The sequence below is a fragment of the Abramis brama genome, assembly GCF_963993115.1.
Source record: "Abramis brama genome assembly, chromosome: 9".
NCBI lineage: Eukaryota > Metazoa > Chordata > Actinopteri > Cypriniformes > Leuciscidae > Abramis > Abramis brama.
Window position 1 is genome coordinate 11,622,159 of NC_139971.1, and position 288,358 is coordinate 11,910,516.

Sequence of the window (288,358 nt, forward strand, 5' to 3'; positions counted from 1 at the left end):
CTTTCAAAGAGCCGTTCAAAAGTCAGTTTTAAGAAGCCAGCTTGGGGGCATCTCAGTTTATCCTGGAAATAATCACTGGGAGGAATGATGAGGTGAGATTTGTAGTCAAATAATTAAAACTCAGATATCACACACCAATATCTGAGTTTGAATTATTCTGAAATATTGATTATTACCTCATTTGTCATGTGTGGACTATATTCCATAGGGTTGCACAACATCCCTCTGCTTAGACAGTGACATCACTATTTTGGATTTACCTTTAGTACAAAGTGTGTGTATGTGTAAAGCTACGTTGACTTATGTTATTCATACAATACCTACTCACAAATACATCAAAAACAAAGCCGGCTGCAATGAATTTCTGTGCAAAACAGCTTTTACTACAAACACTTCCACACAAGAACATTGAAGACAGAGAGGCACTCGCACGTGTTTTTTTAGTTTTTGTTTTTTTAACTGGAGTAAGCATGTGACGGCACAAGTCATGGCTCCGCTCCTACCCAATGACAGAGGCACGCAGGGTTTTTTTCCACTGGAGTACTCACGTGAAGCGTGATGCGTGCACAACTATCATCATGCTGTTAGGCAGTAGCACCCCTGCGCTGGGTGCGCCCTATGGAGAGAGAATTGTGTCTTTATTACATGCGAGAAAATAAATGATCTGAGAGAGAAAAAAAAGTTTGAGAGAAAAAGTTATCACACTGATAGCAAAAAAGCATTTCATGAGAGAAAAAAAATATTTGAGAGAAAAAGTTTTCATACCAATAGCAAAAAATAATAATATTTGACACTAAAAAAAGTTTTGAGAGAAAGTATTTTCTCATAGAACATAAAAAAATATAAATTTGTATTTTTTTAAATTATTTCTGAGAAAAAAAAAATCTCTCTCAAAATACTTTGAAAAAAACTCTCAAATATATATTTTTGCTATCAGTGTGAAAACATTTTCTCTAAAAAAAAAAGTGTTTCTCTCAAAACGCTTTTCTTTGCTCTAGATGCAATTTCTTGCTCTCCTGTCAAGATTCTGCTTTCACTGTGAAAATTGTGTCATGGGCGGGGCCACGTTCCTATTGGCCAGTCGGGTGAGCATCGTCTTGTCTTGGGAGTCCAACTGAATCATTATACCATTGTTCGGTTCACCGGCAGCCGCCTCTGCCTTAGTTGAGCACGGACACTCCAATGTTTGGGTAAGATGATTCACGGTGATCATATGCCTGGTTCAGATTACAAGAATGTTGTGTCTGTTACGATAGTCACGGTGTCAGATTACACGACTTTGACTCCTAAAAATCTTGTCATGTCGTGGATGGACAAGAAATATGTCAGACTACACACGTTGCTTTCCGACCAGTCACCGCGAGCCGTCTCACGCACACATTCACTCGCACATACACGCACTCACTCAAATACACACACACACTCACTGTGCTCGCTCGCTCACTCACTCACTCACTCGCGCGCACGCACACACACACTGTATATGGAGCGAATTATGTGCCATAATTATAACAAACAAATCCAGCATTTTGCAAACAAACTCAATCTACTTCGCAAAGGAAAACTCGACTCGCAAACAAACAGAAAGCAATGTGCAAGCACAAAGGTCAGTTTGAGTGAAAATGCAGTGGAGTTACAAATATGTATTGTGTTTTACAAATATAAATAAATGAGCCAAGATAATACTTCACAAATATATACAAACCGTCCTTCAAATTGCATGTAACCTTTGAACAAATACCAAATCTAGTGCATACAAATGAATATCTGTCTGTTATGATTGTGTGACGTTTCGCTTTTTATGAGATCTCTCGGCTCGATTTTCTCACAAATGCGTCCAGGCAGATTTTCTCACAAATGCGTCCAGGCAGATTTTCTCACAAATGCAGTTGAGCAACTTCCTCTTCTAAAACAGTAGATGGCGCTAAACTAGAGGCTAATTTAGCGCTAGTCTCCCGGGAGAAGCACGATTTGAAACTTGCCTTTGCCTACAGCTGAGGAAAATGACCGGTGAACGGGTGTGTTTCTGTCTTATTTGATCTATAATTAACCTTTTTGAGGTTTTCTCTTGCAAAATGTTTATTGCCTATCTAGACAGATATCCACATTAGCACTTAGTAGCACTTCATTCTCTCTAGGATCGGGGAATCTATAAGCTGAAAGCTCTGCCATCTTGTTGCTTTTTGTCATTTTTTTCTGCATCGGACTCATGCGAAATTACTAAATTAGTGATTATGTCTACATTGAACAAATCTATTTCTTTCGTTCTCCATAAATGAATGAGAACATTTCATTTAATTGAGCGGCGGGTTTCATTTGTGTGTCCAAAATAATCATTTGGGCACGGCATACGTCACAGGCAAGTTAAGAAACAATTGTATATTGTTTGTTTTGTTCATTAATTATTTTATTACATTAACAGTAAAGCTGACTGAATTCCAACTAAATAAATAAATAAGTGGGACCCTCCTTTCAATTAAATGAAATGTTCTCATTCATTTATGGAGAACGAAAGAAATAGATTTGTTCAAGTGTAGACATAATTACTAATTTAGTAATGTCGCATGAGTCCGATGCAGAAAAAAAAATGACAAAAAGCAACAAGATGGCAGAGCTTTCAGCTTAGATTCCCCGATCCTAGAGAGAATGAAGTGCTACTAAGTGCTAATGTGGAGTTCTGTCTAGATAGGCAATAAACATTTTGCAAGAGAAAACCTCAAAAAGGTTAATTATAGATCAAATAAGACAGAAACACACCCGTTCACCGGTCATTTTCCTCAGCTGTAGGCAAAGGCAAGTTTCAAATCAGTGCTTCTCCCGGGAGACTAGCGCTAAATTAGCCTCTAGTTTAGCGCCATCTACTGTTTTAGAAGAGGAAGTTGCTCAACTGCATTTGTGAGAAAATCTGCCTGGACGCATTTGTGAGAAAATCGAGCCGAGAGATCTCATAAAAAGCGAAGCGTCACACAATCATAACAGACAGATATGCATTTGTATGCACTAGATTTGGTATTTGTTCAAAGGTTACATGCAATTTGAAGGACGGTTTGTATATATTTGTGAAGTATTATCTTGGCTCATTTATTTATATTTGTAAAACACAATACATATTTGTAACTCCACTGCATTTTCACTCAAACTGACCTTTGTGCTTGCACATTGCTTTCTGTTTGTTTGCGAGTCGAGTTTTCCTTTGCGAAGTAGATTGAGTTTGTTTGCAAAATGCTGGATTTGTTTGTTAAATTATGGCACATAATTCGCTCCATAACTGTAGCTCGCTCACTCACTCGCACACACACTGTAGCTCGCTCACTCACTCGCGCACACACAATCGCTCACTCGCACGCACACACACACTCACTCACTGTCGCTCACTCGCGCACACACACACACTCGCTGTTGCTCGCACTCTCACACACTCACTCTCACTCACATCACTCTTGACCACAGATGGGAAGTAACGAAGTACAAATACTTACTGTACTCAAGAAGATTTTTCAGATATTTTTACTTTACTTTACTATTTATTTTTGTGCCGATTTTTTCTTTTACTCCTTACATTTTAACATGAATATCGGTACTTTTTACTCCTTACATTTTAAAAAATTGGCTCGTTACTTTAGTTTCAAATAATTTCAGTGGAGTCATTATTTTTGCGTCATCAACCCTTCGCAGGGAGTTTGATTGACAGGCGATCTTACCAATCATAATCCGCCATTTTTGTCCGACAAAGCAGTCAGGAGAGTTAGTAGATTAACATTGGAGGATTTAAACTTGAAAAACGAAGTGTACCGACGTCTTTGCGCGTAAAAACATCTTTCCCTCTTATGTTCATCCATGTTTATTTGATGCTATAAATTAACTAGAAGGAAGAGATGATCGGTTCACAAGCAGCTTTAACTGAGGCTCTACACAGCGATCTGTCACGACACATTAAAGAGCCACAAAACGGTATTTATTGTTTAAATTTCTTTAAAAAATTACCAAATTTGCAAAGTGAGAATTTGTTTCATATAAAAAATAGCCTGGTCTGTCCTGTTTGTCAGCACCTTGTCAGTGTCCTCTCTGCTCCGCGATGTATTTTTTACTGCGTGAGAACATGGTGTGCGGCGTCGCTTGTCGGACATAGCATAGCAACAGTAACTAAAGGGAATGGTTTGAGACCGTCAATTGAATGGGAATATACTTGCACTTGACCCATCACTACAAGACGACTCGATAGATTCGGCGGCATTCATTCGCGGAAAAATCATTACATAGCATACATGTAGATTCCTTTAAATGTTAAGGGGAAGTTTAAAAAAGAGAAACTGGGTCTGTAAATTCTCACAGAATCACAATAGGGCTTGGGCGTCGTGACGTCATACTTGGCGTGGCGGCCATGTTGATGGCCTCGCGAATGTAAACATACAGCAAGTCGAACGAGGAGAAGCAGATTTGGGAGAAAGAAAAGAAAGAAAAAAGATGTTAAAATTCCGAAAAGGATGTGGAATTTACCGGGATATTTGTAAATAGGGAAACCAGGGACCAGTATGTGGACAAACTTTCCTGTAAAATATCCCGTATTTTAATACCTTACTCTCATAACATTAATGGTAGCCCGAATTCCATCGGACCTGTCAGTCTCTGTACTGTTGTCCTGTTGCTACCCCCTTGCCCTTCCAGCGAAACAGATGTTTTCAAAGCATCGTTTTGCTTACTTGAAGGCAACCTTAGCGTGATATTGGCCTTTTTAAGATAACAGCGTGGTTGTTGTGAGAGCACGATTTCACGCCAATCTAATCAAAGTCACGTTACGCCGCCTTCACACTGGCAGTTGAAATCAGCTCCGATACGGCTACAAAACGACCGGAAGTCATTCATTTCGATTCGCAGACCGCATGCGAATGGGTCCGAAGCGGGTCCGAACGAGTGCGGTGCGAAAAAAATCGTGTCCGTTGGTCATCCGGATGCGTTCAAAAAATTGAACTCTTGCGAAAGGCTACGGACGGTTCCAATCCGACAATTCCAGCGGAAGTTAGCGTTGCTATCGTACTGATAAACAAACCTGAATTCTTAACTTTTAATAAAATAAATAATGATTTTATAACGATAAGTTGTCATGTCATTTTTTTATTTTCATGATTTTCTAACGTTATTAGGGCAGTTAATACAATTAAAAGCCCTATACCACTATATCACATTTAGCCGACCTGACATGTCAACGTCCTGGGGAACTTTCTTCCACGCAGCAGCCTGTCTCTAACCCCCTCAACAGAGAGATCATACAGAATTGTACATTCTGACACTGACAAAATCAACCGTTAATCTCTCCGCCCTTTTTGTTCTACTCGCTTCCGACGCTTTTCAACGGTGTAGTACGACGTCCGCTGGGGGCGTATTGCGTATTACGGAGCTGGTTTCAACTGCCAGTGTGAAGGCGGCGTTAGACCTAGCTTCACAACTCGCTTAGTTAATGCTGCAGTTTTGTAGTACGAATTTTTGCTGTCAGCAGAGGGATAGCAACAGAAAGATTAATGTTGAAATTTAAATTTTTCGGGATATTTTATAGGAAAATACTAAAACGGGAAGACAGAGGGAAAAGAGCTCAAATGCGTGAGAAACCTGGAAAAAAACGGGAGGGTTGACAGCTACTAACTACACTTTTTGCCGATTTTGTCCACATAACGTTACTGGTCCCTGGCTTCCCTATTTAACGTATCCCCGTAAATTCCACATCCTTTTCGGGATTTTAACATCTTTTTTCTTTCTTTTCTTTCTCCCAACTCTGCTTCTCCTCGTTCGACTTGCTGTATGTTTACATTCGCGAGGCCATCAACATGGCCGCCACGCCAAGTATGACGTCACGACGCCCAAGCCCTATTGACCCTTCGCTAAGCCCCGCCCTCCTTAGTTATTGTTGCTACGCCTGTCAAGCTTTTGCGCCTGGCACGTCTATTACAGTATGTATGCACTGGTTTCAGACATTCCTAAGGAGATAATTAGTCATTTTTAGCGGACAGGTGAAAATTTGAGAGAACAAGACTGCAGTATGCATTCGAGGGCTATATCCACGACATAATATGCAAACGATTAGAGAATAATTTCATTAAAATTGAAGCTAAAGTCTATAACGTTAGGTCTCAGCGCAAGCAGCAGCCGCCTCATACGCTGACCATTCAAATGGGAAACACACAAATTGAGGAACAGCTTTGTGCATGCACAGCAGGGTAAGTGAAATGTGAAAATATTCGGTAACACTTTAGAATACTGTATCTTACTTACTGCATAACTAATAAGGAATTATTGAAGAACTAATAGGTAATTCTTCATTAACTACTTCTTCACTACTGTTAACTACTAAGGAAGATGTGTTAACTAATCAGTATGTAATAGAATTTTATGATTGTGTTAAGTATCAGTTAGTTAATCAATAACTAATGAATTATGTCATATATCCTGAAGAACTACTATTAATTATCTACTAATTAAGGTTCAAGAAAAATAACTTTGAAGTAACTACTAATGAACAGTCATATACAGTAGTTACCGGTACTACAATAATCCAGGTTTTTTTCAGTGGAGTGGTGGATGAAGTACACAAATCAAGAACTTGAGTAAAAGTATGGATACCCCAATAAAATATGACTTCAGTAAAATTATAATTAGGCCTATTCATTTTCAAATTAACCTTAAAAGTACAAATGTAATTAATTCTTAAAGTACTTAAAAAGTAAAAAGCACTGATCAATGTTTTTTTTTGTTTTTTTAGACAGTTTTAGTCATTCAGCACTAATAAGAAAGATAGCCTAAGCAAATAAGCAAACTTTTTATTTAATTAGCAAGACTACATTTTACAGTGATTTGGTGATCAAGACTAGAGTGCGGGCATTTGCATCCTCTTCTGGAGAGTTCTCAGCGCCGCCGATATGGTGCATTTCTTCGGCGAAATGCAGGTTTGTGTATGTTTCATTTAATCTATAAAATCATTACTGTGCTGTAAATCATTTTATTTTATGCAAGCAACATACAAGGACGCGATGTCAGTTAGCCTACCTAGCTAACGCGTTGGTCTTTTTTGCGTGATGGAAACGCCTGATCCCTTGCATAAAACAAATAATTTTATTTCTAAAGATACTAAATCTATTTACATCAGATGTTAAAATATGTTCTCAGAGTTGTGCACTGTTTGTTTATGGGCAGGTTATGGAGTCACAGCATCTTTCGGCGGCAGTCTGAAGTTAGCAGTTTCCCCGCCAAACACGAGCCCAGCTCCCGCAAGAGATCCAGCACTACTACCGTGGAAACGGGAGAACAGAGACCGGGTGATTACACTTGGAATAGTTTTTATCTGAGTTCCAAGAGTTTTCAGATAGGCCTACGCAAAATGAACACACAGATCGATTAACCGTGACAAAAACAAAATAAAATAAGCTGTATTAAGAAATGTCCTTATCTGAAATAAAGGAAGATATCATGTACCCTAAACGAGTCATTGTCATGTATTTTACAAAGGTTAAGATGATTACGTTAATAGTGGGGGTTTTTTAACAGTAAGTTTGATTTGAGTGGGAAGTATGTGGTAATTATTTACTAATGGGTTCCCTATATTTTCACTTTAGAATACTGTTTCAGGTTCTAAGTAATTCCTGAAGAATTATCTAATAATTATTTATTAATTACTAATAGGTTCCCTATATTTTCACATTTAGAATCCTGTTTCAAGTTATAAGTAGGCTAATTCCTGGATAATTATTTGGTAATTATTTATTAATTACTAATGGGTTCCCTATATTTTCACTTTAGAATACTGTTTCAGGTTATAAGTAATTCCTGAAGAATTATCTAATAATTATTTATTAATTACTAATAAGTTCCCTATATTTTCACATTTAGAATCCTGTTTCAGGTTATAAGTAGGCTAATTCCTGGATAATTCTTTGGTAATTCTTTATTAATTACTAATGGGTTCCCTATATTTCAACGCATTCTCATCCTAGGGCGTCATATACTGACGCTTTTGAAATTTCTTCAATATCCGACGCAAAGGGCACCCTTTAGCGTCAATATGAGACGCCGGTAATGGGTAGGTTTAGGTCTGGGGTAGGTTTAGGGTTAGACCGCTAGGAGGCGCCTCCTAGACTCATATTTATCTGCGTCTCATATTGACGCCTAAGGGTGCCCTGTGCGTCGGATATTGAAGAAATTTCAAAAGCGTCAGTATATGACGCCTTGGGATGAGAACGGGCTGTATATTTTCACTTTAGAATACTGTTTCAGGTTCTAAGTAATTCCTGAAGAATTATCTAACAATTATTTATTAATTACTAATAAGTTCCCTACATGTTCAGTTTCCCTCAGTCGTTGCCTCAAATACATGAATTTACTCAATGGCATTCTATGCTGAGCAATACAGACACACACAGTACTGTATATACAATATAAAAACTAATCTGAGGTTAGTTAAGGCAAGGCACTTGAGTGGGGTTCCTTTCTGAAGTTTATTTCTTACAGAAACACACTCACAAAACCACATAGGCCAAAACCTCTTTAACATTTATAAGCATTTCTTAAAATTGTATTTTCTTCAATTAATAACATTAGTAAATAAGGAAGGTCACAACTCAATGTACTGTAGTTTTGTATGACTGTTCATTAGTTACTTCTTAGTTATTTTTCTTGAACCTTAATTAGTAGATAATTAATAGTAGTTCTTCAGGATATATGACATAATTCATTAGTTATTGATTAACTAACTGATACTTAACACAATCATAAAATTCTATTACATACTGATTAGTTAACACATCTTCCTTAGTAGTTAACAGTAGTGAAGAAGTAGTTAATGAAAAATTACCTATTAGTTCTTCAATAATTCCTTATTAGTTATGCAGTAAGTAAGATACAGTATTCTAAAGTGTTACCAAATATTCTAATATTTATAAATCAAACAGCTTATCCATATGTATCGTGGAATAAACACAAGACATTAGCCTGACCACTTTGCAATGATAACATTCTCCCGCTTATATTTGTAGTGCGCCAGGCTAACGTTACTGCTCACACGTCGTGGGTCACATAGTGACTACTGTTATGAACTGATTAAGTTTGCATACCAAACTTTTCCTTGGAGATCTCCGGCAAGCCCCCTGATGTTCCCTCCTTTTACTAACTACCTTTTACTTTTACTAGAACTAACACCGGGAGAGTCGCGATCGGATTGGGGTAACGTTACTAGTTTGGCCGTCGATTAACAAAATGCTGAAATATATTTTTAAGTACAGTTAAATTATGTCAGTGAGCCTCCGTCTTGCCTTTAATCACACTGCTTGATCCACGAGCTGGACAATAACTTTATTCTAGAGCTGCTATAAAGCCAAAACACTTTTAATTTCCTATTATCAATGTAAAGCTGCTTTGGAACAATCTACATTGTTAAAAGCGCTATATAAATGAAGATGACGCTCGGCATTTCTCCCCTTGGGTTTTAGGTTTCGGGAAGGGAACAAAATCCACCACCCCGTCCAAAATTTTAGGATACCGGGTATCAGATTTGCACAATCCATACGCACAACGCGGCATGTTTCCCTCTCGCTCGAAAGCTTGCCAGACCTCCCGCGCCTAGTTACGGTTGCTAAGCCACGATTGGCCTGTGGCGGTTTTCGGGCGTGGCTTAGCGAAGGGTCAATTGAATTCACAATTGAGTTCACAGAATCTCATTAACCTGGAGTCCCAGTCTCTGTCACAATAATCATATAGGCTATGTGATGTTTTAGGCCTATTGGCAGACATCCATTTAAAATGTAGGCAATGGCATATAAAGAACCTTTTTTCCAAATCCACTTAAGTTTCTCAGCTTGCTCTCTAGTAACATTTGTGTGGTCCAGGTAGCTTTGCATAAAAAAAATGGTTATCATTCGCAAGGCTACTTTTACTTTTATACTTTAAGTAAATTTCCAAGCCTGTACTTTGTTACTTTTACTTGAGTAAAGAAGTTAAATCAGTACTTCTACTTTTACCAGAGTATTTTTTAACACAAGTATCTGTACTTCTACTTGAGTACGAGAAGTGAGTACTTTTGCCATCTCTGCTCTTGATGGAACCCGTCGTGGAGGACCGTTAAGCCGGGGTTTCGCCTGGAAAGCTCTATAGAAATCTGGCACTCTGTTGAACGAAGTTAAACTGAGAGAGCGTGACGTTCACAGACACCAGAATGAACGAGCTTACAGTAACGTTCATCAGGCAGTAATACAGTAGGCTACTTTCAGTTCACGTTCACCCAAAATATGAACGAGTTCATGAACTATCGTTCAATGAACCGTTCAGGCACAACACTGATAGTGCTCTATAGCATCTGAGATACAGATGCTAAACACATGAATAAAAATCATTTTAGGTTATAGTTAAGTTATAGGTTCAAACAGGAAATGTATCATATTGACCTTAAAACAAAATTGTTTATTCTGAGTCTGAGTAAAACTGTGGAGGTTGTATATGATGAACTAGGGCTGGGCCTGGGCGATATATCGGATGACATTGTTATGCGCATCTCGTCAGTAAAGCCGGTTCCTTGATTAGTAGTAAATCGCCATCGCCTGCTTTCAGATGAAGCGGCATTAACACAGAGCCGTAGTTCACTGACAAGCTGAGCAATATCGCATTAATTATCGCAGGCAATACGTCCATGATCATCTAAGATCACCATGAACCATCTTACCCAAACATTGGAGTGTCCGTGCTCAACTAAGGCAGAGGCGGCATCTATGCCGGTGAACCGAACAATGGTATAATGATTCAGTTCGACTCCCAAGACAAGACGATGCTCACCCGACTGGCCAATAGGAACGTGGCCCCACCCATGACACAATTTTCACAGTGAAAGCAAAATCCTGACACGAGAGCAAGAAATTGCATCGGGAGCAAAGAAAAGCATTTTGAGAGAAACACTTTTTTTTTTTTTTGAGAAAATGTTTTCACACTGATAGCAAAAAATATATATTTGAGAGTTTTTTTCAAAGAATTTTGAGAGAGATTTTTTTTCTCAGAAATAATTTTAAAAAATTCAAATTGATATTTTTTTATGTTCTATGAGAAAATACTTTCTCTAAAAACTTTTTTTAGTCTCAAATATTATTTTTTGCTATTGGTATGAAAACTTTTTCTCTCAAATATTTTTTTTTCTCTCATGAAATGCTTTTTTGCTATCAGTGTGATAACTTTTTCTCTCAAACCTTTTTTTTTCTCTCAGATCATTTATTTTCTTGCATGTAATAAAGACACAATTCTCTCTCCATAGCGCCCCTCCCCCTATAACTGTTCTGTCTCGCGGAGGAGCTAATTTGTGTGCACCTGTGTGAAACACGCATAGGAAAAAAAGAACGGCTCCCATCGTTCATGTTCATGAGCCGTTCAAAAGAATTGGTTCGTTCGTGAACGTCACAACTCTATTAACTATCTATTTGGGTTTGAGACTTTGAGCTTTGTAAATCTGCAGATCTTATACATGAACAAACAGCTACATAACACTAAAGAAAAAGGAAAACAAGAAATCACATCATATGACCTCTTTAAAAGGTCACATGAAGTCAGCCGGACCAAAAAAGCATACTGTATGAGAAGAAACTCAACACTGGCTTACAATGTGACTATAAATCTGGTCTGTCATTACTACTGTGAACATGGTAGTTCTGAGTAGCTTGAATTGTTTCAGGCAGAATATAGAGTTTGCAAGAGAGGATCTCTCATATATTTCTCAATATCCTCTTTTGACTCACTCCCTATTCCTTACATTTTTATTTTATTTTATATTCTATATTCTATTCAGTGGCATACCGTGGGGTTTCAGTCAGGGCCTTCAGCAACGACCAGCAACAATCTATATAGGCATAGCAGCCGTAATTTGCGGGTGGGACATGTCCCCAGAACTTCTTGCCAGGGCCGATATTGTCCCCACTACTTTCTGAAACATCTCGCGGCACGGATGCAACTAATACAAATAAATAAAACATCTCCGGTTAACTAGTAGTGCATTAATTTAGTTTGTTCTAGCGCTGAAATGTGTTTTTTTTTTAAATCAAGCCTCTGAGTGCTCGTTGCCACTGCTATCAGTGTAATGTCTTTACACGGACGCGCGCTTCAATCTATCCCTAACGCCATTGCGGAGACTCTATTCGTTCCAGTGAAATCACAAAACAAAATGCACACAAACCTGCTTGATATACAACCACAGATGAACATATTCGGTTTTGATTGAAAAAAAAAAACTATACAAGTGCGGATTAGAACCCGTAACCTCTGACACGCTTGGCAAAAGCTCCAACCACTAGACCATTGAAGAACTCATGCAGTGTTTGCAGATCTATGCATCTCATTAAATGACAAATGTACCCAAAAATGACCCAATGTACTTTTGAAATTGATTTCTGGACACTGTAATGTTGTTTTTTCCCCCGGAAATTGTTATTGTACACATGTATTGTACATATCTGATTTAGCATTGTATGGCAACCTCCTCCCCCTTGTTGATGACATCAGCGCGGGCTAGCTTCGACACATCGCTGGACCCAAGGGGTGTTCTGTCACTGTGCATCAAAATCTGATTGGCTGATAACACACGTTAGTTATGAACAAATGGAATATAGCAGCTTCAATGGAAGGCTAGCTATACTAAGTGCTGGTCCATGGAGCTGCGTTTAGATGACTTATGGAAAATCCAACTCAGCTGCACAAAAGATAACCGTAACGTACTGAAATAGACAGTAACTGAATTTAGATTTGTTCAGACACACATTAATTTAATTTAAATATGATTTTTTTATTTTGACAGGGCCAGCAGAGAAGGCCCTGACAGCCCACCACTGATTCTATTATATTTATTCTAATATATTTTGGTAATATTTTCACAAGCAAGGTGTACATTTTCAAAACTCTTAGTACTATCACAAAAGATAATCAAAATTGCACTTTTTTTCTGTCACTTTAAGACCTTATGCATGGATCCAATATAATCATTTCACCCAACTACTACTTTCACTTTAGACATAACTGACTGTGTTTACGTGAATACTCAATACTGCGCCTACCCTGACACGCTCTTGCACCCCCCTGGGGAGGCGCACTCCACACTTTGAAAACCTCTGCTCTACACTTTGCTTTAGAGTCTTTTGTATTTTACAACAGCAGTGTGGAGATAAGTCAAGGTATTTGAAAGCTGTGATGTAGGATGGTGTTTGTGTGCCACCTAGTGACACAAGTGCAAACTCAGCAGACACTTAGGTATTACAGTTGTATTAAGGTTGGATTATTTTTTTCTCTTGACCAAAGATGACACAAAATCTCATCGCAGCACTTATGATGAATGGCTATGCTATTTTTAATTTGGTCATTTCATCTGAATCAACATTTGTGAGATTTTTAAGAAAAATAGACAGTTTTTAGGTTAACAGATCTACTTTCCAGAGACACAAAATTAGATCAATGACATTGCATTATGCTGAATAACAAAAAATAAATAAAAATTGTGTGTGTGTCTATTTGTTAATGAGGGATTTGAGGACACATTAATGTTTTTAGATTTGTGGAGTAAAAGTTAAAAGATAAAATTAGCCCTTGGGCTAAGACGACAACTGGCATGTTGTTACCAGTGTTTGTTATTATTTTTAAATGTAATAATTGTTGTAATTAATGGGGTTATTATTCAGTATTTCTATGAATTATATACACATTTCAGACATCTTTGTTTTCATTAAAACCTAAAGATTAGTTAAGTGATGCTATTATGACATATCTTTATTTAAAGCTACACTGTGTGATATATTCCCCCATCTAGCGGTGAAATTGTATATGACTACCCAGTGAATATTAGTTTCTGTTCCTTTCAATTCCGAGGGCGTTTTAACTCCTACGGTGGCCGTATTATTCCAAGATTAACATGGCTTCCAGTTCGACTTCGTCCATGAGTGTTCCTTCAAGTGATGAGGTTACTTTAGAAAACAATTACAAAGTGCATTTAGTTATTTAGTCAGTTAACATGTAGGTTATGACCTCTATGTAAAATGAACAATACTTTTTCACCATTGACGCAAGTTGACGTTTTAATTCTCTCTTTCGCTTCCTTGGCGACTCTGCTACATGTGCTCGAAAATAGGCGTGATCCTCCATCTTCAGCAATCTTTCAAAATCTGCCGGCAGTCGCGAGTAATCTCCCCCTCGCATTCGTCATGGTGTCACTGAGTGTAAAACGCAAAAGGTGAAGCTTGAATTTCCAGGTATGTCCCTCTTTGGCGAATGTATTTTCAAGATGGAGGCGCAACATGGCTGCCGCCATTCGAGCAACTCGCTCGTATGTATTATAAATGTAAGATTTTACGCTTATGAGAATACTTTATTAGTTGGTGGAAGAAATTACACATGAATGAGCACATATACTTTTGATAGAACAAAGTGTTTTTTGCTTAGAATCAACTTAAAAAGTTAAACAGTGTAGCTTTAAAATATAGGCAATTAAATAAGTAAATATTCAAATGCATTTTTACCTTTCAGATGAATCTCTATTACTGGTATTCTGCTTTGTCTGTTATCGATTAGCAAATTATTATCAACTAAATTGTCAAAATAAAATTTTAAATGCAATAGTTTATTTCGTATTTTACAGTAATGACACTTTAAAAAAAAAATACAAATATAATTGTTTCTTTTTATTTCCTAGAACACATTGGCTGATGCATCATCATCCTGCATATGCTTAACTTACTATATCTAAATGTTATAATTTAAAAGTAAATCCACATTGTTCTTAATGGTGGCGTCTTCCACATCCACAAATCAAGAAAAGTTGGGACATTTTGTAAAATGCAGTAAAATTTGTTTATATTTACAAAATACAATTAAGCTGTTCAGTGAAATAATTGGAAACCTTTTCTTTGTACTTTTGTAGAATTAACAAATCACAGATTCTTGATTTTATTGCATTTTACAAAATGTCCCAACTTTTCTTGATTTGGGGTTACATATGAGAATCAGAGAAATCAGCAGTTGAAATAATTGTTTTAAATTATGTTAAAGGTATAGTGGAGGATTTTCCCGAATTTTAGAAAAGAACCGCCCTCTCCACTTTTTGAAAAAATACACATGCACTCTACCTGCTCCCGAGAGGGAACGCCTATTAAACGTGTGCATGACACGAGAGAGGTAGTTCTCCTCGTGCACGCTCTGTTTAAAAGTTGCAAGATCGCTAATCATAGCTTACATTAACTTTTACTAGCAGTGATTTTAAATGGATTTCTCCAAATAGCATGCCAAACTTTACCTGTCGAGTAGAAACTTTGCGACTGAGGCATCAGTGGGAAGCCCAACCCTTGCTTTTAGCGCACGCCAGCGTGTGAAATATTCTCCCAAAAACACTCTGGTCTTGTTTCTTTCTTCAGAGGCCTTTCTCTTCTTGTCATACGACCCTCAGACATTTTGAAAAAACCCGGTGAGAACGGCGAGCTTCAATGAATGGCTGAAACCGTAGCTCACCCATAGACAGCTCACCACACATAATACACCTGAAAGTGCGCATGCGCAGAAATGACGAGCATGTACGACGGCCTTCCGTAAACATATCACCAGAATGATTGACAATTAGGAGGACCAATAGTCTTGATGATCCACCCGGAAAAAGAAAATCCTCCGCTATACCTTTAAAATATAACTGTCACGTGTTTTGGTTTCGTTTTCTCTGTGTTCTGTTTCTGTTTTGCCAGCCTGATTTACTAGTTAGTTTTCTCGTTTGTTAATTAGTCTTACACACCTGTTCTGTTTCAGTCAATCATCCCCTAAGCCCTCGGTTTAGTGTTTCACTGTTCTGTCTCGTCGATGTTTAGTGGTTGTGTTACGATACACTCCAGCAGTCTCCTGTGATTTACTTGGTGGATATAACTAAAGACAATTGTGACCCTGGATCACAAAACCAGTCACAAGTAGCATGGATATATTTGTGGCAATAGCCAACAATACATTGTATGGGTCAAAATTATTGATTTTTCTTTTATGCCAAAAATCATTAGGCTATTAAGTGAAGATCCTGTTCCATGAAGATATTTTGTAAATTTCCTACCATAAATATATAAAACATTTATTTTTGTGAGTGAATGCAGCACAATCGCGAACATAAATGGACAACTTTAAAGGCGATTTTCTCAATGTTTTGATTTTTTGCACCCTCAGTTTCCAGATTTTCAAATAGTTGTATCTCGGCCAAATATTGTCCTATCCTAACAAACCATACATCAATGGAAAGCTTATTTAGTCAGCTTTCATAAATCTTATTAATTTAAAAAAAATTACCCATGTGACTGGTTTTGTGGTCCAGGGTCACAATTTTGTTTCTCTACTCCTTCGTTGTGCGCTTTATAATACATCCGCGCCTGACAAAAGACCGGACTGATTTATCAGTAGTACAAGCTGCTCTGCATGGACCAGGAGCAGCAGTCCCTCGAGATCCACACCTGGAGATGTTTACCACTGGTGTGCTTAAACTTCCCAGACCGTAACGTGCACTTTCTACCTCACAAGTTTGAATGTGGAAACAAAAGCACGCCTGCCCAGTATGGGTCCTCAGGGTAATTTCGGCAAGTTTGTGGAATGGGTGCTGAAAAACAATAGAGCGGCTAACACCATCTGAGCCCACTGCAGACGGAGAGAGCGAGCCTGCCGCGATGAGAGAGCCATAAACCAAGACTGAGCCAGCCATTGCCCCGGAGCCCGAGCCCCACAAGTCTGACCAGGTTTGTCTGTCATCATGCATGGGACTGCAAGTGGATTTTGAGGAAATGGAGGAAGACCCTGACCACACTCCCACCACTGATGGTGAGCTGCAGCTGGCCTTTGCAAACTGGCCTCGGGTTAAACTGCGCTAGCGAAGGTGGTGCCAAGGGACCGACTAGCCTGGGCAGAGGAGGTGGGAGAGGGGGGCAGGGTGGGTGTATTCTCAATGGCATAACAGTCTCTGAGCTGGTAAACCCTCTGGGGATGAGGGGGTTTTGCGCTCTCACGCAAACACGCTAAATATGCCCCGCCACAGAAGTACAATAATGCGCATCATTCCAGGAAATCCCTATCGCTGTAGCTGAATAAACAGAAGATTGGCACGCTTTGATTAAACATGACTTATAAATACACGACTGCCTTATTCTGTGTAAGAAGGCACATCATCTCACAGAAGGAGGAGCTCAGCTGTCATTATGAAGTGAGTTTGGAGTAAATGCATGTTATTAAATGTTGTCTTTTGTTGGACGAGGTTCATAAATGCTTCTCATGTTTTGGAAAGATGTTTGACGCGTGTTGTTTTTTCAAATGCATGTTAGAAGTGACTCAAAGATGGAGCAGCGTTTACATAGCCGTACATCAATGACAAACTGCGCATACAAAATAAATAATCCCAGCCTTTGCGATTTTAAAATCGCGATAAGCCATCTCGATTTAAGTGCGATTACATGGAAAGTGCGATTAATCGTTCAGCCCTAGTTCCCGCTTGTTTTGTAAACATTTGAGAAAGTTACTGTTATCATAGCGGGGACCCGACACATATCACTGAGAGCTGGTATCAGTTGGTTTTGGTTACCTCGAGCAGATGGGGGAGGGTGTGGGCCCTGGCATTGTGGCAGAGGGCGAAGAGCTCTCACAGGAGGAGGGGGAGGGCAAGCTGTGCCCGCAGGCTTTGGTGTTTGCGGGGTCTGACGTTTTTTTTGGTTGATATCTGAGGGCTTGCAGCAAAAGAGTGGGATAGTTTGGTTCCAGCATACACCAGTTCTTCCATTTTCTCTGAGAAGCACAGAAGTGGAGATGCTGGAGAGAGGGATAATGTGTCTGGTGAGAGGGGCTGTTGCTCTGGTGTTATCGGAGGCTGTGATATGTTGTCCTGGTTTTCCAGGCTGTTTTCCAGGAAGTCGTCCTTGGGTGCTGAATCTTGGAGCAGTTAAAATATGTCTCAGTCTGTCTGTGGTGAGCTCTGTGGGCAGGGCTCAGCTGAGATTGTGTCCGTGAGCAGAGGTTGTTGTGGCTGCATGGCGTTATCATTGTCCTTGTGTGATATGTCAACCACATGTCCATTCAGGTGCTGAAGTGAAGTCCTGTGGTCATTCATACTGTGTTTAGGTGTGTGTGTGTGCCGTTCAGATTGAGTGGACTGGCACACACTGCAGAAGGATGATGGAGGGAGAAGTAGATATTGTCGCTTAGCACTCTTAAACCAAGTTTGTTTGGGTGGTGGCCATCCTGTTGAAAAACGATGTAATCCACTGAACACTGCTGTGGTAATATAAAAACCCTCTCCCAACAGCATATTGTTTCTTTTGAGCCTAATTCCTAGTCAAATTAAAATGATATAGTTGTACATATCACTTGTGATGGTATTTTGTATAGATATGGCCAGACGTGCAGTCTATCAATAACATTAGAGCGACAGCACTACGAATGCCCACAAGCGACTTCACAGTACAGAGACTAGTGACATGCAGCAACAAAGTCTCTGGTGTTGTGAACGGGGCTTCAGTCCTTGAGGGGGAGACCTCTAGAGGACACAGCGCGAGTTCCCATTCGAAAGGAAACCAAAGATTCCAAATATTCTTTTCATGTTAATGGCACAGTGCAGTCACACAAATGTGAAATTGTAAAAACGGTGACGTCATGCTAATGCATATTGTGACGTGCCTCTGGGCCCGTATTATTGTAATGAGTGTTGGGGGGGCTTTGAGCTAATCATGATGTGAGACACCTGTTGATAATGATAAAAGGTGAGGAATCACAGACTTCAGCCTTTTTTGGTTACCCCTTTGTCGTCTGTTATTTTGGGTTGCTGCTTTATTTATTTATTATTCGTTTGCTTTATGTATTAGTTTAAGTTTGGGTAGTTTGCAGGCCTGTATTTTGGAGTGTATATCTTGTGTTAATTATGTAGCTTATTCTTTATTTATGTTGATTTTCTGAATGGAATGTTTTCCGTAGTGGTGTTTATTTTGTTATGTTTGATTAAATAAATATTTTTAATCCGCTTTCGTTCTCGTTGCCTCCCTCATTTGTCGCGGCTCAGAGCCGGCCATGACAAATATGGGGGCTCGTCCAGCCATTCGTTGTAATCAAGAACACCGGTTGGTTATTATTTCCGACTCTGTGAGCGAGTGTGCAGCGTGCTGTTTAGTTTGTTTGGGAGACTTCGAGTAACAATTGATTGGAGAATAAGCGTATGGTTTTGGTTATAATTTGAATTTGGGAAACATATTGTGTAAGTTAATATAGTTGCTGTTGCGTATTGATTGGAATGTAGAAGAGACGAATGTGGTAAGTTACAAATTAACTGAATAACCTGATTGTATGTGTACAAATATATGCATTTATCAGTGTTTTTATTTTATTTTATTGCTCTTGTTTTGCTTCGTAATTAGTTTCGTTTGCTTGGCAATTTGTTAGGAGTAGCAGAAAAGTTAAATATGACTTCCAATATTGAAGAGTTCATTCGTAATCCGTCGGAAGATCTTTTAAATGAGTTTTCAAAGGATCAGTTGTTAGCGCTTGTGAGTCATTATAATGTTGTGCTTTCTGTTGCTGATAAACCGTTAAAGGAAAATTTTAAATCGTTCTTGACAGCTGCTTTGATAGAACAGAATGTTCTTGAAGAAAAACAGACAGTGTCTACTGTTCAAACTAGCAGCATGTATTTGACTTATGAGCAACAGAAGGATTTACTTTTGATAGAAATGAAGTCTAAGGAAAAAATCGAACAGCAAAAATTGAAGCAAGACATGATATTGAAAACAAGATATTGGAGCTTGAGCGTTATAAATTGGATTTGATAAATGCTGGGAAAATTTCTAGAGGAGCCAGAAGAGCTTCTGGTGAGGGTAGTGACCAGGATTAGCTTGATTTTGATGTTGTCACAAATTTAAAACTTGTGCCCAAGTTTGATGAAAGTGAAATTGATTCTTTTTTTTTCACTGTTTGAGCGAGTAGCTGGTACTAGAGGTTGGTCTGATTCAGAGCGTGTTTTGCTATTGCAATGCGTTTTCACGGGAAGAGTTCAGGAGTTTTTTTCTTCGTTAAGTACTCAGGATGCGGAAACTTATGAATGTGTTAAATCAGCGGTTTTGAAAGCTTATGAATTGGTACCAGAAGCATATAGACAGCGATTTAGAGGTTGGCAAAAATCTGAAAGACAAACGCATGTGGAATTTGTGAGAGAAATTCAAACTCATTATAATCACTGGTGTTCTACTTCTAATGTCGAAACTTTAAGTGATTTAAAAGAGTTAATATTGTTAGAGCAGTTTAAAAATTCAGTGCCACCCCGTATTGCTACTTATGTAACCGAGGCTAAAGCTCGTACGGCGTATGATGCTGCAGTCCTTGCAGATGAATATGCTTTAATTCACAAAAATCAGTTTGGACAGAAGGCATTCAGAGAAATTAGACGAGAACCGGGTTGGGTTGTACATGATAAGAGTAGGGAAAGTCCGGATATGTTTAGAGGAAGATCGTTACATTCACCTGGGGAGATTGAATTAGTTGATGCGTGCAATTATTGCCAGGCCAAAGGGCATTGGAAAAATGAATGTCCAATGCTAAAAGCCAAAGCTCAATATTCATCAGGAAATAGAAAGCCCCAAAATGTGGTTTTGGGAGCAAAATCAGTAGGACTAGTAACATCCATTCATCCGTCATTCGAACCAGCCATTGAAAGTGATTGCGGAATCTTGAATTCTAGTTTTTCTCCATTTATCACAGATGGTTGTGTCTCACTAATAGGTTCTAAAGAGAAAAAACAAGTAAAAATCCTGAGAGACACAGGTGCGACGGAATCGTTTATCTCTGAGAATGTCTTGTCTTTTTCCAGTGAATCTTATACGGGAAGCAATGTTTTGATTAGAGGAATAGGACTGAATGTAGTATCCGTTCCTTTACATAAAGTGATGATGGTTTCAGATTTGGTTCAGGGAGAGGTAACACTTGGGGTACGTCCCTGTTTACCAGTGGTAGGTGTAGACATTATTCTTGGAAACAATTTAGCTGGAGGTAGAGTGTGGTCTGCTGGTTCCCCAGCTTTGATAGTGTCTCCCTCTTTATTGATTTCAGAGGGGTCAGAAGATGAAAATGCCCAGAGTTTTCCAGAAGTATTTGTATCTTCTGTTGTGACTCGTGCTGGGTGTAAATCTTTATCTGGGACTCAGTTAGATGTTAAGGGAGATGGTAAGACACTGACTAAAATACCATCAGTTTTGACTATCTCACGTAGTGATTTGGTGAGAGAACAACAGGCAGATGTCTCGCTTGTTGACTTGTTTGACAGGCTTCTGTCTCCAGATGTCCTGCAAGATACAGCGTCAGGGTATTATCTGGATGGAGAAATATTAGTTAGAAAGTGGGTGCCCCATGGTAAAGATTTTGTAGGAGACCCAATTGTTCAGATTGTTGTTCCAAAAAATCTCCGTGATCTTGTTTTGACGACCGCTCATGATACTTCAGGACATTTGGGTGTTAAAAAAACGTATCAATTAATTTTGAAAAGTTTTTTTTGGCCCAAGCTTAAACGAGATGTGTCTGCATACATTAAAACCTGCCCTACTTGTCAGTTGACTGGAAAACCCAATCAGATCCTGAGACCAGCACCGCTTTTTCCTATTCCCGTGGTATGCCAACCATTTGAACATTTAATTGTGGATTGTGTGGGCCCATTACCCAAGTCGAAGGCAGGTAGTAAATATTTGCTTACGATAATGTGCCAAACCACCAGGTTTCCAGCTGCCTATTCGTTACGCTCAATTACTACAAAGACCGTTTTAAAAGCCTTAACGCAATTCATTGCTCTGTTTGGAATTCCTAAGGTCATACAAATGGACCAAGGATCAAATTTTACTTCGAAAATATTTGCTCAAATATTAAAGCAGTTGCATGTTAAACATCAGAAAGCTAGCGCTTACCATGCTCAAAGTCAGGGGGCGCTAGAACGCTTCCACCAGACACTGAAGTCGTTGCTAAGATCTTATTGCACGCACATGAAGGGTGATTGGGAAGACGGTTTGCCTTGGCTTCTTATGTCTGCTAGGGAAGCGTCACAGGAAAGCACAGGGTTTAGTCCAAATGAGCTTGTGTTTGGACATTCGGTACGTAGTCCAATGTCACTTTTGTCTGAGGATTTGAAGGATGTCAATCCACCAAAGAATTTGTTAAATTATGTAAGTGATTTTCGTAGGAGATTGTATGAATCCTGTGCACAGGCAAAAGCGAATTTGGGGCATTCACAAGATAGAATGAAGCGGTTATTTGACCGTCGGGCAGAGGTTCGAATATTTAAGTCTGGTGACCAGGTACTCGCTTTAGTGCCAGTTGTGGGTTCTCCTTTTCAAGCAAAATTTGTAGGCCCTTATACTGTGTTGCGTCAGGTTTCAGACTTGAATTATTTGATTGAAACTCCTGATAGGAGAAAGAAGGCTCGTGTTTGCCATGTGAATTTACTGAAACCCTATTATGTACGTGATGCTGTTAAAGATGCTACCCAAGGGGATGCTAATTCTACTTTGAGTTCTGAGATTCCGGAAGGATTCCAAGTGAAACCTGTACTTGTGGTTGGCGCAAGGGTGGAAACATCTTTAAGAGCTGTTTAGGCGGTGCCTGTTTCCAACGATGAGGGTCTAGATCCGGGTGAATCAGTTACACAAGGCTGTTTGGAAAACACAGAGGCACTTAAAAATTTGGGCGTGATGTTGAAGCATCTCCCTGATGATCAATCCTCTGATGTGACTGCTTTAATAAATGAGTATGTCTCTCTTTTCCCAGATACTCCCACACAGACAAATTTAATCGAACATGATATTGATGTGGGCGACGCAAAACCCGTTCTTCAACACTATTACCGTGTTCCGTTGGAGAAAAAGCGACATCTAGAGGCTGAGGTTGAGTATTTGTTAAAAAATGGGTTAGCGGAGCCTTCTTATTCCAACTGGGCGTCTCCGTGTATTCTGGTTAGAAAAGCTAACGGCTCTTTTAGATTTTGTACAGACTACAGGAAAGTAAATGCACTAACTAAACCTGATTCCTTCCCTTTGCCACGAATTGAAGATTGCATTGACCAGGTTGGGTCTGCCACTTATGTTAGCAAATTTGATATGCTAAAGGGTTATTGACAGGTGCCTTTAACAGCTAGAGCCCAAGAGATCTCTGCATTTGTTACTCCGTCAGGCCTATTTTCCTATAAGGTTATGAGTTTTGGCCTGAGAAACGCTCCAGCTACGTTTCAACGATTAATTAATCGAGTTATTTCTGGCCTGGAAGGTTGTGCAGTTTACCTAGACGATGTAGTTGTGCGAATTTGCTAAGGCCACTGTAATCTATCTTGGCAAGGTCGTAGGTCAGGGTCATGTATGTCCTGTTCGAGCTAAAGTGGCCGCAATTGATCAATTTTCTACTCCTACAACTAAAAAAGAGTTGATGAGGTTTCTTGGGATGGTTGGGTTTTATAGGGGGTTCTGTCAGAATGTTTCTACTGTGCAGGGCCGTCCATAAGGGGGGATAAAGGGGAACGTTTTCTGGGGCCCAGCCGCTAGGGGGGGCCCATGCAGTCCAGCAATAATTATGTTCATCCTAAATATAAGCAAAGGTTACCATATTTTATTTTGAACCAAAATAGCACCATTAATTGTTGAAAGTGAGAAAAAAAATGCATTTTATTTTATGTTGCTGAGTAAAATATAGCCTGTGTCATAATGAAACACCCCTCTCCTGAAAATGGTCTGAGTAGGCAATTTTTTGTTGTATGTAACCAACGCAACGTCAAAACGCCAGTGCTTCGCGCCAGTTCGCGGTGACAAGTGACCTGAAAAAAATACAGTTTAATGTTGGAGTAAATTTATTTGCTATGCCAGGGCCTGCAAATAAATCTGGGTGCCAGAAAAGAAAGGAGAAGAAAAAGAGGGAGCTGGCAAGGGCTTTAGACCCAAATAACAATGTATTGACCAACTTTTTTCAGTCAGCTCAGAAAGCTGCTCACATTCAGGCTAACGATAGCCAGGACGAGGCTATAACAGCTAATGTTATTTTTAGCGACAGAGCTACCACCACCTGTGAGAAAGAGGATGATGCTAATGATTCTAGCGAAGATGTTCATTTAACCCCGACACCAGGATTTGAAACCACGCCAACATCTGTGGGGAGTACGGATAATAATGTTGTTGCGTCTACTTCTATGGATCCAGAACCAAGAACACAGGCTGGACATGAAGGGGAAACATGTGAGAGCGGCACCGATCCCGGGAGCTACACCGATCCAGGAAAATGGCCCGAAAGACTTACTGATGCTGAGAGAGACAACATTGTTAGAGCACTGGCAGGTGTTGACAGCATTACGTTGTTACAAGGTATGTCAGTTAAAGATTCTGAAGCCAGGCCTTTCCCAGAGTATTTGTCATACTCAAAAGCAGCAAATGGACGTGAGAAAGTGAAAAGAGACTGGCTGTTTATTAGCGAATGTAACAAGTCATTGTACTGTGTTCCATGCATTCTCTTTTCCGATGAATTAGAAAAAAAGTCTACAAGCGCTCTTAATAGCCGAGAGGGGTTTAGGGCGTCTACAACGAAGTGGCAAAAACTCTACAGTAAATTACCAGAGCATGAAAAAAGCAACCCACATAAACACTGCTACTGGAAGTGGCGAAATCTACAGCATTCTCTGATGCATGGCACAGGAGTTGATGGCCAGTTTCAAAAGGAGTTTCAAACGCAACTGGAAAAAAATAGGGCTTTGTTAGTGAGATTATTAGACGTAACGCTCTTTTTGGCATCTAGAAATTTATAAGGAATAATTGGTGATGTTCACAATGGAAATTTTTTAGGGTTACTCGAGCTGATTGCAAAATATGAATCTGTCATGCGAGAGCATCTAGAAAAAGTCAAAGAATATAGACAGAGAGGGGAACGGCTACCAGCGCATTATCTCTCAGGGCGCTCGCAGAATGAATTCATTGAACTGTGTGGAAATCACGTTCTTAACAAAATTCTCGGGGAAAGACTTCAGTCAATATATTTCTCGATAATATGTGATGCAACCCCAGATATCTCACATGTTGAGCAGAATGTCCTGCTTCTGAGATACGTGTGTAACAATAATGCACACGGCAAAGGATGGACAATAAACAAACGTTTTATTGAGTTTGTGGATTTTGCAAAAAAGACAGGAAAAGAAATCGCCAGCATGATAGAGGAATCTCTCAAAAGGCACGGAATCGACCTCACTGACTGCCGTGGACAAGGATATGATAACGGAAGTAATATGTCGGGAAAAGTTAAGGGTGTGCAAGCCCAAATTATCAAAGTAAATCCTTTGGCCACATTTTCCCCCTGCGCATCACATACACTGAATCTAGTAGGTGTACATGCTGTCCAGTCATGTAAGGAAATGTCGACTTATTTCGGATGTGTCAATCGCCTTTACACACTCTTTAGCGCGAGTCCAGACCGGTGGTCTGTGTTAAAGGAAAAGACGGGATGTTCACTCCACCGACTGAGTGACACACGATGGAGTTCGCGAATTGACGCGGTAAGACCTATTGCTCACCACCTCCCTTAGTGTGATTGAAGCAATTGATTGCCTAATATCGTCCTGTAAATTATCTAATGAGGCCTTATCAGATGCGAGAGGACTGAGAGAATATTTCATGTCATTTACAGCAGTTGTCATGTGCACTGTCTGGCTAAAAATACTACAGCATATTGAAGATAGGAATTTGCTTCTGCAGAGTGGCAGCCTATCTTTGGATCAAGAAGCAGCAAACATTGAAGCTCTACAGCAGGAAATCATTTCTTTGAGAAATAAGTGGGACTCAATCCTTGCTGAAGCTCAAAATATAGCGGATGCAATCGGTATCCCACCTGAGTTCCCCCACAGCAGGCAGAGAAAGCGCCAGCGCACTGAAGAAAGGTCAGATGCACAGGAGACTCCTGATGTAACATTTAGGAATTCTGTGTTTTATATTGCAGTGGACACTATCATTGCACAGCTGACTTCCAGATTTCAGTCAATCAGGGACATCTGCAATGATTTCAAGGGAATACTCAAGTTCCAGCAGTTGAGTGAGGAGGATCTTAAGTCATCTTGTAGACATTTGATAACAAAATATTCCAAGGATCTATCTGAAGATTTGGAAAAACAAATGCTCCATCTGAAAAGGATTTACAGTGCCACATTTGCAGGATCATCAACATCCCTGGAGTTACTCAACAGGATTTATGACTTGAAGCTTGAGAGCATTTATGGTGACGTTTGCATTGCTCTAAGGATATTTTGCACTTTGCCTGTAACTGTGGCAGGAGGAGAGAGATCTTTCAGTAAACTGAAATTAATAAAGAATTACCTGCGCTCCACAATGAGCCAAGAGAGACTCAATAACCTGGCAATACTTGCCATTGAGTGTGAACTGGCTAAACAGATGGACTTTAAAGACATTATAAATGACTTTGCATCCAGAAAGACAAGGAAGATGACTGTATAAGAGGCAAAGATGATACCATAAGGTAATAAACTGCATTTCTGCATGCCCTGTCAGTGTAGCAGATCGTTTGTTAACCTGTGTGTGTGTGTGTGTGTGTGTGTGTGTGTGTGTGTGTGTACCTATGTAGCCCCCATCACTGAGTAATTCTCTCTCAGTTAAATGTTTGTGTTAATGTAGGGGGCCCATTCACTGGACCTTTTCAGGGGCCCAGTCATTTCTGTGGGCGGGCCTGCTACTGTGGCAGCTCCTCTTACCAACCTGCTTCGAGATAAGATCAAATATGAGTGGACTTCTGTGTGTCAGAGAGCATTTGAGGATGTTAAGTCTCTTCTCACTGTGTCTCCAATTTTGGTAGCACCTAGACTGGATAAACCCTTTAAATTGCAAGTTGACGCTTGTAATGTGGGAGCTGGAGCTGTGTTACTGCAGGCCTCAGAGGATGGTGCCGACCGTGTGGTGGGGTACTTCTCTAGAAAGTTTAATGCTTATCAACTTAACTATTCAGTTATTGAGAAAGAAGCATTAGCTTTGATATGGGCATTAATCCATTTTGAAGTTTATATGGGTTCATGTGTAGGACCATTGGTGATTTTTACAGATCACAACCCTCTAACATTGCTTCATTCCTTGCAGAATCCAAACCAGCGACTCATGAGATGGTGTATCTTCCTACAAGGGTATCATCTTGATATAAGACACATCAAGGGAACCGAAAACGTGATTGCGGATGCTCTATCAAGAGTATAATGTGTTGCTACAATGTTGTGTCTTCTGTTTTTCTGTTTCTTTCCCCTACCTGTCTCTTCTCCTAGGTGTCGAGGTTGATGAGTATTAGAGGGGAGATGAGTGGATTCTGGAAGATGTTGTGACATCGGAGTTATTTGGGAGTTATATAGTCTAGTGAAAATTTGTTTTTTTTGTTTTGTTTTTTTGGTATGTGTACATCCCAGTTTAGTTAGAGGGGGGTGGGGCTACACCTCAGTGTCCTTCGGCAGTCCTGATTATGGGATTGTTGAGGATGCCCGAGTTTAGTGTTTAAAGCCGCCCCGAGCTCGGCAAGCCACTGAAGACTAGATAGGCTTTAGGTAGTTTGTGATGTTAGTTAGGAGGTTGGGATGTACCCTATTGGAATTATGTTTGTATATAGATATTTTTTTGCTTTTGTTTTCGTTGGTGTGTGTGTGGTATAGGGGTTTACCTTTTAAGGGGGGGGTGTGTGACGTGCCTCTGGGCCTGTATTATTGTAATGAGTGTCGGGGGGGGGGGCTTTGAGCTAATCATAATGTGAAACACCTGCAGATAATGATAAAAGGTGAGGAATCACACACTTCAGCCTTTTTTGGTTACCCCTTTGTCGTCTGTTATTTTGGGTTGCTGCTTTATTTATTTATTATTTGTTTGCTTTATGTATTAGTTTAAGTTTGGGTAGTTTGCAGGCCTGTATTTTGGAGTGTATATCTTGTGTTAATTATGTAGCTTATTCTTTATTTATGTTGATTTTCTGAACGGAATGTTTTCCGTAGTGGTGTTTATTTTGTTATGTTTGATTAAATAAATATTTTTAATCCGCTTTCATTCTCGTTGCCTCCCTCATTTGTCGCGGCTCAGAGCCGGCCGTGACAATATTACTTTGTGACGTCATATCAGCTAATGCCGCGTATCTGTTCTTCACGAGCAGTAACATGTTTCGGAAACTCACAATTGAATGTTTTCTCTTCAGCTCCTCACGAGATTGCGGATGAGTTTCACAGTAGGAATTTGAGTCGAACCCGCAAATTTAGTCAGACATGGTGGGTTACCTGCTGATCAGAATGGGTTACATTGACACTTTCACGTGCACACCATAGGGTCATAAGGTAGTCTAGTGCTAGGGAACCCCCCAGGAAACCACCTGAAGTCGGAAATAATTAGTTGACCCCCTTGCCAGGGTTGTGGTGGGTGGCTGCAGGGGGACACTATAATACATGTGGTGTATTGTGTTGTGTTATGTTTGGTGGCGGGTGTAAAAACTGTAACAACTGATAACACAGGCTCATCCGGATAACTAAAGTCGGCGCTTTACACTTGCTAGGAACGTTTTTTTCCTTGTGGAAGTTTTGCGTTTGGTTAGCTAATAAAATATTAAAACTCAAATCATTATTTTGTTTACAGTTATTTAATTATGTCATCCGGTATTGCGTACTTGCTCTCTCATTTCATACAAACATAGCTACTGCCATTTTGCGACGATTGTTTTCTAAACTGTAATGGATTATAAGATAACAAACAGGAATTATTTTAAAATGGTTTCTTCTCAAATCAATATCTCTTATCCCCATAATTTATTCATGTGGTGAAATACTGTGTAATAAGTGGTATGACTGTACCGTATCCCTTAAATGCCCATCTAGTTTGGACTTGCCGCTTGCTAGCAACTGCTTTCTCTGTGGAAGCTTTGTGTTTAAAGAGCTAATAAAATATTTCGATTCAGATCAGTATTAGACGGTGGGCCGAACGCTGCTATCTGCTTTAGTTTTTGAAATGATAGATCCTCGAGGATAGAGTAGCTGCTTTTTTCACATAAACTAAATCATTTTTTTCTGAACACGTATCCGTTTGTTGGCAGTGTCAAGTCGATCATATTTTTTTGAAAACTAAATTTACGTTTAATAAACGGATTAGGCAAACGCGATGGAGTACTATACATCTAACCAATGAAAAAACAAATTCTATCGTCACGTGACTAACGTCTGCCAATAATATTCGTTCAAAATTTGTGCCATTACCACGACTGTAGCGGTAGCACATGCGTTCTCTAGCTAGCCACATCCATGAGTAACTTACATGTCATAAACTATGGTGTAAAATCTTGGGGAAATCACCATAAAATCTTCTCTACAGAAAACTACACAATCAAACATTTTCCTGCAGGAATCCTATCCGAAGTCGAGAAACATTAACAGCGGCATCCAAGATTCCAGGTGTAATGGCTACGGTAAGTACTCCGTGTAACTGCTGTTAATATATATATATATATATATATACACTCACCTAAAGGATTATTAGGAACACCATACTAATACTGTGTTTGACCCCCTTTCGCCTTCAGAACTGCCTTAATTCTACGTGGCATTGATTCAACAAGGTGCTGAAAGCATTCTTTAGAAATGTTGGCCCATATTGATAGGATAGCATCTTGCAGTTGATGGAGATTTGTGGGATGCACATCCAGGGCACAAAGCTCCCGTTCCACCACATCCCAAAGATGCTCTATTGGGTTGAGATTTGGTGACTGTGGGGGCCATTTTAGTACAGTGAACTCATTGTCATGTTCAAGAAACCAATTTGAAATGATTCGAGCTTTGTGACATGGTGCATTATCCTGCTGGAAGTAGCCATCAGAGGATGGGTACATGGTGGTCATAAAGGGATGGACATGGTCAGAAACAATGCTCAGGTAGGCCGTGGCATTTAAACGATGCCCAATTGGCACTAAGGGGCCTAAAGTGTGCCAAGAAAACATCCCCCACACAATTACACCACCACCACCAGCCTGCACAGTGGTAACAAGGCATGATGGATCCATGTTCTCATTCTGTTTACGCCAAATTCTGACTCTACCATCTGAATGTCTCAACAGAAATCGAGACTCATCAGACCAGGCAACATTTTTCCAGTCTTCAACTGTCCAATTTTGGTGAGCTCGTGCAAATTGTAGCCTCTTTTTCCTATTTGTAGTGGAGATGAGTGGTACCCAGTGGGGTCTTCTGCTGTTGTAGCCCATCCGCCTCAAGGTTGTGCGTGTTGTGGCTTCACAAATGCTTTGCTGCATACCTCGGTTGTAACGAGTGGTTATTTCAGTCAAAGTTGCTCTTCTATCAGCTTGAATCAGTCGGCCCATTCTCCTCTGACCTCTAGCATCAACAAGGCATTTTCGCCCACAGGACTGCCGCATACTGGATGTTTTTCCCTTTTCACACCATTCTTTGTAAACCATAGAAATGGTTGTGCGTGAAAATCCCAGTAACTGAGCAGATTGTGAAATACTCAGACCGGCCCGTCTGGCACCAACAACCATGCCACGCTCAAAATTGCTTAAATCACCTTTCTTTCCCATTCTGACAACTATTATTATCCGTCTGCGATTGGTTAGTATTTTTAATGATGTTAAAAACTCCAATCCGATTGGTTCAGCTACTAGAGCTGTCCCGCGATTTGCCTAAGAAGATTGACAATCAAAACATACATTTGTGAAAATATATGATCAAACCAGAATTGCCAACAAATTTTATTTGACTACATATAATTACTTAATATCGTACATAAAAGAAGCGTATACTCTATCGATGGAGATCGATCAACAACACGAAAAACGCGTTCGGCCCACCGTCTATATTTCATGTCTAATTATTTACTTATGTGGCAAGTAGCCGTGTAATGCGACAAGTTGCTGTGTAGCACTAAATACAGAACATTGAGAATTTAGAATGGAATTCCATGTATCAGGTCAGTGTGCATGCACAATATTCACAGGTTTTACAGGTTCCAGATAATTTCATCAATTTTATTTTCATTGTTTGTCTTCTTAATAAAGAGATTTTTTATTTTTATTTTAAACCCACATCTCTCTAACTGTTTGTACTAACATGAGTGACCTTTTAGTGTTAGTTTTCACCTATAATCTGGTTAGTATCCCCTCCTCTCATAAACCATCTCCCAGAACATGATGTAAAAATCTTAAAATTACATTTTTGATCATCAAACTGTCACTCTGCTGATGCTCTGGCAATGACTTTAATTGTATATTGTATTGTGACAGTCATTATTTCTTCTTATTTTTGCCTTTTTTGCCACCTTTAGACTTGGATTTGGTTGCTTTTTTAGGTGAACCCAGTCCTCTGCGTACGAGAGTCCCCCGCCACCAGGCTTGGATCTGAAAAGAGATACATGAAATAAAAGATAATTAAGTATATTAGGGATTAGACATACCTATGTTTTAAAATTGTCTTACCCATATTGCAAATGTGTGGACAATTCTTTTTTTGCCTAGCTCCAAAAGTTGAGTATGCAACTATTGTAACTATTTTTTTTTTCTTCATTATTATTATTATCATTATTATTAGTAGTAGTAGTAGTTTTCTGATTGAAGTATAAATGCTTTTTGAAATGTTCAAAGCATTGTTGTGTAACATGCCAACAGCTTAATGTGCTGACATGAAATTTACTATCTATACTTACCACAAAAGGATTGGACTGAATTAAGAATAAAAAAAAAAGAAAGAAAAAAGAAATAAATAAGAATAAAAATAAGACTAAAAAAAAGAAAGCCTTAAAAATGAGCTGCAATATGAGTGTCAAAAATAGGAAATAATAAAAATAGAAAAATACTTTACTGATGTAAGGAAATAATTGGCACAATAAGACAAAAAATAAATAAAAATTCATTAGTCTAAACACAGGCTTGTTTACACCATGAACGATAACTATAATGATAATTTGTATCAATGTTCAGTGATTAAAAAAATCATTCTAACTCTAAGAGAATAATATATATATATATATATATATATATATATATATATATATATATATATATATATATATATATATTTATTATTATTATTATTATTATTATTATTATTTCTTTATTTAAAAAAAAAATTTAAACAGTTTGTAAACTAGGAAAACATTGAAAGCCAATCAAAATCCTCCCATACTTTAAAGTGTGTGCTGCAATTATGTGTTATGGTTAGGTTTTGTTATTTTGACTTTTATTTTGAAATTCTGGATGATCTAAAGATCCAGGTCCCACCCTAGTCCCCATCCTCGAATTCTCTTCTTCTCTGCTGGTCCTGTCCGGCTGTTTAGATGTTCCAATTTCACCCGGAGTCCTTCCTCCGATGTCCCCGCCCAATCTCCTATACTAGCTACTGTGTCCCAGTCAGTCCTGCCCGACTCCCTGGTCTTGACCCTCCTGGAACTGCTGTCTATGCTGGTGTCGCTCCTCGGCTCCACCCTCTCCACAAGCTCTCCAGCCCTCCGACTCTGCCTCAAGCTTCCCGATCCACAGCTCAGCATGGTGATGCAGATCCCTCGGCTTCACCTCGGGCCTTCAGGCCCATGAATCCACATTAGCCTGTCAGCACATCGGCTCCACCCCGGCTCTGCTTTTCCTCGGCTCCAACATGGTTTCCGGGCCTCCAACTGCACCTCAGCCTTCCACCCCTTCCGCCTGGGTCTCTATGTCTTCCAACTTAGCCTCCATCAGTAGGTTCCCAGGATCCACCTGGACCATCCATCAGTGCTCCACCTTGGCCCCTCCTTCCTTCGATTTCACCATGGAATCACTCTCTGCCAGCTAATCCAGGGTCCTATCCGTTGCAGTTCTGCCCCCTCCTCAAAAACCCCCTCCCTCTACTGTTGACTACTAAGTTACGGCACAAGGACGCACCTTCTGGGAAGGGTGGAGTATTGTTACATATGGAGTACTGTTATAAATGTACATGTATACTCCCTGTTTTGTTTGGTTCCCTGTAGGTTATTATCATTATTTATGTGTAGATTGTGTTTAATTGGTCTCCTGAGTAATCTCCGTGTTCATTAAAGATTCATTGTCTTTATTTTACCTGTGCATGTTTTGGATGGTGCTACAACTACACGAGCGTGGCATTATGTAATTAGAACATAACTGAATAGTTTATTTATTGTCCAATGAGGTGGATGCTAATATGGTTATCAAAATAGTTATCGGTAGAGTTTTTGTTCTTGGTGTGAATAGGCCTTAACACAAGTTTTGAGACTAGACGAATAATAAAATTTAGACTAATTATGCCTTTTTTTCAATGCTGTTAAAATTTACAGCTATCAAAACTAAGTTTAATTTTGACATAAAGCACCACAAAATATCTACCACGTTTTTTTTTGATCAGTTAATATTCAGATAAATTACTGCATTCTGGAAAATCATTTATTTAAAAATTATTGAACTTTTAAAATTAGTATTTAGTTATACATTCTCTCTCTCTCTCTCTCTCTCTCTCTCTCTCTCTCACACACACACACACTGTCACAGTTATGTTCTGTTAAGTTACCTTTGTTCTAGTTTCCCGCCACTCTTTAGTCACTATGGTTACATGGTTACAAATCCAATCCAATTCCAGAGCCATTACGGCTCTGTCCAATTCCTTTTAATTGCGGCTCTGTCCAATTCCTCTCGACGATGCTCAATGGCTTCTTTTTAGCAAACAACTCGCTCGAGTGGGTGTAAATACTACTAACTTTCATGTTTTTTTTTGCACAACCTGCAAAAATCGCTCAATTCCATTGCTGCTTCTGCAAACCGCTGATCAACACGTTTGGTTACACATTTCCTGCCTGGAGTTTTCGCGTCACTCTGCAAAGTACGTCACCCGGATCGTTGGTCTGATTGGTTGAAGGACTATCCAATTGCGTACAGAGTCAATAGAGCGTCACAGTCCCGCCCACAGCCCGAGAGAGCTTAGGTGCCGGAAGTAAATTTCCCATTCATTTCTCCCATTGACGTTTTGAAAAATCCGTATCTAAAGAGTTTTAGAGCATGTCTGAGAATAACCAGCTACGGCTGAACTCATAGGCATACAACATATCATTTCGAGTGAAAAAACGATGAGAAAATCCAAAAAAACTCAAAGGTACAAGACTGTGTACATATTTTCATTTCCGAGCGAAGGAACTACTCATCCCATAAACCACCGCGCCTCACTGAAGTCGACTGAAGCCACAACCGCGAAAGAGCCTTTTGAGCGACTTTCAAATCTGACGACAGCCACGCAAACTTTTTCTTGTGCAGTTTATAGCAGTTCTTTTAGTAATCGTGTAAATAATACTGTTTTATATAGGTATTGTGTATTGAATTTTATATTTATCATCGTGTATTTTATATTGTGTGCGTGTGTGAAAAGCGGTTAACGATAACGTTAGCAACATGGTGCAGTGCTTTGTACCTGACTGCAATCACCGCTCAGTCGTCAACACGTCGTTTCCATCGATTCCCCAAGAGTGATGCCGTGACATGTTGTGTTGTGTGTGGACGTGTTTATGAAACTGCTGGTAGCCGGGTCACGCTCTTGTGCGTTCACACCGGACGCGAATAGCGCGTCAAATTCGCGCCTGCCGCGTCTAGTTATACGCTTGACCACTTTTGTGTTAATTTGCGACCAACAATTTAGACCAACAGCCTGCGAGGGTGGGAGGGAAATGAAAAGACTGGATAGCAAGGCTGGTGGTCCGCGGCTCACGGGTGCAGATCTGGCGGTCCGCGGCGTTCTGCTCATCAGTTTCAGCGGCCCACTTGTGGTCTTCATTTCCCACTTGTGGTCCATGCTCATTTTATTCATTAAGTTATAGTTCATCCTTAATTTTAATAACATTTAATGTATTTTCTTAATAACAACAAGTGAAAATTAAAAAGTGATGATCAGCAAACCAGAAAGTGCATCATATTCAGTTTATTAACTTGCCATGAATTATTACACAAATGTTCAGTAAATGCATGAAGAGGTATGCCTAAGCTAAATATTGTTTTGACAATGGCATCATAAAATGCTTGATATGACTCATACCATATGAAGGCTACAGTAGTCTAGCTAAAGTGAACGATAATGCTAACTAACGTTGCCATCTCCCTCCCTGTCCCTCATGCTGGCCCTTACAAAACCCACAAGCTGACCCTCGGACACGCTACACTCAACTACATGACCCGATTTGAAGTGGTTTTCACCCCTTTTAACACTTTTGTTTTCCACCTTGAAAAAAGCCATCATGGCAGCCAAGGAGATCATGATTGCACTGATAAGTCTACCGTGCAAAAAACGCAACACAGGTTTTTTTTTTATTTCTTTTTTTTAATGATCTTCAGTCTTCACGGACTTTCGCGGGGTTTAACCAGACAGTTACACGAGCTCCACCAATCAGATGCATCTCTGTGGGATTGTGGGATTGTTCAGGATTGTGGGTAATGAAGTACTTCTCCAAGACATCGCGAATAAAAGGCATTTATCTCAAAACAAGGTTAGTGCCCCATGAACTTTTGGCGGTTATATGAGCATATACAATCGCTTAGTACAGCCGTAGCTGGTTTTAAGTCTACCATGTATGGTTACGTTTTTATGGCTTATACCCCAACTGTCAATGGAGAAATTGTATTGAATTTTTACTTCCGGCACCGGCTGTGGGCGGGACTGTGACGCTCTATTGAACTATGCCCGTTGATCACACCTCTTGTGCAGTAGAAAATACAGAGCAGACTCCCCAGACCAATGTTCAGTCTTAAAAGATTGAGCTTGGCCTGGTGATAGCCAGACTATGCTTATACCTCAATTCAAATTAAACTCAAATTCAGGGATTAAATTGGAATTCTCATTTAAATTCTGAATGATACTCAAAATTGCACAAAATTGACTCCACAAAATATTTAATGAAGTTGCTGAAAAAAACACCAAACACAAAGTGCATATAGGTATCAGTTCCATTAAGCCCCGAAAATACCAGATTTGGTAACAGCATTATCTGCTTCAAAAGTAATGACTTAATAAAATGATACATCTTCTCATAGCCATTATCCTTTTACCTAGTTTTCCTGGAATTAAGCTATACGTTACCTTAGTTGCTGCATCTCTCTCCTTATGCTCTTTCTCCAGCTGTTCACGCAAACATTTCTTCTCCATCCTGTCCTCAATGATAACCTCTTGCATGTCTCTGCACTGAGGTATAAAAAGTTTTTTGCAGCTTATTGATACTGACTCTCTCAAAAGGAATTTTAAAAGGAATGCAAATCAGGTTACAGTTAACATGTAACACAAATGCTTTTCATATAAAAACCTTTTTGGACAGCTCTTGAATTCGTGCCTGGCTGTTGTTTCTTTTATTCTTTAGAGCAGTGATCTCTTGCTCCTTCTCCTCCATGTCTTTTTCATACCGCTGGATCCAAAACTGGAACTTTTTCCCTAAGTTCTTTTAGGCACAAAAAGTTCAGTGACAGCAATTAATCCTGGTGTATTTGCATCAGAATAGGCTTAATTAAAGTGCTTACAAACAGAACTCCAAGCATAACCAACAAGACAATTTAGTCAGCCAGCTTCATTACCAAAGTTTCAGTGGTGAGCAGCATGGAAATTCTTAACATTCTGGGGTGCGTTTCCCAAAAGCATCATTAGCCAACAATGGTTGCAAGTTCCGTCGTTAACAACATATTTCAATGATTTGAGTAAATATGGTTAGTTTGGATGAAATTCTGACTTATTACATCTGCCATGTTTTCACTGTCACATTAACTACCAGCATCAGTTGCATGGCTTCATGGCTATTCACAACTCCTCTCCATGGCCTCATGGGACAGTACAGTGTTTATCAGATGTGCACTTCAGAATCTCACCGGAAGTCAAGTCATATAGTAGGTGATCTGGGTACTTGTAGCCTACTGTATTATGAGTATTATGAATAAGAATGTACTACTCATCTCACATTCTGTTTTTCACCTACTATAAAGTAGGGACATATACACATTCGGACACGGGGATATAGTTCAAAATAAAATTCGCAAACAGCATAGTAAAGTCGCGTGGTCGGAACAACAACTCTCGAACTATGGTTAGAAGCATAGTTACTCATTATCAGGAGCACAATAACAAGGGGAAGGTTAGGATGATTTCAGGGGGCCTTATCAGAGAGGGCAAATGGAACAAAAATAGACATGAATTGCCATCTTGAATTAAATAGCAGAAGTTATTATTCCATCACATTTGCATGATGTCATTAACAGCAGTCCTATAATGTTGAACCAACATAGTTCAAATGACACTATTACTAAGACTGCATTTACACTGCTGGTCTTGATGCCCAATTCCAATTTGTTGACTATTTTGGATTTGTTTGACGACCAGCTTACATCTTCTTTTAAAAGTGAAAAGTGATCTGCATTTACACTATATGCTTGGTGAAACAACCCAAGGTAGACATACTGATCCAGAAAGGAAGTAAAAACGGCGCGATTTGCAATGGATGCGGAGGAAATTACAATATAAGCTTTTGCTTTCCACACCATCTTTAAAAATCATCAATACATTGAGTTGAGCCTTCGTCCTCCATTGCGCCATTGAAAAGATTAATGTGATCGCAGTTGGTGTCCACCTGAGTTGACATTATTTGCCATCATCGCTTTTTCAATTATGTATGACTCGCATTGACGGGAATATCCTGAAGATCTTGATTTACTTGATTAGGCTTGGAGCTAAACTCTGCAGGACAGTGGCCCTTCAGGAGCAAGACAGGACACCCTACTCTATACGAATTGGGGTACAATCAGAGGTGCACATCCCTGCAAGTACAAATCTAGTTTGTTTTATAAAGCTTTATGAATTACGTTACATAAAATTAAGTTGTGCTTCACTCACTGCATGTTGTCTTTTTAGGAAGATCTCCATCTCCATGTGAACATTCTTTTCCTCCTCAGTTTTCTCTTGCAGTATCTGAGAGTGCAACCAAAAGTGGAAGTTGTAAATCAAAATATGATGGTATGTGGGTTTTACAGTATGTTTGGGAATCAGAATTATTGGAATTTTAATTATAAACTTGTTAATTGGAAAGTAAATTTATAAAAGTCCTGACTTCTGTCACTTGACCGTATTGATGTAAAAATTACCAAAATGGCAGTTAAAATAAAATAAAATGCCATTGTTCCTAAATGGACTTTCTTTGTTTCTCAATATTTAATAATATAAATGATTAATTAAATGTTGGCTTGTCTGAAAGTGTAAAAAGTTACACAAAATGATGCAACATAGAGGTTGCAGAACAAGTTGTCAAACACACACCCGAACTTCATCTTCTAGTCCTTTCTCTTTGTGACTGTTGAGTTTCAGCCCTTGGCAGACTAGCTGTTCGGCACAGCTCTTCACAAATTTCTCTTGTCGGTTTGTCCTCACCCTCATGTTCTGTGCCTGCATCCTCAGGTAGTCCAACAACTCCTCAAGCCTCTGGGAAGAAAATAGTTTTTTTCAGCCAGACTGCAAGCCACATGTGTATTTGTCCAACATTTTAGACCAAAGTTCAAAAGTAAAGATGACGCAGTACTTTTGTGTATCAGCTTTTGTCAACAATTAGGATTCTTTGCATTGTGACATTAGCTATGTTTCCATCCAAAGGTTGTGAATTTAACTAATGTGCAAAATTGGAATATTGCATGAAACATTTGCTTTCTGATAAACTGGCACTAAATATCATTACCTAGTTATGGCATGAAACTCTAGATGGCGCAGGCTGATAGGTCCAACTCATTTGGTAGCGATCACATCATTATCTACATAGCAAAGCTGATTGGTTGTTGTTGCATCAGCGGCCAATGAGCTGCGGCTCAACATTCAAACAAATACCGGTAGTGTTGCTGTTAACAGTCTGCAGCACGCTTTCAGAACGCATCTGGAATCAACATCTAAGATAAATGATTGATGTTTTATTCCACATCTCTGTGCATATTGTGTGGTCCAGTTATTAATTCCTAAATGGAGCCATCTTTACAAGTTTTAAACTAGCTTTATGTTAGAAATGTTTTAAACTAGTGTCATGTTAACATTTGCACGAGTGAATCACTGAAGCATATAACAGCAGTGTTTACTGTATGCAACCGCAGTATTGCTGACATACTATTGTATGTCATCGCTGTTGTATACGTGTTAGCATGGATATGAAAACAGTTAAAGTGATATACGCATTTGCGCTTTAAACAGCGTTCATAGATTTAGCTGCAAAAGTTTATTGACAACGCATTCATTTATTTCAAAGAGCAATGTTTTTATTAGATATGCTAAATGTGTGTGGTTGATTCAGATGCTTGAGTCACGCTAAAACAACAATCAATACTGTTAAACTAAGCCTCTGTTTATAGTTTTGTGGAGTGATTTACTAAGTCTATTGTTTGTTTTCTCTGTGAGTATACGCTGTCTAAGCTATGGATGAGGAGGTTAAAGTAAAATAAGCAAAAAAAAGACATTCTTTTATTTCAGGGGTAATGTTTTCATTAGCTAGGCTTAACATGTTGATGCAGCATCAGAACAAGATTAGGCTATGTCATACATTATCACTCCAATTGGCTTTTCATTTATTAAATAAGACCATGAGGGTTTTGTAATCATTATCATATGACTTATTGATGATACTTGCTCAGGTGGTTGCTGGGTTCCTATCTCTATCAGCTTGTCCATCTTTATATCTATTGTTTACAAGAACACATAGCATGCATTTATATAATGTTAAGCTGGTCTGCAAGATAGCCAAAGCATGCATAGCCTTAAATCACTAGTGTTAAGCTGGGGTGCGTTTCCCGAAAGCATCGTTGGCCAACTATGGTCGCAAGTTCATCGCAATGTCCATTGAACTCTATTGGTAACGAGGGAACTTGCGACCATAGTTGGCTAACGATGCTTTCGGGAAACGCACCCCTGGTCGGCAAGGTAGCCAAGGCGCAGATAGCCTTAGGTCACTAGTGTTAAGCCAGTCAGCAAGGTAGCCAAGGCACACATAGATAGTAAAATATGCTGTCCCATGAAAAAAAAAAAAGAAGCCGTACATATTGCTTGGCGATAGATCTGCTGTCTTTGGGGGTGTTTTTTCCCATCCCTTCCAGTCTCCTGTCTATGTCATCATTGTGCAGATATATGCATATATGCTGATGCAGCAGCTTGTTTTCTCACTCAACATCATGTGTTTATTACTTGTATTGTCTATTTCTCTCATTACCCTGTGCAACTGTGTAGGGTAAAAAGTGGCTTTACAAATGTATAGCAATAGTCTTCTTTAAGCTGTTGCCCACAGCTTTCTGGCATTGGTTGTACAACATGTAAAAAGATCTGTTTGGATGTTTGTGTTGAAGAGGGCTCTGCCATTTTCTGTTGTTTCCTGCTTTGTTGGGGGTTAATTCATGTATGTTACATATGCTGCAGCAGCATTCTCACAGCAATGTCTGTGAATGTATTGGCAGTAGCAAGTCCTGGTACTTGCTCTGCAGCAACGTAGCAGATCTATTCTACCACAACCAAATACACTAACTTTGCCATTTCCATGCCAATCTCTATTATTTACATACCAATCTCCCGAGAGTTGTCATGACAGAATTACCTAGTTCTGGCATGGAACTCTAGATGGCGCAGGCTTATAGGTCTAATTCATTTGGTAGCGAGTAGGGCTGCACGATTAACCGCCATTTCCATGTAATCGCATGTAAAATGAGATGGCTTATCGCGATTTTCAAATTGCAAAGGCTGCGATTATTTTGAATGTGCAGCTTGTCATTGTTGTACGGCTCTGTAAACGCTGCTCCATCTTGAAAGCACTGTGACTGTGAGTTTGAATCACTTATAACGCGCATTTGAAAAAGCAACACGCGTCAAACAGCTTTCCAAACATGAGAAGCATTTAATAAGCTTGTCCAACAAAAGACAACATTTAATAACATGCTTTTACTCCAAACTCACTTCATAACGACAGTTGGGCATTCTTCTGTGAGATGATGTGGCTTCTTACACAAAATAAGGCAATTGTGTGTTTATTGGTCATGTTTAATCAATCAAAGCATTTCAATCTCCTGTTTATTCAGCTACAGCGATAGGGATTTCCTGGAATGAGGGGTATTATCTACTTCTGTGGCAGGGCATATTTGGCATGTCTGCACGAGAGCGCCCTCTGGTGTTCAGATGGAGCAGCATTTACTACCGACCAGCCGCACTGCACTGACAAGCTGCGCATAAAATAATCACATCTTTTGCCAAATCTCGTGCAGTTTCAGTGCGATTAATTGTGCAGCCCTAGTAGCGAGTACATCATTATCTACATTGGTTGTTGTTGCATCAGTGGCCAATGAGCTGCGGCTCAACATTCGTTTGGTTCCAAAACGCGATAAATCCATTTTGATTAATTTGAGTAAAAATGTGTTTTCTTTACCAAGAATTTGGCAAGATGAAAAACGCTATTTTCTGTTTCAAACTTTCACATAGCATATTTAGGTTATAATAACAAAACAAATTCAAATCCAGATTTTGATTTTCAAAGATTTATTATAAAAACTGATCATTTTTTCCCCAAAATGCAATAAATTCATAACACTTTTTTTCCCCAAATGCAATTAATCCATTGAATCAATATAAAAGTTATTTTTCATATTGAAACTGTTGAAAATACACAACAAAATAAGTTGATCCATCCACATATGACAGCCTGAACTCGATCAATATCTTATTAACGTTACAGGCACTGGACTAAAAATACATTCAATCAGCTATCGCTAGGAAATACCTCCTGAACTTTTTTGTCGGCGATCATCTGTAAAACGGCTTAGTCCTGCTCGGTTTTCGTTGACTTTGAGTAAAACAACTGAAAGTTTTTCAAAAGATCCCCTGGGTTCAACGTGTCAGTGTGACAGAAGTTTGATGCTGTCGTGTGAGAACAAGCAACAGCCGGCATTTTTCCTCCTCCCGCGCCTCGTCTTCTTAATCTCCTCACGTAAATGATTAGATTTCGATGGCTTACGTTTCTTCCCTGCAGAAACCACCACAGGTTCATCAATGCCGTCAAAATTATAAAAGATTTTGTTTGATTGTTGATCAAAAAGTACAAAGTAGATAGGAAAAACTAGGATGCCGGGTGTATTCAAAGCGCTGCCGTTACTGTTTACAGTGCGTGGAATGATGCGCTGTGATTGGTTGAGCGGATTTATCTCATTCTGCAGAGAAAGGAGACTGGCGTTTGTCGCGGTTTGGAAAGAAAGGGAGAAAACATGACAGAATAACACGGCGGATATCGCATTTTACATAAAATTTAAAATTGACTTTTCAATACTGACCCTATACAATACTGATTTTTGCAGGAACTCAATTTTTTTTTAAATGGCGTTTATCGCGTTTTGGAACCAAACTCTTCAAATATCGGTAGTGTTGCTGTTAGCAGTCTGCAGCGCGCTTTCAGAAACCCTCCATCTTTCCCAGCTCCACCTGTATAGATCTGCTATGAGGTTAATTAATGTATGTTACATATGCAGCAGCAGCAGCAGCATGACTTATGCGCATTTTTAGTATTTAGTATTTTTAGTATAGTATTAGTATCATCCAGCAGTTTTTGATACAATATCCCAAAATGTGCATTAAAAATAGGTGGATGGAAACATAGCTTTTGTTGCCATGAAAATTAAGCACACTTCATGCTTTACAAACACCAGCGAAATATGCACAGTAAAATCAGGAACATTATGTTAACAGTGTTCAAGTCAAATAAATATGAATTAATAAAAAACATTCAATGCAAAATGACACAGATGATTACCTCGCACTCCTCTGTTTTTTGCTTGTGAATGTCAAGTAACTGTTTTTGCAGTGCTTTAATCTTGAGACGACCCTCTTCCTCCCTACAGTTTGTGTAAAATGTGGTCTATGTTCACTGTTTGAGGCTACATAGTACAGTACATGATATTTTGGGGTAAATAATTTGACAAGTCAAGACCTGTTTATTATGTCCAGAAGTTGGACTTTCTTCTTCCGGTCCTCTCTTACTGCTGACAAGAGACTTTGAAAAGTGTTTTTCTTCTGCAGCTCGACCATTAACTCATTTAACACGTCTGACATAAACTGCCTATGGGATCAAAGATGATGTTGAAATGGTTTATGAAACATTAAGAAATGTTCAAATCAGTAAAGAAATATACAATGATACATATATACATTTTCAGTAACAGTAAATAAATATAAAATTTTTAACTTTAAATTAAAAACTACAGCTAAAACTGTTATTTACATATAATGCATCCCTATAACATTTAGTTCTATACTTTAGAGAAGTGTGCACGCATACCTGTCTCTCTGCACTTTGGCCAGGTTGTCATGAGTCCCCTTTTGGGATTTGTGTAATTTGCCTGTGAAATCAGACAAACTGCTCCCAGCCATCAGTCGAGTTTTTAGTTGCAGTTCGGTCCTTTGCTGCTAAATACAGAGTGATACAGAGAAAAACATGATTGGGAGATAAAACAGCAATGATTGCATGCGGACAATGAAGTGTTATAACTATTGTGTGGTGAGCTGGCAATAAAACCATACAAGGAACTCTTATTAAGTATTTTGTACTTGATCAAAACACTTGACTTCAAATTACACGAGGCGAACTGTCTAATAAATGTGCAATAAGTTGGGTAAATCTCATGAAACATCTCAAGAACATGTCTAGGTCAAAATAAATAAATAAAAAATAAATAATTTTAATGACAATTTAACACATTTTACCACCAATAGTTGCAGTATTGCTTACTGTAATTGTGATATACTACATAAATTACTTTATTATCCATGGGGTAAAATGTGACCTGGACATTTATTGTCAAATTTGTCCAGTCACTTAGTTATAGAACTATTATAAAAAGTCTAACCATAAACAAATAGAGAAAATTATTTACAGACAAGTTGACTGGGGGATACAAACAAGGGAACAACAAAGGTTGCATCAAAAATATTAAGTTGAAATCTAATTCAAAGTTTATCTAACAATTCTGTTGCAACTTTAAAAACTTTGTTCAAAAATTGTAAACACAATTTTGATTTGTTGCTACTTTAAACCAGTGACGAGGCCAGACATTTTAAAGTGAGTGGACCTTGGTGAAGTAGGGTGGACCAATGCCTTGATGACTATTCACATAAACACAATCAGTTAGGTATGTTTTAAGTGAACGTAAACAAAGTTGAGAAATGCATGTAACAGTATAATGCATCCATGTGTCAGCCTTATATTCCTGCTGCCAAATTACGAGATAATATAAAAAATATCTATACGGCAGTTTTCCCCATGGTATCGATGTCAGAATTGTGGCCAGTGAAAATACTGAGTGGCTAGTAACTTTGGAAAACCACTAGCCACAGTGGGTGGTGAGCAAAAAAAGTTAATGTCAAGCCCTGTATACATTGTATTATATAAAACATATGTATTTAGACCAGCATGCACATAAAACAGCATTTTTACAGCTACAACTAGGGCTGTGTCACGGGTGGTTGCAGGAAGGCAGACGGAGACAAGGATATAATTCCAAAACAAAGGTTTATTGGTAATTAAACACAGGACGGCAGAACAAGTAGCAACACACACTAAATATAACTGAGATCGGACCAAGACTGACAGAACAGACAGAACTTAAATACAAACACAGATTAACAGAACACAGGTGATAAAAATGACGATGATGATTAAACAGGTGATACAACTGAACTGATAATGACAGTAACCATGGAAACGAAGGAGTGGCAGGAAAAGAACAAAGGAAAACAGGAACAAATCAAAACACAAACCCAAAAGTCCAAACATTCACTGACATGTGACAGTACTCCCCCCTCCCAGTAGGCGTGTCCTCGCGCCGTAGATAGACCAACTGCGAAAGGAGGGAGGGAGCTCAGGAGGAGGACGAAGAGCAGGTGAAGGGCAGACAGAAGGCCAGGGCAGAGCAGGCTTTGCAGGCGGCCAGGGCAGAGCAGGCTGTGCAGGCAGCCAGGGAGGAGCAGGCTGTGCAGGCAGCCAGGGAGGAGCAGGTGGCCAGGGCAGAGCAGGCTGTGCAGGCAGCCAGGGAGGAGCAGGCGGCCAGGGTGGAGCAAACGGAGGGAGGAGCCATGGTGGAGGCAGGGTAGGCGACTCCAGGGGGCCGACTGACAGAGGCGGAGCAGGTGGAAGAGGATACCCGGATGAAGCCAGAGAGCTGACGAGCCAAGGCGATGCTGAGGATCCCGAGGGACATGGCGATGCCAACGGCTCTGGTGACCGAGGTGCAGGCGGGGATCCAGAAGGCCGCAGTGGAGCCGGAGCGACAGAGGACCAAAGTGGAGCTGGAGGGAGTGAGGAGCCCAACGGAGCCAGAGGGATGAAGGGACGAGGCAAAGCCAGAGGAGTGTAGTCCCGAGGCGAGGGCAGGCCGACGAACGACCAAGGCGGAGCCGGAGGGATGAGGGAGCCCGGCGGAGCTGGTGGACTGAGGGACCACGGTGGAGATGAGGGAGGTGGGAGCCAAGGTAGAGCTAATGGACCGACGAGCCGAGGTGGAGTCCTGGTCACGGAGGCCGGAGACGGAGACCAGGGATCCACCGACCATGATGGAGCTGGAGACTAGCAGACCCGCGGCGACCCCACATCACAGAAGGTGGAATAAGGGTAAGCTGAGGGGCTGACAGGAAGCAGCGGAGGCGTGGATGAGGAAATTATGATGGTAGGTGGTGGGAGAGGGAGTTCAGGAACAGACACAGGTTCTGGAACAGACTCAGGCTCGGGAACAGACTCAGGCTCGGAAACAGAACAAAGGAAAACAGGAACAAATCAAAACAATCCAAAAGTCCAAACATACACTGACATGTGACAGGCTGGACATTGATTCAACAATATATATCGCGATTGTTTTTTTTTTTCAATAACGTTGATATGATTTTTAAACACATTTCCGATATTTCAATATACAGCATTTGTCACTGACTGATGTACTGTACTGTTGTATTCTTATTGGTTCTCCTCACCAGTTTTGCAAAGTTGGTTCTTTATTTGTTGAGTTTTGGAGCTTCAATCTTAACTGGAAAAGCTCAGAGTTATATCTGATGTGAGTTTGTCATTTGAACCTCGTGCAGAATACTGTCAAAAGATTTGTATATTTTTTTCAGAAATATCAAAATTACTGTCAATGTTAAGTTTATATATTTTTTTTTTTTTTCTCGCATTGATTACTTAATCCTCTCCTGGTTGGTGTTTTAAATTCTGCACTCAATAAATTGAATTATACCATGGTCTGTCTGAATACTCGATTAGGATTGGCTGGAAGGTGCGCAATAAAACTGTTTAATGCACAGTTAGTTCCAAGTCAGTTTTATTACCGTTCTATATTAATGCGCTGTTTTCTTTGAAGCGCACATACACATCACTTGAACACAGTGCATTGCGCGCCGCACAGAAACTTCAGCACTGCCACGTGACTTTTAGCAACAAAATAGCTTCGCTACTGAATCCCTACATTGTATTTCTCAGCAACGAGGGGGTAACGTCGCTATTTTGAAGTACACAGCTTCAATGTTAATAGAGAGAGAGACGCAACAGACACAGGTACGAATCTCTCATCTCTCTCTCTCTCTTTGGATAATTAATTCAAATAAATGCTATAATTAATTCATTAAAATTACTGTAATCTTACGCACTATTTTATCTCTGTGTCTGATTGAAAGCGGACAGAATGTTAGATCTAACAAGCCGTGACTGACGAAAATAACCATCAATTTTACCCTCCCAGTCAAATATTGCGTAGCAAACATCAATTTGTTAATGCGGGCAAATGACCATGGTATAAGTGGGATAATCCACAGCTAGCTATGCATTAAACGATTTTAACGCACTTATGTCATCCATTAAAATCGTTCCATGCACAGCTAGCCCTGGATTAGCCTATCCCTTACGTAGGCTATGTGCCAAATTCAGCAGCCACAATTCTAATAGGGTGGAGGGGCCTTTTCATGCTCCAAAGCTTTGGAATGCTTTACCAACTCATATTACTGAAGCTCAGTCTCTCTTTTTTATTTTTTTTACTTTTTTTTTATTTTTATTTGCATAGCCCTTTTCTCAATACATATTGTTTCAAAGCAACTTTACATAAATTCATGATGTTAAAGTTTACAATATCTTAATGCCTAATTGCTGGATCAGTAGCTGACGCTATGGAAACATCCCTCAGGAGATGATTGTCTGAGGATTGTATAGAAACATATTGGCTGATGGTGCAAGTGCTGGTCTCCCATCAGCAGTGACTCAAAAGAATGAACCATCACTCCTAAGATTTATATAGCCTGTGCTTTTTGATTTGAATAAATTATTGGATATTGAGTTTCAGCAACCCATGTTGAGTAAGCTCCTTTTTCTTATGTTGAAACAAGATGGCATTTCATAAGTGTTTGCCGCTGTGTCCTCGTTTTATTACAGGACATGCACATGCATGATAAGTGTATCAAGTGCATGGGAATTACCTGCTCATCAAATTGGCCACAATAACCATTTTAAAATTAAAGTGCTTTGCTCAAGAATTCCTTTAAAGTAAAGGAGGATAATCATCCACCCTCCATCACTCTAGTATTCTGGTTGCTGAGGTGCTTCATGAGCTAGGGTCTTGGAAATCCAATGTGGAGCTTTAAGCTATGGTGAGTGAGCAGATGGATTTCTCCCTTTCTTTTCTCTTTCTCTCTCAAAAGAGCTCATGCATTGGAGTCCCCAAAGCTCATAATTGTCACGTTTTTCATGGACTTTCTGTTTGTTTTCTTTGTTTTTAGTATCATCATCATCATTAGTTCAGTTCTGTCACCTGTGTTTAGTTAATTAGTCAATCTTCATCATCACCGTCACCCAGGCCCGCCCACAGAAATGACTGGGCCCCTGAAAAGGTCCAGTGAATGGGCCCTCCCCAAATCTGCTATAGGCTACTCATATCATGCGTGTGCTCTCTCTCTCTCTCTCTCTCTCCTACATTAACACATACATTTAACTGAGAGAGACTCAGGGGCGCAACTACCCAGTGTCAGAAGGGTATGCAGCAACAATTTTGCTGTCACTGAGTGACAAAACAAAACAAAACAAAACAAAACAAAAAAAACAGCAAATAAATAAATAAGTGTGCCATGTAATGAGTGAATAAGAACGAGTGAGAGTTAATAGATGAAATAAGTAAAAAAAATTCATTTATTAATACAATTGAACTATACTCCACAGTGATTAATCAAATAAATAAATAAATAAATAAATAAATAAATATATAAACTGCATTACCATAGCAATACCAGTGTTTCTTACAGGATTTTTGGTAAAGCTGTGGTGAGTGGACCTCTGTACCTCTAGGGGGGTAGGGGGGTTGGGGGGCACCCCCGTAAGAAAATGTTGTGCTTTTTAATGTTAAATTCATCAATCTGGTGCACTTTGAAAGTTCAAAATTAAAAACTCCAACCCATATTCAGTGTGCAAATTAAAAATTAAAACCTCTTTTAGTTTTAGTCTACATTACACTACTACATGATAATAGTTATAATATTAATCCCATGATATAATAGCCATATATTGTAAAACAAATGCACTGAAAAATAAAGGAAACTTTCATAATTAGTTTTGTACTAATTTCTATACTTGAAAGAGTATATTTCTATACTTCACATTAAAGATGTGATTGGGCCAGCCCAGTGACCATCAAGAAAAGAACCGGTACTATACGGTTATCTGGACCATACGATGGCCTACCCCTAACCCCGCCTCTTAACCTACCCGTCACTGGTCCGGATAACCGTATAGTTCCAAAGAACCAATGGGCCGCTGATCTACTTGTTTCATGGGCCGGTGTTTCAGAAAAAAAACTAACGCTGACTTTTTTTGACCAATGCATTACACCGGCACTAACCCAGCGCCGCCGATTCAGCAAAACAAAACAAAACGAATGTACAGTTTTATGGGCCGTTAAGACAAAAAAAGAAAAAAAGTATGGGATGCATCGGCCCAAAAAGCACGTCAGCCCACTGGGAATCTCCCGGTAGTCCCGATGGCCAGATGGATCTACATGCCTGGACGTCACACTTTAAATCCTACCTGTTGCCTTTCATCCACTTATTTAGCTGCTGTCTCATCAATTGACATGCCATCTCCTTTTCCCTCTTTCTTTTTCTATGTTTAGCCCCCGCCAGCTTTTTTGCTTTATTCATCTTTTTCGACGACAACTCACTACTCGTACCTGCTGCTCGCTCAGCGCTCACGGCGCCCGCGCCCGCTCGCGATATTAAGTACAACAAAAAATAGCTCAGACCATTTTCAGGAAAGGGGTGTTTCATTATGACACAGGCTACATTTTACTCAAGCAACATTAAATAAAATGCATTTTTTTCTCACTTTCAACAATTAATGGTGCTATTTTGGTTCAAAATAAAATATGGTAACTTTTGCTTATATAGGATGAACATAATTATAGCTGGACTGCATGGGCCCCCTCTAGCGGCTGGGCCCCAGAAAACGTTCCCCTTTATCCCCCCTTATGGACGGCCCTGCCGTCACCTGTCGTCACCCATTATCTTCTGTGTATTTAAGTTCTCCCTTGTCACTCTTCAGTTGTCGGTCAATGTTTGTGCACTAGCACACTGTACTGTTTGTTTTCACGTTGGAAAATTAAACCTTGGTTATTATTTGTACTTTGACTTCGCATCCTTCTTCTTCATCGTTATCTTCAACCTTGAGACGTTACAGATTGACCGACCAAAAGATGATTTGGGAGCTCGCTGGACAGATCGCGGCTTTGTCCCTGGATTGCCGCGATCTGTTTGACTACACCAGGAGGATTGTCTTCTCGCTGTCACCAGCTCTTTAAGCAACGAGTCAATCAAGGCGTGTTACCGGATTGGGGCCGAGGTGGTCGATCCGAGGGAGCTTCCAGATCTCTCCGGTCTGGACTGGAGAGAGGCACTCTCCAGGTGTCTGGAAAGCTTCATCCCGTGGCATGCCATGATACCACCCGATCGTCACATCGCCGCCCCGGTGTTCCCGCCCAGCTCAGAGCCCTCATCGCTGCCCGGCTCAGAGCCCTCATCGCTGCCCGGCTCTGAGCCCTCATCGCTGCCCGGCTCAGAGCCCTCAGTTCTGTCACCTGTGTTTAGTTAATTAGTCAATCTTCATCATCACCGTCACCTGTCGTCACCCATTATCTTCTGTGCATTTAAGTTCTCCCTTGTCACTCTTCAGTTGTCGGTCAATGTTTGTGCACTAGCACACTGTACTGTTTGTTTTCACGTTGGAAAATTAAACCTTGGTTATTATTTGTACTTTGACTTTGCATCCTTCTTCTTCATCGTTATCTTCAACCTTGAGACGTTACAATAATGTGATCTTGCTTGATGATGTTCTCTCCACTGGTCAGAGCCAGTTCAGTCAGACATGCATTCTAAATTAGACAAGAGTTGCTTGTTGCTTATCTTGCACCATCTTCCTTGGAAGTTGCAGCTATTGTCATCTAAGGCCTGCAGGATAACAGTCAGCAGTCAACAGTTTATTCCCAGATGGGCCTGAATTTGTGAGTATATGTTTAAATTAGGGCTGCATCTAACGATTATTTTTGTTGTCGATTAATCTATCAATTATTTCTTTGATTAGTCGACTAATCTAACCATTATTTTTCCGATTAATCTGATTATTTTTGGGATTAGCTGATTTATCCATTGGCAAACTTTCCAATAAATAAGTACAACAATACATCAGCTGTATTTTGAAGAGGGTAGTGCATCTGTATATTATTTTAACATGAAATCTATGAATGATGACAAAAAAATTGTATTTCAGAAAGGGTAATTGTCATTTTATTATGAAATATGCGAACAGGAAGCATTTTAAACTTTATTTTTAACTAATGGTACTATTTCATAAAATGTAAGATACACAGGCCTATTTAGGAAATGTGTTTACTATAGTCTGTTATTAATTACCGTATTGGGAGTATGATTTAGCCTACTCAATTAACTTGTCCGAAAATGCACTTGTGTTTATCTGCAAAAAGGTTCACATACACTAGATTGCAGCCTAGGCTACTGTTAATGTAAATATAACGTTAGTCGTTTGTTTTTAAAGTCTACATTAGAGATGCGCGGGACGGATTTCTCCCTTAAAGGCACACTGTGAAACTTTTCAACCTTCATAATATATTTCCAAGACCCTTGTGATGGTACATCGACTTACAATAGGTTGAATGACACGTCTGCCATAGCCTGACGGGGTCTGTATCGCTTTTACTGGCACTATGTAACTTCAGGGTTCGGGTAGTAACCCAAGCACAAAAAGAACTACAAAATTCGACTGCTTTACGGCATACGTCACTTCCCCCACCACTTCGTCAAATTTGGACGTGAGAGGCCAACCAGCGTTTGTTTTCGGCTTTTGTGCGTATGTTTTTGTCATGGGGCTGTTCATGCGTTTTCTCAGATGGGATAGCTATCCGATTGTGAAAAGTCCAGGTTTAAATGCCCTCCGAAACGCATTTGAGATGGATTTGAATCCGATCGCTCAAACCACTTCAGGAGGAGGTCTGCGCCGCATTCCAGACGAAACTGGACACGTGTAAATGCATCTGGTTGTTGAAACCACATGTAAATTGTACTCCTCTCAAAAATGCTAAAAATAAAAACGTGTGAGAGCGTGTTATAGGCTATATGTTATAGACAGATATGACGACGCTCCTGGAACACACATCACCGCAACTGAGCATAGTCATCAAGAGAACGTGCAAACTATCGCAAATCAAAGTGAAAGTAAGTTGCAGACGCTTAACACACAATCATCATCATTAAAAGTAAAGAAATGAAATTATCTTACCAGGGCTGTTATTGCTCTCTCTTATTGCGGTCTTTGATTTTGAAATTTTAGCTGATGATCAATAAAATGCTGTTCATATCTGTTGCTTTCGGTGACGTGCACTCCATTAAATCTGCATACAGCGCGGGAATTGAAGATCGGATTTAAATCCGTTTCGCAAAAACACATTTATGTGACCAGGTGTAAATGGAATTGTTTTGATAACTCAGATAGCTATCCGATCTGAGAAAACGCATGAAGTGGCCAGTAAATAAATCTCTTATTTGTAAACTTGTTTGCATTCTATGTTGTATGTTGTTGCGCTTGCTTGTAGTATGTTTTTTTTTATATGCTGTTCATTCATTTATTGCTGATAATTAGACCAGTCCAATAATTTCCACATATGTCTAGCTAGCTTTCGATTATCAGAGCTGTTAACAGACTTGCTAAAAAAAACACTCGTTTCTCTTACGTGTTTTTTGCGTTATGTTTTATAGCTTGCCTCACGAACTAGTTTGCCAGCTGAACTCAGATGTTGTGAGGTGTATTTATCACGTAGTCCTGAGGGATATCAGACGACGCTGTTGACGTTGATTCTTGCGATTATCATGAGAACAGTTTTTAATATCTCACATAATTATCAGGACATAAATAAGCCTAACGTAGAGGTTGTAAATAGTGTAAACGAGTACAATTTGCAAACTATTATGATAAATTGCAATAATCATGTCTTTGGAGTCTATCTGTGCCTATTCCATGCCCGATGCAGGTACCGGTGTACAGGGTGGGAGGTGGGGGGGTGGAGGGGTATTTACGACAGTGCAAGTATTCCATAGCGACTCTAGGGGTCGCTGTTTGACAAAAACACAATTCCTTCACAGTGTGCCTTTAATAATTCCTAAAAAGCTGACATCTCAGTTCATCACGATCTCACAGATTAACTCTGTTATTATCAATGAAACTGGCTGCACAATGAATCTTTCATAATATCTACACTTTGTTTGCTATAATCAGATGATTTGCCAGTATGCAGAATTCAGCACTGAACAAAAAGTCAATTTTGAGCGGTGAGGGGATTCTATCTTAAATGCATCTGATTGGCGTTCAAGAAATCAACACATATGTCTGTGATTGGCTACATTGTTCAACGCTGCAAACATGTTATAAATAGATAGAGACTCTGGCCTGTAAATCGTTTCTATTTTGTATTAGTTGTTCTTGTTGCTTTTGTGCAACAGATTAATGACAATTTATTCGTTTTTAGATGTTCAATTTATAGATAATTCTATTTTGCGGGAGTTCCGCGAATCGTTTTATTCTCCCACAACCAGCACATACACGAGTGCATTACCGCCCGCGCTCGCACTCGGCCATCAGATCTATATGTTCCCGCACCGCACTCTGTTGCGCTGTGTCCCGCGGGAGTGCAGGTCTCTATCTACATGTGCATACACAACTTTAAAAAACTGGCAACAGGGATTAAAGTGAAAAAAATTCTACCTCATATAGTTCTACCTCAGCGCTCAGCTGTAGCCTGACATGCACTTTCCGTGAGCGGTAATTGAAAACCCGGAGTGGGCTAAAGCGAAGTGATTACAGAGTGCTTAGAGTGGAGAGAAGAACGTGCTTTTGCTCCACTCCAGGCTTTGATCACATCCCACTCAGCAGGGTGAATACACCTCGTCTTTCCTTAATTTAAGACCTATTCAAACTAAAGTTAAGACATTTATTATACTATTTGAGAAATGAAAGCCTATTTACGGCCTTAAAATTATGAAAAGTGAATTTAAGACATTAAGGACAGACTGGAACCATATTGACAGAAATCCGTCATAGACTTGCTGCAATTAACGGAAATCCGTCGTAGCGACGGAGAACTTTAATCCCTGTGGCAAATGCACTGAAAGCTTCGTTAACAGATTTAAGTTTAAGTTATAAATTAAAGTCCATTTTATTGTCACCGAATGGGGCATAGTTTGCATAGTGAAAGCACCTTTCTGTTCGGCCGTAGTGTAAAGTATTCCCATACTTTGGATGATCGTGGTCTGTCATTTTCACCATGAGAGGGAGCAGAAGCCGCCATTACTCGATATTTAAACGTAAATAATTAATGTGACGCGTCCACGCATGTCATGCGTGTCGACGTATTTTCATACTCGACGTAATCGATGACGTCGACGCGTCGTTGCGGCCCTAGTTTAAATCAAGGACGGCGGCGAGTGCGCCTTCTTATTAATCTGTGCTATGTTTGCAGCAGTCTAATGCTTGTGCAATTAAGTATTTTGTTGCATGAAGCACTTTTTAACAAAAGTCAGTGCTTGCAGCTGAGCTGGACCCTCACTATTAGCACGGTGGGATTTTATAAGATCCCCATAGCGTCAGCTACTGATGCAATGTCGAGTGAACTCAATTCAAAAGCAAACATCTATGGTTACCTAACGCATCCTCGGTTCCCTGGGAGGAGGGAACGAGACATTGCATAAGATAACGTGTTACAAAGATCAGAGACTTTGCCAGCTACACAATGCTTCAGTCCAAAGATTCTGAGGGAATGACGTTCAGCATGGCCTTATAGGCGAATTCTTGCCTGCGAGATTTCATAGGTCTTCAGTATTCTCTGAAAAAAGGTGTTTCCCCATAGCGTCATCTATACTGACACAATGTCTCGTTCGCTCCTCTCAGGGAACCGAGGTTACATTAGGTAACCAGAGACTTTTTCTACTCTGAGTCATCTTCTTTGTGCGTGTTGGCTAGCAACCACAGCACCAAACATGTGTGGGGCAAGGGTGAATTAAGTGCAATTTGCTTTGAGATCACAATTGTGTTGCATTGTGGTATATTGAGCTGCCTGAAGTTTACATGAGTAGACTCAAACCCTTGGTCAAAAAAGAGGGGTCGAGGGTCTGTCCACATGAACTTCCCTAATCCACTTATAAACGCACTTCAAAATGGTGACGGGGATTCTGCCGAGGGGAAGGGCTTAAGAAAGTTTGCAGGTATGTGTCAAGTGAAACACACCCCACAACTTTGATTCATTCAGCAAAGAAAAATGTTGCTCAGAAATGGTTCTGATGTGGCTTTGATTTTTAGGTTACCTAATACTAACCATATTTATAGAAATATTAAAAACAGTAACACAATTGGAATGTGCAGATATTTGGAGGAAAAACAGCCCTGTTTGTGTGATATTACTGTTTATATGAATATAAACAGCAACTCCTTTTTGGGGTATTTTTGCCCCATAAAATTAATTTTGGGGGCATTTTTTGTTAATTTGCTGACATTTTTGCCACAAGCCATTCATTTCAGACCCTGGCATGTGTTATTTAAGATCCAAGGGAAATTCAATAAAAGAAAACCATGTAAAATACAAATTTTTAACAATTTAATAAGAGCATTTAATAAGAGCAAAGGTTTATAGCCTTTTTAAAAACCTGTTCTGCACCACTACATCCTGCACCCTTGTTGTCACGCAAAACAAAAATGATACATCACCAAAACACACACACACACACACACACACACACACACACACATGTACACCTGTGGCACATGATGTGGCCCGTGCTATGTGAACTGCCTGTGAACACCAGGCCATCAAGCAACCAAACACAATGTAGGAAAACTTACAATTACCACACTTAACACACTCCGCAGAGTAGAACCTGACAATTATCCAATAAGCAAACCACCATATATGGTAACCGAAACAATGCATGTAATGCACAATCCACAGAAACAATTATACAATTATATAAATATAATTTTAGACAGGATGGGTTATAAGAATAGTTATAAGAGCAATGTGGGTCACAGGTTGACAGGGTCCTTCAGTAAGAGGAGTGCCAAGGATCCCTCATAGTCCAAGAGCCTTGTTGAGGCCTTGTGTATACTATGGGGCCTACAATTTCAAGAATAACTTTAATGTGTCTTGGGTTTTCTGTACAACCCTGCATTGTGCAGCCCTAAAGCCCATGTTTGCTAATAAAAAGCCTTCTCACTGTAGGTAGCAGTTTCTAAAGACAGTTGACATTTTTACAAGCTTATTTCCTTTATCTGCAAGAGCTACTCTATTTCAGAGAGAGAATTTTCAAAAAAGAAATGGAGTATTACTGACAGGTTACAATTTTAGTCCTGTGATTTGTTAATAATCTGTTTTAACACAACACAAATTAAAATAACACCTTGGTCAACAAATCCTTGATTAGCCTTAAACTGCTTAATTTAATCCTAATTGGTGCAGTCCACCCAAAATATAGGTAGCAACTTTGTTCCTTAAACCCCTAAAAGGTGCGTTTTAGTACCTTAGAGTAGTAATATGTAATTTTAAGTTACTACTATGACTTATTTTTTAGTAAATAAAATACAAATGCCCCTTTAAGGGTACTGCCCAGCGACAAGCTGTTGTATCCCTAACCTCCTGGGACCCAGGAATAGACTTTTGTCCACTGTATAGTGGACATTGGCCCAATCCCAATTCTACTCCTTACTCCTTCACTTTCCCCTATCCCTCTGTTTTGCGCGTTCCCGTGAAGGGGTAGGGTTGTCTTGATTCTCTTTTGGTTGGAGGGGGAGGGGTAGGGGTAGGGGTAGGGGTAGGGGGAGGGGGAGGGGGAGGGGGAAGGGCCAGATAGCCCTTGAAACGAAGATTTTTCGGGGCCACACTTCAAACGAAGGGGTATGAGAAATGTACCTGCATACACCGGCTACAGAGGCAACATGGCTGCCAATAATAATTTTCTTTATGTCACATTCAATCTGGTGTTCACATTTACGGTCATGTTCTTCAAAGAAACGTTTGCAAAAAAAAAATCGCTGAAGTTCGTTAACGATGGTCCCGCAACATATTTTCATGTCTGATAACTGGTGAATGTAATTGCGGCAGGGAATTGGCTTATCTTTTACCGTACGTCTGCTATGAACGCATTGTTTTCTTGTGGTTATATGTGAACACGATATAAACAAAGTACAGTGCTTACACAGTTTCGTGGTTTTTGCAACATGATCAACCAGTCTTGTATGTTCGTAATTATAATTTAAATCAGACTGCTTTTCAAATTGTATTTCATAAACCAACATTTTAGGAAAACGTTATGGGGTTTCAAATAAAAAATGTACTTTCTGTTACACATTGATTTCATACATGTCCACTCTAGAGGATACCAGGACTTAGCCTAAATCATGTTTATCAGGCATTTTGGGAGACACAACAAGTGAATATGGAAATAAATTATACATAGGCTAAATATTCCTATGATATATTATTATTATTATTATTATTTTTAAAGGGGTGGTTGAGTATGATTTCACTTTTCTAACTTTAGTTAGTGTGTAATGTTGCTTTTTGAGCATAAGCAACATCCGCAAGGTTACAACGCTCAAAGTTCAAAGGGAGATATTTGCTTTTAAAGAAATCGTTTTTTAAGGACTACAACAAATGGCTGGTAGGGACTACATGACATTCCTCCAGGGTTAGTGACATCACCAACCCTAAAATTTACATAAACCCCGCCCCCGGGAACACAGTCCATGTTGAGAAGAGGAAGAGTTGTTGTAGTAAAGCACACATGAGTAAGCTCAAACTGTAGCATCCGACTTTTCACATGCATCTCTGTGTGCATCTCACAACAGTTCCGATTTATAGATTATCATGACAGAATATGCTAATTGAAGATAGTTAACTCCACATAAGCTACATAAATTCATCAACTAACCATTCAGAGACGTCCTGTTACATTCTACGCGTTGCCACTTCTTGAGTCTCTCCATCTTTGTCTGACTCCGTTTAAATATAAAAGGCAGAACAGTTTCTGTCATTTTAGTGTATGTCCTGAGGTAATCGGAGCTGCTAACACACGCTCTTGAAACCCCGCCCTCTGTGTCGGGAGCAGCAGCATATTTGCATTTAAAGGGCCAGACACAAAACGGTGCGTTTTTGCTAACCCTCAAAAAGTGACAAAAAATGTTGAGCTAAAACTTCACACACACACTCTGGGGACATCAGAGATTTATTTTACATCTTGTGAAAAGGGCATTATACCACCCCTTTAAAATGTAATTATTATTTCAATTATTACACTTCTTTTTCATTAAATGTTGCTCCAAGAACACATGTGCAAATTAGATACAGTGTATACATTGCATTGAATGGGAATATTAATTTATGGCTATTTTACCCACAAATTGCATAAAGTAAAATGGTGTATCAATTCATTCTGTTCATATCTTTCATAACATAGTTGAGAATCATCTTTATAGAAATTTTGGTTTAAAAAAATTCCATTGTTTTTGCCTTTACATATAATTTCATGTAATTTTATTTTTTAAACAACTGAGTCCTGGTATCCACTACAGATGACATAGCATAACATATGAATATTTTATGATTTTTATGACTTATGCTCTAGTCTTTTTTCTTTTTTTTTTAAATAAATAACGTTACATTCTGGCTCTCAGGAGGAAGGTAACGTTAGGCTGTTATTTTTCTTTTTCTTTCTTTCTTTTTGCGCTGGTAAACATAACAACAAATCAATTTAACAATAGTTGATGACGAAACAAATTACGCAGTAGTAACATTACAAATTGTGTTTCTGAAAACAGAAAACAATTCTGAAATTCCTATAACGTTAGTGAGGATGTTAACGTTACTCACAGTCTCCGCTCCCGGGCGTATGTTTTCTAACACTGACAGCTGATCAGCGTGGTCCTGCAGCACAGCACACGCTACGAGCACATCCACAGACATCATACTGCTTATTCTGACGACACATATGGGGAAATTAAGACAATAACAAGTAACTTTGGACAACTCGACCATGAAGAAAAGACTCTTACAGGTGCTGCCGTAGCAAAGGGCATCCGTTGTCATGACAGCACGTCTTGTACACAGATCCTTTCCTTTTGCTGGCTATTTTTATTTATTTATTTATTTTACACCAGATTTAATTCATTTGAGCGTTAATGCACAGCATTTGTAATACTATATAATGTATCCTACCTATTGTCTATTCGCAGCGTAAAAACTGTACTCACATAACGAGCATATTTCTCTCACAGGTAACGTCATAAAGTGACGTCATCGATTAGTCTTTTTATGAAAATGTACATTATGTAATTTGTATAAAATACTTTTGACATTATTAAAATTGTGTTATATGTAACTTATGTTAATTGTTTGTAGCCTTATTACGATTCTATTATATAATGCTATTTCTTCATGTTTTTAATGTAGGCTATTATTTTTGTTATCTATTTTTTTCTGTTCTTCTTTGTATTGTATGATTTCATGTAAAGAACAATTTACAGCTTTTAAAACTTTTAGTAGGCCTATTTCATTCCTTTATTTTATTTTTCGTTTATTTAATTTTCTCATTCTCATTTCCATCATTTCTGCATTCTCCTTTTAGAACCAAAACAAAAAAGGGGACCGTAAAGGACCTTTTTCACAGCAGCGCCATTTTTTATTCTTTTTTTTATTTTTATTCTAAACAACTTTTTTTTACTGAGGATGCCATTGAAAACACGGTAAGTCTATCCCTCAGTACCTCGCGTTACCTGTCATGGGGCTGCTCTGAATAAGGTCTGTCGTAAATATCAGAACAGTGGTTTTCATGACTGTTGCTTTTTCAAACAGCAGAGGGCAGCAGATCGCGCAAAAAAGGGCCGCCCATGTCAGGCTGTACTAAAAGAACCCAGAGTTCCTCCGAAGACGAGCAGTAGCACGTGTGGCTGGGTTGAATACACTGCACACCAATTAAATGGATGAAAACAAGGGTACTGTAAGCAAGTGGAGCTCTTAATTATGTTGAATACATGACTTTCTTCCAATTCTTAAAAATGTCCTCTAGTTTGATTGGAGAACGTGTTTAATCACCAGCTCTCCACGTTTTTGACAGGCTAGACCAGAACCCATATATAGATATTGAACCGCACTCTTGCTCGTGTTATTGTGCCTCTTCAATTGCAAATGCCTCTCACACGTCTTACAATTTGCTAAGCTGCCAGAACAACTAACAAACCATTTATATGGTGAAGGTTTACAGCCACACCTGTCAAAAGCAGATATAACCATTTCCTCACCACATTCAGGGTAAACAGATGCCCGTTATTAGATAAGCAACCAGGTTAACAGCATGAGGGTAAATAGTGAACTAGAATCCTGTGACTATTAGTTTTGTTCATTGCAGAAGCTCAAGAGTTAGGGGGTTAGAATAACCCGTAAAGAGAATGTGTGAATAGCAATAGGCTACACAGTGCTGCCTTGCAAGCACTGTGACAAAAAATTATGTCAATGTTGTTACAGAATAAACAACAACAACAAAAAAACAAAACAAAAATAAAATAAAAACACAATAAATACATATCTATGCGAAATTAAACAAAACACCCATTGTGTAACCCTTGTGAAACATTGTTTTGCTTAACTGTATACAATTTGGCCTTGTAGTGTACTTCAAATCTTAAAAAAGAATGGACTATAAAGAAAAGAAAACTGTATTTGAGGCTAATATAATATTAATTAAATAATTCAATGTCTTTTTCTTAATACATTTATGTTCAGTAAGCCGGGACGGGACGTGTGTGAATGCGGGTAGAGCCCCGGTGTTCCTTCTTCAAATAGCTCTCTATCGGCTAAGGCTTTTGCTTACGGCCATACCACCCTGAACACGCCCGATCTCGGAAGCTAAGCAGGGTCGGGCCTGGTTAGTACTTGGATGGGAGACCAAGCATTTCCACATCTAACCTGCAAAAATAAATCATACATGCGATGATGAGTATAATTCATGAGAAATAATGTGTATGACTATCAATTCACATGGTTTGTTGTGTTTAAGTTTAAACCATTCAGCTGATAAATTCAGATATGTTCACATATTGTAATAAAGTAGTAAAGTCACATACTTGTGAAATGAAGAACTGAACAACTTACTTCCGCTTCTGACCATGCCTTTTCCCAGCTACATGACGTATGCTCAGGTACTGAACCTGAGGTCGATCTGGAGCTGGAAGGGATTCTGGCAGAGTAGGAGCTGCTGGCATCGGTTCTTCTGACAGCACTCTTTGGTGGGGTTTCACCTTTGGCATTACTGTTGCCCTGTAGTTAGCCTTCTTCTCTTCCCGTGCCATGAATGTAGAGATGGACTTGGCATTCAGATTGGGCAGAGGAATGGAGAGACCGTTGAGGATGGGATCGTCTATGACTCGGTCTACAATCCTTTTATACTGGCCCCTGATTGCATTGGTGATTTTAGTGGGGGAGGTGAGACGACTGGCTGGTGCCCGGTTTTTCAGCATCTTAATAATGAGGTACAACAGACGACTATCCTCAGTCACCTGGGCTGCCTGAGGGTACCTCATCCAGGAAAACTTTGTCTTCTGTGCTGCTCTGGTCTCAGGTGTGTCAGCTCCCAAGCATCTGCCAAACAGGGTGTAACCCCACCTTGACTCATACCTTTTTACAAAGTTGGCTGCAGACCTGTCATGCTCATGCAGAGCACCAACTGCAGTGCCAATCTTCAGCCTTAGGTCAGCTGGCACTAGGTGACGGTCACTGTTGTCTGCCAGTTCTAAAATGAGCAGGGCCAAGGCTTCCACTTCCTCCAGCCCAGGAAGATGCAGATTGCTCTGGGTCATCAGCACATCCTGCAGAGCAGGACTGTCCTCCTCCTCCACCTGTTCTGATTGAGTGAGGATGACATGTTTGTCACTGACAGTGTCCATAGGATCCTCCTCTGACTCTGCACCCATGTCCACACCCTCATCTGCCAGCTTGTCCTCACTTTGTTCAGCCGTCTCCTCTTCTTTCCAACTGCAAATATGTAATGTACTAATCACCAGTGTGTCTAGGCAGTTACAACAACTAACAGTAGACTAATTGCAACATGGCAATGCTGCAGTTCATTTGTTTCATATTATGTAAAATAAAAATGAACTATATCATACATACTTGTCATGAATAGAATATGCATGATATTTATAGGTATTTGACTGCTTAGTATGTATGTATATTGTTATAATGCAAGATTGTGTACCTTGCTGGGCATAGTAATCCCTTGCAGTGAAGCTGGTTGACTGGCACATGGCATACTCTACTCCAAGGAGCTCCTCCTCATCTGGGTCCTTGTATACAGCAGGGTAGGGCATTGGAGCGGCAAAGTTGGGCTCGAGGACATGCTCTTTACCGAAGAGCACCTCAGCCTGCTGATTCAGGCGCCGAATCTGCCGCGGGTCCATACACCACGTCTGCCTGCCATGACCACCAGCAACCCAGAGTGATTCCATGTGGCTGTTCCACTGCACAGCAAATGCAATCAGATACACCTGAAAGACATGACCATTCATGCATTATTGTACATCAGAAACTAATTTTGATTACAAAGTGGACATTTCCCAGCAGCATGACATACAATTTGTCTTTTGTCCGCAATAGGCTATTTTGTGTGTGTGCATCTCATACACCCAGTTGATGCTATGTGAACAGCATAGAGCTCACACACGCACAGGAAGAGATATAATAGAGATAAAATATGCCTATGAACAATGATGTGTAATCAATATTTTTTTTAAATATTAAAGCTGTTTATACTTACTTGGAATGGCATAACTCCACATCTCTGTGAGGGAATGGCATTGTACAGGTGTGAGTGCAAGCCCTCCAAGGAGTTACTGCCTCGCCGACACCTGTACTTGTTCAGGCGGACACCATTCAGCACCACCACCTTCACTGACACATACAGCTGTATGCCAGGGGGGTCCTATAAAACATACATTGCTTATTTATTATGGTGTCTGTGAGTTTGAGTTTGTATGATTTTACAATGATTAGTTCAAAAATGTTTACCCACCTGCATACAACTAAGATGCTTGCTTGCAGTTGCCCAGTGAGAATCCACTGCCTGTGCTGATTTGAACAGGTGGATTCCATCAATGTCAAGGCCTGCAGGTCCATTGAACTCCGTAATGATGGACTCAATTGCTGAAGCTGTCTCCTGTAACAATCATTCACATTTATTTTATACAGTTATATCGCTTAAAATGTGAAATTATTTCAATTAATTGGAAGTATTTCCAAAATGAAATATAGTAGTGTGACAACTTAGTTAATTTTAGTGAAGTATGTTTTGAGCTTCTTATACATAAAGATTATACATGGATTAATATTACACAACCTCAACTCCACGGGTGATCCGTCTGACATAGGACCTGATCTGGTGAGGTTTGAGGAAGGCTATCATGTCCTCGTCTGAAAGACTGGCGTACAACTCCTGGTTGCCCTTCCTGACTGCCTGGATTAGGAGCATCATATCGTCCTTGTAGTAGGCCAGCACTGCACCTGCAAGGGCACTCATGAACACCCCATATTTGGCATGGCTCTGTTTGATGACAACAGCATCCCAGCGGTGCAGCCAGTGTCGGATGTCCAGTCTGACCACAGTGCCCTTCTGCACCCAGTCCCCGAACAGATTCTCCAGGAAGGACGAACCACTGTCACAGAAACAATATAAATTCAGCATGTGTTCTTTGTTTTTTTTAACATTAAATGAATGACAAATTTTATCAGGGTATATGGATGTGTTATTACCTACCGACAACAGTTGTTATCTGCATATATGACAGTTGGTGCAGGAGCCCTAGCTCGTTCAAAGCGGGCCATCAGACCTTTGGCCATACGTCTGTAGCACCCCTCAGACTCAGCTGCCACCACCACTGTGGTCAAGAACTGGCCCCACTCGTTCAGCACACTGGTGACATACTGCATGGTGCCCTGGCCATCACCATATATCTTCTTAAGGACCTGAAAAACACAAAGCAGAATATTCTTTTGATAGTTTCTATCAATAACCTGTCTGTCCAATATAATTTATATGAATTACAGTGCATGTACATTTTGTATCCATCACATTTGAACGCTGAACAGTGAGGCCAAAGTCCCTTATTCAAAACAATAAGCTGGCTCAAGTCACTTTAAAGTGACTAAATAAATATTAAGTCTGCTTAACTTCATGAATTGATACAATACACATACCTTTTTTGTACCATCAATGCAGAGGATGTCTCCAGTCACACTGAGGACTGAGGCTCTGTACACAGGCATCTTCTCCATCTCCATGATCATGTGTGCACGCCTCAGCACACGGGCACAAGGAAGGGGAGTCCGGGGCAGAGGAGGGGTGTAAGTACCAGCAGCTTTGACAAAGGACAGGATGCTCTTCTGAGACGATGCAGATCCAGGTGTGTGGGCTTCGTACAGGAGGGTCTGGTACAGGTCACGGCGCTCCACATCATGTCCCTGCTGCAGCAGTCTCTGGACTTTGTTCATGGACACACTGTTGACCCTGTCATTCAGAAAAGTAACCACGCCTTTGTCAATGGCACGCTTCCCACATAGTATGGCAGGAAACATGCTTCTGATGGCCGGGGCCAAGTTCATCAGAATCTTGGGACTGTGTGCCAGCCAAATGTACTGCTGAACATGATGACTGTCCTCATCTTCACTGTCAGCGTCACTATGTGTCTTACTCACTGCCCGCCTCATCTTTTCACAATGTGAACACTTCAGCTTCTCCGTCAACAGGGTGTAATTGTACTTCATCCCACACACTTGCCTGGCATAACTACCAAAGCCTTTCTTCTCAAGGTATTCACCTGGTGGTGCAGGGCAGTTGGAGCTAGGGCAGCGGATCTTGGCTTGCACCACACCAACTGGGCGCCAGAAGAAGACAGGGGTTGTGAAAAAGGCCATCATGTTGGGCAGTCCTCCCTTGACAGAGGTAGGAATTGGGGGTGGGTGGAACTCCATCTTCTCCTTTAAAAGCCTTCTCTCCACAATCTCTCCTTTGGCATTCTTGTACTTGAAAGGCCTCTCAAACAGACCATACATCTCATCACATTTCAGCCACTTGATGTTAGGAGGAGCTATACCATTGGCTTGTGTAGATGGAGGTGGATGCTCCCAGTATTTCTGCCAGCCCTCCAGCAAGATGTTACCGGTTTCTGAGGTAGAGGTGTCTACAGGGGAAGAAGGTCTTCCCTGAGATGTGCTGAGGCTCAGGGAAGAGTCCTGACTCACAGCCGGTGTGAGCTCTCCCCAGGTGGTCAGCTGTGTGGAGACCGCTACCTCAGACTCTTCAAGGACAGTCTCTGTAGAAAAAATCAGACAAAATGTATTGAGCACATTGCTTAAGATGTGAATATAATGACAAACATAAGCATAATCAAAATAAACAAAGTTTGTTTCTATTTTCCATGTTATCAGATCTTATTTTAGAGAACACAAATGATATTTGATACAAACATTTTAGTATAGAGCTGCTACAAAAAATATAGGCAATAGTTTTAAAAAATATTGTAATATAATAAAATATCCAACATATCACATCTACAAATTAAATTGATTTTTTTATGTGTTATCTAAATGCCAACAAAGCATTTAGACATTAAATCTGTTACACTGAAAAAGGGCAGCTAGCTTGATAATATCCCTCACCCTGCTGAAAATTAAAGTGAAATACTAAACCTACTGTCATCATTATCAGTGCCATAAAATGTGTGATATTTCGGCAGTGTATTTAGTCGTTTGATGTTTGAAATACATCAGTAAGAAAATGTTATATGAATTTTAAAATAGAGTTATGGCGTGTTATATGTTAATTACCAACAGCTGCCAACAATTCAGCATCACTGGCATAGTCAGGATCCTGCTGGAACTTAAGGCGGGCATACACTGTGCGATTTTCGTCCGATTTTGAGCCGAATTCTGACTCGTGCGACTCTTTTTCGGGTCGGGCCGATTTTCAGCTTTGTCGTGCGTCGTTTGTCGTGCAGTGTTCGTGCAGTGTACAGGGGGAAAAGAGAGGCGATTAACCTCTCACGACCGGCAATCGGATGGTCGGATGAATTTCTGGCACGTTAGAAATTTTGGTCGCTCCTCGTGACTATATCGCACAGTTGAAGCAGAGCTACGAACCGATTGCCCTAAACTCAGTGTTTTTTCCCTCACTGCGCCTGCGCAAAAACAGTTTCATCTGCAGCAAAAAAAAAAAAAAAAAAACGAAAAAGGGAGATCTTTAAGTTCTGTAGTTCAAAGCTACAAATTACTGTTGCTTACCTCCAGTTCGTGTTGCAAAATGGATTAACCATTACCCACTTCTTCCAAGCCATCTGCCATGTACACTTTGCCTCTTTAATTGTTAAAAAAATGTTTTGAAATAAAGCTGTTTTTAATTTTCATTGATGAATTATTGCAGTGTTCGGACATATTATAGACGGTTAATAATTAATTATATGTATATAATTCATTGTAATCGACCTAAATGATTTAGACAATTTTTAATGCGGAGAAGTAAGCTTCTATGTAATATAATTTCGCTATGAAATTGTTGCGTGGCAATTTAATTATAGTAGCCTATCACTTTAATAGCCTAGGCCTTCCCTAATAATAATAATAATAATAATAATACAATAATACTAGCCTACTAATAATTTAATATATAAATTGGAAATGCTAAATCTTCTTGATATTGATAGCTGATGCTTGTTTTGACAATATCTCTGGATAGGCTACATGATATCGTCCATAGGCGCAACCCGGCACGAGGATTTATCGCGCTGATTCGCGCATATTTCACACGTATAGTGTGAGCAGTCAAGTCGCAGCTCGACGTTCGGACCGTACAGTGTGAGCACATAAATCCTGAGCTTTGGCTTTACATCGCATGCGATCTACTCGTTCAGTGTGAGTAGGTTCCTTGCTGAAATCGCACAGACATCGCACAGTGTATGTCCGCCTTTAGAAAGAGTAGATTCAGCCTTCTTTCCTTTGTCTTTCCTTGACTCCTGTTCATGCAGAAAATAAAGACATTGTAGAAAAACATACAAAGTTGTACTGTACCACATAAACACAAGTACTTACACTGTTACCACTTCCTATGTCTAAAGCAAGCACAAGCTTTTGTGCAGAGTAAACATTGATGATTTTACTATTGAAGGTGCATTACATGTGCCTAACTGATTTACACATGCACTACATTTTTTTTTATAAACAAAACAGTAAATATAATTGAATCTCAGTTAAAGGGTCAAAGTTACCTCCAAGCGTTTGTCAAGATGAAAGGTGACAGGCGAGAACTCTCTGGCATCCTGCAGCAATCGTTCCTTTTGCCACTTTAGGAGATCATTCTTCTCACCCTTCTGGCAATATTCAGACAGCAGCCATATGAGCCAGCCCACATCATTTTCAAGCAGCCACATGAAAGACTGTCCTGCATATTTGCCGAATGTGACAACTAGCTGGCCTTTCCACATTTCCCGTCCAACTTTCTTTGCAGCAGCCTCCGCCTTTTCAGAATCCAGACAGCTGGGGTCTACTGCTTTGCTGGGGGCCATTGCCACACTCTTAGCTGCATCCGTACACTGCAGCTTGGCCTCTCCCTGCCTGTACAGACGGATGCATGGGTACAGGTGCTGTTTTTGGTGGCTGCTCAGCTGCTGTTTCAGTGAGAAGCTTTTCCCACACACTTCACACACATGTTCCTTTGGACCATGAAGCTGCATGTGCCGAGTCAGGTTGGACTTCACAGAGAAACTACTGCCACATACACTGCACTTGTGTCCCGCCAAATCCATGCTTTTTATCTGTTGTAATAAAACAGAAACAGATTCTGATTAGTTTCTTCTTTTCAAACTGTACAGGGGATTAAACACTGGAAGACCAGGAGATGCAAAACATGTACACAAGTAACAATACTGCTATTACAATTACTTGAAGTAGAAGTAAAAAGGTTTTTTGTAAAATAATAATAATAAAAAAAAAATACTACACAAGTACTGAGTTATCTTTATGGATGTTATCTGATTTACCTTTTAATGTGATATTTCATATGATTAGCTGAAAGTTCAAAAGGTAATGGTTTTATAATTTTAGACTATATTTTTGCTTGCCTTGTGTTTTCAGTGTTTTAACATGCTATTGAATGTTAATGGCTTATCAGTTACAATGAGACAAAATAGTTTAGATTAGTGGAGATAGCCGGACAAAACAGGCCTAAACTATTTAAATGTACAGTATGTAGTCAGTCAATTCCAACAGGACAAACTGGCAAGTAAAAGTAGTGTTACTAGCATGGTTACTAGCCATAAGTAAAATCTACCTGTATTTGGATAGTAGGTTAGTCCTAATGTCCAGCCCTGATTGTGCCTGGGTATTTCCAAAGTATTTACTTTTTAGTAAAACATTACAAAGACTATCAAGAATTACTGCAGTTTACGATTCATGTTAGTAACGTTAGTTAGATGGGCGATTATATTTTCCCTTAATGGTTTTAAAACTTTAACAGTTAATAACTTTGTAATTACTGCACTTAAATCCACGCAGAAAAAAAATGTTAGAAAGCATTTAAATGAATATACTGGAGAATATACTGGACTTACCTATTTTTTGCTGTCACCGATCTCAGTCCACTGATGATATTGTTTACGCTCGTCACTCACATGATGCACATACACTTGACCCGTTCAGTCAATCAAAGCAATGCGGCCATCTGATTGGTTGGTTGAGGAAGCCGCCTGCTCAAGAGCTCAGTGATTGGTAGATTGAGCTGCTCAACTTGCTCAACGGCGCTCAATGATTGGTCAATAATTAGTCAGTATAGGGACTTAGAGGAGAGCGCACCTGGGAATACCAGGTGCTGTAAGCTTTTGCTTTACCCTCACTAATACACTTCATGGCTCGGCTCCCATGGGTTGTTCCTTTATCCTTTTAAATTCAATTGCTTCATATATATAATTATTTTTGTTTTTTGGATTTAGCTTTTTCTCTGGCTTCTGTCTGCTCTTGCTGTGCAAAGGACAGCTCAGCCCCGTCATTCTTTCTTTCTCCTCCAGGGGGCGATCTACAGGCTATTTTCTCTGTCTACAAGCAACACAGAACTCTGAGCGCTTGCTTGTTCTTTTGTAACACGCTCCCAGAGAATGTCTAATAAGGCGAGAAGTTTCACTCTCAGTACACTTCTGGCTTTTGAACTGGTTGCAGTTCCACTCTGATTCCATAAGAGGGCGCTCACAGGACGAGTGCAAAATGAATGGAGGCCTATGGCGCTATACACATCAAAATCCACTTTTCTCAGGATATAATTTTTTGTCTAGTAATTTGAATGTTGTATTCGAAAGGAGATGCAAAGAAATTACACACTGCTGGGTGTTAGATTTTTTAGAGTCACTTATTTGCTTTTTTATTTATTTTTTATTTTTTATTATGCAATAACAAATACAAAACAACCATGAATGAGCAATAAATGAACATATAAACAATACACAAAAAAGAGGGTTACATTACATAAACAAAGAATATTAAGCTAGCTTAAATGATTGACACCAACGTAGAGTCTTACAAGCAGCAGAGTTTTTAGAATTCCTCAAGGAGTTCAAATATATATCAAAATCATTCTTAAAAATGAAAAAGGAAGGAGTTTTCTTTGAAAACTTACACTTGTGAATATAAAATTTGGCAAATAAAAGTAATAAGTTGAGAATAAATTTAAAATGATAAGGGTGTACTTTCAGAGAGTCACCAAAAAACACAATTTTTTGGTTTATACAAAAGTTTAAAGACAGATATCTTTTAACAAAATTTGAAAAGTCAACCCAAAATATTTTGCAATACATTCCCAAAATAAATGAGTAATTGTCTCATCAACCTGATGACAAAAGGTGCACAAGGGGGAGATACTATTATTAAATTTAGCAAAATTATAATTAACTGGATAGCAATTATGAATAATTTTAAAAGATACTTCAACAACTTTATTAGATGTCACTTATTTGCTTTAAAAAGTCTTTTAAAGTGTCAATGACGTCATACACATCGTACTACCAGATATACTGCTTTACGGCAATCCTTCAGTCACCTTGGTGCTTTCGCGCTCTGCACTTTCTTTTCACTCGAGGCATCGACAACACAGCTGACACAGGTAAATACACGTGCTAGAAGAGTTTTTGTTTTGTTTGTTTCTGGTCCCGCTTCGGATGCCACGATGCCATCAAGCGGCATCTCTGGTCGTAATCAGTCCTTCACTGACCAATCAGCGTTCATTAGCAGAATGCTAGCGTGTTATGGGCAACAACAACTCAACCTGTAAGAAATCAAAAGGACTTAAGTACTCGTTCATTCAATTTTCGACCTATAACCCATGTTGAACTTGCAAAACCTACAATCAAATCTGAGATTTCTCAACGGCAATCGGGTGAAAGAGACAAATTTAGCCGTCTAGCCCCATAGACTCCCATTCATTCTGCACTCATGGGCGATCGCCCCCAGTGGAACTCTGGTGGAACTACAACCAAAATTCGGTACAATAGGACTTAATAGGGAGTGGGCAGGCTCTCCGTATACGGGCTCTGACGCTCCTTTCCTCAGCTTCAATTAGACCAGAGGTTCCCAAACGTTTTTTGTCAGCCGAACGCTCAACTTAATATTTCAATAATTCCCCACACATTCGCATGTTCATGGTTTTCTGACGTTGGGAACGGTCAGAAGAGGACATGCAGGTAAACAGATAAAATATTGAATCTTTTTCTAATTTTTGGTAAAATTGTATTGAATTTTATTTGGTTTTATTTTAATACGGGGAGTAGCATATAGTGCCTATTGATATTATTATTGTAATATTGTTTTAACTCTAATTATAAAAATGAAGATATAAATATGTTGTAGGCTATATTACGTTTATGAAAGCTACTTAAATATCCTAATTTAACTAATGCCTAATCCTGGTTTAAGATCTGTCTGTGAAACCAGGATTATGACGGTTAATTATAATGGTTTAATATAAACAATTAATTCAATGCATATGGCAGTATTGCACAATTTCAACCGAGTGATTCAGAGACCACCTCCATTCCCCATGTTACATCCTGTTACCGGAGACAAGCCAGCACTATAGGAGGGAAAGATTACCCCGTAGCCAGCTGATCAAACATGACTGGCCAAACTGTTCTTACACACACACACACACACACTGAAGAAGCTGCTTATGTCATCTCACTGATACTAAAAGCAAATTGAATATCCTTATGCAAGAGTTGCAGCTGTTCTGTTTCTTTTCAGCTGCTTTATACGTACAAATACTGTGTCAGCAACAGGTTTAAACCAATAAGTGTCTTTGGTGAAAGCATGAAAACACTATCCAGTGTGATTCATAATTTTAGGTGATTAACAATCATTCAAACAGCTTCTCTGCAGTGGGCGGCTGTCATTTTGAGACGACAAACAAGCATTCAGGCAGACAAGCTTAATTCAGCTTGAACCACTTAACAGGTTACAGTGTTTTATTTTTTAAAGATTATAATTTTAAAATCTCCCATAGACTGAAAAATTCACTGTACAATAGACACTGTACAATATTCATTGTGCACAATAGACTGTGCACAATGAATTGACAGCTGCCTTTTATGTCACAGCTCAGGATAGTATAATTTAAAGTATTAATTATTGTCTGTATTCAACATGCTTCAAAAAAGCATTTTATTGAAATGTGAACTTAACTGCAGTCATATTTTATTACCAAATAAAAAATAAATAAAAATAAATAAATAAATAAATACACATTTATACATATTAGAAACTTTTTGTGGAAACTTGATATTAGCCATTGCTGTCATAAATACCCTTGTGAAAAAGGATAACACTTTAGCATACTTTAAAAAAGAAAGTAGCTAATCACTGCAGAAATAATATAGGCCTACTTTAAGTGTGAACTGAATGTAATGTTTTCAGACACTTAACTGCATGTTATTTACAATTAAATACACATGTATTATAGTTTAAATTTATATTAAATACAATTAGTCAAACTTGAGTGCTTTTTGATCCACTTAAATAGGACTTAAGTTCATCTTTATTTGTAATTTTATAATCTTCATGGAAATATTATTTATTTGAAATACGGTGTACTGCCGAATGTACTGACAAGCATGTTAAAATATACTATATAATGTAATTTCTATTTCTATTTCTATCTAATTTCTCTCTCTCTCTCTCTCTCTCTCTCTCTCTCTCTCTCTCTCTCTCTATATATATATATATATATATATATGTGTGTGTGTGTGTGTGTGTGTGTGTGTGTGTGTGTAATTATAATGATGATAATGTCTGAATTTACACATTTAAAATATATTAACTTTAAAATATGTCAAATAAAATAATAGTTAAAATTAATCAAATACTTTATATGTTAGCCAACACATCAAAATAAGTGAATGTTTTTGAAGCATGACAAAAGATTATTAAAACGATGTACTTTATAGTAAAACTTTTAATTTGACTTAATTGTGAATGAAAGGATTGGCCTACTACCATTAATTGCATTTAAAGGGATAGTTCCCTAATAAATCCTGTCATTAATTAACCCTCATGTCGTTCCACACATTACAAATGAGGATCTTTTTGGTGAAATCTGAGAGCTTTCTATCCCTCCGTTGACAGCTACGCAACTACCACTTTGTCGCTTCAAAAATTTCATAAAGAGATTGTAAAAATAGTCCATAAGAATTGAGTGGTTTAGTCTGAAGAGACTCAATCGCTTTATACGATGAACAGTTTGAAAAGTTTTTATTCACACAAACATTCATCAACGCACACATCAGTTGTAGTAAATGGAAGCTCTTGGGCATGTTAACTTTTTTTTTACCGGTTTATTTTATTTTATTCTTGTGTGTTACGCTGCACGTTTGAGCTTCCGCAAGAACCAATGAGGTTTGTTATAGCGCGTCAAGCAGTTCGGTTAAGCTTCTATTGTATTATATTATCTGCAAGTAGGCCTATCATTTAAAAAAAAAAAAAAAAAAAAATTAAGAACTGAAGTACACTACAAGTGCACATACATATTTAAGCACCCTTCTTTTATAGAAGTGTAGATCAGATCAGAATGACTCTAAAAGCATCATGATTAGGCTGTTTTAAGGAGATCTTATGTATTATATTTTGACATTAGCAACAACAACCTGTAAAATATGTATTGTGAATCGCCGTAACTAAGGTTACAGTGGTGTTTTAATTTTTTCCACATCGAGTGTTTTGTTTCTTTCCTCGCTCGATTAGTGTGGCCTGACGCAGTGACATAAGCAGCAAACATTCCTCGCGCAGCTGAGAGTGAGTGAGTGTGGAGGGACATGATATCGACTGTCAGTGCTGCTCTTCCCCGCACACAACATGGGCTCCACCGCCCATACCACCAAAACCAGAGCTCGAGCATCACAGAAATGCCCCGGACTCGGTTCTGTGTCGTGGATCGCGTGTATTGTTGAGATTTTTGAGGTGTAAAATGTGGGTGATGGTGCTGTGGACAAGATGGCAGCAGTATGAGACACACACATATACATGCTGTGAGTTCAGTTGAAGTGTGTAAAATGATCGGAGAAGACCTGGATTATATCTACTGTTACTTCGTGTGAAAGGTGAGTCTTTTTTTAATCGGAGTGTTTTTTTTCTTTTTCTTACTGTTGATCGTAAACTAACTCGGGTTGTTTATGGAACACAATCAAACAAAAACGGATGATCGCATCGTTGTGTGTCAAATCCTAGTGAGTTGCTTACATAGACAGCATTTTTGGCTTCATAGGCGATTTGGGAATTCTCGATTGTGCCTGTGAGAATACGAACGTTTTTTTTTTTATTCGATTTGAATTATAGGTATCATTCGTGTGTCTAGGTAGACAGCTCACTAGGATTTGACACATAGCCTAGTCAACTGAGGTTCGTTCTAACTCTTGTAACCAGTAAAATAGGAATTTAAGCTCATTTATCTCTTGCTTTAATTATTGATGATGAATAGAATGATCTGGTCCTCTACGTCATAGAATAAGTAAAACCTCCAATGAAGTAAGTTGGATAAACTTTAAGGAAGAGAAATGGATTTGTGTACATTTTGAGAGATAGAGAGAGATAGATACGTGGATATGAATCAGTTGCTAATGATTTTGTAACTCTTTGAATTGTGCATTTTACAGACTTTAAACAAGTAGGCTATAACTTTAAGTACACATTGCTATATGTAAATAAGTTTCAGGAGAGAGCAACTGTTCCAGCAGTTTAACCTTTAGTCTTTAACAACACACACACACACACACACACACACACACACACACACACGTTGTTGACCAAATAGATCCAAACAAGTCTGCACCGAGTTTAGAGAAAGTCAAAGTGTTGACAACGTGATTTAGGCTACTTAAGATATAAATTGAAATAATAAATAAAACAAAATAAGGAGAGAAGATAATAGAGTTCCTGAGATAAACATGAAGGCATGGTACTTTTTAAAAGTGCTAATTGAGGTTGTTTTGAGGCAGCGTGCATCTGCAGTGGAATAGGTCAAGTGTTAAATAAAAATAGACTCATTCACTATGCATGAGAAAAACTCATGCGAGGTGTTTCTAATATTACCCATAGTGCTTTGCTAGATACTTTTAAGATCTGATTAAAGTGAGGGCTGTTTGTCTTGTCAAAATAAAACGAAAGACTATGATAATGATTATTTCGACAGAAGAAATAAAGCAATAGACCACCCTAAAAGGAAAATCTTATGCAATTCATGTCATACCATAACCAAATGACACTCCTCTAACACAAACGTTGAATATTTGAAGAATATCCTATTTTATTAATTTATTTATTTTTTGTAATGAAAGCGAGTAAGAACTGGGGACATTAAAGGGATACATCACCACCCGAAATGGAAGTAATTTACTCACCCTCAAGTTAAATTAAATACATTTCTTTCTTCTGCTGAGCACACAAGAAGGTATTTTGAAGAATGTTGGTAACCAAACACTTGATGGGCCTCATTGACCTCCATTGTTATTTTTTCCCTACTATGGAAGCCATCAGAAAAGTCACAACATCAGATTTATAAGTCTGGGGCCGTAACATAAAACATTTTATCTTACCACTAAGAGTTCTCCTAAATAGCAATCAAAGGTCTTCGTTAAGAGTTTTCTCTTAAAACCTGTTCACAAAGCTGCTGAGACCAACTTTTACTAAGGAATAGAGAGAAGTCTTAAAGACCCACTCCGATGAAAATCATGTTTTTCTAGGTGTTAACATGTTCTTGTGGCATTTTTCTGATGTTAGAGGACATATCTTGAGAAAAATAAGTTCAAAGTTGTATTTCTGAGTATTTCTGCATTCAAATGGCTGTGAATCAGTAGCAGACGCTAAAATGCCAGCTAAAATAGACTGGAGTTGTGACGTAGTAACTCCACTGGGCGGTGCCACAAGCTCATACTCCCCTCCGCCCCCGCCCCCGCCCGCGCGGCTCAGGTTCTGAGGAGTAGAGAAGACGATGGCGGATCAACACCTATGTGCGGTAGCGGGTTGCAATGCTAACTGTACGTTCACACCGCCGCCGACTTGAGCGGCAAAGAAGCTCTGGCCGCCCTGTCAAGGACGCTTGTCAAAAAGTACGAGGAAGCTTGTTGACGCTTTGGCCGCTCTGACGTAGCAGCATTCTATGTTCGATCATGGGAGAAGAGAAGTGTCACACCATGAAAAGTAAACAAAATAAACAAGCAATACATTGACACTAGAAACCTTTTATAATGACAGCATTTGTATAACCGTTTTGGTCACATTATTATTTATTATTATTAATAGTGAGTGCGCGCGCGCGGCCGAGGCTCTCTCTCTCTCTCTCTCTGCTATCTCTCTGCGTTCTTATATGCCCTGTCAAGCGCGCCCTGTTAAACTGGCAGGACTTAAAAACACATGCAAATGATAAACTTTCACTCTGATGGTTAAACTGCAATTAATCCGATAATGATAGGAAACCCAGCAACGGCGATGATCAGCTTCTCCTCCGTTTTCTCGGAAGCTCAAGTCGGCGGCGGTGTGAACGAGGGGGAGGGTCGTCTCCGTGCCAACGGCTCCCCCCACAACGCAGAGGCGAATTGCTAATGAGCTACTGCCGCTCTGCTGAAGCAAAGTCCCAGAAAACGGCACAGGTTTTGTGATTTTGGCTAAAAACGGCATAATCATCATTTAAAGACCACTGAGAATGTTTAAAAATAGCTCAAAATATGATCGGAGTGGGACTTTAAGCTAAGAGAAAGAGCGGGGTTGACCTCGTTGCTATGGATGATGTCAACACGCTTACTACTAACCATGACCACAGTGATTGGCTGATGGGGAGGAGTCTCTGTCAGTGATTTAATCATAGAAATATTGTAGAATTTGAATAAAGGTTTTAAAATAAAAATGTTGCCATATTCAAATAAAGGGTAACTAGTTAAACTAGTAGCCTATATGTTCAGCTGATTTTCAGCCTCTTACATGTCTGCATCTCAAAAGATTGCAGAATTCAAGCGACAAATGAGCACGTTCAGGTACAACTATGCAATGTGAAAATAATGCGTAACCGATGCCCACTACGTTCCCAAATGCACGCTAAACTCGATGTGAAGCTGATCACCTGAGTGAAGTGCGCACTTCTCTTTGCGCAGCGCAAACAGACAGTCTTTTGATGAGGACACAAAGCCATATCGCCCTTTCGGTTTTAGTTTGTTTGAAAGCAATGGCGCAAATCATGACATTTAAAGAGCTTTTATGTTATTATGAGAGGTTTAAATATATGTTCGGGCCACTACAGTCCAGTTAAAGAATGGGAAGCACTGAAATCTATTTGTGGGGGTAAATGTTGATATTGTGGTGGGCCACCACAAATAAATCAATGTATGGGAAACACTGGATTACCATGACAAACTATTTTTGCATATTAACTTGCACGGATTAATTGTTCACCACAAGACTAGTGATTTGCACTAACAAAGTAAATAGGGTCAATTTTGATTTCATGAGGACTTTAACAAACTGACTCAGCAATTCTGATCCAGGTACAAAAGTTGAAGAGACAGTTCACACAAAAATAAAAATTATGTCATCGTTTACTCATCCTCACATCGTCACAAGACTTTCTTCTGTGTCCCACAAAAGAAAGACAAAGTATTACAGGTTTGGAATGAAATGAGGGTGAGTAAATGATGATGACAGAATTTTCATTTTTGTGTGAACTAGGCTATCTGTTTAACAGCCCAATTATCAGTGACTAATAACTTAATACATGGTGCTTGACAACATCAGTGCTCCTGCGCTTGCCCAGGATAATCTTCACAAAGTGTTCCACAGAAGAATGAAAGGAATATCAGTTTAAAACAACATGACTATAAATAAATAATGACATTTTAGGGGTGAACTATGTCTGTGAGTTTTTGTAATCAGCTAGTTTTTGTTTTAAGGCAACCCCAGGAGAAAGAGCCAAGTGTTGTGTATTCCTTGTATTGTGGGTAAGGCTGTTTTCATCAGCAGGGCCTTGCTTTTTCTGAAGAATGAGCTCATTTAGTGGCGGGGGAAGTTCAATAGAGGAGTCACACGATAGCCTGACTGCCATTTGAGTTCTGCTGAGTGCAGAGACATGTCCACACCAACGGCCCACTCCGGCCTGTGCTACTCACTGTGGTGAAGCTTGCGACCAAAATAGACCTGACTACAGTACGTGCTATGATTTCATGGAATTTACATTTTAAGGGATGTTTCCTTCTTTGTTGTTTGTCTCTAGCCCCAAAACACTGTATTGTTTTTGAAATGAAAGTATGAGGAAAAATGCAAATATAGTTTTTAATATAGCCTATCTCTTGCTTTATGGCCTTGCATTCTTATGCGTTCAGATCACTGATCGCCTTGCTTTTTGACCCTTGGTATGAGATTCAGCCCCTCTCACTATAAGTAACAAACATGGGGCCCTATTTTAACGATCTAAGCGCATGGTCTAAAGCGCAGGGCACACGTTCACTTAGGGCGTGTCCGAATCCACTCTTGCTAGTTTAACACAGGCGCATGGTCTAAAAGGGTTGTCCCTTTTCTCATAATGAGCAATGGGTGTGTTTTGGGATTTACATGCGTTAAACCAATCGGAGTCTCATCTCCCATTCCGTTTAAATGCCAGTTGAGCTCGCGCCAAGGCAGATTCGCTATTTACATGACGGAATTTGATAGTGGAAAGACAGAAGCCGTCTCCAGAGCGCAAACGGATCTGCTCATGAGCGAAGTAAAAGTGCGCACGCAGACCATCTATGGGACAAGCCGGATTCCACCATATCTTTATTTACACAATAGTAATCTTTTACATCGTAGCCTAATCCTTTTATTTAAAATATTTGGCATGTTTGTGTGCTGCTGTGCATCCCTGTGTGTTTAGTAATAAGCAGAGTGTACACGCATTGTGGACCCAGGCGCACATTACTAACGCGCTCTTTAAATAACAAAAAATATATATATTGCACCATTGACTTTAGACCAGGTTTCAGTTGGTCAATGGCGCAGTCTATTTCTGTTGCCTCAAAATAGCAACGTGCCAACAATGCGCCAGAACACACCTCGTTTTCAGACCAGCACGCACAAATGGGTGCAGATGTATTTGCCATTTAAACAACATGGCACAGGACGCGAAAATGATAACTGCGTCAGACTGAAACTAGCAAAAAAACACTTGCATTGCGCCGGGTGTAAGATAGGGCCCATGGTGTTAACAGAGTTTCTTGTCAGTTATTAAAGGGGTAGTTCACACAAAAATTACAATTCTTTCATTATTTACACACCCTCATGTTGATCCAAACCTGGATTACTTTCTTTTTTTCCTGTGGAAAACAAAAAAGTGTATTTAGAAAAATGTTTCGGCTTTATGACCATGCAGTGGTTTTAATGCGGTGCAACCTCACTGACTTTAATTGTAGAAAAAAGCACTAAACATTTTTCATTTTCAGATATCTGTATTCCACAGGACTCCCTTCAAGTCCTAGCCCTAAAAACTTTCAGACTGTTTCTTAAAGTTGCTTTATTATTGGTGTTTACCAAGTATCACTGTTACCATTGCTTAAACTTAGGGTGAGGAATTTGAAAAAAGCCCTGAACCCAAATATTATCCATGACAAACAAGTTGGTCCATATACTTTTGTGTCCATTCCTTTTTCCTTTTTTAACTCGTAATTGAAAAACCAAAAACATGCTTTCTTCTTTATTCGTTTTTAGACTGGTGAAAAAATATTCACATCCAAACTTATTTTCCTTATATACAATGCTTATTAAATTGAAAATCAAATAATTGACATACAACTTTATTTCCGTTTTACAAAAATGCGAAATTTGATTTATGCATTTTATTTGCGCATATCATGGTATGGTCGAAGTATTGTGCGGAGGGCTCGTCCAACCCGACTTTATGCGGCTCAAATTCCCTTTGCTGCCAAATAACCGGCCATCAACTTACGACCGTAGGTTGGTCCTGCCTGTAGAGTGGTAAACCAAATTAACTGGAACACAATGGCCTGTTTCACAGACAGGGCTTAGACTAAGCCAAGATTAGGCCTTAGTTCAATTAGGACGTGCATGTAAGTAGCTTTTATTAACGTGCTTTTGAAAAAAAACAAAACAGCTTAAAGGGACTGTGTGTAGCTTTTTAGGTATTTTATTATCTAAAATCAATATTTTTATTAATAAATATGCCCTCAATGATGTACAAATACCTATGCCAATGATCAGACTAATCCTCGTAAACGAAGAATTTATTATCTTTATATACATGGGACGGGTAGGTCCACGGAGGCTTCCATGTAGTTCCGCCATCTTGAAAAACTATAATATCAGAGAGGGACAAAAAGTACTAGACCAACGCGTTTCCACAACGCGTTTTCGTTCAGAGCCAGGCATCACGTGACTGAAGTCAGCAGAAGCGGAGAAGCAGAGCAGAGAGCGGCGCTTGTCACTGCCGCGGCAAGTTTAAAAGGCTGCACTGTACGGTTATTTATACACCGTTCATTCATACATATGCTGAGTCACAGGATAAGGAGTCCTCGTCGTCGAAAAAGTCCAAAATAGACCGTAAAAGGAAACGTGACCGGAGATTACAAAAACAAGGGTTAATGTCGGGATAGCTAATGCAGGAGAAAGCTTTTAAAAGAGACGCTGAAGTTTCCTGCTTTCTTCTCGACAGGTAAGTCAATGTTACGGTCTTAATTACAAGCTTTTTTTTTTTTTTCATTGCTTGGTTGTGTACTTTATTATATAGACAGAAGAACATTTATAGTAAAAGTTAAACAGGCTCTTTGATGAATAGCAGCTATTGAGTAAAGTAACATTAGAGAAGGCTCTGATGATGATGATATCTAACAATGCACGTACTTCAAAAAATATAACGAGTAAAGAAGGCTTTATTACTACTAATTACCTTAGTTAATGTTTTTCACAGTCAGTAATTCATACTGTAACATTCTTTTTTCGTTGTTTCAAGTTTCAGTTTGTTTTAAATAACAAACCTGTTCACCCGAAGAAAAACTCAAAGTGCTATTATAAGACATCCTGTCATAGCTTTTTGGTACATAGCGGCTACCGTAGATGCAACGCACATTTGAAAAAGTGAGGCGCTGGAGAGCTTTATTCGTTTGAATGCAAAATACAATTTCACCACTAGATGGGAGAAATTCCTACTTACAGTCCCTTTAACACTGTGTCCTAACTACACGTGACGCCGCGACATGCGATAAAAGGTATCTTTCCATGTTAATCAGAGTTTTTGTCCTAACCCAACGTCGCGCTGGAACAACAAACACAAAGTGTGGCAATGATAATCTCAGGTAGGCTACTGTTTATGTGCTTTATTTAATGTTAAAAGCGTATGTGACTTTAAATATCGTTTATCCAGCTTTGTAGCTGTAAAAGCAACAATGGATAATTCACCTCAGATCTTCAAATTAAACAAATGAAAACAAGAACGTTCAAACTGTGAATAAACAAGTGTATTCTTTGACAAAGATTGTTTTAGTAACCTAGTAGCCTATGTATTTTTAATAATGTTCAAATGGTTTAATATTTGTGAATTTGATTATGTAGCCTAGGCTACTTATCCATTTTCTTGCGAGTGCCGTCACGATTACTTTCTGGTGCTGTGCACTTGCCGCGAGATTCCGCCCATACGCTGTTCTGATTGGCTGTGGGTTTTGATTGATTTTGACGCATCTTGTAGTCAAAGTCACATAGCCTATATTATACTCACAAATTCTTAAACTGTTCCCTCGGTTTAACAAATCGTGCCCACGGATTAATAAACCGTACCCACGAGTTCTTAATCCGCGCTCTCAGATTTGTAAACCGTGCCTTCCGTTTTTGCAATCTGTACCCACAAATTAATAAACCGTGCCCACGCTTTCGCAATCAATTCCCACGGGTTTGTACTCACGGATTTATGGCCCTTCCCCCAGTCTGTGCCGGCTGATTCAACCAGGCCACATGTTTAGGTGTGAAGTTAAACTTTTTTTTTTTTTTTTAAATGGATAATTTCTTGAATTTTCTAAAAAACGACATTTACTTGTAGGCTATATTTAAAGTAAATTTTTTTGGGAGGAAAAAGCTCAGTATAATAGAATAAGCAAAAAAAAAAAAGACTTCACATATATAAAAAAAAATATAACAAACACATTTCCAAAACTGTAAAAGTTTAGGTTATATAAACATAACACATTCATACATCATTTTATGATAAACATATTACTGTCTTAACTCATTTATAGTTATAAACGCAAATAATAATAATGATTATTATTATTATTATTAGGCTATTACATTTAGACTACATATTTGAAGACGCTTTTATCCAAAAAAGGAACAAAGCAATTCGTCAAATGTCAGTAGGTCAGACAATAATAATACAAGGCTAAGATTATCACAAATAAACACAAGATTTTGATGCATATCCAAGGGTTTGTGTGGAGTGCGCACTGCATGGCACGGAGGCGCCAGCGCTTTCCTATCAACAGTGGAAACAACTTAAAATACTCTATCATTTCTGGTCATAAAGAAGAAAAGAATAATACATAATTTGCAACTACTTTTATTTGTGTAAACTCACAATAACAAGAAAACGTTGTGCTTTTGTAAATAAGAAAACAATCAGACGCGCTTTCATCATCAAATTGAACTGGAGCGCGTCTCAAAAATGAACAAACAAAATATAGCCTATACCTATATAAAGCTTGAAATGTCCACTTTTAAACGAACAAATTCGAATCGAAAGTAAATACCATTTGATTATGTAATCCGTATGAAAGGTGCATTTCTCTCTAAAGGCACATCCGCTTTACAGCAGAGATGGAGATATGTTTGCAGCCGATACTGATTTAGAAAACACTAGTTTATTAATAAACAATTAAAATGCCTCGTTATTTTTCAGACATTTACTATCATTAGCCTAAATCACCTCTCTGTTCTAGAGACATATGGCTCTTCTCATTCAGCACTGCGGGAAACATAATTTCCGGGTTCTAATTTGGCCTTAGAAAACCAGTAAAATCGACATTTTTTTCCATATTAATTTGTGAATATTTTAAATGTTTAATAAAGGGACAAAAAGTCATAAACAAAAATCTGAAAATACGTCAGTATTTGCGCAGCATTTGGTGTGTACAGTTCAAATTCAAATTTTGGTGTTCAACTTTGCGTTTTAAAAATACAACATTTTTCGTTTTTCAATTACGGGTTAAAAAAGGAAAAACAAATAGACGCAAAAATACACGGACCCAAGGTATGCTATAGGCATCAGTGATTAAAGAAGAAAAGCTAAAAGAAATGTCATGAAATGAAAAATCATGAAGCTTGAGGAGAGATGTGCTATTATTATTTTTTCTGACCAATTGGATGTAGATTATTCACCTGTCAGGCGATATAAAACAAATATTTAGCCTAGGCCTACATGTTTTAAAAATATATATTTTCTAGTATTATAGTAGTAAAAATTAACTAGTAAATGCAAAAGGTAATTTAAGAGAGAAAAACCTTAAAGGGGAAGTTCACCTGAAAAGGACAATAAACATTGTCTGGGACATTTCTTTTATATATGAACATATAGGGCATAGGCTATAAGTATTCAGTTTAAAGCCTGGCATCCACAATCGTGATGTTCCTCTGTATTCTCTGAACTCTCATAAAATATTCTTTAACATAACTGATCACGTGTCAAGTTAAATTGTAAACATTTAGTTGATTATTGTTTAGCAAGTGTTTGAAACGGGCCTCTTGAAGTAGCCTACTGTACAGGTGTGAATTGTAAATTATTGTCAAATGAACAACTAGTGATTACAAGTGTCCTAACCAGGCGCACTGTGACACAAGATGAAATATGTTTTTTCCAAGCTAATCAGAGTTTTTGTCCTAAACAACCATGGCAGCGATAAGTGACGTGCGACTGGGGATGATTTCTATTCAAGAGCGTACAAACCATGTGTCCAGTGTCACTGATAATCTCAGGTTCTGATTATTGCTTTGTGTATCATCTTTGACCATTGCACTCGCATCTCACACAAGAGAGCCGCATGTTTAGAAAGACATGTGAAGTGAATAGAAGTTCTTCTTTTAAAAAACATGTCTCGAGACTTTGGGTTTTCTTCCACAGCTTCTCATGTTTTTGAATACAAAAAGTACTGGCACTTAGGCTCTTTGTATAAAACTATACATAAATACATGATACTGTTTTGTTCATCCTAATAATCTTTTTTTCTTTTGCGCTGTCACTCAGCCCTGCTATGGCCTCCTCACTTATTTTTCCCAAATAATTTGTTTAGTTGGATTGTGGAATTTTGTCCTGCATTTTTGGATTTCCTTGAAAACAGGGGACTTCAATATAACTTCCCCTTCCCTTTTTCTGTGGCTTTTTTTTCCTTTTCAAGGAGGAATCCCCCCCCCCCCCCCCCAAAAAACAAACAAACAAACAAATAAGTTGCATGTCCTTACTAAAGCACTAAGTACGCACTTCACGTCTGTCGCCACCATAATCAAACCTTCTTTACAGGTGATCACATAGCCTAGGTCTACTTTATTATCATTGTTATATTTTTTTTTATTCCCAGATACATTTAAGCACAAACAGATTTCATTGTTGAGCTCAATGAAGCAGTCACCTGTCAAGAAAAATTGTAGGCTATTGCCCCGCCCTTTTTTCAGCGTTGCGCTCGTTGTCTTTTTACTTCCGGCCTGTATTTTCACAGCGATCTTGCGTATTTATGAATGAACGGCTGACATTTGTTAAGACATCTGCTTTAAACATTACAATCCTCATGATAACTTTCATTAACTTTACATTAAGTAAATCCACTTCAAAAGCTAATTACTCCTGGACAGCAATGCCATAGAAATATACAGAGCGACCGAAAAACGGAAGTTCAAAGACAATATTCTAAAGATGGCGGTGCCCTCGTTTCTCTGGCGCATAAAGTCTATAGGCAATGAGCCCTGTGATTGACATGACCAATGAAATCTTTAGAATCCATTTAACACTGACAGCCATTTGCATTGAAAAATGAATGGACATCATTAATTTTTGAGAGTTGTTGAGATCTGGAAACATGAGACTGTTGGTAGTTAGAAGTTTAATATAGATCAATCCTTATTAAAGTTACAAAAGCTATTCAATCAAGAGCAGTGAGCGACTCTTTTCTTTGTCTTTTTGTTTGATTAACATTAAAAACATAGGCAGCAGCAGGACTATTAGACTGTTGTCACTTTAAGACCTAATGCACGGATCCATACTGTTTTTCCATTCTACTGCTCTACTTTTCCATTGTTTAGCAAAGTAAACACGCTATAGACAGACGTCTTGACGTCTGTTGCGCTCACGTCTTGCATCTTTTGCAGTCTTGTGCGTGACACAGCATTCTAAAAACGTAGCGCTCAGGTTAAAATAAGTTAAACTTTTAAAAAACGCAAAAACCTTGGGTTTTTATTCCACGTACCTGCATCTCGTGCTTTTAACAGCATAAACACGTTCTGTGTGAACCGGCCCTAACACATGCGTTTTATTTCTTAACTGTTTACTTTTCACTTAAGACATTACCGACTATGTTTACGAGGATACTCGTCAATATGGGCATTTTGACAATTTTATGTGAATGTGTCCATTAAAAACACGTGAAAGAGCTTAATTCAGTATTTGTGTGCTGTCTGAGACGTGGCTTTCTGGGCACGCACTCGTCCTTCGGATGAGATGTAAAACCAAGGTCCTGACTCTGTGGTCATTAAAAATTCCATGGCACTTCTTGTAAAAGAGTAGGGGTGTAACCCCGGTGCCCTGGCCACATTCCACCCATTGGCCCTTGCCAATCATGGCCTCCTAATAATCCCCATCCACTGAATTGGCTCTATCACTCTCTCTCCTATCCACCTGTAGCTGGCGTGTGGTGCGTTGTACTTTGGCAGCCATCGCATCATCCAAGTGGATGCTACACACTGGTGGTGGTTGAGGAGAGATCCCCTGATATGATTGTAAAGTGCTTTGGGTGAACAGTAGTACATATGAAAGCACTATATAAATGCCTCATTCATTCATTCACTTCGGATGTGTGTTGCGCACACAAAACTTCTCAAACGGCGAGTACTTTTAAAGCAAGGCTTAAAGGCAAGGCTTAAAAACGGATGAAAATGATAAACTTTCGTGACAATGCAGCACTGGCCAGATTGGGCAATTGACAGTTCCGTCTACTGTTCTAATTCCGAACGTCGTTTACGCTGGACCCGGGCCATCGGCAGTCTTTATTGTCGAGCCCTGAGTACATATTTATTTTATGCTGTCCAATTGCATAGACCTGGCAGTTTAATTATTTTAAAATAATGTACATTAAAGGAATGGGTTTCTTTGGTACTTTTTACGGTAAAAACTCCAAAATCCTGGGTACAAAAAAAATAATAAAGACGATCGAAAACATGGTATTTCCATGGTACTTTTTAAAGAGATGCAATGCGTCTTCTTCCTAAACATTTCCTTAAATATCCTTGTCTGTTTGTTAAATATAAACCAGCGTCCTAATCAGTTCATAATTCTGTAATTAAAAGGATAGTTGCATAAAGATAGCCAGCATAAATTTGTGTGAAACTAAGTTAACAACATGATGATTGTCAAATAACAAATAGCCAGAAATTATAGTAGAATTAGTGTAATTTAGACAACTGAAAAACATTCAGTGATCATCTGTGATATGATTTGTGTTAACAGCAAGATTCGTTTTGGATAATATTTGTTCATTTTTTTTTTCCTTGGAATGGCCTACTTTTTCTTATGTTGTGATTTCTCACATTATACCCTTTCTAACTTTGTTACGCCTCTGTTAGCTGTTTGCACTCTATAGAAAAGTTGCTCTTGAGATTTTTAAGAGTGTTTCAGCCCTTAACTTGAATCCAGTGTTTCCTATACATTGATTATCTGTGGTGGCCCACCACAATATCAACATTGACCGCCACAAATAGATTTCAGTGCTTCCCATTCATTAACTGGTCTGTAGCGTAGGACTACTCGACTATTACTTTGATGTAGACTGAGACGAGAGGTTTGAGTCCCCTTTAGTTCAGATACAAGTCAAAGCACAGACTTTTTCTTTGTTCAGTTTGCACACTGAACATGGGTTGGAGCCAGGGTGGGAATTATACCGCGGCCACGCGGCCATGGCCGCCGTTGCCCTACACTTTGGCCTTCATGCCCCGTGAAAAAAAAATCATCGTACGGCCACAGTGGCCTGTGTGCCCTGGCCCTGTCCAAGTTCCATGTATAAAGCAGAGCATGTGAGCGGAGTGGAGCGGGAGCGAGCAGGGAGCACGAGCGGGCGGATCTTGGACAGAGCGCAGAGCGGCAATTTCAAAAGGACGGAGCGTCGCCCTATTTCCGGCTCCAGTTTCGCTCCGCTCACACCACGAGTCTGAAGCATGCTCAGTCAAGCCTGACCCTGAATCCATCTGTCTTGCACAGTCATCAACAGTAGACTATTTTCAGTCAAAACTCAGCTCAATAATGGAGTTCAAAAAGTACTTCAAAAAGGAAAATGAGAAGTCATACAGGTGTAGCCTACTATTAATAAGTCGCTCCGGAGTATAAATCGCAACAGTCAAAAAATGCGCCATGAAGAAGAAAAAACACATATGCCTAGCCTAAGTCGCACTGGACTATAAGTCGCATTTATTTAGAAATTTATTTCACAAAAAAACAAAACAAAACAATGTTACAGACTGGACAGTTCTCCGTTACGGACGTGAGCGCTCTGAAAGCGGCACTAAAAGACTGCTTTATAAAACTGTCACAGAGACCTCAAGCAGAAAGCACAAAGCCTGTCTTTAAATTTAATTTCGTTTTGTATTAATTGTATCTTAATTTTAATCAATGTTTCATCAACCAATTGTCTGGATTTAATAAATTAGAAGTGAATATATTAGAAAATAGATAATCACGACACGAAGGCGCCGGCGAAACTGGAGCTTGTCTCATAAATGAACCGAAACTCAGCGTATAGCCTACTTGCCTCACAGACCTGAGACGTATATATATATATATATATATATAAAGCTTGAAATGTCTACTTTTAAACAGAACAATTCAAAACGATAGAAAACAGACTTCTCTCTTATGTAATCCGTATGAAATGTGCATTTCTCTCTGGCGCGTTCACTACTGCGAAGATCGTGAGTCAGCATCTTTCCAGCCGACACAGACATAAAAAAAAAAAAAACTGGTTTATTAGTAAACAATTAAAATGTCTCCTGCTATATTTTACATATTCATTAATTTTGCCGGTTCGTTGTGACAGCTTTTAGGTGCTTTATTGGCAGCAGCGCCACCCTTACATCGCATCAGCACCGAAAACATAGAGAGATTTTTCTTTTGGGGGTATTTTGATTGTGTTCAGACTTTCTCAGTTGTTTTTAGGCGCGATGTTAGAGGACGCTGCTAATAAAGTTGCTAGTAGGCCTACACATTAGATTCACGTTTATTATATAGGCAAAAAAAATACCCCAGTTTTTATGCCGTTCGTATCATTTTATTTTGTTGTATTTATCCGCCACACCTTGATGGCCGGTCCGTGAAAATATTGTCTGATATTAAACCGATCTGTGGCGCAAAAAAGCTTGGGGACCGCTACAAGTGATATACATATAGATTTTTTTTCCTTTTTTGGAGCGAGCGGGGGGCGATTTGAGTGGAGCGTGAAGCAAACTGCGTTGAGCGCTGAGCGATAATGATTGTGAGGGTGTATACCTTCTGGATGAAATGGTTCTCTCTCTCACACTCACATGATATAGAGGACTGAATGAATATTTTGAATGCTTTTATTGGCATTTGTGTTGTTTCTGAATGCTTTTATTGGCATTTGTGGTGTTTCTGAATGCTTTTATTGGCATTTATGTTGTTTCTATTGTTGTGTGAGGGTGTATACCTTCTGGATGTAATGGCGCTCTCTCTCTCTCATTAAAAAAAGTTTTTTTTATTAAAAAAGTCATAATCCATGTCTTATTCCAAATTAGGATGTTATGGTATCAATCTGAATGGGAAAACCATCGAATTGTACTCAATGGCCTTTGTGCCCTGTCATATGGCCTTGGTGCCCCTAAAAAAAAAGAAAAGGTGGAGGCCAAATGGCCTTGCCCCTAAAATTACATAATTCCCACCCTGGTTGGAGCTCTTAATTTTGAACTCTCAAAGTGCACCAGATTGATTAATTTAACTTTAAAAAGTACAAAATGGGACCAAGGTCCACCCACCACAGTTTCACAAAATCCTGTGGGAAGCACTGGAATTGGACAAGCCACAAAGTTTGCTCTGGATGTCAGCCAAATGAATGTGAAATTGGCAATGTCTTTTCAAAATTGTGGTCATGTGGTCTGCTGCTGAAAATACACTCTTATCTTGTTCCCTTTCCTTAACATTTTTTTTCTTGAGTACAAATCAAAGGTAAGTTTGACCCCAGAGCAGAATTCAGTGTAAATAGAGTTCGAGTAGTACCACAACTTTTGACTCAAAGACAGCGGTTAGCTTTGCTTAATGCATTTTTGCATTAAGTCAATGTGGATAACTAATTATTGGTATTTGTTTGCTAAGGAAAGCATCACTATTACTGCTTAGGCCTTTAGACAGTGCTTCCTAAATTTGACATTTATTGAGAATAGCCAAGACATATCCTGGTGTCTCTTTTTTCCCCCACTTTAAGTAATGCTTATTTAGAAACAGCTGTTGCCTCGAGACCTCGATACATGGAAACCGATATGAAACGGTCATTTGAACCTGTGAACAGTTAGTTGTTTCCCTTTACAGCGTTAATGGAAAGAGCTTTGGTGGGTGTTGGAGGCAGGAACTCAACCTTCTGCTGTATAGGCCTATGACATTTTCTTGGCTTGTCATTGGCTGCTCAAGGCAGCCTGCTAATTGCTGCTGTAGCATAGGGGCAAAGGTCAAGTATGATGTCAGCCTGATGATGCAAGCCACTGTACTCAATAGGATCAATGACCCTACATAAGTTGTTTACATCAAGTTAGGTGGTGTCACAACAAATTGAGGAAAATGCCTTACAGACATTAGTCATTTTATTAATGATTATTGAATAGAGACCAGGGATGTGAATTTTAAAAAGATAAAGATAAAGACTAATTATTTGATCAGTCCTAGTTCACACAGAATATATTTCTGCGCTACTTTTTCAGTTTTTCAATGCTAGACGCTATTAAACCATTTTGCTCGCATCTCAGGTCTTTTGCACAAACCAAAAGATTTAAAAGATGAAAAGACCAAAAGATGATTCATTCAGATGCATCACGTGACGTGCTCTGACATCTGACATGGGACCGTTTGTGTGTGTTTTTGACAGTTTTTTTACTGGGGTTCTGTTCAGTTGAAGGCCATAAATGCTGTGTTATACGTTTTGATGTGTTTTAGGTGGTTTGTATTGTTGTTGCTAATGATTTGATAAGATATTGTGTCTGTAAATGGTTGTTTCCACTAAAAAAGAATACATTTTTACAATACAAATCTTTAAAGACTGTTTTCTCAAAATGGTTTTTTTCTCATACTCTGAGCCAGAAATCTCCACTTCAGCAGCACTTACATTCACCAAACTTTCCAGTTGTATTCCTATCTATATTCTTAAGTTTTTACAAAGGGGTTTGTTTATATATCATTCAATCAGATTCTGACTTATACAACATTTTATACCTAAAACCGGGCCGAATTATTTTTTTTAATTTTTTTTATGGCTGTTGACAGTTTTTTCTGATTAATGGAGTGCTAAAAAGAGATCCAAAATACCCTCTGTAAAAACCTTTGACTCTAATATGTCAACAAAATAAAACAAGAATTTTGAATCTGGCTTTATCCAATGTTCAGATTTCTCTTCTGGAAACATATGCAAATTAGTGCATATTTAATGATATAATACCTCATTTGCATATTTAAACATAAATATTCTAAAAACTTTAATACAAAAGATATTTGTCTTAATGTCAGTAATCAACTGGGGAAGTTTCATGCTGATATCTTTTTTTTTTTTTTTTTTTTTTTTTTCTATTCATCTGGGGTGTCTCCCCTTAACATTTCCATGACAACCTTCAGTCGACCAAGGAGCATAAGCCTCCATTCATTCTTCAGCACCATAGGATTTATTATTATTAATAACCATTATTAATAATGGTCCCACTTTATATTAAGTGGTGTTAAGTACTATGTACTTACATCAAAAAATAAGTACAATGTACTTATTGTGTTCATGTTGTATTGTAAAACACTTTTGCTGCTATTGAGGTGTGAGGTTAGGGTAAGGTTAGGGACAGGTGTGGTGGATTGGTTAGGTTTAAGGTGTAAGGGAAGGGTCAACTGTGTAATTACAAATGTAATTACATAAATGAATTACAGCTGTAATTACATGCAGGAATTTTTAAAATGTAAGTACAATGTAAAAACATGTAGTTACACAATAAGTACATTGTATCAAATGATTAATTTCAATGTAAGTACATAGTACTTAAAGCCACTTAATATAAAGTGGGACCTTAATAATAATGTAGGAGGGAGGTTTAGACTAGTCGGCTGCAAAATTTCCGTTTAAACGTTAATGAAATTAGCCGTCACACACATCCCTACACATAACACCGCATTCTCAAAACGCGGCGCTCAAGTTAAAACAGCAGAAAGGCGTTCTGTGTGAACCCAGTCCTAAATGTAAATTTTTCTTTGAAAATGAAAAAGTTACTTTGAAAATGTTACAATTATTGATTTTTTTCTTTTTTTTAAACGAAACTTTAGCATGATCTGTATCTGGTTTTCTTGTGTTTACAGGTATGGCCTCACAAGTCTTGGTCTACCCACCACATGTTTTTCAAACTCAGACAAGTGCCTTTTGTAGTGTGAAGAAACTCAAAGTCGAGCCCAGGAACTGTGTTTACCATGAGAGGGCCTACCCACAGACTTACTTGAATGGTAGAACCCTTGGCATTGCTTACCCGACAAAACTCACCGCTTCGTTGAAGACACAAGATTCTTTGTTTGGCAGACACCACGGGCAGGATTTTCTATTGCAGACGGCTACTGTACACGGCGTGCGACGTCAGCATACAACCACAGCGACCCAGCAGCAAAAAGGGGGCATCTCCTCTCAGGAAAAGGGGCCAGAGCACAAGGACAAAGGAAGGGGTTGCAGCAGTGGAGCTACAGGGGCAGTTGGAAGGGGTAGGGGAGAGGGAAGCGGCAGTCAAGAAGGAGGTGGAGGACAGGGTGGAGGTAACAGTGAAGGTGGTGGAGGAGAGGACAAAGGTGAACGGAAAGACTGTGGAGGTTTTAACTTGCAAGACAGCTCCCACAGATGCGGGCTGAAACGTAAGAGCGGGGAGCTTGAGAACTTGGGGAGCGCCATGCAGATTGTAGAGGACCTGTCAATGTTACCTGCAATGTTGCAATCAAACGTGGGAAACCCACCGGTTGCAGTGCCAGCGGCGGTCGGTGGAGGGCCTTCAAAGCAAGGTGGAAATTCCAGAAATGGGGATGGAGACTACCAGTTGGTGCAGCATGAGTTGCTTTGCTCGTTGAAGAACACCTATGAGGTATTAGACTTCCTCGGCCGTGGTACTTTCGGACAGGTTGTGAAATGCTGGAAACGAGGCACCAGTGATATTGTGGCAGTGAAGATCCTGAAGAATCATCCATCATATGCACGACAGGGCCAGATTGAGGTGGGTATCCTGGCCCGCCTCAGCAGTGAGAATGCAGACGAGCATAATCTTGTGCGAGCTTTCGAGTGTTTCCAGCACCGCAGCCACACCTGCCTTGTGTTTGAGATGCTGGAGCAGAACCTGTACGACTTCCTCAAGCAAAACAAATTCAGCCCGCTACCTCTGAAGGTAATCCGTCCCATTCTTCAGCAGGTGGCCATGGCACTCAAAAAATTGAAGGCCATGGGACTGATTCACGCGGACCTAAAGCCTGAGAACATAATGCTGGTGGACCCTGTACGGCAGCCCTACCGAGTTAAAGTCATAGACTTTGGCTCAGCCAGTCACGTCTCCAAAGCAGTCTGCTCAACGTACCTCCAGTCACGGTACTACAGGTATGTACAAACAAAAGACTGAAATAGTCATCAGCTGAAATTTATGATGGTTATCTCACAATGGCCAATTAATTGCACTTATTGCATTAATATTTTGGTCACTATATTGAACGTTAAATTTCTTGAGTTTGGCAGAGTTGTTCTGTTTGGGCATTGATCTGTATTTTCTGTAAAAAATATTCTGAAGCACATCCTTCTTTCTCACCAATAGATCATTGAAAACATTCTAAAATCTCTAGCTGTCTGTGAATGTTATACAACTAAAGTCCTTGTGGAATTACCAGTCAGGAAACGCCACTGATGTAAAACAATTTCCCTTGTGTTCTAAAGCTACGCTGACTCTGTAGAACTATTTGACCCCACAATGCAACAGGCAGGGGCTAAACCATTCTTCTCACATCACCATGGGAAAGGAAGTGATGTTTTGAAAGTACTTTGTAGAATAGGGTAAAAACAACTGGTAATAGATGATTTTTTTCTTAGAGCCCGGTTGCATATGTAATCAAATAATAACTTTTGAATGCAGGGAACCTTTGTAAATATTGTCAACCTCAGTTTGAATGTTGAAATGGTGGCTACATTTGTTTATTTTTATTGTAAGATCATCATGCTCCATCTTGTTTCCTGAATGCATCAAAGGAAATGCCTTGAATGTCACATTGATGCACTGGCAAAATTAAAAACAGACAAAGAATTAACTTTGTCTAACTAAAACTAAAAATATTTTTACATTTACTTTTGTGCAGTGGTAAAACTTGTGGTGGGTAACACATCTGCTATAATATTATGGGTAAACCTCCTGTCACAAACTTCCATCAATTTAGGTTTTTGTCCTCCATTAGATCTGTTTGTTTCTTCACCTCATTTATTCGACTATCCTGCGCTTTATACAAAGAACAAATGCTGGAACCTTCATACAGAGTTTTAAAGTATTGCTGCTACTAGGAGTACATTCTGCAAGTAGTGTGAATTTATCATCTTGAAATTTAAACATGATAGTTTTGATATTTTAATTTAGTTTTGTGTAACTCTTGTGGAAGCATTCAGCACTACTGTTATGGCAGGTAAAACTTTTCATGTGACTGAAGAGCCATTCTCATTTTAATCAGTACATTGAAGCTAAAGCCCAATTTATACTTCTGCGTCGAACTCACGCCGTAGGTCTGACGCAGAAGTATAAATCAGCCTTAATGCTTGAGAATGCGCATTTGATTAGCTGTCGGTTCGGACTGTGTCCTGCTTGATGACTCGTGTAATCGCATAGGTGTGGGTAACTAATCCACTCAAGCCTCTGCTGTTGCCTGGCGGATTACATCTTAAGTCACAATCTGTTAGGCAGTTTACTTCACCCCCACTTTTACAGCTGACTATGACCAAGTTGTGAATTTTACACTTCCGCTTCCTTTTTAGTAGGGCTGCACGATTTGGGGAAAAAGTCATATTGCGATAATTGAGGTCAATATTGCGATTGCGATATGCGATATAATAAACAAATGGTTTCATGAGTCAACTTGCTTAGTTCTCAAGGAAAATAAATGCACACACAGATTAGTGATAATCTGCCTAAAGAAGTTCTTTAGTCAAGAGCAGTGAGTGTTTTTCTCTGTTCCCTTTGTTCTTTGATTAACTTTAGCGACATATATAATTAGTGGCTACTGTGTACTGTCCCTTTAAGATCAGCCGCTGCTGTCAGAGACGCGGATCTCACACGCGCCTCATTCTCTCACGAGTCACAACTCTTAACGTTCATCATAAGACTACTCTTATGTTATGAAGATACTCGACAAAAAGACATTTTGGCATAATAGTGTGTTATTGTTCGTTCAAGCTCGAAAGAGAACTGTATTCTGGCATGCTGTTTTGTGCGCACGCACAATATAAGCGCGAGTCTTTCTGTGTGTCAAAGTCAGGACATTCACAGGCAGCGCGTTCATTTTGGCATACATGTGTGTTGTTCGTTCTACAGCGAAATATAACTTGATACTGGCGCGCGTCTATCTGTGGGTCGTGTGTGTGTGTGTCAGGAGGACATTCACTGACAGCGCGTTCATTTTGGCATACATGCGTGTTGTTCGTTCTACCGCGAAAGAGAACTTGATACTGGCGTGCGTCTATCTTTGGGTCGTGTGTATGTGTGTGTGTGTCAGGAGGACATTCACAGGCAGCGCGTTCTTTTTTGTCTTATCGCACATGGTTTAAAAGCATTTGCCTGAATAAGAGCAGGATCATGTAACACTAGCCAAAGGATGCCAAAAATGAACAGATGCTGCATTATTTGCGTTAACAGCGCTAATTTGTTAATTTAATATAAAATCGCAGCATTTTGCGTCATATAATCACGTAGGCTTGACATCGCGATTGCGATACGATTAATCGTGCAGCACTACTTTTTAGTAACTTATGCTCTTATAACTCTGTTAACATTGAGTTAATAGTAGCATGCCTAATGGAAATTGACTTAAACTGCTATAGCATCTGCAGGTGCTAGTATAAAGCAAAACCTTATGATTGCATCACATTCTGTTATCTTGGTGTAGGTTGCCATCTTTGGAATCTTATTTTCAGCCATGTCTCTAAGTAAGTGTAAACATGCCCATGCTTCTGGAAATCATGTCCATCTCAGATGTTTGATTAAACTCTCACACATTTGTGTGATATTTCATGTGTACGTTTGTTCTTCATGCAGTTCTTTGCTCCAAATTTCCTTTACGTTATAACTTTTCCATGGAAATGTCATAGTATTAGTACGTCATAGTACATTCATTGTACAAAAAGTGTGAGAACCCTAAATCTTAAACCACTGAAAGCTAGGCCAACACAGAATGTTTATACTTATTGACTGATATTTTTGGTTTTTGGGGGGAAATCTGTGAAATTAATTCAAACGTAAAATGTGTTCAATAATGCTGAAAGTAAGTGTGTGCGATATCATGATATTAGATTCTGAACGATTAAAATGTCTTCACGATCTGCCTTTGAAGAGAGATTGTATAGTATCGTGCTACAGTGCACATTCTATCAGTTGCAGCTCTGGCGCTGCCATCCCAAAATACTGTACAACGCGATGTACATTCACAGCATGTTTAGCAACACTGCGGTATTGGTTACGCTCGCGTGACATTTCAGTTCTTCACCATGACGAAATGTTATTATCCGCATGTGTTTTAAAGCCTTGTTAGTTAAACTTCTCACACACAAAAAGCCTGTCACACAGCGCAAGTCTTATTACAAAAAAGGTTTACATAAACAGTAATTTTTACATAAACATTCTTAAGTGAATGTAAACCGTTCAGATTTGTGTCAGTAGTATATTAGATAATGGTATGTGCATTAGGTCTTAAAGTGACAGCAACCTAATATACCTGCTGCTGTCTGTGTCATTAATGCTAATCAAACAACAAAGTACATAGAGAAAATCACTCACTGCTCTTGACTGAATAATTTCAGTAGCTTTAAGAATCAATATATATTTAAGTCCTTTAGTAAAATCTATATAGTTTTTTTTATTACATTGTTTATTCAGTTTTTTACTTGAATGATACTGTTACAGTAAATACACCTTCTGTAAAAATAGTAAAGCACTGTTTATTTCATTTGTATCTTATTGTATTTGTATAATTATTTGTAATTTGCATCTTTGTTTTTATTTTTAATAACAAAGATAAAATAATGGAAAAAAAAAAAAGTGAAATACGATTTTGGTCATATCGCCCTCACCTACTTTGGCCTAAATGGTCTGTCATTCTTTTTTCTTTTGTTAGCTTTAAGGTAAAATATGTAAAATAGGGAACTTGTTAGGGAAGTTTGGCTCTACTGCTCAGTGACTTGCAAAATAGTCTTTTAAAACCAACATGAAAAAGAATCATCATAAGATTGTGGATCGTGATCCTATCTGAAAACAAATGATATATTTTTGCCATACCCACACCACCCCTAGCTGAAAGTACTATATTTTATTGGTATCTGATTATTGCAGTTAAATTAGGTCAAATATTTTATATATGATCAGGGTTTTAATCATATACCAAATTGGCTACTAAATTAAGTAAACGGCCATTAAGAACTTCTACTAGCCAAAACAAAAATATCATAAATAAACAAATGATCAAAGTCACAACTTAGATTTAAATCTGTTTATTATGAAATCTGATTATGAATCATTGAATCAATTTCAGATTTACTCAATCACTGCAGATAATATTAAAATAAAATAGAAAACAAAATAAAAATAAAATTCTCTGTAACTTCTCTTATAATTGTACCAGCGTTTTTTATTTATTTATTTTTTATTTTTATTGTAAAATCTAAATATAGCTCAATCCAAAAGGAATGTTTAACAGATATTTTGAAGATAGATGATTTAGATCATTTATGAATCATAACCCGCCAAATTGGCTAGTGAGTTTATGCTTTATGCTTTACCCGCCACGGTCAATTTCACGATTAATTTCAAGACCTATATATGATGATTAAAGGGAAAATTTGTTGATTGGTGTCTGAAGGTTTTTGATCAATTAAATTGATGTTTGTGCTTTTTTTTTTTTCTTCAAGTTTAAAGGCTGATTTTTGCTCCAAAGTGAAAGTTGTTGAAACCAGGCCGTTAATTGTGGTTTTAAACTACTCTTTATTGTCAAAACATGACAAACACTTCGTGTTTTAATTCTTTACACTTTTTCAGTCATTGTTCCTTAACAAAATAAATATCTTAGTTGAAAAAAAGGTTTCTTCTGCAATTGCTAACGGGTGATCTTGTTTCAAGTCATGAAACAGTATTGTGTTGCCTAACTTTGATGGCACGTATCTTTGGCACAGTTTGCAGCAGGCTGCAATATTAATTATATTACATGTTTTGTGTTTCAGTAGCTTGAGTTGACAGTAGTAGTAGCTTGAGTTAGGATGCAGATGTAAATTTAAACAGTAACATCTGTAAAAATTGTAACAACCTCATTTTTATATGGTAAAATTTTAATATTCTGACTTTGAGTTTTATTAAACCATTGGTCTTCCATAGCATACAATGATTTAGATCATGACAACCACAGTAAAAACCACGCATGCATATAGCACCTCACTACAATGGCAAAATGAAACTAAATGTTTTCTATGGTATTTGTATGAAAAACAGTATCCCAAATAATATATTTATTATAGAATGCGTAGCCTGTTCATTGACAGAAACATACATTAGCCGAACTGTCTATTTTACACATTATTTTCAACAAACCATATTATAGATGTCATCAGATTTAAGATGAACCGCAGTGCAAGTGTGGGTGGAGAACAATATGGTTGTTGTTTTTTTAAAACAGAGAACCATTACACCCCAAATATATAGTGTGTGTGTCTATCTATCTATACTTGAAACCATTAAGACTGAGAACTCTTTGGATATGATTATAAATATAATATAAACATGGAATTGCCAAAACACTTGTTCAATACATTTTCTTCACCCTCTAAACCCAAACCTACCCATGTCACGTGAAAGTGATCCAATCTCACCCCCGTTTCTACTGCTCTAGGGAGAGTTCTCTCAAACTCACTGCGGGGGCTGCACTCTGGAAACTACTACCTAAAATTAGCTGATGGGAGGATGGCCAACTCAGTTTGACTTCTATAGATGGTGAAGTGTGCTGGCAGTCAAAGTGAAATAAGGCAGAGCAAAATACTAGTGATCCCCTTTGCGCTCAGTCAAGGTCACTGTCTTCCAGCGTCAGCTGTTTTGTTGCTTTTAGAAGCGGGAATATAGATAGACAGGAATTTAAAAAGCGGGTGTGTTCCAGCAATCTCAGAAATTTAGCCCCAAACCTTTCATTAAAAATGCAATCAGAATTTTATGAAAATGGCAAACAATTAAATTAAATTGTCAGCAATTTTTATATTTGCTGAATGTCGAAATTATGTAAATAAACTCCAAAAAGCACAAAAAAGCAATAAAAATATAGTCCGTGTGACTTATAATTTGGATATGACATAAATACTGTCGCGTTAAGTGATGAAAAAGAACTTCTGGAGCCAGTGTATGAGAGACAGGTTCTTCTCATGTTGTGTTTTTTTCCATGATAATTGGCATGAATAGCCATTGACTTGGTATCTCTTTGACCATGTTCTGTTTGAGTTGGAAACTTTAGCCTACCTCATCAATCATTTATCTGCTAACGTTGGCAACATGGCAAACAAGGGCAATCAAATTGTGTCCCGTAAGATGAACAAAGTAAATTGTCTTATAAATGTAATAATAGTGGGGAAAAAAGAATCTATTTCATCTAGAGGATCCCCTATATTCTGACATCATCTGCTCTCCTCTGTGAGCTTGAAGGTGAAGTAGTACTATTGTTATTGGGTTTGTATAAACATCTGAATGACTGTTCAAGTACGACCAATCCTATCTATGTGTTGTAGCCAAAGTCAAAGTTTACAATTCAAAATATATATTTTTTTCCAACCAAACCCATTGTAGTATATCAAGGATTCTTAGTGTTGTCAAGGCCTGTTTGAGATGTGTTATCAGGGATCAGGACTCTGTAAGGACAGTGGAGGAAAAAGTAGCGTTGTTACTTTAAAAGTGGTCATATGATGCTATTTTAAATGTTCATTATTTTGATTATTGGGTGTAATATAATAGCTTAACATGCTTTAATGTTAAAAAACACATTATTTTTCACATTCTGTACATTGCTCCTTTATTCCCAGTCTGCACTGATGCTATACAAAGCCCCTCCTTCTGGAAAGCTCAGAGTGCTCTGATTGGCCAGCTGACCCAGTGCGTTGTGATTGGCCACCTCAAACGTGTGTCGGAAATGTAACGGCCCATAATCACATGCTACAGCTTCCCAAGGCTTCTAAAGCATTTGTAAACACAAAGTTAATAATGTAATAATAATGTTGTCGGTTTTACCGTATTAGTTTGAGCCCGAGTTGGATTCTGAAAATGCTAACTTTGCAAGCACGACTTGAGCAGAACGTTTCAGAGTGGCAAGTAATCTTTGTATAGTCTGTGTTGTACTTTTCCAGTTCAGGAAGCTGTCGTTTGTAAAATGCACAAGCAATTTTTGCGGTTGAGAACAGCTTTATAAATAAATCTTAAACTCTGAAAGCAAAAGCGGTTTTGCCTTCACATCCAAACACACAGCGTCTCCACTATATATCAACAACACTTTAATTCACTGAAAACTTACCTTCTTTCTTTGTGTATAATATTTCACATTATGATGTGGATGTTTGAGGAAATAATCTCTGGACTTTGATCGAGGCTCTTTATGCAGATCTAGATCAGTGTTCTCTGTTAGATAGAATACATTGCTTTATGGGGGACTGAGCTTTGTAACTACATATCGTATACATGCACAAACAGATAGCCTACATTACACACTAAAGAAAAACATTAAAACGCATCATGTGACCCCTTTAACCCCTATGTACAATTGCGTTCTGTTACTATGAGCTGTTTTCAACACTTCAGTAATATAAGATTTGTCATATGAAAATGCTATGACCAAAATAATCCAATGAGTAATTTTATTTCACAATAACAATATATCACAAAATAGCTATATTTGCTTTTAAATAAGGTTTTAATGATATAGTAATTTGATACAATTGTTTCAATGTCACAAACTAATACCAAGTAAAAAAAAAAAACTCTCAAGCTTACTGAAGTAAACAGTCAGTGAGACAATAAGTCTGGTAGAACCCGATATTTATTTTTGCTTGGAATGGTCTTAATGTTGTATATTTGAAGCATATAATTTTTCTTCTTTCTAGGACTACTTGTCTCTTCACTCAGCTAATCTTGTTTGACCTCTACCAACTCAACAGGGAACAGTTTGCAACATGTTTTTAGACTTACTGTTTAGAACTTGGATTGTTCTTTAATTCAGCATACTGAAAGTAAACCACAGATGTTAGGATTTTATGGGAATCCCTCTCACAAGGTCACAGAGTTAAGAATTCACCCCCTCCTTCTGGGATCAGATTCTGTATTAGTCTTTGTTTAGTTGCACTTCCCAGAAGTGATCTCAAAAGAGAACTAGTATGTGACTCAGAAAAATACCGCTTATCTTCCTCCATCATTGTAGCTGTAAGCTAGAATAAGGAAATAAAGTGGGTGAATTAATGGATTTAGGTTTTTGTAAAATTTCAGGCCTTTTTTTAAAATTTGAGGGTTTTTTGATGACAGTAAAATATTACTGCAAAATGTTAGTTAGGCCTAGGCTAAATCTTAATGATCCACCATGACTTCAGATTACAGTCCTGTGATGAAAGGGGGTTCTGCCTGTTTGCTTGATCTGGGCAGGTCGCCTCTGTTTGCTAATAGTAGAGGTCGACCGATAGTGGATTATACCGATATTTAGGTTTGACCGTACGTGCCGATAACCGATTAAACGACCAATATTTTTAAAATGGATACTGGATAAAAAAACATAACACTTCAAGTAAAACAGTGCTGAACTGAAATGTGCTAATGAAATAAATATATAAATATGAATATATTAAAATGAGAAGATCTACAGAATGAATTCTACAGAAAATAATTTAAACATTAAACTTTTTTTTTTTTTTGCTATAACCTAGAAACATAGGTACATTTCATAGGTAACACTTCACTTTGCAAGTCCCATTTGTTAACAAGGATGTATTAGCTAGCTTTCATGGACTATGCATCATGCAATATACATTTTTTTTTTTTTTACAGCATGTAGGCTATAAATATTTGAGCAAGACGATTGTACCTTGATCATTCATGTTAGTTCATAGTACATTAACTAAGGTTAACAGATAAAATAAAAATAAAAACTCAATTTAAAATGTATTAGTAAATTTTGACATTAACAAACTAACAATGGACAAAATGTTCTACATCATTTATTAACCTTAGTTAATGCTAAAAATGTAATTTAAATTGCATAAATGTATAGTCTCTCACTTTATTTGAGTCTATATTAGAACACTTGATGATTATCTAATCAAAATAACAGGGTACTCGAGGTACTAATGTTAGAGTCATCACCGCCTCGACAATAAACATGCTTCTGTTCCTTCCCTGCTAATGCAGCATCTAGTCAACAAATTAATTACTTTATAATGATATGGCAGTATGTACTCAGGGTTTTTCCTAGCTCAAAACGAGGTGGTAAAATCCTGATAATGTATTTTAATAATTAGAGAATTAAATTTGTATTTTCTGTAGACCATCTTATAGCCTACTGTGTTCCCCACAGTATTTTTGTGGGTGTAGCTCGGTACCTCTAGGGGGGTCCGGGGGCATGCCTCCCGGAAGAAAATTTTGTACATTTATAAAGATAAATTCATTAATCTGGTGCACTGAGTCACCTGAATCTGCTGTTAAAAATAAATAATCCACCCGCCAACCGCCCAAACTATGATATTCTTTGAGTTAGATATCTGCATCTGATCATCACATTACAATTATTCAAATTCTCAGTGTTAAGCATGAGAATATGGTAACGTATCACACTGAAGTAGGCTGATTTAAAATTAAGTTCTTCTTTTGGCAAAATTGCATTTCCTTAATAGCCTAAACAGAGGCTTTACTCCCTTCAAATTTAAATTGTCAATGTTTCATTACATCACTGTTGGAAAACACTCTTATCAGATTTTTTTTTTTTTTTTTTACCTTTGTAAAGTTATTTTTTCCCTAATTTTATTTAATGTATGCTCCATCTTTAATTGCAAATTCTTAAATTTGATCAATACATTCAATTAGAATAATAAGACACTAGGCTGTTACAAATCAAATTAAAGAATTTACAATGAAAAATTACAACTGTATTAAATGAGATTATGAGTGTTTTAAACATTTTTTTTTAATATTCAAATAAGGAATGTTGAAAAGAATGATACTTTGAAACTAAACCGCCAGTAGGTGGCGGCAGGCGACTGTCTTAATGAGCGAGTCATTGAGTCATTCATTCAAACGGCTGATTTATTCAGAATGAGGCAGTTTATGAATGGGTAATTGAATCTTTGACTCAACCAATTCGTTCAAAACGCTGAATCATTCAGTAATGAAACATGACTGAGTGTTCCTGTGAGATGCGCTAAGGTTCTGCTGTGATCTTTGTTTGTTTGGAACTATTTTCGCTGCTGAAACAGAACAAAAACAGTCATTGCGTCTAAAATGTAAGTGACTTAATTTTAACTATTTGTTTATTGAACTGTTATGAAATGAGTGTCTCGGTTTCAATAGTGATTGTATTCAGGAAAACAGCACTCTGGTCGTGTGATGTTTCGTGAGCCAACAGCGCAACTTTGTGACTGTGTGTAGTCCTACATTAGGTAGGCCTGTATTATTATCAACTATAGGCTATCAATCGCCACTTACATTAAATGAAATAAAATCAGAATCATCCTCACGTTTTCGGTGATTCCCTAGTTATTTTTTATTTTATTTTTTTATATTAAAAGTTGTTTTAATCAGGGCATTTGTCTGGTTCGGGCAAGTACAATTCTCTTTTACTTGTCCCTTCAAAAAACACACGTGTCCCGGACAAGCGTTTATGTCGAGCCCTGATGTGTTTTCCTTTATTGGTTTTCTCTGAAGAGAATTACGTTGTTGAAAACGAAAGTAAAAGAGTGATGCACGTTCATTGCGTTTTACCGTGATGAGGGTTCCGTGTCTTTAATAAACTCAACACATTATAATTATTTATCTGTCATCCACCCTTGATTAAATGGAATGTTATGTTTTTATTACTTGGCCCGCCCGACCCGCAGATTATGATCCGTGCAGCACTATCGGCAAACTATACGGTTTGAGAATGGACACAGGCCGGGAACCCGCGACAGAACCGTCACGGTGGAAAAAGTGTATCTGAGCATGTGACTGTCTGTCCGAGTTTTGTCGAGAGCAGGAGGCGGCACGAAATTTGACGGAGGCGGCCGCCTCGTAATTCACTATGCAGGAAAAACCCTGGTACTTTAGTGTTCTGTATTCATACCGTTTCGCTGTCAGTGTTTTAAATGCGCATCTGAAGTGTCAGTGCTCTCCGTGAAGCGTGTTCTCTCCGTGCTGCGCTGCCTCACGTGTTGATGTAAACAACTCAGCCAGTGAGTTTTATTCCGCCTCTAGAGGCCGCTCTCTCTCTGTGTAATGACAGCGCACTCTTCTCAGCGCTCTCGCTCTGTGTAATGACAGCACACTCTTCTCAGCCGCTTCAGCAACGGGCGCAACCCGGAAAAACTATCGGTGTGGATTTTTGCCGATAACGATAGCTCCACCAATCAACTATCGGTACCGATAAATCGGCAAAACCGATGAATTGTTTGACCTCTTTCTAATGAAATAGTGTCCATGTTGAGCCATGCTGGAGACACGAAGGGTATGTTTGTCTTGGATCTGATCAAAATGCAGTAGATCTGGCTTTGGTTTGAGTTTGAAGAAAATGCTCCAGGTGTTTTGTTTCTTTTCTTTTTTTTTTCTTTGTTTGGTTTTCGTAATCTTCACATAGATCAACCTGCTTTCTGGAAACTTTACCGAATTCATCTGGAAGGAGTCTTGTTTGGTGTCCTATACACTTCCACTGAAAGACTTTTTCATGACAGAATACCCGGGAATTTCCTTTGGTCTCTGCGGAATACTTTCCCGGCAGGGCTGCCATCTAGTTCCAACCTGTCTGTGAGATCGAGTATTATCAACCAATGGGTTTCATATTGCATTTTTTTTGTGTAATTACATCAAAACATTTTCAACCTCCTAAGAATTTGTGGTGTCTGTCTCACTGCGATAATGGTTATAAGGTTGATCTTTATAGGGCTTTGAACATGACAATCAGTGTGTTTGGTTTCAAAAGTTCTTTATTATCCTCAGGTACCACACCTCCATGTGAGATTTTAGCTTGCCATTTCTTTTTCTTCTAAATATATTATCATAAGCTTATTGCTTTAAAAAGTGTGAGCTTTGTGGAAAAGTCGTCTACTCTTATGATGTTTTCATTTGAAAGAGCTTCTGTGGTTGCTGGTTACTGTCAGCCTTGGTGACATTGATAGATTTATTTTTGTTTGCATTCAGCTAAAAACTCTTTACCAGAGAAAACTTAACATTAAAATGAGCATGGACATTTCCTTAGTTTATACACCCACACAAGGTTCATGCCACCTAGCTACTTATCAGGGATCATGTTGAAGTAACGCATGGGCGTTTGGTTTCACAGATTGCACGTTAAGACCTCAAAATACTGGGTTTCACATTCATGCGAGAGGGCCGAAACAAGTGAGACCAATGATTGTGTAAAGAAAAGGTTGTCAAGGTTCATCTTACTGTTCACTTTTGAAGTGTAAGTTCAGACAAAAATGCAGATTGTATCATTTCTTAACCCTCATGTTGTTTGAAAGATGTATAATTTTCTTCTGTGGAACTAAAAAGAATAATTCAGTGAATATATGGCTATTCCACTTTGTCCACAATTAGACCACCAGCATCAAGTGTTGATGTTTAGTACATGCCACCATCTAAAAATAAGTTTCTTTATGGTGGAGTTTTATCAGAATAAGAAAATGTATAAAATTATAAAAAGTAATATATTAAATATATAGGCCTATAGTGTATTTAAAAGCAGTTTTTGTTTACATTTTATTGCATTACATGTATTGCAATTACATTTAAAAAATAAAAGCAGTTTATCTACTACCGGTAGCCTAATTTATTGTTTTCCATATTTCCGCTAAATAGACTCCATGGACTTTGAATCTTATTACTCATTTATTACTTTGACTTTGGTTTTCATTACCAGACTTCAGTAAATATTCTGGGAACAGGCCCACAGGTGCTGTAGCTACTGTATGATAGGGCAGAAGCACATTTCCTTGCATGTCCCACTGCTGGGTTAATGAAAAGTAAGCCTGTGAGGCAAGAGGATATTTTGAATGCCAATACAAAAATAGTTGTGCAATGATGGCATCATATAGGCCATACTATGCATGGAGCTGAATTTAGATCAGCATTCAGTTTGAGCTTCTTCTCTTATGACATGAATGTTCTTAATTTTATCCGATGTTATTTCTGGTTTAAACATGTAGCTGTTGCCAAAATATTGATCATAGTTAAAAATGGCACATTTTTAGGATTATTCAACTTTTTTTCCCCTATCTGCTTGTTAATTTAATAATTTTTTCAACACATTTTCAAATTTTAAAACATTCTATGATTATTTTGTTTATATTTACTGGTACTTTGGAGTCTGATTGGTTGGCTGAGACAGCAGTTAGACATTGTATATGGACACAATGTGTGTGTTCATTTAAACTGCAATCTGTGGCCAATAATGATTTTCTTTAAGTAAATTATTATTATTATTAGGCTATATTTTATTTTTAACCACTTCCTCACCCTTGAAAAACACTGACTGCCACTGCCACTGCCACTGCTTGCTGGGAAAGTGCTTGAATTACACTCTTAAAAATCTGTACGAACCCTGTGTCTAGCTTCTTAACTACTGTTCTTGTTCATTTGAACCTGAAACTTTCAAGACTTGTTTTTATATTTATCAGACTGTTGTTTACACCAGTGGTTCACAACCTGGGGTCTGGGCGTGTCTGCACGGGAGTTAAAAACCTGTATCCCAGTGCTCTTTGGATGTAGCGAAAATGCGACTCATAAAAAACGTATCGAGCCAAGGCACACGACAAAATGGATGCAAAATATCTTTCATTTCTAAAGTAAAATAAAACTGTTACAAGGTGTGTAATTCAAACCACTTCACTTTATTAAATGACTCCCAACACATAAACATTTACAATAGATGCTCTTCAGTCTGCATAAAGCCCAAAGTTTACTTCGGCTGTCCATTTCCCACAATGGTCCGTGCACTTGTCCGTGTGACGCCAAAAGAGTTTAGTTTGAAAGGCTTGCACTTGAGTTGAGTGCAGTGCGCGAGACGAAGCTGAGCGTGGAAAATGAAGTATACCCGGGCCTTAATTGTACAGCTCTCCTTCGACTATCTTCAGAACTCTTTCCTCACAAAAACGTATTCTTTTCATGAAATCTTTAAGTAAAGGGTTGCGAGATATATCACAAAAATCAACCACAACCATGTAGCCTATTGTGCCCTCCAAAAATACCCGTTTTCATTACTGTATGCAATCACTCTGGGCAGATATTTTCACTACCGTGATTATTTAGTGCCGCCCCTCAGAGACAGATCAGATATATGGAGATGCCGTTAATAGATTGGCTCTCACCTGTTTATGAGGGAGAGACGATATATGAGAACTGCAGTGGATCATCACCCTGCGGCTGGTGCAGTTTGAACTGCTTTATGCATGGAGACGTCGGGAAGCTCTCTGAATTCCTTCGTTTGATGTAAGGATCTTGTAGTAGGAGGCTTAATGCAGGTTTTTTTTTTTTTTTTTTTACTGAGTGTTATGCATGTCTAACATTGATGCACATTAGTTCCCCACATACAGTAAAAGTATAGCTTGAGATGAATCTTACAATGTGTTCTTCCTTTTTTATTCAAACTTTAGTTGGATGCCATGCTACAGAGGCCGCCACATTCCTAGGCAGCATCCGAACCGAAATTGAACCTCGTGTATTTCCGTGTTGAAACTGTTCTCAGTCAGTCAGTTATTTATTTATTTATGTATGTATTTATTACTACGCAAGGGTATGCCTATGCAGTGCATGTGAAATTTCATCATCTGTAAAGATGTGTACTGTACTTGCACAGTCCGAATTCTCTAATATCTCTGTGAGCTGAGCGTACAGATTATGCAAGTTAGTTGGTTGACAAGCAAATCTCAACAGTGCAAGCTTTTCACTTGCATTTGCCACTAAAAAAAGCTGTGTGCAAACTGTGGATCCTTAAAAAGTAAAAAAAAAAAAACCTTCAGTTTCAGAAAATTAAGAACATAAAGTCTTAAATTTCTTAAATGGTTTAATGTTTTAATAGCCGCGTTTCCACTGTCGGGCCAGTGCGAGCCAGGGCTTTAAACGGGCCATGCCGGGCTAATAGCCTCGGGCCAGTAGCACCGGGCCCAAAATCTGCTGCGTTTCCACTGTCAGGACAGAAGCTCCACAGCGCTTCAATAAAACACGCCCGTAACACGCCTCTCTGGAACAACATAACACTAACCCATCATTTCACCAACAAATGGAAGTTTTATCAGAAAACTAATCAGAAAGAAATCACTGGAAACAGCATGATCGCAAATCAAACATGATAAAAGCGACTGTTTGCTGGCATTTTCATTGTTTACTTGAATATTTAAAACCCAAGAATCAATGTTTTACCACATATTTACAATAAAAAGTGATACATTGACCATAATGAATTAATTTGTGTCAAAATTGCACATAGTCTCACAGAAATAAAGTGCTTTACCGTTAGGTCTTTCACAAAAGAAAGAGGACACACGACTGACTTATTCAGTCAAGGCTGTTTCTGTTTATTTGGTAGTCACAGGACATATTTACATCACATTTAGAAAGAATGATCATTTCTACAAATATGCCACCAAAAATATGACCTGATGAGCTTTAGCACTCTGTCCCAGTAGGCTACAGTTAGCCTATATTTTCATTCAGAGAAACAGAGGAAGCTCCCGAAAAGAAAGTTGCTTTATTTTATGATAGTCCGGTATAAAGAGACTACTGACAGATAAAATAAAAACAGGATTGTGATAGCCTTTATGATTTGTCTGATTTTGTGTATACTATGGTAATGGTTAGCTTGCATAGTCTTTTGCATCGCGTATAAATATTTCTTCCTTTTACGGTGATCAGAATCCACATCGGATCCCAAACAGAAGGCATTCAAACATGAAAGTGAGTTTTGAGGTAAATTATTTTAAAAGTCTTTAATGCTGACAGAATCATCTGGCGCTGCTGTCTCCAGACTCAGGTAAACTCCTCCTCTGTTCTTAACCACTCCTCTAGCCCGAGCTGGCCCGCTTTGGCCCAAGGTATTCGACGGGCCAGAAAATCCTGGCCGTTGGCCCCGAGTAAGCCCCGATCAAGCCCCGTGACAGTGACATTGGAAACGCAACTGGCCCTGGCACGCACTAGCACGCCCTGCTCTGGCCTGACAGTGGAAACGCAGCTAATGATCATTTTAAGAGGTCTTAAAGGGTGGTAAATATTTTTTTTTGTGCAAACAAAGCACTCACGTTGCTTCATAAAATTTAGGTTAAACCACTGGAGTCACATGGATTACTTTAATGATGTCATTCCTATCGTTCTGGGCCTAGAATGTTGTGTTGGATCTCTAAGGAGGGACAGAAAGCTCTCGGATTTCATTAAAAATTATCTTTATTTGTGTTCCGAAGATCTTACGGATGTGGAACGACACGAGGGTCAGTAATTAATGGCATAATTTTCAATTTTGGGTGAACTAAGCCTTTTAGTTCACCCAAAAATGAAAATTTTGAAGATACTAGAATGTTGGTAACCGGACAGTTAACGGCACCCATTGACTTCCATAGTAGGAAAAAATACTATGGAAGACAATGGGTGCTGTCAATTGTCTGGTTACTGACATTCTTCAAAATATCTTATTTTGTGTTCAACAGAAGAAATAAACTCATAGGCCTACAGGTTTGGAACAACATGAGGGTGTGTAAATTATTCATTTTTTGGGGGGTGAACTATCCCTTTAAATTTGGGGGTGGGAAATGCAACCTAATGTGATTTATTAAACTACAAGAAACTGAGTTTATTAAATGAGTGCTGGACAGTAGAAAAAATGTATAGCCCTCAGGAGTACGCATGAACTTAGCATTCATGCCAAAACTGATATTCCGGGCGTAATGTCGGCATGAAATCAAAAATTTACCCTGTTTACTTTGTTATTGCACATAACTATACACATAACATAACTGTATTGTGGTGAACAATTCATCTGTGCAAGTTGATTCACAAAAAAATTAAATAAAATTGTCTTTTGTAATCTTTAATAAAAAATCGAAAATGTACTTCCCCTGTAGTTTCTGGTGTTTCTGATGTTTGACAGCTTGGGTAGAACTTTAAACAAGCTTTATTGGTGTTAGCATGTTGCTAAGCTAATGTCTTGGTTTTCCTGTAAAGATGCATGCACATTTGATGCCTAAAAATGTTGCCTATGTTGTCAGGTCACTGTTTTTAGACAGACTACATAAGGACAAACTCTTTTATTATTGAAATATAAGCTCTGAGTAACAGTAATCTGTCAGACAGACTTACTGAGGTGAGTGCTGACTGGAGCAGCGCCTCGATCTCACACAGAGAGACCTTAATGCCATTCAATGAGATCACGTGGTGATTCGTTGCTAAGGAGTCACTGGGCTTCCTGTGTCACCATGTCTACATTGTCTGACCTGGTAACCCCATGTGAGACCTATCCTACCCTAAACTAACATACCTTACCTTACATGCTAACATACATTGCCTTAGCCTTTACAAAAGCAAAATGTTTTTAGATATATAGTTGTGCGTTGTAATGTAATTTAATTTAATTACTTTTTTTTTTTTAAACAGGATCTTTGGTGTGCTGGTGACTGAAATGTTGTAGGTTGATTAATTAAAGACTAATTTCTTATTTATTTAAATACTCATGTTTTGTTTACTCATATTTTTCCTTTATATTGTGCACCCCTTTTTTGGCTGGGTAAAAATTATATTTATTCAAGATTGATCTTGTAAATTATGCCTTTTTTACAGTTAATGTGCTAATATCCGCTAACATATTATTTGTAGTGTGAGCTCCTGTCCTGCTGAAGTCAGAGTCTGTGCTGAATAGGTTCATAAACCTCTGTCACTCATCGCATCAGTTTTATGGTCTTGCGCTGTACAATTGGGAAAGAGTGTTCTAAATTTCATGATTGTGTGCCCCTCACATTAAAAATTAAAAATTAAATTGTCCATGTGAGTAACCTTTTCCAGGCAATTCTATGTACTTTTTGTTTCTCTGCCCAGTGCTGTAGAGTATGTTTGTAAAATTAACCAAGTCAGTTAATATAAAATGTAATATACTTTGCAAATGCATGTTAGATCTTATTGTGAATGAAACTTATTTCATCGTTTTTAATGAAATTTTCATAACTGTATGTTCAATCACTTTTTAAAGGGGGTCATGAACTGCATTTTTTTTTTTTTTATGTTTTCTGAGGTGCGCTTAAGTCAGTATGATTTTTACATCAAAAATGGTCATAATTTAGGAATAAAAGGCCATTTTCTACCCTGATTTGAGCCCTCTGATTTGAGCAACTGATTTACCAAAGAATCCTCAGTGAAATGTATCAAACAAATAATGCTCAACTGAGACATTCACATAGTTGAAAATAAAGAACCACTTCCCTAGCAGTGGGATCCTTTGGAAGGTAATGTTACTTTTAGTCTAGTGATCAATGAAAGCTGTTTTTGGACTAACGAGTAAGTTTTTGAGTTCTGAAACTTTTTATAGTACAATGACCTCTTACATGTCAAAAGAAGGAAACTTTGATTTCTCAATTAATGACTGGTTTAAACCCTCCATTACTGCCTCCATTTTTTTAGTGCAGCACCCACATTTCAAAATAATACCCCTAAATTACTGCAACTTTATTTATTTATTTATTTATTTATTTATTTATTTATTTATTTATTTATTTATGGTTGAAAGTGTCTCTTCACCTTTTTCTGGCCAAAATATTCACATTTGGAAATTGGATTGTCTTGCATAATGCACTGTTGCGATCAAGCAATAATTTATTAACTGAAGTAATAATTAAGATGGGCTTATGGACATTGTAATTGAGAGTTTGTGCAATGGAATTAAATTGAATCAGGAATTCCATACTGATACATAGGCCTAGATCTCACTATTTGTAGTCTGAGGGTTAAATGAAGGTAGAATTGTTTTTGTGTGTGTTTTATGTTGCTCATATTGGTGTTTGTCATCTTCAGGGCTCCTGAGATCATTCTTGGCCTGCCTTTTTGTGAAGCCATAGACATGTGGTCGCTGGGATGTGTGATTGCTGAGCTCTTCTTGGGCTGGCCCCTCTACCCAGGAGCCCTCGAGTTTGACCAGGTAATTTCTCTAAAATGCCTCTTTCTTCCTACATCCACCTTTCTTTCAGCATGTTTCTTCTCCTGTTTAAACAACTCACTCACTCACTCACTCACTCAAACTCACTCACTCAAACTCACTCACTCACTCACTCACTCACTCACTCACTCACTCACTCACTCACTCACTCACTCACTCACTCACTCACTCACACTGAATGTCTCTTCTTGATCAGGAGTTCTCCATATTTCTCCTCTTGACGTAATCTGTTTAGCACAGAGCCGTGGTATGTGCTGTCAGGCCCAAACAATCTCCAGAAGAATTTTCACGGCCGCTTCTCAGCGTCTGTGTTGGCGTACAAGTGTCAGCATGTGGGTGTTTTTTTTTGTGTGCACTCCTGCTGCTTCTGTCTGAGCGTGTATGGTTTATGATCTGAGAGTTTTCTAGTTTTCGGGCCGCACTCCTCCTGCTGCTGGGCCCCTGAATGCCCCGGGGTGAAACTGAGAGGAGGGGACATTACCAAGTCTCTGTGTGTCTGCATATGTGATTGATACACTGAAACATGCCTAGATTAGAACAGTGTTTCTGGGTAGGGTTTGGAAAGGAGACTCCCAGCAGCTCCTGATTCGGTTTATAGCAGTAGCTGGGGGTTTGATGGGTTTTCCTCCTTCTCTTGGCTGGGCTGTTATCGCAGCTGGGTTATCTCAAGATGCCAACGGGTGCCATGAGCTCCAGTCAGTCTTAAAGCTACATACCCCTTACTGCCCGTTTATAACCCTGCATTATGCCTGGGTGTCTTTTTTTGGTCTGCTGGGCATAATTCATCTCCATTATCACAACACTCTAGCTTTAACTATGTGAGAAGAATATTTTTTTTTTCCAGAAATGGCAGATCAGAATGTACATTCCTGATGTCAGATTCCTCTGCTCAATATTTCTAGAGCCATTTGGATGCACCTCTTTAATTTCCCCTTAATTTTAATTTCCTGATCTCCCAACTGTAGGATGGTGCCCTTGTTTATCAGGTTTTTTTTTGTTTTTTGTTTTTTTTTCTGTACAGAAAGAAATAGTTTCCCTCAAATGAAATGTCCAAACCCCTATGCTATTCTGTGCTTTTTTTTTTGTGGACCAAGATACTGACCAGCTGTCAAGCTCCAAAAGCACCATAAAAGCACCATTCTTGAACTATTTTTATATTCATCTAGCCTGGGTTTCCCCATACTGCCTTGCTCGCAGCGCGATTTTTATTCACGCTGCTAGGCAGTCTGGACACCGTGGACCAGATTTTCCCCTGAAAAAGGGAACCAATCACAGAACGGGGAGGGAGCAGCAAAGACGATGACGACACCGAAGCAGTTTGTTTATATCTATGGATCCAACATGGCATCAGACTCGACGTTACCTTCTACCCTCATGTTTATCTTGCACAAACGGTAATATTCGCTAAACGCCATCGTGTACAAATAAATCTTTGACCCATCGTCTTTTTCCTCGTCGAATTTCTGTCACTCTACATACGTCATCTGGTATAATTGAAGCGATTGGCTATGAGCTACGTACAGGCGCATTTGATAGACATTCATAGCGCCCAATAAACGGCTCTGGGCATTCGTAAACCACGCCTTAAATACGAGAAAATGAACACGTGGTTCCCAGACCAAGTCTCAAATGAGACTTGGTCTGACGTTAGCCATGCTAATATTCATCAGTATTTTGATATAATACAGTAGCTTTGTGTGAGGAACAGACTGATTTTTAAATAAGGGGTACAACTAACAATTATTTTGATAGTTTCTTAATATTTAGGATGAATCGATTAATTTAACTTTTATTTCTACGATTAATCTATCAGGTTTTTTTTTATTTTTCAATATTTTAGTTAACTTCTGCCATAAATCTTTCAACATTTTATTCAAACATTTTCTCATAAAAATGCTTTTTTTTTTTGACTGTCTGTTTACACGTTCTTTCAATTGTGACCCATATCCGATTCATGTGTTTACACTTGACATACTATCTGAAACATTGCGCATGCTAAAGGGGGTTCTTGCACAGATTTTGCCATTTATATGGCAAAACCCCTTGGGTAGGATTAGGGTTGTTGGAGTATGTGTGTATTACACGCCATAATGTGCGTATCATATGCACGCAAAAACTTTTTTTGGCGTAAATGGCACGATAAATAAAATTTGTGCGATAGATACGCACCTTCATGAGATCGTGGCGGGCTTTAACTAGGGTTACCATACGTCCTCTTTTTCCCGGACATGTCCTCTTTTTGGACCTAAAAAAATGCGTCCGGCCGGGATTTCTAGATTGCCCCAAAATGTCCGGGATTCGGCTTTTGCTTTCTACAGTCACCATTCATTATGTTTACATGCACACCTTTTGTTTCAATCAGACTGAATTCATTTAGATGAACGATAAACAAGTGATCGGGTTGATGTGCGTTATTGCATTGCTTTAGGTCCCGCGGAGACATGGCCTAATGCCTCAGAAAATCCGATCTGTTTGTTTACATGACAGTTGCATTGACACATATCTGATTTATATCTGATTTATTTCCACATATGAATGAGGCCTGAAACCGATCTCGAAATATCCGAATGCATGCGTTTTTTTTCCTGTTTACACGGTCATAGAACACATCCGATCTGTGTCACATATGAGCAAAAATCAGAATTGGGTCACATTTCACTGACAGTGTAAACGAGGCCTAAGACTCTCTTCTCTGATCCTCAAATACATAAAACATTAGCCTTTACATTGTGTTTTTTGAACAAAGAAAGCACTGTACATATTCAAACAGCCAGTTCTTTATTTACATTTGCACTGCAAAGAAGCAGAGACCATCTCAGAAATGTGTGCGGTACTTCATTCTAAAAGGACACGGGTGGAGCTACTGTTTGAGGTTTTGCCGACAGTTTCAGGATCCATCCACTAGATCTTTGAGGAAACTACTACTTTGAGGAAAAATATGGTTACGAAAACTTTTTTTTATAGGTAGGCCTAGGCTATAGTTTCTAGGAATGCTCCGAATGATCGGCCGCTGATCTGAACCAGATGATAATTATTTCCTTTGATTCCATACATGGTCTCTCAGCTTGCCGATCCGATCACATTTTTACGACACGAAAGTAAATAATTTACAAAACTTTTGCTTATATGTGAACATTCTGCCCATACAGGCTATTTTGAACAAATGTGCATAAATAGGCTAGGCCTATATACTGATGCTTAGAGGTCTCCATAAATTAAAAGAACATATAGCCAAATGAGCCTATATTGTCATATAATATTATCTCAGGGCAGGGATATTTTAGCAGATTCACCCTGTATTTAAATGCGGTTGTCACTCCTGAAACTCGTGGACGTTGGTCCTCTTAGCAGCGTGAAAAATACAACTTTTATTCAAATTGAGAATAGATACAGAAAGCAAACAAAGAGTCCTACTTTTTTTAATTAGGATGTTTCTTTAATTTTTTTAACAATAATCAATCCAGATTGAGAACATGAAAACACATCAATACAACATCCCCACCCACCCACCCAACTTAACCCCACGATCTCTTTACAATGGGGTACATATTGATTGAAAAATGAACTGAAAAACAAAAAGCCACAGCCCACAGAAATCATAAAACCTGAATTTCAACAATAAAAAAAAAATAATAATAATATTATCAGAGTGCTCCCTTTTTAATGACTGAAGCTGCCAATCACTTCAGTTGCAGCGCGCAGATGCTGCTTTGCTCAACTCTTCAAATTGTGCTGTAATTAGAAACATTTGACTGTCTTCAGACTACAGAACGTGAACACAAAAAAGCAAGGGGCAGTTTGAAAGCAGCTGCCTATCAGTGGGTACCCAATTGAGTCGAAATAGTCTCTTGGCTATTCTACCCACAGTCCGCCCGTACCTATTGATTCCCGATCCTCTCCCGCACCACAAATGACAACATAAATATATTATTCCACCCGTTACATCAAATATTGGCGGTTTATCCGGTGGGTACCCGCCCGCATGCAGGACTAAATGAATGAAATCAGACAAAAAAAAAAAAAAGTTAGCTAGATACTTGACATTTGACACTGACACTATCGCCCCCTTGAGTACTGAGGTTTGTTACTGCCAAAGGATAGCAATGCAAGAGCACATTAAGTATGTTTAACAGGACGTCGCTACATCGACTCTGAACAATTATATGTCTGGGGTGTCATCTAACTGCCTAAGGTGTGATTCCAGTCTAGGGACTAAAATGGCTTGTGGGGTCACACTCCTAATACACGCACCTCCTTCACTGGGGTGTTCAATTTAATCTCGCACAGCAAATGATATTTATAGCATAAATGAACGCCCACTTACGGCACCAATCGTAGGGCCTCATCTCGCAGGCATGTGGAGCCTTTCGTTTGACACTGCCACTGTGTTACAGCAAGTGGCTATTAGACCTCTTGAAAGTAGAAGAAATGCAGGTTAGCAGACTGTGGCCCTCGGTGCAGGTTTGGACATGTAGGCATATACTTCTAGTACTAAAATGATACATCCCTGTTTGAAAATAAAGTTGTTACTCTTGGAGGCTGAAACACCCAGAACACACACAGGGTGCGGAATTACTGTAGCACTCACCAAGTGCCAAATGTGTGTAAAAATAAAACTGACTTACTAGCCAGTTGGCTGATGAAATCCTTTTTTTAAAGTGAATTAAAATGTTATGCATGATTTAAATGCCAATGAAAGAATAACAATAATAATCCTAACTCGAGGGTTGGGTATTTCTTCTTATAATAACTTTTACCGTAATTGAAAGGTTACCATTCGAAATTTAGCTAGGAAGCCAAAGGTTACAGCTTTTATTGCTTTTACTCCTGTGTTAGAGTTTTGCCACACATAGACAGACAGACAGACAGCATTGACAAAACCTGATGATCATGCTATCTAGCATTTGTTTATTTGAGAATGTTCCAAAGAGCACCCTGTGCTTCAATGGAAGGTTTGGCAATGGAAACAAAATCTGACCTTTTGTCAACATTCATTCGTCAACAAGGGTCAATGTCACAAATCAGACTGACCTAAAAAATACTGCTGAATCTTAAATTATTTGTTTTTTCATTTTACATTATAATATATTTCTGATAGTTATTTATAATAGATATGCCACTTTTTCTATGTAAAAAGTGTCACGTGTTTCTGTTTTTTAAAGAACTTTTGTAGGAAGATTGCACTTTTTTAATATTTTTTGTTTTTTATTTTGGGACCTTTAAGTACATATGATTTTTAAATGATTTGTGTGTGTTCATTGAGTAAAAAGCAGTCAAGTAGTCACTATTTCTTGATTAGTATTATTATTATTATTTTTTACTAATACGGATTTTGCTGTGAGCGATTTGTATGTACTTAGTAACTAACAATAGCTGTTCTATCCAGATTGTGCCTTTTTCATGGGCACAAAAAAAGATCACATTTAAAAAAATGTTTTGAGCAAATGCAAAAATATTGATGTATCAAGTATCACCAAAATTTGGAAAAATATAGAGATATAATTTTACATCTCTATATATTTTTACTTGTATCACCCACCCCTACAATAGCATAAAAAGGAGCCAGTTGAGGTAGCTCAGCCATCTGGTCAGGGTGCCGCTCAAGCTCCTTCCGGTTGTTCTGTCTAATTGGGAAGTGACCCAGGACACACTGGAAGGACCTTAATCTCCCAGCTGGTCCGGGAATGCCTTGGGAACCCCCAGGAGGAGTTGGAGGAAGTTGTTGGGGAAAAGGACATGTGGGCACATCTACTTAGCCTGCTGCCACAGCGACCCGGTCCCAGATAAGCGGCTGGAGAATGGATGGATGGATGGATGGATTACTGGAAGTCAGCTGTGCTGAAGCTGGAAACCACTTATAACCCAAACCACTGAAAGATATTACCATGAAAGACAGGAATTTCTTTATTCATCATTATGGACTGCTATGCTATGTGATGTGTAATTAGATGTGTATGATGAGGGGGGAGTTACAGAATTTAGTCAGAGGGAGTTAGTAAATAGTTACAGAATTTTCATTATTGGCTAAACTACACTTTTAAGTGTGAAGTACCAGTCTAAAGGGCGTGACCAAATCATCTTCAAAGTAGTGATGTCACCTTGTGATGTCACCCTGTGTCTGGGCCAAATGTTCTTTCGCATGAATGAACACACCACAAAGACTACAGCCAACAGCCAAATAGCACGTATATTCTGCGCCTGTGTGAGGGAAAAGTGGTAGTAGTAGTTTATATTCTTCACTCCAAAAAGTAAAACCAAAACTACGACTACGGAAATACAAATTAACAAAGCAGCGCTTGCTTACCATTTTGAATGTGAATCATGTTGGACTTCACTTTCTTCAGTCCATACATGACGAAAATATTCGCGTATTGGAATGCTCAGGTAACATGAAGATGTTAAATTTGTTTGTCTGTGTGTGCCCTTTTGACTTAATCATTTGCTTGTTTTCATCATTTTAATTTTTTTCTTGTCCACTGGTTTGCTTAGCTGAACTGTTCAATTGGACAAAAATCCTACACCGTGGTCTGACAAGTCTCAATGGTACAGAACACACCACAAAAACTGAGCTGACAGACACTCGACATTGACCGACGGCTGACCATCGTCTTGGTGTGTCACTGCCTTAAAACTGATTTGGTGCAAATGTTCTCAACTTTTATTGTTGAATTACTTTGGATCAGTTCATCCTTCTCTGAAGTTTTCCAGCATGACGGGCTGTTTAGAATTAAGAAATGTTTTGCCAAATTATCACAAACATGTTGGCCAAGTCTGGGTTGAGAGGTTAAAGGGTCATGTAATCTGATTTTAAGATGTACCACTGAAGCACTTGCACCTCTGAAAGTCCCCATGTGACACTGAGCATCTAATAGGCCTTTCTCTCGCACCACAGTGCCGTTGACATAAGAACACACACAAAACCGCAACACACACTCTCATATAGGTTTCACACAAGCATGACTCCATAAATCCACCCATTTCTGTGTGTTTCTCAAAACACGTGCTGCTTCAGATGCCTAGAAACAGCATGTGATCTCAATAACACGTTCAGTACGGTCTTTTGTTGACGTATCCATTTACATTGGACAGTGTTAAAACATAAACAATGAATGAGTTCAGCTAGCTCGGTTTCACTCTTTCCCATCTGTCTCCCCTCAGATTCGCTACATTTCTCAGACGCAGGGTCTGCCAGGAGAGCATCTGTTAAATGTGGGGACGAAGACGTCTCGCTTCTTTTGCCGGGAGTCGGACTCACCGTATGCTGGCTGGAGACTTAAAGTGAGACCAAGAACAATGACACACACACACACCAGAACACCTGTATCATGTGGAAGATGTAAGCATGTTGAAGAGATAACATTAATTGCAATTCACACTTCCAATGTGTGATCTAATATTCAGTGGGGCTAGAATTTATTTTATCTATCAGGATTTTATTGGATTGTGAAAACTTGTCTGTTACATTGATGGTTAATATTATTTTTACCCACCCATGTTTCAGAGACAATGACCAGAGACAATGACCAGAAAGTATTTTGGCTTAAATGTTATCTAGCTATAATAAAACTTAGCCATTTTTTTTACAAGATTTTATGCATTTTAAAATTATTTTCATGTCATTGCTGTAATGTGAAAAAATAATGATATTAATAATAAATGATGATAATAATGAATTAAATTGCATATTCAGGGCTCCAGACTGCGACCAAAATTTGAGTGTGCGACTGAATTTTATATCCAGTCGCACATGTGCGACCAGTAATTTTTTTTACGTTAAATGTGGAAGGGGCGCGTCAATGAATCCGGAATGTGTAGCAGGCCAATGATGACGAGTGTGAGAAGAATAGGGAATGGCCACTGTAACTGGCTAATGTGTGGAGGGGGAGGGTCCTAGAGATAATCGAGCGCGCGACCGCGCGTAAACGTCTGTGGGAAGGAAACAGACTAACGGAGACAAATATCAATGTCACAGACACAGTCGGATGATGATTCAGAGTCAGAGGTTTGTGAGGTGATAAAGTCCCGAACCCACCATTTTCAGGAAGACTGGCTGAGAGAATTCAACTGGTTGAGGTACTGTAATGAGACTTAATGAACTGCGAATGTTGCAGTCGCTTCCCCAGAACTGCGGGGAACACAAAGTTTGCAGACAGTGCAGGCACTTCGCAGTTTAAACACAATACGCTAGTTAGACACAATCTCAGCCTCAAGCATAGAGTAACATGTTAATAAATGAAAACAAAATGAAAGCGGAAAAAAACTGCGCTACTCATTTCTGCTTCACGGACCGTTTAATAGTTCGAACCAATAATAGACAGCGCAGAGCTTCTCTCGCCAGTCGCGGGCGGATCTCGATCACGCAACACCGTTACATCGTTGAGATCCAGTGAAGAAATCCATTGAGTTCGCGACAGAATTAATAACATTGCTGCGAGATCCAGTGAGAAACATTCAGATTCGACACAGAATTCTCTGTTATAAACCATATCAGATCAAACAGCACTGACGTGGAAACCAGGAGAAACATGTGCCATGAACGAACAAGTTATAGAAGGCTTTAGGTCCGCAGATCAGCAACATTCACCATGGATTTAATGTAGTAACACTAACTGTAACTATGGTTATAACAGTAGCCTACACATATCTTTTTCCAGCACTTGAAAACTATAATATCATATTTAAATGTTATTTTTAATGTGTTGACCAAATCATTTTTTGTTCATCCTTTAAAGAGTGTCCCTATTTATAAAACTAAACGTTTCAAGAAGTAGGAAAACTCAAAATACAAAAAAAAAAAAAAAAGATTAAATTACCATTGTAAGCAGTGGTTCTCAAACCTGTCCTGGAGAACCACTAACACTGCACGTTTTCGTTGTCTCCCTAATCAAACACACCTGATTCAACTCATCAGCTCATTAACCCATGTGATAATGAGCTGATGAGTTGAATCAGGTGTGTTTGATTAGGGAGACAACGAAAACGTGCAGTGTTAGTGGTCCTCCAGGACAGGTTTGAGAACCACTGATTGTAAGCATAGAGGATGCTTACAGGCTATTTTCACTCCCTAATAGCTATTTTGTCACTCATTTTGCTTTTGAATTAATATTAAGATATTATGAATGATAATAATTAAAGTTAACTTTATCTATACACCTCAAATTAAGCTCAGTGCTTTGTCATCCCACAGTGCTACCAAATACTTTCTGTAGAACTTAGTGCTTCTGCCCTCAAATGTTAGTCTGGAGCCCTGCGAACTTAAAATAAAACTGCACATTGTAATTTCTGTACGTTAAATCTATTTATTATCAAAGCATTTGTCAGTAATACAGTTATGTGGGGGAAAAATATGAATAATTGCATTGCAAGGTGATTTAAGGTGTGCCCCTAAATTTTCTGCTTGCGCTCCCAAAATTTTAAGTTATATACACATACATACATGCATACATACAGTCGTGCTCAGAATTAATCATACCCCTGGTAAATATGATCAAAAATGGCTGTAAAAAATAAATCTGCATCGTTTATCCTTTTGATCTTTCATTCAAAAAAATTGGCAAAATCCTAACCTTTCATTTAAGTAAAAGAATTGAAAGTGGGGGTAAATCACATTATGAAATAAATGTTTTTCTCCAAAACACGTTGGCCACAATTATTGATACCCTTTTATTAAATACCTTTTTGCAATATCCTTTTGCCAAGATAACTGCTCTGAGTCTTCTTCTATAATGCCTGATGAGTTTGGAGAACACCTGACAAGAGATCAGAGACCATTCCTCCATACAGAATCTCTCCAGATCCTTCAGATTCCCAGATCCATGCTGGTGCTTCTTCTCTTCAGTTCACTCCACTCATTAGGTTATGGAACTGGGACTGTCATGGCAGAAGCTTCATTTTGTGCTCTCTAACACATGTTTGTGTTGATTTTGATGTTTGTTTTGGATCGTTGTCCTGATGGAAGATCCAACCACGGCCCATTATAAGATTTCTAGCAGAAGGCGTCAGGTTTTTTTTTTTTTTAATCTGTTGATATTTGATAATCCACAATGCCATGTATCTGAATAAGAAGTCTAGGATCTCCAGCAGAAAAATATGCCCACAACATTAACATGGGGTACTTTTTATCCTTGTGTGCACCAAACCCATCTAGCGTGTTTGCTGCCAAAAAGCTCTTTTTTTTGTTTCATCTGACCACAGAACCCTGTGCCGTTTGAAGTTCCAGTCGTGTCTGACAACTGAATATGCTGGAGTTTGTTTTTGGATGAGCGAGGAGCATTTTTCTTGAAAACCTCCCAAACAACATGTGGGGATGTAGGGGTTGTTTGATTTTTTTGTTAATAGGCTTTCTGACCCCAAGACTCAACTAATCTCTGCAATTCTCCATCTGTGATTATTGAAGAGTCTTTGGCCACTCAAACTTTCTTCCTCACCGTCCATTAAGACAATATAGACACACGTCCTCTTCCTGACAGATTCGTAACATCTTTAGTTGATTATAACTTCTTAATTATTGCCCTGATGGTCAAAATGGGTATTTTCAATTCTTTAGCTATTTTCTTACAGCCACTTTCTATTTTGTGATGCTCAACAATCTTTTGCTGCACATCAGAACTATATTCTTTGGTTTTACTCATTGTGATGGATGATTAAGGGAATTTGGCCTTTGTGTTTCCTCATATATAAACTCCTGTGAAACAAGAAGTCATAGCTGGACAATTTCATGTTCCTAGTCACCCTGGTGTGCTAAAAAAAAGGTAAATATTAATGAGAATATACTTCAGAGATATTTTATTCATAAACAATTCTAGGGGTATCAATAATTGTGGCCAACGTGTTTTGGAGAAAAAAACATTTATTTCATAATGTGATCCCCCCCCCCCCCCCACACACACACTTTAAATTCTTTTACTTCAATGAAAGGTTCGATTTTTTTTGAATGAAAGATCAAAAGGATAAACGATGCAGATTTATTTTTTACAGCCATTTTTGATTATATTTACCAGGGGTATGATTAATTCTGAGCATGACTATCTATCTATCTATCTATCTATCTATCTATCTATCTATCTATCTATCTATCTATCTATATTTTATAATTTTATTTATTTATTTAGAATTTTATTTATTTAGAATTTTATTTATTTAGAATTTTATTTATTTATTTATTTATAATTTTATTTATTTATTTATAATTTTATTTATTTATTTATTTATTTATAATTTTATTTATTTATTTAGAATTTTATTTATTTATTTATTTAGAATTTTATTTATTTATTTAGTTTTATTTATTTATTTATAATTTTATTTATTTATTTATAATTTTATTTATTTATAATTTTATTTATTTATTTATAATTTTATTTATTTATTTATAATTTTATTTATTTATAATTGTATTTATTTATTTATTTATTTATAATTTTATTTACAATTTTATTTTTATTTTATGTTTTTTAAATATGAATCTTTTGATTTTATTGTGGGGTTATTGTTGTGCTGGACATTTCTTCTTGAAATTCATCCATTATTGCATTTTAATGAAAGACTATGTTAACAAATATTTGTGTGCACAATAATGAATAATGCATTATAAGACCAGGGACATGTATCACTGTAAAGAGGGTCTATTTGATTTTGTGTCGTCTTTAATATACATTTGTTTCAGTCCACAGAAGAGCATGAGACCGAGACGGGGCTGAAATCAAAAGAAGCCAGGAAGTACATCTTCAGCTGTTTGGATGATATAGCGCATGTACGTATCTTTGGATCAGGATCAAAACACAGAAAATCCCGCTTTTACCACATCAGTCTTCAGAATCAATCACAATTTATTCTCTCCCAGTGGAAAATCCCTGCTAGGAGAGCTGCGGTTACTTTACAAATGTGAATAGAAATCTCATTTTGTGCTGCGCAAGTTAAAAGTGTAACATGAACAAATCACGTCTATTTCCCAGCAGGCACCTTTCAGTTCACTAATGACAGCAAATGTGTGTCAATCCTCTACTATATCTAGTATTTGATTTAAGTTATGATGATCACTGGAACACTGTTGGCAAGATTTGTTTGGGGTCAACAAGATTTTCTTTTCTCTTATGATAGTGCTGCACGATTAATCATATCGCAATCGCGATGTCAAGCCTACGCGATTATATGACGCAAAATGCTAAGATTTTATATTAAATAAACCAATTAGCACTGTTAACGCAATTAACGCAGCATCTGTTAAATTTTGGCATCCTTTGGCTAGTGTTACATGATCCCGCTCTTATTCATGCAAATACTTTTAAACCATTCATGTGCGATAAGGCAAAAAAGAACGCCCTGCCTGTGAATGTCCTGACTGTGACACACAGAAAGACTCGCGCTAATATCGTGCGTGCGCACAAAACAGCATGCCAGAATACAGTTCTCTTTCGAGCTTGAACCAACAATAACACACACAATTATGCCAAAATGTATTTTTGTCGAGTATCTTCATAACATAAGAGTAGTCTTATGATGAACGTGAAGAGTTGTGACTCGTGAGAGAATGAGGCGCGTGTGAGATCCGCGTCTCTGACAGCAGCGGCTGATCTTAAAGGGACAGTACACAGTAGCCACTAATTATATCTGTCGCTAAAGTTAATCAAAGAGCAAAGGGAACAGAGAAAAACACTCACTGCTCTTGACTAAAGAACTTTTTTCTTTAGGCAGATTATCACTAATCTGTGTGTGCATTTATTTTCTTTGAGAACCAAGCAAGTTGACTCATGAAACCATTTGTTTATTATATCGCATATCGCAATCGCAATATTGACCTCAGTTATCGCAATATGACATTTTCCCCAAATCGTGCAGCCCTATCTTATGCTCACCAAGGCTGCAAAAATAGAGTACAAAGAATTTGTGTAATATTGTGAAATCAGTGTTTCCCCTACCATTATATAAGGGGGGCGCCCCGCCCTCCTAACGGCTCCCCCCGCCCCCCTTGAAGTCAAGTAAATTTGATTTGATTTTCTTTATAGCGCCAGATTACAATTTGTTATTTTATTTTAAAAAAAACTAAATAGCCCTCAAGTAATATGTTATTTATCTTATTTCCACGATGGCATGTCTTTTCTGTCTGTGTTTGCGCGTTTACAATTATCCCAATGAGTGCGCAAGCGCGCACACTCACACACAAACAAACACTTGCGTCAAATACAGATGAGCACTAGGGGACAGAGAGCGCGCGGCGGGAAATATGTCGCTGAACTGATGATGGCAACACTCGCTCTCCTGCTCCAAGTCTACGCCCGTTTCACACATATTTCGTTTGCAGTGCGTGTGCGGTGAGTATTTTTTTCCGTACCCATGTTTACAGAGCTTTCACACTGCACGCGGATGCAGTCCGTCTATGATCGATCCGTTCCAGTTGCGGTGCGTATACAGCAGTGCAGCGATCGTTTCCGCACCGAGTCTACTTTTGCCGTTTATATACTGTCTATGATTTCTGCTGTGCTGAAAACGCTGAATTAAAGTGACAGCGCATGTTTCGTGGTCAAAATGAACACAGATTGACCTGAAAATGTAGTAATTTCACCATAAGTGCGATTAATTAAATAAAATGTAGTAATCTCACCATAAATTTATTTAATTAAATACTACTTTTTTCACTTTAAGACCGGGGTAAAGCAAGGAAAACTACAATTTACCTCAACAAGGCGACATAATGACATTCGTGGAGGTGGAAAAACAAGTTCTTTGTGACATGCAAGATTTATTGTATTAAAATTTAAATGCAAAAGATTTTAATATAAATACATGGTTAAATATTTTACCACTTGCTTGAGCAACTTAATATATAATTATATAGAAGTAATGCATTGAATAATACATTGTTTAAATTGTTTAAACGTGAACGCGCGTTCACAGCAGTGCTGTGTCTGACAGGATTATTCTCTCCAATAAATGCATCATAGAAATAAAAACTTCTCACAAAAAAAGCACATTTAAAATTTGTCATATAAATGTATTAACTAACATTAACGAACAATGAATGAGCAATATATTTGTTAGTATTTATAAATCTTTTTTTAGTTGTTAGTTAAAAAATAAAACTATTTAAGCTCTGGTCCATTAATATTAACAAATACTTCTATAAATTTAACAAAGGTTATTTGCAAAAGTAAATTTTAAAAATATTTAAATATGTTTTTTTTAAAGAGATATCTTATGTTAACATTTTTTTTTTTTACATTTGTGTTTTATGTTAACTTTTACAAAGCATTACCCTCCCAGACAACCAATTAATGTGACACATAGATAGATAGATAGATAGATAGATAGATAGATAGATAGTGTCTGTGTCAATTTTCCCTAACCAACCCCCCCCCCCCCCCCACCCCACCCCCCCCCCAAACCTGTAAACCTAGGGGAAACACTGGAAATATTACAAAAACAAAAAAAACCTTTTATACTTTTAATTTTTTCCTGTGATAGCAAAGCTGAAATTTTAACAGCCATTACTCCAGTGTCACATGATCCTTCAGAAATTATTCTAATATGCTGATTTAGTGCTCAAGAAACATTTCTTATTATTATCAAATATGATACATTTCTTGAATAGAAAGTTCAGAAGAACAGCATTTATTTGCAGTAGAAATTATTGTAACATACATGTCTTTACTGACACTTGTGTTCAATTTAATGTGCACTATTATGCAGGCTTCAATATGAGTAACCTAAGTGAGTAACTCTTTGTTGTTTTGTGTATTTTTTCCCCAGGTGAATCTAGTGATGAATCTGGAAGGCTGTGATTTGTTGGCAGAGAAGGTTGATCGTGCAGAGTTTGTGGGTTTGCTGAAGAAGATGTTGTTGATAGATGCTGAGGAAAGAATTGCCCCGAGTGACGCCCTTAGCCATCCCTTTGTTACCATGCAGCACATACTAGACTTCCCCCACAGCAACCAGTGAGCGGCTTTTCATTTCTCAATCTTGTTTGTGATTCATTCCTTCTGACTTTTTCAGAAAAAGCACTTTGACAAAACTGAGGTTTTGTGTTCTGAATTATCTCTTTACAGTGTCAAATCCTGTTTTCACATCATGGACGTGTGCTGCTCACGACCAGGCAGTTATGAGTCCCTCAGCCGGACCAAGGCTCAGTTTGTCAGGACTGTCCCGAGCACTGGTGCAGCCCCCAACCTTACCCTGCCCTTCTGCAAGGTGACTGGCATTCACACTCAGGTACTGAAAGCATCGCCGTTACAATGCTGCTAGGAAGTTTGTGAACCCCTAAGAATGTGTTTTTTTTTTGTTTTTTTTAAGCTCATATCAGCTCATATTTCTGTTCAGAAATCTCTTTTGAAAATTGCATGGCATTTGCTTTTAATGTTTACTTTGTCCAATTCCCGCTTTGTTCCCTAGCAACCTTGTAAAATAGTTTTTTGTGATGCTATCTTTAACACTTTTCATGTGGAGGTCAAAGCTTTGCATGACGCATGTACTGAAGGCCAAGTGAAGGCCGCAAAGTTTTGCATTCCTCTAGCTAAAACAGTAGAGCATGGAGTCCATGAACTGTTGAATTGAATATCTTTAGTGTAGAGCTATCATGATGTCATGTTTTCACTACACGATTATTGTGGCCAAAAGAATTCATGATGATGATATTATCATATCTACAGAAATTGCTGTAGACAAAGAACAAAAAATATCAGTCAAATGTAACGAGAGAGAGAGAGAGAGAGAGAATACTGTTGATTGACTAACACCCCATCTTTTTTACGTAATGCAAAAAAGTCCCACTCTGGCTAACAATTTTTTTTCAGCAGCGGGTAGTGTCTTGCTTTCATCCATCATCTTTGACATAACTTTGTGAGGCAGTAGTAGCTACACACAAGGTTTCATCTATCGGCATTAATCCAAACGGTTTAGTTTAAATGTGCATTACATGTATTCCAAAAAAAAACCTTCAATGCATGTGCAGTAATCGTAAAATTAAATTTGTAAAAAAAAAAAATTGCGACATTTGCTATATTCAGATTGTTTCCATCCAATTGGCCTTTTACCAATAAAATCGTGCATACTGACGTCATCCCTAAAAAAATCACAGTCGCATAAGTTTTGTTGTATCGCTAAAAAATCTGCCCTCGAGTAGTTTCCCTACATAATTTATCTGTCACATCCCGAATATTTGTAAAATGCAGAGAGTAATGAGCCGATTGAAATTCAACAGTTTTACTGCTTACATGTTTTCATGAATAATAGGCCTATTACAAAATTTTTGGCGAGCTGCAGAGATTTTCAAGGCGCTATATTTTCCTCATCCATTTTCAAAACAAAAATTAATTAGGTTATAAATTATTAAATTGTATATATAAAATTATTTTTATTAGCTAGTTTAATGTTTCTTTTTTTATTGTACTTTGTTATTAAAAACTATTTAGATCAATACTTGATCATCATATTCAGAAACGGGTGCAGTTGTATTATTTTTCTGATATGAACTTTTATTAGATTGTAGACCGAAAAGAATGCTTGGTAATATCATTTTTAAAATGGGAGCCACAACTATATATATATATAGGAGTGGGTCCCCTAAATTATCGTTCCATATATCTGTACAGAACACGACTTGCTCCCAAAACTGCGATGATTGACACCGTTCTGGCGTCTCACGTGTTTGGTATCCACTATTCTGACCAAAGAAATATTACAGTGACAAAAGACTCATTTTGTTCAGCAATTTTAACTAAAGCAAGGTCGACAGAGGCATCGTGTTTTGTTTGTGCTTAAAGGCACAGTATGTAATTTTCACTGTTAGAGGTCGCATATTCAAAACAATAACAAAGGCATAGCTTGACTGTGTGAAGGAGTATAGAATGATGGGAGTTGTCATATTTACTGATGGAAAGCAATCCAACAGGACTCAAATTATGTTCATGGATGAAGTAATGAAATAGTTTTATAACCGTTACGTTTGATCACATGATTTTATTTCATTCTAATTAATTACCGTATTTTCCGCACTATAAGGCGCACCGGATTATAAGGCGCACCTTCAATGAATGGCCTATTTTATAACTTTTTTCATATATAGGGCGCACCGGATTATAAGGCGCATAGAATAGAAGATACTGCAGTCAAACGTTTGACTGGGTTTGCGTTCTGCAGTGGTCACCAACCTTTTCAAGCCTAAGATCACATCCAAAGTCCAAATGTAAACCAAGATCTACCACTTGCAAAAAAATATGAAAAAACAAGTGGCTGAGCTGTAAAACCTTGTTTATACTCGACGCGTCCGCATGAGCGCGTAGGTAGTAAAAAACTAATATCCGTCTGGTCGGGCAGATTCGGCTCAAAGTCATGCATCTCCGGACGCGGAGGCGTGCGTGCGGCAAAAATGACGTCATTGTAACAGCGCGCGCGCCTCCGCATCCGAAGATGCATGACTTTGAGCATTATCTGCCCGAGCAGACAGATATTAGTAGTATATCTCATCACACCGGCACCCAGTTTGCGCGTCTAAATCAGTTGTATGGTCTGGTGTTCAGTCTAAAACAAAACAGTTGCGTCAAGTATAAATGCCTCGTCTGTATGGGGAGTTGCGCGCGCAGTCAGCGGAGGCTCGCGCTCCGTTGCCAGGCGAAAGTATAAACAAGGTTTAAGTCAGCGGTTGTTTTATCCATATATAACTGTCGTTTTTTGAAAAAATTAAAGGCTTTTAAGTGCGCCTTATAGTGCGGAAAATACGGTAGCTGCAAGTAACTTAATGTTTAATGCTAAACATTAAAATTACTTTTTAATTAAATTAATTCATTAAATTATTGTGTAGCAGCATCCACTAGGAGTGGGTAATATGACCAAAAACTTATTTCAAGATATGATAACGGTATATATCATATGGTTATTTTATATTAGTTATAAAAAAAGAATAGGACAAATACGATAGATACAAATCAAAATATAGCTGCGAGCAGCGATTACGGGCCCAAGCCGGTGGCACCGCAACCCCGGTGCCTTTAGTTACCTAAAGGCACTGGGGTGGCGGTGCCGCCGGCTTTGGCCCGTAATCGCTTCAGACAGAAAATATTACTTGTCTTACCATATTCTGATTTTATGATACACTCAAAATATTCCACAACATTGATTAACCGGTGGTAAAATATTCTCACCGTCCCATACCTAGTATATTTTTATATAGATACAATAGGCCTACCTGATTTTGAACACAAGAGGGCAGTATAGCCTTATGAATGACATGATTTATTTATTTTTTGGACTAAAAAAAAACATTCTAGCTGTTTTTAAACTTAAACAATTATTAAATTGAAAAAAAATAATAAAATGGATTTAGTTCTGATATTTGTATAATTTTATATAGAAATAAATGGTGTATAATTACATTTTTAGAAGATATGAGGCTTTTAGTGTTTCCATTTTTGACATTACTTTAATCCCTCGCCATAGCAAAACCGTTTGAGATATGTTTTATCCGTTCACAATTTAGCATCTTTAATGTATTTTCATCATGTTGAAAAAGTTTGGTAGGAATAAAATAAACCACTTAAGAGGAGTGGGTAAAAATTCAGAGGCTGATTTTGCAAAGAAATCCACATTCAAACCAAAATATCTGACTTCCTGTTGGTCGGAGCTAATGACTGTAAATTAGAAAGTTGTCCGGCTCGATGAGACCAATATACGTACTGATTTTTGTAACTGTGGGTAAAAGTAACCCCCCCACTTTTGTCAAAAGCATTTTGAAAGTGACACACTTCCTGCTACCAGTTGGTGGCGCTATTGACTCACAATAGTTACATCCATATGATCGGCCCTCTACCGATTTTTGTGACTCTAGGTAAAACTAAGCCCCCATTTTTGACCAAAGGTGGCGCTACTGAGCCCCTCACCACGCCTGTTTCTGAAACTTTTGACATGTCTACTGGCTAATACATGTGATGTGTCTGTCGAGTTTCATCCAATTTCAAGCATGCTAAGAGTCTCAAAAGCATCCGAAAAGAATATTAAACTTTGATGCGTTGCCCCGGCAACAGTATCTAAGATATCAATAATCCTTTCACAGGTCTAGATCTGTCGTGTGTTTACATTATACACATAAAGTTTGAAGCAAATCGGGTAAAAATAAGAGGGTGATTTCAAAGCATTTTGAAAATGACACACTTCCTGCTGCCAGTTGGTGGCGCTATAACTTTGGCTCACAATAGTTACATCCATGTGATCGGCCTCTTACAACGAACACACTGCTGAAGTTTCATCAAGATCAGTTAATGTATGCTGAAGTTATAACACACTTTCTGTTTCTCTTTTCTTGCCATAAATTCGTTTCCTCGCCACGGCCAAACCGTTCGAGATATCAAAAATCCGCTGGCAATTTTGAATCCTCAATGTCTTGACTTCATGCACACCGAGTTTGGAGGCGATTGGATGAATTCTCTAGGAGGAGTGTTTCAAATTCCATTGCATACGTTTTTCGAACAACCCATAATAGCGGACTTCCTGTTGGGCGGAGCTAATAACATAGAGTGCGGAAGTTGCTCGGCCTGATGAGATCTATATGTGTACCGAGTTTCATACTAATACGTTCTTGTATGTGTCCAAGATTTCAGATTGTGTTCTAGGGGGCGCTGTTGAGCCCCCCTGCCACGCCCGGGTACCAGCTTCAGCCCGGCTCTGATGGCCGCGGGTTCTGACCTGTGTGCAAAGTTTCAAGAGTTTTTGAGCACGTTAAGGGCCCCAAAAGTGCCCAAAAGACAAAAAAAAATAAATAAAAAAAATAATAGAAAAAAATAATCCTACCGAAAACAATAGGGCCTTCGCCCTTTCAGGGCTTGGGCCCTAATAAACAGTTTTTCAGGTACAGTAGGTTTATTTAACATGTAATCATTTATTTAACATCTTTTGTTGTTTTATTAACATCAAGTGACAGCGGCCTAATATACCTGTCAAGACCGAATGCTTGGATATAATATACTGACACATATCCAGTTTTCACCAAGTTGTTTGCTTTCATTTAAGCCATAACCGATTGTTTAGCGATGCATCGAGTTCTTTTTTTCACAACTTACTGTGCATAATAACTTGATAAACTCTTTTTGAAGATCCTCGTTAAATGTACACATGTATCTTTGACATCTTCGCGTCTTACCTGATATCCTCCGCACTCTCTAATATCCCGCCTTCACTAACTGAAAGTTCTCGCTTGTCAGAAGACTACTGCTCGCTTTTATGATCACCTAGCAAAGACAATTTAGAAATATGGGACTTTTTTTTCATAATAAGTCTGGACACTAAAAATAGAGCTGAAATATGTGACTGTCCCGGCTTGTTTTTGATGGCCTTGTTCTTGTTAGCTGATAGGCTTGCAAGATCTGGCAGCACGAATGAGTCAGGCTCGTACCACTTTCCCTGTGACTTCTTGCACCACACATACAGACCATAAATACATAGACGATAATACATATATTTTAACATGCATCAGAGATGTATCTTTCATCTGTCATCTTTCATATCTCTAGTCGTATGTCATTACCAACTAGTTGGTCAGTTCGGTTCCGTACACACTACATATAATTTTTGTAAATGCTGTTGTGATACCTGCATTTTTCGGGAGTAAATTCGGAACAGAATTAAGTACTAAAAGGTGAACTGACAACCGAATTTAGCTGCAGTGTGTACATGGCCAGTATAAGCTTTCCTCTTAAAAACAGGCTTTCAGAAACAAGATCTTGTGCAAGCAGTAAAGTAGTATGTGTTGTTGTAGTCTTTAATGCTGTCCATATAAATGACTGTTGTCAGTTCTGAATTCTGGTCTTTCTAATATCTCACAAATTTGAACCCTTATTGCCGTTGTCACGGCAACATCGCTGACATCATGGCAACATGGAAAGGACATTTGGTTTCCAAGGAGAGACACGGCAGAAAAACTTTCTACCCACACCAAACTGACCTAAGATGAGACATGCTGATCATTGCAGTGCCTTTTTGATGACCTTTTAAGCATGGTAGTTGGGTTTTTACGACATAATGTTGCTTGACTTTTGTAACTTTCAGTTTTGAAAACTGGTAAATTGAATTAAAAGATGTAAATACAGTCAGCCGTTCACAGTTAGCTGGAAAAGAAGAACATTGATTGTGTTGCTACTGAAGGAGTTGACCTGGTTACGTTCACACTGCTAACACGCTTTTTAAGTTATTCTGTACCCTGGAGTTATGGCTATGTTGCTCAGGAGTGTGTGAACTTTGATTCAAAGGCCTGTGAATGTGTATATGAATGGGTTTATAATATAATATGAATGGGTTTGTAATATAATATAATATAATATAATTAATAATTTATATTACAATTATTATTTAAGACCCTACAGGTGAATAGGGTAAACAAACATGTTAACTAATAGATATCACCATACTTTCCACAGTTGAATAATTACACTACATTAAGTCAATTGTTTTTTATTACAAATCTGAAATCTGGTGTTTAAATATGCAATGGAGGCATTATCTAATTAAAATGCACTAATTTGCATACAATTCCAGAACAGAAATCTGGACATTGATAAAGCCAGGTTCAAAATTGTTTCATTTTGTTGACATATTAGATTTAACAGGGGATTTATGATATCTCTTTTTTTATCACAAAAAATCTATTAACCACTAGGAAAAAAATCACCATAATTTTAGGGATAAAAGGATATATTAACAAACCCCTTTGTAAAAAAAAAAAAAAAAAAACTGATGGGAATAAAACTGAAATGTTTGGTGTATGCAAGTGCTAAAGTGGAGATTTATGACTCGGTGCAGAGAAAACATTGTATTGTAATTGAAATATATAGATAAATATATAACGTATTATAAAATAAACACATAAATGTGTATTTTAGATGTTTTCTTTCCACTGGTCTGAATGAAGACAAGTTATGGCTGCAAAATAGACCAAAATCTCAGAATTATCCAGTGCTTGAAAAAAACAGGGGTTTTGCCTGTAGCGTTATGCTTTAAGTACAGTTGTCATCTATTTTGCTGTTATGACCTGCTGCAAATGAGATAACTTGAAACCAGCTTCCGACAGCGTTTCTGAGGAATCTTAGTCCATTCCTCATGAGCAATGGCCTCCAGTTCAGTAATATCCTTGGGTTTGTGTGCTGAAACCGCCTTCTGCAAATCCCACCAGAGATTTTCTATGGGATTCAAGTCAGGTGACTGTGATGGCCACTGTAGAATCTTCCAGGTCTTCTTCTGCAACCAAGCCTTGGTGGAATTTGAGGTATGCTTTGGATCATTGTCCTGTTGGAAGGTCCAATGATGCCCAAGCTTCAGCTTCCTCACTGACCGCATGATGTTTTCTCCTAGGATTTCTTGATGCTTCAATGAATACATCTTGCCTTCCACACGCTGCAGGTTTCCAGTGCCAGATGATGCAAAGCAGCCCCAGAGCATCACCAAGCTCCACCATGCTTAACTGTAGACAGAGTGTTCTTTTCAGCATAATTATGCTTCATTCTTCTTCCTTCAGATATACTGCTGATCCATAGGGCTGAAAAGTTCCAGTTTTGTTTCATCACTCAACAGAACAGAATCTCAAATCTTCTGTGGCTTATTTATGATTTTGAACAAATTGGAGCCAACTTTTCTTGTGCTTTTGGGTCAGTGGTGGTGTACGTCTTGGAGTTCTGGCACGGAAACCGCATGTGTTTAGTACACGCCTTACTGTGCAAGCTGAAACCTCAGTGCCTGTTGCCACCAAGTTTTGCTGCAGGTCTTCACTTCTGCAGAAGGCCATCAAGGGTTTTTCTGAACCAGCCTTCTCAGAAATCTGGTTGCAGCCGTTGATGGCTTTCTTTTTCTGCCCCATCTAGGTATTGTAACCACTGTTCCTTTATCTTTGAACTTTGGTCGAACCACTTTCGAACTATGGTTCCAACGGTGTCTCTAGGAACATTTAGTGCCTTCGTTATAATTTTGTATCCTGTTCCTTGTTTGTGAAGGGCGATGATATCTTCTCTTAACTTTTTGGACCATACTTTTGACTTAGCCATATTTCTAACATGCAGTCAAACGTGACACTCAACAAACCTAGCCAATTTAGATATTTCATGTGTTCTAGCTCAAGCAAACCTGGTGCAGCTAATTAAGCCCTTGATTAGTTGCATGAGACAACAACTGTTTTGCAGATTTGTGCTGTTGTGAGGGATTCTATTTAGTAGGGCTGGGACGGTTACCGCATTTCCGCAGTACCGCGGTCAGTGACGCCTACCGTGTGTCTGAGCTTGTCACCGTCATCACCTCAAAAAAAAAAAAAAAAAAAATAAACACTGGCCTTCACATGTGTTCACGTTGTGTCTAATGACATGGATTAATTGATTCTAATGACATGGATTGTGTCTTACATGGATTCAAGGTTTTTTAAACAAAACTTATCAAAATATGGAGCAAATCCGACCTTTCACAAGTTGGGGAGCGCAATGTTCCATTACACATAATAACATTCCATTTGTAGGCTATTGACTATAACCCCTTATTTACACTCTGTGGCGTGTTACGGCTGCGACGCGGCTACTGGAGCTGATCGCGCCCACTCTAGTTACGGTACAGATCCACTTTTGCGACGCGACGCCTCCCCACATTTGTATGTTGATGGGTGTTTACCACTATGGCCGTGGTTTTGACCGAGCGGAAAATGTTGCGTATTAGAACAGAGGACCTGCAAGAGACTTCCCCCCCCGTCTCCATATGCTCTACTCTATAGTCGCGTCGCGTTCAACGGAATTCATTTGCATAAAGATGGGCATCGGCCAGCTTTTTGACACGCAGCATTTTTCCAAATAACCCGGAATGCTTTGCAGGCGCGTCAAAGTCGCTTGACGTCACCCATAGGAATAAAGTGGAGTGCGGCGCAACAGAAGTGTCGCACGGACAAGTGGATCTGTACCGTCAATACTTGTGTTTACACCAGGCGCGTTTCAGAAGCTTTCAGAAGCGTCTCTTGTCAACCCTCGCGGAGTCGCGGCAAGTGCACAGCACCAGGGAGTAATCTTGACGGCAAGAAAATGGATAAGTAGGCTACATAATCAAATTCACAAATATTACACCATGTAAACATTATTAAAAATACATAGGCTACTGAGTTACTAAAACAATCTTTGTCAAAGAATACACTTGTATGTCCACAGTTTGAACGTTCTTGTTTCCATTTGTTTAATTTCAAGATCTGAGGTGAATTATCCATTTTTGCTTTTACAGCTACAAAGCTGGAGCACTAAACGATATTCAAAGTCACATTGCATGCTTTTAACATTAAATAAAGCACATAAACAGTACCTGCGATTATCATTGCCACACTTTGTTTATTTGTTCCAGCCGCAACATCGCAGAAAAAAAAACTGGGGGAGGGGGTTTGAGGTTTAAAGCGGTTTACCGCAATACTGCAGGAATTTCTTGCTTTTCAACCGCGGTAAGAAAAAATCCATACCGTCCCAGCCCTACTATTTAGGGGGTTGAACCATTTTGAGACTTCTTAAGTCATTAAAAGTTGCATTTTCAATTGAGGTTGGGTAAACCACTTGAAACATTTGTTATGTTGAGCCTTTTCAATTACTTTTGTTTGATTTGTTCATTGCAAACAGCTGAAAGTCTGTACATTTAGCCAGTAAACCTGATTTGCAATGGGGTTTGAATAATTTAATCACAACTGTATATAGCAAAATAAAGACATCATTAAAAAAATAACTTTATAACAAATTATCCTGTTCAAAAGTTGTTTCTTCCTTTTACATTAATGACTGCTTGCAGCCATTTGTAATTGTATAATTCTCTCATAATATTAAGAACCAAGCATGTCAACTTTTGAATGGGAAGCTTTTTGTATATTTAAATATTTTTAGGTCTTGTAGTATATACAAAAATTATGTAATGTCAAATAGTTTCATCAGGGCAATACTGATGTTCTATCTATTAATACTGTGTCGCCCTCTATTGGACATTACTGGACATTAATTCACTTTAATGTGTGTCCACAGAAACATTTGCTGAAACTTTGAGGAAAAAAATTAAAACTATGGAATGAAGTTGCAATTTATTTTACAGTATGTGCACTTTCTCACTTCACTATAAAGTCACTTCATTGGTTAAGGTTAGGTTTAGGGTTAGGTTTAGGATGCATAAGAGGACTCTAAAGTTAAGTGCAACTGCATATGACCCATTTAATCTTTGTCATTCAGACTGTATATTGTGTTTTTTTCTTTCTCTTCTCTTTCTGTAGGCTTTAGCCTCATCTGCCCCATCAGTGATGCATCCTGGAATCTCTCTACAGACAGGAAGTGCTCAGTTTGGTGACTCTTTCCAGCAGGCGCTTATTCTCTGTCCCCCAAACATTCAAGGTACTTTACCTTCAGTCATCAGATTCAAGCTAATGTTAGATCAACTACAGTGTTTAACAGTATAATGATACTATAATTTACCATTTATTTGTTTCTGTTTTGTCATTTGTCTTCATGTCAGTATTATTTTATTAACATTGATGTACTAATTTAGTTTTTGTTAATATTTTTACCTTTTTTTTGTCTTTGTAACCCGTGCTGGAAAAATGGGTCTAAAGGCGCATAGGCTTATTACGAGCTACCGGCAAAACAAGTAAAATGTCAATTTTTGTTGCATTTGAGGTTTTCAGAAAAATACGTTTATTAAGCCCTCGTCTAGCAATCCCAATGATCCAAATAGCAATTAAACATCTAAAATATCTTTTGTGTATGTTTTCTGAGAGGTGTACCTTCCTAAATCTTTCCTTTATTTTAATAATCCATAAAAAAAAAATGCTGTTTTTCTCGACGACTGCTTCCCCTTAGCACAAGTTTGGTATCCAAGCATGTCGGAAAAGTGCAGCATTCCACCTTTGTGAATATTCATAGCGAATTCTCGATGTCATGAGTCTTAACCAATGAAATGTGATTTTCAAACCCATGCTGATGTAAACAAAAACAGCCACAATAACGCCTTCAGTGATTAATCAAAACACCCCGCATGGTGGCGCATTGTGGTATCATGGAAGCGTCCATCCTCTGAAAACACAAAAAGTAAACTATTTCATAGATCTATGCCTGTTTTGTAATGGAAATGGATGATAGTGAGAGTGCTCAGTCTAATGCTGACTAATGCTTAAATGCAATGCGTTCGGCGAATCTTGTTGGAGTAATTGAAATGGAACATTTTGCTCAATTTATAAATGACAACTTCAGTGATAATGTGCCACCACCTAAACAAGATGATTGTGGATATTAATGTTGCAAACTTGAACAAATGTTGGGCATGGACTAGGGATGTAAATTTAGCCTTAATACTGCAATATTCGTGGCATGTAGCCAACAGCATGACAAGGTTTGCAAATGCGACTCAAAATGCTATGTTCCTATGTTTTTAGTCTAAAATAAAGGGCTAGTAGGATTGTAAAATGAGTCTATGTGATTTAATCATTTAATTAAATTACTTGTTTAATAATCAAATATAACAACTAATACAAATTGTCACCAACGCCGCCTCAGATGCCTGCTAGTCAGAGTGTGTAACTTCTGTTTTGGACGCCCTCTTCCTGGAACAACACGGCAACTATACCCAATGAATTCACAACGATTTATTACAATAGTGTTTTCATTATAATTTGATATAATATGACAGTCCCAATCATAGTTATTATTAGTCGTGCATTGCTGTTTGAGCTGCATGCGCTGAAGTTGACCACCAGTGCGTTTTACTGCCGTGTTAATTCTTAACCAAATGCATCCTACATGATATAAATCAGATATAGCCCTACACAAAATAAACACAAAATTACAACTTACATTTGCACAAAACAAGGCTGCAAATGCACATGCAAACATGTAGTCATGAAGGTGTAACTTTAGCCTTTTAACCCCCTGGGGTCGGCGATCACGCCGGCGTGATCAGCTCGCTTTTTTTTCTTATCAGTGCAAAAGAGACTCTGTTGATTTTGATCTTACATATAAGTGTTATCATTCGATCCTGTTAAGTGTCTATTTTTTTTTTTGTGTATACTCAAAATAAAAACTAAGTGTTGAGCTTTTTGCCAAATAAATAAAAGTAAACATTATGAGAGTTCTGCCTTCTCTCTGTCAGTGAAGTCCATTCTGAAACGCGTCTGAAAATGAACTGTAACTCAGCGAATACTCAGTCCACAGGCACACAGGCAAAAAGCTTGAATTCTCTTCTTTTAAATTAAGTAATTTATATAAAAAACAAATATTCTCAGTTTATGTAATCTGTATGAAAAGAGAGAGATGTCAGTCATTCTCATTTCAGCTAATTATCTGCTAATGTGAACACGCCCACGGAGAGCGTGCACTATTCAAACGCAAATGATCTGAGACAATCCATGCAAACTGGTCAACGCCCACATCAGCTGGATAAAACACATCAAGTTTAATCAGACTCGTGTACTTCAGGTTGTCTTGCAACGCTGTGAGGAATACTATCGTAATAATAATCCTGGGAAATTTACCTCAGAAGTGCTGGTTAGTTTTACTTTGAGGAGCAACGGATCCAGCCGAGGATTGTGAATAGTAAGTTCTTTATTCTTAAGTGCTTTGTTCTAATCGCGATATGCAATAGTGTCTGTAAAATATGAATCGTATGTCTGTGTGTGAATGAATGAACTGCACAGATGCGCACTGTTGTTTACTACAGAACAGCTTGCATCTGTGTATAAGCAACGTATTAAACTGCAAATTAACATTTATATGCTAATATGTCATAAAAACGATATGTTACAGACTAGATTTAGACTAGATTTTGTTGATTAGTTTTGGATAGATTATAAAGTTTTTACTGTAAAAAAGACCACTGTCACATCAAATAAGCTTTTGTTCGCCAATTTCTGCTCATATGTTAAATATATAGTATGTGATGTTTTGTCAAAAATAAAGTAGGTATATTGAATTATCAACTAAGATGTTATTATAGTGTTTGTTCCAATATTCAAACTAATGAATCCTTAACTTTGAAGTACATATGATAAAATGTATACTTTTTACAAAGATTAAACTTGAAATATTGTTAAAATTGTAATTGTTGTTGATTTACATGTGAAAACTTTTTAATAAAATAGCAAAAAATTTATTTACAAGCTAGTAGATGTAAGCAACATCTTGATAGGTCAACATAAGCCTTCTCATTAAATTATTTATTATTATTATTTTTTTATTAGTGACATTTGAGGAGAGGATATATTCTAAAACTTTCTGAAAATACAGTATGAGAATTAACTGCATAGTTACTAGAAATGTTTACCATGGATATTATACAATTTGCATGCATACAAAATAAGTCCTCACATTCTTTCTTGTGGCTCAGTGACACACCTGAATGAAAGGCTCATTATGCAACTCATTATATGGGTCATTGTCTTCTCGGGTGTGAATCACAGCATTATTCATGATCATTCACGCCCCACGCATATTGCCTTTCCAAACAAAACGTGTCTTACAAAGTTTAAATCAATGTATTGTTTTATGTGAATGATTAGGCAGGGTGATTTTCAGATCATTTTGAAGCAAAAACTCTAGGCGACAACATCCATTAGTCAAAAGTCTTGTGGACACACATATTTAGTATGTGTTTTGTGGCCTTATTTCCGAAACTTTAATTTTTAGTTTTTTCAATAACCATGCATAAACATTATTCTCTCAAAAATACAAACATGTATGTTGCTTGCATATTGTGGTAGCCCTGTTTGTGCTAAATAGTGTAATTACACCTTGCCATTAATATGTTTATAAGCAACTGAAAAAGCACAAATGTCAGGGCATGTCAAAACATCTCAAGGACCCCAAAAACACCTTAGACCCCAGAGTGTTAACGTAAAATGGTTCCAAACATAACTTCGGCACGCTCGCTTAATTTTTTACTTGTGTCTGCTTTGTGTTTCGCAGTTGAGCAGCATGCATGCACATGACCTTCCTTAATCGACGTTCGATAAGTCGATTAATCGTTAGCATCCCTAGCATGGACACAATATGAAAATGTCATGACTGTGTATTAAGATGAACTTTGCTAGCTGTGTTTGTCACTATTAATCTGGCCACATTTCCATGCAAGAAAAATCATAAATTCTTTCACAGAATTTAGTTTGTGTTTTTTTTTTTTTTTTTACTTGTTAACATGGCCAATTTATTGTTATTATTGATATTTTGTTGCATGCTTTTACTACATGGGTAGCCCTTAACCAGTGGTACGCTTCTCAAACTGATTGCTAAGCAGAAAAATCAGTTAGTAACAATGTTAAATATTATCTATATAAATATTTTCAATAAAGTTTAACATATATTTTCCCATTAGATATGGGTTTTAACTTGGTATGTGCCAAATTTTATGGTATGGTTGCTATGTGTTTTTGGATTTTTTGGGTTTGTTTTGGAACCTTCAGAAAACTTTAACTAGATTTTTCTCAATTGACTTTGCTGACTCTATCGACTTCAATAGCTTCTGTAGCTTATTCAAACAAATCATACATCAAGAATGTGAAAATAACAAGAACACTTTTTTTATTTTTTTTATTTTTTTATTTTTTGGCTCATTTCGACTCATTTAGCCTGCACGGGTCACACATGTTGTCTGTAGTTTGTTTGAGTACTTCAGCTTAAACTAAATGAAAATAATTAACATATTTTTTTTATTGTTTTAGTTAACAATAATAACCCTGCCTCATGTCACAGGTCTCCCACCTAACCCAAATAAGCCAGTGGGATTCTCTGTGCGCATGGAGAGCACAGTACCACTGGTGACACAAGCCTCTGCCATCCAGCCTCTACAGATCAGACCAGGGGTCATTACACAGGTAAACACAAATACAGATTGATCGATAAATAGTTACAAACAAACTTTTATCAATATTTACACTCTTCCACTTAATCAGTTGTTTAAAGGTGCTCTAAGCGATGTTGGGTGACGTCACTTCTTGTTGACGTTCGAAGTATTGTCAAACAAAACAGAGGCTAGCTCGACCCTCCCTCCTCCTCATCCTATGGGACTTTGCGCGTTCCTTCTCCTTTTTCCCTCTTCTTTGCTATTTGTTCATCGGAACGTCGACTCTTTGGTCGTGTGATGGCCATATCAAAAGTCAAGAGAATATAATTCTAACGTTAGTCGTTGTCGTGGTCTAGGACATCTCTCCTCTTGCTAACTTCTCTTTTCATGTTTCTCTTTCCTCCACTCATTCTTGTCGATTATTGGCTGGAACACTGTTTGTTATGTTTAGTGGTGCAGGTTGACCCAGATTGTTTTTGTTGCCGTTTGTGGAGCCTGGGCTGTCTACAGAGGCCGCGTTTTTTTTTTTTTTTTTTTTTCAGTGTGTTCAGGGGACAGGCAGCTAGCGGATAGTGAGGAGATGTTTGCTGTATGTGACATAATGTTTCAGCCTAAAGAACGTGTGACATCGCTTAGAGCACCTTTAATATCGGGCTTAAAGGAAAAGTAACTTATTTAATTTATTGTTTGCATACATTTTATTGACATGGTTACTGGACACACAAAAAGTGTATTAAAGTGTATTATCAGTGTATTTAAGGGTTAGTTTACACAAAAATAAAAATTCTGTCATTAATTACTCATCCTCTTGTAGTTCCAAACCTGTAAGACATTCGTTCATCTTCAAAACACAAATGAAGATGAAATCTGAGAGCTTTCTGTCCCTTCATTAGCCGCGTTTCGACTGTCGGGCCAAAAGCGGGCGTGCTAGTGCGTGCCAGGGCCAGTCGCGTTTCCACTGTCACTTCCGGGGCTTGATCGGGCCTCATCAGGGCTTCCTCTGGGCCAACGTCCAGGGTTTTCTGGCCCGACCAATACCTTGGTCCAAAGCGGGCCAACTCGGGCTTGAGGAGTGGTTACGAACAGAGGAGGAGTTTACCTGAGTCGAGAGACGTCAGCACTGTGGTTGATTCCATATACCAGCTAACATTAGCATTAAAGACTTTTAAAATCATTTTAGCTCAAAACACACTCTCATGTTTGAATACCTTCTGTTTGTGATCCGATGTGGATTCTGATCACTGTACGGTATAAGGCAAAAATATACGCGATGCAAAGGACTGCGCGTTAACCATTACCAGAGTAAACATGGTAAATATGACCGCTTGAAGAAATCAGACAAATCATAAAGGCTATCACAATCATGTTTTTATTTTATCTGTCAGTACCTCTCGCCTCGTCTCTTTATACTGGATGATATCCATGTTTAGCTCTGCATATGTCATAAAATAAAGCAACTCCGGTTTTTCGAGAGCTTCCTATGTTTTTCTGACTGAAAATATAACTCTATTGGGAGAGAGTGTCATAAAGCTCCTTAGGTCGTATTTTTGGTGGCATAGGTTTTTGGGTCCAGGACCCAGAAAACGCCTCAGACCCCAGAGGGTTAAAATAATCCATGTGACGCAAAAAACATAATTTACTACTTTACTTTATTATATAAATATTAAGCTCCGACGCACGTTAATGCAACAACGTCTGCTCTCGCATCAACACAGCACGCATGCGTTGAGGTGCTCTCGTGAGTGAGCGTTGGAGATTAATATTTTGTAAATAAAGTGGTAAGTTGTGTTTTTTTTTTGCGCAAACAAAGCACTCGTGTCACTTGATAAAATTGTGGTTAAACCACTGGAGTCAAATGGATTACTTTAATAATGCATTTACTATCTTTCTGTGGTCTGAAAGTGGTAGTTGCATCAAGGGAGGGACAGAAAGTTCCTAATTTGTTCCGAAGATTAATTTGTGGTATGGGTATGGAACGCCATGAGGGTGAGTAATTAATGACAGAATGTTCATTTTTGGGTGAACCATCCCTTTAGTTTTTAAATACTACTTTGAGGAGACAAGGACACATTTTGAGTTATTTTATCCATGTCAGGAAGTTAGCATGCCTTTTTTTTTTTTTTTACAGCAGGCGTGGTCAAATCGTCCTCAGCAGATCCTGGTGCCCACTTGGCCTCAGGTGGCCCCTTCAGCAGCGACATTGGCCTCAGACACAGTGGCAGGTCCACAGAGACTAGCAGAATGGGGGTGGGTGAAATAAGCCTCTCTGTCATTGTACTTGCACTGCTTTATTTATTTGTTCCCGTATTAAAACACGTTTCAAGCTCTTGCGTGAGTCATCTTTCTTTGCATACTTTCCTCCACACTGAAATGCTTTGTTTCTCTCCCATCTTTTGCAGGAAAGTTCATTCCCATGGCAACCATTACAGCTCCATGATGCCCCACCAGCCGCTGTTAACAAACCCAATGGCCATGTCAGCTCACCAGCCTATCAGCATAGGAATAGCTCATGTGGTGTGGCCACAGCCAGCTGCTAACAAGAGAAATAAACCATCTTCAAACAGGTTAATCCACATACCATATCTGGACATGCTGTCAGTGTATGGAGGGCTAGGAGTGCCACTTAAAAACAAAAAAGGAACCGATTATAAATTATTATTATAATAATATTATTTATTACCTTTTCAAGTAAAAAGAAATAAATGATTATCAAATGTATTACACTATAAAAAACAAAATGGTCTGTAAATGGAAATTGATAATGTTAAATCTAGTGTAAAAAAAAAAAAAACATTATTAAATTTTCATTTTGCACCAATATATGTTGCAAATATGGTATTGGAAATGTATTCAAGTTCAGGATTATATTGCTATTTTACATATTACATTTCAAACTGAACTTTGCCAGTGTTATGCTTCTATATAAAATTGTTGTTAAGTGTTATGATAAAACATATCTTTTTAAATAGCTTTAACTTTTAACTGATCATTTTTAACTTTTAAATTGCAAAGGTAAACGTTGTTCAAAACACAATCATGAATTTCACTGATTTAAAAAATCTGAAAATAATAATCACTACAAATTGACCAATAAATGGATAAATTTTTCTAAATGTTTAAAAATTATAATTGCATTATAATGTTAAATAAATACCATTGAATTTTTTGGACACCATTTTGATGAACAGTACACTTGTATTCATTAATCAGCATTTTTCAGATATGGTCAATTTCTTTAAGCAAATTAATACAGTGAAATGTTTGTTTATTTTCAAATATAAAGAAATTAAACAAAAATACATCAATAAATAATTGTTTAAATAAAGAAATAAATCAATATTTGTTTAAATAATCATTTTACATGCAACTTTTAAAATAACTTTTTAAAGAGAATTTACTTTTGGTAAATGTTAGTGAACATTCCAGACCCAAAAGTCAGATTATTGGTAAGCTATTTGTTTACTTTTTTTATTTTCAAATTAATTTAATAAATTGAAGTGACACACTTTGCATTCCATTCTGTTGGATATATATTTATACATGTCTTGACTGGGTTGATCAAACATTTGCCACTGTGTTTTGTTTGCTACACATGGTTATCAGCAAGCTCAAAAGTAGTTGACATCGGTTATTACATTCTTGTCATGCCTACCTATCTAATTCATCATTATCATCCCACGTAGAAGTAACAACTTCATGCACAGAACCAATTCCCAAAACTCATCATGCCAGTCCCCAAAGATGGTAGAAGGTGCCAAAAACACAGAGGAAGAGGCAGCAGAATGTGTAGTAGAGACAGAATCAGAGCCGGTGCCAGAGGAGGAGCCTGCATACTGTAAGGCAAAACAAGAGTACGAGGAATCGACTGTGTCTCAGAAGCAGAGGCAGACCATTGTGATCGCTGACTCTCCGAGTCCTGCTGGCAGCGTCATCAGTATCAGCAGTGGTACAGATGAGGAGGGGCCGGACTCTCAGAAACATTCACTAGAGTGAGTTACCCGTCTAATACATATCTAGAAGTTTTAAAGGGTTTGTTCACCCTAAAAAAAAAAATCAGTTAGAATTTGCTCGCCCTTATGTTGCTCAAAAAAAAGAAAAGAAAAAAATCTTTAATGGAGCGCAAGGTGGAAGTAAGCTTTGAAGTTTTTTACACACTGAATTACTGGAAACTTGTCCACATACTTCTGGCCATGCATCATCTCTCTTTCAGTGTACCATGGAAGGAAGGAGACAGGGTGATAGGGTGAAGAAGAGAACATTTCAGCATGGCTTAGATATGGAGCTATGTTATATTTGGAAAACCTCAGCTGAATTTGAGAAATTGAGGCTTAAATTCAGTACAAATCATTAGAGGGATGGTTGCAATGTAGCTGAGCTGTATATGTGATAAATGGCTTAAAAGGCAGTGTTAGAGTGTGTGCACCCTCTGTGTTTCAGGTGTAAAGGTAGTCCGGAGTGTGAGGCATGTAAGAGCACCCTCAATATGGAGCGGGTGTGTTCCCTGAGCAGTCCCGATTCAACCCTTAGTACCAGTTCATCAGCTTCAGAGCAGTCCAGCTCCTCCCCCTGCAAGAGACGCAACAGGTCCGTATTTCATGCACACACTTTACTACGGTCAGAATGAGGATTTGAGCCCAAAGTAAACCCTTTCGTACGTAAGTTTAAAATATTCTAGCTGAGCCCCCAGCTTGAGTTTAAGGCGACATTTATTTTAGATAGTATCACCTTATTATTTCCATGGCTACACGTCAATCTTGTCACGTGACACACCGCAGCCACAATAGTGCTGTATGACATGTTTTGCTTTTATTTTGTTTTTCCCTTTTTATTCAAAATATTCACATACTTGTTAACTATATCATGACCTATCTGATATTCTGATTCTCAAATGCGTGTCAGCGAATGTTTTTTCATTTAAAAATCTTTATAATGATAATGCTAGCTGGTCTATAATGTGCGATGGGCGCCACCATTTTAGTTTGCACCGCAATTCAGAGAATCGGATCTGTCAGATTTACATCACGTAAATTCACCAACTTCTCCCGAAATACATGAAAGTAAGTGACTGGTGAACTGGGAGAAGAATAGAGTAAACGTTATTGTTACCTATACAATTTAAAACACGTTGTCAAATTATAATAGAAAGGATTATTATAGCCGATTCCATAGACATTGTGTTTTTTACAAACTATGAATGTATTGTTTTGCTAGTACTTATGTGTATTTAAATGTCTGAAACCTAAAATAAACATTATGTGGTTGATAACACTGAATAGTGATATATGACTAGCGCTGAGCGCGTCTGTCTCTAATCACACCTGTGTGATCGTACGCTTCAGAGACCAGCCTAAACTGATCACACTGGTGTGATCGTACGCATCAAAGGGTTAAGAACGATACATGAGTGTTGTGTTGACATGAGAGCAGATGTTGTTGCGTGAACGTGCGTTATTCAGTCAAGAGTCTCTTTTTCTGTTGATCTTTGACTATTAATGACAGACAGCAGCCGGTTTATTGGGCTACTGTCACTTTAAGACCTACCGCATGACACGGATCTGATGCATCACATTTTCATAACTCTTTGTTCATTTAAAACTTTATTTAACTAATTTAAGACTGTGCTTACGAGGATACTTGACAAAACAGGCATTTTGGCATAATTTTGACATTTTATTTATTTATTTATTTAATTTACCAAGTTGAGGATTTTCCTTGAAATTAACTAGGCCTTGGGCAAAAATGATAATGAAAGAGACCAAACTGCCTCAAATATTTAAAATATTAGGAGGAAAAATGCCCCTATATATATATATATATATATATATATATATATATATATATATATATATATATATATATATATATATATATATATATAATTTTTTTTATTTAATTTTTTTATTTATCTAGCAGATTGATGATTCTGTTTGTTTTTTTTAATTAATAGTGATTAAATATTTTTAAATACGAAATCACTAATTGCAAACTAAATGACATGATATCCTTATTTTTGTGATAAGTAGATTTAGTTACTCACTAAATTAAACATGTAAAGTAAAGAGTCCATGTGACAGTGTCGAATTTTATAGAATGTTTGTCGCGTACTGCATAGTTCCACATACTTGTGGTGGTGTTGTTGTTGTTGTTTAATCAGTGCATAGTGTTCCATTCTGAGCACTGTTTACCAGTGAGTATGTTCTTTGCTCTTTGTGTCTGAGAGTGATTGATTTGGTCTGTGTTCAGTATGTCAGATGATGAGCGCGAAAGTGGATGTGATACGGTGGATGGCTCGCCTGCGTCGGTGTCCTCCAGTCGAGCTGACAGCCCCTTCTTGGAGGCCACCTATATTAATGACAACAACCAGAATTGCAAAGCCAATGGAACTACAGAGACCGAGTCTGCCAAGCTGCCCATCCGCACCATGGTGGTGCCTCCCATGCGGGTTCAGAATAATGAGCTGATGGGCCGCAAAGGTAACCAATCCCACCAAACCTTTCAAAGTACATCACTGACAAACCCAGTTCAAATTCATATTGTATGAAAAAAATTATATACTTTGTTAAAAAAAAAAAAAAAAAATTGTTTGTGAGTGTCAAGCATAAGACAGACAGGTGAAAAATGTTTGACTGAATTTCAAATTACCGGCAACTCCTAAGGGAGACAAGCAGCTCTAGTTTGAAGCAGCAGCCTGGTTTGAATAATATACTCACAACAGAAGTTATAATCATACACCGACATTAACATTCATCATGGACAACAGTCTCTATTTGCAATAAAACATTTGGACCTGAGCACATTTGGTCACAATGCTTGTCACTTTTTTGTGTACTGCCAAATCTTGCAAATCTTGAAATAAAAAGTTAATATTTCAATAATTTAACAACACATTTGCATGTTCACTGTTCTCTCAGCTAATGGTCACATGACATATAGGTAAACAAATAAAGTTGTTTGTTTTTTTTAGCAAGTGATTTTTTTTTTTTTTTTTTTTATGTATGTATTCACTTTAATTGTACATTATGATTTAATTCATTGTTAGCTTTTCATCAACTCCCCATGCAGTTTGGGACTGAAATGACTGAAAATGGGCTGCTGTTCGGAGTGAATTCTTTGAATAGGAATCAGTTTAGCTTCAAATTCAATTTCTATTTTTAAATATTAGGTTTACTCCAAGCTAATGCATCTGAAGTAATTATAAGAAAACAGGGCAAGTTTGATGTGGTTTCTTTTTTCTTTTTTTGGAATTTCTTTTTAATTTTGCCATTTGTTGTTCTGAATCCCTTTTGCAAGAAGTGTAAACCTATCTAGCACTATTTTATGAGGTTTTCAAGTAGTGATTGCTACTTTTTCCTGCTCTTTCTTCCATTGTAGTTATAGAGCCATCATGCCCACCTAAAGGCCGCAGTGGTTCCAACAGACAGCCGCCTTACTCAACATTACTGGTGAATCATCAACGGAAGACCACACAGGCTTTCCCACCCATGCAGCACTCTCAACAGCAGCTCTCCTTTGGACAGGTCAGTTCCTCCTCACCTGTTTTTCAAACCTGCTGCCCTTCTTATTTTATTGGTTGTTGTAAAGTCAGATATTATATTTAGATACCACTACTATGTACTAACGCAAATAATATATAAAAAAATAAATAAATAAAAAGCTGAGATGTCTGAATCGAATTGGTGTTCAAAAAATTGAATGTTTATATACAGTGAGGAAAATAAGTATTTGAACACCCTGCTATTTTGCAAGTTCTCCCACTTAGAAATCATGGAGGGTTCTGAAATTGTCATCGTAGGTGCATGTCCACTGTGAGAGACATAATCTAAAAAAAAAATCCAGAAATCACAATGTATGATTTTTTAACTATTTATTTGTATGATACAGCTGCAAATAAGTATTTGAACACCTGAGAAAATCAATGTTAATATTTGGTACAGTAGCCTTTGTTTGCAATTACAGAGGTCAAACGTTTCCTGTAGTTTTTCACCAGGTTTGCACACACTGCAGGAGGGATTTTGGCCCACTCCTCCACACAGATCTTCTCTAGATCAGTCAGGTTTCTGGGCTGTCGCTGAGAAACACAGAGTTTGAGCTCCCTCCAAAGATTCTCTATTGGGTTTAGGTCTGGAGACTGGCTAGGCCACGCCAGAACCTTGATATGCTTCTTACAGAGCCACTCCTTGGTTATCCTGGCTGTGTGCTTCGGGTCATTGTCATGTTGGAAGACCCAGCCTCGACCCATCTTCAATGCTCTAACTGAGGGAAGGAGGTTGTTCCCCAAAATCTCGCAATACATGGCCCCGGTCATCCTCTCCTTAATACAGTGCAGTCGCCCTGTCCCATGTGCAGAAAAACACCCCCAAAGCATGATGCTACCACCCCCATGCTTCACAGTAGGGATGGTGTTCTTGGGATGGTACTCATCATTCTTCTTCCTCCAAACACGTTTAGTGGAATTATGACCAAAAAGTTCTATTTTGGTCTCATCTGACCACATGACTTTCTCCCATGACTCCTCTGGATCATCCAAATGGTCATTGGCAAACTTAAGACGGGCCTTGACATGTGCTGGTTTAAGCAGGGGAACCTTCCGTGCCATGCATGATTTCAAACCATGACGTCTTAGTGTATTACCAACAGTAACCTTGGAAACGGTGGTCCCAGCTCTTTTCAGGTCATTGACCAGCTCCTCCCGTGTAGTTCTGGGCTGATTTCTCACCTTTCTTAGGATCATTGAGACCCCACGAGGTGAGATCTTGCATGGAGCCCCAGTCCGAGGGAGATTGACAGTCATGTTTAGCTTCTTCCATTTTCTAATGATTGCTCCAACAGTGGACCTTTTTTCACCAAGCTGCTTGGCAATTTCCCCGTAGCCCTTTCCAGCCTTGTGGAGGTGTACAATTTTGTCTCTATTGTCTTTGGACAGCTCTTTGGTCTTGGCCATGTTAGTAGTTGGATTCTTTCTGATTGTATGGGGAGGGCAGGTGTCTTTATGCAGCTAACGACCTCAAACAGGTGCATCTAATTTAAGATAATAAATGGAGTGGAGGTGGACATTTTAAAGGCAGACTAACAGGTCTTTGAGGGTCAGAATTATAGCTGATAGACAGGTGTTCAAATACTTATTTGCAGCTGTATCATACAAATAAATAGTTAAAAAATCATACATTGTGATTTCTGGATTTTTTTTTTTAGATTATGTCTCTCACAGTGGACATGCACCTACGATGACAATTTCAGACCCCTCCATGATTTCCAAGTGGGAGAACTTGCAAAATAGCAGGGTGTTCAAATGCTTATTTTCCTCACTGTGTATATATATATATATATGAAGAGTTTGGTTCCAAAACGCGATAAATCCATTTTGATTAATTTGAGTAAAAATGTGTTTTCTTTACCAAGAATGTGGCAAGATGAAAACCACTATATTCTGCTTCAAACTTTCACATAGCATCTTTAAGTTATAATAACAAAACAAATTCAAATCCAGATTTTGATTTTCAAAGATTTATTATAAAAACTGATCATTTTTTTCCCCAAAATGCAATAAATTCATGACACTTTTTTTCCCCAAATGCAATTAATCCATTGAATCAATATAAAAGTTATTTTTCATATTGAAACTGTTGAAAATACACAACAAAATAAGTTGATCCACATATGACAGCCTCTGAACTCTGTCAATATCTTATTACAGGCACTGGACTAAAAATACATTCAATCAGCTATCGCTAGGAAATACCTCCTGAACTTTTTTGACGGCGATCATCTGTAAAATGGCTTAGTCCTGCTCGGTTTTCGTTGACTTTGAGTAAAACAACTGAAAGTTTTTCAAAAGATCCCCTGGGTTCAACGTGTCAGCGTGACAGAAGTTTGATGCTGTCGTGTGAGAACAAGCAACAGCCGGCATTTTTCCTCCTCCCGCGCCTCGTCTTCTTAATCTCCTCACGTAAATGATTAGATTTCGATGGCTTACGTTTCTTCCCTACCGCAGAAACCACCACAGGTTCATCAATGCCGTCAAAATTATAAAAGATTTTGTTTGATTGTTGATCAAAAAGTACAAAGTAGATAGGAAAAACTAGGATGCCGGGTGTATTCAAAGCGCTGCCGTTACTGTTTACAGTGCGTGGAATGATGCGCTGTGATTGGTTGAGCGGATTTATCTCATTCTGCAGAGAAAGGAGACTGGCGTTTGTCGCGGTTTGGAAAGAAAGGGAGAAAACATGACAGAATAACACGGTGGATATTTTTTACGTAAAATTTAAAATTGACTTTTCAATACTGACCCTATACAATACTGATTTTTGCAGGAACTCAGTTTTTTTTTAAATGGCGTTTAGGAACCAAACTCTTCATATATATATATATATATATATATATATATATTTATATTTTTATTTATATTTATTTATTTATTTATTTATTTATTTATTTATTTGTAAATTAAATTTATATATGATTTTGCTTTTATTTTTTAATTTATTTGGAAAAATTTGAATTTTAATATTTATTAAATGGGTCATGGCATGTATTTTATTATTATTTTATTATGTTCCTTGAGGTTGACTTATAATAATAATAATAATAATAATAATAATAATAATAATAATAATAATAATAATAATAAAATTTTGTTATAACTTTTGACCAAAAGGTGGCGCTGGCTCGAAATATGTTGGGTACTTTCAGGGGATGGTGTTGATGGCACATTCTGAGTTTCATGAAATTACACCAATGCATTTGTTTAGTATAGCATTATATTTCACAAAACTGTATTGAAGTCAATGGGAATTTCATGTTTTGTTCTATTATAGCGCCACCAAGAGGCTCAGTCCCACCATTTTTTTTATGTGTCCTCAGAGTGAGCCCATACATATGTGTGTCAATTTTGGTGAAAATATCTCAATTCGCTTCGGAGTTATAGACATTTATATGAAAAAACACGTAAAAAATGACTGACACATGACTTTGATTGGAATTTACTACCCCTTACTATCAATATTTTCGCATTTGGGCATTGGCATGCAGCTATCGACCTATGTTTCCAAACTTCTGACGGTGGTTTCGTCTCGATCGGACTAGCGGTTTCGAAGATATAGCCAAATGTTTTTTAAGCGCTAAATCACAACGCTACACAAACCGTAAGGCGAAACCTAGCATGTTTGGTATCGTAGGACTCGGCAAGGATTCAGGAGTCTAATTAGATGAGTCTCGTGAAAATAAATTGACCACACCCAAAGTTATAAGCATTTGGGAGAAAAAAAATCACCACTAGGTGGCGCTGTTTCGAAACTTCTCACGATCCTTCAGGGCATCGTGCTGATGACCCATACCAAGTTTCGTAACAATCCGTTCATGTGTTCATAAAATACAGCATTTTAGCACACAATTCAAAATGGCCGACAGCCAAAATGGCCGATATGGTAAAATTGGATATCAGTCGACTCGGCATGTTGCCCTGAATCTAACAAGGCCAATTTTATGATTTTTGGACAAACTGTTCAGAAGTTATAAGCAAAAATAGCCATTTTTCATATCTCTGGACCAGTAGGTGGCGCTGTGCCGAAACGCAGCATGTAGCCTCAGGTCATGCTTGTGATGACATGTACCAAGTTTGGTCTGAATACGATAAAGCGTTGCGGAGATACAGCCCTACGACTGTTTTTGCAAGCGCTACGTAAAATTTGTTTGAGCGTTTATCAAAAATGGTTTGACGAATCAATTTGAATTCCATAACTTTTGGTCAGCACTGCCTGAAGATGATATGGTTCAATTTTCGTGTAAATCGGACAAACCGTCTAGGACGAGTTCGAAAAAGTAGGTTTTTCAAAAAATTCAAAATGGCGGCCATATTTCTATGACGGAAAATGACGTCATAGGGTGCAATCGAATCGCCATGAGCTCAGGAATCAGAGGAAAAAATAATTTTGTTGATTGGCCTTACGGTTCAAAAGTTATTAGCAAAATATGAGTGAAACTTTGGACAGGTGGTGGCGCTAGATGGAATGACTTAGACACACGAAAATTGGTGTATTTAATGTTGGGACTGTCCTCTATCAGAATGTCAAACCAAAACAACTTTCCCGCAATCGGTTCTATGGGCTGCCATAGACTCCAAGAGCGGAAGAAGAATAATAATTATAGGAACGGGAACAGATACAATAGGTGCCTCCGCTAGCCTAGCAAGCCAGACCTACATCAAGATGTTAGGTCTGGCAACTCACCATAGACACGGCTCAATCCGAGGGGCGGGATAAACGACTGTCTTTCAAATTCCCTCTGCACGCGACAGCGCTTCAACCAACCAGAGCGTTTTCCCAACAGCGGAGCTAGTTGATAGATTCAACTTTTGCCATATCTGGCCGGCAAAACTACGAACACATCTTCCTTTTTTTAAGAATGACTTAAGTGCCGTTCTATGCTCTTTTCTCAAAGAAAAACTTAACTGCAAGTCCTCCAGATTCGCGGCCAAAGCCGATTCGAAAGATGTTCGCCAGCAGCAGGCATTCTTTGTTTTCAAGTAGCAGAGAACCGTCGCAACTCTGTCGTCATTATGTTAAGCCCGCCCCGCCTACTCTATACACGACGTGATTGGCCTGACCCAATTTAGGTTTTTGCAGCTCGAAAGTCAATGGAGAGTTGCTAGACTGCCCTGGCTGCAAAATACATTTTGCTGCCGCTAGGGTGCGTCTAGATTTCTAGGCTATGCCTCCGCACCTTCGGTGCTTGGCCCCTAATAATGATGATGATGATGATGATGATGATGATGATGATGATGATGATGATGAAGAATAATAATAATAATAATAATAATAACTAGAAAAAAAAGTTTGTTGAGACAAACTTTAAGTTGGCTTGAGAAAGCCGGACCAGAGAGTTTGAAAAAGTTAAAAGTAGTTAGAAGTTTGAAGTAGTATGAAGTTTAAAGTAGTTTAAATTTTGATTGATAAATTAGTTAGAAAGAAAGAAAAAATATTAGTTAGAAAGAAAAAGAAAGATAGATTAGTTAGAAAGAAAGATTAGTTAGAAAGATAGATTAAAAGAAAGATTAGTTAGAAAGAAAGACAGATTAGTTAGAAAGCAAGAAATAAAGAAATAAATGAAAGAAAGAAAGAAAGAAAGATTAGGTAGAAAGAAAGAATGAAAGAAAAAAGAAAGATAGATTAGTTAGAAAGATAGATTAAAAGAAAGATTAGTTAGAAAGAAAGACAGATTAGTTAGAAAGCAAGAAATAAAGAAATAAATGAAAGAAAGAAAGAAAGATTAGGTAGAAAGAAAGAATGAAAGAAAAAAGAAAGATAGATTAGTTAGAAAGATTAGTTAGAAAGATAGATTAAAAGAAAGATTAGTTAGAAAGAAAGACAGATTAGTTAGAAAGCAAGAAATAAAGAAATAAATGAAAGAAAGAAAGAAAGATTAGGTAGAAAGAAAGAATGAAAGAAAAAAGAAAGATAGATTAGTTAGAAAGATAGATTAAAAGAAAGATTAGTTAGAAAGAAAGACAGATTAGTTAGAAAGCAAGAAATAAAGAAATAAATGAAAGAAAGAAAGAAAGATTAGGTAGAAAGAAAGAATGAAAGAAAAAAGAAAGATAGATTAGTTAGAAAGATTAGTTAGAAAGATAGATTAAAAGAAAGATTAGTTAGAAAGAAAGACAGATTAGTTAGAAAGCAAGAAATAAAGAAATAAATGAAAGAAAGAAAGAAAGATTAGGTAGAAAGAAAGAATGAAAGAAAAAAGAAAGATAGATTAGTTAGAAAGATTAGTTAGAAAGATAGATTAAAAGAAAGATTAGTTAGAAAGAAAGACAGATTAGTTAGAAAGCAAGAAATAAAGAAATAAATGAAAGAAAGAAAGAAAGATTAGGTAGAAAGAAAGAATGAAAGAAAAAAGAAAGATAGATTAGTTAGAAAGATTAGTTAGAAAGATAGATTAAAAGAAAAATTAGTTAGAAAGAAAGACAGATTAGTTAGAAAGCAAGAAATAAAGAAATAAATGAAAGAAAGAAAGAAAGATTAGGTAGAAAGAAAGAATGAAAGAAAAAAGAAAGTAAGATTAGTTAGAAAGACAGATTAGAAAGAAAGAAGAAAGAAAGAAAGAGAAAGAAAGAAAAAGATTAGGTAGAAAGAAAGAAAGAAAGAAAGAAAGAAAGAAAGAAAGAAAGAAAAAGATTAGGTAGAAAGAAAGAAAGAAAGAAAGAAAGAAAGAAAGAAAGATTAGGTAGAAAGAAAGAAAGAAAGAAAGAAAGAAAGAAAGAAGAAAGAAAGAAAGAAAAAGATTAGGTAGAAAGAAAAAGAAAGAAAGAAAGAAAGAAAGAAAGAAAGAAAGAAAGAAAGAAAGAAAGAAAGAAAGAAAAAGATTAGGTAGAAAGAAAGAAAGAAAGAAAGAAAAAGAAAGATTAGGTAGAAAGAAAGAAAGAAAGATAAAGAATAGTGGATTAGTTAGAAAGAAAGAAAGAAAGAAAGAAAGAAAGAAAGAAAGAAAGAAAGAAAGAAAGAAAGAAAGAATGGTGGATTAGTTAGAAAGAAAGAGAAAGAAAGAAAGAAAGAATTGTGGATTAGAAAGAAAGAAAGAAAGAATGGTGGATTAGTTAGAAAGAAAGAAAGACTGATTAGTTAGAAAGAAGGAAGGAAAGAAAGAATGGTGGATTAGTTAGAAAGAAAGAAAGAAAAAGAATGGTGGATTAGTTAGAAAGAAAGAAAGAAAGAAAGAAAGAAAGACTGATTAGTTAGAAAGAAGGAAGGAAGGAAGGAAGGAAAGAAATAATGGTGGATTAGTTAGAAAGAAAGAAAGAATGGTGGATTAGTTAGAAAGAAAGAAAGAATGGTGGATTAGTTAGAAAGGAAGGAAGGAAGGAAGGAAGGAAGGAAGGAAGGAAAGAAAAAGAAAGAAAGAATGGTGGATTAGTTAGAAAGAAAGAAAGAAAGGTAGATTAGTTGGAAGGAAGGAAAGAAAGAAAGAAAGAAAGAAAGAAAGAAAGAAAGAAAGAAAGAAAGAAAGAAAGAAAGAAAAAGAATGGTGGATTAGTTAGAAAGAAAGAAAAAGAAAGAAAGATTAGTTAGAAAGAAAGAAAGAAAGATTAGTTAGAAAGAAAGAAGAAAGATAAAAAAGAAAGAATAGTTAGAAAGAAAGAAGAGATAAAAAAGAAATAGTTAGAAAGAAAGAAAGAAAAAAGATTAGTTAGAAAAAAAGAAAGAAAAAAAAGAAAGATTAGTTAGAAAGAAAGAAAAAAGAAAGATTAGTTAGAAAGAAAGAAAAGTAAGAAAGAAAGAAAAAAGAAATTAGTTAGAAAGAAAGAAAAGTAAGCAAGAAAGAAAAGAAAGATTAGTTAGAAAGAAAGAAAAAGAAAAAAGAAAGATTAGCTAAAAAGAAAGAAGAAAGTTAGTTATAAACGAGATAGATAGATAGATAGATAGATAGATAGATAGATAAAGGTTTGAAGATAGATAGATAGATAGATAGATAGATAGATAGATAGATAGATAGATAGATAGATAGATAGATAAAGGTTTGAAGATAGATAGATAGATAATGTTTGAAGATAGATAGATAGATAGATAGATAGATAGATAGATAGATGGATAAAGGTTTGAAGATAGATAGATAGATAGATAGATAGATAGATAGATAGATAGATAGATGGATAAAGGTTTGAAGATAGATAGATAGATAGATAGATAGATAATGTTTGAAGATAGATAGATAGATAGATAGATAGATAGATAGATAGATAGATAATGTTTGAAGATAGATAGATAGATAGATAGATAGATAGATAGATAGATAGATAGATAGATAGATAGATAAAGGTTTGAAGATAGATAGATAATGTTTGAAGATAGATAGATAGATAGATGGATAAAGGTTTGAAGATAGATAGATAGATAGATAGATAGATAGATAGATAGATAGATAGATAGATAGATAAAGGTTTGAAGATAGATAGATAAATGTTTGAAGATAGATAGATAGATAGATAGATAGATAGATAGATGGATAAAGGTTTGAAGATAGATAGATAGATAGATAGATAGATAGATAGATAGATAGATAGATAGATAGATAGATAGATAGATGGATAAAGGTTTGAAGATAGATAGATAATGTTTGAAGATAGATAGATAGATAGATAGATAGATAGATAGATAGATGGATAAAGGTTTGAAGATAGATAGATAGATAGATAGATAGATAGATAGATAGATAGATAGATGGATAAAGGTTTGAAGATAGATAGATAATGTTTGAAGATAGATAGATAGATAGATAGATAGATAGATAGATAGATGGATAAAGGTTTGAAGATAGATAGATAGATAGATAGATAGATAGATAGATAGATAAAGGTTTGAAGATAGATAGATAATGTTTGAAGATAGATAGATAGATAGATAGATAGATAGATAGATAGATAGATAGATAGATAGATAGATAGATAGATGGATAAAGGTTTGAAGATAGATAGATAGATAGATAGATAGATAGATAGATAGATAGATAGATAGATAGATAGATAGATAGATAGATAAAGGTTTGAAGATAGATAGATAGATAGATAGATAAAGGTTTGAAGATAGATAGATAGATAGATAGATAGATAGATAGATAGATAGATAGATAGATAGATAAAGGTTTGAAGATAGATAGATAGATAGATAGATAGATAGATAGATAGATAGATAAAGGTTTGAAGATAGATAGATAGATAGATAGATAGATAGATAGATAGATTAGTTATTAGTTAGAAAGAACATAGATAGCTTAAAGCAGGGGTCGGCAAATAACTTTGGCCACGGGCCAATATTTTTTTGAGCCAGTAGGTGGCGGGCCAGCTACACGGAGTAGGGATACAAATTAAACCGCTTAAAATACACTCTGTATTCATCCGCTTTATATCCCGACCTGACGGGTCCGCAAAATTTAGATCTCATTTCCAGAATCTCACATTCAAATGTCTCTAACGGAAAGAGAGAGATTAAGTAGCCTATAGCAATTATAAATGCTATACAAAAATTGTGTTCGTGTCAATAAATATTACTATTTTAACATTGTACTGTCAGCAGAGAAAAAATGTCTCAGAAAAAAAATAATGAAATATAAATAACAAATAAATATCAAATCACTCAAGCAACATAAATTAAAACCATATTGCCCTACTGACAAATGAAGTAGGCTATTTTCTGCCAAACTATTTCAAACATCCTTGCAAAAAAAAGAATGTTGTTGACTGACAATGGTTTCAGTACCAAACAGCTCCTCAGATCTAGGTGTAGGCTACAGGTGGTCAGAATGACGTGCGGATGCGCTGTCAAAACATGTCGGGAGTGGGCTATAATTGTCAGTCAGACCGCCCGCTCCGTCCAAACTGTACACCAGAGTTCTGACCGCTACCGTCTTGAGTCCTGCACGGGTTCGGGTACCCGACGGGTCACCCACAAATTTTGCTCAAACGGGTGAAAAATATCCAACTGTGTCGGATACGGGTGCGGGTCGGGTCGGACACGGGGGAAACACGGGTTTAAAACAATCACATTCAAACGTAAAAATATATGCATATTTTTAGGAACACATCTACAAAAATATGCCTGTATTTCAAGTTTATAAAATAATTTAAAATCCACATCAGTTTATTTGTGCCCACGCACCACACCCTCCCAGGATCTATAACGTTACCTAGGTTACTTTCACTTTTAAAAATTCATCATAACTGCGCGCGCGATCTGCACTGAGATGGATGCTGAGGAGTTGAAGAAAAGAATAGCTATTGGAGATTGAAAAGTTGTCGACAATAGTCATCAAAAATCAAGTCCAATGTGTTGGAGAAATTTGGAGTTATCTGAAGGAAATATTGTGAAAGGCTTTGCTGCATTTTCGTGTTGGATAGCCGCAAATGTGGAACTTCATCGCCGAGGAAGCACGCAGATAACTGTGGTAACAAAGCAGTTCTATCGAACAGTATTTTTCATATTTAACACTGTTAAGTAGCCTATGTGTGGTGTGCAGCGCGTGTTTGAACCCAAAATTGTCAGATGTAGGCGCGCGTCCACGGCTTTTCTCAAGTAGTGGAAGAGTTTTGGGCAGCATTTACTGCAAATATTTTTTATCAGGTAATACATATTATTTATCAGTGTGTTATACCCGAATAAATAATAATGAATTTTTTTTTAAAAGTCAGACTGTAAGCGAATGAAACTTACAGGAGAGAATTTGCTATTCACACCCTTGTTAAAATGGCTGTAATCTGTTACCACAATAGTACTTAAAATCCTCTGTTTAAAATTATTTAATTGGTATATGTCTGCTAGGTGTTAAATTAAAATTCAGCATTAAAATTCGTCTAAACCTGTTATTCATTTTTTCTATTTTTGATCTGAGCGCACAATCAGAAAATCGGAAAACGAGTCGTTATTCGTTTTTTCATTTTAGTTCAGGAAATAAATAATGGAAAAACAAGTTGTTTTTCATTTTTTTTATTTTTGGTTTTAATTTGAAAAAAACGATTGAACGAATGATACGCGGGGCCTATTTGTAAACCGTTAGGCCTATTGTAAAATAAAAATAGGCTGATAAAAAAAAAAAAAAAACGGACTTCCAAAATAATCCGGCGGGCCAGAAAATATTGCTGGCGGGCCAGTTTTGGCCCGCGGGCCGCCTATTGCCGACCCCTGGCTTAAAGCTTAATTGAGTATCAATGGCTTCTAGCAGTTTACATTAAACATAGTTCAAACAGACATGGACTTTTGGTCAATGAAAGTCTATGGGATTTTTATGATTTTTAATATTAATTTTTAAGAAAACCATAACTCAAACCAGTCTGAAAAGATATAGCACACTAAGTCAGAACAGTATGAAAGTCTGACCCGAGTTTGGAGTATGTAGCTTGAACGGTCTAGGAGGAGTTAGTGTCCAAAAATGTGCGGTCAGAAAAATAAGAAGAAGAAGTTGTTTAAATAGGATTTCAGTAAGTTAAACTCGTTTCAACTTAATAATAATAATAATAATAATAATAAGTTTTTGCACACAAAGTTAAAAATAAACAATCCACTTGTTCCTGACGCTGGTGTTCTTCTGACGGCTGTACAGACACTAACACGCTGTTTAAACCGGATGTATCAAAGCAAATTTTCTTTTACTCTTCTATTTGTCCTGCTGTCGGGAGTAGATCAAGCATGTGGAGTAAACCACAAATTGAACGGGAATCTGTATACGGTATCCACTGTAGACGGTATCATCACTGATTTTTGTACTGGCATTTTAAAGCTGTGACACTTGCAGGATGTTTTAATGGTACACACACCTCTCAAACGATTAAGGACAATTTAATTTCTCATGTCATGACCCCTTTAAAACAAAATATGGCTGTTCTTGGCTATAACAAAAATAATTATTGGCTTATTGGCTTCCATATTGGTGCGTCCTTACTTACAACAACCCAGTCTTAGTTATGACTTGATTGCCATTTGTTCTTTCTTGGAATAAACTGATTGGTGCATGTTTTAGGTCCAGCATTATGGCTCATCCCACCAGGAGTGGAATGGCAACTACAGCCACCGCCGCCCTCAAGCCTTCATCCCGCCCACCGTACATGGCCACACCTTCACTCTGCCTCATGCTAGTCCCACCCACACAGCCCACCCTCCTCAATCACACCTGGGCATCCACCCTCACACCCAGCCAACTTTACTGTCCTACCCCCCTTCAGGCCCCCTGGTGACAAATGCCCCCATGGCCCACCTCTTGGCTTCTCCTGGGTCCACACGGAATCACGTCTTTCAAACGGCATATGGCCTCTCCCATCCGGCAGGCCACCTCGTGCACCAGGTCACTGTGGGGCTCAACCGCCTCTTGCCCTCACCCACCCTCCACCCTCAAGGCCAATTCAAGCCCCTGTTCCCGCCACACTCCTTCATCGCATCACCCGCATATGCAGGCTTCCCCCTCAGTCCCACCAAATTAAACCAATACCCATACATCTAGAGACCCGCTCTGCAACCCTATGGCAGGCGTGATGCCAGGCTCTCTGTAGAAATCACCCGAAGCCATGGCACAAGAAAGGAAGCAGTTTCTCTGAATCACACAGACTTGAGTGCAATTAAAATTAGCTTTAAAAAGGAAACATTTGGAAAGTCTTTAGCATGTAGATAAAGAAAGTGCACGGTTGAGAAGCAAGAGATTGGATAAATAAGAAAAAAAACTGTTTTGCACATTTGATCACCTTATCGGATTTTCAGATCTTCAGATTTGAGCGCTCCTCTAATGAATATCAACAATGGATGGTGTCCAAAATCATGTGATCGTCAACTTATTTTTATACATTGCCTTTACCTTGTATACAACACATCTTTGTTTGTAAAGACAGCCCAGTGTGGTGTTCACAACTGATAAAATGTGTCCACTTGCCGTGTTTCTTGCGTTCCAAGTATTTGTACTTTTCTCAGTGTCTTTGGTGTCGTTTTGAATGGAGTCTCCTAAAAGAGTCGTTCATCACATTCTGCATGTGTTGCATGATGTTGATCAGAGAGAAGCCTATAGGGGCTCTTTATGTGTCAAGAGGCTCGCTGCATTGTTGTCCCCAGCCATAGTGCCTTATATATATCGGCAGTTGTTTGTTCTACTACACTCTCTCTGTGTGTATACAATGTGTTTGTGTTTGTATGTGTACGTGTCCTGGACTGCAGCACTTGCAATTCAAATCAGTCCTTGCATTCTTTTTGTGTGAGTGTGAGTGTGTGTTTGTGTATAATGTATATACACACTGGTGTATTATTTCATGCATAGATAGGCATCAATGTACTGCATTGCACAAACTGCAGTGCTTATTTTTGGATCCAATGTATATTTGAGATGTAGTGAGTTACTTTTCGTTACTTCATAGGAGAACGGCCAGCTTTTGCTGCTGCGAATGCTTGCTGTTGATTTTGTTGCTTTAATCAAATTTTTGTTGTTCTTATTGTTGTTATCTTGAATTCATTAGTTGTGTAGAGAATTCTTTGAATTTCTATTCAGAAAATCTACAAATCGAACAGTATTTGTACTGTTTAGTAAAACTGCAATACAATCTATATAGTTAAAGGTTTGATTTTCTTTTTGTCTGTGTATTTAGTTATTCGGTTTTGTGTGTGTTTGTGTTTTGTGTGGTGGGCATGGCTTCGACTAGATGAAGACACAAATGCAAATATCGGTCTTTGATTCAGGGTCATGGATTCATCTTAGCCTGAGCAGACCATGCAGTATTTGATGTATAGACACACACATATAATAGAGCTAGTATTTTTAGTGCTGAAGCTTGACACGGTTTAAGGTGTGAAATTATCATTTATGCATGTGTGAATTGATTTTTTTTCTTAATTATACCATTATATCATATGTTGAAAGCTTGTTGGTGTCAACTGCATTTTATACATTCCGTCAGGGAGAATATATATATATATATATATATATATATATATATATATATATATATATATATATATATATATATATATATATATATAAAATATATAATATATAATATATAGTGTTTTTGTATTGAGTTTGTTCTGCTTGGTTTTTGTTTTTGCCTGTCAAATGAAGTTTGCTTGTGCACCACCAAAGACTGTAATATGAAGGCTCTGTTCCAGAACCTAGCGATATATCAAGGCATCGTAGTTAAACTCCTGATGCAAAGGCTGTCAGAGATTCTCTTAAACAAAGAATCATCCTCCATGGCCCTACCATAGCAAAAATCCTAACGGTCAACTGTGCATCATAAACCAATCATATTATAGCCTTGACATCATTGAATCACTGTCAGAGTTGTGCGACGGCAGGGTTGCCAAGTTGGTGTGGGTTGATCATATTATACCATTATATTGCATTCATATATATATATATATATATATATTTATTATTATTCTATTAATGATAAAACTCTGCTAGATGTTAAGTGTTGTGAAGGAGGACCCCTGGGAGGGAGTTTGATGTTTGGGGTATGGTAATTGGGCTATTTTTGATTGGCTATTGGGCTAGTTTTGTTACGCAGACCTGGCAACTCTGAACGACGGTCAATCATTTTTGCGGAAGCAGCACGAGAAGTCCCATAAACTGAATCGGGTCTATCATAAAATTGGCGGTGATTTCTATGGTAATTTATGAACTCAAAAAAATCTATCAATCCAAAATGCATTTTTTGTGGCGAACATGCCATTTTTTTCTTCTTACAAGATAAAGAGCTGTTAGCTTAGCAACATGCTAACATCAAACTATTTTGTAATCAGTTGTGGGTTGAGCCTCTTCACGAGAAGTTACTGCTTATGTAGAACTATTATGTATTAGCTGTATATGAAGTCAGCAGAACGCAAGGCAGCTCGCTAGGTTTTGGAACAGAGCAAGGTAGCTATTCTCTGCATAGACCTCACGTATACTGTAGTAATTATAGTCATGGGGTAAATTTCAAAAATTGTATTAAAAAAAAAAATGGCTGAGGTTATGTTTAGCTTTTTGAACAAGTAATAAGTCGTATCATCTATCTTGAATGTATCATAGACAAGCTGCTATATATTGATTGCCACTTCAGATAGCTGTGAAATTAGATTAGACTAGTTCATAACTGCATTTGTTTATTTGTATGAGTCTCTCTGATTGCCTAAACTAGAAGTGGATTTTGATTTTGAGTAATTTTGCTTCAATGTTTGGAGTGTCATCGTAACTACTGTAATGCTGAATAATGGACATGTAGATTTTTTTATTTTTTTTTCTTCTTCTTCTTCAAATCAGTATTGTATCTTCATAACCGTTCTGGCTCATCACTGCATATTACTGGATTAATTTGTTTAACTTAATTTGTGTATGTTTACCTGTTCATCTGTGTTTTTGACTTGTAATAGCTTGCAGGACTGATTTAACTTTATCCAATTTAAAAGTTATTCTGCTGTGTTTCAGAAATACAAACATTAGTATTTTTGTCAATGAATTTTTGGTTAATATGATAAGCAGCCCCATAACCTCATGCCACTGAGCACTTATTAAAAGGCTAGTGTGCAGTAACCACATGGCCATGCTTTGCAATGAGAGTACAGTGTTGTGATTTAAATGAATTGTCCAACTGAATTGTGATTTTTATTAATGTTTGTCATTTGATTATTGAGAACATGTTTTTAAACAAATGATCACTGATGTCAGCTGATGTTATATTCATGTTTGGTCATGTCTTTTTTTTGTTTTGTTTTTTTTGTTTCCTTGATCAGTGTAAGCAACACAGTGTGTGCCTTGATTGAGATATTGGTAATGACACATTCACTTTGCAAAAACAAGTATTCAGCTCACCCACTGACCAGACCAAATACGAGAAAGAACAAACAGTAAAATTACCATTCCAGGGATCGAAATGGTTATATAAAAGTTTTTTTTGTTTTAGTTTTTTTCATAGATAATATTAATTAGACTTGTCAATCACTAATATATTTCTAGTTAATCTTAGCCAGCTAATTTTAAAGATTAAAAGGCTTGATATTAATTTTGATTCATTAAGAATGTTAATATGTTGCACCCTGTGCATATGTTTCGATCCCTGTGAAATGGCGTTCACCAGCATTTAGCCTGAATACATCCCGTGTCAATATCGAAAAAACTGTACTCAACACTTTCAATATGTATTGTGTGTTCACATTTAAACAAATTGATGGATATGGATGATTTCTGCTGAACTTTTCTAATAACAGTATTCAGTAAACATTAACACCACCATTTTTATTTTGGAAATTATGTTAGCAAAATTACATTTTTCTTTTTACAAAATTGTTTTGTCTAAATTATTTACCATTCAACCTGAAATTCACTTCCTGGTATTTTGCTTTTCAATCTGTGTATAAGCAGATCCAAGGTTTATATCATATTTTTATCATCTGTCAAAGAAGTTACTTCACACTGCAAGTTATGCATTTCATGTTTCAGTTACTTGGTTAATTAAGAGTTGATCAAATTAAATTGTTATTCACTGTTTTGATATTTGTATACTTTTGTTTTAGCATTTCGTTTCATTTGCTTATCTGGTTTGATGCTACACTAGTTTGTCACGTAGCACTTGCACTGTGCAATATTTAACAGTATGAGGACTGGGGAAATGTAACCCTTTGGATATAATGTCTTTGCAGAGTGTAATTGATGTTTCCTCTCTAGTTCTCAGTGAATAAAGATGTGACCAAGCCTTCTCTACTTAGTCACATTAAACTGAATTTCCAGGTGACTTTTGGTGAGTGAATAAAAAAATCATGGTGTTTTATTGTCAAGATTCACTTTGAATACAAAAGAAAAATAAAGTAAAAGAAAAAAAAATCTATTGTTGCAACCCTTTTTAATTGTATTACTTGGAACCAAAATATGGCCGGTATAGTGTAACTCATTACACTATAGAAGTTGGAAATTCTGAGTTGAAGGGTAATGGTGCACAACTTGTACCCCTCTGTAATGTCTATTAAATTATTAGCATTATTAAAACAATTACACCACATTAGCCATTATTGGTGGGTATTTTTCTGTGACTCTTTCTGTTGGTTATATTACTGTAGGTGACAAGTATTTTTGAGAGGGTCATTGAATAATTCATTGATTCATTCAGGAAATGCCAATGCTAATTTTTATTTATTTTTCAACATTGATTTTGCATCATTTTAAAATGTTCGTTGGCAAATAACAATCTGACAGTCTTAAAAGATAAGTTTCATATACTCAATATTAACAACTTGTTCATTTGTACAAATTTGAGCTGTTGGTGGGAACAACATTCTTGCTCTTGTCCATGTATGTACATGTGTATATTTTTATATATGTCGGGGTGGGCAACTACAAGGAGATGACCCAGCCACACCCCTCTTGAATTTGGGACACCACTGTGAGGAGCCAATACCACGGGCACACAGGCAGACAAAGGACCAACAAAATGAATACGATTTAAAAAGGTTTTATTTAATTGAAAAATACTAATTAAAAATAAAGAGAGCTTCGACTTCTTGCAGTTAGCCCACACTGCACTAGCTTATTCCTCTTCACCGGGGCTCAGACAGAGAATGATGGCTTCTTCAACGAAGCTGAACTGGTTCTCTTCACGGGGCTCAGGCGGACAGAGAATGGTGGCTTCTTCAGCGAAGCTGAACTGGTTCTCTTCACGGGCTCAGGTGGACAGAGAATGGTGGCTTCTTAAGCGAAGCTGAACTGGTTCTCTTCACGGGGCTCAGACAGACAGAAATGGATATCGTTGCTTCAACAACGCTGAAGCGGACACTGCTGGAGACATAATAATACCGGAAGCAGTGAAAAGAAAACCATCCACTGACTTATCTAGTTAAAGAAGTAATGGAAAGGAGTTCACCACTGGTTGATCTCGTTCATCGGATTCCGAGACAGAAAAGATATTATTTTCATAAATGGGCTGGATCTCCTCATGCCTTCGCTATGCACTCCCACTAGTGATTCACTGCAATCCACACAGAACAGCACACGTGATTACATCAATGTATAGCACTGCAAATCTTCATAACTCACAGCTTAGGGCGTTGGCAGGGACTTCCAATCCTCAATTCTTCAATACAATCTCCTTAACATCCACAATAAAGCATAAGGTGTCCAATCCTCTCCAAAAGATGTTATAAGTCATAGTTCCATTGTATCTTCCAAAACATCCATCACATCACAATCTAAGCAATGTATAACACTTACCTCTCCTTAATGATGAATTCCCGCTGATAATTCTATCTCCACTCTCCAAATATCCAATTCTTCTTCCAATCCAGAACAAACACACTAGTTGGAGCACCCGACTGACGAACCCACGTTGGCGGAGACGCAAACGGCTGGAGCACACACTGGAAAAGACGATCCAAAACGAACAACTTCCAGCCAACACTGACCTCGAAGACGACACGAAAAGAAAGACCAACTGTTCAGAAGATGAAGCCCTTTTGTATCTCTTCCTCCCACTGTGATTTCCAATCACCGCTGATTTGCGTTCTTCTCACACCAGGAATCAATCGCCAGTTAATGCTTTTGCCCGGAGTTACAGGAACCGGAGCGCTCTCGGGTCCCACACGGAAAGCGCTCCCCAAATCATGACCGTGCACAAAGGTTCCGCCCTTTCGAACAAAAGTTCCGCCTCTTCATTTGTCACCCGTGACATATATATCAAAATCAAATCGATTTGGCTAAGGGCAAAGTTAAGTTTTATATTTTTTTTACTGAAATCCTATAACTAGAGCTGTTATTTTTTATTTTATTTATTTTTAAATTTTTTTGACAAATACTTTATTGTGCTTTTCTTATGAACAAAGTTACCAGCATTACCACTAATGCATTTTCACTGACTTAATCCAGTGTGGAGGACATAACTGATAACAACAGATATACAAAAGAGAAACAGATACACATACATAGGAAATAAGTTTAATCCTAAAAAAATTCAAGGGTGTATAATATCCTGCGCTCCAATCTCTCTGTCCCAAAATCGAGTTAGACCAAGAGTTCCACATTTCTCCATGACAAGACTACCATAAATGGAGACCTTAGCTATTTTCCCCGATTCAAACTACTGAGTTATGGAGTGAGATGTCAAAGGTCTGTCCCAAGGAACTCCATAAGCCTTAAGTGAAGATCTCAACTGTAAATGCAAGAACCATAAGAATCCCGGCAGATAACAAGACTGGAGATCCCGAAGTTTAAGGAGTAACAACCACATTTAAATGCAGGAGTAAGTCCTCTAAATTATAATTCCATGTGTGTTCTGTTGTAGAGTTGTTGTTGTGGTTGTCACTCCCGTAAATTACTGTGTGTGTGCAGAACAGGATTAAGGGAAGGTTGTACATCTAGCCAAGAGTTTAAAGACTAAATGAAAAGACCAATAGTACAACATCAAATCCAGCAGTGATAGGCCACCCACAGACTTAGGATGTGTAAGGTATCCAATTTGAAGTGAGGTCTGTGAAATAATCTTTAGGGGGAGAATAGAAAATTAAATAGCCAAGTAGCCTACATTCATCTTTAATAACGCAATCATCCCTTGTAACGTCAATTTCAAAGACGACCATCTTTGTAAATCTGACTATTTTATTCTTAAGTGTGACATAATTCTCAAAGCTGACATGGAGGAATGCATACACCAAGGTAAGTACATTTTGAAGTGTGCCACTCAAGAGGTAAGCTATAGGGAGGGGAGTCTTCTTCTCTACATCATTTAAAGAAACTAATGAAGACTTCTCCCACTTTGGTTATATCCTGAAAAAAAAACTAAATCTAGAAAAAAGGTTCATGATCTGAGGAAGCGAATTAGTAATGTCTGTAAACGTCTTGGTTACATATTTAACCCTCGTTCCCTGAAGGAGGGAACGGAGACGTAGTTGACGTGTCGACTGATTGGGATCACGCTTAGGGAGCCTGTCATCTTCGAGTATTGTTAAAATGAGGCAATGCACATTGGTGTGCGAGAATTGCATCACATACTCCGCCCCGCAGTGCGGGAATAAATACGGAAGTGGGTGCACACACCAGTTGTTTTTTGCTGAGGGGACAAGCGGAGCCCGGAGTCAGTGGTGGTCCAGCAATAGTGGCGATGGGACATGCGTAACCGAGACGTAGTCGACGAGTTGACTGATTGGGATCCTCTATTAAAACGCCACTAGAGCTGCCACCTTCCAGTGCCTAGATAAAAGCCTTCTGATCCCCCTGCATTAGTGAGGCGGAGATAGGCCAGGACTTAGGCCAGGGAAGTCACTGCTGTTCCACAAGACCACTGGGAAAGCGTTCCCCTTTCATTTGAAGGAATACACTGCGGAAGCCACATCCTGCCCGTAGGGAGGTTACGCGGGGGTTACACATATGGACTGGGCGATTTACCGGGCAGTACAACATATGGAATGTCAGTGAGGTGGCTCCAGCCTATAACAGGGGGGAGACTCAACCGGTCAGTGACAGCAGAGCAGGCTCTGCCAAGGGAAGACACGGGCTTACCGCATGGAGCCGTTCTGTGGAAGAATACAAATGTGGGATCGCCGTAGGGATCACAACATATGGACCCAGCCTAGCACAGGTTCCACCAGTGCATACGAGTGTTAGGCCTGGCATCGGACACTCCACCAAGTCCATTACCGAAGGGTGTGGAGGAACTCAACAGGGTTCGGCTAAAGAGGAACTCTACTGGAGCAAGAATGGCGCACGTATCCAGTCCATAGGAGGGGAATGGCGCAGCAAGCCGACACTTCGAACCGGGCTTACAGTGAAACTGGCTTCATGTGAAGGGAGCATATGGGAAGCAACCGGCTCGACACAGGCTATTTTTCTAGAGAATGTGTTGGTGTCGCCCAGCCTGCAGCCCTAAAAACATCTGTCAGCGAGGCACCCTGTGTCAATGCCCAGTGTTCGGTTCTTTGGGTCACTAGAAAAAATATATTGATAAAGAAGTCTGCTTAAAATATTGGAAATAGTAGGATTTATATATATATATATATATATATATATATATATATATATATATAAAAGGTATTTATTTAAGCAAATTATATTCATTTCATAATGATTATTTGTTGCGTGATGGTTATTTGGGTATGAGTATGCGCAGTTTCTCCGTAAGCTTCATAAAAACGTAAAGGGAGTAGCGACGCGTCCATTGTTTATTCACAACCTATCGTCAGGAGCACACAGCCCGTTGGTATGTAGCGAATTTAGAACCTTTTGAAATGTTTACCATGAGCTACGGTCTGCTGTACTTTAATTTAGGAATGTTTAAAGTTTCGTACTTGTGTAATTGTTGACATTGGCTGCGCTAAGTCCATGCTGAGAGACTTAATTTGTAGTTAAGTTAGCTTATGTACTGTTCAGTTCTCTCGGTTTGCGATATGTTCGAACACTAGATAATTAACAAATTACCAAGTAAACTAATGTAGCAGACGGTTGTGTGGTAGGCAACGGAGGTGCATTTAGTAAAACACTGAATTGAAGTGTTATAATGATTAATGCACTTTGCCAGCTGATTCGTGTGATAGCTATACTCTGCGCAGGTGCGCTGCTATGCATGATGGGAAATGTAGTTTCTGCGGTGTTCTGACGCAGCTGTGTAAAATTGTATAGGAAATTTTATAATAGTGAATTCTTATTTACAGCAGAAATAGATCTAGTTATTTTATTGTAACTACTTCGTTTGTTTATTTTGCATTATATTCAATGGATATATTTGTAACACTGGTTTATTTCTTATTTCAGGTTTATGACCTGTGGTCTGTTGTATAAATAAAACAAAAATACAAGACTAATGACAAACACGAGTCGTGCCATGTGTGCTGCCTGTCACTAGCCCATTCGGATGGCTGAAGAATTAAAAAGATCCGAACAGTCATAAACCATTAGGCCTGCCATTCAACATTGTGGTTCTGTTCTGAAGCCAAAACAAAGCCTGAAGACCAGAAAATAAATCAGTGACTGGTTACCTTATCTAGTTAAGTTAAAAGCCCATCTATACTGCCTATTCACTTGCTAGTCTGCAAACCTATGAAGAAAGCAAATTAACAAGATGGCAGAAAAGGAGAAAATAGAGAGGTTACGGCAGAAGCGTTCAGCGGCCCAGACTGCGTTCACTAAAAGAGCCAACCATCTCACCTCCAGGGCCAATGCGCTAGAAGAAAGGGATCTAAAGGCTGAGTGGAGGGAGTTCAAAGGAGATCATACCAGAGTGGAAGATGCAGGATTTGAGTATGCTATGGCCCTACGAGAATTAGAAGATGAAGAGGCCACAAAAAAGGCAGATCAGGTTGACGAGAAAACGTTGGAATGCGACTGCAAGTTTGATGCAGTTAAACACCTCATCCAAAACAGCTTCTGGACCAGATTTGCTGAGGAGCAAATCTCCACCCTTGTAAAAGAGGCTAACTCAGCCCTGGATCAGGCCGAAGCAACCGACCATCTGCAGCTGTCTAGGAAGGAGTGTGAACTGATGAATAGAAACTTAGAACGAGAGGTCTGTGAAGTCAACAGTCTAGTAACTGAGTGGACAGAAATGATCCCTCATGCCGAGCTAACGGAATCTAGAGACCGTAGCAGGATGATGAGAAAGCGAAAAGAGAGACTGTGGGATAAGTGGGCATGGCGACGCAGCGCTTGGTCTGATGACGAAGAGGAGCAGAAAGAACTGGTGAAACTGAAAGTTACTGGGAAGAAAGACGAAGACAAGGAAAGCCAGACCAGTGATCAAGCCGCGTCTATTAGTTCTTCTCCTAACCGTAAACTGTCCTGTCCCGTAGACAGTCACACCCCTATAAGCGAAGTTCGGTATAACCCGCCCATCGCTCCCACCTATCTCAGTTATGGTGGACTTCAAAATGTTACAAGCACGCCATTGCAAGTCCAAGATGCTCCCAACATGTACCCAGGGCCATTCCATTTCAAGCCCCAAATCATGCTGGAACGTGCACGCCTGCCTACATTCTCTGGTAACATGAGAGATTACTACCGTTGGAAAGCTGAATGGGAGGACCTTCAGCAGCTGGGGAACCCTCATGGTTTGGAAAATATAAGAAAGTTCCATCTTATAGGAAGTCTAGATGACAAAGTCAAAAGAGACCTCGTCTTGTCCAGCTGTGGATCTGCCACTGATGTGTTCAGGCTCCTGGACAATAAATATGGAAACAAGCCGAAAATAGTGCTACTTATCTCGAAGGAAGTACATGGCCTACCGCCTGTAAGGGGAAACAGCCCTAGAAAGACGATCGAACTAATTCAAGCTGTGGAAAGAGCTCTTCGTGACCTCCAAGTCCTGGGGGAAGAAGATGCTGTGAAAAATCGGTTAGTAGCACAGTCGATTGAGAGTAAGTTACCAGACTCCCTGAAAGAAAAGTGGCTGACTCATAAGAACGACCCTGCAAGCGGCTTTTCACCCAGAAATCACTTTGATTGTCTAATGGAGTACCTGAAAAAACAGGAGGACATTCTAGAAGAGTTGGATCAACTGCAGCCTAGCTCAAAAGACTATACTGAGTGGTCACAGAAAAAGAGTAGAGAAAAGAAGGCATTTACCAAGGCTACATCTATCCAAAAGGGCTCTCATCCTAGTTCATGCATAACCTGTGGGGACGAAGGGCATGCAGGTAGATTGTTTGCTTGCAAAGCCTTCAAGAAGCTTAACCTGTCAAGCAAGAAAGCTCAGTTAAAGAAGTCAGGAGTATGCCCCAAATGTTTGCGCATCCATAATGAGAATGGCAGCTGCACTGAAAGGTTTCTATGCTCCAAAGAAGACTGTCAGAAAGGAGGGTCCTCAGACCACAACTACTTACTCTGCCCGTTGCCACAGATGAAAAAGAACGATAAAAAGAATGAAGAGCAATGCAAAGTGAAAGTAGAGAAGAAGAGACTTGGATTGACAGACAAACAAGAGGAGGTTCTTGCCAAACTCTCCCCAGAGCTGAAAGCAGAGGTCAAAGAAGCTTTCTCAAATAAGATTTCAACAACAGTGTGCACTAGCTCAGACAGTGAGCCAATAGAGTACCCCGTAGTAATGATGCTACTCTCCGTGACAACTAACTCGGGCCAGCTAATCGGTACGCTAATCGATCTTGCTTCAGATACCAATTATATCTCAAATGAAGCCGCTGAGCGTCTTAAGCTGAAAGGCGAAAACATCAAGCTGATTGTGCAAGGAGTTGGAGGAATGGAGAAGATAGTTGCTACCAAAAGGTATACTCTGAGACTAAGAGTAAAAACACAGAAGGGTACAGTGGCGGAGCACAAGCTCCTATGTTACGGCCTGGAGAACATTGAAAAGTTAACCAAGCAGTCACGCCACAGCAACTACTGAAATTCTTTCCTAACATCGCCGCTCACGACTTGGTCCGTCCAGAGAAGATCGACTTACTAATAAGTCATAGGGAAGGTCGCCTGGTCCCACAGCCAATCAAACTGGAAGGAGACCTCGTCCTCTGGGACGGTCCTCTGGGAATAACGGTCGGTGGAGCTCATCCTGACCTCTTCGAGAAAGTAGACTTAGCGGTGCACAGGTCCGAAACTCATTTTGCACGTTCAATGAGATCAGCTTCAAAGGCCTATAAAGAAGTCCTTGTTGACCCAACTGAACTTGCCAAAGCTAAAGTGGTTGATGGAGAAACAATCCTCAGGAGTACTGCGGTCACCAACAAAGAAATTTTCGATTGGTTCAAGTGGGACAGCGTCGGCGCTGCCTGCGACCCTCAATGTGGTGGCTGCAAATGCGGCAGATGTCCCCCTGGTGGAAAAGAAATGACACTAGGAGAGGTAAGAGAAATAGAAAAGATCAAAGAATGCCTCACCTATGTGCAAGCAGACAAGCACAGCAGGTCTCCTCACTGGGACGCAGCTTATCCGTGGAAAGGAGACCCTGCGACACTGCCAGAGAACCGACGTGCAGTGGAGGCGACTTTCCTCAACAGTGAGAAACGCCTTGAGAGGGAGCCGGAGTGGAAGGCTGCGTACAGGGAGCAAATCCACGAGATGATCTCAAGGGGAGCTGCCACCAAACTCACTCAAGAAGAACTTGATAGCTGGAAGGGACCGAAGTGGTACATCAGCCATTTAGTCGCACCTAATCCACACTCATCCTCTACCCCTGTAAGAATTGTATGGAACAGCAGCCAAGAGTTCCGCGGGGTGAGTTTGAATGACCTTTTGTACAAGGGCCCAGACGTCCTAAATCAGATCAGAGGAGTCCTTCTAAGATTCAGGACTGGATTGTACGCCGCCTTAGGCGACGTGAAGAAAATGTATAATTCTGTCTGGCTTAAAGACAAAGAAGTTCATCTCCATCGATTCCTCTGGAGAGACAACCCAGAGGATGAGATTCAAACCTTCGCTGTCGTCAGAGTCAACATCGGGGATAAACCTGCTGGCTGCATTGCCCAGGTCGCTATGAGGGAGACTGCTAATCTTCCACAGTTTGCAGCCATGGTTGAAGAACGCCGTGTTCTGGTAGAAGACAGCTATGTCGATGACATATTAACATCCCACAATGACATCAAAACACTGGAAAAGATCACCAACGGAGTTGAAAAGATCTTGGAGGCTGGAAGCTTCTCCCTAAAACCGTGGGTTTTGACAGGCCAAAGTGGGAGGTTAGAAACTGCAGCTAACTCCAGTAACAGTGAGACAACTTTGTCCGCGCCTAAGACTCTGGTGTTGCCTAATCAGATGCGAGACGAAGAAAGTAAAGCGCTGGGTGTCGGCTATGAACCAGAGACCGACAAACTTCGGGTGTTGACGTCCATCAATTTCTCAAAGAAGCGAGGCAAGATGAGGACGGGAATTGATTTGAAGGAAGATGAAGTAAGAAGTGGAACTCCAAACCCCTTAACTCGTCGAGTACTTCTAAGTCAGGTCGCTGGGTTCTACGACCCTATCGGTCTTGGCACTCCAGCAAAGCAGAAAGGAGTAATGCTCGTAAGGGAATCCTACCAAGAAGCAAGTATAGGCAATCCAACTAAAGATACTTGGGATGACCCACTGTCGCCAAAAATCCGGGAGGCTGCTATTAGACTCTTTGAAGAGTACGTGAGACTTGGCAAGATAAAGTTCGAAAGAAGTCTCACACCTTTTGGAGCCATGGGCCGCCCTATGGGTGTCACGTTTTCGGATGGGAGTGAGGCTTCCTACGGCACTGTGCTTTATCTCCGCTGGGAAACGCAAGGAAGAGTTGTTGTGAGGTTTGTTGAATCGAAAGCCAAACTTACTCCTCTCAACCAAAAAGGGGACGTGATCAAGGCAGAGTTATGTGGCGCTGTCTTCGCAACCCGGTTGAAAAGGTACTTTGAGAAGCACTGCCGCCTTGAGGTCGAATGCTGGGTCCACTTTGTGGATAGCCTAACTATCTTAGGGGCGATCCAAAAGGATAGTTATGGCTACCAAACATTCTTCTCCAACCGAATTGGTGAAATACAGATGGCTGGGCCAGTGGATGACTGGAGGTGGGTTGACGGCAACCTCAACATTTCTGATATCGTCACTAGGGGAGCAACTCCTGAAGAGCTCGATGAAGAGTCAGAATGGCAACAAGGCCCCGAATTCCTAAAAAGACCTGAAGCTGAATGGCCTGTGAAGATGGCTAGCGAAATAGTGACCAAAGTTGCTGATAAGGTAAAAAGGTTACAAAGAAAAGCATTCTCAGCTGTAACCACCAGAGCTCAATCGCAAAAGATTTCAAGACCCTGCAGTGCTGATGATGGTGCTAACGTGGGAGTTAATATACTCCAACCACTGCCAAAAGACCAAGGTCCAACTCAAGCAGTAGAAAGGCAGAGAAAGAAACTTTGGGGCGTGGCTCTTGTGCGCCTGGTGGAGCCCAAACGGTTCAGTAGCTTGTCAAAACTATGTGGAACTGTCGCTTGGGTTCGACGAGCTGCAGAATCTTGGCTAAGTGTGAAGTACCGAGCCTTGAATTCAGCAAAGTGGGAGGCTAAGAGTTCTAAGCTGTCTGTAGAAGAGAGAACAGTTGCTTTTCAAGACTTAGCCCTTGCTGCCCAGGACGGCTTGAACTTTAAGACTACAGCCTTGAACCGCCTAGTTGTAACCAAAGCTGAAAATACAGGACTCTTGCTTTGTGGCGGTAGAGTACAATCTTGGAGTGAAGACGGTAGAGTGGTACCGTTGATCCCTTTCCAGTCATGGTTGGGGACTTTGCTGGCTAGAGAAGCTCACGAGGCCAATCATGAAGGTGTTGCTGCTTCACTGCTACGTACGAGAAGAAAAGCTTGGGTCATAGAAGGCCGAAGGATAGTCAAGAAGATTATTAACGAGTGCGTTACTTGCAAGAAGCAAAGAGCAAAGCTATGCCAACAAGTAATGAGCGACCTTCCTCATGAGCGTACTAGCAGAGCAAACCCTTTTGAGTATACCACCCTAGACCTCTTTGGTCCCTTTGAGGTCAGAGATGCAGTAAAGAAACGGACCAAGAAAAAGGTTTGGGGAGTTGTATATTGTTGCATGGCTTCTAGAGCCATCCACGCAGACCTCGTTGACGACTTGTCTGCCGAGAGCTTTCTTCAAGCCTACTCTAGATTCACTGCCCTGAGGGGGCACCCTCGGAAGTTATGGTCCGACAGAGGCACAAATTTCGTGGGTGCCAAGTCTGCTCTGAGAGATCTACACAAGCACTTAGCATGCTTAAAGAAGGTGGCTGTCGAGAACATAGCAGCCAAAAATGGAACTGAATGGCAGTGGGATTTCCATCCTGCGGACTCGCCCCACAGAAATGGAGCGGCCGAGGCAGCTGTCAAACTTATCAAAAGAGCTCTCAATAGCCTCGGCGGAACGACCAGCAGCTACACCTGGGGGGAATTCCAAAATCTTCTCTACTCAGCAGCCAACCTAACTAACGAACGACCGACGCCAAAGCGCAAGAGCAAGAGGATACAGTAGAGTACTTGACTCCTAACTCCCTCATCCTGGGACGCACCGGACAAAGAGGAGATATGCACAGTATCGACTTAGAAACCCACTCTTGGCGTAGGCTGAGAGCTGTTCAAGCGGGAGTTGACAAATTCTGGTCAAAGTGGAGTGAACTAGCGGGACCAAACTTGTTTATCCGGCATAAGTGGCACAGAGTGGAAAGAAGTGTCCAGGTTGAAGATCTGGTTTGGATCGCAGACCAGAATGCCCTGAGAGGACAGTTCCGGCTCGGTCGAATCGTCGTTACCTATCCAGACAAGTCTGGAGTGGTCCGAGATGCTGACGTGGCAACCTGTATAGGCCTTCCTGCCTCCCTTGTTGCCAGGACCCGGGCAAAAGATTCTACCTTACCTTCTACTATCGTCCTTCGCAGGGATGTGCGGAGACTGGTCGTGTTGCTTCCTGTTGAAGACCAGCACAAAGTATAAAGTCCTTACCATTGGGTACCCAAGAGACGTTTATTTTTTAGTTAGTGGGTAACCCTGGGAGGCGGCTGAGTGGTTCAAGGGCAAACCTACACTCAGTAGGAGGCAAGGTGGTGGGGCCTACCTCCTTAGTGAGCAAATTATAACATTGAAAAGCATTTTGTTAATTCTGTATATGCTACAAAAGCTGACTTTAAGTTATTTTTTATTTTATTTTTATTTATTTTATTTTTTTATTTTTATTTTTTCTACTGAAAGACTCAAGTGACTTTGTAGTGGCCTCCTTGAATTTGCATCAGTCGGCCAAGTGGGAGGTGTTCGGTTCTTTGGGTCACTAGAAAAAATATATTGATATAGAAGTCTGCTTAAAATATTGGGAATAGTAGGATTTAACCCTCTACCGCATGGTGTTGCCATATGGCAACATACTCTTTCTGTTCATTTCCTTGCCACTGTCTCTTTAAGAAAACATTCTCGTGTTTTTTGTTGGAATGAGAAGACCTTAGTTTAGCCAATGATGTGCTTTGGTTAAGTCACATGACATGCAGGGTTTTTTTCTGGCGCGATTTCTGACAGACTGCGTCTCTTGTCGGTAGTTGCTGAAAGCAAATTTAAATGTCATTCAGAAACAAGGACCAGCCCATATCACAAACACACAAAAAACGGAAACTTCACCTCAGGTAAGTTATGATGACATATTCACCACTCAAAAAAGTTTTTATGAAATTAGTTTTTGGTAAATCGATCAAATGTCTATGTTGCCAAGCGGCAACACTGTGCAATAGTGGAATGACATTATTGCAATAGTTTAGCTAGCCAGAAAGGTCAGCTGCAATCTGTTAAGCTGTAACAATAACAATATTAATGCCAGTGATATAATGTTTATTAGTCATATGTTAAGGACTGCCTAGGCATTTGTATTATGGAAAACAAAATCTAATTTAAATGGCATTTTTACTTTTGATTAGATACAGTATGAATACAGATATATCAGTGAGCACTGCCATATTCTATGGCAAGGTAAAGAAGAGAAGGGCAGAACTGGCTCTTCCTGCAGATGAAAGTGAGGATGAGATAGGATTTAGTGACCATGAGGATGATGTGGATTGGACAGTAGATGGGAGCAGTGATGGAGACAGTTCAGGTAAGTTAGCTCAGAAGCAGACAAGACAGGTATTAGTCTAGCAAACAGTGTTAGCTAGATTATTCTGATGCATCTGGATACGTTAGACTTGTTATTTATTAATTATAATATGTATTGGACCTACTGTATTTTGTCTGTCAACACAAACACTGTATTGTTTTGAATACTTTTTAATCCTTTCAGCAGATGAAGAGCTGCAGTTTGAAACTGAAGAGGGAATTGTGCCAGCAACCGAAGAGAGAGGTACATAAATGCTATCTATTGTTATAGAGAACTGTGTGTGTGTGTGTGTGTGTGTGTGTGTGTGTGTTCATGTTTTTTCTATCCTGGTGGGGGACTTCAACCTGAATGCACACAGACTCATGGGGACTCGTGTCACCGTGGAGACCTAAATTGAGGAAACAAGCTTATAAATCATACAGGATGAGTTTTTTTTGAAAATGTAAAAATGCAGAAAGTTTTGTGTGATGGGTAATATACAGTTTGTAGTGTATAAAAACCATTACATCTATGGAGAGTCCCCACAAAGATAGTGAACCAGACGTGTGTGTGTGTGTGTGTGTGTGTGTGTGTGTGTGTGTGTGATGGGTAGGTTTAGGGCTAGGGTTAGTGTAAGAGGAGAGAATATACAGTTTGTACAGTATAAAAACAATTACGAGTCCCCACAAAGATAGTGAACCAGACATGTGTGTGTGTGCGTGTGTAGGTTTGTACTTGTGCAGAAAGTGACAAAGAGACAGAGTTATGGGTCAGGTCAAAGAATAGGTCCAGAAATCGAATCATCCGTAGCTTCCTACATGTTTTTCACATAACATTAATGCATGTTTGCTTATGTTTCATTAGATCAAGAAGAGGTTAGAGCTGCCCTGTGCCCACCATTCCAAAAGACGAAGAACCTGAAATGGAGGAAAAAGAGGAGCACTGCTGCCGTTCCAGGATGGAAGGGCAGCCTCCCTCATGCTGACCATGTTAAGGAGCCCATTGAATACTTCAGGGGTCTTCTGAGCAGAAACACAATTGAAAATATGGTGTTCCAGAGCAATCTCTATGCCATCCAGTGTGACCCAACCACGCCCTTGAATGTCACTTTTGAGGAGATAGAGCAGTTCATGGGGATATGCCTTCACATGTCTGTACATGGCCTGCCACATACCCGAATGTTTTGGGGCACAAAGACAAGAGTGGATTGTGTGGCTGACACAATGTCAATGAAAAGATGGGAGGCTATCAAACGCTTTCTACACTTTGCCAACAATGACAAACAGGTGCCTGCTGGACAGCCTGGCTATGACAAGCTGTTCAAAGTGAGGCCACTCCTAACAGCTTTACAGGAGAGTTTTAATCACATCCCAATGGATGAGCACCTATGTGTTGATGAGCAGATTGTACCATTCAAAGGTAAAAGCCAGCTGAAGCAGTACATTCCAATGAAGCCGAAGCGTTGGGGCTACAAGATCTTTGTGCTGTGTGATCGGAATGGCATCGCCTACAATTTTGATTTCTACACTGGTCCAATCACTTCAGTGGAGGGTTTTCCAGACCTTGGTGCCAGCGGAAATATTGTTTTGAAGTTGGCCTCGATTGTGGTGCAGTATATGTCCCACAAAATGTTTTATGACAACTGGTTTTGTGGTGTTGATCTTCAGTTGCAGCTTGAGAAAGTAGGGATCCACAGTGTGGGAACTGTAAGACAAAATCGTCTGGCTGGATGCACCTTCACAGAGGACAAGGTTATGAAGACCTACAGACGTGGAACATATGAAGAAAAAGAGACCACACATGACGGTACAGCACTAACAGCAGTGAAATGGTTCGACAACCGCCCAGTTACCCTCCTAAGCACATTTGCAGCAGCCACTCCAACCTCAAATGTGGAGCGGTGGGACAAGAAGAGGAAGGAGGTCATTACAGTGACGCGTCCAAACATCATTCAACTCTACAACGAAAGCATGGGTGGGGTGGATCTCATGGATTCTCTCATTGCTCTTTACCGCACCACAGAGGCGAGGCTAGCCCCTTTTTAGGGGTGCTTCAGCACCCCTAAAAAGGAGCTCAGCACCCCTAAAACTTGGAGAAAGAAATGTTGTTATTCTAAAAATTTTGTTCGTCTTTGACAAGGTTAAATAATGTCCAAAACATACTCCGTAGTTTGTGGTTTAAAATGTATGTGTAAATGATGAAAATGAAAACATCCCCGCTTAGCAAATGGTGTCATCCTCTTCTCGAACGGCACGAACGTCATCCAGCGCGAAACACACGCAGAGTGAGAACCCGTTATGAAGTGTTGTGAATCAGCGAAGTTGCTCCAAAGCTGTGTCTCACACTTCTTTCCTTTTGTTCCGATTCCGAAACCATATCGGTGAGTACTAGTCTGGAGTCACTTTTAAGTGTTGTGAATCAACTAAGTTGCTCCAAAGCTGTGTCTCACACTTCTTTCCTTTTACCTAGAGTTGTTCCGATTCCGAAACCATATCGGTGAGTACTGGAGTCAGTATCCTGAATCAACATGGTACACCTATAATAAGTGTTTAGTTTCGGACTATTGTAGTCCAGCGGGTCGCCGCCGCTGTGGAGTAGCACAGGACCTGGGTGACTCGTCCATAGTCATGAACGGAGAGAAGTAGCGCCGGTTACAATGTTCTTCCGCAAGACGCATGCAGTTCTGTTTATTAACTGCTAGAGCGTGAAACAAAAACAGCAGCGCGACAAATAAACTGCGTACCTGTGTAGTGCGTACGTGTGTCTCTGTTGTTAAAGTTTATCGTTAATTTGATACTCATTTTAACAATCGGGAGTCATGTAAACATGACGTCACGTGCGTCTTATCTGGTCAGTCGTCATGGAAACATGAAGCCCTGGCGTTTGGACCAGAGTGAAAACAAACGACATATCACTGTATACCACCAGTATGTGTGAAAACACTCACTGTGGCTTTTTAAATGAATTGTTATTCATTCCTAGATTTATATCTGTTATTTTTCAGTTGTGGCTGACTATCAAACTAGACAATAAAATAAAGTTTAATGTTTTTCTTTTACTGTATTTATTCATTCCTCACACACAGAGGATTTAACCTGAACCATGCTTAACTCCTGAACTCCTAGCATTACTCTCTCTCTCTCTCTCTCTCTCTCTCTGTGTGTGTGTGTGTGTGTGTGTGTGTGTGTGTGTGTGTGTGTGTAGTGCACGTGTGGCCTGCCAGTGAGCAATGGACATAAGACAGTTCTTTAGAAAAAAAAAAACAGATTCAGGTGAGAGACTAGGAACAGTCCATAATGACCTCTGTCTTGTTTTGTTTTTTATGTTTTTTTGTTCTTCTGAAAAGTGTTAAGCTAAAGTAACAGATAATGCAAACCATTACTTATCTAGGCAATGGTCCCCTGCTTTTTTTTTTATTTATTTTTTTTTTATTTCAAACCCACAATGGAGAATACAGCTTCTCTTGTGAAAGGAATTTGTGATTTAAAAAAGTTTGTAAGCCCAATAATAATAATAATAAAGACATTTAAAATGACACGCCTCTTGTGTGCCTTTTGATCATATCCTTAGAATCTGTAAATGGTCTCCATAACATTTTTGTGACATGACAAACTGACCTCAACTCTCCTGCCTACAATATATTTGTGTATGATTGTCAGTGCCAAGGGAAAGAGAGGGAGAGGGAGATGGAGAAGGAGAAAGCGAAAGGGAAAGGGAAAGGGAGAGCATGCAGGAAGAACCAGGTGATGAAACAACAACAATAAATTGACATATAGTGAATAGTGGCAAGCAAAACAGTAACTACTCATACTCCTATACTAACTTATTGGCATTAAGTAGCCTATATTATTTTACACCACATTTTTTTCATAATAAAGGAGGAGGAAAACAACAGGGAGAGTCCATAAGGGATGAGAGGGAATTGACTAGTGAAAGAAATGAAGAAACAGAGGGAGTGCAACATGGAGACCACCAAGCCAAAGCAGCAGGGCCAGAAGAGAGCTGTTCAGACTTGGGGGATAAGGACACTGGTCCTAAACAGTTAAAGCTGTCTCAATACCCTCATGCTCAGTTTGGCACACAAAAAAGAGCCTTTCAAGAACAGTGGTTCAAAAGTTTCAGATGGCTGGAATACTCAGCTAGACAAAATGCTGCTTTCTGCTTTCCTTGTAGGGTATTTGGCAAAAATGTCAGAAAGGATGCACTTGTGAATGATGGAGTTAATAACTGGCAAAAGGCACTTAGCAAGTTTCAAAAACATGAAACAACACAGTCACATAAGGACAGTGTGGTTTGTTGGAACAGCTACAAAGCAAGCCTGTCAAAAGGGAATGTTGTAGAGCAGATAGAGGGAGCAAGTACCACTGAAATTAGTGAAAGAAGGCAGTACCTAGAGCGTATTATGGCAGTAACCTGCTTCTTGGGAAAGCAAGGCATAGCATTCAGAGGTCACGATGAAACAGATGAGAGTCACAACAAAGGCAATTTCCTAGAGTGCATGTCACTTTTGACCAAATTTGATCCCTTCTTGCAGAGATACACAGCCCCTTCAAACACCACGTATCTCTCATCTGATAGCCAAAATGAGATGATAGAGTGCTGTTCACAAGAAATAACAGAAAATATCATCAGTGAGATAAAGGGAGCAGATATGTATGCCATTATGGCTGATGAGGCCAGGGATGGAAAGACAGAACAGTTGGCACTCTGTGTTAGATACGTGTCTGTTGAGGGTGCCATCAAAGAAAGGTTCCTAGCCCTTACAGAGGTGTCACAGTTTGATGCTACTTCGATAACAGCTGCAATTGAAAATCAGTTGGTAAAGAAGGGAATTGATCAGTTGAAATGTGTGGCACAGACCTACGATGGGGCAGCTGTCATGAGTGGGGATGTTGGGGGTGTACAAGCCCATTTTAAAAAGAAGCACCCTGAGGCAATTTATGTGCATTGCTATGCACATGAGTTAAATCTTGTTTTATGTCACACATGCAAAGCTGTCTCTGAAGCCACAGAGTTCTTCAACATGCTGGAAAGTCTCCATTCTTTCTTTAGTGTCTCCCTTGTAAACCACCATAAGTTTGTGGACACTCAAAAGAAGTTAGGGTTGCAGCCAAGAGAACTTGTGCAGTTGTCAACTACACGCTGGGCATGCCAGCTTCATTCAGTGACTGCAGTGATTGATCATTTCCCTGCTATCATTGAGTGCCTCTCCACAATCAAGACACCTACAGCAGTTGGATTGAGGGCAAAACTCAGTAAATTCTCCTCAGTGTATTTGCTGATGGTTTTCCACACTCTCCTGTCTGTAACAGCAGGTTTACACAGATACCTACAGAAGGAGACCATTGACATTGCCCAAGCAGTGACATACAAAAATGCAGTGACTGACACCATGAAGCAGAAACGCAGTGATACCACTGCTGCAGATCTGTACTCCAGAACAATAGCTATGTGTGAGGCAAACCAGATAGCAGTAGAATCATCCTCAGGACAGAGGCGGAAGACAAAGAGAATGGATGAATATGTTGTTGAGTCAACTTGTGGGGCAGGCAGTGAAACCTGTGGCTCTTCAGAGTCTGAAGATCTCAAGAGGAAACTTTTGTTTCCTTGTCTGGACCGAATGATCTGTGAACTTGAGAGGCGTTTTTCTGGTGTGAATGAGAATGTGCTCAATGGAATTCAGGCATGCAGTCCAACCTCAGGCCATTTCTTGTCGGAACCTCATCTGACAGCACTGGCTCTGCATTACCATATTGAACTTAAGTCAGAGGAAGTGATAGTTGCAAAAAACTTTCTGAAGCGCAAGATTGAGGCTGGTACAGTTCAGGACATGCTAGCAGTGTACAAACTCCTAGATTCGGAAATGTTCCCTTCGCTGAAAGCTGTTATGCAGGTTGCCTTGACAATACCAGTTAGCAGCTGTACATGTGAGCGGTCTTTTAGTGCCTTGCGTCGGCTCCATACATGGCTGAGGAGGACCACAGGCCAAAGCAGACTCCAGCACCTAGCTGTGATGTCTATTGAGAAGGAGTTGCTTGAAAAAATTGAACACCAAAGGGTCATTGACAGGTTTGCCACCCTCAAAGTGCGGCGACATAGATTAACTCTCCCAAAGTAGAGCCAAATGGGGATTCAGGGGAAGTACTTCAAAGATTTCCCTCTCTTTCTTTTTTTTATATCTTTACTTTCTAAGTATTTTTAAGACCTCTGTAAATAATCTGGATATTTTGGACTTCTTGGTTTTACCTTCTTTTTTTCTTCTTTTTCTTTTTTTTTTCTTTTTCTCTGGATGTGAAGCTTGTTTTATTATTATTTATTGATGACTTATATTGGTTTATGAAAGTTCAGACAGGCGAGCAACCAGATATGTTAGAGATGGCCATTTGTAAATAATTTACAGAAGATGAATTACATTTTGTTGTCCAAGTACTTGTTACTTTGTTCAATGACAATAAAGTTGAATCTAATCTAACCAATCTGATGACTGTTGATACAAAAGGAGGCACATGGAGTTAACGGTCAGGAAAACCAGCTGAGTGAAGAAGGTTTTGTGTTTGTTACAGGGGGCTGTCTGTGTGTACTCACAATTAAGCTGGTGTTCTGAAAAGGTCTCAAAAAAAAGAAAAAAAAAATCTGGATTTTGGAGTTAGTTGAACCAATGTTAAAATGATAGTTATTTTTCAATAGATATATTTTTTGTTTTTGTGTGAAAAGAGGGTGGGTGGTGGCAGTGGGGCTCATTGGGTGCTCAGCACCCCTAAAGCTTTGACCCTAGAATCGCCCCTGCCGCACCAAAATCCGCTCAAAGAAGTGGTACCACCGCATTGTGTTTCATATGTTGGACTTGACCACGGTGGAAAGCTGGCTGCTCTACCGCAGAGACTGTAAGGATGTGGGGCTCACACAAAATGCACAACTGAGTCTGCTTGACTTTAAAATTTACATTGCTCACTGCCTTTGCAAAGAAAACAAGGGAGGGCTGAAGCGCAAAGGTAGGCCCTCACAGAGCACTGAATCAGCTTTGGATGGGAAAAAACATCGGAGACCTGCCTGCCCACTGCCACCACAGCCAGTACGACTGGACCAGACCAACCACTGGCCTACCATGGTGTCTCAAAAAGGCAGGTGCAAGTATCCTGGCTGTAAGGGTATTGTTAGGGTGAAGTGCACCAAATGTGAGGTGTACCTGTGCCTCACCTCTGAAAAAAACTGCTTCGTGAAGCTTCATACAGAAAAAAGGTGAAGTTTCAAGGATTATGGGATGGGGGTCATGTTCAGTCTTTCTCTCATAAGATTGGGTAATGTTGAATTTCCATGAACTGCAATGTTTTTATGTAAATGGTTTTATGTCAATGTTGTATGATACATGATGAACAGTATTATATTTGATATTAACTGTATACATTTGCAATTTAATAATATTAATAAAAAAAATTATGAAATTCAAAGAATATAAAGCATTATTCAGTTAAAAAGAATGGAATAAATAGAATCAGTTGGAAGAATCATTTGTTGGAAAGTATGTATAAGGTGTTGTTTATAAGTACTGTGTTAAAGCTTATTATAGCACAAATTGAATCAACACAAACAACAAAAATATTAACTATAAGTAAATTTACACTTATTCTAAGTCATTTCCACTATTGTATGTTGTTGCCGTATGGCAACATATCATAAAGTACCTTAGAATAATATATTTTTTTTTTTTTAAATTCTACAGCACTTCAAGTTAAGCCATTCTAAGAAAAGAAAAAGAGTCAAATATTTTTTTATATAGGTCTAGCATAATGCGTGCGGTAGAGGGTTAAATATATATATATATATATATATATATATATATATAAAAGGGATTTATTTAAGCAAATTATATTCATTTCATAATGATTATTTGTTGCGTGATGGTTCTTTGGGTATGAGTATGCGCAGTTTCGCCGTAAGCTTCATAAAAACGTAAAGGGAGTAGCGACGCGTCCATTGTTTATTCACAACCAGGGCCGGCGCGTCCATATAGGCGAACTAGGCAATTGCCTAGAGCGGCACTTTTGTAAGGGCGGCAAAATGTGTGCCAACTGGGAAAGAACAATTCACAAAATAGGCTATATGATTTGCTGAGCTGCCGCTCCCCCGCCCCGCCCCCTGCTCCGCCCCGCCCCCTGCTCTCACGAGTCATGACTGAGTGATGGGAAGTTCGGATCATTTTACTGACTCTCTTGTTCGATCTCGTTCATCAAAATGAACGAATCTTTATTTGAGTAATTTCGTTAAGTTAAGTGGCTTTAAATGTTATACTTTTAACAGCCAAATTCCCCGATCACATCCACCTGCGCAATGTTGATCATATTCTGAATTAAGAAATCATTATAATGCAGAACATAATAATTACTTTACCTTCCGAGTCTTTCGTTCATTTGTCACCTGACATATACGCAATGAACGGATCGTTCATGAACTTTTGAAGGAGAAAGCACATTGATCCAGGGAGTATTTGCAAGGATGACACGCCGTCAAGTCCACCACAGAACCAAGAGACCGCTAGCACAGCTAACGTTACCGGAATTTCTATTAAAAAAAAATGCTGCACACCTGGCATCCCTCTCGAAAGGGTTCTCATTCGCGCTTGAATATGTTCAACATTATAAAATCTGGTGAAATACAATAGGCCTACTCTTTTTACCCGTTAGCCTTTTTACCCGTTATTATCAATCTAAATTAATCTCGTTTTTAATTTAACTTAATTTCGTTTTTCTTTATTTAAATTTCGTTTTTCTTTATTTAAATTTCGTTTTTTCTTTATTTTAATTTCGTTTTTCTTTATTTAAATTTCGTTTTTTCTTTATTTAAATTTTGTTTTTCTTTATTTAAATTTCGTTTTTCTTTATTTAAATCTACCCTTTACTGTGTCAGTAATTTTTTAGTCAGAAAAATATTAGACTACCTTAAAAGTAGCCTTGCTTAAATGAACAGAGCTGTGTGTGTGCGTTTAATAAATAAGCAAATAAGCCCTGCCCGCGTGAGGCGCGCCGCTTCCCGCTCGCGCTGTTCTATAGGCTATAGGCTACTAAAAGTTTATAAATTCTAAACGTGTCGCGTCTCGCGTGTCCATCTATATTGCACCAAATGCGACACTGCACTCCCTTAATTGTGTGAAGTCGATTGGATGAACGGTTCTCGAAATAATCAATTAATCAAATAATCAATTAATCCAAATGCAAACAGACAGACAGACAGACAGACATAGAGATTCCTGCCTTTTTTAGAGAGAAGAATATGTTCAGTTCAGCCCCCTCTCCCCGAAGCTTCAAATATTCGATGTTCATTACTACCGAAGCTTCGAAGCTCAAAAAATGGTATTCGGACCCATGGGCGTCAGTTTGGATTGAAATGTGCTGGGGACAGAGACGCATTCGGAAGTGCTTTTTCAGAAGTGCTGGATACAATGACGCATTCATTTTTTTTCTCTCTTTCGCGCAGGTTATGTTTTGAAAGACGATGTCCTAGCTCAGGCATGGGCACGGCCCCACTTTTCAACAGGCTCACCCCAAACTTAAAAAAAAAAAAAAAAAAAAAAACTTTTACTATATTCAAATTTTGTCAATAGGCTAATTATAAAAAAAAATCGCCAATAAGCTCATAATTTGTGCTAAAATAGTGTTTAATTTTAAAAAACATTTTAAAAAGCTGGTTATATTTTGATGTTTCTGCGCAAGTTCAGCAGACAGTGAGGATCGGGTTTGTTCCGATCAGAGCTCGTGAGTGGAGAGCGCATTTCTGAATATTCCGCTCCGCTCGCAGGGTCTCTCGCTCAACACAGATGTCCTTTTGCCTGGTTCGAAAATATGTGGAATAAGGGCTGCTTCCGACTAAAAGTTTTTTTTTTTTTTAGTCGACTAGTAGGCTAGTTGTTCATTTAAGTCATTCGTGGACAAATCGCCCCTTTATAATTTAATTACTTATATAGCCTACAGGATAATGAGCGTTTACGTAATATAGCCGCACTCAAGCGCACGACCGCACGCATAAAGCTTGCCACAAAGAACCGGTAAAAGTAATGATTATGAATGCGTCTAAATGTGTCTAAACAGGCCCGGGGTGGGTAATCGGGAGAATCGGGAGAATTCCCGGTGGGCCGCTTCACTTTTGGGCCGGTCGAGGATGTTTTTTTTTTTTTTACATTTGTCACGTTAGTTACATTAGGCTACACACGTTCCGCATTCTGACACCGCAGCGCGCAGCCTCTGCATGGGTTGTACCATGAGAGGGAGTTCTCCCCTCCCCTCCCATGGAGTTGGTTGGGTCCATAGCCCGTCTTTTCCAAAACATTTTCTCAGGTAGGCTACCGCGGCACCGCCGGCGCCTACCGATAGCTGGGCCGGCCCTATGGCGGCAAATCAATGACAAAATTAACGGAGCGCACAACTGATGCTTGGCGCGCGCAGTAAATGACATTCGCGAGAGGATAACAGCTCTACAAGCGAGGAAACGGGAACTCGCGAGCTCATTCAAACCCTGCGTGATCATTCCCCACGCTCTTGATCTCGCTCGATCGAACACTTTTACTTTTGGCAGTCGATGGGCGGGACTTACTGTTTTAATAACCTCAAATGTCATTAGGTATCACGTTTTTTGATTAAAAAAGCATTATTTTTGAATATTTTTGAATACAAATAAATCTGTAAACATTAGTTCAATATGCCTCTTTGTGGAAGAGTGGGATACATTTCAAATGCTTTCTTCCTTTCTTTCTTTCTTTCTTTCTTTCTTTCTTTCTTTCTTTCTTTCTGCTTTTGTTAATTTATCAACCTATCCTTGTGGAATAGTGGAACATTTTTTGTTAACTTCTCAGCTTAAGTGAATTATTATTTAACCTTTACATTATTTGTTGAACCATGTTATTAATAAAAACTACACAATGGTAAGAGCTGAACTGTTGCTTCATTTATCCAATTTGGAAAAAGTGCTAATTTGGAATTCCACCATGGAAAAAGAGGGCCGGTCTTGGGCCTGAAACTCCCGGGCTGAAAAGTGGCCCCACTCCGGCCCTGTGTCTAAATGTGAATGTGAATGTGCATTATACGCTGAGTTTCGGTTCATTTGTGAGATGAACTCCAGTTCACTCGCCGGCGCCTCCATGTCGTGATTCTGCTATATTTACTTTAAATCCAGGCAATCATGAAACATTGATTAAAATTAAGATATAATTAATACAAAACGAAATTAAATTTAAAGAAAGGCAGCTGTTCTGTTTGAGGTCTCTGTGAAAGTTGTAAAGCAGTGCCGCTTTCAGAGCGCTCACGTCTGTAACCGAGAACTGACACGTTTTTTCCCTCATAAATGCGAACATGAAAAATAAAATAACATTAATATTATAATGTTTATTTGTTGGGTCAGACAATGATTACCAAATTTCTCTCTCATATTGTTCCTCATAACCACTGAAAACGGTCAAAAAAATCGAACCAAAAGTCAAATTAATATGGACGGAAGTTAAAAGTGGTGGGTACAAAATGACTCATGACGAAATCTGGTGGGTACGCGTCCCCCCCGTCCCCCCCGAAATCGACGCCTATGTTCGGACCAGCCCTAGAGGCGGCACAATTGTTTTTCGCCTAGAGCGGCAGAAGTGCACACGCCGGCCCTGTTCACAACCTATCGTCAGGAGCACACAGCCCGTTGGTATGTAGCGAATTTAGAACCTTTTGAAATGTTTAGCATGAGCTACGGTCTGCTGTACTTTAATTTAGGAATGTTTAAAGTTTCGTACTTGTGTAATTGTTGACATTGGCTGCGCTTAGTCCATGCTGAGAGACTTAATTTGTAGTTAAGTTAGCTTATGTACTGTTCAGTTCTCTCGGTTTGCGATATGTTCGAACACTAGATAATTAACAAATTACCAAGTAAACTAATGTAGCAGACGGTTGTGTGGTAGGCGACGAGGGGTGCATTTAGTAAAACATTGAATTGAAGTGTTATAATGATTAATGCACTTTGCCAGCTGATTCGTGTGATAGCTATACTCTGCGCAGGTGCGCTGCTATGCATGATGGGAAATGTAGTTTCTGCGGTGTTCTGACGCAGCTGTGTAAAATTGTATAGGAAATTTAATAATAGTGAATTCTTATTTACAGCAGAAATAGATCTAGTTATTTTATTGTAACTACTTCGTTTGTTTATTTTGCATTATATTCAATGGATATATTTGTAACACTGGTTTATTTCTTATTTCAGGTTTATGACCTGTGGTCTGTTGTATAAATAAAACAAAAATACAAGACTAATGACAAACACGAGTCGTGCCATGTGTGCTGCCTGTCACTAGCCCATTCGGTTGGCTGAAGAATTAAAAAGATTCGAACACCCAGGAAGGAGCTACACTCTCTCTTTGGAGAGGCTCACCACCCAGGGAGCGCGGTACACCTTAGATAATGCACACCAAGATGATGGCAAACACTATCCAGTGGGCCAACCTCTGCTTGGAAACAGCCTTCCCTTCTGCTGATCTCTGTAACAGACAAGAGCTGGTCTGAGGTCTTGAGGCTTTGCATTCTGTCCAGTTATAACCGCAAGGAGCGGAAGGGACAGAGAAAAGCCAGGGCTGGGTCTGCCTCCTCCGGGGCAGCGCTTGCAGGCTCACCACCTGGTCCCGTTTTAAGGGAGAGGTAGGAACCTTGGGCACATATCCAGGCCAGGGTCTCAGGATAACGTGAGAGTTGGCCTGCCTGAATTCCAGGCACGATTCGTCGACCGAAAATGCGTGCAGGTCCCCTACTTTCTTGATAGAGGCAAAGCAAGCAGGAGAATGGTTTCTTTAAAAACAGGATTTTTAACTCCGCTGCCTGCAGTGGCTCAAGGGGAGGTCTCTGCAGTGCAGTAGCACCAGAGATAAGTCCCAAGAAGGTATAGAGGAAACTGCTTTTTCTTTGAAAATGTAGGTACCGCTGGCTCCGCTTTTTTGGGAGCTAGCGGTGGAACAGACGCACACACAAACAAAGAACTCCACCCGTCCCTCCACCAGGGGGAGGGAGTGGATCGGTGACCATCTCCAAGAGCTCCTTCCTCCATCCCTGAGTGGCCCGCTCAGGAACGCTTACGTTGACGCTTGCCGCCTGGAGCGGGCTAGGCCGGCTCCACATAGAGGCCTGGGTGGAGGCTTCAGCGGTGGCCCAGCGGGAGTGGAGGCGGCGGCAGATGGACGCTCTCGGTGATGATCGGCCAGATGCAGTCTCCGTCTGCTTCTGGGCGGCAGAGAACTGTTGGGCGAAATTCTCCACCGTGTCGCCAATTAGCCCAACCTGTGAAATGGGGGAGTCCAGGAACCGAACCTTGTCCGCATCCCTCATGTCTGCCAGGTTGAGACAGAGATGGCGCTCCTGGACTACTAAGGTGGACATCGGCAGACTGATCGCGTGAGCTGCAATCTTCATGCCGTGGAGGGTGAGGTCGGTTGCAGTGCGGAGCTCACGGTCTGGGCTACCCTCGTGCATGTTCATGAGTGCCTGGGCCTGGTGGACCAGAAGCAGCGCCATGGCATGCAGAGAGGAAGCAACTTGCCCACAGGCTTTATAAGCCTTGACCGTAAGGACGGACGAGAACTTGCAGGCCTTAGAGAGATAGCCTCGTAACCCTTCACCGCTCCTCTGTCAAGGGTAGTGAAGGGGGAGGAACTACTTTGGTGGTTTCTGACAGAGAAAGGTGCCATCCACGACCTAGGGTGCTTCTCATTTCTTATTTGTGCATCCTCGTTTCCTTTCCTCGCTTCATTTCCTCGCGTCTCAGCTCCTCCCCCTGTAGGATACGAGGGAAGGCTGCAAGGAAAGAAAAGGAGGACGGAGGAATCGAATGAAAGCTTTTTTTATACATTGGAATACTTGATCACCACGTCATCAGCAGCGCTCAAAAGATCTGCCCTTATGTTGTTGAAGTTTGTTTATTTAATAAATTCATAATAAATATTAATCCTCTGGGGTCTGAGGTGTTTTTGGGGTCCTTGAGATGTTCTGACATGCCCTGACCTTTGTGCTTTTTTCAGTTGCTAATAAACATATGGCAAAGGTGTAATTACACTCTATTTAGCACAAACAGGACTACCATAATATGTGAGCCACATGTATGTACATGTTTTCATTTTTGAGAGAATAATGTTTATGCATGGTTATTGAAAAAACTTTTTTTTTAAAAAGTTTTTTCTTCAAAATGATGTGAAAATCATCCTGCCTAATCATTCACATAAAACGATACATTGATTTAAGTTTTGTGAAACACTTTTAGTTTGGAAAGCCAATATGCGGATGGGGCGTAAACGCTCCAACAGCATCATGCATATTTAGTAGTTCACACCTGATGAGACAATGCCCCTGCATACTTAATGAGCCATTCATTCAGGTGTGTCACCTATAGCCACAAGAAAGAATACAAGAGCAATATATATATATATAGAAATTATTGAACTTAAAAATATACTCAGTATAGCAATAGAGTTTGCTAAAAGCTGTTCATTCAATACAGCAGTATTTGAAAATCGATAATATTTTGTAAAATTACATTTATATTTGCATTTATGTCAAAGCCTAGACACTTTTAAACATCAAAATGACATTTATTAATATGTATTCGTGTCAAAATGACATATAAACAGATTTTCCTATTCAATTTTGCATGGAAACGCTTCCAAGACGCTTGCGTGTCGCGTGAAAAATAGGCGTCGGTTCTATTTCTAGCATGCACGCGTTTTCCGCGCGGCTCATGCAGGCAGTGTGCAAACTCTAAACTGTTAACATGGGAGCCGAAATAAAAACGGACACGCCATGCAGCTGAGATGCTTACGCCACGCATCCAGTGTGTCACCGGCCTTATCCAGCTGATGTGGGCGTTTCACAGGTTTGTATGGATCGCCTCACATTTGCGTTTGTATAGCGCGCTCTCCGTGGGCGGAGTCACATTAAAAATAATTAGCTGAGATGAGAACGACTGACATCTCTCTCTTTACATACATATTACATAAACTGTGAATATTTGTTTTTTATAAAAATTACTTCATTTAAAAGAAGAGAATTCAAGCTTCATGCCTGTGTGTCTGTATGCCTGTTTGACTGAGTATTCGCTGAGTTACAGTTCATTTTCGGACGCGTTTCAGAATTGACTTCACTGACGGAGAGAAAGCAGAACTCGCTTCATGTTTATTTTTAGTATACACAAAAATAATACACACTTAACAGGATCGATTGATGTACAACACAAGCATGTGATATCAAAATCAATAGAGTATTTTGAATCTCTTTCGCACTGATAAGGAAAAAAAACGAGCAGATCACGCCGGCGTGCGTGAAAGCAAGATACCCTGTTGAAATATGTGAGATGTGTGGTTTATATAAACTGCAAAGGTAAAGTATAAATTAAAATGATTGTGACCGATGTGAAGGGGGAGGAGAATTTATACGTGCGTCACGTTTAGTCGATAAAACACTTCTGCATAAGATACACCTGTGTATCGTCGCTCATGACTCCTCAGGAAGCCTCCTCACTCCTTGATCCTCGACTCCTCGCGGTGCAATTAGAGAATTGAGATGTCCTTCAAGATGGCTGAGCTCGATCAGTTTCCGGGTCATAGGATGGAGGACGGAGGAGCGAGGAGACGAGGAGGGATATTGAGAAGTACCCCTTGTAAGCTCCTCATGCACTTCAGGGAAGAAAGGTACTGGCCCGGCCCGCCCCGAGAAACCAATCATCCAACCGAGACGGTTCGGGACACGGTGGAGGATTCCACACGAGCCCTACTGCCTCTGCGGCTCTTTTTAGCATAGCTGCCATCCAGCTCACCCTCCGATGCTGCGATAGACATCCTGTTCTCTGGAGGGCCCCGAACGAAACGGCTGGTCGGTCCACTACAGAGGGACTTGGTGGAGCTCCACCGGCTGTGGTGCGAAGGAGGAGTGAGGGACCCACAGGGCTTTGCCGGACAGGGAACTCCTCACTGTGATCCTCAGATCACCCAACTCACATGGCACTCCAGCCGCCTTCTGGGAAGTTGGCCCAGAAGAAACTGGAGCGGGGCATGGGAATGGGGACTCCACCTTCGTGGACGAAGGCGAGTCTCGATTTCAGCACCGCAGTGGGAACATGACTCATCCACAAAAGCTGCCTCAGCGTGCATTAAGCCCAAACACGTGATACAGCTATTGTGACCATCAGAGGGGGACAGAGCCCTACCGCACCCAAAAACGCACGGATGGAATGAAAAATGTATCTTGAAAAAGACACAAACTCACCTGTGTTGCTCTTTCGGGAAATGGGACACGTCACCAGTGCCGGAGCAAAAGGGAATGACCGCAGCAACACTGTTACAGAAACAGTGAAGCACTCACTTTTTTCGCCCTCAACCAACCGTCAACAAACACTTTAGAAATTTCATGCTGTTAAAACAGCAGTTGAGAGCTTCAGAAGCTCGCGATCACTGCTGCACTCTCGCTGTAGAAACACCAGCAGTGGGAGAGTCTTCCAGAAGAACACCGACACACTCGCTCGTTGAACACAACACTCTTTAGAGACATCGACACCGTTCGGCTCCGAAGCGAAAGACAACTGGTGCGTGCATTCACTTCCGTATTTATTCCCGTACTGCGGGGCGGAGCATGTAATGCAATTCTCACACGCCAATGTGCATTGGCTTGTTTTAACAATACTCGAAGATGACAGTCTCCCTATGCGTGATCCCAATCAGTCGACACGTCGACTACGTCGAACGTGACCAAACTGATAGGGAACTAAAGGATTATGTCATCAGCATATAGTAAGATTTTATGACTTGTATCTTAAATAATTATTGGGGCAATCATGTGGTATTATGGCCTGTGCTAAAGGTTCTACGTACAAAGCAAATAAGATTGGTGATAGTGGACTTCATTGACAAGACCCTCTATTAAGAGGAAAAGGATTGGAGATAACCTGCCCTGTTTGAACCACTGCCTGAGAGCAGCTGTAGGCCTATAATCTTTTTTATCACCTGTATAAAATTACAATTAAAGTCGAATACATTAGGCGCTCATAAATACCTCAATTTAAGCCTGTCAAAGGCTTTTTCAGAATCTATAGCTGAAAAGTGCTGCTAGATTATTAGATGTTTCAAGGATATTAAGAATGCGAAAAAGTTGTCTGACATTATCAGAGGCCTGTCTGCATTTAATAAAACCTGTCTGGTCCTCGTTTATCAGTTTACGCATCAGTGGTTCAATTTGATTTACAAGTACTTTTGCAAAAAGTTTTAATTCTGAGGATATCAGAGGGGCTGTTTACACCTGGCCACTTCATGCGTTTTCTCAGATCGGATAGCTATCTGATTTATCAAAATGATTCCATTTACACCTGGTCACATAAATGTGTTTTTGCGAAACGGATTTAAATCCGATCTTCAATTCCCGCGCTATATGCAGATTTAATGGAGTGCACGTCACCGAAAGCAACAGATATGAGCTGCATTTTATTGATCATCAGCTAAAATTTCAAAATCAAAGACCGCAATAAGAGAGAGCGGCAACAGCCGTGGTAAGATCATATCGTTTCTTTACTTTTAATGATGATGATTGTGTGTTAAGCGTCTGCGACTTACTTTCACTTTGATTTGCGATAGTTTGCACGTTGGCTTAATGAATAGATGCTCAGCTTCTCATCTGCGGTTATGAATGTTCCAGTAGCGTCGTCATATCTGGCTATAACATTACATATAGCCTATAACACGCTCTCACACGTTTATTTTTTTAGCATTTTTGGGAGGAGTACAATTTACATATGTGGTTTCAACAACCAGATGCATTTAGACTTGTCCAGTTTCGTCTGGAATGCGACTCAGACCACCTCCTGAAGTGGTTTGAGCGATCGGATTCAAATCCGTCTCGAATGCGTTTCGGAGGGCATTTACACCTGGTCTTTTCACGATCGGATAGCTATCCGATCTGAGAAAACGCATGAAGTGGCCAGGTGTAAACAGCCCCAAAGATTTGCCTTGTCTTTTTTAAGAGTAGAGTAATTAAGGCTCTACTGCAAACATTTTGATGGTACATGATAAAAGTGATTCCACATAATTTATTGGTTCATTTGGGGACCTTTTATTGATAACTTTTTTTGACCCACCCTGAAAATATTTTTTGTTGCCTTAGGGCAAACGTTGTGAAACAATGGAACAGAATCATAAAGACAATTGTTGATTCACATATCATAAGACAATGCTCAGAGAGCAATACAAAAATCAAAAAATAAATAAATAAATAAAAAATAAATAAATACAACTATATTTAGATCTTATATTGTGCATAATACATGTGATAACATCCTAACACATTGTCAGCAAAGACATCCTTGAAAAGTACCCCTTATCGCACTTAGGCAATGCAAAGAAAAACTGAATTTCTGAACATGCTAAATAAAAAAACAAAACAAAGGCCTCTATAAACCTTAATATTTTAAAATATTTTATGTACAGCACATGTCATTTTAAATAAGATTACTAAAGCCATCCAGAAACTTGCGCTCTGCAAGTGAACGCCATCTTGTGGTGCCATCTCAAAGAGGCACAAAATCTATTTCTCTGACCTTTTTCTGGTCTGTTCCATGCTGGTGGAATGATCTGCCCAACTCAACCAGAGCTGCTGAGTCTGTGACCATTTTCAAGAAACGGCTGAAGACGCATCTTTTTCGGCAACACTTGATCCATTAATACTAACACTTTATCTTCTATTCTATATCTATTATCTTTATAAAAAAATTAATTAAAAAAAGTACACTTACTGCGTTAGATTAAACTGGGAAGGGTCATAGCACTTGCATATTGTTGTCCTTTTGTATTTAACTGCTTCTATTGTTCTCATTTGTAAGTAGCTTTGGATAAAAGCGTCTGCTAAATGAATAAATGCAAATGTAAAGCAAATAATCTTACCTTCTTCTCACACCATGTGCTCCTGTGACCATGTGTCAGAAGAAGAAGTCCTGCCTTTAAATGGTGCTTGATAGTGACTCCCACACCTTATTGGACTATACTTTGGTACTTTTTTGACCATTTAAAATATGTTAAATATATGTATTTTGGTCTCTCTGAAACCTACCATGGCCAACGGCATGATTTATTGAAGCCAGAATCAATGATCCCACCTGATCCCATACCTCCTGAAAAAGTTCAGGATGCACATCTAAATCAGGAGACTTACCCAGTTTCATAGATTTGACAGCTCTAGTCAATTCCTCTAATGTGAAAGGAGCGCCTAGAGCCATAGCTTCCTTTGGTATTTGTGTACAAAGAGAATCGCCTCGTTGAGGTAAATTGTAGTTTTCCTTGCTTTACCCCGGTCAAAAGATGTAGTAGCCAGTAAAAAGATGACTGTGAAAAAAAAGTAGTATTTAATTAAATACATTTATGGTGAAATTACTACATTTTCAGGTCAATCTGTGTTAATTTTGACCACGAAACATGCGCTGTCACTTTAATTCAGCGTTTGCAGCACAGCAAAAAAGACTCGGTGCGGAAACGATCGCTGCACTGCTGTATACGCACCGCACCTGGAACGGATCAACGGACTGCAACCGCGTGCAGTGTGAAGCTCTAACCTGTTAACATGGGTACGGAAAAAAAATACGCACCGCATACGCACTGCAAACGGAGTATGTGTGAAACGGGCGTTATACACTCTAAAGGATTATTAGGAACACCTGTTCAATTTCTCATTAATGCAATTATCTAATCAACCAATCACATGGCAGTTGCTTCAATGCATTTAGCGGTGTGGTCCTGGTCAAGACAATCTCCTGAACTCCAAACTGAATGTCAGAATGGGAAAGAAAGGTGATTTAAGCAATTTTGAGCGTGGCATGGTTGTTGGTGCCAGACGGGCCGGTCTGAGTATTTCACAATCTGCTCAGTTACTGGGATTTTCACGCACAACCATTTCTAGGGTTTACAAAGAATGGTGTGAAAAGGGAAAAACATCCAGTATGCAGCAGTCCTGTGGGCAAAAATGCCTTGTTGATGCTAGAGGTCAGAGGAGAATGGGCCGACTGATTCGAGCTGATAGAAGAGCAACTTTGACTGAAATAACCACTCGTTAAAACTGAGGTATGCAGCAAAGCATTTGTGAAGCCACAACACGCACAACCTTGAGGCGGATGGGCTACAACAGCAGAAGACCCCACCGGGTACCACTCATCTCCACTACAAATAGGAAAAAGAGGCTACAATTTGCACAAGCTCACCAAAATTGGACAGTTGAAGACTGGAAAAATGTTGCCTGGTCTGATGAGTCTCGATTTCTGTTGGGACATTCAGATGGTAGAATCAGAATTTGGCGTAAACAGAATGAGAACATGGATCCATCATGCCTTGTTACCACTGTGCAGGCTGTTGGTGGTGGTGTAATGGTGTGGGGGATGTTTTCTTGGCACACTTTAGGCACCTTAGTGCCAATTGGGCATCGTTTAAATGCCACGGCCTACCTGAGCATTGTTTCTGACCATGTCCATCCCTTTATGACCACCATGTACCCATCCTCTGATGGCTACTTCCAGCAGGATAATGTACCATGTCACAATTTCAAATTGGTTTCTTGAACATGACAATGAGTTCACTGTACTAAAATGGCCCCCACAGTCACCAGATCTCAACCCAATAGAGCATCTTTGGGATGTGGTGGAACGGGAGCTTCGTGCCCTGGATGTGCATCTCACAAATCTCCATCAACTGCAAGATGCTATCCTATCAATATGGGCCAACATTTCTAAAGAATGCTTTCAGCACCTTGTTGAATCAATGCCACGTAGAATTAAGGCAGTTCTGAAGGCGAAAGGGGATCAAACAGTATTAGTATGGTGTTCCTAATAATCCTTTAGGTGAGTGTACTTTCCACGTCCGCGAGTGCGCTAGGGTCCGCATGACGTAAAAATCGTCATCGGAGGGTGTGCGCGGAGGCTCCTTGCAACATCCGCGTGCCTCCCATTTTTTATGACCGCGCGGCCACTAGGCTAAAACAGCGCAAGCCGACCTACTGCGCATGTGTGGAACGCGTTCACGGAGCAGACCTCAGCAGACAGTAAATACAAGTAGTCCGCGTCCACGCTGTCCGTGTACGGTGTACGCGCCCAAACTGTAACCAAGCCTTTATGCGCACGCCACAGACTGTCCGTGTCCGGGCACTGCACGTCCGCGCTTCAGAGTTCCGCCTTTTGCGTTCCGTTAATATTATGATATAATGCCGCGTTTCCACCGTAGGAACTTTACCCAGGAACTGGGAACTTTGGGGTGGTACTTGGTGTGTTTACACCGCAGGAACCAGGGTCTAAATGAAGCTCAGAAAGTCCCTGCTGGCGAGGTAGTACTTTTTAAAGTTCCGGAACTTTCGGGGGTGGGACTTGTGTGCTGAACATGCTGATTGGTTGACTCCACGCAGCATTTTACTTTAGACCGCCATTTTTTAAAATTGCGGTTCTTTGCTTCGTGCAGTAAGAGTTGTCTGTTGTCTTCGTGCAGTAAGAGTTGTCAACATGGAATTTAATAAAAAATACGACCGCTGGACCGACGACGAGGTCCAGGCTTTAATAAGCATATTTGCGGAAGAGGAAATCCAGGAAATCCAACTGGAAACGGTAATCCGCAATGAAAAGGTATACCTGAAAATATCGAGTCGGTTATGCGAGCTGGGCTTTGTTCACACTGGAAAACAGTGCAGAGAGAAGTTAAAAAAATGTAAACAAGATTACAAGTTGTTAAAGGATCACAACAACAGAAGCGGATCCGATCGGCGTACCAACAAGTGGTTTGACCGCCTGGACACGTTGCTGGGACACAGGCCGGCCTTTTCTGGAGCAGCAGTGACAAAAGTCTTGGCAATTGCGTTGTTGGAATCACTTCAGGAATCTGAGGACCAGTCGGTTGAAGGTAAATATCACATCTATATGATATCGTCTTAAACTCATTGCAGTGATAAAACAAACTAACTTTTTTCAACGTGTTTTTACAGATGAAATGAATGGCCCCAATGATTTGCAGCCAACGGAGACCAGCGTGTTTTCCCCTGCAATCACCAGTAGCCCTCGTCCCATGTCTCCCGCTGAAACGCACACACGCCAAGGTATAAAACAACATTGTCTGTTGACAAATTATACTTCAAAACTGACCTAATTGTAATCCTAATGGTTTTGGGTCATTGTGTTATTTTTATATTGTAAACATAAATGGCTTAACTTAAAAAATATGGAGCATGAAGGCCCAACACAAGTTTAAAATGTAAGATTTTGTAGTGAAAACACTTAAAATAAGTGTTTTATGGTTTTATTGTTTCAGGGTGGGCTTGTGTATTTATTGTCATGTGTTTCTTCACTTAGGGAAGAGGAAAAGGGATTATGACTTCCTTGATGCGCTGAGGGACATGGAAGATGCTAACCGGGCCACCCTGCAGCTTGGACAAGAACAACGTGACAAATACATGTAGCTTTCACTTGAGAGCCAGGCTGAGGAAAGAGAGATGAGGAGGCAGGAGTTGGCATTCCTGCAGCCAGAAGCTGAAGAAAGCAGACGGCAGCAGGGGGACTTTCAGGCTGGGTTTCTGTCTGTTCTTGGACAGTTTGCCCAGTCATTCAAAATGATGCCCAGCCACCTGATTTAACACAAGTTTGCACTTTCTCTGAGTTTGCACTTGAAATTGCACATTTGTATTTTCTTTTTTTCTTTGCACAATTATTAGCATTTATAATTTGTATATATTGTTTGCATTCCTGCAAAGGGACTTTTAGGCCGTGTTTCTGTTCTTGGAGTTTGTCCAGTTGTTCAAAATACATTTGTATTTGTTTTTCTTTGCACATTATTTTACTGTTTATTATACTATTTATAATTTTGTAAGTAGTACTTGTGTTAAATAAAGTTTGTAAAATGTCACTTTCTTGAGATCAAGTGCCTTTTAATTCCCATGGTAATTTTAGCTCTTACGGTAAGGTGCTGGTTAAAGATGTTAAAACATTTCAAGTGAAAGTGCACAGGTTAAAATAAGCAAAGTGTAGGTAATTTAACAACCTCATAAGTCACTTATGAAATTACATTTTATATTTATGACAGAGTCAAATATACTACAAATATACAGGTATATTTGGCTCTGTCATAAATATAAAATGTAATTTCATAAATTACTTATCAGGTTGTTAAACAAATTAGAATATCATGCAAAAGTTAATTTAATTCAGTAATTCAACTTAAAATGTGAAACTAATATATAGACTCATTACATGCAAAGTGAGATATTTCAAACCTTTATTTGTTATAATTTTGATGATTAACGTATAACAAGTATAACGGTTAACAAAAGGACACAGTTTAAAGAATATTTGTATAACTTATTATATGGTGGTATGCATACGTTGGTTCTCATTCGGCCGATAGTTCATCTGGAAGCCTCAAAGCAGCAGGCTTTTTTGAATTTGTTTTCCTCCATGAGGTATATCCTGTTAATTAATCACACATGAGACATGCATACATGCCTTCAAAGCAGTTTGAGGTTAAAACCAAAGTTGCAATTAGACATAACTCAAAACAATATGTGGCAGATCTCATCATGTCTCTGACCCATGGAGTCATAGCACTGGATGGTCTGGGATTTGAAATCAATTACCTGGTGATAAGCAATGGAGGTAAAAGGTTTAAAAAAAATAGTGAAAAAGTAAATATACAATTTTTACACTTTTAATCATACAGTACAGACATGGAAAAATTTGTTACAAAGGCATTGCTATTCATAAATTATTTACAGCCAAAGCCCAGTGCAAGCCAAGGTGCAAAGGAACAAGAACTAGATGACAGAGGAAGAGATCCACAGTTTTTTCACTACTCAGAAGCTTTGGGTAGAAAAATGTGCTCAAACAGTACACTTTAAGGCCTTCCAGCTGTTCATTGCTCCTCTTCATTATCAGAGACAAACAGAAGTTGAGAACATAAGAGTAAAAATAATCATGATACACATCCATGACGGCCAACATTAGAGCTTTTTAAAATGATCAGATTAATCAGACCAATGCCAATATTTAAATAAATCAGAGATTGTTGTGTCCAACTTGATGACTGAGGGATTTTAAAGCAAACAAGCAAAACAGTGATAGATATATAACAAAGATTATTAGCTACAATATTATTTTTTTTATATATATTTATTGCACGATAAAAAGCATGACAAGTTAACTAATAAGAATTATGCTGGATGAAGTCTATGTGAATGTACCCAATTACAGCTGATTTTACTTCTATAATGTGACAGAAAAAAAGAAAAAATTACACAGGAAAAAAAAGTGACCTGATTTTATCTACAAGGAATTGCATAGATCATGAAAAGTGATGCACTTAACTGAGATTGTAGTTGGTCAGAGGGGAGGGGTTGAAAAGTAAGCGAAATTTGTGCAGTCATCAAAAAATACAAATAAAAGCCACTTCAGACATCAATGCATTTTGATTCATTATGAACAAATATTTTCTTTCTTTTTTGAGAAAGAAAGTGGGTAACACTTTAGAATACTGTTCCTTCATTAATGAATAACTACACATGAACAAATGAGTAATGCACTATTAACATTGTAGTAACTACTATTAACTAACAAGAAACTCTGATTAACGAATTAGTAAGTCATAGCGTTCAGTCGAATGTGGTAGTTCACTATTAGCTAATCAGTAACTACTATTTTTCATACCTCACTGAAGACTACTAAGAACTACTATATACAGGTTCATAATTAATATTAATAATGCATAATATATAATAAGGTAATGGTAACTCATTAGTAATTAATCAAGTCTTACTACATCCTTCTAAAGGAACTACTAATAATTTGGATCAGTATTCTAAAGTGAAAAACATGATAAATACCTAATATTGACTGAAGTCATTGTAAGCTTTTAAGGCTTTTGTAAGGTTTTGGATAGTAATGACTCAAGTGTTACTACATATTTCTAAAGGAACTACTAATTATTTGGATCAGTATTCTAAAGTGAAGATTATGGGAACACACTAGTAATGACTAAAGTATTACCAAATCCATTGGAAGGAATTACTATTCAAAAGCTTACAAAAATCTCAAAAGCTTACAATGACTTCAGTCAATATTAGGTAGTTATCATGTTTTTCACTTTAGAATACTGATCCAAATAATTAGTAGTTCCTTTTGAATGATGTAGTAATACTTGAGTCATTACTAGTGGGTTACCTTTTATTATAAATTATGCATTATTCATGTTAATTATGAACCTGTAGATAGTAGTTCTCTGGGAGGTATGAAACAAACAGTAGTTATTGATTAGCTAATAATGAACTACTACATTCATCTGAGCGCTATTACTTACTAATTTGTTAATCAGAGTTTCTTGTTAGTTAATAGTAGTTACTAGAATGTTAATAATGCGTTACTTGTTTGTTCCTGTGTAATTATTCATTAATGAAGGAACAGTATTCTAAAGTGTTACCAGAAAGTGTACTGAATAATCATAAATAAGACAGTGAATAAGGGTAATTTTTAATCTTACTGTATGTTCACTTACTCTCTTACCATGTCATTGAGCCAGGAACCTTCCTCCAGCGTTGTTCCAGAATATGTCTCACCTCTGATGCCATATCCTAAAGAAAATGCAACGTACATATAAAGCTCAAAGAATTTGCTCAGTGGACAGATGTTATTGACAGAACATTTTATTTCACAATTATATTCTCACCTTTTTTAACCTAGGTAAGTTTTCACTATGGTTCACAAGTCATCGTGTATCAGTGTGGATGCTTTCCGTGTTTCTTCCACAGAGACCTCCACACCACATGACTGAAGAGAAAATCACAAACAACTTAATTTCATGCAGTAATAGCAGATTCATTAATAGTATAGTAACTGTATATTGCCTTAAGCAAGTCTTTGTCCATCTCTGTCTTCTTAGACTTTTTATGGAAATGGCCATCCCCTGCTAAGGAAATTAACAGAATATGAAAAAGAACAAGAAGAAAGCATAGAGAAAACACAACATATGTATGCACATAAGAGACCTTTTCAACAATGAACTATTAAAAGGTTGCCAAATGCCAAGACAAGTCATGTGTACTATACACCAAGTTGACAGGTCAACAAAACAAAACAGGAAAAAAAAAAAAAATAGTACATCATTTACAAAAATAACCCTTTGGCAAACACTGATCGTATAGCACAGTAATGCTACAAGATCAAAGTTTTATATATAGAGAACAAGTATTTGATACACTGCCGATTTTGCAGGTTTTCCAACTTACAAAGCATGTAGAAGTCTGTAATTTGTATCATAGGTACTCTTCAACTGTGAGTGGCGGAATCTAAAACAAAAATCCAGAAAATCACATTGTATGATTTTTAAGTAATTAATTTGGATTTTATTGCATGACGTAATTATTTGATACATCAGAAAAGCAGAACTTAATATTTGGTACAGAAACCTTTGTTTGCAATTACAGAGATCATACGTTTCCTGTAGTTCTTGACCAGGTTTGCACACACTGCAGCAGGGATTTTGGCCCACTCCTCCATACAGACCTTCTCCAGATCCTTTAGGTTTCAGGGCTGTCGCTGGGCAATACGGACTTTCAGCTCCCTCCAAAGATTTTCTATTGGGTTCAGGTCTGGAGACTGGCTAGGCCACTCCAGGACCTTGAGATGCTTCTTACGGAGCCACTCCTTAGTTGCCCTGGCTGTGTGTTTCGGGTCGTTGTCATGCTGGAAGACCCAGCCACGACCCATCTTCAATGCTCTTACTGAGGGAAGGAGGTTGTTGGCCAAGATCTCGCGATACATGGCCCCATCCATCCTCCCCTCAATACGGTGCAGTTGTCCTGTCCCCTTTGCAGAAAAGCATCCCCAAAGAATGATGTTTCCACCTCCATGCTTCACGGTTGGGATGGTGTTCTTGGGGTTGTACTCATCTTCTTCCTCCAAACACGGCGAGTGGAGTTTAGACCAAAAAGCTCTATTTTTGTCTTATCAAGACCGCATGACCTTCTCCCATTCCTCCTCTGGATCATCCAGATGGTCATTGGCAAACTTCAGACGGGCCTGAACATGCGCTGGCTTGAGCAGGGGGACCTTGCGCTGCAGGAATTTAATCCATGATGGCGTAGTGTGTTACTAATGGTTTTCTTTGAGACTGTGGTCCCAGCTCTCTTCAGGTCATTGACCAGGTCCTGCCGTGTAGTTCTGGGCTGATCCCTCACCTTCCTCATGATCATTGATGCCCCACAAGGTGAGATCTTGCATGGTGCCCCAGACCGAGGGAGACTGACCGTCATCTTGAACTTCTTCCATTTTCTAATAATTGCGCCAACAGTTGTTGCCTTCTCACCAAGCTGCTTGCCTATTGTCCTGTAGCCCATCCCAGCCTTGTGCAGGTCTACAATTTTATCCCTGATGTCCTTACACAGCTCTCTGGTCTTGGCCTTTGTGGAGAGGTTGGAGTCTGTTTGATTGAGTGTGTGGACAGGTGTCTTTTATACAGGTAACGAGTTCAAACCGGTGCAGTTAATACAGGTAATGAGTGGAGAACAGGAGGGCTTCTTAAAGAAAAACTAACAGGTCTGTGAGAGCTGGAATTCTTACTGGTTGGTAGGTGATCAAATACTTATGTCATGCAATAAAATGCAAATTAATTATTTAAAAATAATACAATGTGATTTTCTGGATTTTTGTTTTAGATTCCGTCTCTCACAGTTGAAGTGTACCTATGATAAAAATTACAGACCTCTACATGCTTTGTAAGTAGAAAAACCTGCAAAATCGGCAGTGTATCAAATACTTGTTCTCCCCATTGTGTGTGTATATATATATATATATATATATATATATATATATATATATATATATAGCGATATGGCAGTGCGAGGGTAATAGAATTGAGAAAGGTTTACCACACTTTAACAGAAATGGCAATATATGATCGACTACGCCACCCCGGAAAACCAGGGAAATAGCCCTAAGGGCACACAGGTTCGTTTTGAGTGGATGGGTGAGAGGACATGAGACATATATAGAAAAATAGAAAAGTTTATTTTGCTCGTCAATGTTGAATAATAAATAACTAGATATTTCAACGTTAAAAACTCACATTGGCGTTATAATAAATGAACACCATCAATTAGCATCTACTCATACACACACTTTAAATAACAAACGCAATTTAAAGAAACTCAGCAATCAAGAGCAGAGGTATCTGGAGGTCCGGGCCGGCTGCCACATTGGAAAACAAACCCGCCCAAATAATCCACTACAAATACCCGCACACACACGTGAAGGGTTAAATGCCAGAAGACACACAGCACTAGGTGTGAACACACCACACAAATGGCAGCTTCGCCTTCACCCTCCAGAAACCCCCAGCTCCTGCAATAAAAACAGCAAGGAGAAACACAACAAGCATAAATACAACTCAGGAAGATAAGATGTCAAATACTTCAAGGATCTAAACCACTTGACATAATTAGGACTCAGTACCACATAAAAACAAGTTGGCATTGAAAAAAAAACAAATAATCAAACATACATTACCCACAGTTAAACATACATATACAAGATGCTTCAAACCAATGGAATTCAATAGACGGTGGCCAGAGGAGACAACCAACCAGCTCGCACAGTCAGAGGAATACACAGTACTCAATAGCAACGTGCGACAGAGTCACAGCAGTTAATAGTTGCTATTATGATGAACGTCGAGGCAAAAACAGCGACGCAGTCGCATTTATACACGATCACAGTTCAGCATTGATACTTGGTTCTCACGAATAGCCCAAGAGACCATCAGTTATACAGGGGGGGCCAGCCGAGCAGAAAGATAATGTTATAAACAGAAACAAATTATTAACACACAAAACTATAATCTTACATACCGCAAACTGATCCCGGCGCACAAACCGATTCGCAGTCGCGCACCATATTGCAGTACAGCAGCTCAGTCAGGAACACATGCTATCAATGACATGCTATCAATGCCACCGAAAACAAAATGTAAATAATCAGCCACGGTCAATTTCTTCTTGTTATATAAAAACGGCTACTCATACCTGTGAGGCGTGGGCAGCCAGCACACAGCAGACGAGGAAGCCAGCTTACAGTCCAAGCCTGCAGCAACCACGGATGACGTCACAAGGCCGATACCAAAACGCATGCCATGTGGCAAACACACATCCCTTATATCAAACAAGGAAGGGGCGGGGGCTTAAATTAAGCACAGGTGAATTAAATCCTCATTAGTGGATTCAGTCACCCTGCTATATATATATATATATATATATATATATATATATATATATATATATATATATATATACACACATATACACACACACATATATATATAGCCTATATACACACATATACACCATTTCTCTGTAATATAACAAACCTATAGTTTTGCTGGGCAATCAACTTTCTTGCTGCTTTGAATGTGAAATCTTCTTCTGCTGATATATTCATGTTCAGTATGCTGCAGATTGAAAGACAAATGATTTCTACATCACTACATTTCATTTCTAAGGCCAGGCAAAAAAATAGTAGTAATAATAGAAAATAGGTATGCCTACAATTTTGTCTAGAAGCTGTTCTGTTAGCTGTTCTAAATTCACTGTAAAACACGGCTACCTTACATACCTTATTGATTTTATACAAAGGTTAGTCCATAAAACTATTTATTTTCATACACAAACGGAGTGCAGCAGAAATACTGAAGTAATTAGGTCACAGGTGTGTTTATCAAGCAACTTACAACGGCTTCAAACACAGCATAACCAATCAGAATCAAGGACTTGAATTACCCGTTTTATAAGTATATTTTGCCACTCTCATACAACATACATTAAAGCTGTAGTCTACGATGTTGAAAATCGGTCGAGAAAGCCTGAGACGGTTGGGAAGTTTTAAAAAACTCATCCCGCCCCTCCACACACACACCCCTCCCCTCTGTGCTACCTGATCCCTCCCACCGGGAAACGACCTGAACAACGTCACTCAGTCAAGCTGTGATCACCGGTAGTAAACAGCGCATCTTGTTCAAATTCCGATCGGCTCGAACAGAAACCCGCTAGGCCTACTGAAATATATTCAAGCACTTCAAGAAATATAATTACTTTGACCCGTGATAGGCGATGCTAAACGGCTAACATTCCAATGCCGACCGGCAGCATGAGCATGTTGTCAGACTGATAAAAAGCTATTTATGTAACACCTCACACCATAAAAGTATAAATAAATGCTTACCTGCTCAACAAAAAGTCAACCGTGTCAGCGTCGGTTTTCAGTCCCAAATCTCCACTGCTGAGCTGATGCTACTTTGCTAACTACCATAGACTGTCAGCTGCTTGCCCGCGAAATTTCATGTCGCAGGAGGGGGGCGGGGTGGGGTGGAGACGCGAGCGCCACGTGGAGTTTCAAGTGGAGCGGAGGATTGGATGAGAGCAGTTGACCAATGTAAGCTGTCCGGCCGGACAGCTTACATTGGTCAACTTCTCTGCAGCTGTACACCCAATAGAGTGAATGGATTTTTTTCATTCTTTTTTCTCTTCATATTGTTAGGATTGTACTGTAGAACCATAACCAGCATCTAAACGAGGTTATTAATAATGAACAATCTTTGAAATCGTAGACCATAGCTTTAAGCTCATGAAAATGTGTGCAGACTTTAGAACATACCAACTCATCTTTTTTTGGTGCCTCTTTGTAGTTTTTTTCCATGCTGGCAAGCATATATCACTCTTCTTTTCACAGAGAGAGGAATGTGTTTTGAATAGCCTTCCACTTTCCAGAGAAATCGGGGTGTCACTTTTTTTTTTTTTTTTTGACTGTCACCCGACCTGTCACTAGGAAGTAAATAAAAGAAAAAGGCATTTAATACTTTTCATAGCACATTCCCCTTCTTTTACTTGCTCATATTTCATGCAAAGAGGGTTCAATTATGAGAAAACTGTAAATAAAGATTTGTTTAATGAAAGTAGCTGTCTTAAGTGCATATCTATAAAACGCAACAAATGTTCTTCAAAGCAATACTTTCCATAAGGTCATAAATAAACAATCAAACAAATAAACATGCAGTTAATTTAGAAACTGATAAATTACCAAACAGTGTAAGATGTGCCAGTTGCTCGTTTGTGGTTTTCCAGAAGAGGTTTCAGGTCTTCTGATGAGAAAACTATGCCAGTGATGTACTCTTCTGAAGATGAACATATTTGAAAAGATGATGGAAGCCAGTCTGGTGGGAAACAGCAAACAGAGTAATATTCCTTTAAAGTAGTTTAGTACTGATGCACATGTAACTCAGTTAGGACTCGCATGAAACCCCTGTAAACACACACAGGTATCTGATTTTCATTTTTCATTTCATTTTATTGTTTATTTTTACAGGGACAATGCACAATTAAAAGTAATTGCACCAGAATTAGCTAATAGCTAGTTTACATCTGCTGTCCCCTTGTGAAAAAAAGTGCACTTAAGTGTACTTTTATAAAGTGTACTTATTACATGAATAATATACTTTAAATATATACACTTAAGTGTGAATTAAATGCCATCTTTTCGGCGCACTTAATGCACATTAAGTGTAATTAATTTCAAATATATCATATATTAAGTTGAAATAAAATGTAATAAGTTGCCATTAAGAGTGATTTTTTGGAACAACTAAATTGGTACTTTATTACAACTTTATATATACTTTCATAATTGCTTCTAGTGTTTTTAAAATATACTTAAAGTGCACTACAAAATGTAATGACATGCAATTAATGTGATTTAAAATATACTTTAATGTCAGTTAACAATACACTTAAGTGTGAATTAAATGCAATGTTTTCGACACACTGAATGCACATTAAATGCAATTAATTTAAAATATATCACATATTAAGTTGAAATAAAATGCAATAAGTTGCCATTAAGAGTGATTTTTTGGAACAACTTAATTGGTATTTTAATACAACTTTATATCTACTTTCATAATTGCTTCTAATATCTTCAAAATATAGTTAAAGTGCACTACACAATATAATGACACGCAATTAATGTGATTTAAAATATATTTTAATGTCAGTTAACAATACACTTTAGTGTGAATTAAATGCAATGTTACAATCAACAAAAACCAAAATGTAAAACCCTCTAAATTTACTGACAAAATAATCTCTAAAAGAAATACATAAAAACCTTTCTGTTGATGCACAAGAAAACCCCAAGAAACACTATGCATAAACACAAACAGTTTTGGAAAGAGACCTTTGGTTAATGCTTTACAAAAATATATTAGTTACCTACTTCAGTTAACATGAACTAAGAATGAATAATACTTTAAGCATTTATTAGTCTAAGTAAGATAATATTAGTCTTGGTTAGATCATGTTGGCTAAAAAATAAACTAATATTAACAAATGAGACCTAATTAAAAGTGTTACCAAACCTTGTTATTTAGCTCTTAAAGGGATACTCCACTTTAAAATGAAAATTCTGTCATCATATACTCACCCTCATGTTGTTTCAAACCTGTATGAATTTCTTTCTTCTGCTGAACAGAAAGAAAGATATTTAGAAGAATGTTAGTAACCAGACAGTTTTTGGTACCATTGACCATTGATTTTTTTTCCTACTATGGAAGTCAATGGTACCAAAATCTGTCTTGTTACTAACATTCTTCTAAATATCTTTCTTTCTGTTCAGCAGAAGAAGGAAATTCATACAGGTTTGAAACAACATGAGGGTGAGTATATGATGACAGAATTTTCATTTTAAAGTGGAGTATCCCTTTATACCTTTACCAGCACCAACATTAAACAGGACCAAATGCTTACTCCAGCATTACAGTGAATCTAAGTTTGTAAAAAAAAAAAAAAACCCAAAAAACCCTGAAGAACTCCAAAAGCACAAAAACCAAAATTATTTGTCACCCAATTTTTTAAGTTGTTGGAAAGTGCTGTTTATGTCAATGTCCCAGATGCTCTCCAGAGTACATGTGAATGGAAATGTTTCAAAGACGCAGGAAAGTCAGAAAAAATGCCTTGAGGAAAAAAACAAACACAAAAAAACAGAAAATTTGTTTATAATACAGATCCAGTCCATTATTATATTTGGCTCAATTGAATGAAAGAGATAGATATACAGTTGCACTTCAAAGTTGATATACACCTTGCAGTATCTGCAAAATGTTAAAATTTTTAGCAATAATAGGGATCACAAAAATGTATACGTTTTATTTATATTTAGTACTACCCTGATGAAGCAGTTTATTCTGCAAGGTGTATGTAAACTTTTGACTGTTAACTGTTGATGAATGTGTGATGTGATTGATTACCTCAGTCACCAGGGCCCAGAGGCGGCCTTACCTATGTTTCACCCGTTTCAATTTAAACGGGCCCCGCCCTCCAAGGGGGCCCCCAACAGAACAGGAAAATCCCATTCATTTTCTCCCTAGGATATTTATTTTCAGACATAATGTCTAAAGTGGTCTCCAACACGTCGCTTGCGAGAGTAGCTTGTGGCCTGATTGGAGGTAGCTCGCCAAGGGCCGTTCACATATTGCGTCTTTTGCGCGCTCAAGTTCGTTATTTCAAATAATTGAAGCGACGCGCTAATTTTTTCCATGCGCAACGAGTCAATATGAAGGATGGGGGTGCACCCAAACTACGGGTGTTTTTTTCTTCTCCGTAAATAAATCTTCTAGCAGAGCTACAGCAAGCGTTTTTCGGTGGTGGAAATCCATTAGCTATTAAAACTTCTCTGTCGTTGTGGAGAGCGCATGACATAGCAACGACAGACGCCATGGGAAAATCGGACCGAATTTTACTATTAATAATACATAGTTCCCACAGGCCAATTAATGTCACGTGACCTCCCCGGAGACGCCATCTTTGAGGGCAAAAGCTGCTGTGTTTACAATGTTTTACCATACTGTCTATGAGTTTTACAAGCAAATTTCGAATATTTCTTTCCATTTATAATGTTACGAAAATCATGAAGAGACAAAGTGACAGAGATTATAAAGAGACTCTATTAACACAAGATAGAGAGAGGTACAATGCGAAAATTTCAGTCATAAATGGTGTGGATCCGTATGCGCTAACAAAGGAAGCACTGAGCACTGATTATGCGGCAGATACAGTATTATCATGTGTATCATTATCTGGTATTGGCTAGGAGTTTTAATACATGTGAGCAATTCCGAGCCTGGAAATATGTGCATGAATATGAATATACACGGTAATATACACGGTATGAAAATAAATAAAACTTGCGTGCAAATTAATTAATGTAATGCGGAACTACTTTATACGCGGGTTCTTTAGGGACATAATCTGAGATTGCCGTGCTGGAATGTGTGTGTGTGAGTGTGTGTGTGTGAGAGTGAGAGAGTCGCGGGCGCGATCGAACAGTGGAAACAATGTTGTTTTTGTATGTTTTTAATATCTCGTCATTTTGTTCATACAGGACATAATTCAAACTGCAAAGTGTTAACTTATATTTGTGTACACTCGCAATAAAAAACAACAAATTCTTGCGTGTTTTGAGGGAGTTTCTTTCCTGTTTATCCTCGCCAGCCATAACCTCCGTCGTTGTTCTGACAAAAGCTTAACGTTAGTCTTCTCACATTCATGAAGTCTAATGACGGGTATACTGTAAAATCCAAATTTAACTGAACCTCCGACACGATTTAAACATCCATTGACCCAGCAGGAGATCACCATTTTCACTTTTTATCACGAAATTAACTCGCTTCAGCTTCTTCTACTATTGTTCTGCCCACAGAAATGGCGCCGGGTCGGCAAATGCTAAAAAACTAAATTTAACTGAACCTCCGGCACGATTGGAACATCCATTGACCCAGCAGGAGATGACCATTTTCACTTTTTAATCACAAAATTTCCGTTTCAGCTTCTTCTTCTCATGTTCTGCATTGTAAGAATGTTGTGTTCTGCCCTCAGAAATGGCGCCGGGTCGGCAAATGCCCGTATGTTGTGACGTCATGTGGGAACTATGTATAAAAGATAAGCTTATGTGTAAATGTCAGTATTTTGTCTTTTTTGAATCATTCTTTTTAAAAAATGATTTAAAGGCTGAAATATGCGAGGTTTATCTTTTTATAAAAACTTTTTTGTCAAAACTTTATTTGAACTTGTACATGTTAGTAGCTAACATGTTGCAAGACACTCCTTTCAAATTTGGCCATCATTTTTAATGTTACTATTTTAATGTTTATGTAAACAAAAAGTGCATGTTGATGGTAAGTTTATTTGTTATTTGCTGGTTTTCGACATAAAACTTGGTGAATTGATTTTATTGTGTAGTATTAGTACTTTTTGAACAGGATTATGTGATAACCATGCTCATTTTGTTCACTATAATCATTAAATTACATTTTCATACCATTTCATCTCTAGTTATTATGATGCACTATAAAATCAACAATAATTATGTGTTTGTACAGTACTGTTGTACAGTACTGTTTTTTTTATATGTCAATTAAGGGTGACATAGGCCTACAATAACTCGTTTAGGTCTAAAACAGTTAGCATAGTTGTTAATATGAGAGTTATGAGACATTATTTAAGAGATTTAATTATTGCATATAGCTCTCGGCCACTTTCATTTTTAAAAAGTAGCTAAAAAAGGTTGGAGACCCCTAAACCATCCAAGTTAGATTGACCACGAGCTACGAGGTTGTGAAACGAAAGTTTCTGCTCCTATAAAAGCCACAAAGTATAAAAATCAACCTTGTTATTTGCGATCTTCTGGAGAAATACTACACTACCCATAATTCTAAGCAAAACACTGACGTCTCTGATTGGTCGAACTTGAGTCGCGCCGCGGTTACCATGGCGACGTTTACCGCCCCCGCGAACGGTGATCTGAATGCCGGTAGTTTATGTGTTTATACTTTGCCTTTTTTCCGTAAGGTTAAAACGTTGTTTTTTTTGAGCAGGGAAATAATTTGAATAGGAAATGAAACGTACATGCCAGTGGTGCCTGTTCATGAAGCTGAAAGTGCGCGTAATAAAATAATATGATGCAAACCAACAAGAATCCTTGCTTTTTCTGCTCATGTTTACATTTTATGTGGGCAGGGCCCCAAATTAGTTATTGAAACGGGCCCCCAGATGCTTAAGGCCGCCCCTGCCAGGGCCACATCGTAGTAGAAAGCTGGGCAAGGTTCCTTCTATTTCCCACAAACACCAGGATTCCACTGACTACGCCATCTTTACTGACACTGGGCTTAAAGTGATTAAAAATAGAGAACCTTTTTATTGCTACTTTACAGGGAATTAAGCATAACTTTATCAATTACACAAATATAGATATATGACCCATGCAAACCCAGGACCAATGCAAATTAAGAAAGGTATTCTTACATTTTAAGCTTGCCCCACATAGCTATCTTCATGAAGGATGTTGTTCCTGTTCCTGTATTTACCACGGTTGACACAGCAATGCTGCAAGCCTTCTTCCTTTGGTTTGTTACCTATAAAATATATGATGATTATAGGGGCATGTGTAAATGCACAGGTGGGAATTTATTACTTGCACATATGCAAAAGATTCAAAGCATTTAAAAGCTATAGGGATAGTTAGTGACTTGAAAGTAGTGTTTTAGCTTGATCAGGATGTGCTGTCATGATAAATCTTGTAACATCACCTCATCAATACAGGTCTGTGATTCCACACCGCTTGCACTGTATCTCCAATAACAAATATGAACTGATCCTGCAAAATGAATGTTTAAATCCAGATAAACACAAAAATATTACATATTCCAAAACAAATAATAATTGAACAACTCTTTAAATACAAAATTAAATTGAACACATACAAGCATTTTTTCTAGAGGTGGGTAATATATTAAATATTTATGGTGGTTAAAAGATTGATTATTTGTATTAAATGTAAACGTCTTCGAGTGTTACAATATTGGATCAGCATTCAGCAATTTTTTAGTAGCTTGTTTAAAATAATTTAAAAAGTCGGTTTAGTTTAAAAAAAAAAATCAGCAACCAAATTCCTCGAACACGACCACACACGCCTTCCTCACATTACAATGTAAGACATTATTAGAATGCAATCATATATAAATTATTGAAAACATGATTAATTCACCTCCCGAGTCTATTGAGTTTATAATATCTGCGATTAAAATGCACTCAGCAACTGACATGTTACGGTGAAAAAAATGAACTAAAGAAAGCATCAAGATATACTTACTTGACTGATTATTTGCATCATAACGTCTCATCTGCAAACAAACATCCAAACGTGGTGCTCCTTTTGTTCTCTTGTTTGGCTAGCTTCAGTATCATCACGCATCGCAAACGGATCGCAAAACATAGCGCATTTTTCAAACTCTAGTGAAGTAGTGCGTCATAATGACGTAGTATTTCTCGCGCATGCGCATTAAACAACATATTCATATATCATGCATGGTTAAATGTTATTTCAGCTTTTCTGTTTAAGTTGAAGTTGTTCTAACTCATTGTGTTGTTAAACTCTGTAAGTTCACAAAACTTTACTCATTAACCTAACTAAAAGTCAATCTTTTTTTTCAATGTAGTGTAGCCTAGTGTGATTAAAATTAAATGTATTTTAACTGAATTTAAATGCAAATTCATTTTGTTTACATTTGTTTAACTTTTGCTCGCAATTAATACAATTAAATGTGTGTTTAATTGACTTAGAACAACATAATGATATTGAAAGTATTATGTTCACAGATGTAAAGTAGCTACTACAACACATACTATTAGGCTCCTCTCATATATTACATTTTATTTTCAAATATTATGTAGAAAGCTGACACTAGTTGAGTTCATAGAGCAAGGGCTGGTGATAAAAATGTCAACAATAAGTTGTACTGGATTATACTGTATAAGCAGTTGTATTGGAAAAATACATTTCAACTGCATAATGCACACAGTATATATTATAGACAAAACACATTTAAAATACATTAAGAAATTAATTTTGGACAACACACTTGAGTTGGAATTAAAATCAATTATTTTCCATGTTTTCCATTAAAACTGTTATTTTATTTAGTATAATATTAGTCAATACATCAAAATAAATTACCTTTAATAACTTATAACTTTAACTTTAATAAATTTAAAACACTATAAATCATAATTATTTAAAATGTATGTTTAAGTAAAACTTAGTAGACATTACAAAGTGCATTTTTAAAAACATGCACTTAAGTGTGTTTATAAATATTGTCATGAAAGTGTTCTTTCTTTAAGTAACATTTAATTAGACATTATTACAAAGTGCATTTTTAAAAAGTGTACTTAAGTGTGTTAAGAAATATTGTGATGAAAGCGTACATACTTTAAATTAAACTTAATTAGATATTATTACAAAGTGCATTTGTAAAAAGTGCACTTAAGTGTGTTTATAAATATTGTGATGAAAGTGTACTTTCTTTAAGTTAAGCTTAATTAGACATTATTACAAAGTGCATTTTTAAAAATGCACTTAAGTGTGTTTATAAATATTGTGATGAAAGAGTACTTACTTTAAGTTAAACTTAATTAGATATTATTACAAAGTGCATTTGTAAAAAGTGCACTTAAGTGTGTTTATAAATATTATGATAAAAGTGTACTTTCTTTAAGTAAAACTTAATTAGACATTATTACAAAGTGCATTTTTAAAAATACACTTAAGTGTGTTTATAAATATTGTGATGAAAGTGTACTTTAAGTTAAACTTAATTAGATATTATTACAAAGTGCATTTGTAAAAAGTGCACTTAAGTGTGTTAATAAATATTGTCATTTAAGTGTATTCCCTTTAAGTACACATAAGTGGTCTTTAATTTTAATTTGATTATATTATCTGCAAGTGCACTTTTCAAAAAGTATACTTTTATTATTTTAAGCACACAAAAAGTGCGCTTTCAATACAATTAAGCACACTTCTTTTTCACAAGGGTCCCTGGGCAGGTAAACGAATAAAATAACATACATTACATATACACCACATAAAACATCACAATACATACAGGTCCAGGAATATAAAATTTAAAACCAGAATATAAAGCAGATAATGTACAACACAGTCATTAGTGGTTGCAGATCTGTTGTGATAGTAGCCAGTACTTAAGCTTATTTTTAAAAATTGAGAAGCTATTGAGGCATCGAATGTTTGTAGGTAAGGAATTCCACAACCCCACTACTTTAACTGAAAAAGCTTTTTGCCCAAAGGCTGTTTTTCTGTACTGCGGTACCAAATCTCCCCTGGCAGATGCTCTAGTCCTACCTGCATTTCTTCCATTATTGGTCACGCATCCCTGAAGAGGGGGTGGAGCAAGATTATGAATCATTTTGTACATTAGGCACACATCAGTATAAAATACAAAATTATTAAAACTTAAAAAATGTAACCTTTTCAAAATAGTACAATGATGGTAGTCCCTTGGTTTTTTATCTAACACTTTCATGATTTGTTTATGAAGGGAGTACACAGGCTTAAGTGTAGCTGCATCTGCTTGTGACCAAGTTGTTATACAATACGACAAGTGAGGGAGAATCAGAGTATGTACTAAAAGAAGTGCAGCTGATTCAGAGAGCTGGTGCCCAGGGCCGGAGTGGGGACACTTTTCAGCCCGGGAGTTTCAGGCCCAAGACCGGCCCTCTTTTTCCATGGTGGAATTCCAAATTAGCACTTTTTCCAAATTGGATAAATGAAGCAACAGTTCAGCTCTTACCATTGTGTAGTTTTTATTAATAACATGGTTCAACAAATAATGTAAAGGTTAAATAATAATTCACTTAAGCTGAGAAGTTAACAAAAAATGTTCCACTATTCCACAAGGATAGGTTGATAAATTAACAAAAGCAGAAAGAAAGAAAGAAAGAAAGAAAGAAAGAAAGAAAGGAAGAAAGCATTTGAAATGTATCCCACTCTTCCACAAAGAGGCATATTGAACTAATGTTTACAGATTTATTTGTATTCAAAAATATTCAAAAATAATGCTTTTTTAATCAAAAAACGTGATACCTAATGACATTTGAGGTTATTAAAACAGTAAGTCCCGCCCATCGACTGCCAAAAGTAAAAGTGTTCGATCGAGCGAGATCAAGAGCGTGGGGAATGATCACGCAGGGTTTGAATGAGCTCGCGAGTTCCCGTTTCCTCGCTTGTAGAGCTGTTATCCTCTCGCGAATGTCATTTACTGCGCGCGCCAAGCATCAGTTGTGCGCTCCGTTAATTTTGTCATTGATTTGCCGCCATAGGGCCGGCCCAGCTATCGGTAGGCGCCAGCGGTGCCGCGGTAGCCTACCTGAGAAAATGTTTTGGAAAAGACGGGCTATGGACCCAACCAACTCCATGGGAGGGGAGGGGAGAACTCCCTCTCATGGTACAACCCATGCAGAGGCTGCGCGCTGCGGTGTCAGAATGCGGAACGTGTGTAGCCTAATGTAACTAACGTGACAAATGTAAAAATAAAAAAAAATCCTCGACCGGCCCAAAAGTGAAGCGGCCCACCGGGAATTCTCCCGATTCTCCCGATTACCCACCCCGGGCCTGCTGGTGCCTGATGTTTTTTAAATTATTCAAATTGAATTTAACATTATTTATAACCCTTTTTACTTGCTTTTTAAAAGACAGGTGTTGGTCTATTATTATTCCTAAATATTTAACGTGTCACAAATTTGATTGCTTCACCATTAAATATGATATCTGGATTCACAGAGTTTTGTTTTCGTGCAGTGAAATACGTGCATACAGTTTTACTTACATTTAGAGACAAACAAGACTCATTCAACCAATTTGAGACTTTCACCATTGCAGATGACAGTTTGTTTGCAGCTAGTTCTTTAGTTCTTGCATGAGTAAATGCACATGTAATTCAGTTAGGACAAGTATCTCGCATGAAACCCCTGTAAACACACACAGGCAGGGCCGTTTCTAGCCTTTTTGGCACCCTAGGCGAGATTCCTATTGAACGTGATTTTAAATCACGCAGCACAAACAGAATGTCTATATTATATAGGCTATATAGGCTACTTAATTAAAGTCTTGTGCTATTTTTAAAAAGGCACAAAGCCATATCACGGTTTCGATTTTAGTTTGTTGGCAAAATATAACGCTAGAGACCTTTATGCTAGGCTATACATTTTACATCTCATGTGTTGGGAAAAGGGAGAAGAGCGAGTTAGGCAAAAGGCAGACTCGAAATCGGGTCGAACGCGTCAAAAGCTACTTTCAAACACCTCACGCCCTATGACCTATGCCACTGTAGATATATAGAGGCGGGTGTCTTTTTGCCAAAAAGACAGGCACTTAGTGCAAATATAATATAATAGAAATAATAATAATAATAATAATAATAATAATAATAATAATAAAATATATATAAATAAAAAAAATCTCTTGGTCTGGTGGGAGCTCTCACTGGCACCCCCCAACTGTTTGCACCCTAGGCGACCGCCTAGTTTGCCTATGCCTAGAAACGGCCCTGCACACAGGTATCTGATGCACATGTAACATGTAAAAATGCTGTAATGAGTTCATGCTTCTGTGTTGTACGTCTCCACGTAGGCTCACTATTGGCCGACGCTGGTCATGTGTGTGATGCGTGTGAAGTACAATACAGAAGCGCTGCGCTGTTACACTACGTGAACTCACATCAGAGGCCCACACATAAGAAATGCACTGTTGAATAAAGACAGGCCCGGGGTGGGTAATCGGGAGAATCGGGAGAATTCCCGGTGGGCTGCTTCACTTTTGGGCCGGCCGGTCGACTTTTTTTTTTTCACGTTTGTCACGTTAGTTACATTAGGCTACACACGTTCCGCATTCTGACACCGCAGCGCGCAGCCTCTGCATGGGTTGTACCATGTGAGGGAGTTCTCCCCTCCCCTCCTATAGAGTTGGTTGGGTCCATAGCCCGTCTTTTCCAAAACGTTTTCTCAGGTAGGCTACTGCAGCACCGCCTACCAATAGCTGGGCCGGCCCTACCGTAACGGTACGCGTCAGGGAGGATGGGTGGGAGGAAGAGGCCAGGAGGTATGGAAGCTTGTTTCCACCACAGAATAAAACATTTAAAAAAATAATTGCGACTTTTTATCTCACAATTGCGAGTTTACATTTGCAGTAATGGAGATGTACTGATTATTCAACTCTTCTGATTATTCTTTTCACTCCTCTATCAGAAATCTTGCGAGGAGCACTGGTCGAGGCAAATTTATGGTGAAATTATTGTCTTTCCACTTCCGTATTATGGCCCCAAAAGTGCTCACTGGACCATTCAGAAGCTTAGAATGGCGCCTATAACCAATGCCATCATTATGTTTTGCAACAATTAGGTTGCGAAGGTCTTGAGACAGCTCTTTGCTTTTACCCATCATGAGATGTGTCTTGTGTGACACCTTGGCAATGAGACCTTTTTGTAGGCCATCATTTCGGACTGAACCAGTTGTTATTAATTTCCACTGACAGGGGGCTGGATTGCTTTTTAATTACTGTAAGTTTTCAGCAGTTGTCTTGGCTTTCCATGCCTTTTTGCGCCTCCCTTTCTTCATGTGTTCAATACTTTTTCCCTGTGTCATTTCACATTATTACACGTAACTTAATTTCTGAACTTATTTTTGTTTGTTTCTTTGTATGTATGGCTTACTTGGGTTGTTACCAACATCTGGTGAAAATTTCATGTCAATAGCACCTTTGGAAATATATTTACTGAGAAAAATGATGACGTGTTCAATACTTATTTTCCCCGCTGTATATGGAAGGCATTTTCTGCCAAATTTAAATAAATAAATTAAATTATTAAAATTAAAATTAAAACCAGATTAACGATTTCATTACAGAAAACAGTACGCAAAATATGTGACACAATTGAGAATGAAATTAAATGATTTCATTTTCACAGCCTTATCCCTGTCAAATTGAAAAAATAAAATGCAATTGGTGATTTCACATTTCATTTCACTATAGTCTCGAGGCAAGACTGCCAATATTAAAATGAAAAGCCAAACGTGAAAAAGAAACTACAAATACAGTTTTTACAATGCTCTTTAGTAACGCTCACGCAATAATAGTGACACAATTCAAATACAAATGTAAATTTTCGTTTTCATTTTAATTCCTCTTTTATTTCACAGTTTTCATTTTCTTTTTCATTTTCAAAGACAACCTGCATGCAAATTCTATGTTAATGAGTGGGTGTGGCTTATTCTAGTAACGGCGCTAGAGACACGCCTTCTGTAAAGCGAAGTCGTCGACGTGTGCATGAGTTGAATGTGTGAAACGAAATTATTTAAATAATTAAATAATAAGGCTGGTTGTTTCCATGTTCTAATGCTGCGGCAGCTTCCCGCAAAAGCTCACTAACAGATTTCGCCATATCTTGTCGTCTCGATTACAATATAATCACATTTAAATTATTTCGTTTCACACATTCAACTCATGCACACGGGACGTCGACGACTTCGCTTTACAGAAGGCGTGTCTCTAGCGCCGTTACTAGAATAAGCCACACCCCATTATTAACATAGAATTTGCATGCAGGTTGTCTTTGAAAATGAAAACGAAAATGAAAACTGTGAAATAAAAGAGGAATTAAAATGAAAACGAAAATTTACATTTGTATTTGAATTGTGTCACTATTATTGCATGAGCGTTACTAAAGAGCATTGTAAAAACTGTATTTATAGTTTCTTTTTCACGTTTGGCTTTTCATTTTAATATTGGCAGTCTTGCCTCGAGACTGTAGTGAAAATGAAATGTGAAATCACCAATTGCATTTTATTTTTCAATTTGACAGGGATAATGCTGTGAAAATGAAATAATTTAATTTCATTCTCAATTTTGTCACATTTTTTGCATACAGTTTTCTGTAATGAAATCGTTAATCTGGTTTTAATTTTAATTTTAATTTTAATCATTTAATTTATTTATTTAAATTTGGCATAAAATGCCTTCCATATATATATACAAATACAATGTACATTTGCCAAGATAGTAAAACATTAATGTAGATATAAAGAGTACAATAAATTATACACATACTGTAGGTGTCAATATTATGTTTAGTTTGTTTTCATTAGTCACTTGTTCTCCTTTGTTCAGTTTTCCCGCCACTCCTTTGTTACCATGGTCACGTCATTATGAGTTATGAGGAATTACATCAACTTTGCACTGTGGACGAGCGGATCCCCGTTCACAGCGGACAAAGTGAAGGATGAAAGTAGCTTCGTCCAGCCACACCCCACAGATGTCCAACAGCCAGACCCAGAGCACAGGCCACCAACACCACGGAGACGACAACGCCTGAGCCCCCCGCAGATGGAGAGCTTCTGCCTGCTGCTAGCACGGAGCCTGTGACAACAGACAAAAGTTCCCATGTGAGTCTGACCAAGGGTGTGAGCCAGCAACAGTCGTCCCGATGGGAATTTTGGTGGAGTTTGACACTGGTGAGGACTGGTTTATTGACTTCCCACCCTGATCTAAGTTCACATTCTGCATCATCGCTGGTTTCAGCCAACACAGAGACTGAATCTTCGTCCTACATAAACTGCAAACTTTTATCTGTGATTCCGCCCAACCTCCCTCTCCCACCTCCACTATGTAGCACTGCCAGTCCTCCAGCCCTGCCTCAGCTGTCCTCCTGCAGCCCTCATCTTCCTCTGAGTTACCCCGCAGTACGGTGAAGCCTCAGAGCCTGCACCAGCCTCGCCAGATCAAGTGGATCCTTTGGCTCAGCCTCTGAACTCTGATCCTCTCATTCCACCTCAACCCGTCGACCTGTCGGCTCCACCGTGGCTCCTCCCACCCTGGGCTCCACCAGATACCCTTGACCGTGAAGCTGCACCAGGTTCCCTCGTCCCGTCGGCCCCCCCTTGGTCAGTCATCACCCTTGTGCCACGGACTTGCGAGCTGCACTTCGGCTCTCCACCCCTAGGGCTGCAGTGGGATCCTCCTTCCCCCCGGCCTCGCCTTTGTCCTCGGTCGCACCGGCTCTGTTTCAGGCCTCGGTAGCTCTTATGTCACCTCGAACGTTCGTCACCGTGGCCTACGACCAGGTCTCCAGTGCCAGTGGCGTCACTTGATCCCATCAGCTTTCCTTCATCGCAGTGGGATCCCCTGAGTTATGCTCCGTCTGTCGTCCCGCTGAAGTCGTCGACCACGCCCACTCCTTGGCTGTCGTCATCACCATGCTCTGGGTCGTTACCATCTGGCTACTCCTCCCATCATCGCCCCCATGGATGCTCCATCCATCTGCACCTCCATGGAGTCTCTGCCTGCCTCCTTGAAAAAAGTTAGAATTAGGAAAAAAAACATGCACCTTCAAACACACACACACAAAAAAAATACACACATACTCATATGCAATGTACATCTCATGCGATGGCAGATACTGTGAGCGCCACATACAAAACACAAACACAACATACAAAACAATTTATAGTGGGCAACAAATACATTTAGTTACACTAAAGTATATACAAATAAATTGTGCTTAAGGATACTATTTTTTCAATAGGGTATATTCCTATTTAGGTATTATTTTTTATACTTGAAAATATACCTTTAACTGTACTTTAAAAAAATATATTTTATTCTAGCTTCATGCATCCTTTTATAGTAACACTTGAATGTGGATAATTTTAATAAAAAAAGCAACATTTTAAACAAAAATTTTAAAGTTGAGAAATTAGCATTTTTGTCAAATACTATGATGATCAAAACATAGATGGAGTAGATTGAGTCCATCAACATCCCCAAAGCTTCACAATCGTTAACTCTTCCTAGGTTGACATTTTTCGGTAACACGCCAAGTATACTTAGAATACTTCATTCTATTTTTAAAGGTGCTCTAAGCGATGTCGGGAGACGTAACTTCTTGTTGACGTTCGAAATGTTGTTAAACAAAACGGAGGCTAGCTAGACCCTCCCTCCTCCTCATCCCGTCTCCTCCCTCCTCCCCTCCCTTCCGGCATAAAGGAAAGTTGAGTTTTACTGATACTTCATTCAATGTGTAATGTCGCCAAGTTAGATAAATGCTTTTATATATTGCAGAACAGAATGCAGAAAAAGAGAAACATTATCTTAAAATCGTTTCACCACCTGAGGTTATAACTATAGCTCCCATACAAGGACGCAATAATAGCAAGATAACGTTAGCTTTGCATTTCCCAGTGAGCATAAACAACGGCGGCGTTGTAAACAAATTTAGTCAAAGTTGTCAATAGCCTATAAATGAACATTCAAATTCGTAACAAACAGTGGGTGAAAACAATCATTCACACAAATTGTCACCCTACTGTGAATTTGCTTGATCATTTACAATAGAGATTGATCGCTAGCTGCTAGAAACATATATGTTGTATTCACCAAAGTTAACGCTGACTGCATAGTTCTAGCTAATTACATCCTTGTGTTGGTTTGGCGAACATGAACGTCAGTTTAGAAAGAAAAATGGATTTACCCATGTCACCGGGTGACAAGAAGGAACTTTGGGAGCGGAACGAGTTCCCCTGGGGGGAGACTTCCGGTGCGACACCAGGCCGGTTCCGGCGGCCTGTCATGGCCGACCGTGTTGACAAGCGACAGCTGCAGCGGCTAATCTAGCGGCCATTGGAACGCATGTCTCCAACGGGGGATTTAAAAGCGGCGTTTTGATGAGGCACGAGAGGGAGAGCGGTCGCGATCAAAGTGTGAGTCACGAGAGCAAGAGAGGCAAAAGCGGTGGGTCAGCAGCAGAAGCCAAGACGGTTGTTATTGTGAGAGAAATGAGTGGGCTTTGAATTTTGGATTGTTCGTCAAACCTGATGTCCCCCTTTGAAGATCATAACGGTGGATTTGCCGGCCCCGACGAGCTGGAGTGAAGGTATACTTTTCACTGTGAAGTGGTGTGTCATTGCAGTGTCTGACATTTGAAGTAAGCACGTGTGAAGATTTAAAGTGGTTTGATGCATGCACGAGTATGGGAAAATTAAATGCTACCAGCACTCTGAAATCTTTGTCGGGGATCGTCTAGCCCGGTGGGGCGTCAGGAAATAATTTGAACTGCTGTGGGTAAAGCTCTGTACAGGTGTCCCAGTTCATGCCGCTGTGGTAAAGAAAGGAGAAGTTCAGCTCTGTGTGTCGTTGTGAAGATCTGCATTCTGCCATTGCTGTCCTGTGGTAAGAGAAGACTCAGTTACTAACTGCTGGATTCTGTACTCACTATTGCTGTTCTGTGAACAGAGAGATCCTGTTACCCGCCACTGCATTCTGCCATTGCTGTTCTGTGGTAAGAGAAGACTCAGTGATTAACTGCTGGATTCTGTACTCACCATTGCTGTTCTGTGAACAGAGAGATCCTGTTATCTGCCGCTACATTCCGACTGCTGCTGCCCTGTGAAAGAAAGGTGACACTCAGTTATCTGATGCTGTCCTGTGAAAAGAGAAAGCCCACTGTCTGCCGCTACCTACCTGTAGTCCCTTGTGTCCTGCCCACCACCTACTGTCGTCTGCTGCACCTTATCTGACGGTCATTGCCCTCTACCCAGCACAAACTGTTGTCTGCTGTTCTTCATCGGAAGGTCCTGGCCCCTTTGTCCAATTCCCCCCCCCCCCCACTGTGGTCCTACGAGCAGAGATACCCAGTCATCCGCTGCTACTTACCCGAAAGCTCACGCCCTTTGTTCCCCCCACACTGCTGTTCCATACAAGTAGATGGCCAACTGGCGGCTGGCCTGAGTCTTCCTCCATCAAAGACTCCTATGACCTGTTTCAACGGGCGGCCCCTACAAGGAGTTCTGCGTCAGTGACATTCCCTTAAAGTTGTTTTTACATTCAATAAAAAGAATCAAGCTTTTATACCACGTCGTTGTCTGGCTTCTTGGTGTACTTTGGTGTAGCTCCTCCGGAGTGGTGGTTGTTCTCGGCCCTAGCGGTGACACAAATTTGGCGTAGTCGGCAGGGTTCCACTCGGAGTTGAGCAGCCAAAGACCCACTATGGCGGACGAAGAGTTGCCGGCCGCCCGGCTTCCGATTACACCCGTGTTTATGGGTGCTCCGTGGGCCCAGAAGTACAGTGGGCCCGGATCAGAGTTGAGCCTTACCAAATGGAGAGCACAAGTGGAGTATTTGGCTGGACTACAGGGGTTGAGTGAGGCCCAGAAGGCCCAGTTCGTTCTGAATTCCCTGGAAGGGGAGGCAAAAAGAGAGGTTCAAGCTGCATCTGAGGATGTTCGATCCACTGCACAAGCCATTTTTGAATTTCTGACTGGGCAGTATGGTGATTCCACCCCGGTGGCGGTGCTACGGGCACAATTCTTCAACTGCAAGCAAGGGCCTAGACAAACCTTACGGGCGTTCGCCCTGTGTTTACGAGAGCAGTACACCAAGTTAAAGGGGCGAAGAGACCATGGTCTGGGAGAGGGAGAGACTCTATTGCGAGACCAGTTCCTGTTGGGGTTACGAGAGGGCCCTATCCGGCAGAGCTTACGACGACAGCTTCGTCAAGATTTGGCTTTGACTTTTGAAGATCTCCGCCGAGAGGCCCTGGCTCTGGAGCGGGACCATGCTGAGGCGGTGGATTCTTCTGTGTGCATGGCCGCGAGCGGAGCCAGTGTTCCCGTACCTCCTGGGTCGTCAGACTGGAAACAAGTTTTGCGGGCTGAGTTCATGAAGGATGTCCGTGAAGAGATGGCAGAGTTGTCTAAAACCCTCTTGGAGGAATTTCACCGTAGACGGCCAGAGCATCTGGTCTTGCCTCGAGAACGTTCATATTCAGATGGAGAAAGGGACTTAAGAAGGCGGCCAGATCGGTCCATCGGTCCCAAGTTCCAGTGGGATGCACAAGGGCGCCCCATTTGTAACAACTGTGGAGAACCTGGACATTATAGTCGCCAGTGCAGCCCTCGCCGTAACTCGCAAGGTAACTCGAAGTGGTCGGGACCCCCTGGATTGACCCTTCCTTAAATTCAATCCCCGGAGGCAGTTTGGTGGGGCACTGCCCTCTCGTGGAGATCAAGGTGAACGGTGTTAATGTTCGGTGCCTGGTAGACACTGGATCTCAGGTCACCTTGTTCGCCGAGAGCTTGTCCAAAGAACTGTTTAGTGCTCCTTGCGTGCCGGATGCTGAAGTCCCCTGGCTAACTTTGCGGGGAGCAAATGGTCTGGATATCCCGTACATCGGATATAGAGTGACCAATTTTGAGATCCACGGAACTGTGGTGCCCCAGAAGGGAATTGTAGTTGTCCGAGACTCTTGCCTGGGGGCACATCGAGCCCTGCTGGGGATGAACGTGATCATGGAGTGTTGGGAAGAACTGTTTCGTGTGGGGCCGCCTTGTACCACTCCTTTGGTCAAGAAGCGGGAATGGGAGCGCATTGTCACGGATTGCCGGCGAGTACAGGTGGCGAGTTCTCAAAGGGATCGTGAAGACACAGGCCGTGTGGCCTGTCGGTATGCACTCTCTGTCCCGGCCCGAAGTGAGGCAGTTGTCTGGGTCCGTCTCCCTGCTCGGACTTACGGTCCAGAATATTGGGTTTTGGTGGAGCCTCACTGGGAATGCCAGAGTGTGGAGGTGGCACGAGGACTGGCCATGGCCCGTCGGGGCCGAGTCTCAGTGCGGGTGAGGAATGTGAGCTCGTACCCCGTCCACCTGTACCGTCACCAACGGTTGGCACGAATTACTCCGGTGGGTCCCCATCAGGTGAGGGAGGAGCAAGAGGTCCGCTTCTGTCAAGTAAGTGCAACAGTGGTTGAAGTGGCCCTGACATCGGGCAAGCCTTGGTCCGGGCCCTCCGAAGTAGGAATGCCGGTACACCTCGGGGAAGGGGAAGGGCTGGGAGAAGAGCAGACGTACCAACTCCAGAAATTCTTGGCCAAATGGCAGCACGTCTTTTCCACTCATGAAGAGGATTATGGATGTACGGATGTGGTGAAGCACTTGATACCTACCGGGGACGCAGCACCTAGTCGAGAGCGGTACCATCCAGTTCCACCTACCTTGTACTCCGAGATCCGTACCCTGTTGAGGGGGATGCTGGAACAGGGGATAATCCGGGAGAGCAGCAGTCCATGGGCAGCCCCGATTGTGTTGGTACGTAAGAAAACCGGCGCTTGGAGGTTCTGCGTAGATTACCGGAAGTTAAATCAGGTTACCAAGAAGGATGCATTTCCCTTACCTAGGATTGAGGATTCATTGACTAGTCTAACACATGCCGCCTGGTATTCTACCCTTGATCTTGCAAGCGGATACTGGCAAGTACAGGTGGAGGAAGGGGACCGGGAAAAGACCGCATTTACCACGCCCTTTGGACTGTTTGAATGGGATCAGATGCCCTTCGGACTCTGCAACGCCCCCGCCACGTTTCAACGTCTGATGCAGCGGTGCCTGGGAGGGCAACTGGTGGACTCCACTCTGGTCTATTTGGACAATGTGATTGTATACTCACCTGACTTTGATTCCCATTTGTTACATCTAGAGCAAGTATTCCGAGCCATGGAGAGGTATGGATTGAAGCTCCAGCCTGGGAAATGTCAGCTCCTTCGTAAGGAAGTAAAGTTCTTGGGCCATCGGGTGGGGGCTGCGGCAGTTGCAGTGGACCCCGATAAAGTTTCCAACGTGCAAAGCTGGGATCCCCCTAGAACAGTGAGACAAGTGAGGTCCTTCTTGGGATTTGTGGGATATTATCGGCGCTTTATTAAGGATTTCTCTAAGATCGCTAAATCCCTGAATCAACTGCTTGCCGGTTCAAGTCGTCCTCGTGGCCGGGGGTCCCCTTCGGTGGACTGGATCCCAGACTGTGAGGTGGCCTTTCGGAGGTTGAAGCAGGAGCTGTTACAGGCCCCAATCCTGGCCTATGCGGATTTCGCCCAGCCATTCATCTTGTACACGGATGGCAGCAACATTGGGTTGGGGGCAGTGTTGGCCCAGCGGTAACAGCCCGCTGGTGCATCTTCAAACAGCTAAACTGGGAGCGGTAGAGCAGAGGTGGGTGGCCCAACTTGCCAACTTTGATTATCAGTTGCAGTATCGGCCAGGCCGCGAACATGTTAACGCAGATGTCCTGTCCCGGTTACCTGTGGAGAGAACCGAGGAGCAGTCAGTGGCAGGACCGGAAGAAGGGCTGATGGTGGGAGTGATCGAGGCTCCTGGAGCACAGCGGGAGGGTGTCCCGGTCAGTTGGGGATGGGATCCACTACGGTGGAGGGAGCGACAAGGAGACGACGAAGGGCTGGTAGTTCTGCGAACTTACTTGGAGCGAGGTATACTCCCGGGGGCGGAAGAAAGGCACGCCCAGACCCAGACGGTGAGGAAACTCCTGAGGCACTGGAAGCGGCTGTGTTTACGAGATGGTGTGGTTTGTCGTACTATCCAGGACTCGACAACTCGTGAGACCGTGTGTCAGGTGGTGGTGCCGAAAGCTCAGATCCGGCCCTTGCTCCAGGCATACCATGGCCAATTGGGACATCAGGGGAAGGAGAGAACCGTGTCCTTGCTGCGAAGACATTTCTATTGGGTCGGAATGGATGTGTCTGTGGGGGCGTATGTGCAGGAGTGCCCTCGATGTACACTGTTTAAGGCCAGGAGAGAAGTGAGAGCGCCTCTAGTTCCGGTGCGGCCCAGGGCCCCTTTGCATATGGTGGCTATGGATTTCCTGACGCTGAGTCGGCCGATGGATCGGTATCAGAATATCTTGGTGGTAACGGATCTCTTCACAAAGTATGCGTGGGCAATTCCGACTCTGGACCAGACGGCTACCACCACAGCAAGTGCCCTTTGGAGGGCAGTGTTTCAGCCATTTGGGTGCCCTGAAATCCTCCACTCTGACCAGGGGCCTAATTTTGAGTCCCGAGTGATCCGGGAACTGTGTCAACTTTATGGGTGCAGGAAGACCCATACCACTCCGTACCATCCCCAGGGGAACAGGGGGTGTGAACGCTTTAATCAGACTCTGCTGAGTTTACTGGGGACCTTGGATACAGACCGCCAGGGCCAGTGGACGGATAGCCTACCAGCCTTAGTACAGGCTTACAACAACAGCGTTCATAGTACAACGGGCTATGCTCCTACCTACCTGATGTTCGGCAGACATGTGCGCCTGCCTGCCGACCTGCTTCTAGGGACGGCTGCGGCCGGGGATTTGACCACAACCACTGAATGGGTACACAGACACCATCGACAATTACACACTGTTTACACACCGTCTAAAAGCGGCGTTTTGAAGAGGCACGAGAGGGAGAGCGGTCGCGATCAAAGTGTGAGTCACTAGAGCAAGAGAGGCAAAAGCGGTGGGTCAGCAGCAGAAGCCAAGACGGTTGTTATTGTGAGAGAAACAAGTGGGCTTTGAATTTTGGATCGTTCGTCAAACCTGATGTCCCCCTTTGAAGATCATAACGGTGGATTTGCCTGCCCCGACGAGCTGGAGTGAAGGTATACTTTTCACTGTGAAGTGGTGTGTCATTGCAGTGTCTGACGATTGAAGTGAGCACGTGTGAAGATTTAAAGTGGTTTGATGCATGCACGAGTATGGGAAAATTAAATGCTACCAGCACTCTGAAATCTTTGTCGGGGATCGTCTAGCCCGGTGGGGCGTCAGGAAATAATTTGAACTGCTGTGGGTAAAGCTCTGTACAGGTGTCCCAGTTCATGCCGCTGTGGTAAAGAAAGGAGAAGTTCAGCTCTGTGTGTCGTTGTGAAGATCTGCATTCTGCCATTGCTGTCCTGTGGTAAGAGAAGACTCAGTTACTAACTGCTGGATTCTGTACTCACTATTGCTGTTCTGTGAACAGAGAGATCCTGTTACCCGCCACTGCATTCTGCCATTGCTGTTCTGTGGTAAGAGAAGACTCAGTGATTAACTGCTGGATTCTGTACTCACCATTGCTGTTCTGTGAACAGAGAGATCCTGTTATCTGCCGCTGCATTCCGACTGCTGCTGCCCTGTGAAAGAAAGGTGACACTCAGTTATCTGATGCTGTCCTGTGAAAAGAGAAAGCCCACTGTCTGCCGCTACCTACCTGTAGTCCCTTGTGTCCTGCCCACCACCTACTGTCGTCTGCTGCACCTTATCTGACGGTCATTGCCCTCTACCCAGCACAAACTGTTGTCTGCTGTTCTTCATCGGAAGGTCCTGGCCCCTTTGTCGGCCCTAGCGGTGACACCCACCTGTTCAGCAAAAACAGAGCAACCTGAATGTCGGATTGGAATCCCTTCTGCCGGCGGAGTTCTCGCCACCTTTCGAAGGTTTTTCCGATGTAAATTCGGTACTTTGCGCGTCCCTTATCCTTGTCCCTCTTCTTTGCAATTTGTTCATCGGAACGTCGTCTCTTTGGTCGTGTGTCGGCCATAATTCAAACTTCCCTCTTCATGCTTCTATCTCCTCCACACCCCCCTTCATGTGTACACGCACTAACCCACCAAACCCCACCCTCAAATACTTCTTGCCAGTTATTGGCTGGAACACTGTTTGTTGTGTTTCGTGGTGCGGGTGAGCCCAGTTTGTTTTTGTTGCCGTTTGTGGAGCCTGTGGTGTCTACAGAGACCGTGTTTTTTTACAGTGTGTTCAGGGGACAGGCAGCTAGCGGATAGTGAGGAGATGTTTGCTGTATGTGACAAAAAATGTTCTGGTCTAAAAAATGTGTGACTTCGCTTAGAGCACCTTTAAGTATGGGCTATTCAATCTCCTCACTTGCGTTCTTGGCCACTTGAGAGCGAGTGCACGCGACAGGAAGTAATTGCAAAGACTGTCCAAAAAAAAAAGGCAAAGCGCAGTGCCCTGAATGCACACTAAATCTTAAATACCTCATCGGAGCGAGGTAGGCCTACTGCATGCTTATTCGAGGCTAAGCATATCCCATCATGCATTCGTTTCGGGAAATCGTGTGCGCCGAAATCAAGGAAAACATTCCACTGTAAGTTAAATTAATTAGATATTACATGTAATTTGGTAGTAAAACAAATAGTTAAAGTGTCATTTTATTGGTGCAAAGATGTATGTGTATTTTGTACAACATTTGCAACTGCTTTTTATAACCTAATTAGAAGCACCACAATTTTACATGGGACTACTGCCAGACAGTTAGAAGTTTATTTTAAAATGCAAAGTATTGAAAATCAAAATAAAGCTCCGTAAACACTTGCATTTTTGCTTGTCCCATTGGGTAATCAAACGTTTTACACACACTTGCAGTCTTCGCGCCTACTTGAACACTTGGGCCAAATACAGGAAATACGTCATCTAAGTAGACAAGTGGTGCAAAGACCGCAATAAGAATAAAAAACATTTCTATCTCGATCAAAAATTTTAGTACAAGTAGGCCAAATATACTGAGACTTTTCTGTCAGTATAAGTCAAGTATACAGTGTAATTTTAATTATTTTTAATGAGAAGTACATATATTTCTGAGAAGTGCATAAAAAGTAGATTGAAAGTATACTTTCTTAATTTTAGTTTTAAAAAAAGTATAGTTGGCTATAGGCTACTAGCACACTTGAAAACACACCTTTTTCGTAGGAGGATAGACTAGAAGAGCAGTCAACCAGACACAAGTGTTTTCAAAGTATGTTTCTGTTTTGTTCGTTTTTATTGGAAACTATTGTATTATAAACCAATCTAATGGTAATATACTCCATTGACCACTAGAGCATGCACATGGCACAAAACTACAGCTTCGCCTCCCTGCATGCGAGCTCTTTTTCATTAGACAGCTTCACTGAACAACAGACAGAATTACATGCATCCCTTCCAACATCCGATCACATTTTGGGCGTTAAGGAGGAGTGTGAGCCATAGCCTAGATAAACCAGTAAAAAAATGCAGACCTCTCTCGCTTCCCCAGTGTCGCAGTGATGGTGGACTATATGGGCATTTCCACGAATGCGGCTCTGCACTGGCACTTGGAGCGGCGTGACCACCGCACGTCCCACTGACTCACGGGTCTGAGCAGATGTCTGGTCCAGAACCGATATCGAGCCATCTCCTCTGCAAACACAAATGGCTGGTCGTGTCGCGGGAATCTGGAGAGATTTGCACAGATTGAGCTGCAGAATTTTGCGCTCTGGAGAGAGGAGAAGAGGATGCTTTTTCACACACGCGTCTGGAGGAATGCGGGGCACTAAACTCTCATCTTTAGCAATATTTCTACTTTTATTACACAGCGCACAGGCTTCTGACGGTAAGGCGACATCTCATCTAGCCTATACTAGCGTCTTAAAATACTGTATTTCTCACGCGAGTCTTTGAGATTCAGCTCAAGGCAATGAGGTGAACAATGATTTAAAAAAATAAAAAAATAAATAAATTGCCTCAAGCTTGCACATAAATCGACTGATGGCACATGCATTGAAAGTCTGATTATGATTTCTTTACATCAAAAACACATCGTATGGAACTTTTACAGAGCATATAACATATTTTTTAAAATGTGGTTAAATAGGCATATCTCACTTTTAGCTGTTTTAGATCTTCCTTTTTATTCTACCCATTTTTTAAGCCGTTGCTTTACAATATCTACCTCAATGTTTTCAAATAACCCATATGCTTATTTATATTGTTAGTGTTTATAATTTGATACTTTTTTTGTATGAGCTTACTCATTGCATGTGTCTAATAGGCAAAAAATGACAATACACTACTTTGGCTTGACTTTTGTGAACTGTAGGCTATATGTGTGATGTAATGTGATCAACCGCACGTGAGTGTCCAGCAGTAACGCAGTGAAGTGTGTAGGCGCGCGCTGATGGATACTGCAGCTCTACACGAGATTGCAGCACTCTATTGTCTTTAAAACACACCTTACATGCTTAAACCAGATCTGTTTCCTGACATAATGGCATATCATTACATGCATCATTAATTGCATGAAATGTATGAAACATACAAGCGTCTAATCTTGGGACTATTCATGTTTTTAGAAAAAGAGCACAGTAGCGTCATAAATCAACCATTGCAAAGGAGCATTAAAACTGTCCACAGCAGCATGGGCTGATTTTAGATGCTGAGGTTTGCTGGTCCTGAAAATACAGCAAGAGCTAATGCAAATATCCTGTTGTTCTACATTGTGAATGAATGTGACCAAAAATAATCACCTACATTGTGGAGAGCAGCTAACAGTTTTGTAATGGCTTGATATTAAAAATGTCTAAATAAAAATGCAGAAAGGTTGAACATGCATTTAGCTTATAAAAAAGTCCAGTTAAGTGGGGATCTGCTTTAACTGGGTCACTTTGAGTGAGATAGATCAGTGTTTGACCTGTTTGAATATTTCTTCCATAGGAGAGACCAGGGTTGGTTGGTACAGGGTTCCAAACAGGGTTGTTTTTGGTTGTCACACAAATTATGCCCTCTGTCTTGACCAACAATGATTTAATCAAGGCATTAAAAAGTCAAACCTGTCAAGCTAAAGACAAATGCTTATTTGATCAGTCAAAAAACAAAACAAAACAAAAAACAAGCCATATTTTTTTTTATAAGATTTTGAAACCTGTGATAAATTATGACATCTGGATATCATCAGAGTGTGGATCAATGGTATACTTGATTTGGGGTTGGTTAATTGGCATGTGGAGTATAACATAAGAATAATTCATAATTTGTTGTGGATCTAAACATTGATTTTTAAACATTTATTAATTTATGGGCCGTGTAGGTCCGTATACGTTGCGTTCATTCGTTTTTTCATTTAATATTGAAAGTAGAAAAACGAGAAAACAGTTCCTTTTTCGTTTTTAAATTTTTTCCAAAAAAACGAAAAACAAGTATTCAGCTTGATTTTTCCTTTTTCGTTCCCAGGTAGAACAATTTATAAACAGCTTGAATATTCGATTTCTACATGTGGGCGGGAATGAAACTTTCCTCTGATTTGTCAGCCGAAGATCAAACTGTTCCGTCAATTCTTCCTTGGTTCCGCACAGCAGAATAAAAGTCGATGAATAAAAGGCATAAGCAAAAATAAATAACATAAAGCTTCAGTTAATTGTAGTGTTGCCTAGACAGTGTTTCGATGCAAAAGCACACTCCCTTTGTTTGGCCTTCTGAAAACTGTTAATTAGGAATCAGTGGTACTCTTTCTGTCAACATCTCACTATGGGAAATGCCTCTTACTTGGCCATCCGTGAAGCCCTATGCAATCATGCCTATCAGGCCAGCAGCACTGTCCCAAAATGGCATCCTACAGTACAAATCTTCACTTGCAGCATCCAAGCTACAAGCTCTTTTTCAGTACATTTGTTAGTTTGGCAAGACTAAACTGTCCAAAAAAAGACAAGCAACCACTTGTCGTAGGGATTCAGGCTGAATAAAGCAAGAAGTGTACTGAAATGCTTTTCCAAGTAAATAAAATAAATAAAAGGTTAACTTACCAGTTTAACATGGCTTCTTCTATGAAATCTATTAAGTCCAGAGCACCTTCTTGCACTTGTCCAGAGGGATGTGGATTCTCTATTGCAGCTAGGGATCTGCATGTGGTATGCCTGGCATTTCTGGGCCCAGAGCATGCCAAAACAGATATTACAGACACCTGCCAGACAAGGGCAAGGAGGACGAGGAAGATCCGTTTGTTCCCCAAATGGAGTCTGTCCCCTGGTTACCCAACAGGGATAGACGAATGGCAGATGGCAGCAGGGAGTGAAACTCTGCATGAGGCTTGCCCTTCGAGCGGTGAACCGGTTGGTCATTGACTGGCCTTCAGCTGTTGCATGGATGATCTGATTAAATACTGGGAAAGACCACTGTCATCCAGAGTCCTGGTGTATGGCTTTTCCTCGCTAGACATGGCAGGTATGCAGGAGATGGGCTGGTCTCACATGCTGCCAATGGAGGCCTCGTTGGCAGGCCATCTGAATCCTCTTTGGATTATCTGTGATAATTAATCTACAGCTCAGACGGGGCATGCTACGCGATCACTCTTCTTTTGGTTTACATCGCTGAGTTAGAGGAAGAGATGTTAGGGACTTTGTCACAGGGAAAAGCTTGTCACTAAGCTGTAGATGGAAATCCGCACCTTGACAGACCTAATTTTGCCTTTCCATGCTGCCTGGCACAGTCCACAGGGGGGACTCTGGGACTGGCGCTGGTTGGTCAGAGAGTGCTTTGGCTGAATTTGTCCACGATGGCAGTAAAGGATAAGGCTCACTTCCTTGATCAGCCTGTAGACCCTAAAGGTCTGTTCGGGCCAGCTTTGGCTACAATGCAGCAGCGGTTCGAGGCAAAGAAGAGGGAAGCCTTCAGGTCGTTCATGCCTTGCAGAGCCCCCAAACCAATGCAACGACAGGCAACACGTCAGAGTCAACACGTCGTCCTGCTTTTACAGAAGCGGGAGCTGGAGGAGGACAATCAATTTGGCAGGGCCCGAGGAGGGGAAATAGATCCTTGCAGAGGTAGGTCCGTATGACCAGGAAAAACGACCTCCCTCCTGGCATTGAAAGTCCTGCACTCAGGCAGCAGCAGCCCTGCCCACTTCCCCTTCCCCTTCCCCCCTTTATTGCGAGGGACAAAAAGGAACAGCTGATATCAAAGAGATAATGCAAAAGTTTGGGAGAGGATTTTCTCCTTCTCAAAGAAGCAGGTGGTACCAGAAGAGGGATCAAAGAAGGTTTTCTTCAGACAGTATTTTTTCATTCAAAAGAAAGCAGTAGACGTACGCCTTATTCTGGACCTCATAGTTTTAAACAGATATCTGAGGAAATAAGTTCAGAATGCTGACACTCAAATCCATGCTTCATTCTGTACAGAGTTGAGATTGGTTCACCTCAATTGATCTAAATGATGCATATTTTCACATCCAGATCAATCCCCAGCACAGACAATATCTGAGGTTTGCATCCAAAGGTAAGATGCATGAGTTTAGGGTTCAATCGAAGAGGGGAGTTGACATCACACCAATGCGACTCGTGGCTACTGATGCTTACTTATACAGGGGAAGACGACAGTAAGCATCAGTAGCCATGAGTCGTATTGGTGTGACGTCAACTCCCCTCTTCGATTGATTGGCTAGAGGAGTAGCTGTCAATCTAGAACTAGTGGACCAATGGTGACACTTAAGCCCGCCCTAATTTACATGAAACCGGAACTGCAACATTTGGGAAAGCAAGCGCAGAACATAGAAAGAAGAGCGTAGAGAAAAACAGCACAAGCGTACAAAAGAGTAAAATATGAGCAGAAAATGCAAGAGAGCACAAAGTACAGAGTAATAAAACCAAGGAAAACATACGTTTTAAGAAAGCATGACCATAAGTTTAAGTTTTGTGCAAAATAACTTTTAGTGCGTTTAAAGTTTTTATTCATGCTTGTTATTTCTTGATTCACGCTTATTATATTTTGATCCGTGACCACGTTGTTTGCTATTCTGATCATTTTGCATTATTTTTTTCAGTTTGTGCAATATATTTTTACATGTGTTTTTACATTTTTGATTCACGCTTATTATTTTTTGATCCGTGGCTGCAATACTTTAGGCGGGAAATTGATCCCATGATTTGGCCTTTCTCTAGCACCCCACATTTTCACAAAATGTGTGGAAGTGGCAATACCATTGGGGCAAAAGGAAAGGCAAAAGATACCGTTCCTTTCCTCAGTACCAGATATTCTTACCTTCCTTCAGGAGATACAAGATGAAGGGTATGCCTTCTCTACGATCAAAGTGTATCTGGCGGCCATTTCATCATGTAACATGGGATTTAATGGTGAAATGGTTGGTAAGCATCCTATCATAAGTACATTCTTGAAGGGTGTGCGTCATCTGAGACCAGTTCCCAGACCTATTTTACCAGCATGGGATCTGTGCTTGGTACTTAAAGCACTCAAGGAACCCCCGTTTGAACCTTTGAGGAAGCAGATATGAAGATTGTTTCATACAAGACAGCTTTACTGCTTGCTCTGACCTCAATGAAACAGGTTGGAGAATTACATTTTCAGTTAACCCTGCATGTATTAGGTTCATGCCATTTTTTTTCCAGGGTCATCTTGTGCCTAAATCCAGCATGCCCAAGATAATCAAGCCTGGCTTGTCATGTATGGAAGTTGAGGTTCAAGCCCTTTACCCTCCTCTGTCAAAATATCCAGGGGAGGAAAATTGGCAGCACAAGAAAGAGGATATATATATATATATATATATATATATATATAAGAAGAAAGAGGGGCCTGCTTTGACCCTGCTAAAGTCCAGGTGCCCTGAGTATAGATTATAGGATGCCTGAATATTGGGCGTTTCTATATCCCATAGTGAGATGTCAAATAAGGCAACCGAAAGAGAACGTTTGGTTATGGTTGTAACTTCGGTTCCCTGAGGGAGATGAGTGAGATATGTCATCAGAAGGCCCATTATTCTGCTTGAAAGAGCTGTAAAATATGCTATTTTGGGCTATCTTGGGCCTATTTTGGGCATGCAAGAGGCCTTTCCCACAGTGAGATGTTTCACTTATCTCCCTCAGAGAACCAAGGTTACAACCATAACTAAACGTTGTCATTTTTCCCGAGCAGTACACTCCAAAAGTTTGCTTGGTAAAAAAACAAAACAAAACAAGCAAACAAAAAACGTTGTATGATATAAGATTATCAAATAATAAATGCTGATAATGAATGAAATCAAAGATTGATTCTAACAAAATCTGTCAAGAATATGTACCAGTCATATTTTACCCCTAAGACAACTTAAAGAAAATCAAAAACTTAAATGAAAATCAAAAGATAAATGTGTTTTGTCTTGTTTCATTTTAAAAAGATTTAGCGGGTTAACAGCTTTTAGCTGATCCTAGCATGAAAATCATAATTAGTCCAACCAGTGTGTTCCAGTCCCAAAGCAATGACTTTTGTGAATTGATTATTTTAGTGAATCAGAAACATATATGCAAACAGTGTGGTCAGAGGTAATCCTTTCCCGCTGCTGAACATATTCACTGTTACAGTATAACTAATACAATTATTTGAAATTAAAACAATGCTTATATACTACACAAAGTTATATACTATATACAAGTTATACGATATAAGTTTTTATGAACTTGAAACTTTATAGTACACAAGCACCAATGGGGTTTGATGAAACCAGTGAGACTGACCTTGAGCTCAGAGAGAGTACTGGCTAGATTAATTCCTATCAAAGCAACACATGCATTTCTATATTGATGTTCATCCCATAAGTCTGTCTCTCCTTCTGAACTGTCAAACCTCTCCACAGACTTTTATAAACAGCACATTGTCCCCCTGGTCATCACAGGGGTAAATCAGGCTACGCTACTAGTCCCCGTGGCTCAGGAATGCTTATCTTTCCCAGTATATTTATGTAACCCCAATGTGCTGATGTACAATGCCTCTCTTAAAATTCTAACTTTGCCCTTTCACGTAATGGAGATAAACTGACAGATTGTTGATACTGTTGCTGACAGAAAAGCAATGGTAGTGATACATCTACTGTATATTATTGTGGAGAACTGGTGCAATAAGTTGTGGCTGAATAGGACAGAGATCTAAAATACTATTATTAAAAGGCTAGAAAATGACATTTAGTGATAGACTGATATTTCAGGCAAACTGCTAGATGATAACCATGTCTGCTTTTCAGATATTATACATACATATTTTCAGACAGTTTTGCTTCTCAAGAATGTTTAGATATTTTCCTCATAGTTAGATAGATGATAGAGAGAGAGCAATGAAAACTCTCAGGTTGTATGAAAGCACCAATTTTTTAGGATTTAGAGATTGAAGGCAGATTCTCATTGGATTACTAACAGCTTCTGCTCAACACGTTTATGTGGAGAATGTTGCTTTGAAATGGGATTATCTATGACAATTTAAAGTGATTACAGAGTGTTTGGTACGCTCATTTTTATTCTCAGGGAAGAGTGCCGGATATATATTTCTGCATGTAGCCTACTTTTTTTTTCTCGACTCTATGAAGACAATTTCCTTTGGACCTTTGTGAAGTCCTTATAGGAAGAGGAAGTTTAATTGCTTTTCATGGGCAGGCAAAAAAGCTTCATGGGATTGGATGAAATGTAACCCATCTATCTGTCTTGTTGGAATTCTTATCCATGAAAGGAGGACCAAGCTGGTTGTGCTGGTATACAGTTAGTGTTTGGGTGTGAGAGATGCAGATGGTCGCTCATCTCAACTTTCTTTCTCTGTGAGTGTCATGCTTTGCCACTGCTTATTATTGTATTAAATAGGATTGGCCAGTAGAGCCTCAGTCTCTGTTATGACAGGTTGTGGAACCTATATCACTATGCAAACTAATGCATTTATTAGAGATAGGGGTGACAGGAGGATCCACGATTTATGGAATTATATTTGTTACTGAAAAATGAAAATTAATCAATGTTTTCAGGATATATCACAGGGTTGTGTTGTTATTGTACGTCATGCAGATACATAAAGACACAGTCCACCCAGAAATGAAACGGTCAGTCAGTATAGGCCGGTCAATCGCTAGGACCCATTTCTCAATGCTTTTCTCAAACTCTTCCCACAGTTCTCCTAATCAACTTTCAGCTTGGCACAGCAGTTAATTTCACATTCAAAATGCACTAAAATACTCAATTACCTAAAAAACACTAACAGGTAGCATTATACGAGGTTTTCTTTTGTTAAATATTTTTACGAAACAAGTTGTATGTGTTAGTGATGTGTCGTTCGCGAACGAGCCGGCTCTAAGAGCCGAATCTTTATTTAGGGTGGGACTTTATTTGGATGGGCACACCATGCAGCCAATCACATGGAGGACAGACTATATCATACCATTATGTGAAAGGAAGAGGGACACACACTCCGAAGATAGCGAGTGTAGTGCCTTTTTACAGTCTATGGTGTTGTGGTAGGCTACAGGCCAGGGGCCCGTTCTTTGTACGTCGCTAACTCACTTAGCTGGATTTGATTGTTGGCGATTTGGCATGATCTTGGATTGTTTGGTTCTACGACGCTCATCCTGGACTTGCTGTCATAGCAACAGGTGCGCAAGCTTAAACCTGCTTGGTAGCAGGCTTATTTCATGTTAACAGGATTAGACTGCGGCTTCATAAGCGGAGCTGATACGGGAAGTCCAGCGCAGCGCGATTTCTGAGATATATATTTTTTCTCGTGACTCGTGAGATTGTCATTTACATTATTAATTTGTTGGAAATGCACATTTATTTTCGACTTGTCGGAGTTGGGCTTTAACTACAGCACAAACTGTTTGCATTGCCCTAAGATTATTTGCGAGTGGCTCTTTCCTTTACACTATTGGAGATGCGGAGAACTTGATGGAAAGTGCTGTCTGTCATGTCATTCGGAGTTTACCTGGCGCTTTTAGGTTTAAAAAACAGTTTTAGGTTTTTTTGTGGCATTTCCAAGCCACTTAAGACCCAATGTTGTAAAGCAGTTTTTTTTAAAGCATTTTTTTTTTTTAGGCTATCATCATTTTTTATGAAGATCATGCAATCATGACCATGACGATTACAGTATATGTCACTCAGGCTTCACTAACGTGATTGGTACCATAGACTATAGGCTAGACCATAGACTGCCATCAAGGCCTCAATGAAGGGGATTATGTGAACAGAAAGGGGATTCACAATGTAAATGTGCAGCCCAGTTACTATTGTGATTCTTAATATTCCAGATTAGTAATATTATATCAAATAAAAAAAATGGCAGTTGACTAAAATCTTCCATATCACAAATGTGAAAGCAAAATGGCCAGGATCTGTGCATGACTTAAGAATTTTCAGAGATTCACATTTATGCACATTATTTGAAAGTGGTAAGGAAAGTTCCACAATTAAATATCAAGCTCACTGTATTACATACACTTATGCTGATCCTAACAGAACTGCATTTTTTCATAGGTGATTATGACATGTTCCTGCCTGCAGACAGGTGTTTTATGACCCCATTCCCTGACCCAAACCAGTTACAATGCAGCTCTAGCCAGGACAAGGGCACAAAATGAAATGAACTTTGGCTAACTAAAGGGAAGATTTCAGTGTCTGAAAAGTCTGAGGGTTGCACACCTGACAGGGCCTGTGACATTGTTGCATGTGCCATATTACACAACATGGCCAAAAAACCCCCCACTTTTCATTAAATGTTTAATAAAATACAAATATGCTTAATTCCTTGAGTTTTATTTCAATTGTTCTTTGTAAAGAAAAGCCAGTGGTCAAGTGCCTGCAACAAGAGATAGACACATGCCTCATGCAACAAATAAAAAGGAAAAGTTGGCTATACACTGCCCACCTGTAGGCCTATGTCTCCTCTGTCTCTAAAGACTCTTATGTAGGCCTTTCTGTAGATGTGGAATCCTGCAACTTATATTGCAGCCATAAAGCATACAAGTATAAATTAAGTAAAGTTATTTATGCACTTGCAGGTAGTTACTCCATATGACAGTTATCTGAGAGGGTTTATTCACTGTCCAGTGCAATGGAAACAAATGGACATTACAAAGTCTTATACTTTCTTTCCTTTGGAAAGTTAGAAAATGTCCACTTACTGCACATATTTCAGCCACCACTTTCTTGGGAACAGATACAAGTGTTGGTGTATTATGTAAAAGTGCACAAAAGAGGAAAACAGAATGTCATTACAATGAACTACACTCGGGAAAAATGTGATCAATAACTCATGGCAAAATATTTTTACATTAACAAAAGTTTATCAGTTTTCACTTTCACAAGTCAAAGCAATTCATCATTACTCAAGATTTAACAGTTGAAATGACTATACGGCCTTAATTTAATGCAGCCTACATTTTACAGTGTAGGCTACTAAGATCTTTTCTTCTTTTTTTTTCTCAGCCTTTTTCTTGGTTGCTTTTATCAACAGACAACCATTTATTTAACAGTGCCTTTTATAAAAGAGACTATAATATAACTAAAAATTACCATTATGTGGAATATTTTTGTACTTTTATTTGTTCCCATGTTCTAGTGTGGTGACTCTGACATTACAATGAACAAAGTAATTATGCAATTATTAAAATACAAATATATAGGCTAATAAGTGATAAAAACATCTAACATGGCCACTTCTAACGGATTTAAATTGTCTGCTACTTTTTGCCAGCCCTCTCTCCTGGCTTTTGCAGACTTTGAGGTGTTCCCTGGCGTTTTGATTAAACATTAAAATTCCGAATGAACTTCGACTATTAGTTCTTGCTCTGCTGAGGAGAAAAACTGAGCCCGCTCTTTGGCCACGCTGAGCAGCCAATAGCAGCGTTGCTGATCAATGTTTCTACTATCGATACATATCCTCTTTTAAACCAGCGCATGAACGCGCAATTATCTCAGATAACTCAATCCAGCGATACTAATCATATCCGGCAAGTGTGTTTGAAGAACCTAATTAGCCAGATCATGATTAGCACGATGATATCATCTTGGATGTGTAATTTGATCTCGGATGTTATAAGCAACGTACGAAGAACGGGCCCCAGGTAGCCTACACAGAGCGACAAAGAGAGGCGGGGGAGCCAGATTTAAATGCTAATGTTAAGACTTTTGCCTTTATTTATTTGATTTGTTTGCTGTGATTCTGTTAAATTTTTCAATTAAAGTTTTATTAAAATGTTAAATAATTTTTTTGTAACGAGAAAATGCATAAAAATAAGGCTTTTATGAAAACACTGAATAATATCTATATATATAAAATAAATATTTATAATAAAATTGCTTAACAACACACAAATCATTCACAATTGCTAAATTGGGCTAAAATAGAAAGCTCTGAGTGATACTAAATGAAGAGCCATTTGGGAGCCGTAAGAGCCGGCTCTTCTAAGGGAGCCGAGCCAAAAGAGCCGGACTTCCCATCACTAGTATGTGTCACGGGTGCTGCTGGCAGGAAGTGCACGGAGACGAAGATTTAAACAAAATAGCCTTTAATCCAAATATATACAAAAGGAGAACTCAGGGAAGCAGAACAGACACCAACTGAAAGAAAGAAGGAGTATAAATACTAGAACAAATGAGGGAGCTGATGATATAATTAATAGGACACAGGTGAATGTATTGACTAAATTTAAAAAAACAGACTGAGGAAAACTAGGTCACAGGACAGAACCAAAAATGTTGTATGACTGTATGTTGTTACATTGTCCATGTTTACATAATAGAGCAAAATTATTATAGTTACTATATTTTTATAACATTATATTTATTATTATTATATTTGTATATATATATTATATATACTATATTATAATAAGTATTATTTTAGTTTCCCTGCATAGTTGTAATTAAATTGAAAAATGAACACTTGTGTAGGTTTTCACCCTAGCGAAAAAAAAAACTACCAAAATTTATTTAAAATACATTTATTTCATACTAAGTATACTACAAATATATTAACATTTTTACTGACATATCATGCCAGGTGATTTACTGAGGTTTGCACTAGTCAATTAACTGGTATTTGTATGAAGGTAAAATTATGCCATAAAGAAATATTTGCAGCATTTTACTATTATCCATAAGTGTAATTCAACCCACATTCTTCAAATTAGCTCCTCGCTGTCTCTCGATTTACTCTTATCTGATTGACTCAATAAACACGGCAGATGCCAGAACACATCTTTATCTTCACTTGGCTCATCGTTCTCGTTGCCGAAATGGTACTTTTAATGCACATATACGTGTTAAATAAATAATAAATAAATAAATGTACACTTGCAATCTTATGTACACTTTCACAAATCTTACCTTGCACATGCAATTCTTTATGGCATAATTTTGCCTTCATATATGCGGCATTATTTACCTCCCAAATTTTTTTATTTTAAACCGGACGCTTATTTGCGCTGCTCTTGGTAGATTGCACTGGGCATTATGGAAATGATCTGACTGCTTCTGTGGTCTTTAATTTGCGTAGATCACACGCAGAACTTTCCACTCCCATTGGCACTTTTATGGAATTGCGCTCTCACACTAATTTGCCCTGTTTAGTAAATCTGGCCCATAGACTGTTGTTGTGCTCACTGTGTGAAGAATTTTTAAAAAGTGACCTTAGTTTTGAGAAATTGGTCCTAGCAATTAAAAAAAATAAAAACGTACTTTAATTTCTTTCAGTGTATCTCATCTGTGAATATATTATTGCCATCGTATGTTATTATCATATTTATTGTACTACTGTGTATGCGTAGTGCTTTAAAATATATGGGGTCAGAAAATGTTCATGTATTACATAAGAGGCACTTGCATTCAATATGAAAATACTTATTCTCTAATACTTTTCTTTTAGAAAAATCTGACATTCTTCCCTCTTCTCCACCCACACATTGCACTCTAAATACTCTCAGAGCTGCATGTGCTAGCAAAGAGTCTCTGATATTAATAGATTATAGCTTATATTTCATAACACTCTGAAAACAGAGCATGCTGACAATGCCTCATTACTAGCCACATTAATACTGTGTTAGTAAAAAAAAGAAAAGAAAAAGTATACACACTCTAGTTCTGTGCCAATATTTCTACCAGACCGTTCTTTTAAAGTAATAAAATCAGTAAATTAATTTGTAATAGTAATAGGTAATCAATATGTAATCATGTAATCTAACAACTATATTCTTGTTATATTTCATTGATAAAATGTTGTTGAATTATGAGTAACTGATTACTGTCACATATCTACCTAGTCACCATCCTCTGCACTTCATTTCCCAGCATCCCTCCTGGTCCCCACCTAGCCTGGAAATCCAGACCTAAATCTAAAAGATTAATGGTCTGGCGTCGACTAATCGCCCAGCTCAAGGGGTGTCACCAAGTGTGCATTTGAAAATCTCGCTGCACGCAATTGGATAACACTACGACCAATCACAACAATAAACCCCAGCTCCCAGCGGAACTAAACTTATTAGACATTCTCTGATTATACTCTTACCGTATCCGGTCGGCGAAACAGCAAAAACGTCCTTCTTGCAAAGGAACGATTCGAGCGGCGTCTTCTGTTCCTGTTTTAGATAAAAAGCCAAGTCTAACTCGTTCATTGTAGCGGCCAAAGCCATTTCAAACAACTGGTATTCATCCATAGCTATCTTGCAATGTTTACTAATGACTTCGACGTCACAGCGCTGTCGTCATCTGTTTAGCTCGCCTCTGGCCTGCCTATATCAGATAACCCGATGTGATTGGTGCAGCTCAGATCGAGGGGCATATTTAATGAGCATTATTATTCGACACCAGAGTAACTCGCTGAGCAAATTCAACTTGTGCTCTCGCGAGAACTCTGGATTACCATGGTAGTCCCCACCTGCATGTCATCTCCAATCAAACACACGTGCACATCATCATCACCCTCATCACTGCCACTACAAATGCACACTCCTCAACACAGTTCATTGTCTAACCTAGTTAATGCCATGTGGACTATTCCCCATGTCAGAGTCTCCAGCCAAGATGGCGGCCACTCCTGATTTTTTGTCCCAGGATGCCCGTCATTCCTAAATCCTGTCCCGTCGTGGCCGCCGCCCTTCCAGGGCCTTGTCCCGTCGTGGCCGCTGCCCTTCCAGGGCCTTGTCCCGTCCCAGGATGACCGCTGCCGTTCCAGAGTCCTCTGCCAAGATGGCCGCCGCCCTGACAGAGTCCTCTGCCAAGATGGCCGCCGCCGCGCCTGAGCCCTCGTCTGAGATGGCCGCCGCCGCGCCTGAATCGCCCTGGTCTCCCGGGGCTTCTGTCACAAATCTACCTAGATCTACCTATTCACCATCCTCTGCATCTCACCATCTCCCTGTCTCCAGCGTCTTCCTTTCCTCTGTGTCTCTATTAAGATCATCCTTTGGACTCCACTACCCAGCTTACCTCATCACTGCACCTTTATATTATCAATAAATCACTATTATTAGGTCAGGTCAGGCTTGTTCGGAAAGCTGAAAGCTTGTTCCAAAGCCTGCTACTGGTAACATGTAATCCAGTACCACCTGTTTCATGGTCGAGCCATCGGCGACTAAACTGGTAAACCCACTGGCCCTTTGGGGAGTGGGAGGGTGGGTAGACACCCTGGCAGGATAAGCACAATACCTGTCTTTAAGGGCACATGCTCCTAGGGTCTTGTGTCCATATACCAAAACGATTCACCACGGCCTATAGAGTTGCTGGCTGAGCAATCTGTTGCCTTGTGGACAGTGCCTTGTTAGGCACAAAGGCTAGAGGAGGCGGCCCTGATCTAAACGCAGAGGGTCTGTGAACACTCGTCAGATAACTGTAAGGGCGGATGAATCCAAATGGATCAACGGCTGTTCACTGCAGCTAGGTGTTTCTCCGGTCGTCGGGGTTCTCTTGCCATCGGGCTCAGAAATGCTTGGCCAAGACTACAGAGCTCTGTTGTGTGACACTGCTCTTAACCACACACAGCTTCTGCTTGAATAGTCCTGCGACGATTGGGGAGTGGCGACAGGAACAGAGAAGTGAAGCCTGGAGGTTCCTAGTCACAAACCAGCACGTAGACGATGGAGGCTTATCAGTCGCTCAACTTAGGATTGGAGACAGTAAAGTGGTTCGGTAGTCACCTCCATGTCTGAACAGGCCTTTTCAGGAGCCACTCTGCTCACCTCAACTCGAGGAAAGGGCTAGAAAAGGTGCCCTAAACATAGTCTGTCTCCTCTTAACCTGGCTGGAAGACCGCATCCAGCGGGTTCACCTACTCAGCGGTCAGAAAATTACAATGAAATTTGCAATCTGGAATGTGCAGACGATGATGGACAATGAAGGACAATGAAAGATCAGAGAGACCAGAGAGACGCACAGCTTTCTTAGCTCGCAAACTACCAGAGGAAGGTCAACTCACAGAGGATGACGGAGGCTATACCTTTTTCTGGATGGGGAAACCTACCGCAGAGAAGAGGATCCATGGTGTTGGTTTTGCCATCAAGACTGAAATAGTGAGGAAACTCAATCAACTTCCAGTTGGTGTTAATGAGCAATGATTCTACAACTGAACCTGAGTAACAACAGAAAAGCAACCATCATTTCTGCTTATGCTCCCACCCTCTTCGCTGATCAACTTGACAAAGAAGTATTCTACTCGAACCTAGATGCTCTGCTCTCTCAAGTTCCTCGGAGAAACAAAATCGTGCTCCTGGGAGATTTTAATTTAAGGATGGAGTGGGAAAGACTAACAGTAATGAGGAGATGCTACTGACAAAATGTGCAGAGCACAACCTGACCATAACAAACACCCTATTTAGACAGAAAGATCGACTGAAGACATCATGGAGACATCCAAGGTCTGGCCACTGGCACCTTAAAGATTTTATTATTGTGAGGCAAGCTGATGCTCATGATGTTCACCTCACACGTGCAATGGAATCTTCAGATGCATGCTGGACAGATCACCGGTTGATATTGTCTCTAATGAACATCCAGATACAACCGAAGCAGCACAAAACACAGAAAAGGAAGTTAATTAAATTCAACAACTGTCTTCTAAACCAACCTGAGTTCAAGGAGAAGTTTCAGAAGAAGATTGCAGAGAGTATAAAAGACATTGAAACTGACACTGTTAATAACACCTGGAATGGTCTGAAAGAGGCAATCATACAGACTTGCCACACAGAACTTGGAAAGCAGAAAAGGCACAACGAAGACTGGTTCGACAACAATGATAAAGAGATAAAGTCCATGATGGAGGAAAAACGCGCAGCCTTTAGAGTTTGGCAGAGCGACTTCAGAAATAGTCAGAAACGGAAACATTACCACAGCGTAAGATCTAACATTCAGAACAGAGTCAGAAAACTGAAGAATGACTGGTGGGTAAGAAAATCAGAGGAGTTGCAGAGACTAGTTGACATGCATAACAGCAGGGAATTCTTTGCTGCTACTCAAGCTGTATGGACCATCCTCTAGCGGAGCCCAACCAATAGCTGCGAAAGATGGAACTATCTGCAAGGAGAAGGAACAGATCAGAGAAAGGTGGGGTGAGCACTTCTCCGAGCTACTCAACCAAGAAGCTCAAGTGGATGACAATGTTCTGGATGGATTACCACAACTCAAGACTAAGATTAGTCTAGCAGACCCACCAACTATGGAGGAATTACAGAAAGCAATCAAAAAGATGAAGCAAGGGAAGGCTGCAGGGCCTGATGAAATCCCTGCTGAGATATTTAAGAATGGAGGACGTGAACTCACCCAAAAACTTCTGGATCTTTTCCATAAGATATGGGAGAGAGCGAAACACTTCCTACTGATCTCAGAGACGCCAACATTGTAACTATTTTCAAGAAGGGAAACAAGGCAGAATGCGGAAACTATCGGGGTATTTCTCTGCTTTCAATCGCTGGAAAAATACTGGCCAGAATAGTAAGCTACCTACTGGGAGAACTGACAGAGTCTACCTGAAAGTCAATGTGGATTCAGGCCTAATCGCGGAACGGTAGACATGATCTTTGCTGCAAGACAGATCCAAAAGAAATGCAGAGAACAACATAGAGACCTCTATATGGCGTTTATTGACCTTACCAAGGCGTTTGACACCATTCACCGTCCAACACTTTGGAAGGTTTTAAACAAGATAGGTTGTCCTGAAAAGCTAATCAACATTGTGCGTACACTACATGATGGGATGAAAGCATCTGTACTAGTTGATGGAGAATACACCAAGAATTTCGAGGTGAAAACTGGAGTCAAGCAGGGTTGTGTAATAGCACCCACGCTTTTCTCAATATTCATAACAGCAGTGCTGCATTTGGTCAGGAAGAATATGCCAACTGGAATAAGACTCAGGTACAGATTTGATAAAATCTTCAATCTCCGACGCCTTAAAGCTAAGACGAAGACCACAATCACAACAGTGTGCGAACTGCAGTATGCAGATGACAATGCCATTGTCGCCCACACCAAAGAGGACCCTCAGCATGCGATGGACGCCTTCAATAGTGCTTACTCTGCTCTTGGCCTCAAACTAAATGCCAAAAAGACACAGGTTCTATACCAAGCACAACCAAACTTCCATACTCAAGGACAGCCAAAGGTATCAATCAAGGTAAATGGACAAGCTCTGGAAAATGTAGGAAATATCTAGGAAGCAATCTATCAGCAATGGCTAATATTGATGCTGAGATCAACCGAAGGCTACAAGCCGCTGGATCAGCTGTTGGGTTCAGCAACAAGGACATCTATAAGAGTACTAAAATGAAAGTGTACAAAGCTGTTATACTTCCAACACTTTTATATGCATCTGAGACCTGGGTAACCTATAGTCACAATCTGAAATCCCTGGAGAAATTCCATGACCGCAGCGTACAAAAGATTCTTGGAATTAAAGGAACACTCCACCGTTTTTTTCATATTAAACTATGTTATTCCCTTAACTAAGACGAGTTGATACATACCTCTCTCGTCTCAGTGCGTGCACTCACTCGCTCTGGTGCGCGGCGACACTTTGATAGCACTTAGCTTAGCTCAGTTCATTCATTAGGATCCAAACAGAGATGAAGCTATTAGCGACCAAACACCTCCACGTTTTCCCTATTTAAATACAGTTACACGAGTAGTTACACGACCAAGTATGGTGACACAAAATAAAACGTGGCGCTTTTCTAAGTGGGTAAAAAGGATAACTATAATGTATGGCGGAATAGCACTTGGGAGCACTTCGACTCGGCGCAGTAATATCATCACTCCTGAAAAATCCTCTCCCCCTCTCCCTCTCACTTCTGTCATTAGAACCAACGTGACTTTTTACTGCGCCGAGTCGAAGTGCTCCCAAGTGCTATTCCGCCATACATTATAGTTATCCCTTTTACCCGCTTAGAAAAGCGCCACGTTTTATTTTGTAACTACTTGTGTAACTGTATTTAAATAGGGAAAACGTGGAGGTGTTTGGTCGCTTCTAACTTCATCTCTGTTTGGATCCTAATGAATGAACTGGGCTAAGCTAGAGCTATCAAAGAGGTCGGCAAATGCGCGGGCGCGTTTTGCTGGATTTTCTCCACATTGTAGCACTATAAACTTAAATTACTCCGTCATTTATGGTCATACAGAAAAAAGAAATATAAAAAAAGAATCTGTGATATTTCTACTTTTGTATGTGTCCACTTACAATCAAATCAAAACATTGTGCTTTTGTAAAATAAAGAAAATAAACAGGGTGTGCGTTCTGCCTCTCCGTCGCGGAGAACTTTTTTTTCTTGAGCACGTCTATAAACTGAAACAAAACTTGTCACACATTTATGAGCCATATAGCTTTATAAACATTTAAGTGTGTACTTTTAAATGATCGGATTCAAAAAAAAAAAAAAAATTTCTCTGTTTAAGTAATTTGTATAAAACCAACAAGATGTCCAGCTTCTCAAACGCTTGCTCATTACAGTTAATTTGGCCACGCCCACTCGCGCAAAAGAGATTCACATGCTAATCTCCACATGGAACGCAAACTCGCTCATTACCTCAACAACAAAACACCAGAACACTTTTCGTCGAGTTTGAAAGACGTGCCTGAGCTTACATTGGATTTAGGCTACCTCAGAAGAAGAAGAACGCGATTTGAAGACAAGAAAGATGTAAGGTAAGAAATTCTTACATATTAGTTTGTTGTTGCATAAATGTGACGTTGCAGTTAAACTGTTGCTAGATATATGGGGAATATTATAATATTTAGACCCGTGTTTACTGTTACTGTGTTTGTGGATATCTGCTCAAACGTAGATATGTACAGTGCAATGCATAAGTTAATACACCCATGCTAAAGTTGACTAAAAAGAGGAATAAAAAATCATATTTTGGAAATTGAACTTAATGCCTTAATTTAAAAAATTAGGAAAAATCCAACCTTTTAGGACACCAATTTTCTTTGTGAATGAATAATGTATCGTAAATAAATAAATGTTCTTCCTTAAAATACATGGTGCATAAGTGTGTACACCCCTATGTTAAATTCCCATAGAGGCAGGCAGATTTTTATTTTTAAGTATTTTTTTTTAAATTAATTTTTAGGATACTATGCATCCTGATAAAGTTCCCTTGGCCTTTGGAATTAAAATAGCCCCACATCATCACATAGCATTCACCATACCTAGAGATTGGCATGGTTTTATTTCAGTTAGCCTATAAGCTAGTTTGATTTGCATTGAGAGATGATCTTATGGAAAGTACCCCATGCCAATCTCTAGGTATGGTGAATGCTATGTGATGATGTGGGGCTATTTTAATTCCAAAGGCCAAGGGAACTTTATCAGGATGCATAGTATCCTAAAAATTAATTAAAAAAAAATACTTAAAAATAAAAATCTGCCTGCCTCTATGGGAATTTAACATAGGGGTGTACACACTTATGCACCATGTATTTTAAGGAAGAACATTTATTTATTTACGATACATTATTCATTCACAAAGAAAATTGGTGTCCTAAAAGGTTGGATTTTTCCTAATTTTTTAAATTAAGGCATTAAGTTCAATTTCCAAAATATGATTTTTTATTCCTCTTTTTAGTCAACTTTAGCATGGGTGTATTAACTTATGCATTGCACTGTATATGGTAACCATAATGTTTTATATTTGAGCGCGATTGCGTTTGAATGTATCATATTTTGGATCGCAATCACGTTTGAATGTATCATATTTTGCAGCGCGATCGCGTTTGAATGTATCATATTTTGGATGAAAGCAAAACGCACCAAACGGCTTCATGTTTTTATTATTATCTCATTTCATATCATCATAACGGATGGAAACATTTGAAGTAACATGATAATCAATATATTATTGATTATCTCTATATATCTCTAGCTTAGTTGTTACTGAAATCTTTTGGAAGATTTATACTGCTATAAGTTATTTATTGTTATTATTATTTTATCCAGCACTGCGCATATAGCTTATGCCTACAAGGCACAACAAACCTGGTGTTCATTATATTATATATTGTTGGAAACATTTGTGTGTGTGTGTGTGTGTGTATTCTGTGAATTTTAAAAAGCAATTTTAACCAGAAAAATCTAATATTTATTTCCAAAATCGTGCAGGCCTTTCTCTTGATATCAGTATGTTCACTTTTTTTTTTCAGGGCCCAGATGCCACTGAGGACTTCAACATTCACATGAGTCTCTGTACGTGAACATGGTAAAGTGAAAATCAAACACCTTGGAAATGAAAGGTATGTACAATGTTTTTAGGAATGGCACAAAGGTCTCTGTCTTTGGATCATTGTTTTCAATAAGTGCTTTTTTGGCATTTGTTGTATCTTTGGATTATGTTGTGTTGTAAATAAATCCAAACAATTTAAAAGCCATTCTTTTTTAAACCTCCTCATTTACAGTATTGTGCAAGGTTGCTCAGAATGACAGGGCCTGATAGCTCCTAATAGGGCCGTTAGGGAAGGGTCTTTGTCTTTCTCAGGTGTGAAAAGCTTACATATTAATGACCTCCGCATAAAGCTTTTTCACACAAAACACGTCGTAAAATTTTTAAATCAATATATTGTCTTATCTGAATGAGCAGTCAGGGTGATTTTCACATAGTTTTAGAGCAAATATTCTAGGCTACGTCATACAATTTTCAAAAGTCTTGTGAAGAAATAATCAGTATGGGTTTCATGGACTTATTTCAGTGAGAATTTTTTTTTGTATTTTCACAAACCACGCATAAATGTCATTATCTCAAAACTACAAACTTTTATATACATGCTGCTGATATATTATTGTAGCAGAGTTTGTGCTGAATACAGTGTAATCAGACTTTAGCCATGAAAATGTCACAAGTAACAGAAATAACCAGAAATGTTAGAGCATGTCAGAACACCTCCAGGGCCCAGAAAACAGCTCAGACCTCAGAGGGTTAAGGGAATAACAGAGTTTAATATGAAAAAACGGTGGATACATGTTTGAGAAAATGACAGCAGACTTGCAGTTGAAATCGGAAATTTTTCGACGGAAGTGGGCACTAATTGAAAAATTAGTTTGAAGTAAATATCTTATATATATTAATGTTTGAACTATGCAGACAATGCACTGGTATGTGATGTATTATCTGAAGTGCTGTCAAGGACTTTTGTATTTATTTTAACTTGTTTTTTTTTTTTTGTTTTTTTTTATGTAAATGAAAAGTTCAATAAAAACACAGTTCAAAAAAAAAAAAAACGGTGGAGTGTTCCTTTAAGTGGCAAGATCAACAAACTACTAATAGTGTATTTGAGCAAGCCAACACCACAAGCATCAAGGCGATGGTAATAAAGAACCAGCTGCGATGGGCGGGTCATATAGTGAACCATGTAATGTCATGTAGAGGACACTAGGATTCCCAAGCAGATCATGTACTCGGAGCTGGAGGCTGGCAAGCGCACACAGGGATGTCAGATGAAACGATACAAGGACACTCTACATCACAGCCTTAAACAGTGTTTCATCAAAGCCAACAACTGGGAGCAACAAGCTCGGCACAGGAAATTATGGAGGAGCACTATCCATCATGGTGTTAAAATATTTGAAGAGCAACGCAGAAACAAAAGAGAAGAAAAGAAGGCAGCTCGTAAAGCTAGGCAAAACGCTGCTGTCATGACACCAGCTGTAGCTGATCCGAGCAACACCTGCCCTCACTGCCACAAGATATGCCGATCTCGGATTGGACTTGTCAATCATCTGAGAATACACAACTAATGCAAGCAGACATCATACTCGACTAACGAGGGATTGCATATTGCAGAGGGATTGACGACAAAATCACTATTCACCATTCATTTTGCTCTCCTGTGTCTGCATTATCCATAACAGTTACATAATTCAGATTAAATTTGAAACCTAATGAAACAATGTACAAGAAAAAAAATCACTTTCAAGACAAGAGGGAAAAGTAGCCCACCATCCATGAAGTCTCGCGCAGTTGTTAAGCTGATATAGTGGGATATAATGTCATGGATATAGGCCTATCCAACACATATGTCTATCACCGGATATCTGTCTGCTTCAGGCCTGTTCTCTCATTTAAACTCAGCATGGTACCAAAGTAGGCTAAAGTTCTGATAGATTTATTTTATATTATTTGGGTCAGTGTACTGTGGCACAGATTCCACTGTGCTGATGTGCAGTACATTCATGGGAGAGTCTCTCTGCTGGATTCAAGGTTGAGCTAGTTTCCATCAAAAATCTGTCCTTTGCTTTCTGATCCAGCTGCCCATCCCCCTCAGTGTAAATATTACTATCACCTAACCGTAATTATTTAACTTTGAGCAAGCATCTCTCAATATATTCTTTGTAGTTTCTGTTTAAAATTGTAATAAAGCAACAAATATTCATCTTGGTAAACTGAATTTCTTTACTTTGATATATAGTACCAACGATAGCTTTAACATACCCCACACATCTCCCAAATGAGGAGAATCTTTAGATGGGCTTTTTGTTCAGCACTCTGGTCTGTGTCACCACAGTGCTACAGTGAGGAAAATAAGTATTTGAACACCCTGCTATTTTGCAAGTTCTCCCACTTGGAAATCATGGAGGGGTCTGAAATTGTCATCGTAGGTGCATGTCCACTGTGAGAGACATAATCTAAAAAAAAAAATCCAGAAATCACAATATATGATTTTTTAACTATTTATTTGTATGATACAGCTGCAAATAAGTATTTGAACACCTGTCTATCAGCTAGAATTCTGACCCTCAAAGACCTGTTAGTCTGCCTTTAAAATGTCCACCTCCACTCCATTTATTATCCTAAATTAGATGCACCTGTTTGCAGAGGTGGAAGTAACGAATTACAACTACTCACGTTACTGTAATTAAGTAGTTTTTATGGGTACTTGTACTTTTTTGAGTATATTTTTTAATCTGTAATTTTACTTGTACTCAAGTACATATTAAACTAAGTAATCTACTTCGCTACTTGTAAAATCACATTTCGTTACTGAGTAGCCTACAATTTGAATTGATATTCAAATCTTTGACCGGCATTTCGGTAGCCAATAAAAATATTCGATCGTAAACGGACCAATAAAACCCCTGATATTTGGACTGAATTAAAGCCGCCGCAGTCGCAGCAGGTTTTAAGTGAAGGAGACAAGGAGCTCAGAGTGATTAATGGCTGGACTGAAAGTTTGGAGAAACATTGTCAAAATATCTATATTTTGATACATATCAATACTGAAAAATCTGTCAATACTCATTTTGGCCAAAACACCGATACGATACCAGCTGCGCGTTCTCATTCTCTCATCTCAACGAACGACAGCGAGTTTGACACACCCGCCTCCTCTCAGCGCGGGATTGCAGGTAGGCCTATTACGCATAATTTTATTAATACCTGCAAGTTGCTATGGCATATTTTAATGGCAAATGTCACGAGTTTAATATTGTAACGCGAGGGCACATTCATGTGATCGCAGAAAACTGGACGCGAGCTCTCAAATACGAATGAACTGGACTCGGATATTGAGTGTGCGCTCTCGGACTGTGTCATATCATGTGCAATCGCGAATCTCTCCAAGTGGTTCTCACTGCAGACTCAAATGACGTCCAGCTCCAATCCCCCATGCTCTTGAATTAAACGTTGTCAAAAGTTATGAAAAATCTAGTATTTTTTGCAAATTAAATTCAGTTTGAAATCAAGCTTCCTTGTGCTGTGTGTGAGCTATTGCAACTAACGTTACCCTATTGTAAAGACAAATACACTGAGTGAGTAAATATTTAAGTTAGATTATTGTAATGGTTATTGATCAATGTTTAAATATGTAAACAAAAGCCTGAATTAAAATCTCACCATATAAAGTGGACGTGTCTCTTCAGAAGACTTGAATTAAACTTTTCCATTCAAATAGATTACTGTTACAATGAGTGTTGTGCTTTTTGATGCTTGAGAATAATGAATGCATTGACAAAATGGATGGACAAAAATGTAGATATTAAAATATTAAGTATGTGGTAGTTTTCCCGATGGTATTAAAAATTATAGGCTAGGCATACTGAATACTGACATATTTCAAGGTGTCATATTGAAGTTAGAAATTCCAGTATCATGACCACTAATTAATGTCCTTCGACAATAAGGTAAAAACGTGTTAAAAGTAGCTATTTTCTACATAAATCTATGATTTGGTTGAATATTTATTGGTAATACATTAACTATCGCCAACTAAAAAGTAACTAGTAACTAGTACTCTGAGTAGTTTTTGAGAAGAGTAATTTGTACTTTTACTTAAGTACTTTTTTGACACCAGTACTTTTACTTGTAATTGAGTATTATTTCAGCAATGTAACGGTACTTGTACTTGAGTACAAATTTTCAGTACTCTTTCCACCTCTGCCTGTTTGAGGTTGTTAGCTGCATAAAGACACCTGTCCACCCCATACAATCAGTAAGAATCCAACTACTAACATGGCCAAGACCAAAGAGCTGTCCAAAGACACTAGAGACAAAATTGTACACCTCCACAAGGCTGGAAAGGGCTACGGGGAAATTGCCAAGCAGCTTGGTGAAAAAGGTCCACTGTTGGAGCAATCATTAGAAAATGGAAGAAGCTAAACATGACTGTCAATCTCCCTCGGACTGGGGCTCCATGCAAGATCTCACCTCGTGGGGTCTCAATGATCCTAAGAAAGGTGAGAAATCAGCCCAGAACTACACGGGAGGAGCTGGTCAATGACCTTAAAAGAGCTGGGACCACCGTTTCCAAGGTTACTGTTGGTAATACACTAAGACGTCATGGTTTGAAATCATACATGGCACGGAAGGTTCCCCTGCTTAAACCAGCACATGTCAAGGCCCGTCTTAAGTTTGCCAATGACCATTTGGATGATCCAGAGGAGTCATGGGAGAAAGTCATGTGGTCAGATGAGACCAAAATAGAACTTTTTGGTCATAATTCCACTAAACGTGTTTGGAGGAAGAAGAATGATGAGTACCATCCCAAGAACACCATCCCTACTGTGAAGCATGGGGGTGGTAGCATCATGCTTTGGGGGTGTTTTTCTGCACATGGGACAGGGCGACTGCACTGTATTAAGGAGAGGATGACCGGGGCCATGTATTGCGAGATTTTGGGGAACAACCTCCTTCCCTCAGTTAGAGCATTGAAGATGGGTCGAGGCTGGGTCTTCCAACATGACAATGACCCGAAGCACACAGCCAGGATAACCAAGGAGTGGCTCTGTAAGAAGCATATCAAGGTTCTGGCGTGGCCTAGCCAGTCTCCAGACCTAAACCCAATAGAGAATCTTTGGAGGGAGCTCAAACTCCGTGTTTCTCAGCGACAGCCCAGAAACCTGACTGATCTAGAGAAGATCTGTGTGGAGGAGTGGGCCAAAATCCATCCTGCAGTGTGTGCAAACCTGGTGAAAAACTACAGGAAACGTTTGACCTCTGTAATTGCAAACAAAGGCTACTGTACCAAATATTAACATTGATTTTCTCAGGTGTTCAAATACTTATTTGCAGCTGTATCACACAAATAAATAGTTAAAAAATCATACATTGTGATTTCTGGATTTTTTTTTTTTTTGATTATGTCTCTCACAGTGGACATGCACCTACGATGACAATTTCAGACCCCTCCATGATTTCTAAGTGGGAGAACTTGCAAAATAGCAGGGTGTTCAAATACTTATTTTCCTCACTGTAATTCCTTACTATTATTAATTTAATATTTATCTGACACTTTTATGATAGTTCATTGATCAACCGGTGCAGGGTTTGAACATGTACTAGCCCAGATCTTCTGTCCTGTCCCAAGAGATTTGACTTGTGAAAGTGTGATTTAAAGAAACCTGTGGATAAAGGACCCTCACACAGTTTAGTTTCTTACAGCTTCATTTTTAATAAACAGCTGAGCATAGCTCTAACATTTGAGCTGGTTGAGCTAGCTATCAATCTACTGCCTGCTGTTTTCTTGTCATAGATATTTGTGTTTGTAAAGTTTATAAGTGTGTGTGATCTGTTATGGAGAGACTGAACTCCAGGGTCTCAATGCTTGAGCGTTTTCTTGCTGAATGAAGATGATGATATGTGGGAGAAATACTTTTCGTTCATTAGTTCATTTTCAAGCCAGCAAGCTTGTCCTCCCTGAAGTAATAAGAAAGGGATTATGTGTGAAAGAGAAATGCTTGGAGTTGGGAAAAAAGACTTACTGAAAGAAAATTGTATTGCTCAAAGGTTGCTGTTTCATTACTTTCCTTACAGTTTTCCGATATTTTCCAGTCAGTGATAAGGCCTGAAATCTCCAAGTAGATGGACCTTGGTGAAATAAGGTGGACCTCTATTCTTTGTCTTTTTTCAAAACTACTTTTAAACTGTAACTTGTCAAGCTTCAAGCTAGAGTACTCATAATTTAAAAGTAGTTAAACTACAGTCAAGCTACTATTCTGATTTAAAAGTACTTAAAAAAAAAAAAAAATAGTTAGCTACACAATATCAAATTATCCAAATATAACTAACAAAAAATACTGCCTAATTTATATATCATACCGATGAACTGAATAGTCTGCTAAATAAAATTTATTAGAATTAAACATTCCAATATTGGTTAAGTTTTAGCCACTCACCGGGCATTTCACTTTTAAAGTGTTGTGAAACGTGCAAGAATCAATGTGATATCATTTTGCAGAAATGTTGCCACTGACACATTTTTCAATTACTGTGTAATTATACAAATAATTAATATTAATTAACAACATGTACTCAGTGGTGGATGAAGTACACAAACCAAGTACTTGAGTAAAAGTACACACAGGGCTTAATGGGATAGTTACAACCAAAATTTAAATTCTGCTATCACTTACTTACTCTCAAGTTGTTCCAAACCTGTATGAATTTCTTTCTTCTGTTGAACACAAAAGAAGATATTTTGAAGAATGTTGGGGGACTTTCCATTGCCCCACTGACATCCATTTTATTTTTATTTATTTTTTTCCTAATATGGAAATCAATGGGGCTCATCAACTGTTTGGTTACCCATAATTTTATGTGATTTAATGTTCAGTTGGATTAGGTTGTCTGTTTGCACTTTTTCCCTGCCTGAGTTTGTTACCATAGTGATCTAATTAAGTTAATCATTCCATTCAACTGTGCAACTCGTTATCTCTTGTATTTGGTTCTCCTTGTTTCAGTTTGAGTTTTTATGTCCTACAAGTTGTGACAGAAGGCTAGACCAAGACCCTGTCCACACAAATACGGGTATTTACAAAACCGCAGCTTTTTCTGTGCGGTTTGGTCGTTCGTCTACATGCAAACGCAGTATCCGGTAGGGATGTGCAAATGAAGCCTCATGAATCACTGAGGCTTTCCCTGAATGTTTCGGGAAAAGATCCGAAGCATCAAGAGTGTCGAAAACAGCGCCATCTTGTGGCAGGTAAAATTTATAGCAGCCATGTTTATGAGCAACTGAGTGCGCAGTGCCATTGTTTTATCCAAAAAGCCAGACAACGCTAAATGTTCAGTTTTCTGATAATATAATTAACATATTAAAGTGTGGCAATAAAATAAATATAACAATTATATCAATACTAATTATAAAAATTCCAACAGAGTTGCTTGATGCAAGTAAATGTTGGTCAAATTATTTTATGGTTTCTATGCTGTTTATGTGTCAGAATATATGATTATGTAACATAGGCTATAGGCTTATTTATATATATAAAAAAAGTTAGTAAATTGAATTAAACTTCCAAAAACCTGTAGAGTAGTGGTTAGGGTTCAAACATTCTGACACGCAAAGTGAAGCATTCACGTGACTGGAAAAAAATTGAGGCTTAGTTTTTCGTTGATCACATGTTTCTCTGAAAACAATACGCGCTCCGGCACGGAGCTTCATGACAAATTGCGCTGCGTACTCGATACGCCCTTTGAAGCTTCAGTGTCAAATGTAACATCACTAGTATCCGGTCACTGAAACCGCACTTTTTTGAAAACTCCTGCCAGGATGAAGATTTTTAGAAACTCCGGTTGCAGTGTTGTTGTGTAAATTTTAGCTTGTAACGTCAGAACTGGAACCGGTAATAACCTTTTTTTCCAGGCTTCTGATTGGCCAACATGGCCCATCTTGGCTCCTCCCTCCTGCAACGCCTCCATGAGACACAGTATTGGCTGTTATTACCTTACGTTTTGTGTCATCAGTAGCGTGCACACTCTTGCTTCAAGGATCTCCTGTTCTTTGCTCATTTAGAGTCAAAATTGTGAATTGTTAACTGGAGACTCACTCTTTGCATCTGGAGAACAGATGAAATCGGCTTGGTCAAATTCACAAGCCTCTACTCTGTTTTTAAGTGAGAACACTATGTCAACAGCCATCTTTTGAGCACAGTCATGAGTTCAGTCATTTATGCTTGCTGAGCAAAGTAGTCATTTGCCGCATTAATATAGAATACAATGGATGTTGAGAAACAACTGAGCTATTAAAAAGATCTCATTTGCCATTTTTCTCTCCTGTGGGTTTTGTCCTTTGCAGAAATTGTCTGTTAGAATGTATTTTTCGTTAGCGAGTGTAGTGTGTTATAAACTGCAGAGAAAAAGCACACACTCCATAGGGAAAGAGAGAAGTGTGTCAGATGGTGTGAAGTATGGGACAGAGTGACACCATGACCTTCACTGTTCCTCAGCGTATGAAACAAAACTCTGAACAATGGAACCTTCTAGGCTGATTGCATAATCGCCAACCCGAGCCCTCCAGTCCTCAATAACGTTCTATTAGCACCTACAAGTGTCCTCTAGAGGCAAACAGAGAGTGGGATGCAGATGGAGATCTGGAGAGGAGTAATTCACCTGAAAATTAAAATTCTGTCAGTATTTAACCACCCTTAGACTGTTCCATAGAAGAATTGTGTTGTCATTTATAAATGACGAGGTCCCATAGAGGGTTAGCATATCAATTATTATTATTATTATAATAATTTATGAACGTGTATAGTCATGTTTTGTAATTGATTAACTAATAACTTTTAAATGACTTCTAACTGAACATCATTATAAAGTGTTACCCAGTGAAGGTTTGCATATTTTAAAATAAAATATTATTTTCAAATTGATTAATTCACATCTAGACCTAGAATTTCTTTTACCGTTCTAATTTCTGTTTTCTTTACTCATTGAAATCCCTTTTAATTTGTCAAGTTTGATAATAATAATTATAATAATAAACAGTTAAATAAACAATTTATTTTGATGGTCCTCCAAAATACATTCTACTGATTATAAGTAACTTTGCAAGTCAACTTATCCTACGAACCTATAATAATCTCTAAATATAACAGTATTCTAATGAGAATTAGTTGACATGTATTTTTTGGAAATCCATGTTGAAAAATAAATATAAGCCTTTCTCATCCCCAGCGCTTATGTTAGTTATTGTTATTACATGGCTTGGTTGAATTCTAATGTAGAATGCGGTCAGACCGCTGCTAAGTATAACACACCGTTGCCATGAAAAACAGAGCATTACTATGGACGCAGGATTCTAACCGCAGAGATGGAACGGACTATTTTCTTTAGCGTAAGCAAAACAATCATTTTTAAATCAATAAACTCTTTTTTAAATCAATATTTTGTGTCAAATTATTGATTTATTTGGTAGGTAGCCATGTAATAAGCGGGATAATGTAGAGTGAGGCGGCTGTTATCGAATACAACCCCTTCAGGCTGATTCAAGACCCCTCCCAGCCTGTCGGGGTTGTATTCGCTATAACAACCGCCTCGCTTTCCATTATCCCTTACTTATTACATTATTACATTTTAGTTGTTCATTTTCATTTACATTTTGTTCAGCCAATAACTCTAATATAATAACCAATAACTTTGTAATAAAATTCTGAAAAGTTGCAAATGTGCCAGTTGTCACATCCACCGTCTGTCTTCCTCATCTGTCTCGGCACTACACTCCCCACAATCCTCCTTGGCGCACACCTGCACTCACTCTCCTAAGTAGTAATCACCGTCACCTGGATCCCATCACCAGCTCACCTTTATATTCAGCACTCAGTCACTCACTCTTGGTCTGGTCTCGTCATACCATGACACACAGACTCTCTACATCACCTACCTGCATACCTACCGTTCCCAATCCTCTTCAGCCCGTCTTCCGTCCATCTTCTGAGGATTGTCATCATCTGCATCTGCAAGAGAGAGAGAGACTTGGTTATCATTCAGTTAAGCCTCATACAATTACAGTGAGGAAAATAAGTATTTGAACACCCTGCTATTTTGCAAGTTCTCCCACTTGGAAATCATGGAGGGGTCTGAAATTGTCATCGTAGGTGCATGTCCACTGTGAGAGACATAATCTAAAAAAAAAAATCCAGAAATCACAATATATGATTTTTTAACTATTTATTTGTATGATACAGCTGCAAATAAGTATTTGAACACCTGTCTATCAGCTAGAATTCTGACCCTCAAAGACCTGTTAGTCTGCCTTTAAAATGTCCACCTCCACTCCATTTATTATCCTAAATTAGATGCACCTGTTTGAGGTCGTTAGCTGCATAAAGACACCTGTCCACCCCATACAATCAGTAAGAATCCAACTACTAACATGGCCAAGACCAAAGAGCTGTCCAAAGACACTAGAGACAAAATTGTACACCTCCACAAGGCTGGAAAAGGCTACGGGGAAATTGCCAAGCAGCTGGGTGAAAAAAGGTCCACTGTTGGAGCAATCATTAGAAAATGGAAGAAGCTAAACATGACTGTCAATCTCCCTCGGACTGGGGCTCCATGCAAGATCTCACCTCGTGGGGTCTCAATGATCCTAAGAAAGGTGAGAAATCAGCCCAGAACTACACGGGAGGAGCTGGTCAATGACCTGAAAAGAGCTGGGACCACCGTTTCCAAGGTTACTGTTGGTAATACACTAAGACGTCATGGTTTGAAATCATGCATGGCACGGAAGGTTCCCCTGCTTAAACCAGCACATGTCAAGGCCCGTCTTAAGTTTGCCAATGACCATTTGGATGATCCAGAGGAGTCATGGGAGAAAGTCATGTGGTCAGATGAGACCAAAATAGAACTTTTTGGTCATAATTCCACTAAACGTGTTTGGAGGAAGAAGAATGATGAGTACCATCCCTACTGTGAAGCATGGGGGTGGTAGCATCATGCTTTGGGGGTGTTTTTCTGCACATGGGACAGGGCGACTGCACTGTATTAAGGAGAGGATGACCGGGGCCATGTATTGCGAGATTTTGGGGAACAACCTCCTTCCCTCAGTTAGAGCATTGAAGATGGGTCGAGGCTGGGTCTTCCAACATGACGAAGACCCGAAGCACACAGCCAGGATAACCAAGGAGTGGCTCTGTAAGAAGCATATCAAGGTTCTGGCGTGGCCTAGCCAGTCTCCAGACCTAAACCCAATAGAGAATCTTTGGAGGGAGCTCAAACTCCGTGTTTCTCAGCGACAGCCCAGAAACCTGACTGATCTAGAGAAGATCTGTGTGGAGGAGTGGGCCAAAATCCCTCCTGCAGTGTGTGCAAACCTGGTGAAAAACTACAGGAAACGTTTGACCTCTGTAATTGCAAACAAAGGCTACTGTACCAAATATTAACATTTTCTCAGGTGTTCAAATACTTATTTGCAGCTGTATCATACAAATAAATAGTTAAAAAATCATACATTGTGATTTCTGGATTTTTTTTTTTAGATTATGTCTCTCACAGTGGACATGCACCTACGATGACAATTTCAGACCCCTCCATGATTTCTAAGTGGGAGAACTTGCAAAATAGCAGGGTGTTCAAATACTTATTTTCCTCACTGTATCTACTTCCTGTTTACTCACCTTTCACGCTGTATCCGATCCATTCTGCTATTAAAATATCAAACTTACCATCTTGTCTGCTTCGTTTGTGCAAACCTGACACCAGTATGTTATTTAGGCGTGTATGAATATTAAAAACTACAGGCCTATGAAATAAATAAATAAATAAATAAATAAATACTGTGGTTGGCTTATAGAAGTTGCTTTCTGCTAAATGGCAATTTAAGCACAGAAATATCAATCATATTGTCAGGTGCGTTTATCCCAGTAGTCATGCTGTCTTTAGTCTCACACTCTCTTCCCTTTAAGTCACACTAGGCTGCTTCAGTTTTATTATGGTGACAGTTCTTTAACCCTCTGATGCTTGGTGTCCACTAGAGTTGGAGGTCTTTGAAAAACATACAGTAAGAGTGTCATGTCCAACTTTGGCCTTTACTCATAAATCTGTATTACTGTCCTTTTTTATATGACATTGTTTTTAATTTATGACATTCACCAAATTCTTCCTATCTTCATTTATCTTTTATTGATATATATATATATATATATATATACAGTGAGGAAAATAAGTATTTGAACACCCTGCTATTTTGCAAGTTCTCCCACTTAGAAATCATGGAGGGGTCTGAAATTGTCATCGTAGGTGCATGTCCACTGTGAGAGACATAATCTAAAAAAAAAAAATCCAGCTGCTTGGCAATTACCCCGTAGCCCTTTCCAGCCTTGTGGAGGTGTACAATTTTGTCTCTAGTGTCTTTGGACAGCTCTTTGGTCTTGGCCATGTTAGTAGTTGGATTCTTACTGATTGTATGGGGTGGACAGGTGTCTTTATGCAGCTAACGACCTCAAACAGGTGCATCTAATTTAGGATAATAAATGGAGTGGAGGTGGACATTTTAAAGGCAGACTAACAGGTCTTTGAGGGTCAGAATTCTAGCTGATAGACAGGTGTTCAAATACTTATTTGCAGCTGTATCATACAAATAAATAGTTAAAAAATCATATATTGTGATTTCTGGATTTTTTTTTTTAGATTATGTCTCTCACAGTGGACATGCACCTACGATGACAATTTCAGACCCCTCCATGATTTCCAAGTGGGAGAACTTGCAAAATAGCAGGGTGTTCAAATACTTATTTTCCTCACTGTATATATATATATATATATATATAATTTTTTTTTTTTTTTTTAATGTTAAGCCAGAACATAATTATATTATATATATTCTGAAAATATGTGATTTTGGAAAAAGGAAAAAATAAATGAAAGATTCCTCTGCGTCTCCGTGATGATGATATTAATGGGTGTTTAATGGCATTGTTGACTCAGTTGAAGTTATTGTTCAGCACTAATTCTGTGTGTGTGTGTGTTTGAGAGAGAGACAGAAAACAGTATTTTCAGTATACTAACTCTTTTGGCTACGTCTAAATTAATCCGGATACATTTGAAAATGGTGTTTTCATTTTAAAACGCTCTCCATCCACACTAGTGTTTTCAGGCATGTTCCAACGTTTCAGTGTGGATGAGAAACTTTTGGAAAATGCCTGAAAACGCTAAATTCGCCTTACTGCGCATGCGTAAAACACTCTAAAACAAAAGCTCACTAAGATGATACAGACGGAAAAATAAATAATAAAGTTATCGCGCAATTCTTCTGACGGGATAATTTTATTTAGCAAAATATCTCACCATTCACTGATGCGTCCAAGTCACACTCAGTCACCATGTTAGACCATGTTTGGTCTAAAACGCAACTGGGGCCCGTTCTTCATACGTTGCTTAAAGGTTGTATCAGTGATTTCAGGCCCCCCCAAAAAAAGATCACATTCATCTAATCTTTCCTAACGATCCGCTAGCTGTCCGCCCCATAAGCATGCCGTCAAAAAAACGCGTCTCTGTAGGCAGCCTAGGCTCCGAGATCTGCACACAAAAGCAATTGGTTTCACCAACCACTCAAAACCAAAACAAATAGTGTTCCCACCAATCACTGACAGGGGGAGGGTGTTGTGAGGTTTTGAGCCAGCTTCTTCTTCAGCTCCGACTTCGCGTGCAGCCGTGCACGAGCACAAAACCTCACAACACCCTCCCCCTGTCGGTGATTGGTTGGAACACTATTTGTTTTGGTTTTGAGTGTACATAAGAGTCTTTAGAGACAGAGGAGACATAGGCCTACAGGTGGGCAGTGTATAGCCAACTTTTCCTTTTTATTTGTTGCATGAGGCATGTGTCTAATATCTCTTGTTGCAGGCACTTGACCACTGACTTTTCTTTACAAAGAACAATTGAAATAAAACTCAAGGAACTAAGCATATTTGTCTTTTATTAAACATTTAATGAAAAGTGGGTTTTTTTTGGCAATGTTGTGTAATATGGCACATACAACGTCACAGGTCCTGTCAGGTGTGCAACCCTCAGACTTTTCAGACACTGAAATCTTCCCTTTAGTTAGCCAAAGTTCATTTCATTGTGTGCCCTTGTCCTGGCTAGAGCTGCATTGTAACTGGTTTGGGTCAGGGAATGGGGTCATAAAACACCTGTCTGCAGGCAGGAACATGTCATAATCACCTATGAAAAAATGCAGTTCTGTTAGGATCAGCATAAGTGTATGTAATACAGTGAGCTTGATATTTAATTGTGGAACTTTCCTTACCACTTTCAAATAATGTGCATAAATGTGAATCTCTGAAAATTCTTAAGTCATGCACAGATCCTGGCCATTTTGCTTTCACATTTGTGATATGGAAGATTTTAGTCAACTGCCATTTTTTTATTTTTTTTTATTATTACTAATCTGGAATATTAAGAATCACAATAGTAACTGGGCTGCACATTTACATTGTGAACCCCCTTTCTGTTCACATAATCCCCTTCTTTGAGGCCTTGATGGCAGTCTATGGTCTAGCCTATAGTCTATACCAATCACGTTAGTGAAGCCTGAGTAACATATACTGTAATCGGCATGGTCATGATTGCATGATCTTCATAAAAAATTATGATAGCCTAAAAAAAAAAACTGCTTTAAAAAAAAACTGCTTTACAACATTGGGTCTTAAGTGGCTTGGAAATGCCACAAAAAAAAAAACTGTTTTTTAAACCTAAAAGCGCCAGGTAAACGCCGAATGACACGACAGACAGCACTTTCCATCAAGTTCTCCGCATCTCCAATAGTGTAAAGGAAAGAGCCACTCGCAAATAATCTTAGGGCAATGCAAACAGTTTGTGCTGTAGTTAAAGCCTGACTCCGACAAGTCGAAAATAAATGTGCGTTTCCAACAAATTAATAATATAAACGACAATCTCACGAGTCACAAGAAAAAATATATATCTCAGAAAGTGCACTATCGCGCTGCGCTGGACTTCCCGTATCACCTCCGCTTATAAAGCCGGGATCTAATCCTGTTAACATGAAATAAGCCTGCTCCCGAGCAGGTTTAAGCTTGCGCACCTGTTGCTATGACAGCAAGTCCAGGATGAGCGTTGAAGAACCAAACAATCCAAGATCATGCCAAATCGCCAACAATCAAATCCACCTAACTGAGTTAGCGACGTACGAAGAACGGGCCCCTGGTCTCATATCATGTATTACCGCAGGACAGCAAATGTGAGTAAATTTTCTGTAATCTTTGCAGGACTGTGATGTGAAGAGTGTGCAAAGTAACATATTTTAGCAACAGTGTGAAAGTGAATAGCACATAACGGGCACAATACCGGTATAAACATGAATATCTATTGGTAAAATATGCGTCACATGACTAAACTTACGTCATAGTTTTTAAATACCTCTGTTTTGACAGTCCACACTGCAACGTGAAAACGGCATTTTCAAATTTATCCACTTTGGAGAGCGTTTTCAAAAAGCTTTGTTTTCATTAATAAAAACAGAGTCCTCAGTGTGGACGGAAGGTCAAAACGGAGAGAAAAAGATGCGTTTTCAAACGATAACGTATTAGTGTGGACAAGGCCTTAGTGGGCAGACAGAACAGGTTTAACTGGAGGAGAAAACAGTTCAAGTTTCAATGCTTCTGTAATGTGTATATTCTGTTATGTTCAGTTTGAGTCGTGCTTTGTTTCTGTTACCTGCCTGCCTGCCTGAATTCTCATTAATCTCCTTGATTAGTCATTCTGTTCAGCTGTTTCCTAATTAGTTCCTTCTGTTTGTTCCATGTATTTAAACCCTGAGTTCTCCTTAGTTCTTTGTCTGTTCTTGTTTGTGATAATTTGGTTGTATCTCTCTATTTTCTCCGGAGCTTTTGTCAATAAAAACTGTTTATTTGATTCACCTTCTATACACAATCAACCTGTAACTGAAGAACGGACCTAAACAGTTCAGTTTTGCAGCATTTTCTTCCCCCTTTTTTTTTTCTTTTTTTTCTTTTCTTTTTTTTTCTCCATGGACCTGCCTGCTATACATCTTCTGTGTCTGGAGCAGGGAGACCGTTCACTGGAAAACCACACCTGGGACTTCATCCATCTAACATGCCAAATGCACTACCTGGTCTGCTGGAAGGCATGCCTTAGACCGCTTGCTCAGGCTGGTGTGGTAAAAGAAACAGTCTAAAACATGCCTTCCAGCGGACAGTCCAAAGGCGGATTTCGTTGCTTTTGTGGATTCGGTGCTGGTGAACAGCAATTCAGCATTCACTGTCGGCTCCGCTGAAGATGACAACTTAACCAGCCCCACTCCTGCACATCCAGAGACCAGCCAACCACACCCCGCGAGCTGCACGGGACATTCACCAGATCCCACCGCAGACTGTGGAGATCAGCCTGCCGCGATGGACGAGCCCGAGCCCGCAAAGGGGAAGGAAAAGGACATCGCCCCGGAGCCTGAGCCGCATGGAGAGTCTGACCAGGTGCGTGAGCCTGCAACACCGTGCATCTTTGAAGGAAGGGCTTGTGGAGTTCAAAGGCTTGGAGGGAAGTCCCGCCCACAACCCTGCCGCTATATGGCCTTATTATTTGGCCCTAAATTTCCTGGTTCTCCTACCCCCGCTGGTCCCGCCCAGCCCTGAATTTCCTGGTACCCCTCTGGTTCTGCCCAGCCCTGAATCTCCTGTTTCCCTGCTGCTTCTACCCAGCCTCCCTCTCTCACCTCCTCTGACAGTCAGCTCCACAGCTCCGCCCAGTAAGGACGTTCCCCTGGCTGTGCTTCAAGCCTACGAGCCCATCACTTCACATGCGGCCTGTTGGCTCCCCCTTGGCTCTTCCCTCCCTGAGTTCTCCTTAGTTCTTTGTCCGTTCTGTTTTGTGATAGTTTGGTTGTAATTCCGTATGTTCTCCAGAACTTTTGTTATTCAGTTTATTTGATTCACCTTCGTCATGCAATTCATATACACAATCAACCTGCAAAGGCCCATTCATTGCACAATTTGGACATTTTTGATACGTAATGACTTCAAGCAGATAGAATGGGAGTGCAATGATTTGGACTAAAATATACATTTTGTATAATGTATATTAAAAAAAAAATCTATTATTTATGTTATATTACTATTTATGTTTATGAGTGAATGTGTTTCTCCTACGTTCAGTTAACAAACTTTATTTAGGGATTGTAACTTAAAAAGCAATAGATTTTTGTTTTGTTTTTAACGTAATAGTTATATTTTATCCCTTTTTATGCTCATAATTTATAGCACATATTTACGTGGACACATTCACTATGTTTTCACAGCATTCAATTTGCACATTGTTTGGAGCACAACATTGGGCAGGATGAGGAACTACATATATTATAATGAAATACAGAAAATAGAATTTGGTGTGCATTATGAAAAGAAAACTGAACATTTATCCCGCTTCGTAGAAAATACAGAGACATAGGCTTATTTCTTATATCACCATTCAGCCTAAAAACACAGAGATGTTATACATGTTATATCACAACTCTTATTGGCATGTTATTGTGTTTATTAACTAATCAATGCTGCAATTTTACAGAATTTCTGTCAGTAATTTCTGCCATTATTGCATGCTACAGAGGAACATGTCAATTCAGCATGGAGTATGAAGCAGTTCATTTTGCTAGAGTCATGTATTCATAAAGAACTACTTTACACAGTCTGAAGAATATGTAGGGCTTGCATTTTCCTGTGAATGAATTATACTGGCCTCAAGATATTGAGCAGAGCGACGGGTGGAACTGGTAAAGTAATTGTGGATCGCTGCCAGTAAAAATCCTTTGAAGAGTCTCTGTTCAGTCACCATATAAATTAGAATTTTATATCAGCTTTACATCTTGTAGCATCTACTCTATGGTGACACACATACTCTACCCAATGTTTCATATTCTGACCAAAATTAGGTTTCATTATTATTTATCTAAAGCTAATGTATAGGTGTTAAAATATTGACACAAAATATTGCTAATAACTATACCAACTAGCTACATATGTTAGCTTAGCTATATGTCAACTAGTAAGTTAGATATTTGTAGGTTTATTACATTTTAAGTGTGCTTGTGTAAATGCTATAAATACTTTGTCTTAGCATTCTCTGCAATGATATTGGCTGTAGTTTGTAGTCTTGCGGTACATAGACAGATACGTTTGGACGCAAGTTTTGGCCGTGCCTATCCGTTTGAAGACAAGGAAGAGTGTTAGAGAAACATGTTTTTGAAAAAAGTGATTATTTTTGAAATTTTGTGATTAGTGATCCATAAATTCTCTTTAATTAAATTAATGCATTTTGCATGCATACATTTTTGTTTTGGTTAAATTCAACATGCTGGTATGTAATATTACTCCTAATATAACTCTTGATATGTAAAATCACAAATATATTGACTATCATAAAATTTTTGAAACAGTGGTTCCAAACTAATTGGAGCTGAGAAAGTTCTGTATAAATTATGACTGATTAACATATTTTATTTGTTTTTTTTATGATGGAATTTTGGGCAATGTACAATTTCTAGCCTCATGTTACACCACTTAGATCTTTATATGAGACTTGTAAAGCTTTGAGGATCAGCATATTTATTGGTGTTTTGAAAAGTCTTTTCTATTGTAAAAAGTTTGTTGAGAGCTGTAATTTCGAGTGCCTTAATCTCACCAAGGAAACTCTTTCTGAATTGAAAATTACAGCATGGAAAAGTTTTCCTCAAAATGAACAAACTGTGATATGTGTAAATAGGAGGATTGAACTGCCTTGGGATACATTTATATAATTCTCTTTTTCTCTTTTCAGATGACTTGAGTCGTGAAGCCTCTGGATCATTTCTGGATGTGGGCACTTCACCCTCCTCAACCCATTTGTTGAGTGGCTTCCTTATGACAGACAGGAATCCTGCCTCCATAATCCAATCAGAGTCCACAGGCTTGTCAAAGGGAACCAGAGAACAACCAGCATTTTCCTCCATACTTGCATTACATGCCAGCACAGCCCAAAAGCCTCCCGAATACCCATTGGAAATTGTTGTGCGTGACAACAAAACACACCAATGGCTTTCAAACGGGTCTTTGGAGAGAGTGGAGTCTTCATTTACTCCTCCATTTTCTGTGCTGGTCAGCAATCAATCCTCCAGCTCAGGTTTGTTTCTCTGCATGCTGCTTGAGACTAATTCTCTCAACCTGCCATTACTATATCTTACACTTAATGCAGCTGTCACTGAGGTTACACGGACTAGTCAATCAGGGATACGTTTCCCAAAAGCATTGTTAGACACTTATGGTTGCAAGTTCCGTTGTTACCAACATAGTTCAACGATTCAGTGTTTCCCAAAACCATAATCCCAACTAACATTCGCAAACAGCATTGAAAACTTACGTGGCTGGAACTTCAGCTCTCAACATGTGGTTAGAAGCATAGTTTCTTGTATGGAAGTAAAATAATGACAAATGTTTTTGAATCAAAAAAGCTTGTTGAATTGGACTACATAAACTAAAAATATTGCATTAACCCTGCTTGCATTTTAATACATTGTATTTTTAAGGCTTGCATTTTTATGGGCTGAAATTCAACATGGTTGTATATTTAAGCTGTGAATATTTCAATTCAAAACATTTCACACACGTTTTCATTCTTAAAAATTAAATAATCCATATTCACCGTTCAGATTTCACTTCCAAAATATTCATTCTGTTTAAAAATACAAATACAAATTTCGACAGAAAATTCAACATTTGACATCCGGGAATGGCAGGAATATCAGCAGATTGCCGATTGATAATCTCCATAGCTGTTAGTCGACCTCACCAGCAGGTGGTGCAAGCGGCTGTTGACGAAGAAAACTATAGAGCAACGGGTGAGAGAGTCATTCATTCATAAAAATAGATTTACAGAAATGGAGCAAGCAGTAAGTATTTGTGATGATTATCAGGGCCAGTATATATTTGGAAAAGCTGGTAAAGACACAAAAGTTGTGAAACATTTAAGTCTTCACAGTTAGTTTTGCACATGTAAGCAGCTCTACCGTGAATGAGATTATAATGTTATTCCCCCGATGCTGATGTACAGATAAAAAGTTAAATCTGAGGTAGTAGACATATATTTATCTCAGTTGTTTAGTTTTCTTTACTTTATATTGCGGCACTGTGCTGCAGAACTGGGGATTCCCTCAAAAGGTCATTCTCCAGGATCCCCCTGCGGCCAGGACACTCAACGCTTAATGGACTAATACAGTTATATAAAAGTCCAAACTCACACCTTATTGGGGATGTAGGCTATACTAGATATAGGAACAGGCAAGCGGACTCAGAATATGAATGTAACGCGCAAAGTTTCACGCTAAGCGATTCCCAGTGAAATATTGGAATAAAGTTGGCTTGACAATGGATTTTCGATATTCACACATTTAGGGACCGTCTCTTAAGTTACATATGACATTGGTACACGTTTCTAACTTCAATAACATTAGAAGAGAATGACTTGCAATCATAAAACCAACTATAAATTGTTCATGTAGGTGTCAGGCATGATGCACACTTTTTAGATAGTTGATATTAAAATAAATATGAGATCATGTGGTATTCCTACTGAAAAAATAGCAATATTTACACAGGATTTGACAGTTTATTTTATTAAATATCAAAGATCTAAAAAGTGTGCATCATGCCTGGCACCTACATGAATAATTTACAGTTGGTTTTATGACTGCAAGTCATTCTCTTCAAATGCTATTGAAGTTAGAAACGTGTACCAATGTCATATGTAACTTTAGAGGCGTATAGTTTTCTTCGTCAACAGGCGCTTGCACCACCTGCTGGTGAGGTCGACTAACAGCTATGGAGATTATCAATCGGTAATCTACTTATATTCCTGCCGTTCCCAGGTGTCAAATGTTGAATTTTCTGTCGAATTTGAACCACTGAATTTGTGGAAGTGAATTTGTAAAGCGAAATAAAATGGACTGAAAATTGCAAATATTATAGGTATTTTTAAACAGAATGAATATTTTGGAAGTGAAATCTGAAAGGTGAATATGGATTATTAAACGTTTTAATAATAAAAACGTGTGTGAAATGTTTTGAATTGAAATATTCACATCTTAAATATACAACCATGTTGAATTTCAGCCCATAAAAATGCAAGCCCTAAAAATACAATGCATTAAAATGCAAGCAGGGTTAATGCAATACATATTTTTTCAAGTAGTGCAATTATACAAGCTTTTTTTGTTTCAAAAACATTTGTCATTACTTCCATATTCTTGTTTTTATGACATATGACATCATTAATTCTGTAATTTACTTACCATCATGTCTTTCCAGATATTTTACTGGTTAGCAGACAGGTTACTTACTTTTTTAAGTTAACAACAATCATTTTTTCATTGAGAAGCACAGTGCACAGTGCAGTGAGCACCATACAAGGAAGAAGAAACTGCACACAAACTGGTTCTCATTCATTGGCTCTTCATTGGTTCTCATGTCTATCATCAACACAGGATATGTAAATGTTGAACAATATTTGAGAATGTCTTGACTACTATTGTCACCTCCGTTCCCTGATAAAGGGAACAAGACATAGTGTCTATGTAGTGACAAGGGGTCATACTTGGGAGCCCCAAACACCTCTGATACTTTGAGAAAAGGCCAATGGAAATTGGCGATTGGAATTTACATACTTAAATGTATTGTAAATGTAGTGACATTTGGGGTCTCGATGAAAACACACAACAACAAGCTGAACCATGCTACAAGGTTTTAACAGTGCAGATGTTGGCAATGTTGGCTGGGTAACAAGTGCACTCGAAACATTGTAACCTTCCCAACGCCCCACGTAAGCCATGTAGTCCTTCATACCACGTGGTGGCAGAAAGAACAGTACTTTGAGTAGGCCACTTCAGCCAGTCTTTTGACCATCCCCCCCCCCCAAACCCCCCCCCCGCACCTTTAAAAAAAGTGCATGTTATCACCTCAGAGAGGGGAAAGGTGCTGTGTGCAAGCAGTACACCCGGCCAGTTGTCCACAGCTTACTTGCTCGTACCTGACAAAAATGGCTCAACCGGGAGATTGTAAAATCTCGCAAAGGTATTAGGTGTCACCCAGCCTGCCGCTTTGCAGATGTCTTTTGCAGATGTCTGCTAAAGCCCAGGAGGGTGCAACACTCCTCATAGAGTGTGCTTGTACTCCAAAAGGGTACCGCACACCTGTGCCTGGTATGCCAAGGCAATGGAATCCACAAACCAGCGGACCAAACTCTGTTTGGAAACAGCTTTCTCTTTCTGCTGTCCTCCAAAACAGACAAAGAGCTGCTCAGAGCTTCTAAAACTCTCCATGTGGTCCAAGTAAACACGCAGGGCGCGTACTGGACACAGCAAAGTTAAATACCCTGAATAATCAAATATCTAAATTAACACATAACCAATATTTATGGTTCATTCCTAATTAAAAACACAGTCTGAATTGAAATATATTAAGCACAGAGCTAACGTAAAATTGAAACTAAATTCTAATAAAATAAGTGAATTTCAGGAGTGCTTAAAAGATCAAACACGCATTATATCTTCGCTCATACTGTTTGATTTTGTCGTTGGGCCAACGGGTGGTCCTTACACCTGCCACAGAGGTAAAGAAGATGCCATTGAACCTGGACGGGCACCTGGTAAGCTGAGTCATATAGCTGAATCTTACTGTCCTGATGAGGCAGCGCGACGGATCAGGAAGCGCTAGCCAGGCCTCCAAACTGTACATTTTTGACATACCTGCTTTAGGGAACCGAAGCGGAGCATTGACCGCCATGTCGGGAAGCTGTGCATCGTGATCCTGTGGCTGTGTTTGTACAGGAACACCTACCATGCTCTGTAAACCCCAACCGGAACCGGTTGGTGAGGGGTGAAAAAGCTGCGTGTCCTCGGAATGCTCCACACTCACCTGTGCAGGACTTTGTGTGTGTCACGGCCGGACATGGGGAGGCGACAATCTCGCGTCCAACATGTTTGGGCTACAGACTGTGCAACCCAGGGATTGAGGAAGCTACTCTTTCTTTGAAAATGAGGGTCAAACAAAAAGAAAAGGAAACAGTCGCAGACAGACGCCGCAAAAACGTGACCACAGCAGCTCGGAGGTGACGGTTGAGTCACGCTAAGGCAAGGTGTGTTTATCGCCTCAGTCTGTTGCTTGACTGCAGAGAACTGTCTGGCAAAGTCCTTGACAGTGTTACTGAATAGGCCACCTTGCGAGATGGGGGTATCAATAAAGCAGACTTTGTCAACCTCCCTCATCTCCGCAAGGCTGAGTAAGAGATGGCACTCCTGGACCACCATGGTGGACATGGCCTGGCCGAGAGCCCACGCCGTAACTTTCGGTTTGCCAAGCACAGTTCCTGCATAAATCCCTGCTCAGAACTACCCTGGTTCAGGTCTTTAGAACTTTGGCCTGATGGACCTGCAGAATGGCCATAGCATGCAGGGCGAAGGTGGCCTGTCCAGCAGCACCGTAAGCCTTTCCCCGTTAGAGACAAAGTTAACATACAGGCCCTGGAAGGGAGTCTGGGACGATTCTGCGGTTTTGCGGGCATAAATGTACCACAATTGCATGCTCCATCTGTGTAACCTCTGTATACCCCCTGGCTGCCCCACCGTCAAGGGTAGTGAGGGTGGAAGAGCTCATGAAGAGGGCCCTGGCAGTAAAAGGTGCCTTCCACAACTTCGTAAGCTCTTCATGCTCTTCTGGGAAGAAGGGCACTGGTGCGGGGTACGACTGTGAGTTGTGCCCCGAACCCAGATACCAATAATCCAGCTGATAACGCTCGGGACCAGGCCAGAGGATTACACTGCAGGCCGATGCTCTAGGCGGCCGGGGCAAGCATGGTTGCTAACTCTGCATCAAACTGAGCTACCACATTTGACAGTGGAAGTCCAGCGGATTCTTCAGTGGAGTCTTCAGCGTTGGAAGGCATAAACCTCCCCTGTTAATACTGCAATTGACAGTTCATCCTCTTCTCGAGCCCAAAGAAATTTTGTTCACCCTGAGACGAACCGCCAACCCATCCAAGAACTCGACTGGGTGGAAAATGCAAGGAATAGGAGGTCCGTGAGGATTGACACGGCACAAAGGCTACAATTGTTGCCCTTATATTGCCCTCAGCAATTGTTGCCACGCCCTTGTGCATAGAAGAAGGACCGAGACAGAGAGCAAGTTGAGGTGAATCTCTCTCTAGCCAGAAAAGGTCGCGTCCACAACGTTGCCATGATCATGTTCTCGTAGTGAGAACACTGAACCATTCTTGAACAAATCTGCTCTTTTTGGGAAATCTGCTCTTTTATTGCTGAAGTGCCCAGGGGAGCTCTCTGCACTTAACTGTTCCTTAGAGAGGGGAGAGAGACCGCTGAAATGCGCTTTGTACACCAGTTTTGGCAGAAATTTTCCTTGTGTAGAGGTGAATGGAATGAGCGATGGTTGTAAACACATGCACTCAGCTCCAAAGAACAAATCTGAATGAGTGGATACATACCAGTTCCTTTTATACTCGTATGTCTGGGGGAGTGGCCGGCGCATGCAAATTCCACTCGCCAATTCTCATTGGCCTTTCCTCAAAGTATCAGAGGTGTCTGGGGCTCCCTATTGCGACCCCTAGTGTCACTACATCGACACTTGTCGAAGTGAATGACAAATAGGGAACTAGGGTCTCCCATACCCCACTTTTACAACACTCTGCTCGAGAAAGTGACAACATTTTTCAGATTTTTTTCTGGAACACAGCATTTAATGTCTTATACATCTGGTCAAGCTATAGTATGACATATCTGTCTTCCAGCAGTTTACTTCAGTGTTCTGAAGCAGTTGCAGGTTTTCTGCAGGTATTCGACCTGAAGCATGCATTCTCAGCCTGAAGCACATTATTGATGCATTTGCTGTAAATTATTTATTTAGTGACCAAAACAAAGCTACCTGGAAATCCACTTAGAGAATAGAGACAACTACTGGCTCAAATATTCAAAAGGAACAGGCTGCCAGGACCACCGAGAGAAAGAGGGGTCATTGAACACTCTGGACATTTATACTGCTTTTTATATCAAATACCAGATCAGAGACAGCTCACTTTATGCTAATGACTAGTGACTAGGCATTAGCCTTCATTATATTTAATGAATAATCCAGCAAACTCGCTCACTCAACAAAGGTCTATGAAACTTCTCCCAAAAACTAACATCCCACATGAAGCTAACACACTGGCAGAACCCGGTGTCCTCTTACAGGACACATTGAGACTGATAAGAATTTTACGACCCCCAAAAGGAATTTGCAGGGAATTGTGACTCTTACTTAATTCTTGCTGAGAAGGAGAAATAAACCCTTTTAATCCTATATATTCTATATATATATCCACGTGAGAAATGTATTAACATATATCTAATTTTCCCATCTCATGATTTTCCTTTTATGTGGTTTGGTCTATGTCTTCATTTTCTCTTCTAAACTCTTTTGGATTAATGTTTTGGATTAATGTTTTAGACTATGTTGCATACTATGGTTAACCAAAATCATATGTGTGGCATGTTTAGTCTCTATAAACTCCAATCTTAATTCCCCATTTGCTAATTTACATTACATTTTGCTAACTTTGTAACGCATTAGTATTATAAGACACCTTATGAAATTACATATTCAAATGCCCTGCTAGAACACAAAGGGTCGTAAAAATCTCCCTCAGAAGGGAATACTTCTTATTGGCTCACACACCTCCAGAGGGTGTGACATCTTATCACGCTTTAAAAATCACTGATCACAAGATCACGCCTCCTAGCCTCTAAGCCTCTTACTATCTTAGTCCTTTTCTGGAATCCTGATGTGAAGATGATGCTGAACTAGAAGTTTTCTAAGGACCCCCCGCCAAGCTTGTGCCAGGCTGCGGCCTTGTCTTTCCATTCACCAAAGATCCTCTGACTCCCACTGGTTCTATCTCATCAAGACCACATCAGCAAAGATCAACTGGAGCCTCAACAACTTGCATCAGGACAGTTTAATTCAAATGGGCGAGATATGCAAGTATCAAACTTAGTTTCATTATTTGATACATTAAGTAATCTTACCCCTTTTAAAGAAGGGCGTGGTAGAACAAACTGATGGTTTGCTCAAGGCTGTTGATCTGCTGAATTTCAAACAATGCTATAACTACTTGCTTTCCTGTATTCTGCTTCAGCTCTCTTTCCCTTGGTAAACCGTATGCATGTATGTATGTGTATGTTAGAGTAGTTTAAGTGTTTAGTCTAGTTAATAAAGTCTTGTTCATGTCACACGTAAAGTTGTCCGTGTCTCAAGCTCATACCGGAGTCTCTAATCATAGATTTTGACTACTTGCTCTTAGTAGTACTGTAAAGTGAGAAATACATTTCCCATGCCCTGGAAATGTACATTTCTTACAATTAATAAACAATTAACACTGAGTGTTCACGGGACAAAAAGGTCAATGGATTGTAATATTAATTTTACAACATTAAGTTAATTCTATTAACTGATCCAAATATTCATAATCAATTATAACAAGTTATTATTGATTATTAATATTTCATAGAGCTAATTTGCTGCACAATTAACATGTTTGCTTGTTTATTCTAAGATGAATATGTCTTTGACTGATGTTGTTACTGTAAATGCAGCATTAGGTATTCTGAAGTGACACTGAACACTTTGAAAAAAAGTCCTCTGAAGCCATAGTTTACAGTAATTTTATAACAGCTAAGGGGGTTTTAGGTGCTCTGCTCTGTGTTGTACCTAACAACACCTCCTAAAATCACTGTAAACCACAAGTTCTTGGGGCTTATTGCTTTATTTTACAATTTAAGTGATATGTTTCAACCATATTAATCACATGAAATTAATATTCTATGTACCTAAAAGGATTCAAAAGCATTTGTAATTTGTTAATACATATAATTATTTTGTTTTAGATACCGTCAATACATTAGATACATTTCAAACTTGTCAAACGTTTGTAATAATTTTGAATAATTGAAATAAAGTCTCTCAAATTTACCAAGGCTGCATTTACAGTATTTGATTGAAAATACAGTATAAACAGCCATTTTTTGAAATATTAGTACAATTTAAAATAACTGTTTTCTGTTTTAATATATTCTAAAATGTAATGGCCTGTGATGGCAAAGTTGAATTTTCAGCAGCCATTACTCCAGTCTTCAGTGTCACATGGTCTTTTATCATCATTCTAAAATGCTGATTTGATGCTCAGCATTGTGAACATAAGACATTGCTTTCAAAAACATGAACAAAATCAGGATTTCACATAAAATACCTATGATTACTAATGCTTATTAAATGAATGTCCTTATTACATTTTATACACTTCGTAACCATCATTGTTACCATCATCCTCACCATCATCATCTTAATCATTGTCACCATCAACATAATCATTACTTCACATTCACCATCTTCATTGCCCTCTACAGTCACCTTCTCACCTCCCTCACCTCAAATATTTTGTTGTTTCAGTGTGGATATCTGAGCTGGTGGAACCTGTGGCCACATCCATAGTTGCAGACCCTCACCATAAAGCCAGTGATTCTAGCAGATACCCATCTGAGCATCTGAGACCTTCAGCTACAGCTGTGGACACACAACAAGAACGGCCAGACATTACAACTACTATCATATCTCAACCTACTACATTTACCAGCAATACTGTTACCACAACCAGCATCCCTTTTATGACAACCACAAATCAGATTAGCACTACCAAGTCATCGGCTGCTAAACGACACCCTAAAACACCTAGGACCACTATTAGAACTACAACTATTCTCCCAGAATCTCCAAAGACAACACCTAGAATCCCATCTTCTTCCACCTCAAAGAGTGCTAAATTGGACCCTTCAAAAAGCACTTTAGGTCCTCCAAGAGCTGCTGCTACTGAGGGCACACTGCTGAGATGTAACATCACGGACAAGATGTGGATAAAAACAGGTGTGATTGCACAGAAGTCACTTAAAAACTTAATAATAATACTAATAATAATACTCAATACTTTTCTCAAATTATATTTATGGTTTGGTTCAAAGCCTAAATTTAGATTTTATATTAATAAAAAAATTTATCTTTCCTAAAAGTGAAAATCATTCATACAAAAAGTTTTTTTTTTCAGTGTATAGTCGAGACCAGCTCCTTTGGGTCAAGAACGAGACCAGAAGTCAAATCCTAGTCCACATACTCCCAAGTCCATGACAAGACCAAGCGATGAAAATATTGTCTTGGATTTGAGATTGAATCCGGTCCAGTACCACAACATTTAGTGTAATTTGCTACTGCTGCCGTCATTCATGCTTAACATACCTTGAATAAATCTTCTGTACATGTAAAGTCCTACTCTCAGTTATTGAATAATAATGAATAATGAATACTATTTGTTATCATAACAGTTCATGTAGGAGATTCTGAATTACAATGTCGTAGTTTCTCGATAATCAACTTGTAGAGCATATTTCCATGGTCTTGGTCTTATTATGGATTCGGGAACATTTGCTAGTCTCATCCATTTCCCTCTGTTCAATTGCCTTAGTTGATAAATACAATATATACAGTATATATCTTATTGATATTAATTTATGAAGAGTAACAATAGTTTATTTTTGGCGAAAACTATAGGCTACCATGGTACATTTTTTACAAAGTTCCTTCCTGATTAAATGGTTTCTGTTGATTAGATAAGAAACATAAAATCAGCTTATATTCTTCAAAGAAAATACTATAACTCTTTATTTTTCTGTCTATGACAGTGTTGTCCGTACAGTTACGGAGTCGTCGTCTAGACAGTATTTTGAAGCAGAATCTCCCTCGAGGATTTACTCAAGCTCTGAAGAAGGCCTTGAATGACAGCACGGTTCAAGCTAAGGTTTGCAATTCAAGAATTTTTAACACAATCATCATCCAATGTGCACCAACACAAATGACATTCTGCTTTAAGGAATGTTTGCTGTCTTGCTATAACTTCCACCAGACCTACTGTAGCTACTGAATTGAACCACTCCCCGAATTACTTCAATCACACTTCCCTCTCTTTGAAATCTCCCTCTCTTAATGTAAGCAAACTTAGGCTACGTTCACACTGCAGGCTGAAACGACCCAATTCCGATTTTTTTGCCCCTATGCGACCTGTATCTGATCTTTTCATGACAGTCTGAACGACACAGATCCGATCTTTTCAAATGTGACCCAGGCCACTTGGGTATGTGGTCCCAAATCCGATACATATCCGATCTTTTGAAATGCGACTTCAGTCTGAACGGCCAGGTCACATGTATCCGACCCGCACGTCATTGATACGCGACAAACGTCATAATTCTGCGTTGAAGTAGTCGTCGGTTTGAAAACGGACTGCATATTCGTCGAGCTGAGGTAAATCTGCCGAACGGGTCGACCTCGACGAGCCCGTTAATTAAAAAAATAAATAAAAGCCCACGGCCACCATCATTATATATGACTAACGTTATGTTAACTTATTTGTGCTGATATTAGATAGGTCAGCGGCTGCTGTCTGGCTCTTGTGTAACGGTCGCTGTGCGCGCTCGTGTGTGTGTGTGTGAGAATCACAGTTAGTTGAAGTTTAGCTACTTCCGCAAACAACAAGTGACGTCGTTGACCGTTGAGTACTCTTCTGCGCATGCGGGTCACTTCTGGGTCATTTCACGTTCACACAGGAGATCACAAAAGGTCGCATTTAATTGGAAATGTGAACGGCCTTGCAAAAAAATCTAATTTTTTCAAAAAATCGGAATTGAGCATTAAGCCCTGCAGTGTGAACTTAGACTTAAGCTCAAAGCTCAAACTCAAACATTCACCTTAAGTTGTAAATGCCATGCAAGAGATCACTATGGAACTGTAGGAAAATTATGTTGTGACTCTGATTGGCTGATGGGGGAAGACAGATGATAAATTGGGTGGAAACAGAAGTGGAATACAGCTACTATCACTTAGGCTATACAGTTTCTAAACCTTTTCTGCCTGTTAACTTGTTAAAGATTAAGGCTATGATGTCAATGCAATACTCATGTTGAAAGCAATCCAGGGAAAACTCAAACGTTTGTGGCCCATCAAAGTGTTGTTTGAAGGAGCTACATGGGTTTGGACTTAGACATATATATATATATATATGTATATGTGTATGTAGTTTTATTTTTAAAAGATGTATTTTTGGCGTTTTTGCATAGAACTAGTTGCTAGACAGGAAGGTGGGAGAGAGAGAGAGAGAGAGAGAGAGAGAGGGGGGATGGGATCGGGAAAGGTCCACGAGCCGTGACTCGAATTTAGGTCTCCTGAAGCACAACGACACTAAATATCGGCACACTTGCCCACAAGGCTATCGGCACCGACCACAAGTGTATACTACATAATGCACACTTTGTCTTCAATAACAAATGCACATTAATAGACAAATAATACTTAGCTATACTTTGTACAAAATACTATTGTATACTATAATGTAATGTATAAACTATACTTTCAATGCATTGTTACAATGATCATTTCCAGCACACAGTTAAAATATACCTAAAATATATTATTAATAAAGTGCAAATACACTTTTAAAAAATAAACTGAATTTTCACTATATATAAAATACATTTTTTTGAAAATATACTAAAGTACAATTATTTTAAAGTGTGTTAAAATTTGTATTGTGAGAATAGCTAAAAGCATGATTTTAATATACTAAATATATTTAAAGATAGTACAATTTTTGTTAGTATATTTGCAATGTACTGTTGAAAAGGAATATATTTCAAATACAATAAAGTACACTTTTTTTCCACTAGGGAACTACTGGTTTAGTCATTTTATACTGCGAGTATACTTGTACATTTTCTTTAAGTGAACATAACACCATACTTATAGTTTGCTATTTATATATTATTTTTGCACTTTAAGTATACTACTATTTTCCTGTTAAGGTATTATTTTTTTATACTTAAAATATACCTTTAACTGTACTTTAACATTTTCCATTTAAACAAATATTTTATTCTAACTTCCAGCATCCTTTATTATCATTTAACAAACATGTATTCTTTTTACTTCAATGAGCTCATTGTTTCTGGCTTAAATTAATACATTGTTTAAATTAATACATTATTAGCTAACTGTGTGATTTGTAAAAGTACATTTCTGAAATACATAACTTGGACACAGTCACCTCTGATTTGAGGTTGAGGATCCAAATGCAGTATTTATTGAACAGGGTAATCCAAAGTACAGGCAAGGTCAAACACAGGCAGGCAGGCAGTCCATACAAACAAACACAACAAGGCAGGGAACATGGGCAAAAATCCACGTAATCCACGGAACAGGCAAGAAATCCAAAAACCAAGAGACAAGAAGCCAGGGAAAAAATGTTCAGAATTGCAATGTAACACTAAACAAGACTTCACAGATAATGACTGAGAAAACCAGGCTTATATGGGGTGAGCTAAACAAGATAATGAGACACAGGTGAATGTGATAATGGATGAAGAGTCCGGGCAGTGAGTTATGGGAAATGTAGTTTGTGAGGGAATGACAATAGTCTGATGTGGAGTGCCCTCTGGTGCCCTCAAGGGCACTCCAGCTGGTTACATATGCTGTTTAATGTTTGATGATCACATTATTTTACATTGGCATAAGCAATCTTCTATCACTTGTTTCTGTTTCTTTTTCACCTGTGTTTTTATCTGGAGATTCTGTACTCTTTCACTCACCATATAACAGTGAAAATATGGATAGCTGGACAATTCAGTCAATTCCTATGTACACTATCAGTGTACTAGCCTACCCAAAAATTCAGATACTCAGAATTAGGAACATATCTGTTGTCTTTATAAATCAACATTTTCAAACAATGTAAGTTTATAAGACAGTATGTAAAACTATGTGAAAAAAGTATTTAAGAGGCTACTCAATCAAATGTAAAAACAACTACAAGCCGAGTATACTTAGAGTACCTAACTATACTTTTAAGTATATCTCGATCAAAAGATTAAGTACAAGAATAGGCCAAATATACTTAGACTTTTATGTCAGTATATGTCAAGTATACTTCAGTGCAATTTTAGGTATACTTCTGAGAAGTTCATTATGTAAGTAGACTGAAAGTATACTTTCTTATTTTTAGTTTAAAAGAAGTATACTTACAGCACACTTGAATAAACTTATTTTTCACAAGGGGAAACAGCTATATGTTGGGCATGATTAAAGTTAAACACACAACAGACACACAACCACTTCATATTTAGCAAAACATCCTGAAAATGGCCTATTAAGCTGTTTATATTCTACAATCTTTGTTTAAGTTTTGTTCTGTGTAAATTAAATAACATTTGGACGTAAATGGTCCTCTTCCTTACATAAATGCAAGCACCGCTACAACAGAGTGTCCTGCGGATCACCTTTATGAGATTGTCATCAAGCATGACATCGGCATCTTCATCTGACTTTATTCTGGTTCGATCTTGATTTCTCTGCAGTTGTACTTTGTGTTGTACATCCAAGCAGTCAGTCCCAAATAGCACTGATGCAGAGAAAAAGAGATGGCAGAGAGAATACTGACTCACATTCAATTTTCAGTAAATTATTCATTCCAGTGTGAACGTATTTATCTCAATGTATACAACTTTTAAAATTATCACCAAACTACTGAATGCACCTTTAATATCAGTGTTTCTTGTACATTTCTCTACCTTCCCCAGATTGAGAGCATCTCCAGTGTGCCTAACGTGACGGTCGGTTACTATGTGACCCATGGAGAGATGGTGTACACTGCCTCAGTGGTGGTGGAGGCTCTTAGTATCTATGGTATTGAGAGATTGATGGCAGACATTCGGCAGTTTGTGCCGCTGGTGCAGGCAGTTCCCATCCCAGCAGTCCCCTGGAGACCCAGCCCTGCCATCTCATTGATGCTGAAGACAGGTCAGTCTCACAGCTCAATCTCTGTCACCACACTAATGTGTCAACGCTGCCATACATATTTTTTTGCATATCAATTTAATAATACAGCCATTGTCATTGTGAGACCTAATACTATTTGTCCAACTCATGTTGGATGTAATTTAAATTAAGCTTAATTGAATCATGATGCAGCAGAAATGAAGATGGCAGTTCAATCAAATATAACGGGAAAAAAAAAGGCACAGGAGAAACAAAAGGCAGCATAACAGCTTGCAGTTAAACAAGAACCAGACCGAGAACTGAGCAAACCAAGGGTAAATAAATACACAGGATAACAAGGAACAAAACAACATACAGGTGAACAACATAATCAGTAACCAATAAAGGTGAACAACATAATCAGTAACCATAGAAACAAACAGGGACCTAGGCAACTAAGGAAACGGGAACTAAACATATGGGGCACATTCAAGTTCAAAACGGTGTGCAACGTTTTGCTACGGTTTCCGGGTTGAACGTCATGTTTCCTGGAAACGGCGTGCACCGGTGAGATACGTTTTCTCTTGTTTGGTGGGTGTGTCAGAACTGCAGTCCAATCAGCAGCAACATGTATATAAAGCACGCGGTATTAAAGTGAACTCGCACAATGGGTTCAAGGAAAGTAATTTACAAATGTGTTCGATGCAGCTCGGTATACGCAACAACTGAGGATATTAGAAGACATGTTTGTCATAAGTTTTATTGTAAAAATATAGGATATCAACATAATGATGTAGTTGTTTATATTTTTAGCTTCATTGCAAGTGTATGACATTTGGTATAGAAATAAACAATGGTAATTAAGTGCTTTTCATAAAAATGAGAAAGAAAATACAGGGTATTAAAACAGTAGTAACTACAAATAAAGTCAGTATGTAAGGCTAAATAGATGCGTTTTAGTCTGAATTAGGTAAGATGTGTGCTTCCATTTCAGTTTCAGCAATCCCTTCACTCGATTGAGATGTTCTCTTTTGTTCTGGGCGGCAAGTGCAGTAACTGTAACATCGGGCATATTTTGTAGTATTAAACACATATTTATACTGACTTCATCAGGCTCCGAAAATTCTTCACAAAGAACACAAAGAATGGCCTTCTCAGCTGCCATAGTTGCAACTCTTGCGTCATCAGAACAGTGTGTTCAACGCATCACCGTTTCTGTTTAAAAAACATTGTGCAACGTTTTGTCGGGGCTGAACGCAGCCCTGGTGTACCTCTCAATATCCCTCCTCGTCTCCTCTCTCCTCCGTCCTCCATCCTATGACCCGGAAACCGATCGAGCTCAGCCATCTTGAAGGATATCTCAATTCTCTAATTGCACCGTGAGCAGTTGAGGATCGAGGAGTGAGGAGGCTTCCCGAGGAGGCTTCCCGAGGAGTTATGAGTGAGGATACACAGGTGTATCCTGTGCGGAAGTGTTTTATCGACTAAACGTGACGCACGTATAAATTCTCCTCCCCCTTCACATCGGTCACAATAATTTTAATTTATACTTTACCTTTGCAGTTTATATAAACCACACATCTCACATATTTCAACAGGGTATCTTGCTTTATTAATATTTATTATGAATTTCAAACTTCATCAACATAAGGGCAGATCCTTTGAGCGCTGCTGATGACACGGTGAAGTGACGCTCGAGTGATCAAGTATTCCAATGTATAAAAAAAGCTTTCATTCGATTCCTCTGTCCTCCTTTTCTTTCCTTGCAGCCTTCCCTCGTATCCTACAGGGGGATGAGCTGAGACGCGAGGAAAGGAAGCGAGGAAAGGAAACGAGGATGCACAAATAAGAAATGATGAGCACCCCTGAACTATGAACACAGAAACAAAGGGAAGAAAAGAACCTCACTATAAGAGTCTCTAACAGAATTAGAATATGACAAATTGGTTCTCAAGTATCTTGTAAGCGAAACGTCATGTCATGCTGGCATATATAATTTGAGAGCTGCGGAAGCGGTGAAGATTTTTTAGTGAATAACTTTTGGTCTGTTCTTCAAAGCTATCATATGGCTTGGAATATGGCATACTGGCATGGACCCCTTTTATGGTGGCACCACAGACTTTGTATTTCTTTTAAGAAAAGAGGTGTCATTATTATTTGAAAAAGTAACTCAAATAGTTTGTTATAAATTTAAAAGTAATGCATTACTTTACTAGTTACTTCAAAAAAGTAATCTAATTACGTAACTAGTAATGCGTTACCCAAAACACTGCATGTGATATTGCTTAATTAGATCTTTAATAAATCCGAAATTAATCAAGCATTTAGCAATGCCATGGTATATAAAATATAATACTTTTAAGAATGGTATCCTGATGGTACGGAGTATGTTCTGCATG

The 288,358-nt window shown here is 39.1% G+C and overlaps 3 protein-coding genes and 1 long non-coding RNA gene across 7 annotated transcripts in view; 2 read left to right on the forward strand and 2 right to left on the reverse strand.

The window, feature by feature from the left end:
* Nucleotides 1-30,749: 30,749 nt before the first annotated feature.
* drc9 (dynein regulatory complex subunit 9) lies at nucleotides 30,750-58,814 on the reverse strand. Of its 2 annotated transcripts, XM_084125116.1 has the most exons (10): nucleotides 58,686-58,814; nucleotides 58,504-58,609; nucleotides 43,344-43,471; nucleotides 42,996-43,124; nucleotides 42,819-42,900; nucleotides 38,324-38,485; nucleotides 37,904-37,978; nucleotides 36,333-36,464; nucleotides 36,113-36,214; nucleotides 30,750-31,407 (listed from the first exon to the last, which is right to left on the reverse strand). In XM_084125116.1, exons 2-10 carry the CDS (start codon nucleotides 58,597-58,599, stop codon nucleotides 31,297-31,299), a joined length of 1,017 nt encoding a protein of 338 aa, XP_083981242.1. In that variant the 5' UTR covers nucleotides 58,600-58,609; nucleotides 58,686-58,814; the 3' UTR covers nucleotides 30,750-31,296. The 2 variants fall into 2 exon arrangements, with proteins under 2 accessions (XP_083981242.1, XP_083981241.1); XM_084125115.1 differs by having other exon boundaries at nucleotides 58,504-58,749.
* Nucleotides 58,815-72,943: 14,129 nt separating this feature from the next.
* Nucleotides 72,944-162,502, forward strand: hipk3b (homeodomain interacting protein kinase 3b). 2 transcript variants are annotated; one of them, XM_084124749.1, is made up of 16 exons: nucleotides 72,944-73,301; nucleotides 91,022-92,285; nucleotides 111,163-111,286; nucleotides 118,463-118,582; nucleotides 122,970-123,056; nucleotides 126,050-126,234; nucleotides 126,346-126,508; nucleotides 136,539-136,656; nucleotides 141,001-141,122; nucleotides 143,220-143,338; nucleotides 143,491-143,655; nucleotides 144,775-145,080; nucleotides 145,529-145,675; nucleotides 147,335-147,564; nucleotides 148,463-148,608; nucleotides 160,592-162,502. In XM_084124749.1, the coding sequence occupies exons 2-16, from the start codon at nucleotides 91,024-91,026 to the stop codon at nucleotides 161,066-161,068; spliced, it is 3,771 nt and encodes a 1,256-aa protein (XP_083980875.1). In that variant the 5' UTR covers nucleotides 72,944-73,301; nucleotides 91,022-91,023; the 3' UTR covers nucleotides 161,069-162,502. The 2 variants fall into 2 exon arrangements, with proteins under 2 accessions (XP_083980875.1, XP_083980876.1); XM_084124750.1 differs by having other exon boundaries at nucleotides 72,962-73,301; nucleotides 143,223-143,338.
* A 3,510-nt stretch (nucleotides 162,503-166,012) lies between these two features.
* Nucleotides 166,013-167,142, reverse strand: LOC311089845. The gene is made up of 2 exons (XR_014607768.1): nucleotides 166,784-167,142; nucleotides 166,013-166,541 (listed from the first exon to the last, which is right to left on the reverse strand). It is a non-coding gene; the product is annotated as an uncharacterized lncRNA (long non-coding RNA).
* Nucleotides 167,143-232,767: 65,625 nt separating this feature from the next.
* kiaa1549lb (KIAA1549-like b) overlaps nucleotides 232,768-288,358 on the forward strand; it is a 182,164-nt gene continuing 126,573 nt past the window's right edge. For both annotated transcript variants that reach the window (XM_084124747.1, XM_084124748.1), the window contains exons 1-5: nucleotides 232,768-233,207; nucleotides 271,852-272,193; nucleotides 280,560-281,030; nucleotides 281,840-281,955; nucleotides 285,782-286,001. In XM_084124747.1, coding sequence (XP_083980873.1) covers nucleotides 233,027-233,207; nucleotides 271,852-272,193; nucleotides 280,560-281,030; nucleotides 281,840-281,955; nucleotides 285,782-286,001 — 1,330 coding nt within the window. In that variant the 5' untranslated portion in view covers nucleotides 232,768-233,026. The remainder of the gene's footprint in view (nucleotides 233,208-271,851; nucleotides 272,194-280,559; nucleotides 281,031-281,839; nucleotides 281,956-285,781; nucleotides 286,002-288,358) is intronic.

Excerpts from the sequence above, each read along its gene's own strand:
- drc9 (XM_084125115.1), bottom strand. The coding sequence starts at position 58,719 with ATGACAACGGATGCCCTTTGCTACGGCAGCACCTGTAAGAGTCTTTTC. Across the intron at positions 38,486-42,818 it reads AAAAAACAGAGGAGTGCGAG|AGGCTTGAGGAGTTGTTGGA; the intron begins GTAATCATCTGT and ends TTTTCTTCCCAG. Across the intron at positions 31,408-36,112 it reads AGAGAGATGCAGCAACTAAG|ATCCAAGCCTGGTGGCGGGG; the intron begins GTAACGTATAGC and ends ATCTCTTTTCAG.
- hipk3b (XM_084124749.1), top strand. The coding sequence starts at position 91,024 with ATGGCCTCACAAGTCTTGGTCTACCCACCACATGTTTTTCAAACTCAG. Across the intron at positions 111,287-118,462 it reads GAGCCCTCGAGTTTGACCAG|ATTCGCTACATTTCTCAGAC; the intron begins GTAATTTCTCTA and ends GTCTCCCCTCAG. Across the intron at positions 148,609-160,591 it reads AGCAGCTCTCCTTTGGACAG|GTCCAGCATTATGGCTCATC; the intron begins GTCAGTTCCTCC and ends TGCATGTTTTAG.